The 288,358-nt window shown below is 43.9% G+C and overlaps 1 protein-coding gene across 2 annotated transcripts; it reads left to right on the forward strand.

Annotated features, from left to right (window-relative positions):
• The first annotated feature begins 10,577 nt into the window (after positions 1–10,577).
• On the forward strand, positions 10,578–225,505 carry BRINP1 (BMP/retinoic acid inducible neural specific 1). 2 transcript variants are annotated; one of them, XM_083161030.1, is made up of 8 exons: positions 10,583–10,912; positions 106,865–107,120; positions 123,112–123,302; positions 151,189–151,358; positions 155,892–155,997; positions 165,160–165,396; positions 210,013–210,235; positions 217,916–225,505. In XM_083161030.1, the coding sequence occupies exons 2-8, from the start codon at positions 106,915–106,917 to the stop codon at positions 219,054–219,056; spliced, it is 2,274 nt and encodes a 757-aa protein (XP_083017156.1). In that variant the 5' UTR covers positions 10,583–10,912; positions 106,865–106,914; the 3' UTR covers positions 219,057–225,505. The 2 variants fall into 2 exon arrangements, with proteins under 2 accessions (XP_083017157.1, XP_083017156.1); XM_083161031.1 differs by lacking the exon at positions 165,160–165,396 and having other exon boundaries at positions 10,578–10,912.
• Positions 225,506–288,358: the final 62,853 nt, after the last annotated feature.

A 288,358-nucleotide genomic window follows, 5' to 3' on the forward strand; every position in this document is an offset into this window, starting at 1 on the left:
GTGCAATATTGTCGCTGACCAATTTTGGCTTAATATCTCTCAGCAATATATTGCTCATTGTACCGTTTTCATCAGCGACCGGCTATTTTTAGCCATAATCACAGAAGCATGACCCGACGACCAGCGACCATTAAGGGCTGGCTGCGGGAGCGCACTCCTAGCGATTTATCTCCCACAACACAGAAAACACCACACTGGCGATATCGTCCCTCAGCGACCATTCAGCCAGCGATAATGGCTTAAATTGCCCCGTGTGTACACTGTACAGGGCTTAAGGATGGGAGTTCTATTTCACATGGGATGTTGGTTGCTATGGGCAACCAATCAGAATCTATATATTTATTTAGCACCTTCTAGAAGATAATTGATATTATCTGATTGGCTCCCCACATCCCATGTGAAACTCCCGTATCAGTTAATGCGCTCTCTACTTCTCCATAAGGACGTATTTTACAAAGCTTTGATAGTGATAGTTTTTTAGAACGGTGGCAGAGCCGTAATTAGGGGTATGAAAAAGTTCCATCCGCCACAGAGCCCGCAAGGGGATTTTTTTGCGATCGCCCCTTTGTCGGGGTACCGGCGGCCGGGATTCCGATGTCAGTATACTGACCGTCGAGATCACGACCGTCGGCCAGTCATACCACACCCAGATATAATGTATAGAATCTTTGTATCTATTAACACTTGTTTAAGGGACCTGGTATATACCGATTCACATCAGTCTCAACCCCATGTGTCTCTTCACCCCTCTCTGGAAAGCCCCCCTTGCAAATCCTGCGTTTGCCCCTGGAATACAATTTTTCCTCACTTTCCTCTCCATATATATGGGGGGAGATCAAACAATGGAAAGAGATAAAGTACCAACCACTCAGCTTCTGTCATTTTTCTAGTCCAGCTTATAAAATTACCAGTGGCATAACTAGGGCCCCGCCCTAGCGGTAGTGTGGTGGAGAGCCGGTGCCACCGCGGCATAGGAATGGCCTGATTTCTCACTAGGGGTGGCAACTATCATGGGCGGCCGGCTGTGACCAGAGAGCCTCCGCAAGCCAGGCAAGCAGAAGTGACAGCCAGGCAGAGAGCGGTGGGCTGCCCGGCTGTCCCCAGAGCATGTTCGTGGCTTTCTGAAATCTCCTTGCGAGCCAATCAGAGCTCCAAACGGTTTGGCGAGTCGGCAGGAAATTTCCAATACCCGCGAACCTGCTCTGGGGACAGCTGGGCAGCCCACCGCTCTCTGCCTGGTTGTCACTGGTATCAATTCCACCTATCTGCTGTGGCCCGGGCAACGCCTTGATAAATCTCCATCTTGGTTAGACAATCATGCAAGTGGGTTTCGATAGTGGAAATGTCCTACTCATATATGGGAAAGGTATCAGGGACTCATTTATAGTTGGAATTATTTTGTGTAAGATATGGTGTACCAACACGTGTATGCTTCTGAGTTTGCCGGCTTGTGTCCCTTTATACTGGTGTCTTGGCTATATTGTATAAAGGTACAGCCATTTGGACTTCTGCAAGGGAAGAATATTCCCACTTTATTATAAGGAGATGTGGAGGTGTTCATATTTTATTATATTTTATATTGCAAATGATAATTTTTCTTTCCATGTAAAATGTCAAACTAATATTCTTTGTTGGTTCTATGAGATTTCATTACATTAGTCCAGTGGTTCTCAAACTTGGTCCTCGGGACCCCACACAGTTCATGTTTTTCAGTTCAACCGACAGGTGCACTCATTACTGACTGACATATTTTAAAAGATCCACAGGTGGAGCTAAATATTTTACTTGATTCTGTGAGGAGACCTGCAAAACATGCACTGTGTGGGGTCCTGAGGACCAACTTTGAGATCCTGTGCACTAGTCTATTGTATGAAAATAAAGTAACGTGACTAGCACTATTGGGGCAGTACAGATGGTGTAGCATTAATGCCTCACTGCACTGGGGTCATGGTTTTTTGACACCTAATGCCTAACTGTGTGGAGTTTGTACATTCTTCACCTGCTTGCTTGGTTTCCTCCCACTATTCAAACATATACTAGTAGGTTAATTGGCTCCCAACAAAAAATGAACCCTAGTGTGTGTGTTCATATACATGCGTTTATGGCAGACTAGATGAGGCAAGTGGTTCTTATCTGCTGTCAAATTCTATTTATTTTGTTTATTGACAGTTTCTTATATAGCGCACACATATTCCGCAGCGCTTTACAGAGTATAGTTGAACATTCACATCAGACCCTGCCCCAGTGGAGCTTACAATCTATATTCCCTACCACATGTACATGCACACACAGACATTGTAGGTTTTTTTTTTTTTGGAAGCCAATTGACCTACCAGTATATTTTTGGAATGTGGGAGGAAACCGGAGTACCCGGAGGAAACCCAAGCAGGCACGGGGAGAATATACAAACTCCGCACAGTTAGGGCCATGCTGGGAATCTAACCCATGACCTCAGCGCTGTGAGGCAGTAATGCACCGGCCACATCCCTGCACAATCCTTAGGCATAACTGTACTCAACTGCATGTCTGCCAAATGTGTGCAAATTTAAATGGGCTCGCCCTTCCCATGTTTTCACAGTGAGGCAAAATCAGAATGGGGAAATTGGAAAAAAAATATTGGTTGAATTTGTCATTTTTTTTGTAGTATTTACCATGAGAGCTCCTTTATTGCATTAATTTTTGTGCTGTAGACTTTTGCGAATCACCAGTTGTGAAGTGCGTCAGTGTTCACATAATCTTTCAGTTATTTCTGCAAATCAAGACAATGCACTGCAACATATTTTGAGCGCAAATCTAGAAATGATAGACTAGGGCAGTGGTTTTCAATCTGTGGTACTGGTACCCCTGGGGGTACTTTGCAGACCAGTTGGGGTACTTGAAAATAATATTGGTAATGACGGAAGAAGAAGTCTCCAGATGGCGGAAGTAGTTTCCTATTGTCATGGAGACGAACCACGTTGCATCACTTCCAGTTCCGTCTGCAGTGTCATCAGCATCTCTTCGTGCTTTTGCCCGACCAGCAATCCACTGGGAGTTACCCACGGTGCCCTCACCCATCAGCGATCATCTGCATTCACTGACACGGGTGGTGGAAGCAGCTGCATTAATAATACAGGCATCAGCAGGAACCACGGAGACAGCACACAGCCAGCGGTCAGACACAGAGGGGCCCAATTTCTGACAGCACACTACTCCTCCGCTAATTCTTTACTTACATAAGTACTGTGGATATTTCAGACTGAGAAGAGGGGTACTTATAAACAGGAGACCTCAGCTCATACATACTGTACATACATACATACAGACATAGAAGAATAGAATTTGATGGCAGGTAAGAAGAACCACTTGGCCCATCTAGTCTGTCCTAAACACATGTGCATGCACGAAGTAGGGTTAGATTTTGCAGGAAGCCAATTACCCTACCAGTATACTTTTGGACTGGGGGAGGAAACCAAATACCCGGACTGAACCGATGGAAGCATTGGTTAGGACATGGGTCTTCAAACTGTGGTCCTCCAGATGTTGTGAAACAACAAATCCCAGCATGCCTTGCCACAGTTTAAACACTCCCTTATAGCAAAACTGTGGCACCATCCGTACTGCCCGTATATATAACACATGGTGGGGATAGAACCCATGACCTCAGCGCTGTGAGGCAGTAATGCTAACCATTACACCATCCGTACTGCCCTGTATATATAACACATGGTGGGGATAGAACCCATGACCTCAGTGCTGTGAGGCAGTAATGCTAACCATTACACCATCCGTACTGCCCCGTATATATAACACATGGTGGGGATAGAACCCATGACCTCAGCGCTGTGAGGCAGTAATGCTAACCATTACACCATCCGTACTGCCCGTATATATAACACATGGTGGGGATAGAAACCATGACCTCAGCGCTGTGAGGCAGTAATGCTAACCACTACACCATCCGTACTGCCCTGTATATATAACACATGGTGGGGATAGAACCCATGACCTCAGCACTGTGAGGCAGTAATGTAACCATTACACCATCCGTACTGCCCCGTATATATAACACATGGTGGGGATAGAACCCATTACCTCAGTGCTGTGAGGCAGTAATGCTAACCATTACACCATCCGTACTGCCCCCATATATATAACACATGGTGGGGATAGAACCCATGAGCTCAGTGCTGTGAGGCAGTAATGTAACCATTACACCATCCGTACTGCCCGTATATATAACACATGGTGGGAATAGAACCCATGACCTCAGCGCTGTGAGGCAGTAATGTAACCATTACACCATCCGTACTGCCCAGTATATATAACACATGGTGGGGATAGAACCCATGACCTCAGTGCTGTGAGGCAGTAATGCTAACCATTACACCATCCGTACTGCCCCGTATATATAACACATGGTGGGGATAGAACCCATGACCTCAGCGCTGTGAGGCAGTAATGCTAACCATTACACCATCCGTACTGCCCCGTATATATAACACATGGTGGGGATAGAACCCATGACCTCAGCGCTGTTAGGCAGTAATGCTAACCATTACACCGTCCGTACTGCCCCGTATATATAACACATGGTGGGGATAGAACCCATGACCTCAGCGCCTGTGAGGCAGTAATGCTAACCATTACACCGCCCGTCCATGCATCCTTGGGATAATTTATATTTGTAGATTAGCCAGAAAGAGATGTTCTGGGTGAATATTCTGCATTTTGTATTTGATAAATATGCCCCTAATGCTGACATACAATAGGCTGGGGCCTTCCCCTCGAATGTTAACCCTTAAATAATTTCCTTAATATGGCGAGGACATGATGTGTAGAGCGCTACATAGTTCCAACATTGCAGTGTACGAATACCGGGCTCCTGTGATAGTAATAAAGGATGACGGTGGCGGAAACACACCAATATGTAAAACCTGGGTACTCTCATACAACTTATAATACTTTAAAAATACAAACATTGAATACTTGTTCATCCGCTGGTTACATTTTCTCATAAAATTGGCTTTCATGCAGCTTTTACATTGTTTGCCACATATATTGAAAATAAAGACCTTGGGCCAGATGCACTAAGCTTCAAAAGTGATAAAATGGAGAGTGATAAACAACCAACCAATCAGCTCCTACCTGACATTTTTCAAACACAGTCTGTGACATGACAGGCAGGAGCTGATTGGCTGGCTGTTTATCACTCTCCATTTTATCACTTTTGAAGCTTAGTACATCTGGCCCCTTATCTGAAAATGCAGATATCCATAGGGATCATTCTGCCTTATAACCAATGCAGGTTGAAAAAATGCCTAGTGTGTGTGTGTGTCCCTGGGTTTGTATGTGTGTGTCCCTGGGTAAAATGAGCTGCCTGGGCCCTGGGAAGCTGTACCCACAGCACCCCCCTGTTGGCGGCGCTGGGTCCCGGTGATGACACATTTACTGATATCGTTCAGTGTGTACACTAAATCATTTTAACCATATCGGTGGTGCCCCTGGTCTTTTATTGTGTATGGGGCTTAGGGGGGTATTCAATCCCCGACGCTATTTCTGACGGGGGAAATAGCGGTGGGCGCCTATTCAATGCTGTCCGACAGCATTGAAGAGGCAGATGGACAGAACGGGCCTAACTTTAAAAGTTGTTGGGCCCGTTTTGTCGATAACGATAACCGTTTACGTGGACACGCCCCCTTTTCGCCGATCGATAGGTGGGACATTGAATCCCGCCTGGCGATATGTGGTCGAGCAAAACGAAAATGGGCCAGGGTCACGGCTGTCGGGACGGATCGACAGTCCTGACCCAGGATTGAATACCCCCCTTAAGGTGTAATCGGGGAGATTTCGGGACTGTTCTGTGAGTTACGGAGATTGCTGCTATTTCAGGGATTATCACTGACATTCTGTGAGTGTTGTGGAGAATGGGTGTGGTGCATTCTCCCCTGAAAACGCTGTTTATGGTGTCACAATTATTAGAACTCGTAACCAGAAATAAGATACTGGGAGGGATTCAGGTGTGGGCAGTAGTGGATCTGGCGGGATGTAGTTATAATCCCGACCGCTGAAATCCCGACACTTTCTCCCTATGTGGGTGTCCACGACACACCCATAGAGGGAGAATAAATTAATGTGCCGAGCGTAGCGAGTAGGGATGCCAATCCCGGGGCATTTTTTCAATCCCGGAATTCGGGATTGAAAAATGCCCAATCTCGGGATTCCCGGGATCCCGGGCTTGGCATCCCTAATACAAAAACCTCCCCGGGCACCCCGCATATTTGCTTACCGGGCAGGTGGGTGATGAGCCGGGCGGGCGGGTGATGAGCCGGGCGGGTGGGTGATGAGCCGGGCGGGCTGGTGGGCGATGAGCAGGGAGGGTGGGTGTGCGATGAGCCGGGTGGGTAGGCGGGCATTCGGGCTGACAATGGAGCCAGGCGGGCTGTTGAATCAGACAGCCAGGGCGGGAGGGCAGCACGCGTAGGACGAGGCCGCTGTGTGGGCTGCGCAGCGTGACCTGTGATGTTGTCACACTGCGCAAACCCACACTGCTGGGGACTGGAGAAGCCGGGCAGAGTCTGAGCCCCCTCTCAGACGCTGGCAGGCATTAGACTGCGCATGCGCAGTCTAATCTCGAAATCCCAGGATTGGAAACTCCAATCCCGGAATTGAAATCCCAGTGTTTTAGTGGCCAAATCCTGGGATCCCGCCGATCCCGATCCCGGGATTGGCCACCCTAGTAGCGAGACACCGGGCCCGCTGCGTGGCAAGTGCAGCGAGCCCACAAGGGGGGGCGATCCACGTGCCCCCCTTGTCAGATTTCGGCGGTCGGGATTCCGGCGTCAGGATTTTAAATCCAGGAATTCCGACTGCCGGGATTTCGTATCAAACCCGATCTGGCACTATTGCACCTTTATTCTAATGCTGACGGGTACCTTATTGTGATGCGCACTGTGGTGCGAATCTGCTGATGTGTGTACAAATACATACTATTGGTGCATCACCGGTCTTATGCCCACCCACACTGAGCGATTCAGTGCCACTTTCGATTCGATCTGGACTATAAAGTTACTGGCACCCTATCAGTCATCTATATCGATTCAATAGTGACGGCTGCCAGGGGCAAACGCAGGATTTTCAGAAGGGGGTTTCCAGAGGGGCGGAGCAAAGCACGGAGATGGACACTTAGGTGACCCAGTATATGACGAGTCAGTTAAAGTATTATAGATAGACCAAATGTATATAAATAATAATAATAATTTTATATATATATATATATATATATATATATATAAATAAAAATTTTGTGTGTCAACAGCAGTGTAGACCCCTGAGCGTAGCAATGTATTGGGGCCCCTACCGATCCTCCAGCGGTAGGGGTGGGGAAAGCTTTGATGTCCCGCGGGTGGTAGGAGGTATTATATCAACCGCTCTGCATGTAGGGCCTGGATCAGTAATTTCCACTAATTACCCCTTTACTGCACAGATGGTGAGAGATGAGGTGGGAGAAGGGGGCACTGGGCTGAATGAAGGGGCCCTGATACATAACTTCCAGGGTGGTAGAGGATGTTTAATATGCAGAGGAGGGGTGTATAGTGGAGTGGGCTTATTATTCATAATTTTCTGGTGGGAGGACAGCTTGCTTGACTGCTGATATCTCCAGTTCCCGGAAATAGATTTCTTAGATTTTAATGGAATTAAAAAACTAGATAATCCCACCTACAAAATGGTATTGGGGACTAGGGGATCAGAGTTCAGGAGGCAGAGCAATCCGCCAACGAGTATATAAAACTACATACCAGTTGTGTGGAGGAGCTGGAGCAGTAACCAGCTGCTGGAAGGCTGATATCTCTGGTTCTGGGAACAGTAATGACAAGCTACTAGTGTCCATCAAAGGGGGAGAGTCCCAGCTTTTGGAATATATCCTCAGAAAAACTCTCAGTCAGACAGAACCTGAAATATCTGACTGGGAAGAGCAATTAACAGGCTTGGATGGGGACCACTGCTATGAAGTCAGATATCTCCGGTTCCCAATGGCCGATTTTTAAAATTCTTGTACCCATGGAAAGAGGGGACCTTCAGCTTTCAGCCTATCATCATTAGACTCCTGGGGGGGTTATGGGTACTCAGAAACCCCCCTGTGTGCGCTACTGGCTGCCAGATCGGCCCATGTGCACGCCTCATAAGACATTGCGCAGAATGTCAGATCGACCATGGCCACCAATCACAGTGCATTTTTAGATGCAGTCACTAACACGACATTGATTTTGACTGATTGCACCCCCAGTTATCGCCTAGAACCTTGATGGCTAACCTTGACAATCCAGCTGTTGTTCAACTAGCATGCTCTGCATCAGATTTAGCCAAAATAGCAAATCTGAAGGAGAGCATGCTGGGATGTGTAGTTCAACAACAGTTGGAGTGTCAAGGTTAGCCATCAAGGGCCTAGAACAGGGGTTGGCAAACCTGTCCTCAAGATCTACCAACGGTGCATGTTTTCCAGGCATCCTGTGAATCTATAGTAGGAATGAATGCAGCAGGTTTTAAAATGTGACAGTTAGTAATGACTACAGCTGTGCACCAGCTAGGTGACCAGCGGCATAACTATAGCACCGCCATAGTTACACCCCCCCCCAATCTCCCGCAGACTTACCTATCTCGCTGGTCCCGGCGGCTCCGTTCTTCTGCTGAGGACCACCACAAAATGGGCGCCCCCATATAGCACACAGTTCTCTGAAACTGTCTGCTGTATGGTGGCGGCCATTTTGTGGTGGTCCTCAGCAGAAGAAGATTGGAGCCGCCGGGAACAGCGCGATAGGTAGGGCTGCAGGGGATTGGGGGGGGGGGGGTTTGCATTGGTCGGCGGGGCGGCGGGGGATTGGGGGTGCTTGGCGGGGCGGCGGCGGGGGGGGCCACCTAACGGCGGGGGGGCGCCCAAAACTTAGTTACGCCACTGTGGGTGACCTGGAAAACGTGGACCGTTGGTAGATCTCGAGGACCGGTTTGGCCACCCCTGGCCTAGAACATCCTTTGCGATTGCTTGCGCCAAGATAAAACAAGCAGCACCAAATTTGGTGCTTGAAATAAAGAGGGACAAAGGATTTTGTTCCAAGGTCACAAGAGACTGACATTGACATCAGCCTATAGCAAGTCGGTGCAGAGATAGTGGGTGAGATTTAATGGGATGATAGATTCAAAAAGTGAGAGATTTGGTGAGAAATCTCCAGTTTTTTTTAAAGCGGCAATCATTTACACTGCAAAATCAAACTGGTTTTGCAGTGTAAATGATTGCCGCTTTAAAAAAAACTGGAGATTTCTTCCCAAATCTCTCACTTTCTGAATCTCTCATCCCATTAAATCTCACCCAGTTTCTTCACCTGCTCAGTTCAAACAGGGGCTTTGCACAAGACACTGGCTTGCCATCCTAGGGAGCAAAAACAGCAACGTAAAGATAATTATAAATTGATAACAATATTGAATGAATAAATATGTTATCAAATATTTTTCATGATATTTAAAAAGTAGAGCTCAGGCTGCAAATGCCACCAAATACACTTGAATACAATTGCCATGATTGGTAGTTGGCGGTCATATGATACCATATTCTGTGCACTAATATGAGGCACTATGACTGGTGAATGACAGGACACCTGGCTATAATTATAATGCTATTTTATTTCCCCTCTCCTAATTGTTCATGGATATAGACACCAACACATCTTTGCATTCAGGACACAGCAGACCAGGTCGTGTGCTGTGCCTGTGCTGTGCCTGTGCTGTGCCTGTGCAGGTTTGCAGAATGAGGATGGAAGTATTTGCCAGGAATTTTTTTTTTGTTTTTAAAGATGTGTTTATCCCTGGAAATACAAAACTGTTATCAACTATGCAAATATACCTGCTGGTGTCATTACTGGTGTATGCGTGGAGCGCTGTTTCAAGTGAACACCCCTCCTATTTCAGAATGTCAGCCATCTGAGATAAGCCAGGTCTTACTGCAGCAGCAGTGTCTATAGCAGGAGAGGATCCGGAGGCTTTAGGACCCAGCGGCGCTCAGGGATTCCTTGTGTCCCAGTTCCCCAGAGAACAGGCAGCACATCACATCTCTAGACTCATTGTAAAAGGACACTTGTAGCACAGAGGCCAGTGCACATGAAATTAAATTAATTTCTATTGTGTTGGCATGCAAGGTGCTATGCTACTTATGATATAATAGTATACATATACAGTACAGTATACATGCACATATATACTGTAGTGCACCTCATTCTAAGAGCCCATGTGAGCATCATGTCTCATCTCTGCCTACCTCTTTTCCTCTGAAGCCATGTTTCCATCTCTGCTATAGCCTGTAATGATGCCCCCTGTCTTCTGGTCTCTCAGTACCCCCTCAGCCCCACTTTACTACAGTATGTGAATATTCTCTCTCTAGATCCTGACTCCTCTGTCTTCTCCTATCCATGACACATGTTCTGGCAATGAAGCCTGGGTTCAGTTTGCCTTTATCATGTCCCACCTCAATTCTGCCTCCTGCTCCCGAATCTCACAGGATATAAGGCTAAAAAAAAATCAGATCTGTGCAGCCAACTCCTCCCAGCTCTTTCCTCATTCATTACATCCCATCTCCCATCCCCCCTACACAGCCCCTCTCTTTTTTCCAGCTCCAGTCCTCATCTTGTCTGCATAAGTACAAGGAGGAAAATAGCCAGCACGTTCAATAACCACTGCCTTTTTTTAATGCTTGGGATCTCTAGAAAGGAAGGTTGTTTTCTGTCTGAGTATGACAAGGACTGCTGACAATCCAAGATTACACAGTCAGCATCCGCAGCAGCATCAGCATCAGCATCAGCATGTTAACAGCAGCCAGAGGTACCTACCTCGGATATTAACTGCACTTGGATACCTATTCTTTGCCAGAGAGGCACACTGACAGCAGGCAAGTACTGTACAGCTTTACCATTGGAGGCTGGGGGTAGATGGACATGCTTAGCACATGTATGTATATATATATATATATATATATATATATATATATATATATATATTCATGCATAAACAGGCAATGCAGGGAAGCTAATGCAGAGCCACCAAGCAGGCACACACGTCTACAGCACAGACACCTACAGGCAAATGCTTAATAACCTACCTGCTACTACCACCACCAGCATAGGAACACACACACACACACACACACACACACACACACACACACACACACACACACTTACTTTAATTAACAGTACCATCATTACCCTCTGATTAAACACTGGGCAACGTTAAGCGTTCGCACGACAGATGATGATAATAAATCCAGACCATACACGTGTGCACATTTATACCAACGCATTTGGAATGAGTGCAATCAAATTAACATGTGAGCCCCCACAGCTCATACGTGCCCACACTCCTACACCTCCCAGGCACGAATGCAGTGACATGCAGGGACACAAGAACACGTATGACACATGCTTGCAGATATTGTATGTTGCATTCCTTGCTGTGCAAGTCACATAACCTATGGCGATGCCTCTGCTCTGTCTGCTATGTGCTGTGCTGTGAGACGGAGCTGTCCCTGGTCCTGCAGCTCCGGTCCCTGCACTCAGATGGGGGAACGTGCTCGCAGCTGCTATGGAAATGCAGGGAGGATGAGCGGGTAGAATAGGTGCAATTGGGCTGCTGGATGGGCCTGGACCACTGGATGTGTATTAATTTGGGACGTGACCTCTGTGTTGGAAACCATAGAGGTTAATGACAGCATCCAGCACTGGCTGCTGCTGACCATGTTATGTATGATGTGTGATCAGTTCTATCTGCGAATAATATACTCCCCAAAGATCTAGGAGCTCTTTACATTGTTAGCAATACGAGATTTGTTCTTTGTGCTCATTAAAGTCCTCAGCTTGGTCTATAGAGTTTCCAATGCAATGATTGTAGCCAACTATTATAGGTTAGAGGAATTCTGAGATTGTGTAGCATATTGTGTTGCCTGACATTGAAAATACTGGTGCTGATAAGGATTGCAGTGTTGCAATACTACCCACACAGAACTGCAACGGTGTGCTTAAATAACTGAAAATACATTTACTTTTTCCAGGTTCCTTTATAATTTTATTTCCCAAAGCTGTCTTGGCATAGGTTGTCCATCACATCTCTGTTTGCATACAAATAGAGAAAATTATAAAAATATAAATACATAAGAAAAACAAGAATTTTTTTTTTAAACTGGCACAGTGCACAGTGAGGATGACGATGATTATGTTGGAAATGTTAAATGAAGGGCAATTGTGCTCGAAACTACAAAACTTTGTTTTGGGCATGGGAAGGCAATATACTGTATGTAACACATCAAATGTGTCTGTTATCCCCTGGTTTACAAGCTGGCTGGACACACATTGCCTCCAACAGACTCAGCAAGAGCTGGACACACATTGCCTCCAATAGACTCAGCAAGAGCTGGAGGCAATCAATAGACTCAGCAAGGGCTGGACACACATTGCCTCCAACAGACTCAGCAAGAGCTGGACACACATTGCCTCCAACAGACTCAGCAAGGGCTGGACACACATTGCCTCAAACAGACTCAGCAAGAGCTGGACACACATTGCCTCAAACAGACTCAGCAAGAGCTGGACACACATTGCCTCAAACAGACTCAGCAAGAGCTGGACACACATTGCCTCCAATAGACTCAGCAAGAGCTGGAGACACATTGCCTCCAACAGACTCAGCAAGAGCTGGAGACACATTGCCTCCAATAGATTTAGCAAGGGCTGGACACACATTGCCTCCAACAGACTCAGCAAGAGTTGGAGGCAATTAATAGACTCAGCAAGGGCTGGACATACATTGCCTCCAACAGACTCAGCAAGAGCTGGACACACATTGCCTCAAACAGACTCAGCAAGAGCTGGACACACATTGCCTCCAACAGACTCAGCAAGAGCTGGACACACATTGGGGCAGATGTATCATAGCAGCGCTTATCGCGCCGCTATGATACTTCCTGCTTCGCCTCAATAGCGAGGCGAAGCAGGAAGGGACATCGACAAGATGTATTAACATCTTGTCTGCCGAAGCGGGGGAGCGTTACCTCCCCCCTCCGGCGATGTCCCTTTCTGGAGATAGCGCATCAGTTAATACTGATGCGCTATCTCGTGTGTCCCGGCCGGCCGCACTGGGCATGCGCGGGATCTCGCTGTTCACGCGAGATCCCCAGCGCAGCCCAGACCTAACAGCAGGGACAGCGCTGTCCCTGCTGTTTAGATAGGGCTTCGCCAGCCTGATGCTGGCGAAGCCAAAGCAGGCTTCGTGCGGAACGGTCAGCGATGCTGACCGTTCATACATTCGGCCTGCTATAATTTTGATAGCAGCGCCGATATGGACAAGAGCTGGACACACATTGCCTCCAACAGACTCAGCAAGAGCTGGAGACACATTGCCCCCAACACACTCAGCAAGAGCTGGACACACATTGCCTCCAACAGACTCAGTAAGAGCTGGACACACATTGCCTCCAATAGACTCAGCAAGGGCTGGACACACATTGCCTCCAATAGACTCAGCAAGGGCTGGACACACATTGCCTCCAATAGACTCAGCAAGGGCTGGACACACATTGCCTCCAATAGACTCAGCAAGGGCTGGACACACATTGCCTCCAATAGACTCAGCAAGGGCTGGACACACATTGCCCATAGCAACATCACATGTGAAGTAGAATACACATCTTAGTAAATTTCCCCCATTGCCTCCAATAGACTATCGGTCAACAGTCACTAGGTCGACATTAGGTGGACATGGTCATAAGGTTGACACAAGCATGATGTATAAATGGAAATGGTCGACATTAGGTGGACATGGTCATAAGGTTGACACAAGCATGATGTATAAATGGAAATGGTCGACATAGATTTTTCATGCTTTATTAGTCGACATAGACACCGTATAAGTGTACCGCTTCCCCTCGAATGGCTCGCTGCACTCGCCAAGCTTCAGGCACGGTGCCTCGCTACGATCGGCACACTATTATATTCTCATTCTATTGGATAGAATGAAAAAAACACCTTTTTTTTTTAAATTGAAAAATCCCATGTCAACCTTTTTTCATGCTGATCTAATGTTTGCGTCGACCTAATGACCATGTCAACCAAATACATGTGAACCTATTTCATGGGTCGAGCGAGTAACTGTCAGTCTAATGCTTGTAGACCTAATGACCGCATCCCCCATGAGGTTTCTGTGGGTGTTAACAATTTTATTTTGGGGTGGACTCGTCCTTTGGTTGTGACAAGTTCACTTACGTAGATTGTAAGATTGCGAGCAGGGCCCTCCTACCATTTGGACTGTCTGTACTACCCAGTTCGTTTGTCGCTGTTTCCAGTTGTAAAGCGCTGCGGAATTTGCTGCGCTATATAAGAAACTGTTAATAAATAAATAATTTATGGTTTAGCGAATTTCCGAATGAAGTATTGTCTGAGGTTATATTATAATGTAAGCCAAACCAACGGGCAGTGCCAATGACAGGTATTTACCCATTTATGGCTTACCAGTGATCATATGTGAGATTCATTTAGTTATAAAACATTTCTTCCTTACCATCACTGAACATAGGTTACTAGCAAGTACAGATGTGTCCACGTACTGTATCTCTTATTCTTCATGCGATAAAAGTCATGTAATACGTAACACAAGAAGTCTGTGTGACTGTAGCGCTGGGCATATTTTTGAAAGGCATAAGCTAGGGATGGGGGCATTTTATGTGTACTATGTCGTAAGAGAATACTATGTGCTTTTTGTAGTGATAGTATATAATATAGTGCATATAACACATTGGCCACACCCCAAAAACTAATACTTGTTAATGGCTGGGTATCGTTCAATTTTATATAGCGGAGAACCATAAGGGTATTTCTATTGGCCTAGGCCTAGTCATACCAACTGCTTAATTCAACAAAAATCTCGGTAGTGTCCAGAATATTACTGGGCAATATCAACACAATAGTTTTTTTTCAGTTTTTTTCACTGTAATTTATTTAAAAATCATTGAAGGAACAGCGGTTCCGGTATGACGCTGTTACCGCAGAGTCCTAGAAGGGTTGTTTTTGGAAATCTTCTATTTCTGCTTCTGTGCATACACATACTTAACAATGCAAAGAGTATCCTATTCGCATTAAGTCTGCGGTGTGACAAGTGCCAAGTGTATGCCCAGCGCCAGTGCCTCCCAAAAATGTCTAAATTGATTAAAATGTGTACAAAGGCTTCATTTTAGTCCATATACATCTCTTTTAAGGGTCAGATGTATCAAGCTTCAAAAGTGATAAATTGGAGAGTGATAAACAATCAGCCAATCAGCTGATACCAGTCATTTTTCAAACCCAGCCTGTGACGTGGTAGGTAGGAGCTGATTGGCTATTTGTTTATCACTCTCCATTTTATAACTTTTTGAAGCTTGATACATCTGGCCCGTAGTGCATTTTAATTATGAAATATTATGTCTAAACCACATAACTAATAAATGTATCTAGATTAATATAAGCCTTCTGTATGCACATATTTTAATCAATTTAGACCCTTTTGGGAGGCCGGAACAGGACATACTGTACATTTGCCGCTTGTATCAAGACCCTGCAGGGACTGATAGAAAAAATTCCCTCCGTCCCTTAATTTTTCGTGAGATTTAAGGATTTTCTTTAATGGTAATCAGAAATGGCGTTATGGAAGCAAATTATTATCGGTGTTTTTTAACGTTTTTACGCATGCTGAATAAAGCACAATAGAGATCAATGCATTGATCCCTACTGTCCGATACTGTGCGAGACGGGTATTGGCGGAGAAGATAATTGCATTATAGTCTTCGTTAACCCTTTGCTGAAAAGCGGAGTTACGTTAAAAATGCGGAAAAAACTTGTGAATAAAATATAAACCTGATTTAAGCCCCAACGAAGCTGTTATACATATAATTATTCAACGTGATGACCGGCTAAGCATACAAAATGAAGTGAACCCCTTTTCCAATTCTCGCTATGTGTTAGAGGGTGTATTGAAGCAAGCATGAAAAATCGATATCAATAAAATGCAAGGTCAAAGTAAATAGGCAGTATAACTAATATACGTCTCCTGGTCAGCCAATCCTCATCAATCTTTACTTTGTGAAAACACTAGAATCAGGGACACAGTAGGGAGGAGGTGGTTATGAAATTAGCTCAGTGTATTACAAAAGGCTGCCAAATACAATTACCTCGTATCCTTGTGCTATTAAAGAATATTACTTTGCGTGTTGCACGACTGTTCACCTGGTAACTAAAGATTTTTTTTTTTCTAATTATTTGCAGAATACATTAGTCTTCTTGTGAGTAAGAACGCTGTGTGACTGCAGAGTAGATTTTCAATAAGTTGTGTTCTCTCAGTTCTGGGATGATCTGGTCATAGGAAATAGTGTGCGTTGGGTTCCTTGTGCACAATGCCTTGTGTATCTCTACCGCCATGTGCATATCCCTTTCTGCTTTCTGTACATTCTTTAATATACTGTATCATTATTTCAGGAAGATTTAGTGAAGGGGTTTAGTCACAAAAGGCAACGATTGCTCATTTTTGATACTGCTTTTAGAGGACATCGTCGCAATCTTTATCTAACAAAGGGATTCTTTTGTATATGCTTTCCCATTGATTCCCAATGACTTAAGTACAATTTATTTGTATGATTGAACACTGAAATACCTTTCAGCATAATATACAGTAGAAGATACTTATAGCAGTAATAATATTAATAGTCAGAGCCCCATTTTACATTATCTGTTTTTTTTTTTTTACTTTCACAGTATTTGTATCAGTGGCGTAACTATGTTGTGGCAGCCCCAGCTGTGGCTTGGGGGAGCCAGTGGTCTTGATGCGCACTAAAAAAATACCTGCTGTCCTGTACAAATACACAGTTTGCTGTCACTCAGTAGCTCAGTAGTAGTGGGTGGCGGTGGCTGTGTACTGTAGCTGCGTACCATAGGTGACAGCCCCTCCCCAGTCACCTTGCCTCCTCTGTGCCTGGGGGTTGCCGGTGCCATCACACACACTTCCGCTAGTATCCCCTGGTGATGGAAGGCTACAGTATGTCAGCGCTGTGAACGGGATGTTGTCCCTGTGATGCCGCATGGGTGCACATCACTCCTGGGGAGCTGTAGCACTATACATGTTGGCGCACAAACCAGGTAACCAGTCTACCATTGTCATGTTTTACTGAAGAAGGGGGGGAGGAGGGACTAGGGGAGGTACGGCACAAATTTTTTGGCAGGGGGAGCTAAATTTATAGTTACGCCACTATTAAACTTATCAATTTCTGATTGCAATCTGATATGTAGCCAATAACTGGAAGCTTTCATGTTAGATTTAAGGGGGATAGATGAAGTGCTGGAAAGAGTGGAGAGCTAAACCGGTGGGGAAAGCCAACAATTAGCTTGAGGTAAGATTTAATCAGGTTCATTCTATAAAATGATAGCCAGCTGATTGGTTGCTAGGGGCAACTTCTCCACTGGCCAACTTCTCCACTAATGCTTAATGCATCTCCGCCTTGGAGCAGTGGTTCATAAACATTTTTTTTATTCTGTTGGTTAAGAAAATTGGCACATAAACTTTTTTGAACTACTGTATGGTGCACTTGAGTATCAGATTTTTTTTCACGGCCCACCTAGGCCAACAGTTGAAAATAAATATTACATTTGATATGACTTCCAGCCATCAGCATTGGATTAGCCTATTACATTAACTATAAATAAGTTTAACTGGTCCTGGTCCAACAATCCAAGGCACATCTGCAAGTGTCTCAAAGCACCCCAGGGTGCCACAGTACACAGTTTGGGAGCCGCTGCATTCGAGCAATAATGGGAAATAAGTAGCTCTTGGAGCATATAGGGGGTTATTCTAGTTCACTCTTTCTGACAAATTCCTTCTTAGATGGACAAAACCATGTGCACTGCAGGGGGGCAGATGTAACATGTGCAGAGAGAATTAGATTTGGGTGAGTTGTTTTGTTTCTGTGCAGGGAAAATACTGATTGCTTATTTCTACACTGCAATATAGATCTCACTTTGAAGAAAAACCCCACACAAATTTAACTCTCTCTGCACAAATAACATCTACCCCACCTGCAGTGCACATGGTTTCGTAAGAAGGAATTTGTCAGAAAGACTGAACCAAAATAACCGCCTTAGTTACCTTTGAATATTCAATTTCAGACCTCAGCTCCTTCATGCTTAATTTCATGTTTGTTATAGCGTCTTTAAATACCTGCTAATATGTTGTTACAGATACTGTAGATGTAATTTGATTAAATGTATTGGTACGTTTTGTGTTGAGATTAAGGGTAATGTGTGGCCCTTTTGAAGGTTAGAAGTCCAACCAATGTGGCCCCTGTGGGTTTTCAGCTTACCTATGGCTACATTGTAGTGTCTGACATAAGGGGCGGGATGTATTGAAGTCCGAGTATGGCGGCTGTGCGTGAAGCCAGCAGAACTCAGCCTTTTTTTTAAAGAAGCAATCATTTACAAGGCATGGTTCGGCTGGCATCCCACACAGCCCCAGACTCAGACTTCAATACATCCCGCCCACAGTGTCTGATAGAAAACTCAATATCTTCTATCTACTAAAATTAATAAGTGGGAGCTACAGGGAAATATAATTTACTTACCTCTAGGATAGAAAATGGGGAATTGATTCAACGTTAGGTTCTTAAACCTTGATCATGTAAAAAACTTAGAAGAGACTAAAGCAGGCATGTCCAAACGATGGCCCTCCAGCTGTTGTGAAACTACAAGTCCCATCATGCCTTGCCACAGTTTTGCTATTAGGGAATGCTAAAACTATGGCAAGGCATGCTGGGATGTGTAGTTTCACAACAGCTGGAGGGCCATAGTTTGGACTTGCCTGGCCTAAAGGGTATCTTATATTTCTACCATGACTAACATGGCCATCGCTCAACTTGGATTGCCAACATTATTGTTAAAATGCAGAGTTTTTGAAATTGAACTAAGTTTGCAAAAATACAGCAAACATCACATATTTCCGAATGGAACAGGTGCAGTATAAATAGTATACGCTTTCCTCTTCACGGACAGTATTTTTGGCAAATTTATTTTGGAAGATCAGAAATCGTGGAGATCAGGAAAATAAACTCAGTCCCAGAGGGATAACAGTGTGCACGAGCTGTCTGCCACACCTCCAGGAGAGGGCTAACGCTTGCTGTGCTGTCTAGTCAGGCATGGAAATAGTTTTTGCAATGCAGAGAGCTGAAAATAAATAAGCAAATTGAGCAAAACTTTGAAAATCTCGATAATGGCTCTGCAGAATTCACGAAGAATCAGTTTTGGTGTTAATGAGGATAAACATGAGGAGTCCTTCTGCCCGTATTCTCCAGTAGTCCCGATGGTGTGCAATACCACAATAAAATTGAATGTACAGAAGTCTAGTGTGGTCAAGAAGGTTCACCAAGGGCAAATTGCCTTTTTAGCGTAGTTTTCAGTATTCTTTTCTTTCAATATACCCTCAACGTTTTTTCTTGAAGCAACAACTCAATAAGAAAACTTGCCAATGTCAATCTTCCCATGGACCTCTAACATACTAGGGGCTGTGTACTGAGCCTTGGAGAGAGACAAAGGGGAGAGAGATAATGAACTGACCAATAAGTTTGAAACTGCCAACTGTTTTTGAAAAATTTCAGTAGCCAGTTGGTACTTTATCTCTTGACTTTTCTCCAACTCCACAGATACTTAGGATTCCAGTGCAGTACAAGTCTTAGGGTTGTATTCAATTAGCCACGCTTAAGTGATCTGCTGCAGCTATTCAATTAGAGGCTGCGGCAACCCCAATCATCAAGCAGACGGTTAATTAATAAATGAATGCTAATTTCTGCATGAGCCCATAATGGGTACTGCAAACACGTTAACCCATACCTTTTGGTACCTATCCCGTATTCTATGGGTTAATGCTCTTTAGCTGGTAATTTACCATGCAAGGAAAAGGGTCTGTAATTGAATAGCCCCCGGAATAATAATTGTTAATTATGTAGAATGTCAAAAAGGATACACACTATCTGCTACTATGTCTAAATATGTCATTTAATTACCAAATGAACTTAAAGTTCAGCTTTCAGTGAACTTAAAGTTCAGCTTTCCAAAACAATTTTAAAGGTCATCCTGATATATATTTATATATATGCCCAATGCAGCTTGCCTGGCTCTCATACCATAGACGTCTTATGTAGAAACCGTGTATTTAGGATGGCACACTAGGACTGTGTACAGCAGGGGTGGCCAACCGGTCAGAGGTAAAGAGCCGAAAATATCGGTAGTCAAGCTAAAGAGCCGACATCATGCGTGCGCCGAAGGCGCATGCGCCAAAAAAAGGGGCGTAGCCTATTTTGACCCCTTGGGTGGGTGTGATACAAATATGCCTCCAATAGTGCAGATACACATATGCCCCCAACGGTGCCAGGTATGCACTACACAGTGCCGGGTATGCCCCCACAGTGCCAAAAAGCTGGTATGCCCCCACAGTGCCACAAACTGCTATGCCCCCACAGTGCCACAAACTGCTATGCCCCCACAGTGCCACAAACTGCTATGCCCCCAAAGTGCAAATTTCCCAGCAGCAACACTCACCGTTGTTGCTGCTGCCAGGTGGGGAGAGGACAGACTGGTGTCCCCCTGCAGTCCTCCTGTCATGTCACGATGGGAGGAGAGCACAGCACACCGCACGTCTCCTTCCCCCTCACTTCCCTGTGACTGGGCTGCCCACCAATCAAAGCTCACTGGCCGGCTCCTGATTGGCTGCTGGCCCACGAGCTCTGATTGGCGGACGGCCCAGTCACAAGGATGCACAGTAAGGGGTAGGAGAGATGCGCAATGCGCGCTCTCCTCCCCTCAGAAGGAGAAGGGATTCAGGCAGGCAGGCAGCAGTGGGAGCAGGAGCCGCACTTTACAAGGGGAAGAGCCGCATGAGGCTCTAGAGCCACAGGTTGGCCACCACTGGTGTACAGCATACATGGCCCTCCAGCTGTTGTGAAACTACAAGTCCCATCATGCCTTGCCACAGTTTTGCTATTAGGGAATGCTAAAAGTATGGCAAGGCATGCTGGGATGTGTAGTTTCATGACAGCTGGAGGGCCATAGTTTGGGCATGCCTGGGTACAGGAACAAACTCACAATGTCTCCTGAGGGTATACGGTCATTGGGTCTACAGCATGTTGGTCGACAAGCATTGTGTCGACACCGTTAGGTCGACATGGGGATAGGTCGACATAGGTCAAAGTCGACATGGGTCTAGGTAGACATGGATTTAGATATACAGGTCATTTGGTCGACACAAGCATTAGGTCAACAGTCAAAAGGTCGACATGGGTTTTTTTTACAGTTTTTTGAGCCGACATGTGCCGACAGGTGGTATTTCATGCCCTACCATCCACTAGGGTGTGGTTGGAGAAAGAAAGAGTGTGGCGAGCACAGCGAGGCACCGTGTCTGAAGAATTGCAAGCGAAGAGAGCGATGCGAGGGGATACGGTGCACTGGAAACTGTGTCCATGTCGACTGTGTCGACATCCGGGTAAAAAAAACAGTGAAAAACTCCATGTCGACCTTTTTGACTGTCAACCTAGTCACTGTTGATCTAATGCTTGTGTCAACCTATTGACCTGTGGACCTAAACCCATGTCGACCTAGACCCATGTCGACCTTGACCCATGTCGACCTAGAAACATGTCGACCTTTCCCCATGTCGATCTAACGGTGTTGACCTAATGCTTGTCGACCAAACGATCCCAACCCCTCCTGAGGTGTGGATCAACATTTTAGGGTGCAAACTCCTTTAGCAAGACATCTTGATAAAAGGGTTTGCATCATGAAATGTTAAACTACACCTCAGGTGTCACAAGAAAGAGAGACAAAAACAGATATGTGTTTTGCGTCTGTTGTGTGTGGGAAATACACCTAGCAGATGGTAGCTCGCAGTGACAGAATTCCTCTGTGCAGACCCCCATGATAAATTCTTAAGTGATATGAAATTGTTTGTCAATCTCATCAGTGAACTTTAACTACAAGAATAACATATATTTCATGCTTCATTAACCCTTCACTAGGGGGTTCTCCCGTTGTGGATTACATAAGGTAAAGTAGGCTCTGTATTACACAATTTGGTGTTCATAGTTTTACTGTATCTTCAAAGGCCATTATACTGTACCACTTGTTTTATTGACTGTAAAACTACCTACTGTCAATGCTGCATGATCACTTAACTATATAATGGTTGTAACCTGTAAGTTGCTAGTACTTAAAAATGTATCTTCATCTTCATCTTTTCATGATCGGATCCATGATTATTATTTTTGAAAACCAACAATTAAAATGATTGCTACTTATATGCTTTAACCGTTTGAGGGACAACTGCCCAGTGAGAGGTGTTCAAAATATCCGCAAAAAATGCCGGCTTCCCTCACGTTTGTTATATAAATTCAAATGAAAAATGTTGTGAAGAAAAAAATGGCATTTCCTATATAAGGTGATCATGACCGGTCATTGTGATGAATACAAATGTTTGCTTGGCAATTTTCACACCTATTTTTGACAAATTCACTTGGCACTGAAAGGGTTGATATTATTTTACAAATATCTAATCTTTAGCATGTATGTACAAAAAAAGAATATGTTTTTCATGTAGCAGTACGTTGTATTACAATTATATAAAGCGTGACATCAAAAATATGATCCTGTAGTTGAGTTACAGAATTCATCTAGATTACGAATGGATTTAGGTCAGCTCAAGAAGATTTATGATAATGATTTTTATGCTTATGATTCTGGGTTAATAAGTTAAAACTGTGTTCCAGTACTTTAGTGTAATTGATCACATTGTATAGTAATGATATTTACAGTGTTTTCCCACCACGGCTCTGTGTGGAGTTTATATGTTGTCCCAATATTTGCCTGGGTTTCCTTTGGTTTTTCCGGTTTCCTCCTACATTGCAAAAATATACTAGTACTGTAGGTTAATTGGTTCCCATTAGAGATTAAGTGTGCAGGGGTGGATTGGGACTACAATCCAACCCGGGACGAAAACTTGCAGCAGCCCCGGGTGGAGGGGTGGTGTTCTGGAGGTGGTGCAGCGTATATGTGATGCGGGGGGGGGGGGGGGGGGAGGGGTTTGCTGGTGGCGGCATATGTAATTGGGAGGGGGGTAGGCGGCGTGTGTAATGCGGGGGGAGGGCGGGGGGCGGGGCGGCGGCTGTAATGTGGGGGGGAGGCGGGGCGGCGGCTGTAATACGGGGGGTGAGGCGGGCCGGCGGTGTTTGTAATGCGGGGCGGGGGGCTCACCTGTTCCTTTCTGCTGAATCCAGATGTGGGAACGGGAGCTGACCCGGGATCACGATCCTGTGCCCGGCGCATTCACATTAAACCTGGGTCGCTCACTATACAGAAGGCGACCCGGGTTTAACCCTTCTTATAACCTGGGTTATTTTGGTGAAGTCAAAAGGATATTACTGTCCTTGTGTGACCCACATTTGCCTTAAAAAGTTTTGAATTTGTGAAGACAATGAAATGATTGTACAAACTGTTAATATTTCAATCGCACATAAAATGCATAGAGATAACACACAGCTGTTTGTACAAACTTCAAAGCATACCGTTGCCCTCCTACAGCAGATTAATGAGATGGGATGCATCATTCATTTTTGTCAAATTATCATGATTAGTTTTCATTGAAACTCACAGTAGCTAACATGAATAGCAGCGCACTGAAAGGTGCGACCAACTTTGGTTTTTTTTTGGGGGGGGGGGGGGTGAAAAATTGAATTGTAAGATTGTCATATATTATTCTATAGCAGTGGTGGCCAACCCGTGGCTCTTGAGCCTCATGCGGCTCTCCCTCTTGTAAAGTGTGGCTCCTGCTCCCACTGCTGCCCGCCGCCCACCGTCCGTCCCAGTACCCCCTGCTCCTGGTTCCCTGAATCCCTTCTCCTTCTGAGGGGAGGAGAGTGCGCATTGCGCATCTCTCCTACCCCTTACTGTGCATCCTTGTGACTGGGCCGTCCGCTAATTAGAGCTCGCAGGCCAGCAGCCAATCAGGAGCCGGCCAGCGAGCTTTGATTGGTGGACGGCCCAGTCACAGGGAAGTGAGGGGGAAGGAGATGCGCAGTGTCCTGTGCTGTGCTCTCCTCCCCTCAGTGACATGACAGGACTGCAGGGGGACGCCAGACTGTCCTCTCCCTGCCCGGCAGCAGCAGCAACAATGGTGAGTGTTGCTGCTGGGAAATTTGCACTGTGGGGGCATAGCAGTTTGTGGCACTGTGGGGGCATAGCAGTTTGTGGCACTGTGGGGGCATAGCAGTTTGTGGCACTGTGGGGGCATAGCAGTTTGTGGCACTGTGGGGGCATAGCAGTTTGTGGCACTGTGGGGGCATAGCAGTTTGTGGCACTGTGGGGGCATACCAGCTTTTTGGCCCTGTGGGGGCATACCACCTTTCTGGCACCGTAGGGGCATACCTGGCACCGTGTGGGGGGCATATGTGTATCTGGCACTATTTGGGGCATATGTATATATGGCACTGCACTATTGGAGACATATTTGTATCACACCCACCCAAGGGGTCAAAATAGACTACGCCCCTTTTTTGGTGCTTTCGCCTTCGGCGCGCGCATGATGTCGGCTCTTTAGCTTGACTACCGATATTTTTCGGCTCTTTACCTCTGACCGGTTGGCCACCCCTGTTCTATAGTGTCCCGTTTTGAGCCATTAAACTACTATAAGTTCCGTAAGCCGTGTGTCGCGGCCAAAAGATCTCCTCTGTTTTCCTGCGTAGAATGCAAGAAACACCAGTGAAAATGAAATCTGACGCTCTACAGCAGCCGTTAAACATAACTGATTTCTTGCTAGTAGAGCAGTATCATGTGAGGCAGATGCTTGAATCTTCTGCCTGGATGAACACTGCAGAATGTGATTGTACACTGCGTGTATAGTTCTCCCTCGCGCTGATGAGGCTGTACTAATAAACTGTGCTCAAATGTTAAACAGTTAGTAAGGTTGAATGAAAACACAGGTCCATCAAGTTCAGTCTTTCATAAAGCCTAATCAAAACCCCCATGATGACATTTTCTAATTAGCCCCAGGGGGGAAGAATTGGAAATCTTTTTTTTTTTTTCGTCTCCAAAATGTAAGTCAGGTTCTCTGTATGAATCAATAGATTAAGAAGGATATATTGTCAAAAAGGTTAACAAATCATATGCAGGGCAGCCGAGAAAGGGGGCGGGTACTAATTACCCGGGCCCGGGCTTGCTGGAGGGGCCCAGTTGGGCCCTGGTCTAACCCCCTCCCCCTCCCCCCCTCCCGGGCAGCAGCAGCACACATCTCTACACAGTGGCGTAACTAAGTTTTGGGTGCTCCCCGCCGTTAGGGGGGGTGCCCCCCCCGCCACCGCCCCGCCAAACACCCCCAATCCCCCGCCGCCCCGCCGCCCATGCAAACCCCCCCAATCCCCTGCAGCCTTACCTATCGCGCTGGTCCCGGCGGCTCCGTTCCTCTTCTGCTGAGGACCACCACAAAATGGCCGCCCCCATACAGCAGACAGTTTCAGAACTGTGTGCTATATGGGGGCGGCCATTTTGTGGTGGTCCTCAGCAGAAGGACGGAGCCGCCGGGACCAGCGAGATAGGTAAGTCTGCGGGGGATTGGGGGGGGGGGGGGTGTGTGTAACTATAGCACCGCAGCCCCCGGCGCCCCCACATGCACAGCGCCCCCCCGCGGTGGCGGGGGCTGCGGTGCTATAGTTACGCCATGTGCAGCATGTGGCACTGACAATGTGAGAGGTCATGCTGAGCCTGCTGTCTGCACAGCACATGCTGTTGGTGTGTGCTGCTGCTGTTGAGGGGGGACTTTAGAGTTTTTTCACCCCCTTAAAACATTTAGAGGCGTGGCCTAAGCGTGGAAGGTGGCCACACCTCCCCCGCTTAGGCCACACCTCCAGAATTTTACCGGGGCCCGGCACACCTCTCGGCTGCCCTGATCATATGAATACATTTACTAAAGCTTCTAAAAATGAAAAAATGTGATGTTGCGCATAATCAATCACATTCTGTCTATCATTTTCTACCGATGCAACAAAGAAATGATAGAATCTGATTGGTTACTGTCGGAAACATTTCCTCTTTTTATTTTAAGCTTTAATACATTTTACCGCATAATGTCAGCACCACAATGTGGTGTCAACACTGATAAAATGTCTGCAGTCAACATGTTGACATTTTCAGAATGCCAGCAGGTTAGGCTTCAGGCGAGAGCATGAAAGTTAGGCTGCAGGGTGAGATAAGGGTTAGGGTCATAGATACCAGCAGCAGTCCTCTGGCACAGAGGTTCCTTTAGCATTCTATGGGGCTGTAATGTGACTGTTAGCAACAAGCTTGTGCCCACTAGGCAATGCCATCAACAGATGACCTTGTTTATAGAAGCTTTGGGCATTTTTTTTTCTTTTTTTACAAAGATTACTGGAAAAAAATCCCAAGAATCCTCCGCTATTATCTGCCATTGTGCAGACAGAGGCCGATGGCCACATATTCGCATTTGGACCTCCGGCTCAAAAATCTAGAAGTCTAAACATCATCAGCGCAGGTATTAATTAGTAAAATTGTTCCGATGCTGGTATGCTATGATCAAAGTGAAAGATGATCATAAGTTATTTGCAATATTTCGGTGAATGTGAAAAGCTGCAGCGACTCACAGAAAGTCTGACTTGGCAAGATAGCGAGTTCTAGAAGAGAGGTGCGTACGGTGCAGGAGGAAGGGTGAACAGAAATGAGATATAGGAGGGGGCAGAGGGATCCCATTATGCTGTGCGGTCTTTGGCACAAAACATTCAGTAGACAAATCTTTGTCTTAACCTCAGATATATATTACATAATAATTAGGTCGCTCGCAAGGTATCTTTTCTTCTCCCAAAGTAATCAGACCTAGCTTACAAAATCTTTATTTAGAAATGAATTTTCTGTTCAGATGAGCCTTCCAGCCTGCGGACCTTCCGTAGTCGCCCTCTTTCCATCATCAGGTCCTGATTAAGGGTTCCAGCTCCCTAGATTAATACAGAAGTGCCCCCCCCCCCCCAATCCATTCATTATGATTTTTCTTACCTACATGCTCGTTGCCAGGAATTACGTGCTTGATGCCAGGGGTTTTGTGCTAGTTGCCAGTGGTTACTTGCTTGTTGCCTGGGGTTACTTGCTCATTGCCTGGGGTTACTTGCTCATTGCCAGGGGGTTTCATACTTGTTGCCAGGGGGGGGGTTCCTGTTCATTTTCATGGGGTTATAGTCTCATTTCCAGGGGGTTTACCCGCTCCTTGCCAGGAGGTTACTGCTCAAATCACACCAATGCTTCCAGAATCCACACTTCTGGGAAGCACTGGGCACGCTGCCTTCCCATGACAGATGCTGGAGGTCTAGACGGACCTCTATCATCTATCTCCTAGAACAGTGATTTTCAACCTGTTTACCTTGCGCCACACTAAATAAGATTTTAAAATTTCCAAGGCACACCATGAGATCCCCACAGGGCAAAACACATTGGCTCCCACAGGAAAAAAAAAAACAAACCTATTGGCTCCCATATAAAAAACAATCACACTGGTCCCCACAGGTAACAAAAATAAAATACATTGGTCCTTTACATGAAAAGAAGAGACCAGTAAGTAACAGTTGAACTGGTGGTTGCTGTAACTGGTGTGGGCATCTCTAGATCTGGTGGCGCACTTAACAACAGCTCAAGGCACACTAGTGTGCCACGGTACAGTGGTTGAAAAACACTGTCCTAGAAGGTGGCGGCCATTTTTGGGAGGCTGTTTCCATGCCATATGCATGGAATCTGCACCCCCGTCCAGTAGTACGTATAGTCGCAGCTTCTATTATGCACCCCACCCAGGATTCAGTGCTCCTGGCTGCAGCCTGATCATCCTATTGATTGATCTAGTCTTATACGTCATACAGTGAGATGCTGAAAATGCCCCATATCCAGAATGTGGTCCTTATACAGACTTGTCTCACTGTAACGCTATGATTGTATCCCATGTATGTGTTTGCCTTTACCCCATGATCACATATGTCCTTGCAGTTGCTGCATGGAACTAAATGCTGATATTAGGCTCTTTGTCATGTACATTCTGACGTAAATCGCCATTGTCCTTAAATGCATTCTATTAAATAGGTAAGTCACAAAGTTACTACTATAAGTTATTACGGTACTCTTTACCTAGAAGGGCGCCAACGATCAAAATCGTGGTCATCGCGGGTAAAAATCGCGGTGATCGCGGTCATCGCGGGCATCGCGGGTAAAATTGGATGGTCGCGATGCCCGCGATGACCGCGATCACCGCGATTTTCCCATAGGGAACAATGTTAAAAAAGCTGATTGACCGCGATTTCACTGTTAAATGGCTCAATTGACCCGATTTGGCCATATTAACCCTGAATTAGGCCCAATTAACCCTTAAATGTCCCCCCCAATTTTTGACGCCACCCCACGATCCACGCCAACCCGAAGCGTGGCGAGCGCAGCGAGCCCGCGAGGGGCGGCGGTACGCGTCCTCCGACCTTTTCATGCCCTACTATCCACGTCGGCGTGGTGTGAGAATAGAATAGTGTGGCGAGCGCAGCGAGCCACCGAGCCCGAAGCGTGGCGAGCGCAGCGAGCCCCGCGAGGGGACGCGGATACCTTCACAGGTAGACGCGTCCCCTCGCGGGCTTCACAGATGTCCGGGTCGCCACGGACACCTGTGAAGCCCGCGAGGGGACGCGTATAACTGTGAAGGTATCCGCGTCCCCTCGCGGGGCTCGCTGCGCTCGCCACGCTTCGGGCTCGGTGGCTCGCTGCGCTCGCCACACTATTCTATTCTCACACCACGCCGACGTGGATAGTAGGGCATGAAAAGGTCGGAGGACGCGTACCGCCGCCCCTCGCGGGCTCGCTGCGCTCGCCACGCTTCGGGTTGGCGTGGATCGTGGGGTGGCGTTAAAAATTTGGGGGGACATTTAAGGGTTAATGGGCTCTGTAGCCCATTTAACATTGATTCCTATGGCCAAATCGGGTGGATTGAGGCATTTAACACTAAAATCGGGTCCATCGCGGCTTTTACCATTGCTTCCTATGGGAAATCGGGAGCATCGCGTCGCGGGCATCGCGGGTACGTTTATGGCCGGCCGCGACGCGACCGACACGATTTTCATGTTTTACATTGATTTCAATGGGAAATCGCGGGCATCGCGTCGGTCGCGTCGCGGCCATACATAAATGTACCCGCGATGCCCGCGACGGGCGCCGTACTAAGTAAAGAGTACCGTTATTACTATAGCCTAGATGCATACATTCATCTGCATTCGGTATAAATTGCTATTTAATATTTGTGAAGAAAGTTTCACTCCTCTTCTGCAATAATAAACCTGCGCGGAATGATATAATTAGCAGATATGGGTACAGTACTTTCCAAGCTATCCAAAAGGCTATCTATAAAAAGATCCGCAGACAGACCTTTAAAGCTGAGGCCAGTTCACCACTAATGCATTTCGCAGAGTCTGAATATCATCAATTTCTAACTAGCATTTGTCTTCTGTCCTACATACCAGACTGTTAAGTGGAATATTAATGCAAACGCCAAACATATGAAATCAATGCACTATCTCGATCAAGTTTTTAGCTTTTCCTTTTTAGAAAAAAAACTAACATTTATGACTGGTCATATGATACCACACACCAGGTCCAACAGGATGGTGGGGCATGGCTGTGTTGGAGCATGCCGATTGGTCATCAATTAGCAATCTCCCATTGTCTTTCATCCACTCTAAGCTCTCATTAATTGCTGCATGCACTAGATGTGTGCGTCACCTAATCTCTGTTGCTCTTATGTACGATCAATATACGCTGATACTATTATGATTTTTTTTACCCAATGAAATCCCTAAGAATCTCTCCTAATAATTTTCCTGTGTTCCCTTTTCAAAGATTTCTACCATATCGGGATTCTGGCAGTAGCGCACTTTTAGGTTTCCTGCGAACAAGCACCAGGTGCTTTGTCTACCTTAATGTGGTTTTGATGTATCTACACCTTTGTTAGACAAAGAACATGTAATGCCAGCAAAAAAGACACAGGCTCCTGGAGACTCCGTGATACTCGGTTGACACGTTTTCTAGGTGCCCTATCCAGTTATTTGCACATTAACTCCTGGAGACCCTGTGATACTTGGTCTACACGCTTTTAGAAATTGCATTTATTTATGAACAGAGGGATACCCAATTTTCTTTTGTATTGGTGTCGAAGTCCTTCTGCCCATCCTAAAGGAAATTGCATCCTTTTGTGAACGGAGGGATATCCTAATTTTTTTGTATATGTGATCCCATTGCTGGTGTTGAAATTCATCCATCCACCCTAAAGGGTTATAGACACACCCGCTAGAAATCTGAAGAAACCCACACTGTCATTTATGTATTGATCTATGCAAACCCTGCTCTTTGGTCAAAGAAGACCACATCCATTCCGATTGACTCACTGCCCCTGATGAAGTCCTAAGGGACGAAACGCGTTGAGACGCGGATTCACAGTGTATGTGGCACACTTCTGAAAAATTCTGAACAAATGAAAGATTCTTTTACTGTTGGATGAACCTATAATAAATGCTGTTCTGCTTTTATGAAAAATACGTTTTTTTACTTATTGTATGTATAGCCACTAAGTGGTACATTAAGCGCACCCCTATTTCTTTTTCTATTTCCTTCCCCCCCGTACCTTCACTGACAGCAGGGTACTATAGAGGTGCTGCTCTCCTAAGCGCATTATAGGGGCCACTATTCTTTCTCAAAAATATTTTACCATTTAAAAAAATTGGCTTTCTTTGACACGCTGCTAGTAACGTTCCATATTATATTTGCTTCACGTGGATGTTTCCATGCAGGGTAAATCATACAACTACATAAGTGTCTGTTTTCCCATATATGCATTGGGTGCTTGTATGGCACAGCTGCCACCGTGCAACCTTGGTCATTTCCCCCAACATGGCTGCCTCATCTGGTACACTTGTGGAGGGGATGAAAATACATGGACCTGATGGTTTTGTTGGGATCCTACTCTGTGGTACAACCTCCCCATTTTGTGTCAACTCTTCTAGGGGATAATCCATTCCACTCAGGGTAGTCCTACGCAGTACGCCCAAGATGGCTGCCTCATCTGGTACCGCAAAATGCCTACACCAATCCTGCATTATAATAACTGTTAGCTGAAGGTTTTCTTTTTATGTCTGGGTGGATTGTCTATTGCTGTATCACTTACATGTTCTGTCTTATGTACATTGATTTTGATGACTGTAAAGTGCCTTGAGTCCTATTGGACAATGAGTGCCATACAAATACAATTATTATCATTATATGTTGATAGGTAAAGTCAACCAGGGCTTAAAGTGGTCCTGGAGCAGTGGTGGAACTCCTTTCCCTTTGCCACCTAATTCCCCCCACCCTCCATCAATTATGGAAAAGCCAGTACAATTGGTAGGGTTTTTGGCACCCCTCTGCAAGGTGGTGGAACTCAGTTCCACACTGCCCCCCTCACAACACACACGCACGCTTTAATCCCTAAAGGCCCTTATCAGGAGGGAATTTTTTTCTGCTGCCTTAATCAATAGTTTATGTTTTTAATGTTTTTATATTTGAAATCATTATAACATGTGTTATTACATACTAGTTTTATGCACCTCCTTCCTTATGTTCCCCCTCTAACCCCTTCTCCCACCTGTTATTTCCTCTGGTCACAATCAAGATTATTAGTATTAGCACTTGCACACACTCAATGCTGGGTGCAAAAGATCCATCTAATTTATTTATTAACAGTTTTTTATATAGCGCACACATATTCCGCAGCACTTTACAGAGAATATTTAAACATTCACATCAGTCCCTGCCCCAGTGGAGCTTACAATCTATATTCCCTACCACATGTACACACATACACAGACATTCTAGGGTTCATTTTGTTGGGCACCAGTTAACCTACCAGTATATTTTTGGAATGTGGGAGGAAACCGGAGTACCTGGAAAACCCGTGCAAGTACAGGGAGAATATACAAACTCCGCACAGTTAGGGCCATGGTGGGAATCGAACCCATGACCTCAGTGCTGTGAGGCAGTAATGCTAACCATTACACCATCCGTACTGCCCCGTATATATAACACATGGTGGGAATAGAACCCATGACCTCAGTGCTGTGAGGCAGTAATGCTATAACCATTACACCGTCCGTACTGCCCCGTATATATAACACATGGTGGGAATCGAACCCATAACCTCAGTGCTGTGAGGCAGTAATGCTAACCATTACACCATCCGTACTGCCCTGTATATATAACACATGGTGGGAATAGAACCCATGACCTCAGTGCTGTGAGGCAGTAATGCTAACCATTACACCGTCCGTACTGCCCCGTATATATAACACATGGTGGGAATAGAACCCATGACCTCAGTGCTGTGAGGCAGTAATGCTAACCATTACACCATCCGTACTGCCCCGTATATATAACACATGGTGGGGATAGAACCCATGACCTCAGTGCTGTGAGGCAGTAATGCTAACCATTACACCATCCGTACTGCCTCATATATATAACACATGGTGGGGATAGAACCCATGACCTCAGTGCTGTGAGGTAATGCTAACCATTACACCATCCGTACTGCCTCATATATATAACACATGGTGGTGATAGAACCCATGACCTCAGTGCTGTGAGGCAGTAATGCTAACCATTACACCATCCGTACTGCCCCGTATATATAACACATGGTGGGGATAGAACCCATGACCTCAGTGCTGTGAGGCAGTAATGTAACCATTACACCGTCCGTACTGCCCCGCATATATAACACATGGTGGGGATAGAACCCATAACCTCAGTGCTGTGAGGCAGTAATGCTAACCATTACACCATCCATACTGCCCGTATATATAACACATGGTGGGGATAGAACCCATGACCTCAGTGCTGTGAGGCAGTAATGCTAACCATTACACCATCCGTACTGCCCTGTATATATAACACATGGTGGGGATAGAACCCATGACCTCAGTGCTGTGAGGCAGTAATGTAACCATTACACCGTCCGTACTGCCCCGTATATATAACACATGGTGGGGATAGAACCCATGACCTCAGCACTGTGAGGCAGTAATGCTAACCATTACACCATCCGTACTGCCCTGTATATATAACACATGGTGGGGATAGAACCCATGACCTCAGTGCTGTGAGGCAGTAATGTAACCATTACACCATCCGTACTGCCCTGTATATATAACACATGGTGGGAATAGAACCCATGACCTCAGTGCTGTGAGGCAGTAATGTAACCATTACACCATCCGTACTGCCCCGTATATATAACACATGGTGGTGATAGAACCCATGACCTCAGTGCTGTGAGGCAGTAATGCTAACCACTACACCATCCATACTACTCCCATGTCCATCCTCATGCATGATGCAAGTATGGAAGCCATGCTACGTGCAGTGATGTCACAAGGTAAATGTGAGCCACATCCAGGTGTCGCATCCAGGTGACACCAAAATTCAGACTCTTTTGCAGTGACAGGAACCAGTTGCTGCAATGGGTTATTAGTTTGCAGCACCCAGCTCCAATGATTGAGAAAGAGCTGGAACCCCTTACACCCCCAGAGTGAGGTTATCGGGGGATTCCACCTCTAAACCATGCCCCCTTAGTGATGTCATTCAGAGTTCCCATGAAACCACACCCCTTTAAGGAAACCATGCCCCCTTAGTGATGTCATTCAGAGTTCCCATGAAACCACACCCCTTTAAGGAAACCATGCCCCCTTTTCAGGCTCATGGGCTACTGACTACATGCCCCCCAATTTACCATGACACTCTCATGAGATGCATCTGTACTGTGGGTACCCACAGTCACTACCCAGTTGCTGCTCAGAAATGCCCTTTTAATATTCTGGTGTGGAAAGGAGGCGGGGAGGAGGCGGGCAAGAGGTGGGATGGTGGCAGAAGAGCGGCAGAGGCAGTGGACAGTACTCACCACGGTTTTCCTGGTCCTCGGTGCAGGCCAGGGATCCACACAGGCGGCGGGCGCAGATGACAGGTCAGATGGCGGCGCAGATAACGCAGCTTTCTGGCTGCAGTGAGGGCGCCGGAGAGCTGCGTCATCTTCAACCGCCGCCTGTCCTGTCACCTGCGCCCGCGGCCTGTGTTGGATCCCCAGCCTGACCGCACGCACAGAGGACCAGCGACCCGGGTGAGTACCCCTTTCACACCGGCCAGGACTACGGGTTGAACCGGAGAACAACCCTGCTCCCTCGCAGGGTTGAAATCATGGCAAATTTTCCCAGGATTTTAGGCTGGTGTGAAAGGGGAATTATTAGAGTATTGTTATGGTAATTCTATTACTAGTAGATTTCTTGCAAGTACATATTCGTATTTTGGAGAGAATTCTGAAGCAATAGTCATAATGCTGTACCTTGCATTCCTATTACCTAGTGTTATACTACAGTGTATGTCCTTAATCTTTGCCCTTATCAGAACTAATGCAGATTTCAGTCCATTGCCATGGTAATGAAAAGACTACCACTGTTAAAAACCTTGCTTGATTTAGCATTTAGTATGCAGCCTCAGAAGCACCAAACAGACCCAGCTTTTATTATTTAAAAAGTGATCGCACACTTTATTTTATTGCTCTCACCCAATTCTAACCACCTCGCTGACTTCCAAAAAACCCTCCCAATTTTTTTTTTTAAATACTGTATGCTTAGTTCAAATATAAACTAGGTCCTTGTGTATAAATATGCATCATAACAATGTATGACCATTAAGATTCTTGCCCAACTCACCATGCCGGGCTTACCATCTTTACAAAATGAGCTTACCTATACTTGCCTAATATAGGGACCTACCCTTCGACATCCAAATGCCAAGGGCTGGGAGCTTTTTATCGCAATTCCCATATTTATGGCCCAGCGGCCTATCTCCAGGGAGTTCAGGAGGACTACACAAATGCCAGGAATCTCCGGGACATTTTTCAAGAGTTAGCAAGTATAAGGTCACCTGTGTTGATATTTCCTATTGGTGTTGAACAATAAGCGCTAACGGAATGTAAAGTGGAGCTGAGGCCAAATAGTTTATTGCAATTAGTTGCAATTAAGATGCATTTTCTTCAATAAGATGCAAGGGGGCTGTTTGGCATGACTGTATTAATGATGTATGAGGACACATCTGTATTACAATTGTATATTTGCACGTAAACAGTTGGGCCAATGGTATGGGGCGTGTACATACCCACATAGCACTGGCCACACCCATACAGCACTGGTCACTGGTCCTCCACTTTTCAGTATAAGCAGGGCTATTTTTGTGCAGGCTCCAGCAGGAACTGTGGCCCTTATTCTAGTTCACTCTTTCTGACAAAATATTTCTTAGATGGACAAAACCATGTGCACTGCAGGTGAGGCAGGTGTTACTTGTGCAGAGATAATTAGATTTGGGTGGGGTTTTACACCTGCCTCACCTGCAGTGCACATGGTTTTGTCCATCTAAGAAATATTTTGTCAGAAAGAGTGAACTAGAATAAGGGCCACAGTTCCTGCTGGAGCCTACTGAAAAATAGCCCTGAGTATAAGCCCCTGAACATATTCAGCCACAGGCTCCCGTGGCCTTAGAACGGCCCTGTAGTCAGATTTATCCAGCCAATAGAAACAGTTTGCTATTGTTTTAGATCAGTCATGTCCAAAACTATGGCCCTCCGGATGTTGTTAAACTACAAGTCCCATCATGCCTTGCCACACTTTTGCTATTAGGGAATGCTAAAACTAGGGCAAGGCATGTTGGGATGTGTAGTTTCACAACAGCTGGAGGGCCACAGTTTGAACATGCCTGCTTTAGATAGACTAATCCATATCAATTTATTGGACAGAATTTTAGATAAATCCAAATTTGGCCAAGGTGACCTTGAAGTACGACTGTTTGATTTAATCAAAGCTTAGTACATCTGACCCAATGTCAATATATACATATTCATATATACATATACTCAGTGGTGGCTCTTACCCTTGTGTAGGAGGGGCTGCCGTTTTGCAGGCCCCCACCTCCGCTGCCGCCGCTGTGCTCCCCTCTGCTGCCGGTCTTAGCAGCCCCCGGAGGCTTAATCAGGTACCCGAGTCTGGCGAATTCGGAGTGTTGTCCACATCACTGGGCATGCGCACAACCCATCTTTGGGGCTGCCCCGCATTTGCGCAAAGAGAGGCATCCCGGAGGGAGGGAAGACCTCCCAATGGGACTGCCTTGAGTGACTGGCAGGTCGGACTTCCTATAGGAAGTCACTGCCAGTCACATTGAAGCCAGAGTTGTCTCACAGAGTGCATCTGGCTTCATAGGCAGAGAACAGTGGTGGATTTTACCTGGGGGGGGGGGGGGGGGGGGGCGGCTGCAGCCCATAGGTAAAAACCGCCACTGCGTATACTATAGCTTTAGCAACTAAATTGGGGGAGAGTTTTGAAAGCTTCTATAGAGATAGATAAATTACCAAGCAATCAAGGTTGTTGCCTTACTTGGAAGTAATAGATCTTAAGGACTCTATTCATTGAGAGAATGTTTACAATTACTCTGGGGTTTTTCAAACCAAGTCAACAAAATAATTGTTATCTATTCGTAATAGTCATAAAGGGGTATAATAATTTACAATTATGAAGGAATGATTTCTTGACCTCTTTAAGCGCACGAACCACGGCACCCAGAGCAGTACAGACTGAGGCATTGTGTGGTGGTGAGATAGGCATTCAGGCTGGGAATGCTAGCAGTGTATCTGTATGAACTCGCTGCTTATACATTGTTTATTTATGGAAAATGCATGCCTTTGTACATTTTTTTAATAAAAGAAACAAAAACATGCTCATTATTAGGGAGTGATGTTCAGGAGAGTGAGCGACATGGAAATCGCTGCATCTCATTATTCCCGTACATTATAAAACCCTACCGTACAGTAGAGCAAGAGGCATAATAATATGGATATGAGGATGTTTCATTCATCTACATATTTCTTACTGTAATCATTAAAGTAGATTTCAAGTGTTGGGCTGGGTACAGATTAAGGAAATACAAAATACAGATGAAGCCATCCTTCTCTAGCCCTTTAATAGGATTAAGTGAGCCAGAGCTGTCGGACTTAATCCTCTGCTAATCCCCTACTCTATTGTTCTATGTATTGTATTGCAGCTGAAAACAATAGGCCTTGGTGAGCCATGGGTCACCATGGCAATCCGGAGATGGCTAGTTGAAGAAGGCTCCATCTGTATTGTAACTTAATATATGTCCCCTGGGGCTTGATTCAGACTTGCTCGCTTGTATATTCCCTGCCTAGCGAGCAGATAAATGCCGCCCCCCCGAACGCACGCCCCCCTGCAGAGCGAATCTCCACGCTAGCAAGCGAGTGGATTTGTACACTCGCTTTCTAGTAAGGGGGGTATGTGGTCATTGGGTTGAACCATATTAGGTTGCATGCATTGGGTTGACCACTGAAGATCAATGTGGCTTAGGTCGACACGTGAAATAGGTCGACGTGGCTAATGTCCACATGGTTGGATGGTCGACACAAGCATTAGTTCGAAAATGGATAGGGCGACAGTCAAAAGGTCGACATGAGTAGGGCTGGCATGCCCTACCATCCACTAGGGCATGGAGGAAGAATAGAAGTGTGCCGAGCATAGCGAGGTGCCGTTCCTGAAGCATGCGGGTGCAGGGCCGGTGCAAGGCACCGGAGCGCCCCAGGCGAGTCGGGCTGGGGGCGCCCCGGTGCCGGGGGGGGGGGGGGGGGGGTGGTACCTGTCGTTCGGCGATTGGCTGAGATCAGCGTGTGCCGTGCTGCCAGAGTTTTCACACTAGAAGCGCTTCCGCATAGCCCGGCGGATAGCGCTCGTGATTTTTAATGGACTGCAGGGACCCCCGCTGCCTCCGCCGCCAGATTTAAATAGACAGCGCCGTAGGACAGGTACCCGGGCGGCACAAAATGCCGCCCTTCAGTGGCCGGCGCCCTAGGCAAATGCCTAGATTTGCCTAGTGGTGGCGCCGGCCCTGTGCGGGTGCGGCGAGCCATGCGTGGGGACACGGTACACATTGACAATGTCCATGTCGACATTCGGAACTAAAAAAACCTGAAGAACTCATATGGACCTTTTGACTGTGGACCGAGCCATGGTAGTAAGGTTTGATACTAATTCCTACTAATAGGATCCAAAAGGTACCTTGTGGGCAGCCTGGGAACTGCTCTCATTGTTCCTTCACTAGAATTCTCCTTGCTTTTACAAAGTTTGTCTCTGGTAGTTCTATAGCCTGTCCTATAGTAAGTACACAGGGAGGGGATGACAGATATTAGAAATTCAGGGGTAGATGTATGAAGCAGTGATAAGGGAGGATAAGTGATAGTCCCTGATATTTTATCGCCGGCCAATCAGCTCCTGACTGTCACTTTTTAAACCCAGCCTGTAACTTAGCAGTCAGGAGCTGATTTGCCAGTGAAGAAGTATCAGGGACTTTATGGGACGCCCATACCTTAGTCCGACTTGATTGAAGTCCGGCCTAATTTCCCCGGGAGGGGACACGCGATTAGGCACTTGATGTGCCAAGTTTTGCATATGATAAATGGCATGCGATTTATCATATGCAACTCCGGGGGAGCTGCAGGTGGAGAGAGCAAGGGGGCGGCGGACATAGAGGTGGTGGGCGGGGGGCGCCGGTGAGCCGGCGAGGGTAACGGAGAACCGGGCAGGGGGAGCAGGGATCTGTCAGTGCTGCAAGAAAAAAAATATATATAAATGAACGGGCAGCCAGTGATTGGCTGAGAGATTGTATTGTTTTTTTTTTTCTCGCAGCTCCCTGCTCCTCCTGCCTGGCTCTCCATTCCACTAGCCAGAGTCTGCCACCCCTGTGTCTGCTGCCCCTGCCCGCCTCGCAGCATCCCCCATTCCTGCCTGCTGCCGCTGCGCCCCTCGCAGAGTCCCCCGTCCGGAGGCTGCACATAAGATCTAGCAAATCTTATGTGCAGCCAGTCCAACCTCCCAACTCAGCTCTGATGTGCACAGGACCGCACATCGGGTCGGACGGGGTGTCTACACATGAAATTTGGCCCGATTTCACGGCCCGATCCACCGGAGTCCCAAATCGCAGAGTGTATGGGGGCCTTATCAATTCTCCTCCCTTATCACTGCTTCATACATCTACCCCTTGGTAACCATAACCATTCACTTCCAGAACATTGTGGGGAGGAGCATCTGTACTGCAAATCTTATCATATGAGCAGTCAGGCTTTGCCCCAACACAACTAATGGTCCATACACACTGGGCGATTATGCCCAGCGTGTATGGACAGATATGATCGCTGGGGGGAAAGCCGCTCAGCGCTTACACACTTCAGCTCAAAGTCGCCCAGTGTGTATGGGTCTCTTACACATACTGTAGTTCTATAAGTATTGGGTAAAATGTTACTATTTCTGTACATAGTAGTAAAGACATATCCCCGTTTTAAACAAAGCAAGCAAATAAATAAATGAACAAATAAAAAAATAGATAAAACGTAATCTCAGTTGTTCACATCCTCCATAATATTCTGGCGTTACAGTGGAACCAATATATCAGAAATGTCAGCAACTCATGGGCCAATTTGTTATTTGGACCAAGCTTATTTTGCATCACGCACAGGTACATTAGCACCGGGAACTGCTAACCGGACTCAAGATGCCCATTAAAAGTCCTGTCCATCAAATGTATCTGTTCTCTCAACAATAAGTTTCTATCCCCCAATGTCATAATTGTAGTTGAATCATAAAAAACATCAAAAGCCGTTTGTATTCTCCCGAGTGCACAGTTTTAGAAAATATATGCGTTTGGAGAGAACAAAAATTGCTTTAGGGTTGTTATTTTAAAATTGTAGATTGTTTTTGCTAATATTTCACATGAAAGATCATTTGTATTCTGTGGTGGTCATAAATGTGAGAGGTACAGGTACTAAGGCTTTTCTGGTCTTTTAGTATGTATTCTACATTGATGATGATGATTTTTTTTTTATACTGTTTTTTTTTTTTTTTTTTTTTTCTCCACATGATCTAATTTTCTACATATATTTATTTTACAATTATTAAAAAATGTTTTCTAAATCTAAACTGATGAAATGAGTAATTCGGCTGAAGTGAGAGATTTATAAACAGCTGAACGTATAATGAACATTAAATATATCTATTCCTTCTGCGCGAGAAGTAATGTGGCCACAGGAATAATGCCCAAACGGGTGAACAGTGATTAGCTGAATGCCAATTATCAGAATGCTAATTATATACACGAATAAACCAATTGTTTTTAATGGTATTTTACCTATTTAAACTGGATTATATTGTAGAGTAGCGAACAAAAAGCAACATACATACAAAGTCTAAAACATGTCCAAATATCCCAAAAAATTTGGTTTTCCGAATTACCCATGTTTCCAATTAGTCGGTGTTCTGCGGAGCATCAAATTATCAAAAATGTGCCTGGCCTTGCTAGTGAGAATATCTTCCCAGACCTCTGGCTCAGAAAAAGTTATAAATTAGCATTTTTTTATTTGTTTCTCTAACCTCATCATATTCTCTGTAATCCTTCTTTATGACTACAAGGTCAATAAGAACATTAACCGTTTCTGATGCAACTTGCATTAGGGCTAATTCAGAGCAGATTGCACACGTCTACGGCCATAGTACACATGTGTGAGGCCGTCCTGCGATAAAATCCTGCAACTTTTTTTTTATTGTTGGCCATTTACAAGTTAATTGACAGGAAGGCGGCATTTGGGGGTGGTAACTGGCCATGTTCTGGGAGTGTCAGGGAAAACGCAGGTGTGCTCAGCATTTTAGGGGAAGTTGTGTGACGTCAGCTCCGGTCCTGATCAACCTGTTTCTATTGCAGCCGTCTAGTAAGTCCTAGGCTGCTCACACTTCAAAAATCATTAGATGTTGAGTGGCTTCAGAATGAATTTGCAGCTAATCGCCAATCCAGGTAATTTGCAGACTCGCACGGTGCAGGATTTTGCTCTGGCGGTGTTGTGTTCCTACTAGGAACTGGGCAGGGCAGGGCGGGCAGAAAGAAAGGGGCTAACCGGGCCGCAATGTCACCAAAGTGGGAGGGCCAGCCCACCAATGTCCCCAAAGGGGGCAGGGGCCGGCCCGCCACATCATCAAAGTGGGCAGGCTAAGCTCAACATGGGTTCTGGGCTTCCCCGTGCGCATCAGCAGCAGGCTGTTCTAGCAGAGCACTGCTAGAGGGACAGAGCACATTTTGCCCTTTAAAAACCGGGGATGGCACGGCGCCCCGCTAAAACAGCCTAGCGGGAACACTAGGTGTGGCGTATACATGTTCGCAGGGCTCTGAAAAATAGCAGCTCAACAATCCGGTTTGAATTAGGTCCATTGTCTATGTTACTGGAAGTGGATGACCAGGAAACAATTAATGAAGCTAAAGATGAAAGTCTTTCATAACTATGGCCGCATTGGAAAATGTAACAGGCGTTTTTCTCTCTTGTAACTTCTCCAACGAGAACTCCTGATTCCTCACATGTCTCAGAGCATGGCTTCAGCGAGTGCTAGGTTTTATCTTCTTGGCACCACCAGGTAAATTGAGTTTTCACACATTTTTGAAGCAGATGTAATTTGATGAATTATCCATGCTGTAAAATCATGGGCACGGCATAGCGGCTGCTGGCGAGAGAGACGATGGCCGCCGTCACCCACTGTTATAACCTAATCCTGAGGCACAGATATCCACTCTCTTATTCTATTAAAATCTCCCAAAGGCAATTAAAGAGTTGCATACAGTTATTCTTATCGTGTTTATTGCAGTAGCCTGGCCAGACGCAACGGCATTCATAAAAGCTGCCGAATGCTGAACAAACTTTTCATTTAGTGACAGGGTTAACAGACATTTCAAATTATTTGGAAAAGGTTATATAGAGCCGATAGAGGAGTTTACTGAATTGTGGATTTCACCGACGAGCAAAATTTCAAAAATGGTTTACAAAAAAAAAAAAAAAATTATTCACCAAGTCTCTCATTTGTGCAGAAACTTGTGCATGTTTTTGGTTGGGGTAAAACTGTCCCCTAACATGAGGTGAACCCTGGTGCTAGAGAGGTGGTGTGACCATTTACAGAGGTGTGGCCACGTCTTGCTATGCGCCACATCATGCGCCGTCATCACAAATATTACTATCTTTATGATACATGCTATCCATAGTTGCTCCCTATTTTTTCTGTATATTGCTGTGTTTTAATGTCCACATGGATCAATAACTCTACAAACATTTTATAATTGGTACGCTCATTTGTTTTTTAACCTCATAACTTGATAATCATTTTGGGGGGATTGCAATACCCCCATTGATTGTATTTGCAGGCTACTCTTATTCAGCTCTATCTCTACCAGGTATAGGGGGATATTCAATCCCTATCGCTATTTTCGACTTGGGAAACAGCAGCGGGTGGACATCCAATGCTGTCTTTCCCAACAGCATTGAAGAGGCAGATGGACAGAACGAGCCCGACTTTAAATGCTGTCGGGCCTTTATTGTTGATAACGGCCATGAATTGGCGCGATCACGTTTGAATCTTGACAATCCACGGCCGTTTATGCTGACATGACCCCTTTCCGCCTATCGGCAGGCGGGACATCAAATCCCACCTAGCAAAATGCTGTGGAGCAAAACGAAAACGGGCCAGGGTCACGGCTGTCGGGACGGATTGACAGTTGTGACCAGGGATTGATTTTCAAATCCCATCACTTCTTCCAGATAATGGGCCAGATGCAAGAAGCTTCAAAAGTGATAAAATGGTGAGTAATAAACAGCCAGCCAATCAGCTCCTACCTGCCATGTCACAGGCTGGGTTTGAAAAATACCAGGCAGGAGCTACAGTAATTGGTTGCTTTTTTATCACTCCACATTTTATCATTTTTTGAGTATTAGTGGTTCTGGACCAATGTCCTCATCACCTGCAAGCTCTACTCTACCACTTTATCAATCCGTCTCAAACCAGCAGAATATCAAGTTTTATTTTCAACAACTTTCAATCTATCTCCGAAACATTTTCTCCAGGATTCATACTATCCTGATTGGTCGACATCACATCTTAACTTTACCCTAGCAACAGCCCCTTTTAAATGGTACCTATTACTCTAACCTGAACATTAACCACAATCCTGAGGATTTCTCAGTCGCGATTACTATACAAAGTTTACTCAAACCCCTTTTACACTGATAAAATGTAAAAATGTCCTGATGAAATTTACACTGATAAAATGTCCCACGTGGGATTTTGCACCCAACTAGGGTGCGACGGGGGCTGAGACCCCTTTTACATTGGTGACACTACCTTGCGTATTGCTGGCTGTAGACTTAACTAGAGATGGGTCCCGAGGCAGCTCATGGAGATGAGATCAATAACAAGTGCCGGTTATTCCATTGCTGTGAACGGGTCCCGGGGTGCTTCGATCGGGTTACCCGTTTAAACTGCACTGTCAGCCCATTAGAATCTGTGTTCAATTCTGCTCACTATCTGGGTTGAAATGTTGAGTAATTTCAACTGGAAATGTTTCCACTGCATAATATCCCCGGTTGCTGTGCGTTCATGTACACTCGTAATAATAATAATAATTACCCATAATATCTAGTGTAAAACGGGTATTGGCTTATTAATATCCATTTTCTATTGGATTGAGTCCAATGTTGCATTTAAGGAGAGCTTGGTATTAATGTATTTATTTATTTATTTATTAACAGTTTCTTATATAGCGCATACATATTACGCAGCGCTTTACAGAGAATATTTGAACATTCACATCAGTCCCTGCCCCGTATATATAACACATGGTGGAGATAGAACCCATGACCTCAGCGCTGTGAGGCAGTAATGTAACCATTACACCGTCCGTACTGCCCCGTATATATAACACATGGTGGGGATAGAACCCATGACCTTAGCGCTGTGAGGCAGTAATGTAACCATTACACCATCCGTACTGCCCCTTATATATAACACATGGTGGGGATAAAACCCATGACCTCAGCGCTGTGAGGCAGTAATGTAACCCTTACACCATCCGTACTGCCTGTATATATAACACATGGTGGGAATAGAACCCATGACCTCAGCGCTGTGAGGCAGTAATGTAACCATTACACCATCCGTACTGCCCCGTATATATATAACACATGGTGGGGATAGAACCCATGACCTCAGCGCTGTGAGGCAGTAATGTAACCATTACACCGTCCGTACTGCCCCGTATATATAACACATGGTGGGGATAGAACCCATGACCTCAGTGCTGTGAGGCAGTAATGTAACCATTACACCGTCCGTACTGCCCCATATATATAACACATGGTGGGGATAGAACCCATGACCTCAGTGCTGTGAGGCAGTAATGCTAACCATTACACCATCCGTACTGCCCCTTATATATAACACATGGTGGGGATAGAACCCATGACCTCAGTGCTGTGAGGCAGTAATGTAACCATTACACCATCCATACTGCCCCGTATATATAACACATGGTGGGGATAGAACCCATGACCTCAGTGCTGTGAGGCAGTAATGCTAACCATTACACCATCCGTACTGCCCCTTATATATAACACATGGTGGGGATAGAACCCATGACCTCAGTGCTGTGAGGCAGTAATGTAACCATTACACCATCCATACTGCCCCTTATATATAACACATGGTGGGGATAGAACCCATGACCTCAGTGCTGTGAGGCAGTAATGCTAACCATTACACCATCCGTGCTGCCTACTATTACTCGTATACAAACATAATATATATATATATATAGATATATATATATATATATTGCACATTCCGAAAAGCCTCCAATCTTTTGTTGTGACTATTATAATCTTTTATCAAATTGCTGTTGTTTTACTATGTACATACAATTTATATTTACATTTTTAAATATGAAATGTATTTAGTTTATTTCAGAGTTTTGGCCTACGTACTATCACAATAGTCTTGATATATACAGTACTGTAGATATCTATTTGCGCTCTTCTCGCAGCTGCAGTACTTACAGTATGGAACAATAGGACCACCCAACATTAATCTGACTGTCTTAATGAAGATGGAAATTCTCCTTTCATGAAGCAAGACATACTCTGTGTATGCAGGATGCTCATTTCCCCTTGTACTGTATATAGATCCAAGCATGCCTTACACACAGGCAGTTATGCTTCTGAAATAAACATGGCACTTGCCGCTCCGTAGAAACTACAAAAGTTATTTATTCAAATTTTTCCAAATGATGATAAAATCCTGCGGCAGCTGTTGTGCGTGGCCAAACACTTTGTTAGTATATAATTACTGTGAGTGCTATTATTGCCATTATAATGAACAATGGCAGCTGAGAGCTAGTAAAAAACTTGCTGCTTAACTTGCCCACCTACAGTACTGTACTTTACTTGAAGCACACTGCAACACCCATCTAGCTCTCCTTTGCTGAAGCTGGAATTTAACTGAGCACAAGCCTACACCTTTAACCATACATAATACTATAGAACCAGTCTCACTCCCACAAAATCAGTACACTCAGCTACAGCACTTCAATAATCTGAGTTGTTGTATGAACTCTATTATTTATTTATTATTTATTTATTAACAGTTTCTTATATAGCGCACACAAATTACGCAGCGCTTTACAGAGCATAGTTATGAGCAAAACCCCATACCGAATGACAGTACAAGACAGTTGAGGACAAGTACATGGTAAATACGGATAGTTGCATCAGGGGACAGGACACTGAAGCAATCATCAGGGTGGCAGAGGTTTATATATTCTAAGAAATGCACATGAGGAGAGAGGGCCCTGCTCGTGAGAGCTTACATTCTAAAGGGGAGGGTTAGACAGACAGGAGTGACACAGAAGGGGGAGAAGTGAGCAGAAACAGGTTAGGATAAGAGATGGTCAGGTTTTATGCAGGAGGGTGGGAAGGGGTCAGCTTAGTCTTTGATATTTAAAGTCTAAAAAAGCGCTGGGCCATCCAAGAGTAGACAGCAGAGAGACAGTTGGAGATATGAGTGAGGATAGAGGGAGAGAGATCAGGAAAGGAGTGGTAGATTTCAGTATTATCAGCATAGAGATGAGTGAGGATAGAGGGAGAGAGATCAGGAAAGGATCGGTAGGTTTCAGTATTATCAGCATAGAGGTGATAGTGGAAGTCGAGTGAGCACATAAACTCACCCAGAGAGGACGTGTAGAGATAGAGAAGAAGAGGGCCAAGAATAAAATGTTGGGGCGGGACACCTACTATCAATGGAAGAGCAGGAGAGGTGAAGTCATTAGAGGTACAGCTGGTCATTTTCAAAACAGACAGTGCATATTCGTAAATACGAATATGCAATGAATACGAATAGGATTATTCATATTTTCGGCATAGTAACAGCCTTAAATATGAATATGACTAAAATAAGCGTATTTTTCTTATACAATTATGCCTATTTTAGGCATATTTATGTTAGTAAAATTCCCCATCTATTAGAAATCTTAGGATCCTTTGTATTAATAACTGTGGCAGGGCTGTGATTAGTAACAATCCTGGTTGCTGTGGGAGTAATAATTTTTAACATGATTATCCTAGCTATTTACAATATCATTTGTGCAGGGACAGCGCTTTTCAAAATATGCCGTCTCTGTGAATTTATTCCTGGAAAATGAGGAGTCTCTCACTATTTAAAAAAACCGTCCACCATATCTGACACTAGCATGCGCGCAGTGTCAGTTCCCAAACACCTTGGGAAGAGGAAGGAGGCTATAAAACAAAGATTCGAAAATGTCCCGATAACTTAAAGCTATGCTTTTTAGAGTTTAGTATTAGGGTGGCCAATCCCGGGATCGGGATCGGCGGGATCCCGGGATTTGGCCTCAAAAAGTGCGGGATTTCAATCCCGGGATTGGAATATCCAATCCCGGGATTTCGGGATTAGACTGCGCATGCGCAGTCTAATGCCGGGCAGCGTCTGAGCACACGCTCAGATGCTGCCCGGCTCCCGAATCCTGACCTCTGCGTGCGGCCAGCGTAGCGTGACAGTAGAGGTCACGCTGCGCAGCCTTCTCCTGTGCCCGCCCCCTCTCGTCTCCTCCGCACGCGCGCCCGCCCGCCTCCTTTCCAGCCTGCCCTGCCTCTTCGTTCCGGCCTGCCCTGCCTGCTAAGAAGGAGGTGCACGAGCCTGGTGTGGGAGTTGGTATCTACAAATATGCAGCACAGCACAGGTAGGGATTGGGACAAGTATATATGTGCAAATTTTGGTACAAGCCAGGATCTCTTTCAAGTAAACCATAATACAATAGTCTACTTTCGGAAGTGCTTTACAAGCTACGTGCACACTTGTCATCAGTGCCGGTGCTAGGGTGTCCGGCGCCCTCCTGCAAACCATCAATTTTGCGCCCTTTCATATTGCCATTGCAACAAGCTGCAGCTCGTTTGTGGGAGCATATGCACTGTCCACCGTCCCCGCTGCCTATGGCCTGTTGCGGGGGCATCACTTCAGCATTTCATGCAAGCCTCCATCACCACCCACCCTCATGCTGCCTATGGCCTGTTGCGGGGGCATCACTTCAGCATTTCATGCAAGCCTCCATCACCACCCACCCTTCTGCTGCCTATGGCCTGTTGCGGGGGCATCACTTCAGCATTTCATGCAAGCCTCCATCACCACCCACCCTCCTGCTGCCTATGGCCTGTTGCGGGGGCATCACTTCAGCATTTCATGCAAGCCTCCATCACCACCCACCCTTCTGCTGCCTATGGCCTGTTGCGGGGGCATCACTTCAGCATTTAATGCAAGCCTCCATCACCACCCACCCTCCTGCTGCCGATGGCCTGTTGTCGGGGCATCGTTTCAGCATTTCAAATCACAATTACAGCACTGCCTGCCACAGCACAAGAGTCCAACGACCTTCCGTTGAGGAAGAGGGGGCAAGGGGAGGACTTTGGAGGACAGACAGTGTGTGTGTGTGTGTGTGTGCACTTGGGGTGAGGGAGCAGCTTTTCATACTCCCGCCCGCAGTTAGACAGGCGCTGCGGGTGGCGTGCAGGCAGTGACAGTAAGGGTTGAGCAGGGAGAGCGCCTTTTCAGCATGGTGCCTTCCTGCTTTGCAGGAGCTGCTGAGTGGGTAACGCCGGCCCTGCGCGCCATACTAAAAATTAAAACTTTGGAAAGTATAATATGCAGAGTGATTAAGGCATCAATGACTTGCCGCGGCCTGGGCAAGCGCACGTTGTCACCAATCCGGACATGATTCCGGCTGTGGAAGATCTCATTCCCAAATGGTGTACCACGCAAGAAACTGATCACTACAGATGGAGCGGCTTCCGCGATTCCCAGCGCTGGCTGAGAGGCGTTCCATCTTTATACACCACTTTCACCCTGTGATAAATGCGCCCATCTGGAGGAACCCATCATGCACCCGACTGCGCAAGACAACTTTCCACCAATGAAGAAACTGAGGCAAAGTCGTTCACTACACAACGGGGAGAAGCGATTGGATACAGATACAACGCTGCAGCGAAAGTCTTCTTTTATTTGGGCACGCCTTACATCAGGGGTGTCAAACACAAGGCTCGCGGGCCAAATCCGGCCCGCCAGACCTCTTCATGTGGCCCGCGCAGCCGCCGCCAGCCTTCACCTTTTATTCTCGATTTTTTTTTTAAACAAGAAAGCCGCCTCTTCAGCGCATGCGCGGCCGTCTACAAGCCAGAGAACGTCTGCCCTCTAGCGCAGTGCCGCCGGTCGTCAACCCCTCCTCCGCTCCCACCTGCTGTATAGGAGCCAGAGAGAGGAAAGAGCAGGTCCGTCGTGGTGAATGGTGCTGCTGCTGCTGCTGTGCGCTCCAGGTCACTTACTGCTGAGAGTGCACTGCACAGTGACCGGGAGCACGCTGCCCCCCAGTCCTGGATAGATAGTGCGAGGAGCGCTACTCACAGGAGGGAGGGGGAAATGCGCCTGTGTGAGAGCGCAGCTGTGTCCTTGGTGGTGGAGCAGCTCAGACTGGAGTGGACGCATCAGAGCGGGTAAGTGTCAAACTCTCTGCCTATGTGTGTGTGTGTGCACTGGCACATTGCAGCCCATCATTAATTGCTGTGTCCCATGATAATAAGCAGGACATATGCCCTAAGACTGAGTGCTGCCCCCCTGTGCAGGCAGCGTGTGCCCTAATGCACTGCAGTTCACAGCAATAGCAGGAGGGAAATGCTACTGCTGAGTATACAATAATTGAATGCAGTGACAATAATTTATGATAATAAAGAGTGGACACATAGTCCTACAGATACAACCGGCCCTTTGAGGGTGACCAAACTGCTGATGCGGCCCCCGATGAATTTAAGTTTGACACCCCTGCATTATAAACTCAAAAATTCTACACCTACAAAAACTGGCCTAATAAAATGCATTATCTTTCTTGATCACAGAGAGAGCTGGATCATTTGATAGCGAATAGGCCGGGAGCCAGATGGCATTTACTCAAGAATCATAGGTATGACATATCCAGACACCCCGTTTTTTAATAAATATTTAGGACATTGAAACCGTAGTATATCAACTGTCAGACAGCATATCAAATGCCATTAAATGCAGCGTCAGTATTATATGTGCCAGCGGTTATATAAGAAAATCAATAGGCATGTAGTGAATGTCATGTAGCTCATATTAATATTTCTGATTAAATTAGGTTTAAATTACGCAATCTATGAAGATTATTTGGAAATTATAATTCATTCCTCTTTCAGGAGACCAAAAACCGTGCATAAAGATGAATCTCAGGGATAGCAGCGTCTCACTGAGAATGATTTATTACGGCATGGTTAATATTTATCATTAAGTTACCCTTGCTGCAAAGATAATACAAATACCTTGTGCAATTTTCAGGGACTTGGTGCAATTCCACCTTGTTTATTTGTAGCCAGTGACTGTGGCATTGTTGTTGGATTGCTTTATTTGTTTCCAGAGGTGTTCGTGCTTGTCTGCACTAGCCTTTACTCCCATTGCTTTCCAAACAGAATGCAAATGAGAAAGATAATGGGAAATTGTGCTGGGAAGTAATTAATCAGTCCCTATGTTGTGCCGTGTATGCTATCCCCAAGGACAGACATTATATATGTGGTACAGAGTTTACCACCAGGTAATGACACCTCTTTATTCATTTCTCAAGATAGTGTCCATGCTGTGTATATCAATAGTGTCTTCATAAACAGTATATATACAACTAGTAAGCCTAAGCTTTGAAAGCTAGTCTTCTACCTTCTGGGTTTTTGCATGTGTGATAAAGAGATGTAGTTTCAGTCTCTGCCAGCAGATGGCAGTGTTTAGGAGACTCACGGAAATTAGACACCAATATAGATGATATATATGACATCATAGGAGCATACGCGCTTACTTTTACAAAGCATCCAGGAGGCTCACGGAAATCAGGTGGTGCTCTCGGCATCCTAGAAGAGTTGGACAAGTTAGTTAACACAATCAGAGACCCTATTGCTTTGAACTATTTAGTACTGGATGTCTATTTTGAAACAGGACGTTTCTTCTGCTTTTTAGTTTTTTATTGTTATTTTATGTATTCCAACTGTTGGTGTGAGGCTGTTGGCTGAGTGTTAAATAATTTTTCAAGATTGAATTCAGGACATCTGACGAGGATTACTTTATGTCAAGGCCAGGATTCGTGACTTAGATTGCGATGAGAAACAAAATCATTCTTTATAAATTACCTTTTTTGGTAAAGTAGAATTCTTTTTAGATAAAACTTTCTTTTACATTGATTTGAAGACTGTACATGGGAGTATCTGCACCAATGTATTATATTCCACTTTATCTTAGTATATTAGAGGTTCTTGATGTTTACCCAAGTCCATCGTTCAAGAGGAATAAAGAAGACACAGAAGTGTGTTAGGTATGCGCCACTTCTCTGTCCTTTACGGCATTACCTTATCCACAGGGCGGCCAGTTTAATAATCACAGAATGTGGAAGTAAAGAAGAACATCAAAATCTCAGCCATGTATAGAGATAGGAGTAAGGCCAATTACCACTTTTGTAAGCAGGATATTGTAGATCCATATGGAAATGCATATGGTGGAAGAATTTGACAATATGCCTTGAAGACTTAATTACTAACAGTTTAGGAACACCATCTTAATTCATGTAAAATGTTAGTTGTTTGCATGGACATAACTAAAGTTGTGATAGCAGCAGAGACACAAGACCTAGGGGGTGGCACTATTGCTGGGCCATGGCCTCTCTATTTGGTCTGTAAGGCAACCCGGAGTCTGCAGATCTTCTGCCTAGCTGCAAGTGCCAGGTGTTGATCTTCTTCTAGATCCTGATGGACCTGAACCCTTATCTTGATGTTGTAACTTGATTGTTTGAGACTCATGCGTGTTATAAATAATATATTAGTTTAAGATGATTTAGAGGCTTTATTGTGTATTCCAGTGCTTTACATGGAGGGTACCATGACAAAAAACAGAAGGTGAATATATGGCCCTGCGCTTTCATAAGAGATGAGCAACATACTGTAAGATATATGTTTCCCCAGCTTGGAGTAGAGATGGTAACAATAATGACGTATTATTACATTTGGTAATATAGTCATATTCACACAATGATATATATTATGGAGACTGCATACAGATGAGAGCAAAGTCCAGAATAAACAAAAAACTATGAATACTGCAGCAAAAACATAGAAATAACTCCTAACTTGGAGCAAAAATCAGAATCTAAGTCAAATGGTATCTTCAAGCTGAAAGGGCAAACTCTTAGAGGACCTATCTCAGGGTTTGACAATGAAGAAGCTTTCTTGCATTTTCCTGGCAGAATTGGCAGCAACTGCCTGTCCTCATAAGGTACCAAGGCAAAATCTGATTGCTGGAGACATGGTTCTTGTAACAGAAATCTTATTAATAGGGAACCCTCAAGTATAGTGCAGTAGAGTGGAAAGTGGAAACTGGATCATGTTAAAGTCCTTGGATGACCACGTGGCTGGCAGACAACATGACACTGGCTCTGGTGATCAACAAGGCAACCAATTAAACTGGTGATGGTCACAGTACCAATCGGACTGGTGGACGGCATGGTGACACTCCCCTTATGTCCAAGGGTAAGGACAGACAAAAACATATGCCCAAAAGTAAGGGCAGACGTATCCTCACGCCCGAATGAAATGGCAGAAGGAACCTTATGATCTAAGGCAGGACAACAATTTGAAGAGACAGCACTCTCACGGGAACTGACAGATGAGAGTCCATGATTGAAACTGGCAGGCAGAAGTCCCCTTTAGCACAGCAACACATGAGTCTCCAAATTGGATGGTAATGCCACCAACTGGGACAGCGGTGACTTATGAGGCTGTGGCACCATTGACTCATAAAGCAGCTGTGGCAGTAAACCTCGAAACCCCACTTGGGGCGGCACTCTTGGAAACCCATCCTGGGGCAGAAAACACTGTGAGGTAACTCTGAACTTGGGCCTACAGAATGGGCCAAGTCTGGTACAATATAGATACAGCTGAATGAGACTTGCTTGCCTCTGCCTCAATAATGAAAGCACGAGGACTGCACGAACACAGCTGTGCAGAATAGAAGGCTGCAGTAACACATGGAAAAAGTCTCTAGGAGGTTCTTTTTTGTGTGCTGGGGTGTAGTCTCCTAATGGAAGTTCAGGAACTCTAACAAGTCTGGAGGAGGGCAGATATCATCAGAATGAGTTCTGGCAAAAAGGGCAGGGTTTGAGCTAACTGAGCATGCAGATACATACTGCCCATTTGCAGGTGAGTGATACAGATCCACAGGAAGTTCTGCAACACAGGGCTGACTGTGAGAGGCCAGAGTTACAAGTTCTTCAGCATTCTCCATAATGTTTGGCTGGATCATTCTGTCAGGAAGTTCTGGGTGCAGTTGGTAGATACAAGCAATGGTAATATATTCACACAGTGATATTTATTGTAGGAACTCCTGGGGGACCTACACTGCACACACTGCATCCATTTTTTTATTACTAACCTATCTAGGGTCTTGCGCTGGGTGACTGCTCCATAGAGAGAAGGGGGCTCACCTGGATCCTGCGCACCGGCCCACTTTTCTGTTAAAACGCCCCTGTGGGAACTGGCATACAGACATGAGGGAAATCCAGAATTAAAACAAAATGGAGAAAATGCTTTCAAATAAAGTCCCAGAGAAATAAATAATAAAAAGGCAGTAACTTAGAGTCCAGAGTGGAAATGGTGGATAGCTATATAAACAAACAATGGAACCCTGGTAGGTAGCAGAAGATCACGGCTTGTAGACACACATGGCTCACAAAGACAAATGATGATCCATCACTGAATGTTGGATCAGACAACCCTAAATAGCTTCAAGTCAGGTGTATCCACGCTGGCAATTAGGCAATACCTAACACCTAACCATTTAACAGTCAGATTGCACAAGAAAGCTGGTGACCGCTGGTGGCATCTAATGGATACTGATGGGAATTGCAACATTGGGAAGTGAAGATAACTTGCTCCAATGAAAAAGGTTTAACAAGGGTTGAATTATGCAGTTCGAAATTCCAACTAATAAATTCTAGAAGACAGATGGTTGAAATGGGAAAGTTCCAGCTATTTTCCGAATTTTAGTCTCAGGGTGTGGGTTATTTTACCAAAAGAAGAGGAAAACCAATATGGTGTAGACTGTGTGAGTCCTCAAAAATATACTAAATATGATAGATACCAACCTTGCTTATATATATTACATTTTATGGTACTTATGTATTATCTGGGCTCCCATGTTAAATGCACCCCATTTTTTCATACCCCTACTATCCAACTACGCATGAAGTTGATTTTATATAGCGTGGCGAGCGCAGTGAGCCCCGCGAGGGGACACGGTCTCATAAGAAAAACGGAAGCCCAGATATTACATATGTACCCATTTTATATACAGTAAATCTTCTTAAATTGGGAGAACAACCCTAATTAGACTTTTCCCCTAAGTATACCTTAGTTCTATTTAAGTCTTATACCTCTCTTTAATGAGATAACAGGATTTATATCATTACAATTAAACTAATGGACATCTGGATTACACTACACTACAATACATGATTGTCCTAGGTAAAAGGTGGGCATGAGTTTAGACTAGAGGAAAGAAGATTTTGTTCCCTTACAAGGTAACATTTTTTAACGGTCAGGGCAGCCAAATTGTGGAACTCCCCTACTGGAGAGGTGGTGTTGGCAGACAAAATAAATACGTTTAAAATAAGGTTAGAAAAACATCTATTGGAAAAAAAACATCCAGGGGTACAAACAACAATCATAAATTTAATCAGTCTTTAAATAAATCAGAATACACAATGCATAAGACGGGATGTAGCAAATGGATCATACACACTAACCAAGGTTGAGCTCGATAGACGTACCTCATTATTTGGCCTTAACTACTATTTATCTATGTAATTATATAAAAGGGTGCGTACAATCTTCAAAGATTTTTTTTGTCCAATTCACCATACGAGCAAGTAGACACACACCGCAATCTTTTTAGCTTGCTACATCCCACCCACCCACTAGGTTTTTTATTGGTGTAACCTTTAGGACCACCCTACCAGATGGTTTGAAAGCCACCAGTATAATCTGTAGGAAGAGGAAAGGGTAAAGGTGCAATATTACCCAAGGCACAATTACATTCACAAAAAATTAGTGAGCATCTATCATATTGAGTGCATGTTTTTGGACTCATAAGGTGTACACTATATTTTCCTCTTTCTTTAGTAAACTAACCAACACAGACTAAGGACTGGAGGAGCTCCATATAATCCCAGTATTTCTAGTTTACATCACTGCAGCAGCTGAACTGAGATGCTCCTCAGTAGACGTTCTAAACAACCCTGTCTTTGGTGTGATGACACTCCTCAGCGCTTCCTCATTTCCCACAGACTTCACACATTTCTAACTTTTTTATATTTGTAGGAAGATGATTATGTGGGAGGCAGGGCACAGAGCTGATCTATTCCTAACTGACTCCCGTCCGCTTGTAAAAGTTTTGTAGACATAAAAATGTACTTTCCCATATAAATTGCATCTTGTCGGTGCAGAAGTATAGAATGAAGCTGTCAACGATGACCTGAGAAATAAGTTTAATCTGCTGTTAGTTCATGACCATCATTAATGTGGAATCATCCTCCTACTGTAAATGCATAATTCCAACATTGCAAATTGAAATTCCATGTTCCATAACAAATAAAGCTCCCTATCAGATGTTTGGTTGAAAAGTGGTTAAAAAAAGAACTGTCAGAAACCCCAGTTCTCGCGCTGAAGACCGCCTGCTGGTGCGCTCTGCAGTTACTGGCATGATGTCTCTGTGTCACAAAACCTGTCCACTGTCTACAACCTATTCACACAGGTAAACTAGGTAAACCCCAGGCATACGTCCTGGTTCTGTGTGTGCAGCCACCTGTGGGGATATAATCCAGCCTCCCAGAGTCCTCTTTGCCTTGAACAACTTGTCAGTTCTCCTGCAAGTTCTCCAGTGTCAGTTTTTCTGCAAGTTCTCCAGCGTCAGCTCTCCAAGGCTCCAGGCTTGCTCCATAGATCTGGTTACCTGTGTCCTGCTGTTACCTGCTGCTTACCTGGTAAATCCACTGCTGCCAGAAGACTTCACTATTACATCTCTAGTGTGATCCAGCCCTCTGTGTACAGCCTAGGGTTATCAGCACAGTCTCCAGATACCTGTTGGTTCCCATATCGATTGCCCCTCCTGGCTTCAAGGCTGCACTATTGGTCTCGTACCTATTGTCCCTTGGCTCCCAGGCCATGCTATCGGATCCCACTCCAAGTACCATTGACCGACTCCCAGGCCGCACCATCGAATACCATCTACCGGATCCCAGGCCGCATCATTGGTACCCAGCCCTGCTCCATCATTGTCTCCCTGCTTCAGTTCCCCAGTAATCCCTAGTGTTGCTATACAGCATTCAGTGCCATCAATCCACAATCAATGGTTAAAGTATTCCATTATCATCATCAATCTGCATCCTCCTGAGTACGACTCTAGTCTGTCATGGAAGAACTCAGGCAGAGGGCCATGACCTGCTGGCCAGTCGCAGCGCAATCCAAATCCCCTTGCGGGGGGTCACTGGTAAAAAACACTGACGGGTTAGACTCCGCGCCTCTGCCTTGGGTCTCGCCAATTCTCTGTGCCTCTCACAGATATCTCCACTGCATCCTTGTGCATAAGTTAATAAATACCTGAAAACCACCTAGCTTCGGGTTCCCTGCGCCCTCCACTGGCTCTCCCAGGTCATTACCGGGAACACAACCAGACAATCCCTCGATTGCGAAGGTCAACATTTTTTTTTTTAAACTGATAAGATGATTGTCGTAGGCCCTTGATATTTCTTGTAGCACATCTGAATGTGTTTGTCTATGGTTTGCAGGGTCACAGTGGGTAATGATGCTTTAGTCCATACAGCTATAATTTTGTTAGCAACAGCCCTCTGCAGTTGAGAGGGTTACGACATATATCGAACATAATACCATGTTGAAAGTCGGAAAAACAATGTCCATCTGATGCAGCACCCTTGGACAGTGGATCAGAGAAGCTGGCAGGAGGTGTCTATTTAGACAAGATTTCTTCTGCTGTGTTAGGATATTATTGCACATCCATGTACAAAGACGTGATCTGTGTACATCTCTGAATCGGGCCCATCGTCTGGAGTATCTGCTCCAAAAACGGTGTCTTATTTCAATGACTTCATATGTATGGCGGATTTTAAGAAAATTGGTTCAAGAAAATGATAATACATTTTATAGGACAGACTATAATACAAGTGTTAGGCCGTAGCTTCAAGAAAAACCTTGATGTGTTATAAAAGCAGAATGTAGTACAATGTTAAAAAAAGCCTTAATGTTCGGAATCATTAGTACTTTGGTTCTTATATGTAGGAAGGAATGTCTAGAGTAAGGGCATTTTGCAAAGTGTTTTGTTGCAAGTATGTTTGAAATAGTGAAAACGTCCTGACAAGATTTCTACAATCTGTAATGCAGGTCTAGTCAGTATAGACAGCGTCGGCGCTTGAGTAGTTTCAATATTATTCAAAATCTGGTTGAAACTAGTGTATGTACTGTATTAGTGAGCAAGCATGCAGTACAACAATGTATACAGATGTGTCATCATAATATCTAGCCTCAATATGCCATAAAGATTTTGGTTTTGTACCACACTCTAGGAAGGAGCTGCTCCAGTAAATATGAACTGCTGGGGTTTTTTTGATGCTAGGAGGGCTTAATAATCGATCAGTCAAAAAGATAATAACTCATAAAAATAAAGAATAAAAAATCTTAAATTAAATGATAAAAGTGCCAGGATAAATAAAACAAAAAAGTTGGGTTTAAAATAAGCAAAATTATATACCATATATACTCGAGTATACGCCTACTTTTTCAGAACATTTTTTATGCTGAAAAAGGCCTCCCCGGCTTATACTCGAGTGAGGGTCCCACTTGAGTCAATAGGTTTTCCCAGTTTTTTGTTGTAAAATTAGGTGCCTCGGCTTATATTCGGGTAGACTTATACTCGAGTATTTACGGTAAGTGCCAAGATACAAAAGAATGTGACCTGTGAAAATTTAAAAGCAAGTTAATATTGCAATGTTTACACTCCCGTGGAGTGTCCGTCCCCTATCTATCCCTGCTATGCGGCTATTTTACCTTACGCCGCCAGTCCGCTCTCCAGTCCTCGAGATTGACAGCGGGGATTTTCAAGCGTGTGCTTGTGCCGCAGCTCCTGCTGCAGCGGGGTTCAGCGTGATGCTGGATACGGAGGTTCTGCCGGCGTCCCGGCTTACCTTTACTCTCGGTGGGTGCTTCTGATGTCGGGGGACTTCTCTCACTGCTCCAACGCATTTTGTACCTATAGGGTACTTTTTCAAGGATGCAGAGATTTTTAAAATTGGATTTTTTATTTGGTAAATAATTTATTTTGGAACAATAAAGTTTTACCAAATAAAAAAGCCAATTTTAAAAAACTCTGCATCCTTGAAAAAGTACCCTATAGGTACGAAACGCGTTGGAGCAGTGGGAGAAGTCCCCCGACATCAGAAGCACCCACCCAGAGTAAAGGTAAAGGTAAGCCGGGACGCCGGCAGAACCTCCGTATCCAGCATCACATTGATCCCCGCTGCAGCAGGAGCTGCGGTACAAGCACATCGCCGCGAGTACAATCTCCGGCAGAAGACACGCTTGAAAATCCCCGCTGTCAATCTCCAGGACTGGAGAACGGACACCCAGCGTAAGGTAAAATAGCCGCATAGCAGGGATAGATAGGGGACGGACACTCCACCACTCCAAGGGAGTGTAAACATTGCAATATTAACTTGCTTTTTAATTTTCACAGGTCACATTGTTTTGTATCCTGGCACTTATATAATGTTGCTTATTTTAAACCCAACTCAATATGCCATGCAATGCCAGATGCCTGTTGTGAGTAAGCCGCCAGGTCCAATGCAACTCTTCTACCGTTGGGATATTTTTTGGGCAAAATGCCTCTTAGTTGCAACAAAATGTGACTAGGACACACAAGGAGAATGTGCTGTTTATGAGACTTGTATATCGTGCCTGATTAAAAGGCGGTTTTCTGAATACTGAACTCACACAAATTGAGTTTCAAGTCAAACAGAGTCCTGGCTTAGATTGCTTTGGAGCTCTGAGTACAACTGAGCTCCACCCCCTCCTGCCAAATTTAGACATCGGGGGCCAGATGTAATGCGTTGTGAGTCTGGCAGTCCTGCAGGATGCTGGCCCAACTTTTTTTTATAGGGGAGGTCATTTACAAGGCCTAGTTTAGCTGCAGCTAAACTATGATTTATATACAGTGTGTGCAACTGTAAGATGGCGCCCAATGTTATAGACCTTATTTAGAACAGCCCCATAGGATCAACAACACTAAGCAATTCAGAAAGTCCTTGTTTTTATTTATTTTCATAAAAAATCTTTTAGTTCATAAAAGGTTATAAAATTCCACATGAAGAAGATTTTTTTACATGATATTATTCATCCGGTCTGGCGGTGGAATGCACCGACTTATAACTTGAAGTCCCCTCCACTGGATGCAGGGTGCATTCCATCGTGTCTGACTGTAGAACGCACCGCCATATTGCTGGAAGTTCCCTCCACTGTGTGGCATGTGTTCCATTTCTAGGTCTCTAGTGGTCTCTAGTGGTCTCTAGTGGAGTGCACGACCACATTGCCGGAAGTCCCTTAATTTTATAAATATGTTATTAAATGCTGTAAATATCCTCAATAATTAACTCTGTATGCATGGCGAGATGTTACTTGCCAAATACTGGCAGTAATATGGTGAACAAAGGTACAATTCTTATTCTCCAACAATGAAATTACAATGCTTACGGTATACACTTTAAGATACTTAACAAATGAATTAAAAAGTAATCAGTAATTAGGACCTATTTCCAATAGTAACCCATTTGTGCTTTTATCTAACCCCAATTAAATATATCAAGCTACTGTATCCTTATAAGCCTAGTTGAAGAATTCTGAGCCTTTCTAAAATGTCAGTGCACTTGGATGGTAATCTCTGATAAACTGCCAAGTGATTAAACCAGTATTTTTTTTGTTGAAAGGAAAACCGAAGGTGCAGTCATAGAAAATTACTCCATATCTGCTGTAGCAGAAGGACCTCTGGATTGCTGACTTTTTTTCTCTCCTAAAGCTGTTATAACCTGGTGACCCCCCTTGATAAAGATCCCGGACTTGGATCGAAACGTTGGGACAGTTTTTGGAAAAACTGACAACTGAACTTGGTATGTTTAAAACCTAAAAATTTTTTTCGTGTTTTTCAATAAATGCAAAGTTTTTTAAGTTAAAAACTTTGAGGTGAGTGCTCATTTCCTTTTGTGGATTTTTGGATTATATATATATATTTATATATATATATATATATATATATATATATATATATATATATATATATATATATATATATATTATATATACAGTATATATTTTTTTTTTTACAAAAACAAAATCAAACAGAGGAGGCCATTTACGGAGATGAATATAGAACAGCTGCACAATATCAGCTTGAAAGTCCTCCAAACAGTACGAGTAAGTGTGTATTTGAACACCCTCTAAAATAACCTCCTTCTTCCTTCTCCTTTTCCACCTCTGTAAGCATAAAGAGGTGCAAGTATCAGATTTACTGTATACTTATGCATAGGCTTTTTTCATGTATATGAATGAAAGAAGTTGGACTTGCATCCAACTCTACATCTACTCGTCACTGCACTCCTGCGGAGAAAACACACTGTGCTCTCCTCGTGTCTACATCTTACAGTGCTATAGAAAATCTGCTGCACTGGTATTTAAAATTGAAAGAACCATTTCTTGGCTATAATTATCCACACAAGACTCCCTGAATCCACTATTAGTTACTTTCACTGCATCCAAAATGTATTCACAGTGCTTCAATTTGTCCACATTTTGTTACATTACAGCCTTATTCTAAAATGGAATAAATTAATTTTTCCCTCAACATTCTACACACAATACCACATAATGACAATGTGAAAAAAAAAAATTCTGGAGATTTTTGGAAATAAAAAAAATCACATGTACATAAGTATTCGCAGCCTTCGCCATGAAGCTCAAAATTGCACTCAGGTTTCCACTGATCATCCTTGAGATGTTCCGATAGGTTAATTGGAGTCCACCTGTAGTAAATACAGGGCCCTAATCAGTATCAATGGAAATAAGATGCATTGTTGGTAAAGAAAAGCCGTCCAACAATAACAGAGTTGGGGAACTGCGGCTCACTCACGAGAGGCATCTTGGCGTATTCCTAGATGTAGGAGAACACATCTGTAATTAGCATTCAGATAATTGATCTTCAGCTTATCAGTGTGTATCAGTTTGGGCATTATTCCTGTGGCCACATTACTTCTCGCACAGAAGGAATAGATATATTTAATGTTTATTATACGTTCAGCTGTTTATTAGTCTCTCACATTAACTGAATTACTCATTTCATCCGTTTAAATTTAGAAAACATGTTTTAATAATTGTACTATAAATACATGCAGCAAATTAGATCATGTGGTGAAAACTAATGGACCAGTTTATAATAATAATAATAATAATAATAATAATAATAATAATAATAATGTTAATAATAATAAAATAAGAAGAAGAATGTAGAATACATATTAATATACGAGAAACACATTAGATTTAAAGAAACCAGAATTGTGTATGGAACTAACATTTTTAAAGTTCTATGTGGTCCTTGTACTTATGATATGACTACGATATGATATGTATTTACATATATGACTATGTGTTGCTGTATGACATTATGTGCTATATGTTTAAGGCGGTACGGATGGTGTAATGGTTAGTATTACTGCATCACTGCACTAAGGTCATGGGTTCGAATCCCACCATGGACCTAACTGCATAGTTTGTATATTCTCCCCGTACTTGCGTGGGTTTCCTGTGGGTACTCCGGTTTCCTCCCACAATCCCCCCCAAAAAATATACTGGTAGGCTAATTGGCTCCCAACAAATGAACCCTAGAATGTCTGTGTGTGTGTGTACATGTGGTAGGGAATATATATTGTAAGTTCCACGGGAGAAGGGACTGATGTGAATGTTCAAATTTTCTCTGTATAGCGCTGCGGAATATGTGTGTGCTATATAAGAAACTGTTAACAAATAAATAATACATGTTTCCATATGTATAATCCTCTGCCCTTAGACATTGATTATTGATTATATCAGAAGTACCTTTGAGGGGAACATGTAATAAGCATCTCACGATTTAATTCTCCCTCCACAGGGGACACTCAATCGTTGAGTAAATTACGATATCACTGTTCTCCTTTCTACTCCCTATTGTCTAAAGGGGCCCACACCCAGATAGATTTTAATAAGAATCCAACCTCTTATACAATTTACCTTGAGATCCCGAACACTGGCCAAACAATTATCATGCAAACACACGGAACGAATGAGTAAGCGATCAGAGGGTTAGATGGGTCGTTTAACGACTGCACATCATATAACACATCATTGCCACATAGTTCATGATGCCTACAAAAAGGACGATGTGGGCAAAATCATGCAGGAAAGGTTGGTCATCTCTCCACCTGCTGAAGGGAAAAAGCGGGCTAGATAAATGACCGGAGGTTACCCTTATTGAATTATTATCATGCCCGCCCTCTTAAAGTTTTATAATGATTGGTCGATCTGATCGGTCAAAAACGTCCATATTGTTCAAAAAATCTTACCGTGTGTGGGCAACTTGACATTGAGCTTTCCCCGACTGCCAAGAGTCGGACCCTGCAGGATGTCACCTGAGAGATGACACTTGGGAGAGGTAGTGGGGGGGCTGGATACTCCACCAATCTGATGCTTTTGTAATTCCCATAGGCTGGGGTGGGGGTGGGGGGATTAAGAGTGTGATAAAAGGTGGGAAATTGTGAGGACTGGAGAGATTATTCACGGACCCTAGGCTAAGAGGTGATACTCTGCCAGGGATTCATTGTGGGAACTATTGTGTGGATTTGTATGACTAAAGTATGCTGACTGTGCTGTTTGTTACTCATTCTGTTCAATAAACTACTATTGGTTTTTATCTTGCGCCATCCCTGAGTGATCTGCAACACCATAACTACAGATGAGATTTATTCAAATAGTGTATATTATTTTCCTGATACAGGTAGTGTTTACCAAACCCACACATTTAGTGGCAGCTTGTTTTTTTAACACTATTAAATCAGTTTACAAGTTGTCTCAAAATAAACATTTGTTCAGGTCTAAAGAAATATTTATTGAAGTTGGGGAAGGTACCCCATTGGCAATATAGACTAAGTTTTGTAGGTGCATTAAGGTCCTGAAGTCTCCCTATACAGTACTTTAGTGTGTGTATACACAAACACACACATGTACACACACACACACAAATACGCACACACACACACACACACACACGTACACAAACAGTATTAAGATCCTGAATTCTCCCTATACATTAGCGTGCACACACACACACACATATCAACCTGAAGTCTCTCTACGCATTAGTTTACACACACAAGACACACACAGAAACACAAACAAACACACAGCTTTAAGATACTGAAGTCTCCTTATGCATTAGTCTATGCCAGTGGTTCCCAAACTGTGTGCCGTGACTCCCTGGTGCCTCGGGACACATGCAGGGGTGCCCTGGGTAGGTGGTCCAGGACCAATTCAAATTAATTATAGTTACAGTAATTATTTACGGGCAAAACCAGTGCCGGTAGCTGCCAATCATAAAATGTGTAAAAACCGAAGCAAATCCTGCCCTTTACCACATAACCCTAAGAATCGCACATAAACCCAATCTACTTAGCGTTGTTTTTATTTTGCCTTTTTTGGGGGGGTGCCGTGAAAAAATTATGATACTCTAGGATGTCGTGAGTCAAAAAAGACTGGGAACCCCTGATCTATGCATTAGTATATACACATATACACACACACATCATTGGAATCCTGAAGTTTCCCTATGCATTATTATATAGACACACACACACACACAATGTTTACAAATGTAAAAATCTGACTTTCTCCTGAACTTCCTAAAAGTACTTTCCTGCTCCCAACTCACTTGCACCTTTTTTTAACAGCCATTTAAATGTTCTATAATTATATACTATACTGTCGTTTTTCTCCCCCCAATTAAGAACTGACAAAACATTATATACAGTACCACACATAGGAAGTAATATAATCAATAGCCTGCTTTGCTGTACCTATTGACCTGACCATTGAAGAAAACCTTTTAGAATAAAATCAATAATCACTTGTGAACATTTGTAATTTCCAGGATGTTTAAGTGTACAGCACCTATGCTGACTCACAAATTCTGGGCACGCTTTAAAGAAGATACATAGAGGTCAGTTATAATTTTTGCCGATACTTCAACCGCTGTAATTTATTCCATCGGTTTAAAATTATTGACCTAATAATTCAATACTTCAGTAGCTGAAATATATTCAAGTTGTTAAAAAATGATTGTCTTAACAAGATCTTTCAAGGGTAAATGCATATAAGGCACGAAAAACATACAATATCCTCGGAATGTTTTAACATGTTTAAATTATATTTCACTCTTTCTGTCTTGTGTAGAGTCTTTTTGACTTTGTGTATCTTATATTTGCAAAAGTTTAGTTTTCAGGTCAATGATGTAAAATGTTTCCAATGCTGGGCTGATCCTGAATTCTCTTTTTAACCAATACACATGAAAGATATCTCAAGTTCTAATTTGAATGTTTATTTGAATCTGTTGTTTATTGATGGTTTTATAAATTTTCTAATAAGTGTCAACAATACGTCAACACAAACTTTTTGAGCACTTCATTAAAAACACTTTTGTTATACCTCCAAACTTTTCGAATGCAAATGTCACACCTGGAATCAACTCCTTTTGCCTGCTTAATTGATGATGAAATAACGAGGGACTACTCCACACCTGTCCATGAAATAGCTTTTGAGTAGAATGACCCATTACTTTTGGTCCCTTAACAAGTGGGAGGCACATATAGAAACCGTTGTAATTCCTACACCGGTCACCTGATTTGGATGTAAATACCTTCAAATTAAAGCTGAAAGTCTGCAGTTAAAGCACATATTGGGCCTTATTTTGGTTCATTCTTTCTGACAAAATCCTTCTTAGATGGACAAAACCATGTGCACTGCAGGGGGGGGGGGCAGATGTTACACGTTCAGATAGAATAAGATGTGATGAGTTCTTTTGTTTCTGTGCAGGGAAAATACTGACTGCTTTATTTTTACACTGCAATATAGATCTCACTTTGAAGTAAAACCCCACCCAAATCTAATTCTCTCTGCACATGTTACATCTGCCCCCCCTGCAGTGCACATGGTTTTGTCCATCTAAGAAGGATTTTGTCAGAAAGAATGAACCAAAATAAGGCCCATTGTTTGGTTAATTTCAAATCCATTGTGGTGGTGTATGGAGCCCAAAATATGAGAATTGTGTCTATGTCCCAATATTTATGGACCTGACTGTAGTTGTTATACAGAGTGTACAGACTACAAGCAGCAGCACAGCTCCTAAGGCACTTGGTGCAAATGTATTAAGCCTGGAGAACAGATAAACTGGAGCTAAAGTGGAGATAAAGCACCAGCCAATGAACTGTGTTTGAAAATGACAGCTGGGAGTTGATTGGCTGGTGCTTTATCTCCTTTTACCTTATCTCCACTTTATCTCCAGTTTATCTCTTCTCCAGGCTTAATACATCTGCTCCTATGAGAGAACATATAACTCCTCTAGTAGCCATATGCCTAGGGTGACCAACTCATCCCTTTAATCCGGGACACATATTAATTACACAGGTTCTGTGGCTGGCTTTCACCAGGTTTTAAACTGCCACACCCAAGGCTCCATTTCACCTGGTTTTAAACTGCCACAGAATCTGTGTAATTAATATGTGTCCCGGATTAAAGGGATGAGTTGTTCACCCTACATATGCCAGAGAATGGGTCATCAGGCAGTCAGGCACAGGTATGGCTGGTGCTGCCCACAGGCAGTCCAGCACTGCACACCCCTCGGTATGGTTCTGGGTACCTGCTTCTTTACTTATCAGTCTTTTTATTATTGACCTTGTAGCTGGCCTAGAAAGTTTGGTGTTGAATTTTGCTGATGGAGTGAAGTCGTATAGGGGTTATTAACACAGAACAAGATTGTAACTTATCTAAAGAGTTAGTTCAAACGGAAAAACAGCGGGCATTGAAAGGGTACTGTAGGTAAGGCTGTGCTTTTTCTTTCACATTTTGTAAAAGTTTAACATAAATGGGGAAAACTGAAATCGAAAAAAGTACCTAGAAGTACAAACTGACATAAAGCTTAGTAGCTGTGCACAGAAACATCGATGGACTTTAAAGGCAAGAAATTCTTTAGCAAATAAAAATAAAGCAAATAAAATGGCAGGTCCTGAAAGTGTGCTATTACCCCTGTATAAGGATATAGTCAGACTGCATCTTGGACTTTAATTCATTTGGGGCACCTTGCTTGTGGACACAACAATATTCCCAAAAATTGTCATGACCAGCCATGACTATAAGCGTAGAAAAGGATCTATACTGAACGGGTACAGCACCTGTAGTAATCCTTAGAACTTTTGGTGGTAATGATATACTGTATTCAGTAACAGAATTTAAAAATGGATTGGATTAAAAGATTTTTAGAAGAATCTGTAGTATCTGTAACTCTAATCTTAATGAAAGTAATGGGGCTGGCCAGAGGATTTGGGAATAGACTATGTAAGTGCTCCAATCAGTTCCTGCACCAGTGCAGCTACAGATAGGCGCGTAACTATAGTGAATAAAGGGGATGTGACTGTTATGAGGCCTGGAGATCACTTGGAGGGGACCGGTGGACACCTTTTTTTTTTAATTCCAAAGTTTTCTTTATTTTTCCATTTCAGTACAATGTACATACAGTTTCATGTGTAAAGTATGAACAGAATAAAGGGGGTCTAGCAATAGTCACGTCTGGTACTTTTCTTTTGTGTAAATCAATTTCGCCGGCCTATAATCCTATCAACAAGGGTGACAAACAATTTTAACTGACTTTTTCGGAAAAGTACGAAATGTGCATTTTGAGAACTAGAATCTATAACTAGATTGTTAACAATTTTACATTGAACACAAAAGACACAGACGGGTAGGAGGGAGGGGTAGGAGAGGTTAAGAGGGGGGGGGGGGGATTATTCATCAAAGATAGGAGTACAATTAGCAAACTTTCCAGGGTAAACATTCAGAAATAATACTCGTGTTATGGCATCATATGTATTTTGGCGGTGAATATCTTTTTCATTATGGAACATGTTAAGAAGAATTCTTTAGTTGTCGTCAGAGTTGGTTCTCAGTAGCTTTGTACCTGGCATTGGAATTTGGTGATCTGGTATCTCTAACTTTGGAAGGATGAAGTAGTCAACTGGATAGAGCAGTAGCTGAATGGGGCGTTTGTAGAGGGGATAAAACTTGAGTTTTGAGGGAGTGTTGAACACTTTAATGTGGGCTTATATAAACTGGGGGCACTACAATATATACTGAGAGGCACTACAGTGTGGCACGGAGTGACCTAGGGTCAACTGGGGCACTACTGTGGGTCATAAAAAGGAGCTATGACTCTCCTATAGAACATAATATTAACTTGTACACTACTGTGTACCCCTTCAAAATGTTGCTATGGGTCACACAATGTTCTTGTTATGCCCCTGCTTAAAATATATAATCCCCTACCACATGAGCATACACTTTATGGTCGGCTTTGTGAGAATCCAGTTACCTAGCCGGTACGCCTTCGGTGTGTGGGAGGAAAGCAGAGCACCTGGAGGAAGTCAAAAAAAGATTAGTCCCATGGCGCATATAAATGTCTATCCAGCCACCTGTGTAAAAGGACAACCCAAATAGCAGATAAATAAAAAAAACGGGTACGGCGCTGAGCTCTGTCTCTTATGCAATGTGAGATCATAAATGTCCAAACATTTAAGATACGTGATTCTACAATGGAATTCAAAGTGACATGCCTGTGAAATCTGTGGCATTCAACGAGATGAGCTTATATGTAAAGAAATAAAATAAAGGAAATATATAGTGTATGATAGCGCTCAGTGTTCAGGTGCGATTTGAACGGTGATGCTTTCATAGATGTGAAAGGAGCTTGTTCTACCAATATAAGGTGACGTAACACTAATACCCCTTTCCGACAGAATAAAAACCCTAGGAATTACTCTGGTCCAGGAGGGTAGACATGGGTTTTTTTCTGTCTGAAAGGGTCAACCCGGGTCTAAAATACCAGGGCTTTGACCCTGGAATTTGCCAGGGTTTTTCCCGGATCTGAATTCCAAAAACCCTTGTCGCCGGCTGTCTGAAAGGGTGCGACCTAGGTTTTTGGGATTATTACACATTGTTAGGCACTGATTGGCTCTCCTGGCAGGATGGGCCTCTCTGATTGGCTAGGAGGGCATGGCACTGGCCTCTGAGGGCTGGCCAGTGAGCAGTCAACACCCACTTTTCATGACCTCCTCTCTGTGTGCCTTTAGAACTGTCCTTTTCTTATGACACACAGTATATTGCAAGAAAAATCAGGTTTCTGTGTGAAAGGGGTCGACACGGGAAATACCCAGGTTTTTCGTACTGTGTGAAAAGGGGTCAGAGCTTTTAACTGAGTCTTACCTGGGTTTTTGTATCTGGGAAATACCCGGGTTTTGGGGATTTTTCTGTTTGAAAGTGTTATTTGGCATACCCCAACTCATAATATGACTCGTGGAACCGTACACATAGAGGTATCTTTAAACCGGTATCAACCGCCATGTGAATTAGAATATAATATACAGTATGTCACCTTATACGACTGAAGTTTGACTGAAGATCATATCATACTGTACTTATATAACACGAGTCAGGATCAAACACATAACAATTTCTTTGTGATACTCCCAATGAAAATGGCCTTTTCTTTCTCTCCTACTTAGGGAGTATATAATACAGAAAAAAAAGAATAGCTGTCTCAGTAGAAGGTTAAAACATTTCTTAAGAACAAATACTGTAGCTAGACAAAAAGTTTTCTCCTACATGGAACATAATCCATAAAGGCATATTTCCTGAATATTGGTCTTGTGGCCACTTTTCCCCGCAGTCCAGGATGATAGTGTGCTCCAGTAAGATTAGAGTATACAGTATGAATAATGATCAGGTGATCTTCATGTAACATGTATTTTTCAAGGCTAGAGGGTAGGGATACAACCTCGTCCTTTAAATTCTGGACTCATATTAATTACACAGGTTCTGTAACGAACCAAATAGATGTGTGGTGCGCTCAGCGCTTAAAGTGGTCCCGGAGAGGTGGTGGAAAGCCGCTGGGGCAGGTTTTTCTGGTGGAATTACTGTTCAGGGCAGTGACGGAGGTGGAACTGAGTTCCCCCTACCATTGCAGGTGGTGGAACTCAGTTCCACCCAGTTCAACCCCACTTTAACCCCTGGGTGCGCTATTTTCAGCAGCTGGCAAAGAGGGGTAGTCACTCCCCTGAATACAAAGAATATTATGAAAAAGATTGCCAGCTCTGGCTGAATGGTTCAAGAATAAAATTATATTTATTAACTATACTAAAGACAAATGTATAAATCAATATAAAAATTTAGAATCATGTAAAACACAATCATAAAAAATCAGAATATAGGATTTGGGGGTGTCACATCAGTGACATCAGGTAATAAATAGTGGTATGATATTTAAAAATCGAATGACACTGAATGTTCCGAAATTGTATGGGTATTATATTACCAACTTTTTGTAGAGCAATCAGACGATGATTTTGAGGACATGGTTGTAAATCCTTCCAATTATGGGTGATCCAGTAGATGGTTGCTCTATGATCTCAAGAGCTCATGATATCCTGATGGCGACCATGATGTGCTTTTAGGGATCTGACTAGATATTCCAGGAGAAGAGGTATCGCTTTACCAGTCTCTGGTGGTGCTCTAGGTGTTCAGGAGAGTAGATGGATCGATGGCATGGAATATCCGATTATATGAAGGTGGTAGATGTAAAGTGTCCAAATAAGATAAGCTCTGATGCTAGTTGGTATCAAGTGTCCAGATAAGATAAGCTCAACATGTTTCCCCGGATGAATAAGCTTCCGCCTTCCTCAGGAGCAAGCGAGGAAGCCAGCGCCGGCAATCTTTTTCAAAATACACAGGTTCTGTGGCTGGCGGACTTTAAGACTCCATTTCACCTGGTTTGAATTAGCCGCAGAACCTGTGTAATTAATATGTGTCCAGAATTAAAGGGATGAGGTGGTCACCCTACTAGAGAGCAACTGTTTGTTAAACTGTGAACTGTTCCTGTTGTTATTTTATTTGTTCACACCGTTAAAGCTATGATCAGAATTGAACAGAAGACTCAAGTGTTTACCATGTTTGGTGCAGTCCAATTTTTATCCACGTGTGAGGTTAAATTCCCATGTGTTGTCCAAAGGTTTATGAATTGCTTTCCACTGGATCTATACAGCTGAATGTATTTGAACTTTATACGTGTACTTGAACTTTGAACTTAATGCATCTTTCGTTCTTGTAGCCTTCGCCTTTTGAAAAAGCCTTTCATAGAGATTGTGAGAGCAACACTTATGAGCGTGGGGTAAAGTTGATGTATACTCCTACGAATGAGAGGTGGGTCATAAAATTGACTTACATTCAGCTATTACATAAGCGACCTCATTTGGAAACGCATGTTGCCATATGGATCATCGTGCCTAATAATGGCACTGATGATCCCATTTAAATGTAAATATCTTTTTTTTTTTTTTTTATTTCAAGTGTGTAACACCTAATATGACTAAGGTGTAACAGGGGAGATCACTGAATTGTTCTGGGAGTCAGGGAGATTGTTACTATTTCAGGGAGTCTCCCATATATTCAGGGAGAATTGGCAAGTATGATCTTCATATGTTATCTGTTGCTTGCTTTAGTGACGGGTACATCAATCTACATCTTCTTCCCGTTTTTTGTTGTTGTTTATTTGTACAAAAATAGGTAATATCTCTGTATAGCGTGTTAAATAGTTATTTTATGTATAAACTGTGTCTAACCTGCTGTATCTGTAGTGGTAGAATATATAGACGATTTAGAGTCACCCTCGGTAAATTCCGTGTGGAGTCCTTTGTAAACAAAACATCTTTCTTTTATTTTTTTTTGCTGTCTTCTAAAAGAGCTACAGTTTAATTTTGCTTCTATAATGATGTACATATTATGCCAATAGCGCAATTTGCAAATTCAACAGCTAATATTTACACATCTACATATGCTTTCCTATTCTGATCTCCTTAGCCCTCTTAGAATCCCCAAAGCAAATCAAAATGATCATTGTGGGGAATTCATATTTACATATTAATTGCCTACTGGTAAGGAAAACCTTGTGCTCTAGCTTCGTCTTAACACATATAATACAAATATTGAACTGGAAGATAAATCAATTATTTTTCTATTAAATACGGTGTTCTTCGGTCAATCCTGACACAAGCTACTGTAGTTAATATAACTATACAACTGTTAAAGACAAGGTTACCTTTGTTTTTAAGTTGTTTTCTTTATGTTGTTACGAGTAAGTGCTCAAACAAATTCTTGAGACATGCTTTAAGTGCCATGCGTTTTGTTTGGAAAGAAAATAATGGTTTCTCTACCCATGTGAGACTGCAATAAGAAAGACGGCCTCCACATTCTAATTGGTGACTGGAAGAAACTAGCCACCAATGAGGAATGCCGGAGGTTGTCAGATAGCCTCTACAGAAGACACAAGACAGGGGTTGTTTGCAAGTATAGGCAGGGCCAGCGCCACCACTAGGCAGCTTTAGGCATTTGCCTGGAGTGCCGGCCACTAGAGGGCGGTAAAGAGCTGCAGGAGAGCAGGAAGAATAAAGCTCTGTGCTGCCAAGTACGGCACCTGATCCAGGAGTTCGTACCAGCAGGGAGCAGGTGAGCTGTGTGCCGGACATAGGCGCTGATTCTGTGGCTGCTCAAGGGCCTGAGCACCCCCAAAAATGATGAGCACCCACGGGCCTGTAACCTCCTAAGTCCCACTGCCAGGACACATTTACTTGCTGATTTGCGTCCGCAGCACCCGCACCACCAAACCTGCTGCCTGGGATAAGCGAGACAGTATGCCAGGAGGAGCGTATTGTAAGCCCCTTTCCTTAACCAGTGACCCAGCAACTGGTGCATGCACACTCACGCATACCTGCCACCATTAGCAGCGTCTACCTTGCACCATCATAACGTTGCTGCTCTGGTGAGTAATTACTGCTGGGAAGAGTGCAGTGTGTGTGTGTGCTGCCTAATGTGTGTTCTTTTTGTACACACACTGCTCTTTTTGTGTGTGCTTACAGTGGGCAGCATTAGTCACTATTATGTGTTGTGTATACAGGGCCTTATTCCAGTTCACCCTTTCTGACAAAATCCTTCTTAGATGGACAAAACCATGTGCACTGCAGGGGGGGCAGGTGTAAAATGTACAGAGAGTGTTAGATTTGGGTGAGTTATTTTGTTTCTGTGCAGGGTAAATACTGGCTGCTTTATTTTTACACTGCAATATAGATCTCACTTTGAAGTAAAACCATACCCAAATCTAATTCTCTCTGCACAAGTAACATCTGCCCCACCTGCAGCGCACATGGTTTTATCCATCTAAGAAGGAATTTGTCAGAAAGAGTGAACCAAAATAACCCCACAGTGTGCAGTATTAGCTATTGCTTATTGTGTGTACATTGTGATTCAGGACCGTTCAGGTCAGCATTTTGCAGGGCCACACCCCCTCCCCAAATGACATGCCCCTTTTAATGAGGCCACACCTCCTTGAGCACCCTCTAGCAAAAACATATATTGGCACCAGTGGCGGGCTGGGCCGGGGAGCAGGGTGCCATGTGCCCCCCGGGCCACTTGGTTACCTAGTGTCTTGGGCTGCCTCCATTGTACAAGAAGAAGGGCCCTGGTGGTCCAGTGTGCTGCTTTTCAAGGCTGTCCGTCCCCGGGCAGCAGCCTGCTTGTGAAGGCTACGGCCCCTTCAAAAAGGGCCGCCGCCATCGAGGAGACAGACACTAGAGGAACTTCCACACCTCAAAGAAAAACAGCAGGTTCAGCGCTACCCGGAAGTGCGGATGCGGGTAGCACTGGCGCGCTGTTTGAAAAGAAGCATGGGTGCGTGGGTGCGCGGGGCCGCGGGCAGGGGGACACAGAAGATGGGATGGCGCACGGTGTGGAAGTAACACCACTGCCACCGCAGGAGCACAGCCCTCTTCTTATCAATGCTTGTCCTGGCTGTCAGTCACGCCAGGGAAGTGAATTCTCGGGGGAGAGGCTACACAACCCTCACTGTCAAGCAGCCCAAGCCCCAGCTGCCCAGCAGCATGAAGAGAGAGGTGGGGAGGAGGACAGAGGATCTTTTACTGTACATGGCAGGAGGTACAGTATCTACTCTGCCTGCATGTGATTTGAGGATGGAAGGGAGGAGGAGGGGGCATTATATAATATGTGTGTCTGTATTCCTGTGACTATGTATGTTTGTGTAGTACAAGTATCTGACTATGTATGTGTGACTGTATGAGTGTGAATGTATTTGTGGCTTTATGTATAAGACATGTGTGTAACTACCGTGTTTTCCCGATAATAAGACACTGTCTTATTTTTTTTTTTCACTCAAAAAAGACCATAGGTCTTATTTTCGGGGGAGGGCTTATTTTAATAGACCTTGACAACATGCCCCAGTGCTCCTTTAAAAAAATGCCCCACTGCTCCTTTAAAAAAATGCCCCACTGCTCCTTTAAAACATGCCCCAGTCCACCATCTCAAAATTGAACCCAGTCATCCATCTTCCACATGCCCCCACATTCTTGATGGCCCCAAACCTGTTTGTTTACCGGAACTCCGTACGGTACGGTATTGATGGCCCCAAAACATCTGTCGGCGCTGTGTGCTGCACAGGCTGTACTGTTCAGCAGCCGCGTGATGTGCGCGGCGTGATGTCACGCCGCGCCTACCGCAATGCATCCCTGGGAACGGGAGCCGCGGTATTACCATACAGGCGAGGTGAGCGGGGCTGAGCAGGGCTACACTTTAACAACTGTAAAAAAATCTATGGGAAATTTCATAGGTCTTATTTTCGGGGGAGGGCTTATTTTGGACAAATGTTCCAAATCTGGGGTAGGGCTTATTATCGGGGTAGGTCTAATTATCGGGGAAACACGGTATGTATTTATATTGTATATACAGTATGTGTGACTGTATATCATATGTGTTTGTGCGTAGGACACTGTGTATGTAAAGGAGGTGGAAATACTGGCGGTGCGGCCGGCGCACTGCACCACAGCCGTGGACATTACTAAGCTTAGTACAAATAATTTATTAGCACTAATATTGACCACAGCTGTGGGCCCTTATATTGCCATGGGCCCTGGCTACGCCAGCCCACCTTCCCTGCAACCAGGACCACCAGTTTAGTAAAGCAGAGGGAGGCATTATGGTGTGTGGCGTTATGTGTAATGGACATTACGGTGTGTGGCGTTATATGTAATGGACATTAAGGTGTGTGGCATTATGTGTAATGGGCATTAAGGTGTGTGGCATAATGTTTATTGGGCATAACGGTGTGTGAATGAGGGAGGAATGGAAAGGTATATGATTGATAGAGGGAAGGAGATAGTGAGAGGTATATGGTCTGCTTTCATCGTCAGTCTGTGTCAAGGGTTAGTGTGTCAGCATCTGTCAGTTGTCAGTGTCCTTCTGTCCGTGTGTCAAAATTTGTCTGCATATCAGTATCTGTGTGTCAGTATCTGTCTGTGTGAGCATTTGTGTGTCAACTTCTATGTGTAAGTTTGTTAATATCTGCCTGCATCTGTGTGTAATGTGTCAGTAGTTGTCTGTATTACATTGTCAGCATCTGTCTATGTATCAGTGTCACCACCCCAGTCTCCCTCACAGCCCCAGTCAGCTTAACGACAAGCCCCCTTTTTAGTGACCACACCCCCTTTTCGGGCCGGTGCTCAATACTTGCCCCCTAGGCTAAAAGTTGCCAGTCAGCCCCTGATTGGCACCCCTGCAGCTGGGGCCCTATCAGTCCTCCTACGCTCCAAAAAGGTGGGTTCCTTGGATTCTGGCAAAAATGAACATATGGAATTTAGATTTTATGTTCCCATCAGACAGGCACTTTGTTGAATGACAAATATGTAGCACGGTATAGCATAAAAATGGTGATGCTATATACATAATAATAATAATAATAATAATAATAATCAGCAACGTAAAAAAACCTGATATGGGTGAAAGGCTCTATGCTTGCCCCATATACATGCTGATAAAAAGAGGGGATGGCTTTGTGGAAAGGGGTGTGGCTTCACAGGAGAGGGGCAAGGCCTTGTAGCCCGAAGTCCATTTTCATCCCGGGGAAATCAGGAGCTGCTGGACTGGCCCTGGAGTCTGTCTGTTTGCAATGGCCACTCCTACTCTGTGACAAGAGCAAAGTGCTGCACATACTTACACCCAAGAGCTCCCCCCCGTAATGACATCACTGATAATAATATTTCATGTATTTAATTTATATATGGGCTGTGGATCCATGAAATAAGAGGGATGATTTCGTTCAGAGGGAGCAATATACAGGTTATTTAAGAAGACATTAAAGAGGCTTAGCACTGGGTTTTCTTGACAGGAAATCGGTTCCAGTGGTCTCTACACAAGAGTAGACTGTGATCATCCCCAAACTGTCAACTTTTGGGTAACAACATAGGAGTTATTCACACCTGATTGCATGGCTTTGAATTCTCTGTCCGGGTGATAATTGAATGACTTCACATGCGTATAGCACATCGTTTTCCTGGCCATACGTTAATTGACATGAAGCTGCCACTTGGGGGCGGTAACTGGACATTTTCTGGGAGCTTTCTCGGAGTGCCAGGGAAGACACAGGTTGGCCAGATATTTTTTAAATGAAGTTGTGTGACATCGGCTGCGGTCTGCCTGATTCTAATGCACATGCTCAATAAGTTCTGAGGGGGGGGGGGGGGGGGGGGGGAGGAATCATTCCAATCATTGTGAATTTGCTGCTTATTGCAGGGCTGTGATATTAACGCAACCTTTTCGCAAGCCTTGCACAGCAATTCGCAGCCTTGAACAGGGCGGGATTTTACTCTAGCTGCGGGGTAATTACCCGATCGAAGGGCACTGCATATTAGCAGCCCAGCAATCAGGTCTGAATGACCCCCATACTGTGTACTGTTGAATTGCATGGCGCTTAGACATTTCCGCAGCAGATGTTCAACAAAGAGTGGGTTTAATTTACTGTACTCAGGGCCTTTTGCTCATAATTACATAAGTATTGGTTAGCAAACTCTAAAGATATCTAACATGTTCTAATTCACAATTCTGACCAGAGAGTGAATCTGATCTAGCTAGAGTTTACCAGTGGCAATAAAGTGACAATATAAATTGGTTCTGCATGAACTCTATGATCCACTTAATCCAGTACAACCTGTTACAGAGCGTGTTTCATGTAAGACCTATGCCGGTACTATGCAATTGCTGGTTCATTCTGACTTGGCTTTTATTGTATCCTTCTGTTCATCACTTGTGACAATCTTATCTCTTGTTCTCGTGGATTGTCTTCCTTGCGTTGTAGCCTTTGTACCTTCTGTTCCGTGTGATGTTCTAGCTTCTGCTTCCATGCTGACTGTATCTGATTCTGTCTGACCCTTTCCTTGTCCTGCTTTGGCAGCTGTCTCTGCAATCCAATAACAACAAAGGAAAGGTCTTCTTTGAAAAGTTTTTTTTTTTGCAAAAAAACATGTAATTATTTTATGACCGTATAGAAAGATTTGCATGTTTCTACCCTATGTCATACATGAACCTTCTGTCACAAAGACGTTTGGAAATTTGATAAACACGTATGTGATCATATGAAAATTATAGATTACAATCTTTTTGACCTCCAGTTACTTATCTCTACGTCACCTGTCATGAATCATTGAATGAAAGTAGAATTTATTAGATGTTCACAAGAAATAGGCAAGCAATATGAACATAATGTTCACTCTGAAATGTCATATGAAAATAGACAGGTTCTCAAACTTGTTCCTCGGGACCCCACACAGTGCATGTTTTCCAGGTCTCCTCACAGAATCACGTGTGAAATAATTAACTCCACCTGTGGATCTTTTAAAATGTCTCACATACCCTCCAACATGACCCATTCCATTAGGTACAAAATGCTCTGTTCCTGGACTTCCCTGCCAGTGGCAGTTACAGAGGTGGGACTCCAGCACAGTCCAAAATTCAAAGAGGGGGGTCACATCAACTGTCAGTGAGTCCAGGACAGTGATGTTTGGGGTGGCACTATATGTGGCTCCCTTTTTGAATATTGGACTGTGCTGCAGGCTCACATCTTTAACTGCTACTGGCAAGAAAGTCAAGAAACAGAGCATTTTGTACCTAATGGAATGGGTCATTTTGGAGGGTATGGTCTCAAAGAGTAATGGGTGCACCTGTGCACCTGCCGGTTGACCCGGAAAACGTGAACAGTGTGGGGTCCTGAGGACCGAGTTTGAGAACACCTGCTCTATGCTATTCTAAATGCTGTTTTTAGACATTAAGGTAATTTGCATCTTGTTGTTTTTATTTCTTTTTTTTAAAACATTATTTAGCGTTAAATTAAAAAAAAAGAAAAACCCAACCGATCTTTGGATAGATAAATATCTCCATTAGATAAATGCTCCGTGTTGAGTACTGGGCTCGCCTGAATAAGAAGATCAGGGATAAATGAAAGTATACAATGTTCTACTTTTTCTTGATGGGAAACATCACCTCTATTCATTTTTAGAAGCTTTAGTAATTTACCTCCACATCTGTAAAGCATTGCCATCTGGACCAGCGTGTACCGGTCACTCCTGCAAGTGTCCCCCTACATTTGGTTCCCTATCGGTAATAAAGAGTGGATGGAAAAAGAAGCAACATACAAGGCCAAAATCCCATCTCTTCATAACTGTTGTTAATCTGTATTCATGCCAAGCCGTATTGTAACCTTCATGAAAATTCACACACATCAATATCTCCACATACCATCTATCATCCTTTTCATTCTGAGCCACACGAAGCTGAGATTTAACTAGGGCAGAGATCATACTGTTTCTCAGGAAACCAACAGGCAAACATGGCTTATATGTACAATCTATTGTACCTCGTCTCTGTTTGTGCTAAAAGCAATGGTTACCGTTAAGCTAATACATAACCGTGCTAAATCTATGTTCTTTGATTTGATTTTGCTATGTGTGTGAGCCTACTTAACATGCATGATTTACTTAAATCTGTAAATATAAGTTTCTGACGTTATGCCTACATCTGGTAAAGTGCTACAGGTATATTAGGCATTTATCTCAAGCTCTTGTGTCAGCCTTGATCCTGCAAGGATTTCTTTAACCCCTATAATGCCCCCCCTCCCCCCTCTCTCTCTCTCGCTCTCTATGTTCATTGCATCAAAATACTGGTTTTGTCGGAATACATTATCTGGGCTATTAATGCACTACAAATGCAGGCATACCTCCCAAATGATTAATGTCCGGGATCGTGATACTTATGAAAAAGGGGTGAGGCCTATGTAAATGGGGAGTGGCTTTGCAATCCACACCCAATCCACCGAAAATGTTGAAAATGTCGTCCCTTTTATATGTCTACCTTTTTGCTGTGGGTATTTTGCTTGTGTTGACCTTTTTATCAAGGTCAACATTTCCAAGTCAACCTTGTGCCTGTCAACTTAGAGACCGTTGACCCTTTGATTTAAAACCCTTCTAAAGAGTGAGGCGTGTGGTGGGGTGAGGCAGCGCCTCTCCTGTCATAATAATGTATGCAGTGTGCTGAAGTTTTTAGATCCCGAATGTCTACATACTGTACAAAGAATACATTTAAAAAAATCGTATTTTTATTATTCTATTCATTTTTATAGTCAAAACTGTGGCGTAAAAAGTCTATGGCAGGTGAGGCAGTGCCTCCCCTGGCTACATTTTCTGCACATCTCTTATCAAAACTCAGCGAATCTCCAGCAATGTATACTGCTGCACATGTGTATAATGCCGGCATGTACCCCATGGCCCATATATTGTGTGCAAGTCTGGCTCGGGTACTTGCCAGGGACTCCTCAGCCATTTACCTCACCGCACGTCCGTATAATTAGTTGCTACAGTATGTCCAATCTCTGGAAGGCTCGACCTATGTAATCTGATCTTTAAGACCTTGAAGATGGTGAAAAAATTCAAGTGTTTTGCAAATTAAATGAAAATGTGCATAATCCACTCTAGCTCATATTAATAATCAGTTCCTACACAATAAAATCCTCTCTGCGCTTCATACAGAAGTAATAAGCTTGTACTCTTAAAGAATGCTTAGCAACGCGATCACTTCTTCTTGATTTGTTCAACTCCTCCCAACAATATATATATCTGCAGAAGCTTCCTCATTAACCCGCAAACGCATTCACTTCCCAGATCAATAATATGTGTTACCCTCATTAATTAAGCTGTATTTTCTAGATTTACTCCTGTTTTCAATTTAAGAATATGTTTCTTCTTAAGGACTTGCCAATATGCATATATAATACACTAGTAAGCTGGGATGCGTTCCAAATCTCAGCAATCGGAATCCCGACGGTCAGAATACCGACACCAGAATCCCGACCGCCGCAATGCCGGCACTTTGAACCTCTATGGATGTCCATGACACCCATAGAGGGAGAATAAAATAGTGTGCCGAGCGTAGCGAAGCACCGGGCCCGCTGCGTGGTGAGCGCAGCAAGCCCGCAAGGGGGGCGATCCACGCCCACCCCCCTTGTCGGCATTGCGGCGGTCGGGATTCCGGCGGCGGTATTTTGACTGTTGGGATTCCGACCGCCAGGATTTCATAGTGATCCTAGTAAGCCCAAAAGCTTTGAAATCTAGTCTGCTACCTTCAGCATTTGTGCATGTGTGAGAAAGAGATGTAGTTTCACTCTCTGCCAGCAGATGGCAGTGTTTCGGAGATTCACGGACAATAGACATGTCTATTGTCCGTGAATCTCCGAAACACTATAGTATAGATTATATGACTGCCTCCTCCCACATATGTTACACCCAGTAATGCCAAAAGACATGGTTTGACTATATTGCTGTATATATTTGTTATATATTAGTTATTTGATTGATCTCTGCTGCTACGTGTACTTTCAGGAACAAAATCTAAACATAATGAGTATGGCAAAATAATTGGTGTTCCGATGTCGTTTGCATGGCACTATACAATATATTAAAAATAGTGAATACAATAAAAAAAAAATAAGCTAACTGTAAAGATGTCACAGATATAGATGTAGCAATCAGATTCTACTTCTTATTTATTTACCACCTACTAGAACATAATAGATGGGCCAGATGTATCAAGCTTCAAAAGTGATAAAATGGGAGAGTGATAAACAACCAGCCAATCAGCTCCTACCTGTTATCTTTCAAACACAGCCTGTGACATGGCAGGTAGGAGCTAATTGGCTGGCTGTTTATCACTCTCCATTTTATCACTTTTGAAGCTTGATACATCTGGCCCTTAATCTGATTGGTTACTATGGGCACCATCCATCTTCAAGAGAACTCCAATCTTAGTAAGTGTACCCCTTTGTTTCAACCTTTCTACTATCTGGTGCCATCTTCTAAAAATATAATTTAGACGCTGGCACCATGCCCAGGAGATAAGGGGTGGCATGGTAGAGAGTAGGGGGGGGGGGGGGGTGCTGCACATGGGTCACCTTAGATGTTATAATTAGAGACATAATTAGAGACTCCCTGACATAGCAGCAATCTCCCTCTCTCCCTCATTAGTCTAGCAATCTCCCTCATGTCACCTATCCCACATTACACTGTTACATAATAGTTACCTCCTCTCCTGCATTCTGCAGGAGACTCCCTGACATAGCAGCAATCTCCCTCTCTCCCTCATTAGTCTAGCAATCTCCCTCATGTCACCTAGCCCACATTACACTGTTACATCATAGTTACCTCCCCGCCTGCATTCTGCAGGAGACTCCCTAATATAGCAGCAATCTCCCTCATGTCACCTATCCCACATTACACTGTTACATCATAGTTACCTCCCCTCCTGCATTCTGCAGGAGACTCCCTGAAATAGCAGCAATCTCCCTCTCTCCCTCATTCGTCTAGCAATCTCCCTCATGTCACCTAGCCCACATTACACTGTTACATCATAGTTACCTCCCCTCCGGCATTCTGCAGGAGACTCCCTGACATAGCAGCAATCTCCCTCTCTCCCTCACTAGTCTAGCAATCTCCCTCATGTCACCTAGCCCACAATACACTGTTACATCATAGTTACCTCCCCTCCTGCATTCTGCAGGATACTCCCTAACATAGCAGCAATCTCCCTCTCTCCCTCATTAGTCTAGCAATCTCCCTCATGTCACCTAGCCCACAATACACTGTTACATCATAGTTACCTCCCCTCCTGCATTCTGCAGGAGACTCCCTAACATAGCAGCAATCTCCCTCTCTCCCTAATTAGTCTAGCAATCTCCCTCATGTCACCTAGCCCACATTACACTTTTACATCATAGTTACCTCCCCTCCGGCATTCTGCAGGAGACTCCCTGACATAGCAGCAATCTCCCTCTCTCCCTCATTAGTCTAGCAATCTCCCTCATGTCACCTAGCCCACATTACACTGTTACACCATAGTTACCTCCTCTCATGCATTCTGCAGGAGGCTCCCTGACATAGCAGCAATCTCCCTCTCTCCCTCATTAGTCTAGCAATCTCCCTCATGTCACCTAGCCCACATTACACTGTTACACCATAGTTACCTCCCCTCTTGCATTCTGCAGGAGACTCCCTGAAATAGCAGCAATCTCCCTCTCTCCCTCATTCGTCTAGCGATCTCCCTCATGTCACCTAGCCCACATTACACTGTTACATCATAGTTACCTCCCCTCCGGCATTCTGCAGGAGACTCCCTGACATAGCAGCAATCTCCCTCTCTCCCTCACTAGTCTAGCAATCTCCCTCATGTCACCTAGCCCACATTACACTGTTACATCATAGTTACCTCCCCTCCTGCATTCTGCAGAAGACTCCCTGACATAGCAACAATCTCCCTCTCTCCCACATTAGTCTAGTAATCTCCCTCATGTCACCTAGCCCACATTACACTGTTAAATTTTTTGGGAAAAAGGAATGAGAGATAGATACAGTTACAGATGGAGTGCTTCTCTTCTTTGCAGGAGCTGGCGATTGCTGGGTCCCTCGGGTCCCCGCCGCCTCGCCGCCCCATTCCGACACCTGTACATTGAATCATCAGCACCATTTCCCAGCAATTACCAAGTATAGTAAAGTATCTATTACTATAGGATCATAATACTTACAAGATACATTTGGATAGAAGCAATTTGAAAAGATTCCACTCAGATGTAGCAGTACACACCCACGATTCTAGATGCCTCTTTGACAATCTTTTTTCACAATCTCTCCATATATAGGGAACTAGACACGCCCTTTGGGTGGAGCATGACACGCCCCCTCAATGGGGCGCTTTGCAAAATTCTATTACCAACTATAATCTCCCCGAAACTCATTTTCAAAACCTCAGTAAAATCAGTTCGGTATCCCTGTGATTGCTTGCAGAAAAAAAGTGTAGATTTTACAGGTTTAATTAATTGTGTGAAAAGAAGCTATCGGAAGAATCCTGAAAAAGTGTATTAAAAAAAATGTTTCCCTGTATAATGCCCATAAATTAAAAAAAGCAGCAGGCAGCACAACAGAGTGAGTTAGAGCCAGCGAGGGTGCTTCAAATATAAAATTCCTTCTTTTTAATGTCAGTGTATGAGAAGGGTACAGCGTTGTTTGAAAAATAATAGCTACTTGCCATCCATGTTCTGCATAAGCCATCAATTTCTAAACTGATGGAGCTTCAACATACTTGAATGGTATCATTTCTTAAACTATCATTTTTGCTTTAGATGTGTCCTCCTGTAGCTTCTTCCTCTGTCTAATGATTGCAGCAGTGATGGGTGACTGTGATTGTCATGTCTGGTTGGGAATTTTCCTATTATATTCCTACACGTATTAAGTAAAGATTACTCTGAACTTACAGCTTGTACTGTACATAAAAATTGTTAGCAAAATTACTGAATTTGTTTTTGGGTGGGGGAGGGGAATTACTGTAGGGTTTGTGCGGATTTTGTTTCTTGGCATCATCCGCAAACAATGGCCCTTTAAAACCTATTTCCCATTTTAAGTATTGGAAATGTGATCCGATTACTACAAAAATGTGAATTTCAAGAATTTTTGGGGACGAAAACTGTTCCAAAACCTTTAAATGCATTTAAGTGAAGCTAAAATAATGTGAAAAGGATTTAAAAAAAACTATTCTGAAATTATTAGTAATTAGTAAAAACAAGTTATTAAATCTTTCCCTTAGTGTAATTGTTTGACTCACAAATCTATTTTTATTTATTATAAATGGAAATGACTAAAGCATCCACTAGATGTCCTCTTACCGCTTTGTCTTCCACACTGAGCAAAGTCCAAGTATCATCAGGTGTGTAGACCCCTAATGCTGAGCAACACAAATTAAGTGATTAAGTGATACTTCTTGCAAATAATATCCTTAATAAATGTAAACCAGATACACAATATGTGATGCTTATTTTTGCTTTATATGCCTACATAAAAGTAGATCATTTATATATATATATATGTCTAGTTACAAGAAAAAAGAATTTATCGGAGAGCGCTGGACTTAGTACCACCTAGTCAATTATACACTGGTTACTGAATGAAACACCAATCACATTTCATTTGACAGTTCTTTGTCCCCTTCCAGAATGATACGTGAGATTCGTTCAAGATTTAAGTTATTTATTAAAAACCCAACGCGTTTCGTCAGAACGACTTCATCAGGGGTGTGACTAAAAGTGGTACAGAAAGGAAAAAACGGGGCGTACTATAAGTATTACAGTACATAATGTCGATAGTAATACAGAGATGTACAAACAGTTTACAAAATATACATACCAAAAAGATTTAATTATGAGGCCTGCACGGCAATTAATATTTCATTCACGACAACGTAAAATCTAAAATATAAAAAATTATAAAAATCAATAAATGTATGAGAAAGAGCAAGCAAGAGGATATCATAACTGGCAGGTGACTAAATTACATACCAGTAATGTGGTAGATTAGAGAGAAGCCAATCCTGCTTAAGATAATAAATAATTCCTGTGGGGATACGGTCCTTAAATGGTGTGCTCACAGGGCCTGAAAGTGTTAAATATATATGTCTAGTGTCTGTTTGTGTGTCTCCGAAACACTGCCATCTGTTGGCAGCAAGTGAAACTACATCTATTTCTCTCTCACACATGCATAAACACAGAGGCAATCACAAGACTAGCTTTCGAAGCATTTTCTTCGAGTGGGCTTACTAGTAAATAATATCTTTCTATTAGAACCGGTGGAGCTATGGTATGGTCATCCGCAGTTGCCCTCGGGATGCAGTAGCATTTAGCTCCTCCTTCCTGTATAAGCCCACCCCCAGACTCGCCAATGCAAGTCTGGGGGAGGCTTATACAGGAAGGAGAACTGAAGCCATACCTTCCAGCATACCTGATGGTGGAAGCCGGCCTGGTGCTCGAAAATGTGCATGGATTTGTCAGCGAACACATCCACTGGCATGCAGATAAACTGGAGAGAAATCGTTTAAAGGTGGCTGACCATCCAATGATTTCTGCAGACTTTGTCTGAAACAGCGGCGGCTTGTACCTTATTGGGGGAGGGGGGCTGCCTCTGGCCGCAGCTGGGGGTGCTGCGATTCAGGCACCCCCCTCCCCCTGTCGCCACCGCTGCTGCTGCCTCCTCTCCCGTCCCGGCGCCTGTGGCATGCTGTGATGATTGACAGGTGCCGGGACTGGCGCAACAGCCCATAGAAGCAATCTTGGTCCCAGCACCTGTACAATGTAAGTCACAGGCACCGGGACCAGCGCGTGCTGCCGTTTTTGCCCGGCAGCCCGCAACAAGGCGTCCTGGAGGGAGTGAACACCTCCCAATGGGACTGCCTTTGTGACTGGCAGGTCGGACTTCCAATTGGAAGTCACTGCCAGTCACAGTGAAGCCAGAGTATTCTCACAGACTGCATCTGGCTTCACTACAGTGGCGGATTTTACCTGTGGGGGCTGCAGCCCTGCAGCCCATAGGTAAAAACCGCCACTGGTCTGAAAAATAAGTCAATACCTTGCAGTACAAATGTTACTTATGCTGCTCCCTACTGATACCCATTTAGTAAATTATTTATGTTCTCCTTAACCACTGCTAATTATATACTTGACATTCTGTTTCCGGTTTAGGCGAATGCTAAAAAGGAATGCAGGGAATGTTAAGGACCTTTGCTATTAATGTCCTTCGTGTTCTCATGAGACGTACAGTAGGCTGAGTGCCTTCACCAGCCTGTCCCTAGTCTGCATGCGGGAACTGCGCTACCTCATGTTCCCCGGATATTTGTTTGTTTGAAATGTTAGAAGAGACAGGACACCTGCTGTGGGATCATAGTCATGTTGTGCTCAAAAGGATTATGTAATAAACATCTTGTGACATTATTACAATACTTTACTTTCAGATCATGTAGCTGCCGCAGACCAGAGCTGAATAGCAGTAATCAAACCATTCCCGGTGCACAGTACAACCAGGGCTACACTATACTCAGTGGTCAACATGCACAGATGTTAGTCACAGGGGTGTTTATTATATTCTCAGGGGGTAATACAAATAGTATATTATTACTCGTTTTGTATCATTATTATTATTATTATTATCCTTTACTTATAAAGATTTATAAGTAAAGCATTGTATATTGAAACAATCAGGAGCCATATAAATATCTTGCAACAACATGAGCGGACGGTAAAAATGGCACATTAAAATCATTTTACAGTATAAGAATTAAATCGAAATTAAAAATGGGCGTTTTGGTTCTCCAGGAAACTGAATCCGTCTGAATTTTGCGGATCTGGACTGAACCAAAACCCATTCAAGATCTCCAAAAGGGGATTCGATCCAAAGCAAGCCTTGATTTAGATCTTCCCGTAGTTAGAAATTCGAGATTTGAAATCAGAATTTTTGGTTTCGGCTTGTTATAACAATTTTTTACAATTTTTAACATGTTTTTATCATTTTTAAACTGAATTGAAAAGAGAATCCAAACCAAAACCAAACACAGGGCTCAGCGCGCATCACTTATTTAATTTTAACTGATAATTAAGATGCTGGTTAATGTGCCAGGACCTAAAATATACCTTAGCTTATGTATTGTGTGCATTATTTTGACTTCTACAATTATAGTATTTTATATGCAAAAGAAATCTAATTATTATGTAAATCTGCCCAGCTTAGCATAGGAGGTCATATACATATTAATTTAAGTGGTCAGTTCAATTAACTTTCACCAGCAAATCTGTGCCATTAAGAGCACCTGTGCACTTATGGTACCCCAGGACTCATTGGGAAAAATCAGTAAGATGGGAGTTCTATTTAACATGGGATGGTTCTATGCACTACCAATCAGAATCCATCTTTAATCTTCTAGTAGGTGCTTAATGGATAAGAAGTCAATTCTGATTGGTTCCCCATAGCAACGTGAAATAGAACTCCCGAATCTTAGTAAATTCCCCCAATTGATTTTTGTTTTCAGACCTAGGACTGGGTAAAAAAAGTAATTGTAATAACTACTCGCTCTCCTTGTGGCTAAGACTTGAAAGTGCTCTGTGGTATCAAGTGAAATAGGGCGAGATGTACTAAGCCCTGAAAAGTGAGACAATGGAGATTGATAAACCAACAACCAATCAGCTCCTACCTGTCACTTTTCAAACGCAGCCTGTGACATGGTAGTTAGCAGCTGATTGGCTGGTGGTTTATCATTCTCCATTTTATTACTTTTCAAGCTTAGTACATCTGGCCCTAAAGGAAATATTTTAAAATTGGATTCACGAGGGACTAACAAATGAAATAAAAATATTTGTAAATTCATATATTGTTTTTCCTTTTGTTACAATGTAATTTCCTACAGGACGCCGCCGTCCATCTTTATTTTCAGACTTTTTTTTCGTTGTCAGGGGAGACTGTTGAACAGCAATAATGCCGGCATTGATTTTCAATTTATGCTCCGTGTATATTTTTTCATCTTGTTTTTCTTACACTTTACAAAATATCTTTACTAACTAGATTTTTAGTCTGTCGGTAAAAGTATTTTTAATATGTAATATATAAAGAATGTTAACCATAGTTATGTGGATACAATTTGGTTTATTTGCTAAGATAGGAGATTTATTAATTTTGGATGTTGCCCATAGCAACCAAATCAGAATCTACTTTATATTTATTTATTACTTTCTGGAAAATAATAGAAATGATCTGGTTGGTTGCCCATAGCAACATCTCATCTTCGGTAGAACTCTCATTTTAGTAAATAAACCCCAATGTATTTATAGGATATAACACAATTAGAATCTAAAAATAGTAAAAGGGTGGAGCGCTCTCCATTCAGCGAGGGTCTGGCAGTCGGATCGACAACCGCCAACCGCCGGAAGGGGACGCGGGCGCACGAGACGTGCGCGCATCCCCTCACAACGGATCTTACTGCCGGTCCCCGCTGCCTCACTGCCGGTTCTCACCACTTGATCCCACCTCCCCGCTCCCCCCCTAACCCTGGCCGTCTCCCTGAAGAGGAGACGCATACCTCCCAACATGACCCATTCCAAGAGAAACAAGATGCTCTGTTCCAGGACTTCCATGCTAGTGGCAGTTGTAGAGTCGCAGGTCTGCAGCACAGTGAAAAAATGCAGATAGGGGAGCCCCACCAATTGGCACCCAAACACCACAGTCCAGGACTCACTGGCAGGTGTGCCTCCCTATTTAAATTTTGGACAGTGGTGCAGTCCCACCTCTGCAACTGCCACTGGCAAGGAAGTCCAGGAGCAGAGCATTGTGTCCCTCCTGGAATGGGTCATGTTGGGAGGTATGGAGAACCCCCCCGCCGCCCGGAAACTGGGACACCCGTGCGACGCTCGCACGTCCCAGTCAGATGGAGCACCATCTCGCCAGCGGGGGCATTTTGGTGAGCCCCGGCACTGGCTGAGAGCCGCTCCATCTGTACTGTCACAACAAGAATAAAGAAAATAAATTGAACCATTGCAGGTTTTGTATTTATTTAACATTTTAGGGATGTATTTAGTATAGGTCAAGTTTAGTGTTTTGGTAGTTTTTCCATCACTTTTGCAAGTCGACCATTTACTAAAGTCAAAACCTATGGCAAAATTACCAAAATATAGACTTTTCAGCAGACCAACTCTCTGTTCCTTTACATAGACGTATAGAAACCGGAGAGTTACTAAGAGCGTTGTTTTGAAAACCGAGATTACAGTCTGTCAATTTAATAAAATACTTACATAGTCAGAATCGGTGTTCTACAGTTCCGTATGTAAATATTCTTTTGATACAAGAATAAATCATATTTTAAGAAATTTGTAATTATCTTTCATGTGGTAATTACTTTTGCAATATCAGGTATTTATAGGATTAGAAAATATAATGTTGGTAATAGAAAATAAAGTATATTGAAGTAATTTATATCCCTATATAGTGGCATTTATTTAAGTGAAAAAGAGACTTTATAACAGAATCAATGTTTAGCTCTATAAAGATAAATTCTATTTTACTAATCGATAACACATATACTGCAGTAGTTATTTCAGTTAAAAAAAAGGGCATTTATAAGAATTTTTTTTGTTGCTATAACATCTATTCTAGTAATTTGTAACCACATCTACTGTAGTAATTAATTTAGTGGAGAAACTGGGTTTTATGAAATAAGACATTTATAGCACAATAAGGGGAGAATTCAATTGTTTGCTTTTGTATGTTGCCGAGTAATGGACATCTGACAATTTAATTGGTGCTAAGATCGGATACGATTGCTTTGGGCACTCGTCATTTCTGCTTGCACCCTTCTGAGTTGGCGAGCAGAAATGTGTGAAATATTAGACTTTTGGTGCCCAAACATCATTTTCTTCATCATTTTCCAAGACTCCAAAGCAATTGAATTGTACCCTAAGGATGAAGTATTGTTGAATGATATATGGGATACGATTTGGCAAAAAAATGCGAGTTTAGCGCTATACTTGTAGGTTTTGTCGATCTTACAAATGTAATAAGGTTAGCTCAGGGAAAAGGGGAGGGGGATAGAGGCCAAGGGCACAGGACTAATTTGCTAAGGGGTTAGAAGGTTTACTCCAATCAACGTATGAATTTATAGTATATAGTATTGTTGAGGAGGTGCTCCCAGGGAGTATGGTAAGTACAATTGAAAAGGGGTTGACACTCAAGAGAGAGTATCAAAAAAAGAAACTCCCGGGTGGGGCACAACCTTCTAAAGTCTGTGTAACAGTCTAAAATGTCAACTTTATTTATTACTAAAATTGATCCTTTAATTGGATCAAACCACAAACATGAGACAAGAACATACAATTAACATGGATAATGTATACTATTATCCATGTTAATTGTATGTTCTCGTCTCATGTTTGTGGTTTGATCCAATTAAAGGATCAATTTTAGTAATAAATAAAGTTGACATTTTAGACTGTTACACAGACTTTAGAAGGTTGTGCCCCACCCGGGAGTTTCTTTTTTTGATACTCTCTCTTGAGTGTCAACCCCTTTTCAAATGTAATAAGGTGCCAACGTGAACTTGCATTTTTCATTCTTTTGAAATTCGCATCTAGATGTTTTCCAACTGAAATGGTAGATCTTGGCAATGTATTGTAATGTGAATTTGTAACTTGCCCCCAAAACGTTACCAAAAAATAGCAATTTTCTGTATTGAAAAGTTTACCAATTTACCAAATAAGCCCATCCTGGTTGCATAAATAAATAGGGAAAATGAGTAGGGTTCCCCTGTATTTTTACTAATAGCATAAAGGCTCTTGATGACCGGTTTTGGTTCCAAAAATGTTTATGGAGGACACCGGTTTGTGCGTGTACTGTGTTTTTGTAATATTTCATTTTCCGGTGGAACTACAGTTACCAACCGGCCATTTAATTCCCCACATGCTGGTATTTGTGGTTCTCCAAATAACAGCATGTGGGGGAGGATTGCTGGCACCTGTATTTATGCAACCAGGACTGCCTCAAAGAGCCTGGGGCTGGTAGTACTTACAGACAAAAGCATACATGGATCTCAATGATCTGTACATGCTTCTGTCGAAACTGGCACCTTGTGATGCAACTCGCCTTACAAGGTGCGAGCTTACGCACAGACACTGGCCCTCATTCAGGTTCATGCGCTCGCATGCACATTCGCACGCACTCTTGCGGAAAAAACCACACGCACGCAACGGGCGAAGGCACGCCTACAGTGTTTGCGAAATCATTCGCACGCAACCATACAAAGAAGGGGGGTGGTCTATCACTGTGCGTACGTGTAACTGGTCGCACGCGCCCACACATTTGCGCACGCACACTCACCTCAAGCTGCTAACGAACATGCTCTACTCTGGGATTTGTTTGGTTTTAGCGCATTGGTTTGGTCAAAATCACTTTAGCAACAGAAGAAGTTTGTATCTGCTAACACTTGATTGCTGGTGGTATGCAATCAGAAGTTGTGCGGAGGTAATTGTCTCATGAAATCAACCATGTATTGGTGTCAATAGTGTGCAGGTGCCATAGATTTACCCATTGATTTAGCCATTTGCTCCGTACGAATGAGCACATTACAAGGAGCAAGGTGTGCGAAACTAAAAACCTGCTTTGAGCTGGCGAAAAGTTTTGCGTTGGAGGGGAACAATCCCTCTTGCACTCATGCGAAAGCACTCCCACCACTCATAGTGAACGCCCATGTGTACGCCCATGTGTACGCCCACTTTTGCTCATTATAATAGTCGCGCCCATGCTAACGCCCACTGCACGTCTACTACCGATGCACTCGTTCGCACGGAGAAATCTCCGCGAAAGTTTGCTTGCGAGCATGTTTTAATGACATTGCACATGCACAGTGCGCTTGCTGCACATGCGCAATGGGGGTTGCAGGGTGAAACGTGCGAATTCGCATGCGTACGCGCCAATGTGAATAAGGGCCACTATCCCTACATTGCACAGTGTTATAGCATTGAGTTTGCAACAACTCACACCTTCTCAAAGTGCAAGAAGGTGCAAATTTTTTTTTTTTTTTTAACTAAAAACTCGCACCACATTACAGGCCTGATTCAGAGTTGATTGCAAAATCAAAATCTTTCCTAACTGGGCAAAATCATGTGCACTGTAGGTGGGGCATCTGGGCCAGATTCTCTAAGCATCAAAAGTGATAAAATGGAGAGTGATCAACAGCCAGCCAATTAGCTCCTGCCTGAAATTTTTCAAACACAGTCTGTGGGCAGTATTCAATGAGAAAAATTCGCCCTGTTTTATGGCGAATTTGTGCTTTTTTCGCCTTGGACGGAGCATTTTGCTCTCCAAAAGCGAGCAACCCTATTCAATGTGAAATATTCGCCGTCTTTCTAAGTGATTTTCGCCGTCTCTCGCCGTGTAGCAATTCTCCATCTTTTCATGGAGAGCTGGAATGTGAACTTTTAAACTAAAAGTTTTATTTTTTTAATTTTGGTGTCAAAAAATCAGGATTTTTTTTCTGTGAAGGGGCATGGTATTTTTATTCATGTGCTTATAGCACATGAATATATATTTAATTTAAAAAAAAATATTTTTTTAATTTTTTTTTTTTTTACACAGAGCAGCCAGCAGGGGGCCGGAGCGCTCGAGCCGCTCATTAGATATTCATATATTCACTGCATCCGATCATTACATATGCACGATCGGGTGCAGTGAATACTGGGTCCCCCGCTGGCTATAGGGGGGGGGGGGCAGCTTGTGCTGCCTGGGTCCCGGGGAGCCCCCTCCCCTCCACATATGTTCTGGGGCATCCAGGGAGACTTTAATCTCTCTGGCTGCCACCGTCCCATGGCTTCCTGCCAGCTCCCTGCCGTGGACGCTCGTCCGCTGCAGGGGTTAAGACTCGCCGCGATTGAATAGAGCGAGCAGGAGTGGCAGCGAGCCCTCCGGAACACAGCGAGTGCATGGCGAGAGAAAAAATCTCTCGCCATGCACGGCGAAATTTTCACATTGAATACTGCCCTGTGACATGGCAGGTAGGAGCTGATTGGCTAGCTGTTTATCACTCTTCATTTTATCACTTTTAAAAGCCTAGAGAATCTGGTCCATAAAGTGCAGGAAGAGTAATGCCGGTGTACACACGGTGCAATTTACCCATCGATTTTGACTATATTGTCAATATCAAAGCGGTATCTCATAGACATCGAATGGAGATAGACCATGTTTTTAAGCGTTCTATCCCGATTCAATGTCGATGCGCTCTCCCATTCCGCTGAAATCGAAAAGCCAAATAGACTATAGTGCAGCAAAGATTATATAGTGCAGATTGTATGTAGATAGCACATGAGTTAGCAAAGATTGTATAGCAATCAAATCTTTTAGTCGAATATCAAAGGAATCTCTCCATGTGTACACATCATTAGATTTGGGTGAGTTATTTTTTTTCTGTGCAGGGTAAATACTGGCTGCTTTATTTTTACACTACAATTTCGATATCAGTTTGAACACACCCCACCCAAATCTAAATCTCTCTGCACGTTACATCAGCCCCACCTGCAGTGCAGCATTTTTTTTTCCCATTTGAGAAAGAATTTGCTTTTGCAATCCCGTGTGAATCAGACCATACATCTTGTCCATATTCGATAAAATGTTTATTGTGGAAAAGAAGGGCGAGCAGAAAGACAAATCTCTGTTGCTACAAGAAAAAAAAAAAAACATTTCCATTTGTGTAATGTAGATTACACCTACAAAATGATTCACTGCAAATGATCTATTAGGACAGCCATTGCAGGATTCAATTCAAGAGACCCAGAGAGACGGATTTCTTTTCATATGTTGGAGAAATCAATATGCAAAGGCATCTATAAAGGGAACCGAGTCACACAGAAATTAAGTGTGCACCTAGAGTATTCAAAGTAGTATTGGTTCACTGTTGAAGAACACGTTTTCTTCAGGGAGAGGATACACTCTTATTATAAAAGGGAAGAACAGTGACTATTATTACATAATCAGTATTCAATAAGATTTTGCTAAAAAAAACAGTTACCCTTTACAATATATCCATTTTATCTTGGCTATAGCACAAGTGTTATATGTTACCCTATTTTCCACCCTCCACCTACCCCTTTGACTCCATCCTTTCTATGGTCATCCTGTCTTTCTCTCCTGAGGCCCATCCAATTATGTTCATTTGGTCAACCTGTTCCTCTTCTCTTGCAACTTCCTTTCTTCTTTCGAACACGCACTAGTCCACCGTTCCTTCTGAAACACTTATATAAACCTTCTAATTACAGCTCTGTCTCTCTACTCCCATATTCTGTGAAGTTTCTCAAGCAGGTGGTGTACAACTTACCTCCTTCCTCTCTTCCCACACCATTATTGACCCATTCAATCCAGCCTTTGGAGGATATTCAATTACCTGCGAGTTTATGTGGAATCAATGGATTTCCGTGTGGTAACCCATGGTTTACCACGCAGGGATAATGGCCAATTAGTTATGAGGTAAACCTCACAGACAATTGTCTTCTCCATTGATCTTTTAATTCTTCCTAAACTGTCTTCACAAAGGTCACTGATGACATTCTTACATCCAAATGTAATATCAATTTTTCAATACTTATACACAGCAGTATTCAACACCACTGACCACCCCCACCTCCCAACTCCAGATTCCATAATTTAGTTCTACCTTGGGTTATCCCGTACTTCACCAACCACTCATTGTCTGTCTATATGTCCACATCTTAGCAAGTAGTAAAATGTCTAGCACCTTGGCACATTCATCCTGCAGGAACAATATCAGGAAGTATACAGGTTGAGTACCCCTTATCCAAAATGCTCGGGACTACAAACATTTTGGATAAGGGATTTTTTTGGATTTTGTTTCATACTTAACTGGTCCAGTGGTGGTGCCCTGATGGTTCCCTGATGTCCACGGTGTTCCCTGGTGTCCACGGCAGCCTTCAGGATCCTCTCCGGTCCTAGGGGTGCATTGTGTGAGTGCGTGGGCTTGCCAGTAACATCATTCGCATGCCCGGGCACTCAAGCAATGTACCCTTGGGACCGGAGATGCTGCTGAAGAGGATTCCGGAGGACACCGTGGACATCAGGGTACGAGGTATGTATGAAAAAAGGGGCGGGGAAAACAAAAAACGAAACAAAAAAAAATAGGTACTTCTTTACTTTCACGGCGCCAGCATGGCGCCGCGCGTCAGAGTCCCCTTGCGGGGCTCGCTTCGCTCGCCCACGCTGCGGGCTCGGTGGCTCGCTACGCTCGCCACGCTAATTAAAATCAACTCCATGCCAACATGGATAGTGGAGGTATGAACTATCCATGTTGGCATGGCGTTAACTTCGTTTATTTTACTTAGTTTGTGGCGAGCGTAACCCGGAAGTAGCGCGGCGCCATGCTGGCGCCGTGAAAGTAAAGAAGTACCAAAAAATATTCTGAAAAACCACGGTTTTCAGAATATTTAGGTTTTTGGAATACACAGATAAGGGAGACCCGACCTGTATCTTATTTTATTCTTGTAGCTCTATCCTCAGACCAGGTGTTCCTGTACCTGTTTTTTTCTTTAGAAAAATAGCACTGATTATTATTATTATTTGTAACAATAGCATTGGATATTGTGGCCTATTCCGTGTTGCATTTAAGAGCACATATTTAGTAAAGCACAATCCTTTAGCCAACCAATTATCTTACAGAAATGAAATATCAATGTTAGAATTACACACATTCTTTTGTCCATAGTCACAATATTCCTTTCCATCTATGCTTCCATATAGTCAGACAAATGTGTAATGTCTTCTGCAAGGTCACAGACCCATAGGCAGACATTTCCGCAGTGATACTGTACTGAAGAAGGCGATCACAGTTTCATTGATAACCTTTTCTAGAACTATCGAGAGTGATCAAATTTCCTTGATAGTCCTATAGACTCCATACACGGGAAATAAAAAGTAAAATGCCTTTCAGATTGGGAAATGTCTCTCATATCCCGAATGTTACTCTTAAGAATACAATCAACACAACAAATTGCTTGGAGTGTGTATCATAGCAGCAGTCATTGCTGTGTAACCACAGGTAACCGTTCGATCTACAAATAAAACAGTGTATGTAGTAAATGTGTATTCTGGCTCTAATCTATGATCTCATACATGCGGGGTTCAGAAATAGAAGACACTAATTGCTGCTACAATCTTTGGCTCTACTCCATAATTGTTTTTGCAGCCCATCTGTTGTTTCTCCCATCGTACTGCAAAGTGTTGGGTGCGTCACATGGTAAAGCAATCATAATGGTCCAAGTAAATGAAACAGGAAGCAGGTATACGTCCCTTAGAATGATAAAGAATAAGCATACATCGTATACAGGGTGGGTTTAAGAGAGGAGAGGGCCTGTGTGAAGGATATATTTGGGCACCTTCTCTCCGGCATGGGTCTGCATGCACCTCACACACTCATTATAGATTATGCAGGCCAATGATCCATACTTCCCAAATGCGGGGCTGCAACCGGGTGGAGACTCTAAGGGGGCATGTGGCCAGGCACTGGATTTGAGGGGGCGATAAGACCTCCACCAAGTCAGGTCGAATGATGTATATTTTATGGTGTGCTTCCAAACAATCTCACAATGGTTCCTTAGTTATAGATGTTCAGTTTTGTATGTAAGTCTTTTGTGAATGGGAATCAAAGAGGAGGGAACCCGTAATAGGAAAAATGGATGCAGAAGCTGGGGTTGGGACTGGAAGGAGGTCAAGTTTGACCAATTAGTAATTTACCCTGGGTTAGTAATTCGCAGAAATGTGGAGTGTGGGGTGTGGTGTGGGCAGACTGCAACCAGCTGGTGCACTGGAGATGTCTCCGGCTCTGCAGAATGTAATCCTCAAAGTGGACCAACAGATCATCATGAGTATAACTGAAGCAGCTTTATTGTAGAGGCAAGGCAGGAGCACATCAAGGGCTTGTCTGCACCCTGAGCTTACCAGGCCACTTCCCTTAAATTATCACTTTCGATTATATCATACTATGGGTACACTCCACCGCCCATCGCACCAGTGCTCATCATAAACATGTTCTAACATATGCGGTGAGCAACGCAAAGGACAGCTTTCCCGATAAGAGCTGCCCTTTGAGATCCCCATGGCTGCCTGTGCTTCCTAGTTTCTAACGGGGAATTCCAACCGGGCATGCTGGGAGGGATCTGTGTTGGATCCCTTACACAGCAGCACTGCGAATAGAAGCCCATAGGCTTCTATGGTGTTACGCCAGCTAGAACTGACATGACCCCTACAGTGAAGCCCCACCGGGAGGGAGCTAGAGCTGGCATATCCCACGCAGCGGAGCCCCACCGGGAGGGGCTTTAGTACATTTAAAAATGCGGTAAAAACACCAAAAGTGGAGGGAAGCCGTCGGACATGAATGCACAAGCGTCCATAGCAGATAATGGGGCTTGCGCACTTCTCGGACTTGTGTGCTCCCCGTCCGCCAGCTGGCAATATCGCAGACTGATGGACAATGGGATGGGGGATACTCAGATGAGATCGGCTCCATCTCTGTGTTGATTCGTGGCACTGCAAGGGGCGTGATGTATGCAGTGTTGCCGATCGGTTGGGGAATCATCCAGCACATATGTTACATACATGATCACATTTATGTCTATATGTGGTACCCTCCTGCACTACTGCTTCTGGTAGAGAGTTTAGCCTGAAACTTTTGTAAAAAGTAAAGGTAAGAGGGAAGCAGAGTCTGGCTATTAAACACCAAGCGAGAATAAAGTTTTTAGGACACAGTAAAATAATATATTGGGGTGATTCAGGTGCACAGTTGCAGTAGCGGCTGTGACTTTTGTTGTAGCCGATACTGTGCCTTTTTGCTAATGCTGCAGCTGATAGGCATCTCATTGAGACACTGGCTGACTGCAGAATGTATCTATTGATGTGTGGACCATTGGCTGGAGCATCAATCATTGCACCTAAGGCAGGTGCAGAATGTCTGAGTTACCATGGACGCCGGTATCATTGCCACCGACATGCCTGTCACATGCAAATAACTGTAAGCCACATTCCCATACTCCCTGTAAACGTCCATCAAAATTACTCAGGATTCATGCACAGCACGTCTCAGATATTTGCACAAAGTTTTAACATTTGGTCCCCGTGTTCCCCCCTGAACCATACCCTATATTTGTTTAGTTTAGGTTACTGCATATGGAACAGTAACAGGTAGGGGTGAATCCAGGTCAGTAGGTGCTAAAGATTCCGCAACGGTTTTGAAGCAGAGTGGGGGCTTCAAAAAGCAATCAGTTGAAGAATTTGACAATATCTACTTATTTTTGTGAAGGGTCTCTGTGGTGTTCATTTCACCCAAAGCCTAACTGTCAATGGCATAACTACCATAGGTGCAAGTGGTGCAGATGCTATGGGGCCCAGAGCTGAAGGGGCCCATATTTACTGTGTAAGTAATATGTTTCACCTACCTTTCATCACCATCAGTCGCTAAATAGGGGGCCCTTACAAACTTTTGCTATGGGGCCTACGAATATATAGTTACGCCCCTGCTAACTGTAATGATGCATTGTCCAAAGTCAAATGTCAAACATAGCTGGTCATATAGAAAATTGTGGAACCTTGAGAAATGCATCTACATTATAATGTACTTACTGTACATTAAATAATGCACTTAAAACACAGCTGCTGTGTTTGTCTACATCCCTTGTGTCCCTTTGAGCAAGACAAGAAAGGATATAGAAACAAGCTTCCAAATATGGCGCAGTTATCAATAAAACATCTGCATCCCGGATAAGGCAGAATATGCAGGGAAAAGTCCCCCAGGGCTTTCTCGGAGATGTGTTAGTAAAGAGACTCATGGGGAGGGACATTCCAGGAAAAGCAGATGAAGAAGCATCTTACAGTTTTAAGGTTTTCTAGTAAGTTGGTTCTCAAACTTTTTTTTAAAATCAGGGCATCCTAGAGTTTCAGAATAATTTTTTTACGTCACCTTAAATTTTTTTATAGAGAAATCTAGACAAAAATATAAAATTAAATAAATTGTGTTTATATGAAATCCTTCTGTTTCTGTCCACATATATTATCATTGGCAGCCACCAGCATTGGTTTTGTTTGTTAAATGGACCATACCGTATATAATATGAATTGGTCCTGGATTACCAATCCAAGGCAACACTGTGTCTATGGCACCCCAGGGTGCTATGATACACAGTTTTGGAAACACTGGTCTAGTACATTCCTATAGTAATTCATGAATGGTTTCTTTGCAGGAAGTAAGTGGCGTAACTAAGTTTTGGCCACCCCCCCGCCGCCGCCCCACCAAGCACCCCCAATCCCCCGCCGCCCCACCGCCCATGCAAACCCCCCCCCCCCCAATCCTCTGCAGCCTTACATATCGCGCTGGTCCCGGCGGCTCCGTTCTTCTTCTGCTGAGGACCACCACAAAATGGCCGCCCCCATACAGCAGATAGTTTCAGACCCTGGGGTAACTAATTATAATGTAGGAAAAGCAGAAAGATAGGTGACAAGTGTGCTGATATTTATATGTAGAAGTGATAGATGGTGTTATGACTTAGGAAGGTCCACACCCTCCCGATGTTACACAATCTATGTAGGGGAATGGAACAGAACTTCTTTTATGCTTGCATCTTCTCCTATATTATAGTACAGGTTGAGTATCCCTTATCCGAAATGCTCGGGACCATGAGCATTTTGGATAAGGGATTTTTCTGCATTTTGAAATATTTTTTTCCATACTTACCTGGTTCCCTGGTGGTGCCCCGATGGTCACCCAACATCTATGGTGTCCCCCGACATCACCGGCACGCCAGCGCAATCGCGCAATGCACTCCTGGGAAGAGAAACCTGAAGGCAGCCATGGACATGGCAGGTAAGTATGAAAAAAAGGGGTGGTGGGCCCCCCCCCCCCCCAAAAAAAAAAAATCTGAAAAACCACCGTTTTTGGAATATTTTGGTTTTTGGAATACACAGATAAGGGAGAACCAACCTGTATATAATATATGAATCCATATTATTGACTGATGGAACCATATGGAAAACCAGGGATCAAATATGGGATAGCATGTCCAAACCAAAAGATTTTTAATTTTGAACAACAAACCTTAAAAGACAATATCCATAAAACTGCATAAATGCAGGTGGAGGTTTAACAGATTTTGGCGAGTCAAGGGCCCATCAGGTGGTCTTTGGCGTTAATAAGGGTTTTCCGAATAACCCTTTATGTGGAAACCTGTCATCACACGAAAGCTGTCATCACATGAGCCATCGAATGCTGTACCAGGTTGGACCATGTGAAATATGTCTAATGGGTCCTTGACTCACCAAAATCTGGTAAACCTCCATTTGCATTTGTGCAACTTTGGGCGTTGTGCAGGAGATACATCAAACCTTCCAAAGAAGACAAGTCGAGAAGGTCCCAGAGCTACCAATCAGCTTTTAGATAGCATTTATTGAGGTTTGTAATCCTTAGTTTGACAGTTATAGGGTTGAAAGTCAATAGGTCAATCCCTATTGGTCGACATCCATAAGGTTGAAACTGTCAAAAGGTCGACATGAAAATGGTCAACAAATGGACACTGTGAGTTTTTCACAATTCTTTGCATATTTATAAAGTTTTCATTGTTTACCATCTGCATAGGCTATGATTGGGAATGATAACCTAGCACAGCAATAAGAGAACACCGCACCTTACTAAAAAGCATAGCAAGCCATGCAAGAGGTTACGGCACACTAAATAGGGGTCCATGTGTTAAAGGTTAAAAACTGACATCCCAAAAACCTAAAAAACTCATGCCGTACCCGTTCAGGTCGACATTTTGCTTGTGTTGACCTTTTTCTCATATCAACTTTTTGGGGTTGACCTACTGTAGACTGTTGATTTTTTTTACTGTTGACCTAAATTAACCATATAATTTAAGTACATTCTTCATGATGATAGCTACACGATGATTCAACATTTTAAGAAACTTCTTCACCCTTCATATTTAGAAGAGTTAGTACATCTCTCTCTGGTTGTATAAGAATTTGGTGTACTTCTTTTGACCACACACTATAGCAAGTGCTACAATTGCAAGAATCGGGTCTAGTATACCACAACTGAATTTAGTTAGTAGGGAAGTGATACCAAGAGGCATTGAGACAGCCGTGGGGCCTGATTACCGATACAGCTGTAGCCAAATCCGGGAAACATGGCCACGCCCCTCCAGTAAAATCGAAAACCGGTCAGCCATGCAACCAGTCAACCAGTCCATCAGAAGACATCGTTTACGATTCCATGCTGCTCCATTTCCCACCTGCATTGGCAAGTCTATTCCCAGCTTAAAGTTGGAAGGTCTCTGTTGTGGTTTAGACAAAATATTAGGCATAGAATACAGTTGTGAAGAGGGGTAATATTTTGCCTGGCACTCCTAAAATGTTTCTAATGGCATCTTACGTGTACTTTCTTCTCCCTCGTAAGGTTACTGTAGATTTCTTAGTTTGACAGTCCCTGTCTTTTAATAGCTTTATGTTGTCAATCAAAATAAGCTATATTTTAAGAAGCAAAGAACCTGTTCCTATTTCTAGCAATACCTCAGTGGGTGCTTAACCCCATGCTGAACCATGCTGCATAATAGTACTTGTCCCTAACTTAGAACTTATAATTTATTACCTTTACTCCTAAATACAAGCAAATGAAATGACTGCAATACCTGAAGGATAGAAAGGATGACTTCAGATGCCACTCATTCAGTTTGTCAATGTCAGGCATCAGAATCCTGTTGCGGTCATGCTCTTTGCCCTTGTAATCAGAGTTTGTTACTTGAGAAATATCTCTATTCAATTCAGGCAGTTTCCTGTTCTAGGAATAATGATACTTAATGTCCTTTCATTCAAGTGAATAAGGGTTTTCGAAAAGGATAAATGAACTTTTCACTGAGTCAAAGGGTTCTACTGAGTTTGCTCAATTTAAGTCTCAGAAAAGGTCAAGGAGAAATCTTGTTCCACTCTTAATTCCCACAATGATTATTTCCCCAAAGTATTCTTTCACTTTTAAACTACAATGAAAGCAATATGTATTGGTTCCTACTGGAAAACCAACATACAAGCCTATTTATCATGGGCTAAAAGCTTATGATAATATCATAGTCCCCCCTCACCCCAGGGTTAACTGTTATAACAGGCGGCAGCGCAAGAGGCTCAGGTGGCGCTTTCCCATTCATTGTATGAGAAAAGCTCTTTGTCGTAGATAGTGGCGCCTCTGCTTTTTACGTGATGCCATCTGAAGGTGGCGGGATTCACTGTTGCCTATAGGAAAAATGCTCTGATGAAGTTACCCGGTGTAACAAACAGCATAAGGACTCAAGCCGATTGACTCGCACAAATGAATTACCTAGATTTATATTGGATTTTCCAAGATCGTTCTTCTACAAAACCTTCCCGGAGCCTGAGGGCAATTATATCAAGGTTACAATGACACAGCCTTCACTGTCATCAGGCTATTGTGCGGATGGATGGTCGGGATAAATAAACCACGGATGAGGATTTTTCTTGCTGAAAGGTGTCTGGTCCTTAGTGTAAAATCCCAAAAAGGGATTTTGAAATGTCCCTTGTATATTTTAGTGCTCCCTGTATTTCTCCTTCCCTGGTAGAGCCACAGCTAAACAGCATGGGCGCATAACCAATAATACAGCAGTAATACAGAGCCACAGCTAAACAGCATGGGCGCATAACCAATAAGACAGCGATAATACAGAGCCACAGCTAAACAGCATGGGCGCATAACCAATAAGACAGCAGTAATAAAGAGCCACAGCTAAAGAGCAAGGGCGCATAACCAATAAGACAGCAGTAATACAGAGCCACAGCTAAACAGCATGGGCGCATAACCAATAAGACGGCAGTAATACAGAGCCTCAGCTAAACACCATGGGCGCATAGCCAATAAGACAGCAATAATACAGAACCACAGCTAAACAGCATGGGCGCATAACCAATAAGACAGCAGTAATAAAGAGCCACAGCTAAAGAGCAAGGGCGCATAACCAATAAGACAGCAGTAATACAGAGCCACAGCTAAACAGCATGGGCGCATAACCAATAAGACGGCAGTAATACAGAGCCTCAGCTAAACAGCATGGGCGCATAACCAATAAGACAGTAATAATACAGAGCAACAGCTAAACAGCATGGGCGCATAACCAATAAGACAGCGATAATACAGAGCCACAGCTAAACAGCATGGGCGCATAACCAATAAGACAGTAATAATACAGAGCAACAGCTAAACAGCATGGGTGCATAACCAAAAAGACAGCAGTAATACAGAGCCACAGCTAAACAGCATGGGCACAAAACCAATAAGACAGCAATAATACAGAGCCACAGCTAAACAGCATGGGCGCATAACCAATAAGACAGCAATAATACAGAGCCACAGCTAAACAGCATGGGTGCATAACCAATAAGACAGCGATAATACAGAGCCACAGCTAAACAGCATGGGCGCATAACCAATAAGGCAGCAATAATACAGAGCCACAGCTAAACAGCATGGGCGCATAACCAATAAGACGGCAATAATACAGAGCCACAGCTAAACAGCATGGGCGCATAACCAATAAGGCAGCAATAATACAGAGCCACAGCTAAACAGCATAGGTGCATAACCAATAAGGCAGCAATAATACAGAGCCACTGCTAAACAGCATGGGCGCATAACCAATAAGACAGTAATAATACAGAGCCACAGCAAAACAGCATGGGCGCATAACCAATAAGACAGCAATAATACAGAGCCACAGCTAAACAGCATGGGCGCATAACCAATAAGACGGCAGTAATACAGAGCCACAGCTAAACAGCATGGGCGCATAACCAATAAGACAGCAATAATACAGAGCCACAGCTAAACAGCATGGGCGCATAACCAATAAGACGGCAATAATACAGAGCCACAGCTAAACAGCATGGGCGCATAACCAATAAGGCAGCAATAATACAGAGCCACAGCTAAACAGCATAGGTGCATAACCAATAAGGCAGCAATAATACAGAGCCACTGCTAAACAGCATGGGCGCATAACCAATAAGACAGTAATAATACAGAGCCACAGCAAAACAGCATGGGCGCATAACCAATAAGACAGCAATAATACAGAGCCACTGCTAAACAGCATGGGCGCATAACCAATAAGACAGTAATAATACAGAGCCACAGCAAAACAGCATGGGCGCATAACCAATAAGACAGTAATAATACAGAGCCACAGCAAAACAGCATGGGCGCATAACCAATAAGACAGCAATAATACAGAGCCACAGCTAAACAGCATGGGAGCATAACCAATAAGACAGCAGTAATACAGAGCCACAGCTAAACAGCATGGGCGCATAACCAATAAGACAGCAATAATACAGAGCCACAGCTAAACAGCATGGGCGCATAACCGATAAGACAGCAGTAATACAGAGCCACCGCTAAACAGCATGGGCGCATAACCAATAAGACAGCGATAATACAGAGCCACAGCTAAACAGCATGGGTGCATAACCAATAAGACAGCGATAATAGAGCCACAGCTAAAAAGCATGGGTGCATAACCAATAAGACAGCGATAATACAGAGCCACAGCAAAACAGCATGGGTGCATAACCAATAAGACAGCGATAATACAGAGCCACAGCAAAACAACATGGGCACTTAACCAATAAGACAGCGATAATACAGAGCCACGGCAAAACAACATGGGTGCATAACCAATAAGACAGCGATAATACAGAGCCACGGCAAAACAACATAACCAATTTATGTACAATTTATCTATTGCTATCATTTATATGAATAGCTGCATATTACAAAAGCACTTTCCCAAGAATAGTTAACCATTCACTCAGTCCCTGTTCCATTGGATTTCCCACTGACGCTTAACGTCTACATGATGGCCCTCTTTGTAACTGAATGGCTTAAACGTACCAATTTAAGGAAATGCACAGATACGTATTGTAGCCGTGTAGCAGGAGTTTGGAGTGGATTAAACATACAGTACCAATTTAAGTATAATGCACATATACTTCGAAGTACTGTATGTACTGGAGCTGCAGGTTCGGTGTCTGTTAAACATGCCAATTTAAATATAATGCACAGATGCTTAGCTGATTGTATCTGGATTTTGGAGTGGATTAAACATACCCATTTAAATCTAATTCACAGATATGTAGATGTTTGGCGCTTGAGCTTGGATGTGGTTAAACGTGCCACTTTAAGTATAATACACAGCTAAGGTGCTGTTTGTAGCTGAGAAGTGTGAAGAGGATGAGATAATTTTACAGCCTCCTTAAAATAACTCGAACCATTTGCTTGTACTTGGGTAACAAATACAAGTAACAGATTCAATATGTTTCCTTAACACACTAATATACAATACTTGAAATCTGACTAAGGGGGCACCCTATTAGCCATTGTAAATTGCCGCTGCTAATAGATCCTCAGGGCACTATGGAATAATCCCAGAGGATTGGCCGTTATTGCACAAAAAAAAGAAAGAGAGGGAAAGAGGGGCGTGGCCTTGCTGCAAGGGGTGTGGTCATGCAGGGAAAGGCTACCTAACGCCCCAGTTTTGAAGTAAAATAGTCCAGGATATGTTTTTTCTTTTATGTTTTTTTATCGTGCCTCGTGCATTATTTTTCCAGGCCAAGGCACTGCTAGATGTATACAGGGTGAAGGTGGAGTGGTGGACTCTGCAGCCTGTATACAGGGGGAAGGTGCTGGGGGTAGTCTCTGCAGCCTGTATACAGGGGAATGTGCTGGAGGGAGGCACTGCTAGTTGTATACAGGGGAATGTGCTGGAGGGAGTACTGCTAGCTGGATACAGGGAGAAGGTGCTAGAAGGTGGCACTGCCAGCTGTATACATGGGGAAGGTGATGGAGGTTGGCACTTATATCTGTACACAGGATGAAGGTGCTGGAGGGGGGCACCGCTAGCTGTTTACCCACTGCACTTACCCACTGGCTGAGCTTACCTCAGTCACCCCAGCAAGCAGGGGCGCTGTCTCTGGCGGGGTGAGAAGCACAGCCTTAGCAAACTCTTCTATTACCCCCTCCCGCCCCATCACTTGACATTAATAGAATATAAATGTCCCAGCAATCATTAGGGTTCTGTTTGTAGTATATGACAATGGGTTAAACATCTAGATTAAAGGTCTGTTTGGAAAATTGAGAACATCTGCTTCCATGTGTACAAGCTGCACAATTACTACTGAGCAATGAATTTCCTTAGAGATTGTTGTGGTATTTTTACAGGCAGCTTGTCAGGTTTGCACATCGGGACCGATGCATATTGTTCGTCCATCTGCACAACACACTCTGCAGTGTGCTGGACAGAGACTGCTGCTGGGCCTCTGCCTGTTGCTGTGCAGGTAGGGAGGAGTGATCACACTGATTACGCTCCCCCCCTCAAATTGCCCCTGGCTGAGGGGCTCAGCTCAAGGCTTCCACCTGCTCGGTGGCTGCACAGATACTTTATAATTCAATTATTTTCTTAAGGGGGCGTGGCCAGGCCTTCCATGGTTAGGCCACTCCCACAACATTTTATCGGGCAGACCTTCTCAGCAGCACTGCTTGTACATATTGTACGTACTGTGCAGATAGCTACCAACCAATCAGCTACTGTCATTTTTCACACTACTTATATTGCGCCCGATATATCTGAATTTTTCAAACGCAGCCTATATCATGGCAGTTAATAACTGATTGGCTTGATCAATCTCCAAAGGCTTAACACATCTTCCCAAATTACATTGTACATGGAACAATGGTCAATAAAGTGGGTGGTCCTGCTCATGAGCAGTGTAGGAATGAGTTATATTAATTGCTGATGTCATAGACGGTGTTGTGCGTAATAAATTATTGTACCAAGGTTAAGAATATTCCATGTGATGTCTTCAGTGGATTTTAATAATGGTGGCATCAGAAAATCCAAAATGATGTGGGTACCAATGGTTTGTGTACAGCTAGAATTCCTACAGGGTTTATATGTACCGTATATACTCGAGTATAAGTCGACCCGAATATAAGCCGAGGCACCTAATTTTACCTAAAAAAACTGGGAAAACTTAGTGACCCGAGTATAAGCCGAGGGTGGAAAATGCAGCAGCTACTGGTAAATTCCCCTGTATAATAATACAAGGACACCACAGGCTGCTCCCCCTACATAATAACAGGACACCACAGGCTGCTCCACCTACATAATAACAGGACACCACAGGCTGCTCCCCCGACATAATAACAGGACACCACAATAACAATACTCCCCCGACATAATAACAGGACACCACAGGCTTCTCCCCCTGCATGGGACACCACAGGCTTCTCCCCCTGCATGGGACACCACAGGTTTCTCCCCCTGCATGGGACACCACAGGCTGCTCGGCTTTTACTGACCTCCATCCCCTGTACTGGGGGGGGTTGCAGCTGCCACGCTGTCTGGCTCCACAGGGAGGCGGTGGGAGGAGGGTGCACAGCTGCCGCTGTCCTCCTGGTGTGTCCGCCGCTGCCCTGCTCGCAGTGCTCCACGGAGGTAGAGGGTGCCGCTGACCGGCTCCACCTGGGGGTGCGCGGCGGCAGCCGCTGACTTCCTTTTGCGGCGCCGATGCCCTACTCCGTTCTGTAATGGCAGGAGGCCGGCGGCCATGTTTCTGTAGCCGCGGCCATCTTCCCTAAGCCGCGGCTACAATATTAAAGCCACTGACTCGAGTATAAGCCGAGTGTGGCTTTTTCAGCAAATAAAAAGGGCTGAAAAACTCGGCTTATACTCGAGTATATACGGTAGCTGAATTTTGATAGCGATACTTTCAGTTAAGTTTTTTTCTGTTTATACTACTACTACCACTGTGTATATGGCTAACCTTTAATTATACATTTAAATATATATGTTGTTCTTCTAACAGTTCTTGTGTTTTTCTCACTCCAACAGGACTCCCGGAAATGGAGCAAGAATGAGAGGGGAGAAGCAGAGGGAGAAGCATGAGCTGGCGTCTAGTCAAGTTGCTCTCCTTCCTGTTTATTTGGGAGCAGATCACCGTGCGGGAATCATTCCAATCCCAGGAACATGTCTCCAAAGAGTTTGACTGGCTCATCTCTGACCGAGGTCCATTTCACCATTCTCGGAGTTACCTGTCCTTTGTGGAGAGGCATCGGCAGGGCTACTCAACTCGATACAAGATTTACAGGTAAGACTTTGCTTTTTTTAAATTTGTCAATTATGTAATTAATTAGAGAATTTCACCCACTGAATATCCATTCTTGGTGTAACTAGAAATTTTGCATCCCACTTATCAAAAAAGTTATATATGAGTTATTTTTTTAACCTACAAGCTCATTGCCAGGGGTTACATGCTCATTGACAGGGGTTAAAGGCTTGTTGCCAGGAGTTTCATGCTCGTTGCCAGATTACATGCTTGTTGCAAGGGATTACATATGCTCATTGCCATGCTCATTGCCGGGGGTTTCTTGCTCATTGCCATGGGGTTGCATGCTCGTTGACAGGGATTAAAGGCTTGTTGCCAGGAGTTTCATGTTCATTTTCGGATTACATGCTTGTTGCAAGGGATTACATATGCTCATTGCCTGGGTTTAAATGCTCATTGCTTGGGGTTTCTTGCTCATTGCCATGGGGTTACATGCTCGTTGATACGGGGTTACTGCTCAGAGTGCACCAGCACTCTCGGAATCCACACTTCTGGGTAACGCTGCATGTGCTGCCCTCCCCTTACAGGTGATAGATGCCTAGCAGGCCCTCTGTCTCCTAGACGATGAAGGACATTTTTGGAGTGCCACCTGATTTTCGGGAGCCTCCTGGCCATTCCGGGAGGGTAGGCGACCCTGATGTAATATTTTGTAGCATTTGATTATATTGCAGTTTTACCATAAAAGAACATTCTGAGACTATTTCAAAATGATTACTTGGGAATCACAAGGATCAGTATTAGACCAATACAATGACAAAGCAGATGGTTGAGATTAGCCACATTTTCATACCGTGCTACTGATATTATCCTTATTCTCATTTGGATACAGAATTGTTACCATTTCTTTGCCTTAAAGTGTTCTATGTAGTAATCCCTCTGTAATTTTTATTCGGCTTGGAATTTACACGTCTTTTGTTCTGCCCAGACATGTTCCTTATTGATGCTGTTAGGAGTCAGGATGTATCCCGTTTTGCTTGACGAAATGTGAAATGCAGAACACGGTATAAAAGGCTCAGTCATACCAACTGCTGCTGCGGGAAAGCAGAGATTTAGAAAGAGAAAAGGAGATAATAAAAAGGAGAGTGAGAAAAAACACGAAAGAGTCAGAGAAAAAGAGAAATGAAAATTCTAGAAAGATGAAAAAGAATACCGGGGCGGAGGTCAGGAAAAGAGTGTCAGGCTCAAGGAAACATCTCACAAAATGCACTATCATGGTATCTCTGTTAATCCTGATGTGTGCTCACAAACCACTAGACCCAGTGGCGTAACAATAGTTCTGCAGACCCGGCAGTGGCTTGGAGGCACCAGGTAAGTCTGGGCGCCCCGGAGTCTGCTGAAGCTATTGTTAATGGGGCTGCCGCCAACCTGTTGCTACCGGCCGCCGGGACCAGCAGAGCTTTCTGATGTCTGCAGTCCCGGCATCTGTTAGAATGTCACTTGCAAAATGGCCGCCCCCCTCACAGCAGGCGGGTATTAAGGATGCTAGAGGAGGCAGCGACCTCCTCTTGCAACCTAAATAATGGTCTGCTGTAAGGTGGCGGCCATTTTGCTAGTGACATTCTGATAGGAGGAACACCGCGCTTGGACCGCAGACAGAAGTATCTGCTGGTCCCTGCGGGCTGTCAACGGACAACAGACCAGGCGGCAGATGCATCGGTAATGGGAAGTGCACATATTTTAGTGGCGGGGGCGCCCAAATTGTAGTTACGCCGCTGACTAAACCAGTGGTGATGGGTTGTGTACTGGTTCCAGTGCATATGACAGCATCACATGCTGTCATACGCCTTAACGTAAAGAATATTAGGGCCACTACCTGATCCACATTGATCCTATCCAAAGGCTCGGAGATTTGCATGATGTTAATTCTGGAGGAATGCCGGTCATATCAAAGGGCAGCTATGGTGCCCGTAGCAGTCATCAGATGATAATTGGTAGAAATAACATTTAAAGCAGGAGCCAAGGATTTCCAGCCAACCGCACAGCCTACGGAATCAATGCAATCCACAGATCAATCACCACATAGTTGCAGACTTGGGTATTGTAATGTGACTTGCCAAGATAGATGACACAATATATGATCAGTACAGGGCAGTCAATATTACACCACAGGATAATTCTGCTGCGATGCTAAAGATCTCATCTGTATTTTACTGCTGTTTTGATGCATGGTTGTCAGCTTGTTAAAATCACATTACAATAGCTGAACAGAGGCTTTCAGTAGTCCACAACGGTCATGCACAGTCCGAAGCACACTGTCTGAAATTGGGACTGCATCTGTCACCATTACCAGTAGGTCAGATTCAGTCCAATGGCCGGGGACAATAGCTGAAACAATGCTGTTAGTGGAGCACAACTCTCATACAGGGGCAGATGTAATAAGTCCTGAATATAGTTAAACTGTTGGTCAATAAGCTCCTAACTGTAAATTTTCAAAGACAGGGGGAATTTACTAAGATCCAGGGGAAGAATGCACCCATTCATACCCATCGATGTGATATATGTGGCCAGGTCTCGGTGCCTGGCAAATTTACAAACAGCCAAATTCGACTGATTGGCTGTTTTACGCATAACGACTTCAGTCAAATTCGGGTGTACGAATGAATACACCATCGATAGAACTCTTCCATATAAGGCCATAGAGTTCTATCTGACTTCAGCTTGCATGGATCAGACAGATTTGTGTAAGTGTAAGCCCCAGGAGAGGAAGGGGTTAATACACCCTGACACAGCGCGCCAAGTGACGTCAGGGAATGGTGGGACGGAAGAGCCAGAAGAAGATAGGAGGGACTCACGTGGGGAAGAGCGTGGAGCAGGAGGACGGAGAAGCCGCGAGAAGAAGAGACGCAGCGGTGACCCCCGCCGACCTCAAAACGGGTGACGCAGTGCAGCAGCGTCCACCCGCCGGGCAGCAGCAGCGGAGCGCCCGTGACCCCCGCTGACCCCGGCAAGTAAGAGGAGAAGACGCGGCAGGGAGAGACTGCCGCAGCAGCCGAGTGCGGAGAGGCTGTGACCCCCGCCGACCTCCCTGCTTGTGAGCCGCGCTCGCCACGCACAGAGGGGGACTGAAGAGGGAAGAATCCCTCAATGCTCAGCACCCACCAGCCGCATCCACAGCGCGGGAGGGTGGTGACCCCGCTGGCCCTCACCGCATTCCATAAGGTAACCCCTCTTCAGGTGTCTACAATTCTTTGGCGTCACGAACAGGATTCTAGTCGACGCAGAGTATAATCTGATCCCAGGATGGACGCACCACAGGCCGGGGGTGGGCAACCGGCCGGTGTGCCCCCAACGGCGACCAACAGGCTGCCCCGCCAGTGGCAGTGCCTGCCCCAGCAGCAGCTCCTCACGCCCCCATCACGCTACCCTATTACTTTGGGGCCCCATGGATGCTGACCTACAGTGGGGACCCCAACAAAGGCGCCACGTTCACGGCATTCAGTAATCAGATGAAGTCCATGGGTCAGCTCTATACCCCAAGTGAAGAGCAGAGAGTGCAGATATTAATTGGCCAACTCACGGGCTCTGCCCTTAGCGAGGTCGAATCGTGGGAGGACGACCAAAAGAAGAACGCCGACCAGATCTTGACTCGGCTAGCCACGATCTTCGAGACCGCCACCCTCCCGGAGTTGAAGATGCAACTCTACGGTCGGAAACAGCGACCAGGCGAAACCCTCCGGGACTTCGCTATAAGTCTACAAAAGACCCTGAGGCTCATCCAAGCGGCCGACAAGGATGAGGTGCGTAACAGTGATGAGGCGCTCACACTCCAATTCGTGGAAGGGGTGTCGAACTCCAACATTAAGACCCAACTGCGACTCCTAAGGATGCAGATGTCGGGGAAGTCCTTTGCTGATTTTAAGAACGCCGCCATCTTGACCGTCGGGAACCACGTGGACCCCGAGGTGGAATACCCGGAGATGGTGGGGGCCCGAGGAGCCGTAGCCTCGAGCTCGGAACAAGTCGGCCAACTGAAGGGCCCAGCCAGCCGGGGTGGCCAACCACCAGCGGATGATTCAGAGCAGACCCTCCAACGTCAGGTAGAAGACCTGGCCCTCGGGATGGCAGCTATGCAGCGGGACATACGCCAGCTGGTGCAACAAACCACGTCGGACAACGAGGAAGCCAGATGGAGGGCGGAAAGGCAGCCGTCAAACCGGAGGCGATGGGACCCGCCTCGGGAATATGGGAGGCGAGCCTCGGACCAGTTTGACCATCAAGGTCGACCCATCTGTCGCGACTGTCAGGAGGCCGGGCACGTCGAGAGAAGCTGCCCCTCGCCCGACCATTTAAACTCCAATGCCCCGAGGGAGAGGGCCGAACCTCGGGGAGAATGCCGGGAGTAGACTCAGACCCGGAGGAATGGTGGGCCCAATATGTAGGACAATGCCCAAGAATCCCAGTGGTGATCGATGGGATAGAGGCAGTGGCCACGATCGACACTGGGTCACAGGTATCCATGATACAGTTACCCACTCTCCAAAAGTATTGGGGAAAAGAAGTACCGCTCAGACAGCCCCCCACTCAGGTGAAGGTGGTCGCTGCCAATGGCCGCGAGGTCATCTGCAACGGGTACTGGGAAGCCGATTTACAGATTGGACGAACATGTTTACCCAGGCAGGGGTATTTAGTGATCACCTGTGGGGAAGGAAGAGTCGCCCCCATCATCCTGGGCATGAACATATTAAGGAATTGCCCTGAGGAGCTGATTGCAGCGTTAAGGCAAGAACCAGTTAACCAAGACCAGGCTGGAGAGTTCACCCAACAGCATATCATCTGTGTCCAGGGGAGCCAAGTGGGCGAGAGAGTGCTGGCCCCGCGTACCCAAGGGACGGTCAAGTGGTTTAACGTCCGAAGGGGGTATGGCTTCATCAACCGGAACGACACGAGGAATGACATTTTTGTCCACCGGACAGCCCTTAGGAAGAGCCACTCGCGGAGATCTTCTTACAGTCTCAGAGAAGGCGAGACGGTAGAGTTCGACGTGGTAGAGGAGGAAAAGGGTGCCAAAGCGGTGGACGTGACTGGTCCAGGTGGGCTGCCAGCGCGAAGAAACCGGCCGGACCTCGACAGGTGTCCTTTCCGCAGGCGTGCCCATCGGTGCCAAAGTGGGCAGATGGCTGCGTCGATTTCCCTCAGGCCAGTCTCGCGGCATTCATTCTCAGAAGTGAACCTCGTCCCCGCCAATAGAGGACAGAAGCCGGTCGCTGAAGAGGAGTGGAATTACCGCACCCCTATGGTTAACAGACGTCCACAGCGTAGAGTCCGCCATACCTGGGAGGCCGAGCCCTACATGGTCACCAAGAAACCGAGGGCAGTGGTCGAAGTCCACGGAAGCGGAATACCAGACGAGGCCCAACTGTGTTGTGGGTACACTACCAGCATGGTCTCAATATTTAAGTCCCACGCCCTAGGGCACTATCAGCATTGTATCTAAATGTGTCCTACCGTTATGTATAATGCCGTTCTAATGTTATGCAAAATATGTATGTGTAGGTTGTTCGCTTATAATTATGCTGTGATAACGGTTAATAGGTTGCCCTTCCTAATGGAAGAAGTGACACTGTGAAAGAGACTCTCTAATTATTCAGAACTTTGTGGATGGTTCGGACTTGCCTTTTCGGTAACGTGGTGTGAGGACACGACCACGAAAAAGTACGGGCGGATGTAAGCCCCAGGAGAGGAAGGGGTTAATACACCCTGACACAGCGCGCCAAGTGACGTCAGGGAATGGTGGGACGGAAGAGCCAGAAGAAGATAGGAGGGACTCACGTGGGGAAGAGCGTGGAGCAGGAGGACGGAGAAGCCGCGAGAAGAAGAGACGCAGCGGTGACCCCCGCCGACCTCAAAACGGGTGACGCAGTGCAGCAGCGTCCACCCGCCGGGCAGCAGCAGCGGAGCGCCCGTGACCCCCGCTGACCCCGGCAAGTAAGAGGAGAAGACGCGGCAGGGAGAGACTGCCGCAGCAGCCGAGTGCGGAGAGGCTGTGACCCCCGCCGACCTCCCTGCTTGTGAGCCGCGCTCGCCACGCACAGAGGGGGACTGAAGAGGGAAGAATCCCTCAATGCTCAGCACCCACCAGCCGCATCCACAGCGCGGGAGGGTGGTGACCCCGCTGGCCCTCACCGCATTCCATAAGGTAACCCCTCTTCAGGTGTCTACATAAGCTTATCTGAATAAAAAAAACAATTGAAACATAAATAATTAAAACAAAAACGTTGTGGGTTCCCCCCTGCCCAAGTATAACCAGCCCCAGGGTCATTGAGCCGGTCTTAGTTGAAGAAATACAGGGGGGAAATGAAATGGGGTCCCCCTGTATTTCTATTCCCACACTAGGCTCTTGACCCCATCTTGGTTCCTAAAATATGGGGGACAAAAGGAATAGGGGTCCCCCATATTTCGGAGACCAGCACTAGGCTCAGCCAGCGGTGTCATTCAACACCCAGGGGAAACTATATTAGTTTCCCTGGCCAAAACACGAACGACACCGTGGCTTGTCAGCCTGGACTGGGTCCATGGGGGAGTGGGGACCCCCCAATAAATGGTATTGGTTTTGTAGTAGAACTACATTAATGCGCCACATGCTGGGACTTCTGGTTCTCCAAGTTCCTGCATGCGGGGGATGCTTGCTGGGCCCTGTTGTTTTACTACAGAACTTAATATCTATTTTTAACGTTTACACTTTTAACACCATCAGCTCGTCACCCACAGCTCAGGTGCGGCAGGGACAGCCCCGGGCTTCAGCATTGGCCAGGGCTGACCAGCTATGGTGCTCATGCTTTGGCCAGAGGACCTTGGGTAAAAAGTGCCCCCCGGCTGTGGCAGGACACCGCAGGCCTGTACTGGTTACCGAAATACAGGGGACCCCTACTCCCTTTGTCCCCCGTATTTTGGGAACCAGGGCTGGGCCAAGTGCCTGGTATTGGTTATAGAAAAATAGGGGGACCCCATTTTGTTCTCCTCCTCTGTATTCTGCAAACAGTATTGGCTCAGTCGGGGGTGGGGGGGGAAGATGATTGATGTTTTATTTATTTATTTATTTTTATTTTTTATTTACTTAGAGAAGAATTTCACGGATCTGACTGATCCTGCTGATGCTTCATTGGAAAATACGAATCCGGAGAATACGGTAGCTTTGTAAATTAGCTGTGTTCTCCATTTGTATTTTCAGGCCGATTCCGGCCAATCCCAGTCATACCTGTTCGCACACGGCATCGGCAGTAATTGGCCTTCTTAGCAAACTTCCTCCGCAGGCTGTAACATGGCAGTTACTGTAGGTGCTGATTGGCTGGTATTTTATCTCTCTCCACTTTAACATTCTTCAAGGCTAAGTACATCTCCTGAGAGTTAAAAACACATTTTAAATGATGTGACTGTGGACATGACAGATACCGGAAATGTCAATCAAGCTCAGTTCTTTTGCTGGGATGGCAATAATTACCAGGAGGGAGCAGCTTACCCTGAGAACAGCACTTCACATAGACAGGTGGCCTTCATTTGCTACCCACAAGGACATCAAGGTTGAATAATTATTCAGACATAACTGATATCAAAGTCCTTGCCCATTCATACAGTATGCATGGATGTACACCGGGGAAGGGCTTGTAGCAGCGGTAATATTAACTCACAGACATGTGACCAGCAATAGACTCACACATGGACACTACTACATCTGACCGGGCCGCTGAGATGTATGCTGGGCCCCGGTAAAATTTGGTGGGGTGGCCTAATCACAGGAGGCGTGGCCACCTCCAGCATTTAGGCCACGCCCCCAAAATGTCTCATGGGGGTGACAAAAAACTCAAGTCGAGGGGGGGGGGGGGAGTGTTATTGTCGCCCCCCCCCCCCCCCCTCAGCAGCAGCACACATCTACAGCATGTGCTGTGCTGACAGGCTCAGCATGACCTCTCACGTGGTCAGTGTAGGTGTGTGCTGCTGCTGCCCGGGAGGGACGCAGGGGGAAGGGGGGGTCAGACCAGGGCCGCCGCCGGGCTCCTCCAGCAAGCCCGGGATGGGTAATTAATTCCCGCCCCCCCTCTCGTTGGGTCCTGCATCCGAACCAGGTGGTAGGAGGCCGCCCAGTGGACAACAAGGCCACTCCACACGCCGGCTTCTGCACATTACCAGTTGCTCAGCCAGGATAGCCATGTTTGGGGTCGCAGTGGACCGCTCCCACAAAACGGTTAGTCGCCGCCCTTGTTGCATCGTCGCTGCCCGGTCTCCGCCCCTTGTGATCTCCTGTGACTGCAGTTTCAGGGCTCATGCTTGCGCTCCAGGGCATGTGCATGCCTGCAGGAATCTCTGAATCAGGCCCCTTATCCTGTTTGCCACTGAAGAGGATCCTGAAAGCCACCATGGCTGCCGGGGGACACTGTGGACGTCGGGGATCATCGGGGCACCACCAGGGGACCAGGTAAGTATGGAAAAAAAAAATTCCAAAATCCGCAAAAATGCCTTATCCAAAACGCTTGTGGTCTCGAGCATTTCGGTTAAGTGATACTCAACTGGTATTAATATCTCAATTTGGGGCACACCACTGTACAGTAGGATTTTGTTTTATTTGGGATCTTGGTGCAATGTTCATCATTATATTATATAATTTCATGTTATACGGTATATTACAGTCAGTGCTTTCCTTAAAAGCATTTCTCACTGTGTCAGCTTCTGCTGTCTCACCAGAATACTCTGTTCTAACTCGTCCTAAAATCCTGTCATACTGTACTGTACTCGCCTTTCTCTTCTGCCGCTGTTACACCATCTGGCATTAAGTTAAAGTGCTTTCTCAATGTAAACCCCATAGTTTGCCATGGTCATGAAAATTTTGTGAACATATTCCAATTTATTTTAAACTTTGCATGAAATAGAAATAGTTGCATGAAATTTTTACCTCAACTCTCAAAATGTATATAGATGGCATTTTTAGAGGCAACTAAACATAATGTTATTATGATTTTCAATAAGTACCAACAATATCCAAATGGTGAAAAAAATTCAGTTCTAGCTGAAGAAAAAGGTATATAAAATAGAACAGAATTATAATACTCAGATACAGCAAAATTAGCATATAGACAGGTCAAGTCAGACAGAATAAACTCCCTTAGCCATGAAAGAGAAAAGAGGGGGGTTTTGGTGGGGGCTAAACCTACCGCCCAACCATCTGGACTTTCAGACATTGGGGGTTATTCCGATTCACATGGAAAGGCACAATCACTCTCTAGTGGACAAAACCATGTGCACTGCAGGTGGGGCAGATGTAACATGTGCAGAGAGAGTTAGATTTGGGTGTTTTATTGTTTCTGTGCAGGGTAAATACTGGCTGTTTTATTTTTACACTGCAATATAGATATAGAAACATAGAAACATAGAAACATAGAATTTGACGGCAGATAAGAACCACTTGGCCCATCTAGTCTGCCCCTTTTTTTAAACATGTTACCTCAAACCATATTTGATCCTTATTTTTTTGTAAGGATATCAATATGCTTATCCCAAGCATGTTTAAATTGTACTACTGTATTTGCGTCTACCACCTCTGTTGGGAGGCTATTCCACTTATCTACTACTCTTTCTATGAAAAAATTCTTCCTCACATTTCCCCTGAATCTTCCTCCCTCTAGTTTCAGTGCATGTCCTCGTGTTCTGTTGCTCCTCTTCCTGTGAAGAATGTTTCCCACCTGTACCTTGTTAAAGCCCTTGATATATTTGAAAGTTTCTATCATGTCCCCCCTTTCCCTTCTCTGCTCTAAAGTATACATATTAAGATCTTTTAGTCTTTCCTGGTACGTTTTGTGATGTAGGCCATGCACCATTTTAGTTGCTCTTCTTTGTACAGTCTATTTATATCCTTCTGGAGATATGGCCTCCAGAACTGAACACAATACTCTAGGTGAGGTCGTACCAATGACCTATACAGTGGCATTATTACTTCTTTCTTTCTACTGCTGATACCTCTCCCTATGCAACCAAGCATCTGACTTGCCTTCTTCATATAAGTTTGTAGGGGATTGGTACGAAATCCCGGCAGTCGGAATCCCGGCGGTCAAAATCCCGATGCCGGAGTCCCGACCGCCGAAATCCCGACAAGGGGGGACGTGGATCGCCCCCCACTTGCAGGCTCGCTGCGCTCGCCACCAAGCTTCACGCAGCCTACGCTCGGCACACTAATTTATTCTCCCTCTATCCAGGCTTAAGCACAGGTGACTTAATTAGTATCTGAGGGATTCTGATTAAACCATCTGTGCTGAAGCCTGGATATCACTAAAACCTGCACTGTTGGTGTGCCTTGAGGACCGTGGTTGGGAATGCCTGCAATACAGGGTACTTATATGTTAGTTGGGCGCCCACTATAGGTAGTACGCTCATACCCCCACTATCCATGTCGGCATGGAGTTTATTTTATATAGTGTGGCGAGCGCAGCGAGTATAGGCAGTGGTGTTACAATAGCTCCTCAGACCCCGCGGTGGCTTGGAGGCGCTAGTTACGATTGGGCACCGTGGGGTCTGCGGAAGCTATTGGTAATGGGGCTGCCGCCGATTACCTGTTGCTGTGATCGGGATCAGCAAATCTCCCTGCTGTCTGCAGTATCGACGCTTCTTTGGCTCCTGTTAGAATGTCTTTTGCAAAATGGCCGCCCCCCTCACAGCAGATGGTTATTAAGGATGCTAGAGGAGGCGGCGACCTCCTCTTGCTTCCTAAATAACGGTCTGCTGTAACCCGGCGGCCATTTTGCATGTGCCATTCTAATAGGAGGAGCGCCGCGACCGCAGACAGGAGAACGGACCACGGACCAGGGGGCAGATGCAATGGTAAGGGGAGGGGGGGGGCACACATGTTTTAGTGGTGGGGGAGCCCAAATTGTAGTTACACCACTGAGTATAGGCATGCCACATATTGTAATCAGCAAGAGCTGCTTGTGTGTAAGCTGCATTGCAAAATAAAAATGTATACTCAGCGGTGCTCAGAGCTACTGAGTCCCCCCATGGCATGGCAAAACGAGAAGGTCTGTTTTATGCGCAGGGATGCTAGATGTATTTGGATACATCTATAGTTCCTTGGTACCATGCCACAGTTCAAATGTGTTGTAGATCAAAAATGGCTGACTATGCTTTGGACAGCTACTACTGTGCTTGAGCAATAGATCCTGTTTATTTTTGAGGGGCTATTCATTTTTCTATTGTTTTTGATATACTGTATATGCTCTAGGTGAGTATCTTCAGTGTATTGTATTTAAAGAAGTATTCTATTTATTCCTCATTAAAAACCCAAGTGCAAAGATAAACTAATGAATAATGTAGTTCTTACAAAAACGAGAAAATCTGCTATAAATAGTAAATCTGTCTTCACAGATCGGTCTGATCCTGTCCTTCCATCAATGAGCTCCGTGCTCCTATTTGTTGAGATAAATCAGAGGATACAGTAGGGTCCTCTTAAATGTCAAATGTTTACATGGATTATTGGCTGTAATGGATGAATTGGTCACAACGCTTGACCACGATAATTAAAATAGATGGAAAAAAATAAAAACCAGTAAATTTAAGACAGAAATTATACAAGATGGGTAATATTGTTCTTCGGAGAAGTTAGACTGAGGGATAGAATCCATGGAAGCAATATCTTTTTCGGCACACTTACCGTTCAGCAAGTTTGCTGGGGTCTTTACCTGCAGTTTTGTCTGTCCCTCGGTTTGAGGGCTCGTACTAAATTAGGGCAGGATAGATTAAAACAAGTGGGGAAAGAAAGTGAGAAGTTTGAGATACTGTATAGGTAACAGTTTATACCTTATTAAACAAAATCCACTGAAAAACATAATCACTATCAAATCTTTAATAAAAAACATAAACATTGCAGTTGTGTCCATTTCTTTAGCCCTCCTTGATTATTATTAGGGATGTGCACCAGCCACTTTTTGCGTTTTGGGTTCTGATGGGTTTTGCCAAAACACCCCCTCAACCTTTTGAGTTTTGGGTTCTGATTTTTTTTTTTTAACAAAGGCATAAAAACTGCTAAAATGTCAGAATTTTGATTTTTTTTAGCTCCTACTCTATTATTAACCTCAATAACATTCATTTACACTCATTTCCAGTCTATTCTGAACACCTTACAATATTGTTTTTAGGCCAAAAGGTTGCACCGAGGTAGCTGGATAACTACGCTAAGCCATACAAAGTGTGCGGCACAAACACGTTTGTCATCTAGGAGTGGCACTGCAGCGGCAGACAGGATGGCAGTTTGACGAACTAGGCACCAAAAAGCATCAGTTGAACATCCAATACGCCCCCTATCTGGCTTGATCATCCAATATATGTAGCCAAGGAGCAATGGGTGATTCGTGCAGCACTGAGATCTGCTACAAGGTTCCAACAGAACGTGAGTGACTGTTCTTATCAGTTTAACACCCAATAAGCCCCCTATCTGGCTTGATCGTGTTTACCACCAGCCGAGGAGCAGTGGGCGATTCGGCAGCCTTCGGCAGGCAGTGGCAGAATGGCAAAAGTGTCCAGCAATTTTGCGGGCCATCACAAGTATCACCGGCACGCTCCTGTCACTTTTTAGGTCGTCTTCCGACGGCATCTGGTTGTGTGATGCAGGGTGAGAGCGGCAGCGGCGTGGTCCCGGAATATACGGAAAATCATCATCTGCATTACAGTGTCTGTGAATGTGACACAGTCATGTACGTGTTATCTGTGCTTAAGGTACAGTGCTTCCATTAACACTGCAGAATGGCTTCCAGGAAACACCTGTAACACCCTATCTAAGTGTGATCCAGTAGCAGGAGAGGTGTGAGAAGCATTTTTAATCCCTGTCTGGAATTTGTGATTTAACCGGAGATATCTGACTTTAAAACAGTGATCCCCATCCAAGCCTGTTAATTGCTCTTCCCAGTCAGATATTTCAGGTTCTGTCTGACTTAGTTTTTCTGAGGGTATCTTCCAAAAGCTGGGACTCTCCCCCTTTGAGGTACACTAGTAGCTTGTCTCTTCTGTGCCAAGAACCAGAGATTTCAGCCTTCCAGCAGCTGGTTACTGCTCCAGCTCCACACACCTGGTATGTAGTTTTATATCCTCATTGGCAGATTGCTCTGCCTCCTGAACTCTGATCCCCTAGTCCCCCCCTAGTGACATTTGGTAGGTGGGATTCTCTAGTTTTTAATTCCATTAAAATCTAAGAAATCTATTTCCGGGAACTGGAGATATCTGCAGTCAAGCAAGCTGTCCTCCCACCAGAAAATTATGAATAATAAGCCCACTCCACTATACACCCCTCCTCTGCATATTAAACATCCTCTACCACCCTGGAAGTTATGAATCAGGGCCCCTTCATTCAGCCCAATGCCCCCTTCTCCCACCCCATCTCCCACCATCTGTGCAGTAAAGGGGTCATTAGTGGAAATTACTGATCCAGGCCCAGGGCCGGACTGGGAGCAGAAATCGGTCCTGGCATTTTGAGCACACAGGCCCACCAGAGTAGGTGGGACCTTTGCACGGGGACGTGGCCTCATGTAAAGGAGGCATGGCATCACAAAAAGGAGGCATTACACTGCTCATTACACAATATAGAACACACCATTATGCCCATTACACATTATGCCACACATAGTAACACTTTACAGTGACGGACAGGGAGGGACAGGGAGGCTAGTTCCATATATGGAGAGATTGTGAATAGAGATTGTGAATGTGGCACCTACAGTAGAAGCGTGGGTGTGTACTGCTACATCTGAGAGGAATCTTGTTAAATTACTTGTAGATGAACCCCAAAGCAGTTAGTAAGAGCTACTATACTTGGTAAAGTGCTGGGAAATGGTGCTGATGATTCAATGTAAATATATCGATCTCTCATTCCTTTTTTCTCCAAAAATGTAACAATGTAATGTGGGCTAGGTGAAATGAGGGAGATTATTAGACTAATGAGGGAGAGAGGGAGATTACTGATATTTCAGGGAGTCTCCTGCAGAATGCAGGAGGGGAGGTAACTATGATGTAACAGTGTAATGTGGGCTAGGTGACATGAGAGAGATTGCTAGACTAATGAGGGAGTGGGGGAGATTGCTGCTATGTCAGGGAGTCTCCTGCAGAATGCAGGAGGGGAGGCAACTATGCAGCCTAATAACATAACAAAAATAAAGCAAGAGCCGGTACTCTTTACCTAGAAGGGCGCCCATCGCGGCCATCGCGGGCATTGAATGCACTAAAAAATCGGGTACGATGCGACCGACGCGATGCCAGCGATTTCCCATAGGGAACAATGTTAAATGTCTCAATTGACCCGATTTTCCTGTTCAATGCCTCAATTGACCCAATTTTTCCATAGGAAACAATGTTAAATGGCCCACAGAGGCCAAATAGGCACCCTGAAGTGTGAAATGGCCCCCACAATTGTTAACGCCACCCCACGATCAACGTGAACCCGACGCGTGGCGAGCGCAGCGGTACGAGTCCTACGACCTTTTCATATCCCCACTATCCACGTCGGCGTGGAGTTGAGAATAGAATAGTGTGGCGTGCGCAGCGTGCCACCGAGCCCGAAGCGTGGCGAGCGCAGCGAGCCCCGCGAGGGGACGCGGATACCTGTGAAGCCCGCGAAGGGACGCGTTTACCTGTGAAGGTATCCGCGTCCCCTCGCGGGGGCTCGCTGCGCTCGCCACGCTTCGGGCTCACTATTCTATTCTCAACTCCACGCCGATGTGGATAGTGGGGGTATGAAAAGGTCGTAGGACGCGTACCGCCACCCCTCGCGGGCTCGCTGCGCTCGCCACGCTTCAGGTTCACGTTGATCGTGGGGTGGCGTTAACAATTGTGGGGGCCATTTCACACTTCAGGGTGGCTATTTGGCCTCTGTGGGCCATTTAACATTGTTTCCTATGGAAAAATCGGGTCAATTGAGGCATTGAACAGGAAAATCAGGTCAATTGAGACATTTAACATTGTTCCCTATGGGAAATCGCAGGCATCGCGTCGGTCGCATCGCACCCGATTTTTTAGTGCATTCAATGCCCGCGATGGCCGCGATTTTTTTACCTGCGATGACCACGATCAAAATCGTGGGCGCCGTGCTAGGTAAAGAGTACCCAAGAGCCTCTAGAAACAGTCCAGGAAATAGAAAAGCCATCATTGAAAAGAGCATAATCAGGGCAGGCAGTACCCAGGTGTAGTCAGACAGCCAAGGTCAAAGCAAAGAATCAAACAAATATTTTCTTGCACAGAAATAAAACTAGTTGCTTAGGCACTGATGACACGGAAGCATGTGAAAGGACTGGCTGATGTCACTGAGATGCCTTCTAACACATCTACTAATCTGCTATCGGAACATTGCGATAAAGGTTAAGGTAACCTCCGTCTGCTCATAAAGGTTAACTTTCTGGTGCTGGCAACTTGGTTACATAGTTCTCTTCTACAAAAAACAAAACCAGTGACCCCAACATGACAGAAGAGCTGCTGGCTTTAGAGGGACATTCCTATTTAAAATAAATTGATTAAATTATAGAACTGCTTTAAATGATGCACGGCCTGATCTAACTCTTGTTCTATCTAAAGCAATTGTAAAAAATATATATCTCACCGTATTTCAGCTCCTTTGTTAACCATACCTCCCAATCGACCTGTTTTTCGCAGGACCGTCCCGTTTTTTGGGGGGACGGTCCCGCCTCCCGTCTGGGGGTCGGCAGTGTCCCACGGTGGGTGGGGGTTGTCAGGAGTCCCCCCAGCCTGACAGAATAGACGCTTTGCTGCTAAAATGTTATGTAATTGTCTTTATGTTTAACCATCATAAAAATGAAGGAAAGTAGACTTTAATATTGGTAATATCATATGTGATCAGTGACACTCGTATAATTTTTCAGACACAACACACACACACACACAGACACACACACACATTGCTTTTAATACTGCATGTCATATACAAACAAAATGCTTTCATGTACGGTGTCTATAAAAGTTGTATTGCATTAAAATTGCTTTAACTTATGTCTTAAAGGGAGTTTGCCAGGTGGAAGGTGAGGAACGTGGCAGTGGATCGTAAGGAACCTCTCAAAAGTATTTTGCCCTTGATGCCCGATTTTCAGCGCAGTTTGAGGCTTCTTGGACGGAGGCCAAACTCTCAGCAAATTATAGAGACCATCATCAAGAAATACGGCACCCATCTTGTGGTCTCTGCCACTTTAGGGGGTAAGAGACTTATGACCTAATTATTGTATGTGTAATCAAGTGTGGGTATTGTGTATGTAGGTACATATGTGTGTATGTATATATATATATATATATTTTACCAGGAATAAAAAATATACGCATGATTATGGTTAAGTTAAGAAAAAAATCACATGACCAAAAAAGTAATTGCATTTCATCAATTTTTGACTTCACCAGGGACATAATACTCTGAGATGACTAATTACAATGTTGCAATGATGCTAGGTGTAATCCAACTTAAATTTATGTTGTTGCCATGGCGTCAGTTGTGACAAAGCACTTCTGCACTATGCACCTCTGTCCTCTCTGTCTTTGGCCTCTATATATAGCTTCGCTATAGGATCAAAACTGTTATTGCATTTCGTTCTGTGCTCAAGTAATTGGGCGTTTCGTGTCTAATACTGTATATAATGAATTGCACTTAAAAAAAAACAGTAATTCCCCCTGTGATTCCTTACATAGCATTGACACCATTTCCATTTAAGTAGTGTTTTTTACAGCGGTGTTCCTTGCTTTGAGTTGAATAAGTGCTCATGACTATTTGGTGGCCTTTGGATATGAGCAGAGGCTTGCATGGGTTGATCCCCGGAGAAAGTTGGGCTGAGTGAGCATAAGTATTGCAAAGTACTGATATCTGTATGATACATTGGTGCACTTAGTTTTGGAGAGATGTGCAGAAATTAAATTACATTTTGCAACATGCGGTTATTGAAATAAAATAGAGGTTTGGAGATGGGGATTTCCTTGCTGCGAGAGTTCCATGAACCCATTTGCTGTCTGCAAATGGATTTGGATAATCCATTACTTTGGAGCTGGTGGTATTTGAGTTTCATCCTATATGATTTTGTGCTTTCATGGATTTTGGATAGAAAAAAAAAAATTCTCCGGCACACTGAGAACTGTAATGAAGAGGTTCTCACAGATAATACAATGATTTGCATTATTTTAGGGCAAAAACAATACTCTCATTTAATGAAAGGGGTCAAATCTTAGTTGTCGGTCGACCTTTGTATGTTGCTGTCTACAATACTTTTTTGTCCTATCTTCAGCAATTGGCAGGTGCTCCTACTGCCATGTGTTTAGTCCTGGGGGCAACTGATTACCGGTGTGCATATCTCGCTCCATCGGAGCTACAGTAGATGAGAATGTACGATTAGCTGGTTCTAGGAGTCAGCCTCGTTTTTTTGCCATCTGGACTCCTGACAGCCCAAACTAAAGCATTCCACAAACGGAAAGAGTCTCAGCAGACGTCGCACTGCTGCCTAAGCCCGAGAATAAGACTTCTGTCATCAACTGAAGTAAATACTTGTTCTGTACTTGTTTACTTTTGCTTCTGTTGCTGTGTTAGTGGATGTGTGCCCTGTACCTGCTGTTTTGCCATTCCCAACTACATCCCATGTCTGACAGTTATAATCATATGCTTAGAACTTCTGTCTATTCACTACTGACTCAACGGTGACTCAACAGTGCCCACTACATGGAGAAACACATAATTGTGATAGCTGGAAATAGTCAGCGAGAGACATGCTCCCCAGACTAACTGTCTGATAATGGAATCAGCAGACTGTCACAGATGAACCAGTGAAGCGGCAGACCAAGGCACACAAAAGTACAGCAAACAGGCTGTAGTTTGTGGTTATGGAATGTGGCAGATTTCAAGCTGCCAACAGATGGTGTGCACTTATAGTTCTGTCCTACTGACAAAAACAGCCAACACACCTAGATGGCAGGTAATGGAACAGTAGTGACAAGCCAGGCATAAGCAGGGTTGTGTTTAAAGAAGCATATGCACCTTATACTCATTGTAGGTGTCCATTGTGCAGAGGCGGAACTACCATTGGTGCAGCAGGCGCATTGCACTGGGGTCCTGAGGACTAAATGGACCACTGTCGCCACCACAGTTGTGTGGCATATTGCAAACTTGGGTTGAAGCAGAGGAGGGGGGCCCAAATTGTATTTTGGCACCTGGGCCAACCACTCACAAGTTCCGCCACTGCCATTGTATTTGCCACTCAATGGGGCATATTTGTGAAATCCCACCAAAACATGGCAAAATGAAAACATTCCCATGTTTTAGCTCCAATAGATTTAGGGATGGCCATCGACCATCGATGATTAGAAATCATCGATGGTTTATGGCCGATGTCAAATAGTTTTGACATCGATGGGGAGAACCACATGGTTTCCCACCATCGATGTCAAGCTTAAACAAATAGTTTCATTTTTGTTGTTTCCCGAAGGTGCCGGGACACGGAGCATAGCTCCTCCCCCCGACACCCACGAAGTTCCACCCCCGTACTTTGATTGGCCCACAGACCAATCAATCGAAGAAATGGATGACCGTCGATATGTAAAAAACATTGATGGTCATCCATTGAATGGTATTATACAATTGATGGCCAGTTGTACTTTTGCCATCGATGGCAACCATCGATGGCAAAGGCAACAATGGCCATCCCTAAATAGAATGTATTCTGGACATGTGAATTGTAATTAGAAATTTCAAGCTGTAGCTTTATCGCAGCCTCTGCAGCCCCAGGAGCAATACATATTATATTGACATCATGCCATTGTGCAGCACCATAGAGAGCAAAGGACCTTCATGAAAGAAGGTAAATGTGGTGGCTGGAGAGACGCTTGTGGGAGGACTGGAAAAACACCTATATTGGCTGGAGAGACACAAGGGAGGATGATGCTGTGTGGGATGGAAAGCACAACAAAATTGGGGATGGGGAGCACAGCACAATGGGGGTAGGGGAGCACAGAAACTCAAGGCCAGGCCCTTCCATGAGACCACAACCCTTCAGCTAAGCTTTCTGCATGCCCCAAAACTAACTGCATTTGCATAACTGGGCGTGTCTTTGGTGCATTCAACAAATCAAATGCAAGTTGTAGCTGTCATCATCATCAAGTTGCAACTGAAACTAAAGTTTAATTATCCACTTGTCATAACCTTCCAAACAGGCGATTTGCTACTTTTCACCACCCATCTTATTAATGTGTGTAAACATGCCCTCGCTGTGCTATGGCCTAATTACATCCCCTACAACTGCTATCCCAGACTTTTTGGTTCAAAAGGGCTGTAAGTACAAGTTGTCTTGTAAAAAAGGCTTGCTTCTGAAAAAGACAAAAACATAAGCGAGTTGCAGACAAAACTGCGGTAACTTAACTTTACTTCCAATTCTGAAGGAGGTTCTTTTTTCCCTAGAGGTTTTAGCATAATACCATTTTAGGCAACGCTAAGGCAGATGCTGTGCTGTATTCAGTAAGTAAGTATAGATGTGATGTATATTTAAAATATGAGTTTTTCTAGGTCAGTAGAAGTCTGTATAGAGATACTAATTTACAAGGTAGTTTGCTTAAAAGATAAAGTACAAAATTATAGCTAAAACATTCTTTTTTTCCAGGAAGATCAAGTTATTTAAGTATTTTCATAAATATAGATAGAGGATTTGCAAGTGACAGCGTACCTAACTCATCCTGAACTCTTGGCATTCCACCTTTGACTGTCATTGTCATCCTTAATATTGATGAAACCTTGATTGCTCCAGGTTTCTGTACTCTCTGATCTTATCTTAGGACCCAGCAGTACGGTTTGACAGGCGTAGGTATACTTTACAGTCTTCCCAGTCATTTTAATGGCATTTTTGGACCATCGCAAAGCATTTTCTTTACTACCCGCACTCTCTCCCTTTAATGCAAACATCATAATTGATGCAAATGTTATCCCTAACTCTATATGCACAATGAACAATCTCTCAGGAAAAACAACAACAGCATCTGCTCTTCACGAATAAAAGCATAAAACAATATATCTGGAGTTTCACTTGATTTTGCTAAATCCTTGGTAATTGATGGCATTTTTTTAATCAGGGTGACGTGTAAAGGCAGAATGTCATTTTAATCATAAGCTATTATCAGATTGAACTTCTGTCCGATCTGAATGCAGTGCTTATTTATACTGCTTTTTTGTAGTATAAGGAAATCATTGTCAAATTATGACATTAACATCAAGGAGGTTTGGTATATTTCTTGATATTTGCTTGACCACATCAACATTGAACAAGTCAACATATGTGGGCATGATTACACTCACCTTATTCGGCGAGACCAGTGGTTCCGGCAGTGTCGTCAAGGAATAGCAGTGATCTTCCTACTTGATTGTAAGCTCCTCCGAGCAGGGGCCTCTTCCCTCCTCTTCTCTTCACATTTCACTCACAGCTCTCCTATACTCAAACACTCTGTGACCATCTTTGTCCGAATACTCATCTCCATCATTGGCCTCAAGCCTCTAGTTGTATGTTGATTGAGTCCTCACTACTTATATTTAAGCTGTAATGTGTATTGAACTGTGGCACTTTTTATTTGTACTCTATTTTTGTTATTTATTCAATGTTATGCCAAGTTTTGTCTCCCTGTACTGCTCCTTTGTACGGTGCTGCGAAACACTTGTGGCGCCTTATAAATAAAATTATAATAATAATCTTAATAGTGAGTTCTCTCATATAGTGGTTAGTACAGATGTATCGGGTCTCATCTTTGCAGGGGATGGTGATGGCGTCGCCATCGCCATCCCTTGCCCCCGCCGCCATCTGTATGCCAGAAGGGGACGCGCACGAGGTGCGCGTGCGTCTCCTTTCGACGGTGCTGCCCTCGGTCGCCCGGTGCCCACACCGGGCGACCGCACCCCCCGCAGCCTCCTCGGGTCCCCCCCTGCCCCCTCGAGTGGGAGGCGGACAGCAATGCGTCCGCCTCGCCGCCCCGCCGTCCGGATACTGAGACGCGCGTGCGTGGGGGACGCACGCGCGTCTCAGTCAGATAGCGGCGCCGTGTTGCTGGCGATCGCCAGCAAGGATGAGACCCGTTACATCTGTAACATGACTAACCCTAGTCCTATCCCTAAGCCCTAGCCTCCCCCCCCTAGTGCCCAAACCTATCCCCCCTTCCACTACCTAATCCTAACCTCTCCTCCCACAGTTTAACAGTAACTGTCAGGATTTCACATCATTCTGCACATGTAGACATGTCCCATGTTGGGACGTCAACAAAATCGACATCGTAACTGTGGACATTACGTTGTTGACATTAATGATGATGATCGCATCTCAATTTCACACATACATTTAATTGTTTACTGCAGCATAAATCAACCACATCTGTTCCACATCTTAGTCCTTATCTTGATTATACAACCCGCCTGGTGGCCACCACGGAATTTCTGGACAAGAACAGTGAATTGTCGCGGTAACTATGACTGTTGTAGTTGTTCAGGAATCCCAGCTGAAAGCTCTAATTTGCCAACTGATTGTTATCTGGCAGAAGAATCAGCTTCAGACAATGAAAAAATTGGGGCTCTTAATCAGCCTGGACCGTGTACTGTGAGCAAACAACGCAAGTTCAAGCAAGACATGTGAGCATGGTCACGGGTTATGGGGGTGCGCCTTTGTGGCATGTCCCTGTATCTTTGTATTCAGGTGGCCGAGCGTAGTACTATAAGACTGAGCAGCTTGGCCAAACATTGATTCTCTGTGTGGCTGGATTAGCTCATCAAACCATTGGCCTTTCTGGCATTTGTCAGAAGTGCAAGACGGTCAGTCCAACCCTGACTGCAGAGCACAGGGCACATTGTTGCACAGGGTCTTCTAATAATATCCTGGAGTTGTATAGTATCACTTACAAAAATAGCATCATAAATAGCAAAAATATCTAATCGCAATCCCCTCGCAGTTTATTATTAATATTTAGTTAAATAAAAATGTTTAATTACAATATCTGGAGTCTGTAATGATTTGGATAAAGGTACGGAAAACAGCACAGCCAATAACTATAGCTAGGGCCTACAAGTTGTAGGCAGTTGCGTGATCATGATGAAAAAAACATGTTGACTTGGCAAGACAATATATATTTTTACCACCCAAAGAAAACATATGCTCAGGGATGAATGTATACAAGGTCAAATGGCATTTGGAATTTATTGCATAGGAGTCACCTTTTTCATATATATTGTGCTGCGTGAAAAGAAATATGACAGTGAATAATGGGAAACAATAAATCCAGTATTGCGACAGCAATGTTAGTATCACAATTTCACAAAATATGTTAATTTTTTATAGATTTATATAAAATTATATAAAAATTATCTTGCAACGCGCATTTAAGCCTAGATACTGAACACTGTTATTTGTAGCTCAACAAGCCCTTTGGGCAGAGCATGACAGTGGTGATATTCAGATTCTAATGCCAACTACAATCTCCCTGAAATCAGTTTCCATAAGTAGGCAATTAGGCTGCCTAACCCCACGTTTACTGCTTTGGCTATTCATACCTCCTATTTTCAAACCTGTGCCATAGTTTCTGTGAGGTTTATACACCACCTTAGAGGATAACCTGTTATTGAACCTAAATGCGTACAGAATGGTTTCTGAAGTTCCTCTTACAGTACCGTGTTTGTGGCAGGCTGTGCACCTGCTTCCTAATAACCAACGTCTTGACATAACTATAGCAGTACCAACCATTAGGGTGCTTTGTCTTGCTTTGCCAGGCTAGAAATAAACTCTTGACAGTTTGGACAGTTTTGGTATTAAGCCTGTCACTTTCCATAACCGCACACAACAGGCAGTAGCTTGCTAAATGCCGAGGACTTCATCTCCGGTGGTTAATCTGAGTCTCTGACCGTCTGCTGCAGCCATTATGAGCCAGTTAACCCAGGATCAGGTTTCTGATTATTTTTCAGTTATTATATTCATCAATTTTATGTTGCCTAGCGTTCACCTTATGATTTTATGGATATTTGCTTACGGTTATCGATCAATTGGTTTTAACACTAGGTAAGGCCGTTCAAGGTAACAGCAATTATTTATTTATTATTTAATAACAGTTTCTTATATAGCGCACACAAATTCCGCAGCGCTTTACAGAGAATAGTTGAACATTCACATCAGTCCCTGCCCCAGTGGAGCTTACAATCTATATTCCCTACCACATGTACACGCACACACACACACACACAGACACAGACATTCTAGGGTTAATTTTGATAGTAACCAATTAACCTACCAGCATATTTTTAGATTGTGGGAGGAAACCGGAGTACCCGGAGATAACCCACGCAAGCACGGGGAGAATATACAAACTCCGCACAGTAAGAGCCATGGTGGGAATGGAACCCATGACCTCAGTGCTGTGAGGCAGTAATGTAACCATTACACCATCCGTACTGCCCCATATATATAACACATGGTGTGGATAGAACCCATGACCACAGCGCTGTGAGGCAGTAATGCTAACCATTACACCGTCCGTACTGCCCCGTATATATACCACATGGTGGGGATAGAACCCATGACCTCAGTGCTGTGAGGCAGTAATGTAACCATTACACCGTCCGTACTGCCCCGTATATATAACACATGGTGGAGATAGAACCCATGACCTCAGCGCTGTGAGGCAGTAATGCTAACCATTACACCGTCCGTACTGCCCCGTATATATAACACATGGTGGGAATAGATCCCATGACCTCAGTGCTGTGAGGCAGTAATGCTAACCATTACACTGTCCGTACTGCCCCGTATATATATAACACATGGTGGGAATAGATCCCATGACCTCAGTGCTGTGAGGCAGTAATGCTAACCATTATACCGTCCGTACTGCCCCGTATATATAACACATGGTGGGAATCGATCCCATGACCTCAGTGCTGTGAGGCAGTAATGCTAACCATTACACCATCCGTACTGCCCCGTATATATAGATAGAACCCATCACCTCAGCGCTGTGAGGCAGTAATGCTAACCATTACACCATCCTTACTGCCCCGTATATATAACACATGGTGGGGATAGAACCCATAACCTCAGCGCTGTGAGGGAGTAATGCTAACCATTACACCATCCGTGCTGCCCCGTATATATAACACATGGTGGGGATAGAACCCATGACCTCAGTGCTGTGAGGCAGTAATGCTAACCATTACACCATCTGTACTGCCCCGTATATATAACACATGGTGGGGATAGAACCCATGACCTCAGCGCTGTGAGGCAGTAATGCTAACCATTACACCATCCGTACTGCCCCGTATATATAACACATGGTGGGGATAGAACCCATGACCTCAGCGCTGTGAGGCAGTAATGCTAACCATTACACCATCCGTACTGCCCCGTATATATAACACATGGTGGGGATAGAACCCATGACCTCAGCGCTGTGAGGCAGTAATGCTAACCATTACACCATCCTTACTGCCCCGTATATATAACACATGGTGGGGATAGAACCCATGACCTCAGTGCTGTGAGGCAGTAATGCTAACCATTACACCATCCGTACTGCCCCGTATATATAACACATGGTGGGGATAGAACCCATAACCTCAGCGCTGTGAGGCAGTAATGCTAACGATTACACCGTCCGTACTGTCCCTGAGCAATAACAGTTGACAGCCTTTGTTAGTGTGTAGGAATAATTCTCGACTACTTCTGATTGGTTGCCCATTGCAACATCCAATTTTTAATAGAACTCTCATTTTAGTAAATGTACCCCTATGATCGGATTCAGTATTGAATCCCGGCGGTCGGGATCCCGGCGTTCAGAATCCCGACGCCGGAATCCCGACAGCCGAAATGCCGACAAGGGGGAAACGTGGATTGCCCCCCCTTGCGGGCTCGCTGCGCTCGCCACGCAGCGGGCCCAGTGCCTCGCTACGCTCGGCACACACAACATCTTTAAGAATACGAATTGCTGTATTTTTGGGATAGTAAATCCCAAAAATACAAATGTGTAAAAAATAGGTGTATTTCTGCCTACGAATACACCTATTTTTTACGAATTCATATTAGTAAATTTCCTCCTTTACGTATAAACGTGTTACTGTATATTGCAAGAAATGCTGAGCGTGCGTCTTTTAACTACCAAAGTTATGCTAGTTGCGTCATTGCTACACTGAGGTGTACTACAGGGTCAATAGCGGTTTTGAGTACAATGCAGCTCAGTAGCGTACAAATTGTGTTTGGGAGGAGGTGCTAAGCCGAAAGACTGTGTACACTCTGTTTACACATAAACCTGAATGTAATTGGCCGGTTTATCAGGGATTACTGTACACTGACACAATATTGTTTACAGTACTGTATTATTTTTTTTTGGGAGGAGGGGGCGCATTTGCCAATTAGCATTAAACTGGCATGGGTTTTCTTGAGGCGTACTGTGTGCCATTAAATGCTGCAAATGGGATGCCGCGCCATGGCATACTGCGACTGAGAGTCTTGAATGCCGCGCTGTAAACAGAGCTGTAAGTGGACACATCTGTATATGAATATTAACATATTTTACTATGCAATTTACTTGATCTAGGATCATCATTAGTCTAATTTGTGCGATGAGATCTCTTTCAGTTCATATCATCGAGGATTGTTCTGTTAAATCCAAAATCAAGAGAATTTCCTTTTATAATTAATCCAGCACTTTATTGTTGCCATTCCCATTCCCCATAGTACCCTGGATTTTCTGTTCTCTAGGATCATATACGGTTACATTGCAGCTCACTTGCACACTGGACTCCTATCGAAATCTTTACAACCACTGTAAAACAAATGAGCTTTTATTTCTGCTGAGCCACAGTAAATACATTCATATAAATACAGTAATAATGCCTATGTACAGTACTAGTAACTTCTATGAAGAGGAGATTACCCAGAATACTGTGACATGGAATACTCTATTCCAGACTGTGGCCCTTATTCTGTTTGACTCGCTCAGGCGCAAATTCACACACCTGTGAGTCTACCAAAACCCACCACTAGAAATGTTGGGGCCCAGGACCGATCTACAGTCTGGGCCCCCAGCGGCACAGCACCATATCTCCAGCCGCCCCCCCCCCCGCGCGTGCACGACCCTGCCTGCTAGCAACCCGCCTCTTCCAACCCAGTCCCCATTACTTACCATCACCCGCGCCGCGTCATCGTCCTCCGGCAGCCCAGTGCAGCCTGCAGAGCGCCGAGCCCCTCTGTCCTAGGCTTGGCGCTCTGCAGGCTGCACTGTGTATTGTGCGCGCCTGGCCGCCGGCGCCAGGTGGGGGAGGCTGTGTACAGGTGCGGGGGGGGGGGGTGGCTGTGGCCAGCTGCCTGGGCCCCTCCAGAGGCCGGGGCCCAGGACAGCTATACCCAGGGCACCCCCCTGTCGGTGGCCCTACCTGTGAATGGTGGTACACCCGCCCCCCCTTTGCACGCCCGGTTCGTTCGCCCGGCATCGAATGGTGCTGAAAGCGCATGCATATGTAAGGGTGGTACAGACCACTTGTACATATGCGTGTAGAATTCCGGGGAATTGGGCGGGCAGCTGACATCCGGTTATGTCAGCTGTCCGCCCCACCGCACGTGCGCCACGAACGCATTAGCATATGTATGCCCAGCGTTTTCATGGGAACGCTGGGCGTTCACATATGCTAATGGCCTGCCAGGGACCCCACGCCCCTCTCCACCCCCTGCTCGGGATGGCAGGGAGCGTGCACTCAGCAAATAGATTTTTCGCCGAGTTCACACGTACCCAGCGTATACACATGCTCAGAAATGCTGCTGCACATGCGCAAAACATCGCCCCCCGTGCGAATTCACGCTCAAACGAGTCAACCAGAATAAGGGCCTATTTGTATTGTGTATCTTCATCTACCATAAATAAATTCTGCACATGTATAAACATGACATTATTTGTATTGCTTGTGCCTTTATATTTACAGTAACAGTATGTATAAAATAAAGATATAATTAGACATAAGGACTGTGAATTATGACAGGGTTAGAGGACAATGGCGATTTATTCTTATATATTTATCATTTAATGTGCCAGGTTGGGATTTTCTGCCTGGATTGGATGATATGTGACAACATTAGCACAGTGCTGCCACTGCATCCCTCATTCTAGTCATGCTCTCGCGGTGTGTAAGTGTATGTCAAGCCCCCTGCAGACAGAACTCTTACATTGTACATTGTCACAGACACCGCTGTGCAGGGCTGCAGGACGAAAATACTGGGCACAACATCACCATTAACCCCTGACTGGCAGTGCTGACCTCACCCAGCAGAGAACTAAAAGCTTGGAAGATGCCTGCAGTACCCTCGGAGCACTTCCACCCACACTTGTCACATGAAATCACTCAACTGTGCTGACTAATTCTATTCTTCTTTCTTCAACATAATATTTCATTACCTCAGTATTATTATTATAGCCATAAATCAGTGTTGCTTAATTTTAAAGTCTCCTCTATGGGAGAAGCTTGTCAGCAGCACCTCGGGGGAGGGGGGGGGGGGCTAATGTAGACATCATCGAGTCCCGCCCCCAGTACTGCAAATCCTGCAATTCGTGGGTCTTCAAGGAGAAGACGGGGCTAAATGACACGATTTGCATCTTTAGCCCCGTCCCCTCCCCATAAAGCTGTGAATTGCGTAAAATTAACCCGGCTGCGGGGTGACGGGGGAGACACGGGGGGGGGGGGGGATTTTGGGATTGTGCCGGTATCCGGGAGGGTTGCCCACGTTTCCAGGGAGCCGGGAGGGCGAACCAGGGTGGAGAGGGGCGTGGTTCGGCCCCATTAGCATATGTGATCGCTCAATGTTTCATGGGAGTTTCCATGCTAATGAGCACGTGGCGTGGGTGCCGGGGGCAGGCAGCTGACATCACCGGTGTCAGCAGTCCCCGCCCACTTCCTACTGATCATGTACGCAGATGTAAGGGTGACTCAGATCACGTGCTCATTACCATGGGAACTCCCAGAGTTAATAGGTCAACCACTATTTGTCTACACGCTGAAGGTCAACACATAAAAAAGGTCGATAAATGAAGTCGGTCGACGTGGCTAAGGTCGGAAGGTCGACACAAGTAATAGGTCGACAATGGGTAGGTCAAAAGTCAAAAAGTTGACATGAGTTTTTCACATTTTTTTGTCCCGAATCTTGCAGTAAGTCGACATGGACAACCTATCAGTGTACTGCGTCCCCTCACCATGCTTTGTGCGCGGTGCCTCGCTGTGCCCACACACTATTATATTCTCCCTCCACGCCCTAGGCACAAGTCGGCTCAAAAAATTAAAACTCATGTTCAACTTTTGACTATCGATCTTCCCATTGACGACCTAATGCTTGTGTTGACCTTTTGACCTTGCCGACCGTAGAAATGGGTGGTCGACTTGACGTATCCAGGCCTTCACAGCGTCAACCTAGCGACTGTACCCCATCTAACTCTGCACATGTTACATCTGCCCCCTCTGCAGTGCAGCATGTCTTTGCCCAGTTTCTTGCTTTACTTACAGTACAAGCATGAGTCAGGCCCGTTGTATAGATTGTGTTTGACACGCTCCGAGATGTAGTATGCTGTAAGCCAAGAAGTAGGCTGAAAGTGTAATTTAATGATTCATCTGTTAAATTTTATGCACTTTCATTATCTGCGGTCTCATCTGCAATTGCCGTGGAAGCCTCACAGACTTCTCTTATGGGAAATCATGACTTTGGCAGGGCTATCAATAGGTAGGGATATATTCACAGATACTTTTGCCAGGGGAAGATCCACACTATGGCAGAACTCCCAGAGCTTAGCGTCAGTTAAGTCAAAAGGCTATCATTTCCTCACTGCCGTAAGCTAGAAGAATCCCGTTCAGGGTTTACCATTCTTACTGAATTAAAGCCATGAAGGATTTGTGCGTTGCGCGTTCTTTCTTCTTGCTGTCTTCTAGGACACCAACTTTTTGTTCCTAGCTGGATTTCTCTTCTCATATCTCTTTAATATTCATGGCATCGCTCTTATCGATTCCTCTATAAGCTCCTCAGAAAACAGAAACTTCTATTTGTATTCGTTTGAAGCATAAGTGTCCCCTCCTTTGCACATTCCTCCAACATTCTAATGATCTACTTCATCCTCTTCCCCCCTAATCCACTTGAGTGACAGAGGATGACGACTCTGACCTAGATGTAGATGTAAAGTATGGAGAGATGTTAGGGTTATGCTTGGATTACTATTATCATATATATATATTTTATTACAACTTTTTTTTAAATATGTGTTTTGTTGATTCTGAAGCATTTTAACAAAAAAATCTGTGTATTGTCGTATGATATAATTGTGGAAAGACAAGAGGGCAATTCGGACCTGCTAGCTGTGGTCCGAAGTTGGGTGTTATTAAAATAGTGTTAAATTTTAAACATAACCCGCTAATATGCTATGGACGCAAACTGCGTTCATTCGCTTGGCGATCAGCTGCTGCGAGTATATACCATTAACAAACCAATAAATCAACTACGATAATATATATGTTTATGTATTGTGATCCAAAACACATTATTAATAGATAGTTTAACTATTATATGATTAAAAACAGTTACAGTTATTATACATTAATACAGACATTTTAGAAATAACAATGAGAACATCACATTTACAGACAGTATGTGTGTGTGTGTGTGTGTGTGTATGTATAGTGTGTGAACAATGGAGGGAGTGTGGCTCCAGGCTGGCCGCATGGCAGTGGCCATTTTGGATGATCTAATAATGCACTATCACATGGTGGTGGCCATTTAGGATTACATAATGCAAGAGCGCATGGCTGGCGGCCATTTTAGGATAATAATAACTCTTGGCCTATATGGCCTTCATATATTTCATTATGGGTTCTAACATAAGCAAGCCAAACACCAGTCTACACCAAACAAGGTTATCTGCGCATTCTAACTTAATAGTATACCATGATGTAATATCCCATTACATTCTAACTACTATATATAAGTACACATGTCCTAGTTCTGATATGTATATATACTCTACGCAATGCACCACAACAAATTGCACACAGTGTGCTGCCTGTACGCTTAACTATCCGATCCAATATGTATATGTTACCGGCAATGTGTGAAAGACGGCAATGTACTGTATACAATACCTAGGCATTGTATACAATGCCAAAAAAGCGGTCAGTAAAGTATGAAATGATGATTATTAAACACGTGTCCTAGGCATTCTGTACTTGTCATTCTATACAATGCCTGGGGATTCTATGTAATGCCTAGGAATAGTGTTTAAGGAATGGGTCAAAAACCCAAGTTTCACACTTTGCCTAAAAACCTTGGGCATTCAAGACAATGCCTAGGTATTCTATACATTGCCGAAGTTTCACACATTGCCGGTAACATATATATCACAAACTTAATCTATCAAAGTATGCATGCCCCATTCACAATATTAATAGAAACAATTTAGTTCACTTTAATTACCATCATCTAATGCAGACATTTACACCTACCAAGTTAACCAAAGCAAAACTCTAGGGTTGGCGGCTTGTGCCCTTAGGATTGTGGGGCCCTTGGCTAACTGCTCATTAAGCCCATGTGAAAAAATGGCCCTGCGGGGAAGCAGAGACACCTCTCTCGGCCCACCTACTGAATGTACATCAGGAATCCACTTTTTTTCCCCTCTGGGGCAAGGAAAGCTCGGGCCTGTGTATTATTTGTAGAAATGCAATGCAGTCTTGTACAACGTGTGACCTGGTGTCTTCTAAGGAAACATTCTAGCACATTTTAAAAACATAGACCTTTGCACAGTAACATAGGGGGTTATTTTGGTTCACTCTTTCTGACAAAAACCTTCTTAGATGGACAAAACCATGTGCACTGTGGGTGGGGCAGATATAACATGTGCAGAGAGAATTAGATTTGGGGGAGTTATTTTGTTTCTGTGCAGGGAAAATGCCGGCTGCATTATTTTACACTGCAATATAGATCTCACTTCAAAGTAAAACCCCACCCAAATCTAATTCTCTCTGCACAAGTGACATCTGCCCCACCTGCAGTGCACATGGTTTTGTCCATCTAAGAAGGAATTTGTCAGAAAGAGTGAACCAAAATAACCCCCATAGTAACATAGTCATTAAGGCTGAAAAAAGACATTAGTCCATCGAGTTCAACCTATCTGACTTGTAACTACTGACTTGAGTAAGTCATATCTATAGGATTCCCTTAGTTGCCAAAAATGTATCCAGTTTTGATTTAAATTCATTAACAGTAGTTGCTGTAACCACCCCACCGGCAATGAGTTCCAGAATGTTACTGCTCTAATGGTGAAGAATCCTCTTCTTAATTCAGTACGGAATTTATTTTCCTCGAGCCTAAGTACATGCCGCGTGTCCTAAGTATAGGCCTGTTACTGACCAATCATCTCCCAGTTCCATATGGATTCATAGTAACATGTATTTATCCTTTATACTCAGATAAAAGACAATATAACCATTTATGGTATAAAATGGTTGGATGCATTTCTAGTTAAAAAAAATATAGTATTAGCTGTATTAGTAAATTGAATCTGCTGATCCAGGGAGAAGTCAAGAACACTTGAGAGGCATTCCTTCCTCCATCTCTTGTTATTAGGAATCTGAAAGCTTGAACTTGATGCGCTTGTCTTTCAATAGAAATTACTATGTAATTTGCTTCTGTGAAATAGTTTCTCTGTGTTTGCCAATAGTCTAGGCTGATGATCGCCTTATTATTAAACACTCATTTAAACAGGGAACCTATTTTAAAGGGGTTAATGGAGCAGAGCCTGACCTTTTTGCGGTAACAATTCTAAATAAATTTGATTAGTTTTTCCCAGCAAACATTTTTTTTGAAATGTCACGGAAAGGAGGTGTCCACTTGCTCCTGCATCAAACCTCTGCACCAGCGTTCTTTGCTCTAATATAAGAGTAATGATTGCTGAAACATACCAACTTTTGCCCTTGCCTTCTGATTAAAATAACACAGTGCTGGAATGCATTGGCGCAGAATGTTAATTGGCTGTTGTGTGCCACTTCGTAAATCCTCGAACAAGGTAGGATTGTCTTGAGTTGATGGGGGAACGCGCAGAAGAAATGTAAAACAAATATGATTTAAGTTAAATACAATTTAGATGCTTGTAGCTATTTGCCAACATATGTCGTTGAATGCTAATACCAGCCTACCTTGGAAATGAAAATGAAAAAATAAAAATAAACTAGACATGAGATATGTTTCCTGATAGTAAATCTGATCATTTATCTATTTGGACATCTTTATTAATCTCAGGCATATCAACAATATAGAAGATTTATGTAAACCTTCAAAAATGCATTTTATTTTTCGTAGTTACATATATTTGCGAGACAGAACAAAATGCACAAATTCATTTGATTAACGTAATGCCTGCAATAGGCGTGGAGTGGGTTAAACATCCATGGCTGTGTGACCTTGGGAAACATGTGACTCGGTTGCCCAATAAAGATCCAGGGAATGGCAGTGTTAGCTGGGATATCAGTGCAGGAAAGGGAGGAGTCTTCCTCTCTTTCCTGAAGGTTTTCCCACACTCCCTCCTGTGTGGGCTTGTAGTTGGGTGGGTGTTCATTGTGTTGGCTGATAGGCGGGAAAGAACGGCAGGTTAATGGAATTAGTTTTTCTTTAAGTGATGATGCAACGTATATGGTTTGTTTTCGGTGCACTCGCTTCTCATTGACTTAGGCCTTTGCTTGAACACCCGCTTGGGGGCAGCGACCCCACTCAGACAGGGTAGTCAACGCAGTAGGTAGAGTGGATACCGCTTGTTAGGGTAGGTATGATTGTGGGGTGGAGATTAGTTAATTAGCCGTTTTTTTTCTGGGTCACCATTAATTAATTAATTATTAATAAATTAATCTAGCTTAAAGTGCTTTAAATAAATCAACTAACAATTTCTGCAAAACATAAGTCTCCGAGTCTTTATTTCAGGTTTAGTTTGTAAGTTTACGAAATGTGAATGTATATACATAACATGCTAGAGGTCACACATCAGATGCTTGGATGTTTAATTAATCTTTTACATACAGTATTTTTGTTCCAGACGAAAGTTTGCTGCTTCAGTGTTTTTAGATCTTTTTGTCAGATGTTACAATGGTAAACTGAAGTAAAATGACAAGCATTGCATAAGTGCCAAGGGCTTTTATTGATACTTACATTTGCAGTGTTGACCCTTCTTTTTCCAGACCTCTGCAGTTCACCCTGGCATGCTGTCAATCATTTTATGGGCCACATACTGACCCCCCATTCTTTTCCTAATCAATGCTTGGCATTTGTTAGAATCTGTGGGTTTTTATTTGCACACCTGTCACTTAAAGATTGACCGCAAGTTCAAAAAGTTTGGGAGTTTTCTAGTCATGGACCCAAAATGTGGATGTTTTGTTCCGTAAGTCACTCAGTTATCACTTTGCCTTATGGAAAGGTGCTCCATCATATCGGAAAAGACATTGTTCCTCACCAAACTGTTCTTGGATGGTTAGGAGAAGTTGCTCTTGGAGGATGTTCTGGTACCAGTATTTACTCATGGTTGTGCTTCTTGGATGAGAAGTAACACCACACATAAATGGATTCAGGATACTTTACTCTTGGCATGAAACGAGACTGATGGTAGTGCTCCCCTTTCCTTCTCTGAACCGGTTTTTCCAGATGCACCAAACAATCTGAAAGGGGATTCATCTGACTTTACCCCAGTCCTCAGTAACCCAATCCCTGTACCTTTTGCAGAATATCAGTCCGTCCTTAAATTTGTCCTGGAGAGAGGTGGCTCTGCTGCCCTTCTTGACACCAGGCCATTGTCCAAAAGTCTTCACCTCACTGTGCGTGCAAATGCACTCAAGCTTGCCTGCTGCAATTCTTGAACAAACTCTGCACTGGTGGTGCTCCAAACCGGCAGCTGAATCAACTTTAGGAGATGGTCCTGGCACTTGCTGGATGTTCTTGGGCAGCCTGAAGCCTTCTCCACAACTATTGAACCTCTCTCCTTGAAATTCTTGATGATCTGATAAATGGTTGATTGAGGTGCAATCTTACTAGTAACAGTATCTCTCCTGTGAATACTATTTGCAAAGCAATGATGACTGTATGCGTTTCCTTTCTGGTAACCATGCTTAACAGAGGAAGAACAATGATTTGAAGCACCACCCTCCTTTTATAGCATCTAGTATGTTATTCTTACTCAGTCAAGCACGGCAGAGGGATCTCCAGCCTTTTCATCGTTAACATTCTCACCTGTGATAACGAGAGAATTACTGACATGATGTCAGCTGGTCCTTTTGTGGCAGGGCTAAAATGCAGTGGAAATGTTGTTTTTGGGATTAAGGGACTAATTCAGCACGGAGGGTTAATCTGAAAATTTGCATATCCAGTGATTACCAAATGTGTATCAGCATGCGTATCATATGCAAGGTAAATGAAAGATTGAAAATGCATATAGATCGTAAAATGCAATATGAACAGAGCTTGACTGACAGGAAGTTTGTGTTTGTTATTTTCTGGGTGTGGTGGAAAAAATAATGGCGCGCCCAGGCGTTTTTTGAGGAGGATCTCTGACGTTAGCACTGACCACTTCCAGCTTGTCTCAGTCACAGATTAGTGGAAGCCTCAAACGCATAATTTCACAGATGGCAAAAGCTTTTCGATGGTTCGGGTATTGCGTATGGCAGTGGTTCCCAAAATGTGCGCCGCGGCTCCCTGCGGTGCCGCAGCACTGTGACAGGGGTGCCGTGGCGCCAGTGTCACTAGAGGCAGCCACATGTGTAATTACTCCGGGTGTGAGAGCCGAGCAGGTGAAGGAGTGAGTACCGGGCGGGTGCCCTGTGTGAGCGCAGGGTAGGTGCAGGAGTGAGCGCTGGGAGGGGGCGGGGGTGTGACTGTGCGGTAGATGAGTCAGATTCAGTCGGTGGCAGGAAGGTACAGTATGAGCAGGTGGCTACGGCACAGCACCTGTGCCTGTGGGAGTAAGGCACAGCAGGCAAGTGTGGAACAGCTGTCATTTTTTTTAAGTTTAAAAACGCTGCTGTGCCCATTTATTGTGATTCCCGCAGCGGTCTGCCCACCCGGGTGCTTAATAGCAGTGGGACGGAATGGGACATCAATCGAGTACAGACTGCGCGGACATGGGCAGACTGTACTTCCGGCTGTGCTGCTGCATGCTGAAGGCTGGTGAGTAATTTCCAAGGGATGGCAACCAACCACAAAGCCACTCTGGGTTAGGGGGACAGTCGAGGGCTATAGTAGGTAAAGCGGAGTGTAGGGGGGTTACACTGGGTTAGGTTGAGCATAAGGGGTCACCTGCAGTCTGTTGACTCATATTGAGCGCTGGTGTGCTCCTCGAGGATCAGTGGGGACACTGAACCCAGCCTCCTCCTCTGCAAGGTGTTATACATGTGGGGCATAACATGTAATGGGCATTACGGTGTGGTGTCATGTGTAATAGGTATTATGGTGTGTGGCATCATGTGTAATGGACATTACAGTGTGTGGCATAACATGACCACTCCCCTATTGTCATGTAGATACTCCTCTAGCTTTGTGGGGCCACACCCTCTCTTGGCGTGATCAGTACCACCAAGAAAAAAGTTCTGTTAATGAGTGTTGACAATTGTTCTTTGAAAGAAAGCAAATTAAAGAAATTTATTTTTTTCTTCGATTTATGTTTATTATTTTTACAAACAAGTTAATAATAATTTTAGCATTGTTTTAACTCAACTACTTTAAAAAAGGGACAATTTGTTAATTATTTTGGCTTAAGGGTGCCTTGAAAAAGTCATGGAGACCCAAAGGGTGCCTTGGACTGTAAAGTTTGGGAACCACTGGTGTATGGATTTACGAATGGATTGTGATTACCGATCCATTCACAATTTGCATTATAGCAAGGAGCATTTTCTCTTTCTGTCTGCGCGGCGGCTTTCTCTTTGCAGTCCATTGTGAGTTCTAACATTAGCAATCCATGTTGATTTAGCCCATAAAATTCATTGTCATTTCAAAGAGGGACTTTGCAATTCATTTCAATTCATCTGATTACTCTTCATGACATTCTGAAGAATCTGTAAATTGCCATCATAAAAACCGGAGGCAGCAGACTTTGTGAAAATCAATATTTGTGTCATTCTTAAAACTTTTGGCAATGGCTTTAATTCTTTTTAATAAATCAGCCCAGCTGCTTCATTTTCTTAGTGAAATTTTTACACCATTACTAAAGATGGTCTTAAGATTGTCTGACCATCCAACTGGTTGACTGGTTGGAATGAAAACCTGGTTGATGGGTGGGGGTCAGGGGTTAAAGTGAGGGGGGAACAGGGTGGAACTGAGTTCCACCACCTCTAATGGTGTGGTGGAACATCTTAACCTCCACATTGACCCTGCCAGTGCCCCCCTCCTCTGCATGATCACGTTAAGCCCGGGGGGGGGGGGGGGGGATAGCAATTAACAATCTGCTCCATTTGTTTTAACCACTTTGTCAGAATGACTGTTTCTATCTGTGTTTTAGTGCTTGGCACAGTGGTGGAACTGGTGAGTGGTGGGCCAGGTGCAAAATTATTATTTGAGGCCCCCTCCTCCACTCCAACTCAAGTTCACTATATGCCACACAGCAGTCCTCAAGGGCCCAGGTGCAATGCATTTGCTGCACCAATGGTAGTTCCGCCTCTGGTTTGGGAGCAAATGATCAGTTATTATTTGTTCCCATACATTACTACTATTAGATAGACAGTGTCTAGACAGTCAATAGGCTCACCACAAAAGTTCAACAGGGTCAAACGGCCGACAGGATCAAAATATTGACATGAAAAACATAGATACAGGAAAAGGTCGATATGCGTTTTTCTAATTATTTTGTGCACGCCTATGTTTTTACTGCCAGGTCCTATTATCTGCCCCAAAAAATAAGCCAATCACTTTAAAAAAACATATGAGTAAATCCCCACTGCGACCGTGATCAAAATAAAATCACTGCACATGCATACTGTGGCAGTGCCAAATGCGCAGACCGCCGGTAATCACTCAACTGCATTAACACGGGTATAAGTGTGACGCCCCCGAGCCGCATTACCCATATTCCAGTAGTAGACATAAGAACTAAAAAATAAAATTGTAATGTTGTTAAATACTGAGGTCCAAATTAAAGGATCAGTGGAGTAATGTGAAAAGAGTATACAGGGTTGGGGGATCCTGGGGTGCACTCTGGTAATGAGAGGTGCGACCCTGCGGAGACCTTTCAGTAGTACTGCAGACAAAGACAAGGTCGCAGGTGCACAATTCAGACAATGTGAAAAGAGGACTGTGTTCATATCATATAGCAGGGCACACTAATGATACTGTGTATATATATATATATATATATATATATATAAAGTCCAATATGGAGAAGCACTCCTCATCCACGCAATAATGTCTGGTGCACGCCACAGCCCACTCAGCGGTGGGTAGTAATAAACACAGCGTAGAGGTGGCACTCAGCTAAGTAGTATAAAGACACGGACCCCCTTGTTAGGCCTAACAAGGGGGTCCGTGTCTTTATACTACTTAGCTGAGTGCCACCTCTACGCTGTGTTTATATATATATATTGGAAGATGCCCAGACCATTAGAGCCGGCTATTCTCCTTTTATACCCACTGAAGTATGAATAAGTCAGTTATTGTGAAAAAAAAAAAATCACAAAAAACTGTATTATTTGTATCAATATTTTTGCTGTCTGCATTGTGGTCCATTAGTGTTTTGTACCTGTCGATGTTTTGGATGTCGGTATTTAAATGTTATCGGTATTTAGATTTTTGCCATTCTGTACCTTTTGGTATTTTATATGTCAGCATTTGGTTGTGGGGATTCTGTCAATTGGTATTTTCTCCACAGGAAAATTAACTACATACCCTTTAGGACAGTGTTTTTCAACCACTGTGCCATGGCACACTAGTGTGCCTTGAGCTGTTCTCAAGTGTGCCCCCAGATCTAGAGATGCCCAAACCAGTTTACAGCCACCACCAGTTCAACTGTTATACATTGTCTCCATACATGAAAAGAAGAGACCAGTAAATATTATTTTTGTTACCTGTGGGGACCAGTGTGATTTTTTTTTATATGGGGGGCCAATAGGTTTGATTTCTTTCCTATGGGGGCCAATATTTTTGCCCTGTGGGGATCTCATGGTGTGCCTTGGCAATTTTAAAATCTTTTTTTAGTGTGCCGCAAGGTAAAAAGGTTGAAAATCACTGCTTTAGGATATGCTTGCAGGACTCTACTACCCCCCCACAATTCCCCACTGGCCAGCCTGTGTAACCATAATTCCTCCTTCACATCGCACCTTATTACCGGGTTCATGCCGGTTTCTTGCTAGGTCAACCCAGTAATTGGTGCGATGTGAATGGGGTTACCGGTTACAGCTAGCTGGTAGCAACACAGAATTACAAACCAGGTAAAGAGAAGGGTTCTTACTGGTTTGTTGCTGTGCAATGTGAACAAGTAATCGGGTCTAGAGACCCATTTCCCGTTCACACTATGGAGTAGGCAGTGCTTGGAGCAGCGCCAGCTCTAAGCTCTGCCTCCACACCCACCCCTGATGACTCTCTGACGCTCTGACACGCCCCCACATGACGTCAGCAAACCGATAATATTGCCGGTTTGCTAATGTGATCTGAACAGACCGCAAATGCAAGGTCGCACCGGGACTGAACCTTTTCAAAGTCCCGGTGCGACCCTGCATATGTGGTCTGAAAGCAGTATTAGGAACAGTAACTGGAAAAAACAAACAAACCTGTATATGTACAATTTGTTTGCATACTTGTGCTGTACAGAAATCCCTATCTTCCTAAGAACAAATACTAATATGACCAACACTGTATGATCCCCTTGGCGCCTCAATTCAATTTGTTTTCTGCTATTATCCTTAAGTGTGTATCCATCTGAAAATCCCCAGATTGTTTCCTACTGTATTTAATTATTGTCACTTCATAATTGCATTTCTTTACTTTTTCTACACGAGACCTCATTTACTATTTGTCTGCTGAGTTGTAATTTGGTCCAAGCGCTTTTGTGCATGTTACAGTCGGCATTGTACTGCTGATCCAAGGCTTTTTCAAACTCTGCCAAAATCAAATCACAATTACTAAACAGTCCATTTTCTGCTCCCTGGGACCCAGATATACAAAGTGACTTAAGCAAAGTCACAAGGAGCTGACACTTCGATTCACTCTGCGGTCTTACTGTTTTAGTCCACAGTCAGCAGTGCTGCACTATAAAATTACATTACCTTAATAAAAACCACATGAGCTCAATATTAGTCCTATGTCCTATATATCTATCAGAAAGTTTACGGATGTAACAATCCTGATGTTTGTTGCCAGATGTATTTGACTTTTAGTGAAGTATTATTGACATATGGGGTGTAAAGAATTTGTGAATCTTCTGATCTTTGTAATCAAATATATACAGTATACACTACATTGTATTTATGGCTACACAGTACACATGTTCTAAGAGGCATCTATAAAGACATTTAAACTTTTTGATCGCCGATAAGAACCCTTTGGCCCCTCTAGTCTGCCCCTTTTTTTATCCTTTAGTTACAACCTCAACCCATTTTGATCCTTGATCTTTGTGTGCAAACCTCTTAAAAGTTCCCTTTGAACCAGGGCCGGTGCAAGGCACCATAGCGCCCCAGGCGAGTCGGGGTAGGGGCACCCCGGTGCCGGGGGGAGGGGTGGTACCTGTGGAAAAAACTTGCGGCCCCGGCGTCCCTGCAGTGCTGGGGCGGTCAGGGGTGTCCGTGCCGTAGGGGTACCTGCGGCGCCGTCACTAGCACTTCCCGCGCCGCCGCGCGCATAGCGCTAGTTATTTTCTATTCACTACAGAGACCCGGCCGCAGCCAGCTTTATACACATGACGGCGCCGCAGGTACCCCTACGGCACGGACACCCTGACCGCCCCAGCACTGCAGGGACGCCGGGGCCGCAAGTTTTTTACACAGTTCGCTGGGGGGGGGGGGGGAAACTGCCGCCCTCCAGGTGCCGGCGCCCTAGGCAAATACCTAGAGCAGCCTAGTGGTGGCGCCGGCCCTGCTTTGAACCACAACAAACCACAACAGATACGGAGCATACACTGTTACATACAATACACCCAATTTAGACATTCATAATAGCTACAAAAGTGACTTTCTGTTTTTAAATCTACTTGACAAATTCATCAGTGCTGGGTACACCCAATGATTTGGTGGTTGGCTGTACACACTAAACCAGTGGTTCCCAAACTGTGTGCTGTGGCACCCTGGGGTGCCTTGGGTTAGTTCAAGCTGGCAGTGAAGCATGTTGACACTGCTAATGAAAGACAGAGCTTCATTCGTCAGAACTGTAAGTGAGGTCAATGTGTTTAGTCTCCATGGCAATGGGAGACTTTTCCCACCACTAATAATATTATTTTCACGTACCCCCAACCGGTCCGCCATGTATGCCCTAGGGGTATGTGTACCGCAAGTTAGGAACCGCTGTTCTAGATCCCTGTACTGTCTTCATTTCCAAAGACAATTCTATAATTTTTTTGACACTTATTATTTTTGGGTGATTGATACAGCCATGGGCATCTGGTTGGCTGCAAAATACCTTTATGTGTGGGACGGTGACGGTGTGTTATGTTGATTGCAGTGGAAGCGGTGGCGATGTAGGCACAGCACGAGCTGCCATTATTTAGGATATTTTTTATCAATATTATGCAGGTAAGGCTGCGAAGGGGATTCAAAAGGACAGGATTTCCCTGCATGCTATAATTGTTAAATTTGTACAATGTCATCAATTATCACATTGCAAATTGTGCCAATATATCACAGAACATCAACAGCCTTAGATGGTGATAAATCAGCCCCAGAATTTGGTAAATGGCTTACGGTGATCATTGGACTTGCATATGCCTAAAATATAGTACTGTAGTAATAATAATCAATGCATTTGGAAACACCCTTCCAGAAACATTTGCCCATGACATAATAGGTAACTTTGATACCATTGCCTCAGTATACATCATTTGTATTGTGAACCAAAGCTGCATTTGGGATTTATCTGGCTTCTTGTGCACATTTCATCTATACTCTATTGTCTAGAGTCAACTGATTATTGTAAATGACATAACAATTAACAAACGCACTTGGGTTTGTGCTTGTTAAGTCTATTCAGTTTCCAATATCTATAATTCAGATTTATGACTTATATATATATATATGTGATTGCATCTGTTTGTGCTACATATTTTGTATATGTATTACTATGTCACGATCAATAAACTGTGATTTATGGACATTTTTAATGTTCTCAGACTGTAGCAGGGACCAGTAAAGCACCCAGTGCTCACATTGATTTGTCTATATAATGCGTACTACTAATTTCACTTAAGTTTGAATCCAGATCCGTCCGGAATGATTTATCACTTATTTATTACTGTTTATTGTTATCGCTGATACTTTATATTGATTATTTTACACATAGGTCTGTTTGTCTTATTTATTCTGTTAATTTAACGTAGCACAATTGATGTATCTATTCTAAAACAAGTATTTATTATTTAATCTTCTTATTAATATTATTATGTATCTACAGATGTAGCGCCTCTCTTCTTTGCAGGTGCTGGCGATTTCATCGACAGCTCCCGCCAGCGGCCGGCTACGCCGCCGCCTCCCCCGCGTCACCGCCGGTCCCCCTCACCCCCCCAAACTTGGCAGCGTCTCCCTGAAGTGGAGACCGGCAGGGAGATGCTGCCCAGCCGCCGTGATACTGGGATGCGCGTGCGCGTGAGTCCCAATCCCTATCGCCGGCACTCACCAGTAAAAGGGATCTGGGGGACGCCCGGCAAAGAAGACGGGCGCTAAATCCGTATGTTAATTTATTGATGTACACTAAGGGGGTTATTCTGGTTGATTCCACCAAACCCCATCTTGCAAATGGTTGGCTGGCAACACCCATTCACAAGGGCGACTCGCTCGCAGGGGTTTGCGGATAAATGTTACGCAGTAACATCCATTCACAGTGCAGGGGGAACCTCCCACATCTTCCGATGGTCGCCGACCATCGAAAGATGTGGAAGGTGCCTGCATATAAAAGAGACTTTCAGGATGCATGCACGGGCAGCTGATATCCGGTGATGTCAGCTGCCCGCCCCCGCACCCGCGTCATGGCCTCATTAGCGATAGTACGCCCAGCGTTCACATGGGAACGCCCATGAAATGCTGGGCATTCCCATATGCTAATAGGCGCCGCCCATATCCGCCCCCACCCTCTGCCCTGGGTGCGCATGCCCAGAAATGCACATTAATAAACATCAGTTCCCCTTGCGAATGAAGCGCTGGTGCAAACGGACTTAAATAAGGTCCAGAGTCGCTACACCACGAAGTTTAGAGTCTCCCAAGTGAATTAAGAGCTGGCTAAATAGCAATAAGAGTAGATTAGACCTAAGAAATGGAGTTTATAAAAAAAAAACCAAAGGAAATAAATACAATTATTTATTTATACAATGCGAAACTTAAGTAAATAGCTACCCAAGAGCAAAATATAATTTTACTTGCTATTTTTAAATATAGACTTAAATAAAAACAGGGTGTAGCCCAATACAATAAAAAATACCCTTTACATTTTGTTAAAAGAGACACACAGGTCACTCTGGCCTTCACCAATTTCCCAGGGCATTAAGTGGATAAAACCTAACCAGAAGGAAAATTGCACCTCCGTAGCTTGCAGGTTGAACGGCAGCTCTTGACGTTGTCTTCTTTCAAAGCTTACAAGAGTCACACACTGACAGTCGTCTCCTGAGGTTCCAAAAACTGAAAGAAATTAACTCAGCTGACCGGCTGGAAATGGCAGTAATAAGACTTGTAAGACATGCGGTAAACATTCATTTCCCCACAGAGATTAGTGTCCATGGCTACAATATATTCCTTGCTGAATATGAGCCACAGTCCTGCTGTCTTTATCTATACTGGAACACGGGGACGATTTTCAGGGTTATACTGCAGCAACTACTACACTAATTTGCTAAAATGGTCAAAAGATTATTTCCAATCATTTTTGGGATAGTGGAGGGAGGGGTGAGGCTGGTGGTGGGTGCAGTGCTGGTTCTAGGTGCTGGCAGAAGTTGCTGCAGCAAGGCCATACCGGATGTCTGTCTAGCAGTTGCGTAACTAGTTAATATGTGCCCCCCGCACCGATTTAGGCAGCGCCGCCCCTTCCCTCCTCCACCCCGTCTGCCCACCCACCCAACTAAAGTTGAACAACCCCCCCTTACCCCCTTTACCCCTCCACATGGTGGTTGCCGCCGCCGCATTCATGGTCCCGCAGATCTGGTGTGCACCACGGTCTGGCGCTTCTCAATCTCCTCCTAATGAAAACTGACCCTGACAAAATGGCTGCCCCTAATAGCAGACCATTTTTAAGGATGTTAGAGGATGCCACCGCCTCCTCTTGCATCCCTGAAAAACTGTCTGCTGTATGGGGGCAGCCATTTTCTGAGGGTTAGTTTTCATTAGCAATGCAGGATGAGACAGAGAGCCGGGACTGCACAGGAAAGTAATCATCGAGTCCCGGGCCACAGACGTGGCAGTGGCGTAACAATAGCCCTGCAGACCAGCGCCCACACTTACTCAGTGCCTCCCCGCCACAGCAGGGTCTGTGGGGCTATTGTTACGCCACTGCTGCCTACTAGCCACTGAGAATACCGAGAGGGGAAGGGGGTTAGCCTTCAACAAAATGAAGCCTACTCATATTATAGTTTCCACTAAATACAGAAGTAATTTTGATTTCAGCTGAACCGAGAAAATAACCAGGGAATTACGATTTGGTAGCAAATTTACAAAGGCATACTGTATTTTCTTTCTATTATTGATTTAATTTAGTGTATTATCTGTACATGAAATATCTAGCGATAAATACAGTAATATTTTTTCCCCTTGTACCCACTATCGGATCGACAATATTATGTTGGCTTACATAGGGGAACAAAGTGTTGCCTTTATAAATGCTGCCTTATGCAATACTATTGTCCTTAAATTACAAACGCTGTCTCTGATTCTGTGCAGGGGAGGAAGCGTTGACGATGTACATGGACAAGAGTCGTTTGGACCGCCATGCTGGGAATGGAAACCAGAGTGTTGAGTCTTTGCATCATTTGGCATCATCTTACTTCATTGACAGAGATGGAACTATGAGGAAACTTCATGAGATCCAAATATCAACAGGAGCCATAAAGGTATGTTTTGGCATGGAGCACCACTGTATCACTGGGGGAAACCTATCTGGATTTCTTACTAAAATTCTCCATCAGATCAATAAATGGTGACATATAATTATAATTTTATTGAGAGTTGGATTACACCCAACAGCAGTAGGCCTGAACGCTAGGTAGACAGTGCTGACATCTTAAAAAAACATATAAATATATAAGAGATCGCCCAAAAACTGATCGGATATTTGATATAATGTCATTATTAAAAACATAAACAATTAAATATAATCAATAATGCACTTCTCCTATATAATAAAGAGTTGATGTGCTCAATTAAATAGAGTCAAATTGATTTATTAGCGGTAGAATCCGGCTGCAGAACTATTGTTCCTCATGAATTGGTGACAACACGTTAAGGGGGGACCTTTATATATGTAGTAGCTGGAATACGATGAAGATTAACCAGCTGATTTGAAGTAGGCCTAGTCTCCGCTCCAGCGGATCACCATAAGTGGCAGCCACTGCCTGAAGACAGGCCACCTGTGGAGGATACCCTTGTCCATGAGTCAGCAACCCCAGTTCTTATATCTTAGCTTAGTAAGAGACTACGTTCTACAAAGTTTCCCTACCAAGTGTTTATATTGTGCTCTTCCTCCTGAATTGAGCCAACGTTAAATTTCAATCCTGCTCTTTGCCACTCATTACAGAGCGGTACTCTGTTTAGTAAGATAAGACTTTCATAAGCGGTGATGAGTAATGATCATCGATAAAGATAATGGCATTGATTAAGGGGATGACCCTTAAGTTGACTACATATGCACGTTTATCCTTTGTATTACCATCATTCTTGCCTGTAACATCTTACATTTATAGACATCTTGATGGTTGATGGGAAATCAATGTCTTATACCCCTTTCACACAGAAAATGAAATACCCGGGTGAAGCAGTTCCACCCGGGAATTTCATTAAATACACGGGTCCTTTTTCTGTGTGAAAGGGCACACCCGTGTCGTAAATCCTGTGTCTCCGACCCGGGAATTGACCAGGGTCGAGGACACGGGATTTATGACCCGTGTTGACCCTTTCACACAGAAGAATTACCTGTGTTATTCAGCAAATTACCAGGTAGAAATTTTCAACCCGGTAATTTTGTTCTTCTGTGTGAAGGGGGGTCAGGCTGCTCCCGGCAAATTGACACGGCATTTGAAATGCCGTGTATTTGCCGGGATTTTCAGACTTTTCTGTCTGAAAGGGGTATTAGACAAGGCATATATAAGTAAAATAGCATAAACTAGTTGTGGGTTCCACTGCCCGCTTCTTCAGGCTTGTTAATGCCAATATCTTAATTGAATAATAAATATAATGTATTAGTGATCTATTTGTATAAACAGAAAGTGATAAATAAAAATATGTAAATATATAGAAGATGGGTTTCGCACAGCCCCAAAATATAATGTGAAGCTATTTCTAGCACATGGTAGACCTTGCTTCACAAAAGGACCTTCTCTATTCCAAAGTCATTACAAGAGGTTCGGAAACCCTATCTCTCCTTTGTAGGGCAGAAAGCAGTACCAGTAGATTTACCAAGCTCTTCGGTGAGAGATCACAGATACTTTTCTGCATCACCTTACATTTGTGCCTTCAATTTTGTCCTTAGAGACCTGGGCCTCTCTCGGTGTATTTTCAAAGTAGTATTTTCTGTCTATATAGTAGTTTGCTATGAAATTCACCTCCTGTCTTCTGAAGAAATGTCAACTCTATTAAGTTAATACTGTAATGTGTTTGTCCTTAGGCAAGAAAGTACCATGACCCTTGTATTTCTCTGCTTTAGAATGTGGTGATATAATAAATTCTGTGTGCAACCCATAAAACACAAATAGGCTTATAAACAGATTGTATCAAAGCAGAAAAGGAGCAACCTTCTTGCAGTGTGAGGGGTACATATGCATAAATGTCATTAATTATTTTTGCATACAGGGAAATTACAGATGGCTTAGACACTGCCATTCAAACTTCAAGGAGCTAGATGTATCAAGCAAGCGTCAAAAAGTGATAACATGGACAGCAATAAACCACCGGCCAATAAGCTTCTACCTGCCATGTTACCGGATGGGTTTGAAAAATTGCAGGTGGGAGCTAGGGTGGCCAATCCCGGGATCGGCGGGTTCCCGGGATTTGTCCTAAAAAACGCTGGGATTTGAATCCCGGGATTGGGCCTTCCAATCCTGGGATTAGATGCGCATATCTGATGCTGGGCAGTGTCTGAGCGAGTGCTCAGACGCTGCTCAGGAGTTCCCGATCCCCGGCCTGCAGTTTGGAGCAGGTATAGGCAGTCCGACCAGCGCAGCTTGACCTCTGACCATCATGCTGCGCAGGCCGCACCTCCCATATCCGCTCCAGAGTGATCCCTCAGCCCTCACCAATTTGAGGCCTGCCCTCCGGGCGGCTCTGCTGCTGCTGTTGCCGCCACCACCCGCCTGCTCCTGTCTGCCCTGCTCCCGGCCGTTCGCCCACCCTCCCATGTAAGTAAATGAATGTACGGGCGGCCGGAGTGGGGGACATGCTACCTGCCTAAACTGCTTAGAGATGACAATCCCGGGATCCCGGGAATCCCGGGATTGAGCATTTTTCAATCCCGATTCCCGGGATTGGAAAAATGCCCCGGGATTGGCATCCCTAGTGGGAGCTGATTGGCTGGTTGTTTGTCACTCTCCACTTTATCACTTTTTGAAGCTTGCCCTACTTTTTTTTTTCAATTATGTTTGCCAGCCTACAACAAGGTTTTTTCCAAGGTGCCATATTGCTCCTTTTTTTTCTGCTTCGCTCGTAATTGCATAAGCTCAACATGTTCTATTTCCATAACATAACAAATAGTTAAACTAATGTTTAATTAAACTAATGTTTAATTATTACATGTTTAATATATTATTATTTTTGGACAGTATAGTATTACAGCATAGTAGTGGTACCCACACTTTTTAAGGTCACTTCCCCTTGGTTCCATTAACAACCCCCATGTATCTGACTCATTGAGAGAAAATTATAATTCCAAATCCAATGTGACCGTTAGGGAAACCCACCTACCAAAGTGGCTGGTATTGCCCACATTTGCAACCATTGACCTGTAGCTTGTAAAGAAACATAGGGTAGAATCCATTTATTTGTGATGACGGTACTGTAGATTTTTGTCCGATTTTTTGAGGCTGATAGCAAAAAGGTGCAACTCTGGCGCTAAAAGTAACAATGAGGGATGTGGGTTCAGGTGCCGTTGCCAACATTTACACACCGCTTCAACATAAACTTTCACCATAGGATTGCCCTTATAATATAACAACGCTTATTTCCTTTGAGCTATGGTGGAAAGTAAATGTGTTTGGGGATAAGCTAACAGCATAAATAGTCAGTAGCCCCATGTCTTTTGAAGCTCATAAAACCAACCCACATATATTGTTCAGTGTGCTTGGAATTTATTAAGGGCGAGATGTACTATAGGGAAAATTCAATAAAAAAAAGTTTGAGGTTTTACTGCAATTCCCAATTGTACTATGACCTGGACTCTGGGTTTCCAATGTAGAGATAACCTATGGAAGCCTATGGGCTTCTTTAGACATTGGAGATGTCAGAGAGATTCTATCGGGTCCTTCCCAGCATCCTTCGTGGCCGCCATATCACTCTGCACATGCCCACTCCCGGTTCAACAATAGAATCCTTTAAATGCTGGCTGTCCATTATCTGTGCGAGCTCCCATTCCCCAAAGAGGAGGCATGGGTCAGAGCACGGACCAAGCCGGGAACGGTGGTACACCACTGACTGAGACCTATGTTTTTTATCGCCAGCATTTAAAGGCTTTTATTGTTGAATCCAACCATATTTTCCAATTGGATACGTAAACCTACATTTGAAGAACACATTAAAATTTGCTTCACTTATTTCCATCTCAGAATCGCAAACAGATGGGTATGTTTGGGTGACCGATATTGGATTTACACCTGCTCAATCAGTGTTTTTATTCTCAATATTTATACTACACCGTATAGTATTACGTATTATTGTGGTACCCTCGGGAGGTTTATGCATGTTACCAATTTCTGCTGCTTTAATAAATGTATTTATTTTTGTTCCAGTTGTTGGTTTTTTCTTTAAGCGCCACTTGACCTTTTTGCATTTTTTGTCTATATATATATATTGGAGGCTAGCATTCCTCCATTCAAGTGGCTGATTTACAAATGATTGTGACCCTCTCCCCACTTAAGCTCTGTAGACCCAACTCCCTTTTTTTCTTCAATTTTTCGATTATTGTTTTTTTTTATTTTTTTATTTTTTTATTTTTTTTCAATTTGTTACCATACATTTCAGCTTTAGTCATGCTGAAAAATAGTTTGCTCTTTCGAACAAAATGAAAAAACCCATCAGAAAACAATTTTTATTTGCATAATATTATCTATGGCATTTATTTGTTTCTAGATTTTGCCTTTAAATGAGAAATCAAAAGGAAGTATAAGGAAAATCCTACAGGGTTCACCAATCTCAGATACATGTCCCACTTGTCTCTGCAGGTCACTGAAACTCGTACAGGACCATTGGGATGTAGCAGCTATGATAATCTGGATTCAGTCAGTTCAGTGCTGTTGCAGAGCACAGAAAGCAAACTGCATCTTCAGGGTGAGTATAGAGAAACCTATAGGAAAAGGCATAATACCGTATATGTGATCACTGTGAAGGTGATGTATCAAGCCTGAAGTGTGGAGAATTAGGCAAGTGTTGGTCATAGGAGCCAATCAGCTTCTACGTATCATTTTATAGCATGTACTGTACTTGATAAATGTTACCTCAAAGCTGATTGGTTGCTAGAGGTAACTTCTTCACTTGTCCGCTCCTCCAGTCTTCAGAACACTTGATAGATTTCCCCCATAGTATATCAATAAGCAGGGCCAATAATATACAATTTTCAGAAACTATTCACTTATTCTTTGCATTGTACTAATATAATATAATGTGCATAGACAGCATAGTTTTATTGTGAGCGTATACTGTAAAACTAAACATGTAAGAACGGAGATACAGGTCGGGTCTCCCTTATACGTTTATTCCAAAAAGAAAATTTTCCGAAAACCATGGTTCTTCAGAATATATATATTTTTTGTTTGATTTTCCCCCCCATCACCACCACCCCTTTTTTTCATACTTACCTTGTCCCCAGATGTCCACTGCGGCCTCCGGGATCCTCTTCAGTGGCATCTCCTGTCCACTGTGCGAGTGCCGGTAATGTCACCGGCATGCCCGCACACTCGCGCAATGCACCCCTGGGACCAGAGATGCCACTGAAGAGGAGCCTGAAGGCCGCAGAGGACGCCGGGGGCGAACATGGACGTCGGGGGAACATCGGGGCACCACCAGAGGACCAGGTAAGTATGGGGAAAAAAATCTGAAATCCGAAAAAATCCTGTATCCAAAATGCTTGTGGTCCCGAGCATTTCGGATAAGGGATACTCAACCTGTATCTATTTCCCCATCTCTCTGCTATGGTGTCTGATATGGCTTAGCCCAGTGGCATTGTGGCAAATGAGGAGGACAGCACACAGTCTCATACCTGGTTTTGGTGCGACATGTTATCCTAAAGATGGTGCATGTGTACAAGACGGCAAACACACCAGCAAAGTGCCAAACGTTTGCTATCTCCCACGCTGGAGATAACGTTCCCATTACATTACTTAAAAGATAGCGTGATAACATGAATAGATCCTATTCTGTGTGCATGTTGTGCAGCACAAGTCTTCCCCCTTGACTCTAGCCAAATGGCATGTTAAGGTGCAGCTTTCATACTCTGTACTTTTGGGAGACCATAATCTGGAAGCGAACAAAATAAAAACCATCAAAGTGGTGCAGTATGCAGGAGGAGTGCACCCAGGAATACACTTGCTCACTAACACAATGGGAAGGAGTATAATGCATACTTAAACCTATAACATACCACTTAATATCTGCTCAGTCGCTGCTGACTTTGTATGAAAGACTTCAAACTGCGCACCATAACAATAAAAGGGATACAAAGAGGGGATGATTCACTTCATGTAGAAAAAAAAAAGAAAGAAAAAGGACTACTTTAAATGATAAGACCTGATGTTTTTGGAAACAATCAAAGCTTCTCTTCTGGGAATTGGCCAAATGTTGACCTTGATTAGCACAGCCTGAGTTTGATTGGATATGTTAGACCTGTGTAGTAAGAGAAATGTCCTCTGTATGCTATTTGTTTATATCTCAGTAGGACCACATCCCCCCGACTTGGCCACATTGCTCGGGACCACTTGACAGTCTTGGGGTTTGCCCTCTGATTGACCTTTGGTTTGTAGGTGATATGCTAATTAGGAATATATATCTCACACCCCAGTGATTAGTACCTCAGTAAAAATGTAAACTGCTCAAAATGCAGGTGAAAAAAATACCTATAAAGCACATTAAATCCAGTGGCAAATGAAAGTAGTGTAGGGCCGGTGCAAGGTTTCTAGAAACCCTAGACAAAGCTACACAATACCGCCACTGCATCCTCAAATACCCGCCGCCCAGCCACTCACATGCATAATTCGGTACTTGTTTCCTAGCACGGCGCCACCGATTTTGATCGGGTCGGAAAAATCGGGTCGACCAAATCGCATGCGATGCGACCGACGCGACCGACCCAATTTTTACATTGGATCCAATGTGAAATGGTCCCTGGGACCCTATTTTACATTGGATTCAATGTAAAATTGTCCCCAGACCCCAATTTGAACCCCCCTGATGGGTCAAATGCCCCCATTGTGAACGGCACCCCACGATTGACGCCAACCCGAAGCGTGGCGAGCGTAGCGAGCCCGTGAGGGGTGGCGGTACGCGTCCTCTGACCTTTTCATACCCCCACTATCCACGTCGGCGTGGAGTTGAGAATAGATTAGTGTGGCGAGTGCAGCGAGCCACCGAGCCCGAAGCGTGGAGAGCGCAGCGAGCCCCGCGATGGGACGCGCATAACTTCACAGGTATACACGGCCGCTCGCCACGCTTCGGGCTCGGTGGCTCGCTGCGCTCGCCACGCTAATCTATTCTCAACTCCACGCCGACGTGGATAGTTGGGGTATGAAAAGTTCGGAGGACGCGTACCGCCGCCCCTCGCGGGCTCGCTACGCACGCCACGCTTCGGGTTGGCGTCAATAGTGGGGTGGCGTTCACAAGGGGGGGGGGGGCATTAATTAATACCCATGATGGGGGCATATACAAAGAGAAATGGGCCATGTTGGCCCATTTACCATTGTTTCCTATGGCACATCGCATCATGTGCCATTATAATGGCACACGACCGACACGATCAACGCGACTACAACGTTAAAAATTATTTAACATTGAACCCTATGGCAAAATTGCGTTAATCGCGTCGGTCGCATCGTGTGCCATGTTAATGCACGCGACCGACGCGATTAACGCGATTTTGCCTTTGCCGGCAAAATGGACCTGATTTCAAAGGAAATCGGGTCCATCGCGTTGGTCGTGTACCTTAACTTAAGGTACACGACCTGTAACGACGGGCGCCGTGCTAGGAAACAAGTACCCATAATTCTCTTCTTTAAATATTACTATAATTTTTATATTTTTAAAGAAAAAAATAAAAATAATAACAATAACAGTAACACTGCCTACAGGACCACCATGAAAGACTAATAGCCCCATACACACTAGAAGCACGGCCGTCACTCCCCCTGCTTGATCTTACCCAAAAGGGCGAGTAGCTACCCACAGTCATATTACACCACATGCAGTGACCCACTGTGATATTACACCACATGCAGTGACCCACAGTCATATTACACCACATGCAGTGACCCACAGTCATATTACACCACATGCAGTGACCCACTGTCATATTACACCACATGCAGTGACCCACTGTCATATTACACCACATGCAGTGACCCACTGTGATATTACACCACACGCCGACCTTTAGGGGATCAGTGATACAATTAGGAGTCTAACAACAGGCAAATGTGCTCTTTTATTTTTTGTATTAAGACATTTGGATATTTCATATTCATGTGCTTATAAAAATAGTGTTGTCTAAAAAGGAGATTAAACATTAGGGGTGTTTTAAGAGTTGGCCAAGCACAAATAATATGCATCCTGGGAAACAATGTCTGAGTCTTGATAGTTTTTATTTCATCACTGACGTAAATTTAGGATATTTAATTAAAATGTAAATAAGCTGTTGTATATTGTTCAATATTAACTGGCATTAGTCCACTAAAGCTTCCTTAGTAAAATGGGTGAAATAAATAGTTACAATGCGTTCCAATTTATCAATATATGTATTGCAATGAGATAATAGGCAAGCTATAAACCATAATAAATTAATATTGCATAATTATGATGATATTTTGAAAAGGATTTAAGAGAAATTTAATTTTGTGCATTGATAACGTGAAAGATACAAATTCCTAGTTGGCCATTAGCTGCTCTTTCCCGCAGTGGCATTGTGCTTCAACATCATACCTCCCAGCAGTCCCGAAAACCGCGGGAATGTCCCGGTTTTCAGGGACATTCCCGCGTCCCTCCTGCGGCCGGCAATGTCCCGTGACGAGGGGTGGAGCTGTTGGGAGTCCCTCCTGTCGGCTGCTGAGCAGCGGTGAATAAACGCTGTGCGCACGCACACAGCATCTATTCCCGCAGCCAGGGGGCTGCGTGCATGGCTAGAGGCTCTCAGAGCCTCTGGGTCATGCCCCCATAGCGTCAAAATAGGGGCGTGGCCTCGCGGGAGAGCCGAGGGTATAGGCCACACCTCATTAATTAGGCCACACCCCTACATTTTTCGGCGCGCATCCCTCTGTCTCGCCTCCGTCTCCCTGAAATTTGGGAGGTATGCAACATGTGAGTAATCTGCGTTTTCATGGAGCGTTTGGTTTTGCCTTTTTTGAACAGCACTTAGTACCTTCTGGAAAGTCGTGCAATTACTAAAGTGTATTATTTGTAGTTTTTTTTTTCCATTAGCATCATCAACATTCCTGCATGTATAGACACTGATGGTAAATATAGATACCACGTCTATTCGTGCTCTTCATTACGCAAGTGTAAAAATAGGACCCGTCATAAATTAATATTATAACAGCTTAAATTTAAAAAGCAACAACCTATAGATTAAAGTCTATTTATTACAGTACAGTACATACTGTATTTCATAATGTGTTTATTATACTTTATAAAACAGTAGCATTTAGATATGTGTTGAATATCTTTAATATTTTTATACACGGTGTTGCATTTTTTGAAACTAATAAACAAGCATCGCTTTTAATTATTTTAAATCTTTTTTTGAGCACTCAGATAATGTGGTATTAAAATAAAGCAACACGGCTTTATTCAAGTTTCCAAATGGATTATAACTGCAGAGAGTGAGAAATAAACTAGTTTGTTGCTTCTTATATTTTATAGTGTGTGTAGAAGTCTCATTGCTAAGTTGTAGACCAGTATAGGGCCAGATTAACAATGATGGTTCTGCAGCTCCAGGCCTCTACATACAAATAGGCCCATTACCATGACAGCATGGTGATCACCAGACATACACACAAGTATTCAAATTGCATTTCAATTTTCCTATTTTACACATTTATGACATTTTTGTACTTTTATATATTTAGGGAGACATTGTGATGTATAGAATATGGGATCTACATGGCGTTGGCCTCACCTTCTCCACTTCTATTAATAGGCCCTTGTAAATCCCCAGCTTCCAACTGTACATAGTAGTGTCATATACTGTAGTATTTTTTTTTTTTTTATGTGTTTACAGTTTCTTATATAGCACAGCAGATTCCGTTGCGCTTTACAATAGTATGTAGAATATAGTAGTTCTGTTTTGGTTGATATACAGATGCAGCTGCTCTCGTTTAGCGGGGGTCTGGCAGTCGGATTGCCAACCGCGAGCACCCGCCAGCTGCCGGAAGGGAATGCGCACGCATGAGGCGCTCACTCGTCCCCTTCGCTTATCGCCACCTCACCATTGCTGTCTGACGGTCCCCGCTGTCTCCCCGCACCCCCCACCCCCACCCTGCCCATCTCCCTGAAGCGGAGACGGGCAGGGTTCCCGTCCCCTGCAGCCTGAAAACTAAGACGTGCGTGCATGTGAGATGCTCGCACGTCCCAGTCAGATGGAGTGCCTCTCCACCGGCGCTCGCCAGCGGGTGCATTCTGGTGAGCCCCGGCGCTGTCTGAAAGGATCTCCGTCTGCACAATTACTGGACGATTATTTAGATACATATATACTCAGGTGTGTGTATATATATATAGCTGGCCAAAAGTTTGGATACATTTGAATCTTAACATTTTTTAGGAGGTTTCAGCTAGAAATTACTATTTTACGCCCCTTTGAATAACATTGAGTAAAGACTGTAAAGGTATTTTGTGAGACAATTGGCTGGCTACAATTGATATAAACCTTAAAATATACAATAGTCAGTTTATTTTCATAACTGACGATATTCGACTTTAGACGTGTTAAGCCGTTTTGTTGTGTTGCTCGAGATCTGTTTACGTTTTGGCTTTGGATTTTTGTTAACATTGCATTCTGAAGTAGGCAAACGTTTTCAGTCATTTCAGTCAATACTGAGAGTGGTATCAACATCGTTGTAGAAGTTTTTAGTATAACATTTAATTTTTTCATGTAAAACATGAAAGTGGCATTTTGTAAAAATGTGTTCAAACGACGATACAAAGGTTTAGAAACACTGGCAGTTATAGTGATCGTCCTCGGACCGGATGTCCGAAAGTAACTTCTCATCAAGAAGATCAGCATATAGCAGTAAAACGAATAGACTATTTACAGCTTCAGAAATCCACACTGACGACAACAAAACCCATGAAAAGCCTGTATCACTAACGACTGTGAAATGAAGATTGAGAGCTGCTGGACTTAAAGGGTGTATTGCAGTACAAACAACTTTGCTACGTCCAATTAATAAAAGCAAACAATTTCAATAGACCATTAAGCATCAACATTGGACGATGGAACAATGGAAAAATGTACTCCAGAATGATGAATCTAAGTTCGAAATATTTGGCTATCAACAAAGAAAGAGCTCTGAAAAAATGGTACCTCAGTATGTCTTACCTACTTTTAAACATGAAGATCGTTCAGTTATGGGGTGGGGTTCTTTTTGTGGCCATGGGACTGGAGATTTGGTGAAAATTGATGGTAACATGAAGAAAGAACATTATAAAAACATTTATGTTCATCATGCACTTCCCTCTGGACTTACCTCCTTTTTTTGCCAAAACTATTTGGACAATAAAAAAGCTGATGGTGTCATTAAAAATATGACATGGCCACCGCAATCACCTGACCTAAACCCGATCGAGGTTTTGTGGGAAGAGCTGGATAGGAAAATAAGGATCACTTTGGATGGGGAACAATGGACAAAGCTACAAGAGACATGGGCTTCTCTGGAACAGGATACACTCCATAAACTTGTTAGAAGAATGCCGCAGTTGGTCGAAGCCATCATCAAAAATCATGGTGGATTTTTCGACAAAAAAAAGTTTGAGTTTATTTCAGTTTAATATTGTGAATTTTTTGTTATTTAAGAAGTTTTCGAACACTCAACACTGTAATAGAATTTGTCCAATAAAAACAATTTTGTAAACATTTCCTTTCAATTCAGTAATACAGTACATGTTTTCTGAAGAGTGTATCCAAACTTTTGGCCGGCAGTGTACATGCCAGTTAAATGGTGGCACTCACATATAAGTAACTGACAAAAGTGCAGGTAAGCCATAAAGTTATGGTTTAATTAACTGTCATTTATATGTGAGTGCCACCATACTACTGCTATATATGTATATAGTTTTTATTTCAATGCCAATTTGTTAACTATTTATTATTTATTTACAACAACGTATATAAAACTATTTTAGTAAGAAAAACCTTCAACACATCTTTTGTGTAATACAGTAGAGACACATTTTGTTCAGATGGGCAAGAACTTGCCCTTAATTAGAGCATGGATGGTGAAATATTTATATTGTGGTTTAGTATGTTTTGCATGCATATGTCACTTTGGTCTTCTACACTTTATACACTTGTACACCGTATTGATTTAAACAGATACAGTCTGAGATGTCTTAGGCAGAAAATACTGAACCCAATATTGTTAGAGATCCTGAACCTTGTGAATTTTGATAATGAAACAGTTCAGCTTATATAACGGCAGATGTACTAAGCCTCGGAGAGTGGTATAATGGTGCAAGACAAAGAACCAGCCAATCAGCTCCCAATTGCCTTGGTACAAGTTGTTTTAAAAATTACAGGAGCTGATTGGTCGGTAATTTATCTCTCTATCCACATTATCTCTCTCCAAGTACAGTTTCCCCATACTGTTATATGTCAAGGCTCATATATTCCACAATATTTAGCCATTTCGGCGCCCCCCCGCCAATAATAAAACACGCCCCCCCCTCACCCCACCACCACCACCACTCCGGACGCCCATGCCCCCCCCCCATCCCCCGCATACTTACCTGTATTCGCTGCGCTGGTCCCGGCTCCCATCCTGGCTTCTTTCTGATATGAAACACGGACCATCACAAAATGGCCGCCCCCATACAGCAGACAGTTTCAGAGAACTGGCTGCTATATGGGGGTGGACATTTTATGATAGTCCGTCGCAATAGCAGAATGAAGCCAGGAGAGCCGGGACCACCGCAGCAAATATAGGTAACGCTGCGGGGGATGGGGCATTACAATAGCACCGCAGCCCCCCGGCGCCCGCACTTACCCAGCGCCTCCCTGCAACCGCGGGGGCTGCGGTGCTGTAGTTACGCCACTGATGCCATGTATATGAAATATTGCTTTGGTGGCAGTGTATATTTGACAATATAATAATGTAAAATATTTATTAGTGAATCAATGGCATTCATTCCCTCGTGTAGCTATCAGAAGCACACGTAGTAAAAGTTTACAGGTTTCCAAAACTGCCAATTTTTTTTTAATATGTTAATAAAAGAAAGCAGATTTAATGTCATTTCTATCACAGCACAAACATATACTAGGGCTGTATATTGCAAGATTTTGTGAATTGGATAAGTACTGTATGCATGCAGTGTTTGGTTTAGTCTTTGGGTAGTATTGCAGGATATGCACATACAGAGTCTACGGCCGGTATTCAATTAGGCACATTAATTTACCATGGCTAATTGACCCACCCGGGGCTATTAAAGTATCTCCGATGCCGGCAGTTATTAGGGATTTTATTTCACCTGCCTCAAGAAGGCAAAGCAAAACCCTCAATAACCAATATCTGTCCCTTTTTTTTAAATCACATAGGCCCAGGAAATTATTCCGGATCCGTGTGTTTTCACATGAAAATGGGGTATTTTTCGTATGGCCTATAACTAAATAGCCTGAAGCAATATTGGGCAAAAAATCACGATAATACCGCTTTTTTTCATAAGCAAATCTATAAGGGACAATTGAATACCCGCCTAAAAATCATTCTAGGGCAACTCATTGGAATCCCTTCTAAAAATCGCACACTTGCCCATGGTTATCACAAAGCCTGTCTTTCTGTATCTTTAACTGCTACAACTCCATTTTTATAGTGTGATCATAGGACGCTTCTTTTTAAACTTGTTATTAAAAAAGTTTAAAAAATAGGCGGGGCAAGCGAGCGCAGACATTGCTCATCCCCTAACAATGCAAAGTGCAGGCTGGTATATGAATCTGTAAGCAATGTTTATTATCTGTGTATATGCCATCAATTCCCTACACCCTTCTTTGTTTAATTTCCTCTATCATGTCATTGTCTTCAGGTCTACAGATCATTATGCCCCAGTACTTGCAAGAGAAGTTTGTTCAGGCTGCATTGAGTTATATCATGTGTAATGGGGAAGGCGAATATGTGTGCAGGAACAGTCAATGCTCCTGCTTCTGCTCTGAATCCTTCCCCCAATGTAACTGTCCCTTCACTGACATCCAGATCATGGAGAACACGCTGAGTAACCAGGGCAAAGTCTGGGCACAGGCATACAGAGACTTTGAAAGCTCAGGTGAGGATTCCCATTCGTTCATTCCACAACGTCCTATTGTGCCGATCATATATGTTCAGTCGTTCCACATTTATGATTGTATGTCACTATTTTTCCATCCCAGTGTTTTATCTCTAGTAGACCATTACTGGCATTGTATGTTTATTTATTTATTTATTGTATTTATTACCCCCTACCTAATTGTTATTTGATACCCCCTACTTTATTGTATTTATTACCCCCTACATTCCGAATCCATTTGAATTCCTCCATTGATCACTTCTTAAGAATGTTTAAATGTTCTCCGTTTAATTTTGCACGCGGTTGTCTGTTACATGTATTGTGTCAAATGGATCAATGAAATGAAAATAATTTTCAAATATATTTCAATGTTCTTAAAAACTGTAGATTTTCAATGGTCCTTGTCCGTCATGGTGCTTATTTTCCTTTCAGGGAACACCTGTCCAGATTTATGTTAAATTCATTTCATTGGCAGGATCAGTAAATCGGTGAACCGTTACTTGGACGTAGTTCCCTTACATGAAATGCTTGTTGGAGTCAAGCTGTAACATCAGCTATTGTTTAATTCAGTGTCAGATTTATATCTGATCTCCTTTGGTTACGCACAACTACTTACTTGATGAAATCTCAACCATTGAATCGGCCATTGTTATTAATTAACAGCTGTTTGATGAATTTTCTAATGCTGCAACCAGTGATTTAGGGTGAAATGTAATAGGATGAGAGATTCAGAAAGTGAGAGTTGGTAAGAAATCTCCAGGTTTTTTAAAAGCGGCAATCATTTTAAATGATTGCCATTTAAAAAAAAAATTAGATTTCTTACCCAATCTCTCACTTTCTGAATCTCTCATCCTTTTAAATTTCTCTCATAGTTTCTTCTACATGAGGAATGGTGGACTAAACCAAATTCATATGAATTGGCAGTCATTGTTCCAGGTAAAAATAAAACATCTGTGATAGAGTTTGACTTGGGTAAATGAGTCCATGATAGGATTTCAATTGTTTTTATCATGGCATTACCTAATGGGCGATAGAGAAGCAATTGAATTGTTTTGGGGGGCACATGTTATCCTGCAAGTTGCACCAGATTTAGTTATATGAAAAGCAGTTAACCCCATCTAAAATTCTAGTTAAAGCAACCAAACTGCACTTTGGGGGCTCAAAATACAAGCTTTTCACAGGCTTAGGCTTTTTCACTGGCGAGTAGAAATCACGACTCTCTCGTCCTATTATAGAAACAATTGAATTGCTCTGTTATGTACCCATTAGTTAAAGATGCAATAAAAACAATGAATGCAAAGCTGATGGTCTAGACTAGAGATGGATATTTTGCTATACAGTGCCACAGTTTATGGTGGAAAGGTGGCTTAGCTGGGTATTTTCCAAGGCCATAAAGATAAAGCCAACCGCTCTTTTGAGGCCATTTTGAAATAACGACTTGTTCTACTTACCAAAATGCCAGGCTTGGAGATAACACAAGTAAACCAAACTGTTTTCTGATATAAAAAAAGTTACATTTTACTTAGATTATTTCAACAAGGGGGTGATAATGTGTCATGTGGTATTGGAAGTATCCTGAGCCATTATTTATTTTTTCACCAAGAAAATTACAAAATCTGTTTAAAAAACAAAATTATAAATAATATATGTGTTATTTATACAGTATGATATACCATATAATTTGTCTTTTAAAATAGCAGTTGATATGATGATGCTGAATAATTTGAATAATCATCACAATAAATGTCCCCAAATCTGAAAAAATTCAAAATGCTAATGAATTATTTAGCTAATTTTTCTTTACCCCCATTTATGTTGATGTCTTAAGAGTTACTGCCAGTGGTAATGAAATGTACGCACTGGAGACCTTTGCTGTGCCTTTATTTTGACATTATTCATGCACACATCTTCCCAGAGCTAATGTGTGGATGACAGGGTCAGATTGCTTCAATTACATAATTATATTAATGTATAAGTTCAAGATGTACAGTGGAAAATAGCGGTGGTATTGTCATTATTAGATGCTGAACATTGTGGTTGCATAACTATTGCAAGAATGAAGTAAAGAAGCAGAGCACCAAGCTGTTCTATTTTCTGAAGAAATTCATACAGTGGCTCCCCAACAGAATCATCTTGGATTTAGGGGGAGCTGTGGATAAAGTGGAGAGGGTACTTGTGTATTATCAGTAGACAGGATCTGATTGGTTGCCCATACCAACATGAGCTGAGAAGTGTATTTCACATCTTAGTAAATTTCCCCCATAATGTCATTTATTTAGGCCCCCCCACTATCCACGTCATCCCGAAGCATGGGGAGCACAGCGAGGCCCGCGAGGGGCGTCGGAACGCGTCCGGCCGACCTTTTCATACCCCCACTATCGACGTGGGCGTGGAGTTGACTTTATATAGTGTGGCGAGCGCAGCGAGCCACCGAGCCCGAAGCATGGCGAGCGCAGCGAGCCCCGGGAGGGGATGCGTAATATATGTAACATAATACGCGTCCCCTCGCGGGGCTCGTCACGCTTCGGGCTCGGTGGCTCGATACGCTCGCCACACTATATTAAATCAACTCCACGCCGACGTGGATAGTGGGGATATGAAAAGGTCGGGTGGACGCGCTCCACCGCCGCTCGCCACGCCACATAGTAAAATCGGGCACTGTGATAATACACAAGTACCGTGGAGAGAGATAAATTGCTATCCATTCAGCTTCTATTATTTTGCAGGCTGTGCTTGGAGCTGATTGGTTGGACTTTATCTCTCCAAGATTTCATACATCTCCCCCTTTGAATCTCTCTTCAAGCTTTACTAAACTGACCTTCTTCTAGGCTCTCTGACCAGGGACAACTACGCATTTGCTTTAAAGCATCCTAGAGGTATCCATACTATGCACATTTTTTACAAATTGGCACTTGTGCACACAAGACCATGTGAACCCCCCCCCCCCCCCCATCTAAACTACACTAATAAAGGTGGCCATACACTTCTGCGAATTCTTGGAGGGAAGAAGTCGCAGCCGATCCCCCCTTGAGCCACCCCGGTACAGATGTATGATATGCCATCCCGCTGGCGATGCGACACATTTTACCTGCAGCCTGTGCGATCTTAAGACTTGAAACGCATGGGACTGCACATTGCAATTTGGATACTTTTCATGGGATTTTTTGCATGAAAAATGACCAAATTGCATGGGAATCACCCTAATGTATGGGCACCTTTAACAATTGCATTGTTTCCAGCTATAGGAGGAGGAAAAAAGAGAAAAAAAATAACAGTAGGTCCTTATTTCTATGTCCTGTGCTGAATTTGATTGGATACAGTATGTTGATCATTCCAGCATTAAGCTGGCATTGGAAGTTTGTAATGGGAAATGGACTCGGACAGAAAGATGCTTAGTCCATTACGTTCCTCCATCGGCTGTTCAGGTCTGCAGTTGTGTGGTTTGGGTGTTGCCTTGCTGCCTGATCAGTAATGACCAGATGCATAGCAGGCACCGGGCAAAGGCAACCAGGAAGCAGATAGACTCTGAGGTCCAACTGATAATGGAATATCTTCTAGCAGCTACACAATGGGTTTTCTGACTCGTCACATCAGATGTGACAATGTCAGGGAAAGCCCAGTCAGGTTTGGTTGCATCTGATGTGATCATGCCAGGCCAGTGGTTAAAGGAAAGCCATACCTCCCAATTGATCCATTGTTGGTGGGACAGTTTCACTTTTAGGGCACTGTCCCACCATCCAACCTGCAGGCCTCTTGGTGGTGATTTTGGAAAGCAGAAACAGATTTGAATAGAAGGTGTGCACATGCCCACAGTGTTTATTCACTGGAAAGAGGGACTTGGGGCTCGCCCAGCATGTCCTAGACTGGTAGTTTCACCCCTCTGGTGGTTATACATTGCTCTTTTACTCACCAGGCCAATCAGAGATGACGGAAAAGCTTTGATGCTCCTGTTGGGGTAGCGCTATGCTCCTTGTTCCAGCATTACAGAAATTAAATAAATAAAACAATTGGATCTCCGCCATCAAGGCTAACCCACCATCTATCATTGGTTGTAAGTCACAGGGAAGGCAGATGGTAATGTCAAAATAAGTCAGTGGTCACATATAAGAAATCTAGGTCATAAGGAAAATCAGCACAATGGAAATACAGACATAACAGAGTCAGACAGGCAAACAAACTATCACTAACCATTGTATAATACATAGCAAAAAGGGGGTACAGCGCTAGGTTTAACTGAAAGAAGTATACACTACCACATGTACATAAGTATATAACATTTATTGTACATAGAAATAGATGAGAGCTCTCATAAAAACATATATAAAAATAAAACAGTAGATAAAAGCAATCAAACAGAGGCTCTCTGATATGAGTATAGCTCCACAGTGTGTGCACCAGCACATATATAGTTACCAGAGGGAGACAGAGAATGTGTACGATCTCCTTGGTGATTTGGCTGCAAAAAGTGAGTCCCAATCCGGATATAATGCCCAGTAGGTCCAGGAATCTAGTGAAGATGGATTAGGCAGTCCTTAAGGTATATGAATACCAGGCATGATGTTGCAATGGCTGCTTGAGAATGTCGGTCCTGGAGGGGGATGAACTGGTCCGGAGGTAAAGTGCAGGATTGTAGTGCAGTCTTGGTTGGTGCAAACAGGCAATAAAGTGCAGTGGAGTATAATGGAAACTGCTCAACGCGTTTCGACGCTAGCTTGCGTCTTCATCAGGAGCTGGGGTACCCCTCCTGATGAAGACGCAAGCTAGCGTCGAAACGCGTTGAGCAGTTTCCATAATACTCCACTGCACTTTATTGCCTGTTTGCACCAACCAAGACTGCACTACAATCCTGCACTTTACCTCCGGACCAGTTCATCCCCCTCCAGGACCGACATTCTCAAGCAGCCATTGCAACATCATGCCTGGTATTCATATACCTTAAGGACTGCCTAATCCATCTTCACTAGATTCCTGGACCTACTGGGCATTATATCCGGATTGGGACTCACTTTTTGCAGCCAAATCACCAAGGAGATCGTACACATTCTCTGTCTCCCTCTGGTAACTATATATGTGCTGGTGCACACACTGTGGAGCTATACTCATATCAGAGAGCCTCTGTTTGATTGCTTTTATCTACTGTTTTATTATTATATATGTTTTTATGAGAGCTCTCATCTATTTCTATATACAATAAATGTTATATACTTATGTACATGTGGTAGTGTATACTTCTTTCAGTTAAACCTAGCGCTGTACCCCCTTTTTGCTTTGTACACTAAATAATCGGGAGACGTACACACTCCCTGTACAGCAGCTTTGGTTGTGCCTGTGGTTCTATCCCCCCCCTTTCTTTATACATTGTATAATACATAGCTGGTAATAGTAGCAGGTCCTTGGGCAATAGTATATTGACTGAATAGCATATTTGCTGAATTATTGTTAGAATTGCTATTACAATACTGTATGTCGCTGCCAGCATGTACTTAAGGCCTAACATTTTGGTTGGTTGAATGGTAAACTGTACTGTTTTATTGTGCTTTATTTTTGAAATTTGGAATATCGTTAAATAAACAATATCTCAGTTGTGATAGTCATTGGGCATATCATTTGATTTATTATCTTGCTTTTGAGATTGGTATTATAACTGCCAGACGGCATGTCTGAGTTTTTCCGCAGCCAATCAAATTTGAGTTCTTAATTATTTATTGTCTACTAGACTGAATGTCTCCTTTTATACTAGCCAACATATTAAATCCCTGCTTTATTTAGTGCCCATCAGATTGGCTGCCAGCTTTATTTATTAGCCTTCATAGGGCACCTCTAGTTACCGTTGGACATGTTTGTTTATTAACGGTTAGTTTTATTCAGTGCGTATTTTGGAAAAAATTGTAAACCAGATAATATTTATAAGCCTGTCTAGCATTTGTTAGGTAGTTATTCATTACTCTTGTGTATTAGCTGTACGTTTTATAACAGATAGCAATGATCTCTGCAGTCTGTGCTACCCCCTTAAATTCATTTCCACCTAGCAGTCAAAAAAACAGATCCCTAGAATCACGTTGTGTAATGTACCAATTTTAATAAAACCTTTTATCTACTGAACTGCACAGCATTTACATTTACATTAATACACTTTCACAGGCAGAGTGCATTGCTGACTGATTCATAGTACACATTAAATATGTTTTTTTTTTAATGCAGCCGCTCTTTTCTCTTTTGTCCTGATCAATATTGTAAGCCCAATGTAGGACAGAAGCACTACCCAAAAACAATTGTTTTCCACTTTACATGGGTTTGGAATGCTTACTCTATTGCCTACTACAGTGGTCCCCAAACTTTTATAGATTAGGGCACCCTAGGGCATCAAAATGGTTTCAAGGCACCCCTAGGCCAAATGTTTCTTATTCAGAAATTCAGAAACAAATATTAAATTGAGTCAATTCTGTTGGTGTCATCCTTAGGGTCCGTTACATGGTGAAGGACAGGCTTTGCTTCTGTTTGTCCACATATGTTATGGTTGACAGCCACAAGCACTGGTTTTTGCCAGTTACATTGACTATAAATAATAACTGGTCCTGGAATACTAACCCAAGGCACCCCTGCAAGTGTCCTGAGGCACCCCAGGGCACCACAGGACACAGTTTTGAAACCAATGGCCTACCAGCTAATTTCTCACCCCATTTTTTCCATGCTACTCCCAAACTTCATTATACGGGTGCACAGGGTTTATACTAAACTTATTGTATATATATATATATATATATATATATATATTATATATTTTGGTAGGGTTAAGGCTCCAATTTCTATCGTTGATGCCTCATATGATAATTTGAGCTCTGTAGTGCTACTACCAAGTTGAAAAGGAAAAGATTGAGGTCGTAGTGAACAGAAAAAAGGGACTACTACCCACAAATGTGTGTTGGAAGGCCATATGGGCTAGTGGGAGAGCAACTGAGTGTAGTGCCCAATCAGTACTACAGTAGGGAGCCTGTAGACTACTTATGAGCCAGGAACTAGTACTATTGGTGACCAATGGGGATAAAACAAAACATAGTGTAAGTGCCCCACTGGAGTGTTAACTGGCCTGGCCATCATATGCAGACACAAACAGGGCACAGACAAGTACCTCTTTAAAATGGGTTCCATTGGGCCTTGTCACCTTGACTCTTTGCCATTTTGCAAGTGTCAGTCATGTTAGCCAAGAGCCTGTTTGAAGCCAGGACTTAGGTGGCAGCGTCTTCTTTGCATGGCTCAGTATTTTCTTTACTCTTAAGAGTGCAACTTCTCATCTTCATCATTCCGCAATTTTATTTTTGAAAACGTTTTACTGCTCACACTAGTCAATAAATCTAGACCCATCCTGCTTGCGCCAGCTAATATACGCTATAATAATTGAGTGGAGTAAATGATGTGGCATTCACATGCCTGTTAGAAGGCTCATTAAACAGCAAAGTTTCGCTCCTTAATGAGCAGACCAAAATCACCACCAAAGTACCAGCCAATCAGCTCAACATGTAACATGGCATTTAGGAGCTGATTGGCTGTGACTGTTTATTTTCATCCAAAGAATAGTACATAGACCCCCGAACTGCAGAGAACTCCAGACAATGAGAAAGAAATAATTTAATCTCAATTTTAGTGTTATCTAAACACAAACAGTGCGCAGTCGAATCAGCAGTAAAACATCACGGGCTATTTATGATGTACTTCTCAATTCTTACAACTAGTTCCGGAAAAAGCAATAACTCGATGAAATAATGACATAAATTAGCAAACTAAACATCTCCACACTTATCTGGATTGTGAAAGCTGCAGTAAACCTTATCCCAATTTGAAACCACTGTAGATAAAGTACCGATACCTTGTTGTGTCATTTATTCTTTTCTACCTTTCTATAGTATAAATACACAATCCGAGAGTGTAGTCGGACCATTCATTTTCCAGCAGTTGTCACCCCTTTTAACCTTCAGAAATTAGGACACTGAAGGTGTAGGCCGCATGGCGCTGATACCGCTGTTTTGAAAGAAATTTGTGATGTGTCTTGATACATATAATGGAATGAATACACTTTCATGCACATTTTCTATAGATGGAGTATTATAAAAAGAGATCATTATATATGTTTTGTAACGTGAAAATATTATTTTTTAGCAGCGCAACAAAAACTTTTTGATTTTATTGAAACGATCAAAGGTAAATGGTGTCGTGCTGACCCAATGCTTTTCTCTGATGAAGTGCGCACTGGAGTCCATTTAACATTCTTATTATAAAGAACGGGGACTGAAGTGAATAATAAAACAATTAAAGGAAAACTTGATACTTGTCACTTAGCTTTAATAAAGCTAGACGCCATTCTAAGCATCAATAAACTGCGCCATAGCCTCTTGTCTTATATCTAATTGCATATGAATAGATTTGACTGGTCTAAGTGGGTTTTGTTTCTCTGTTACCTGCGACAGTTCCTTGTTATCTTACTCCATAGGTTGGCCTGATTCTGATCATCAGATGGATCGCAATTCAGGAATGGAAATGGAGAGTTTTACATGCAATGCTAGCTGCGCAGATATGAATCTCCACATTTTACTGTATCGCCAGTGGCGTAACTACAAAATTAGCACCCACCCCAAATTTCGGCAGCGCCCCACCCCCTCCAACCCCTCAGTAAAGTTTAATCTAACTCACCCCTCCACTTGAAGCCACCGGGGCTTCAAGACCTGCAGATCTACTTGCTGGCGGTCCCGGCACTCTTCCTGCTGCTGCTGAATAATGCCTCCAACAAAATGTCCGCCCCCTTACAGTATGCTGTTTTTAACAGAGCTAGAGGAGGCCGCCTCCTCTAGCATCCTCAAAACCTGCCTGCTGTTAGGGGGCGGACATTTTGTTAGAGCCATTTTTCATTAGCAGTAGGAGGAGAGCTGGGAGTCGGGACTGCAGGCAAGTAGAACTGCAGGTCCCTCCAGAGCCTGGGGCCCGGGACAGCTGTACCCAGGGCACCCCCCTGTCGGCGGCCCTGCTGATGCAGTTTGGAGGGAAAGGACCAGGATCTCAGCCTAAGAACAGATATTTCCTGGTCTCTTTGCTGTTGCTGCAGCCGTCTGCTTGCGCGAACCCATGGTCACTCAGTTGGCCAATGGTGACGTAGTTGATACGTTATACCATATTAAGACGCAGCTGAAATCACTAATGAATGCTGGAGATGTGACGCCTCCTGCTGTATTACCATATTAGATCTATAGCTGCTGTTTCCATGTAAGTAGCTGTGATCCATTGTGTCCAAATTATCAATAAATCAAATGTGTTTAACATTGTGTGAATCTTTTGCTACACATTATGTCCGACATCATACACTATTGCTTCCGTGATACCAAACAGCTCTTCTTGGTGCGCCACGTCCTGTGTGACTTGGCTTGCGTGGACCTTCTTTTTTTGCTGGAATGTTCATCTGAATTGCTAAGCGATGCACCAAAACTGCTTCGTTAGAGTGCACTGATTAATTGAATATTGAAGCGCTACAATGCAGAGGGGCCGAGCACCGTAGTGCTTAGTGCTATGAATACAGATTTAAGCTCAGTCATACACAGATATACGAGGCAGTGGCGTAGCTACGTTTTGGGTGCCCCCCCCGCCATTAGGGGGGGCGCCAATACCCACCCCCGGCCGCCGCCCCGTCAAGCACCCCCGCCGCCCCGCCGCCCATGCTAGCCCCCTCCCAATTCCCTGCAGTCTTACCTATCGCGCTGGTCCCGGCGGCTCCGTTCTTCTGCTGAAGACCACCACAAAATGGCTGCCCCCATACAGCAGACAGTTTCAGAGAACTGTGTGCTATATGGGGCGGCCATTTTGTGGTGGTCCTCATCAGAAGAACGGAGCCGCCGGGACCAGCTAGATACGTAAGTCTGCGGGGGATTGGGAGGGGGCTAGCATAGGCGGTGGGGGGTGTAACTATAGCACCACAGCCCCCGGCGCCCCCACATGCACAGCGCCCCCCCCCCGCGGTGGCGGGGGCTGCGGTGCTATAGTTACGCCGCTGATACGAGGTTTAACATATCGTAAACCATGCAGCTTCTTGAAGCGGATTGTTGTATCACGTTGTGATTAGTACACACATTCAGCGATTAAAAGGGCTAGGCGTTTTGTACCGCATGGCGCATTGAGGCTGGGTATATGAGGAGGACACATCTGTATAGAGGTTTTTTTGTCTGAAATGCTGATTTACGGCATGTTGACCATTAGAAATATATTTACTGGTACATCTGCTGCACCTGTGTTAGGTGTAAGATTTCTCCTGGATGTCATCCATCAATCAGGAGAAAAGATTATCCCTGACTTGAACAAGAATTGGATTACAGTGCTTGGCGTGCTTCCATGCTGGATGTGCAATACTAATCTGTGAATACTGTATTACTTTTCTGGCGGGAACTATACTAATATATGACCTATTGCGCACTCGGTTAGTCTACCCTACACTACCTTAGCTGAAACAAAAGTAATAGTATTTGTCAGTAGTTCTTTTCTTTAATGATCACTTCGCAATACATATTTTACCCAAAATAATTTGTTTAGCTCCAGGCAGTAAAGGCATCCTCTTGGCTTTTCCGCCATCAAATCATTATACTTTTTGGTACTTGTTTCCTAGCACGGCCACAACGATCATGATCGCGGTCATCGGGGGTAAAATCGGGGCCATCGCGGGCATCGCGGCCGCTAAAAAATCGGGTGCGATGGGCCAGACGCGATGCCCGCGATTTCCCCATAGAGAACAATGTTAAATGGCTCAATTTACCCGCGATGACCCCGATTTCCCATAGGAAACAATGTGAAATGGATCAATTTACCCAAATTATCATAGGGAACAATGGTAAATGGGCCAAAAACACCCCTGAACATAAAAATGTCCCCCCAAAAGTACTATACGCCACCCCGCGATCAACGTGAACCCGAAGCGTGGCGAGCGCAGCGAGCCCGCGAGGGGCGGCGGCACGCGTCCTCCGACCTTTTCATGCCCTACTATCCACGTCGGCGTGGAGTTGAGAATAGAATAGTGTGTCGAGCGCAGCGAGCCACCGAGCCCGAAGCGTGGCGAGCGCAGCGAGCCCCGCGAGGGGACGCGGATACCTTCACAGTTATACGCGTCCCCTCGCGGGCTTCCCAGGTGTCCATGGCGACGCGGACACCTGGGAAGCCCGCGAAGGGACGCGTTTACCTGTGAAGGTATCCGCGTCCCCTCGCGGGGCTCGCTGCGCTCGCCACGCTTCGGGCTCGGTGGCTCGCTGCGCTCGCCACACTATTCTATTCTCAACTCCACGCCGACGTGGATAGTAGGGCATGAAAAGGTCGGAGGACGCGTACCGCCGCCCCTCGCGGGCTCGCTGCGCTCGCCACGCTTCGGGTTCACGTTGATGGCGGGGTGGCGTCAACTACTTTTGGGGGGACATTCGACTGCTCTGTGGGTTTTTTGGGGGTTTCTGGCCCATTTACCATTCTTACCTATGCTGATTTGGGTAAATTGATCCATTTAACATTGTTTCCTATGGGAAATCGTGGTCATCGCGGGTAAATTGAGGCATTTAACATTGTTCCCTATGGGGAAATCGGGGGCATCGCGTCTGGACCATTTAAGCATTTTTAGGTGCACACGACGCGACCGACCCGATTTTTCACTGTTTTCAATGCATTTCAATGGAAAAATCGGGGGCATCGCGTCGGTCGCGTCGCAGGCCACTAAAAATTACCCCCGATGGCCGCGATTGTGGCCGTGCTAGGAAACAAGTACCTACTTTTTATTCTTTATAGAAGACTTACAACAATTTTACCTATATTCCATTTCCTGTCAGTTGTTATTTGTCTTTATTTATTTACAGTTTCTTATATAGCGCACACATATTCCACAGCGCTTTACAGAGTATAGTTGAACATTCACATCAGTCCCTACCCCAGTGGAGCTTACAATCTATATTCCCTACCACATGTACACGCACATACAGACATTCTAGGGTTAACTTTGTTGGGAACCAATTGACCTACCAGTATATTTTTGGATTGTGGGAGGAAACCGGAGTACCCGGAGGAAACCCACGCAAGCACGGGTAGAATATACAAACTGCACAGTTAGGGCCATGGTGGAACCCATGATCTCAGCGCTGTGAGGCAGAAATGCTAACCATTACACCATCCGTAATGCCAATTACACCATCTGTGATGCCCACAGAATGACCAAATTATTATTTTATTTGTATGTGATTGTGATATTCTTTAAAGACTCCAGAGTGCCACTGATTATCCTAGATAAATTTATTTGACAACAACTGGAGGCACCGGATAGCTGCCCCACAGAGAGGAGTGACAGACCATGACTCATATATATATATATATATATATATATATATATCAAAAATGGAGAGAACAGTCACTCAGGTCTTATATGAGCTGTAGGTGATGGTATGCTGCCCCGGTGCCAACCACTGGAGGTGTTTGTAGAAAAAGACCTTCTATATATCTTGTAGAAAGGACGGGCACTCCGGGACTACCAGTATTGGTGAATAAATGGACCATGTTTATATATATATATATATATATATATATATATATATATATATATATATATATACACGTTCAGCCTGGCACTCCCAAAACCTTTAACAGCTGCTGTGGGTGCCTCCTGGCACAGTAGGATATGAAGCAATATGAATCATTCAGCGGCACTCCACAGACGGATATCAAAAAAGGTGCTTTATAGGTGTCCCAACGTTTCGGGGGATGGATACCTTGTACACCTTGATAAAGGGGTATCCATCCCCCGAAACGTTGGGACACCTATAAAGCACCTTTTTTGATATCCGTCTGTGGAGTGCCGCTGAATGATTCATATTGCTTCATATATATATATATATATATATATATATATATATATATATATATAAAATATATTTGAAACATTGGAACAAACATCAGTTGTCAGGACATGGTACCATTGATGGATGGAATATTTAGTCCAGTGCAACTTTTTTCGGCACCATGTTATGGGAGGCTACCCTCGTTTCCCATTGATAAGAATATTACACAAACCATTTTATATAACGCTACACTAGTTTTCCCAATTAAATGACTATTACACAAACCATGCTATATAATGCTACTCTAGTTTTTCCAATGGAAATTATATTACACCAACCATGTTATACTGTATAATGCTAATCTATTTTTCCCATTGGTAAGAATATTACACAAGCCGTTTTATATAATGCTACCACAGTTTTCAGTTGGAAAGATTGTTATGCAAACCATGTTAATGCTAACCTAGTTTTGCCATTGGGAAAAGTATTATAAAAGCAACGTAATCTAATGCTACCCTAGTAAATAACTATAATGCAAATACTCTGATTCAAAAAAGCAGTATTGCATAAATATGTAAATAACAAGTTGCATTTGACAAAAAAAAAATCCTGTTCTTATGCCGCTCGCTGTATCTTTGTTATTTCCTGACAATATTCATCTCTTTCCTTCCTCACATCATAAAACTTAAAGTCATTTATGGCGCATGGTAATTTTTTTTCTGTCGAAGAAATTGATGCTTCCATGAGCTTAGAATTAGTGGCCTTCCGCTTTCATCATATATTTTTAGTGAAACCTGTTTTTCTCCTCTTTATACACCATAGTTACCAGCTACTTAAATCCCCCCCCCCCCTCCAGGAGAGGGAGCAGCATGGGTGGAGGACCATGTTCGAGTCAGCTTGGTCCATCTCCTGCCCTGCAAAGCTGCAGTTAGTGGCATATATATAGCGAAGGTGGTTTATGTGACATCAAGACTCCATTCCCCACTTTTGAAAACCACGATTAATGCTATTTTACAGAGGTGGGCAGGTCTAAGATTCAAAGTGAATCATATCATCCAACCACAGGCCATTCACTTAATTTGGGGAGTACTTGGGAGGCTGGTAGAGCCCCCTAACTTCATGACTCTACTGGATATTCTGGTGAGTATTTGTTCTATTTAAACACAGGGGTAGGTTCCTAAGCGTATTCCAATCAATGTATTAAAAAGCTTTAGACACTCAAATAACATCTCATTGTTACAAACGGAGAAGCAACTCTATAGTAGTCCCACATTGGGATGTTACAAGCATGGAATGTGCAATTAACACCCCTTTCACATCGCACCTAATTACCGGGTACAAGCAGGTCTCTTGCCGGTTCGACCCGGTAATTAGTGTGATGTGAAAGGAGTTACTGGTTACAGCTAACCGGTAGCAACACTGCAATCCGTACCGGGTAGAAAGCAGAGTTCTTACCAGTTCATTACCGTGTTGCTGTGCAGTGTAAATGGGTTAAATGGGCCGAGCGACCCGTTTCCCGTTCACACTATGGAGGAGGCAGTGCTTGGAGCAGCACCAGCTTTATGCACTGCCTCCTTCTCTGCACCTGATGATGTGCCGATGCTCCGCCGTGCCAGTTCGTTGCTGCGATCTGAACAGACCGCACATGCAGGGTCGCACCGGGACTGAACCGTTTAAAAGTCCCGGTGCGACCCTGCATTTGCAGTCTCTGAACGCGGTATAAGTCTCTTGTATGAAGCTGAATCCTTCCATAAGTCATGGTAATCCATTGCACCTACTGTATACCCTACTGTAATAGCCATTCGTGTGTCTTACTTCTTATTGTGCATGCTGAGTATACTGTCTCCCCTCTTGGATTAGCCTTATTTTTTTATCATCCCCATGACAGCGCCCTATGGTTCTCTGCTGTGCTTCTTCCTTTACGCTTCTTCTTTCCGCGCCCTCCATATCCCTCTTCCAATAAAATTAGAATTTCAATCAGTTTAATAGTAAATAATACTGGAACAGATGTACAGAATGCATGATCTATTTTGTTCCTTTACATTTTTCGGTCTGGTTTGGGAAGTCTATCATGTAGACTTCTAGTATTACAAGATTGCATTGTCTACTTTACTTTCTGTTGAAATGTAAAAAAAAAAAAAAGAGAATTAAATAAACAACAGCAAAAATGAAAAATAAATAAATAAAAAAATATATATATAATGCAGACATATTTGGAAAATATACAAAACGATTATTCACTGCACTATGACAAAACACAATCATTCTAAGAGCCTTATTTACGGCATTGGACTTCTAAACGCAATAAATTATAAAGCTCAGTGAGTCCTAAATAATTGTTTATAGTATTCCACATCCAAATGTAATTGATTTGTTCGAACATTCCCTAAACAGAAATTGTATATTGCATTCAAATTCCTATTATAATTAATTGTCGTCCACTGTGAATTGCTAATGAGTACTAAAAATTGTCCACATCTCAGTGTAATAGATTTACTCAGACGTGTCCCCAGACAAAAATTACACCTTTGCATGTACAAGAGCTGACGAAATTAGTATACAAGCTTTATTCATCTTCATCTTCATCATCCTCACAACCAGCGCCTCATAGTCCTCAATGCTGTTTTTTTTTTTGTTGTAAAAACCAAATCTATTATATATTTTCTGGAGTGAAAGCCATCAAGTCATTGTGCACAGTGTTCTTCTGCTGCTATAATTTCCCTCAGCTTCAAAAACATATATATCCCTGGTAACGCAATGATCACTGAGAGATTCTGCGGCTGTGAGAAGAGGGGAGAGCAGCCGCCGAAGGACTAGTTTCCAGGTATCTGCTATGGAAGTGGCAGTCAGGATGCCGGTGGGATGTGGCAGCTTTACTTACAGATAGCAGCTCCCAAGGGAGCCCAAGGAGTTTCCCCAAAGAATAGCCACAAAATAAAGTGTTCTTATGATGACAGAGCTAAAACTGTGAGATAAAAGGTCAGAGTTAAAGTAGAATGAGTAAACGGAGGATGGTAGGGACACCAGAGAGAAGTTATATTGCATAAATGGAAAGGAAGAGAGAGAGGACAAGATCAAGATGATGATGATTGATCATTAATGGTTCACTGCCATCAATGGTTTCCTGACGATAATTTTACCATTGAAAGGTTAATTCTGCTGGCAAAATCCCTCATATTGCCATGTACTACACTGGCACAGATCCTTACCATTGATAATGTAACCGTCAATGGTTTAAACACCCCCCATGCTTAACTGCCTTGATAGTTAACCCATTAATGGCTCTCCCCAGGACAAGAGGAACCAGATGATAATCAGAGTGAGTAGAGCGGTGATGGTGTCCAGGTGTTTACTGATGATGGTGATGGGGGGAGAGGGGTTGTGTATGAGTGGAGCGAGGGGCATGTTTATTGGGAGTGTTGATTAAATTCTTGTATCTTCGCTTAAATGGATGATTCATATATATATATATATATATATATATATATATATATATATATATATATATATATGTCAGGTAAATATGCCAATCTACCACAGGACTTATCTGAATTCCATGCCAAATGTAAGAGCACAGCTAGTGCCCTGTAGTGAAGAAAGGCGATTGCACGGTTTTGTGCTTTTTATTCTATAATTTTCACTTTTAATTAATATTTGCAGAGAACACCCATTAAAGGTATTTGGAGTACAGTTGATCTATACCTTTCTGTCATTAGCGATTCATCATGTGTTTGCTGATCTTTAAACAAATCCCTTGTCGCTCTTGCAGTGAAAGAAGACTAATCAAAGTCAGTTTTCTATTAAGAATGTTCAGCCGTAGTAAGAAAACACATAATAAGGCAATTAAAACATCATGTCAAAAAGTTTTCATAAGGTAGATCATTGGTGTTATATATTCAAATGCATTAGTAATGCCGGAATTATAGTGCCATTTAATAGCAGGGGAATAATACAAGGCAAGCTTTCAACCTGATACGAGGAAGACTGCCTCTGATTATGTCTGTCAGTCAGTTTAGTAAAAGCATTAGATTCCCTTATTTAGTGGCACCTTAATAGCTTTAAGAATACACGAACTGAAAGAAATATTTGTACATTTCACTGGAAAAATATATTTGGTAGCTCATGTTGCTGTCATATATATAATCTCAATACACCTGAATCAGATCTCCACAGATTCTACAAAGCTTTATTGAATAAGAACAAGTTATCTTGTAATATGTGTTTCTGTTCCGATAAAATTAAAGTGTAGAATGTACGTCTTTAAAGAAATTGTATAAAAAGGTACAGATGGAGCGCCCTTCATTCAGGCAGGGGCTGGCGTTAGATTTGCCAGCTGCCAGCCAACGCTAGTTCCGGAAGTGGATGTGCGTGCGTCCCCTTACAACGGAACTCCCCCCGGGTCCCCGCCACTTCACCGCCAGTCCCCAACACGTTTACCCCACCTCCCCGCTCCCCTCCCTAACCCTGCCCGTCTCCCTGAAACGGAGACAGGCAGGGTTAACGTCCCCTGTCTGGCCGTGCTGCCTGGTCTCCTTACAACATCCGCACTGCCGTGTTTCCTCCGTTGTGTCCCTGCTGATGGTATTAGTGCCTGTATAATGCAGTATCGGTGACAGTACTGGGTTTGCGCAAAAGCCTGGCTTATATGGGCTGCATTGGCTGCAGCCCATAGAAGCTGGCTAGGGCTTCACGGTAAGTCAAGGAGTGTCTTTCTACAGGAAGCCAGCTCTCTGCTTATTGCAGCCTCTACTGGCAGTCCCAGGGTAGGAAACTGCTCCCAATTGGACTGCCTTAGTACCAATAGGAAGCCAATGCCACTCACAGTAAAGCCAGTGCAGTCTTATGGATTGTGTTAAGCTTCATTTAGGCTGAGTGAGGTGGTGAATTTTATTGGGCATATTTCCACTATTTAATCTAATATATTCTAATATTTGATATTTAGAGACCTATGTATTCGAGTTGATGGAGGTGCGGGATGCCAGCCATTCTTGATTGTTTATTTTTTTAAAGCTGCAGTTAATTACAAGGTAAAACCAAACTGGAAAATGCTTTAAAAAACATCCAAGAAGAGAGAGAGAGAGAGAGATGGTGCTCCCATGGTTATTTGTATTAGCTGCCTGAGGGGGTCTCTGCATATATGCTTAGATGGATGCAGAAAACTGGAGTCAGTCTGCTAAACCCACCACTCTCACTGTATGTGGAAGGAGGCTGGAACTACTTTTGTTTGTAACCTGGAGATGTATCAAGCATTGCAAATATATTGCAATCATCTCCCCCTGTCTCTGCAAGCATACTGGCATTATTACTATCTGAATCATTTGGGTTTCAGACCCAGCACGCGACCTGTAATAGCTGTGGCTCCCATAGGAACATGCACACCGTTCTGTCTTTCATTTAAAGTGTCAGATTCGCCAAATGCGACATCACATTGGCACCAGATTCAAACTGCCCACCCTATCTATCCAGAACCAGATTGGAGTGTAGGCTTCATACCTAGCTCCAGCGTTTGTGCCGCCGGTGCAAGCTTGTTCGTGATTTCCTGACCTTGGCTGTTCCATTCTGCTAAACTTCTGGTGCTTTTCCTAGGGATTCCTGCTATTGTCCTTGTCTATTCCTTGAACAGATTCTGCAGTGCCCATGTATTGGTACCCAACTGGGGTCTTCAACCTGTGCGGGGAACCCTGTTAAAAGCCACCGATACGTTAGACTCAGTGCTTTAGTTTTGTGTATATGGCAACTCCTAGAGTATGGTCAGCATCTGTTTATGTCACCCAAGAGTTTTGACACTAAAGCTGTCCATAAACCTAAAGATTTATTGACTGGTTGGATCAAAAATCTGGTAATTTATGGGAGCAAATGACAGTTGACCATTTGCTTTGAAATGATGGAAAACTGTCAAAAACGCTCATTCAGATATTGCAAGATTTTTCTTCCAACCCGACAGATTGGACAATAAATCTTTAGGTGTATGGCCATCTTAACTGACATATACGTAGCACAATCTTTGAAAAGACAGCTAGTAGCTGAGTAGTTGCTATTTCACTCCCTCCACTTTCTTCATTCTCTCCAAGGCTTGACACTAATGAAGTTGGTTTCACCTTAAATCAAATTTCTGCTTTAAATCTAGTGGCTACTGTATATTGCCTACATCTCGCCACTGCCCTCATCTCGCAGCCTAGATTTGTGCTATAGAGTAATTATCCAATTACACTTTGAAATTGGAGCACATGACTTTGCTCTTGGACAAGAAGTACATGGTCTTTGTAAAAGCCATTGGGGGCTCTATAAGGTTTTCATACAGGACACAAGCAAAGTGGTAATCAGGCTGGCACAGCTCCCCAGCTTCAGGGTAGATTTTGGATCTTTTCTCCACCTTGTTTGCTTACGCAAAATAGAACACTGGCCATACACTGCATAGGGATCAGTATGAAATCCCGGCGGTCGGAATCCCGACGGTCGAAATACCGACCTCGGAATACTGACCGCCGCTATGCAAGGGTTTGCCGTATATCGCCCCTTCTTGCAGGCTTGCTGTGCTCGCCACGCATCGGGCCCGGTGCCTCGCTGCGCTCGGCACACTATTTTTATCTCCCTCTATGGGTGTCGTGGACACCCATAGAGGGACAAAGTGCCGGCATTGCGGCGGTCAGGATTCCGGCGTCTGTATTTCGACTGTTGGGATTTTGACCGCATCCCATTGCATGATAGTTCTGCCAACCAGTAGACGTTGGAGGAGTGACCATATGTGGATTAGAACACTTCCACGCACTGCAGGATTTATGGAGGTGATCACCATTAATAATTTGAAGTCCACTTTTGAGAGTCCGGTGGAATGGTTGATAACCAAACCTAAAGATCCAAATATCTTTTCTATTGTTTCAGATGGTGAACAATTATTGAGCAAAGTTCCTTCATTTTAGTCATTTGGGTGACGAGTTTGTACCATTATCAGGCAGTATTTGGCCAGGTCTTGTAAGTCTTCTCTGTCATTGGAGTCAAAGTACTCATTAATACAATAAATAACCGGTCTACTCAGACAGCTGTGGTGCCCTGTATCTGGTTGACTGCTCAAGACTACAGTAAGCTGCTCCTTCCTCCCTACTACCAGTACAAAGGGCTATCTGTTCTTATTCAGTTGGCAGTTCATGCTGCAGGATTTATAATGGCATTATGCATTTATTTTATTATTGGCATTTAAAACCATGCAGCCAGAACCTCTGACAAGTGGCAGCTTTTCAACGCTGCTGTTTAGTATATATATTCCTAAAGGTCATTAGCAAAATGTAAGTGTATTGCACATGCTGTTTGTGTCAACATACACCTGAATTATTACAAAAATGCATCTAGTCTTAGGGTTCAATGTAAGGACTTCAAGGCCAAAATGTTGTGACATCTGCAGGGATGGAAAAGCTGAAGCATCATAGTCATTAGTAATGTGTCTGTCATTGATTGCACTGTTAACAACCTAGATACAACGCTCTGCAATAGCTGTATATAATCTCGGTGCCCATCACCGAAACCTTGGGCTTTGACATCTATGCACCAGTACAATCTGATACACTGTACGATGCAAATTTGAATGTAAGCAAAGAAAAAGCTGCATATTTATACAAGATCAAAAGGTCTCAACACAAACAAAAGTGTTTATAAAGATTTAAAGGCAATGATTGATGTAAAACACGGGAAGGTCACGAATAATGTGGTTCTCGACTGGTCTCCACAGCGGGGTTTGCGTTAAAAATAAGCTTGTTTATTTTTGTTTCTTTTAGCATAACAAAATCTATTTTAATACACGGCTTCCCTTAATTTTAATGAGGCTTAAATTGTTCTCAAACAAAAGGCAAGTAAGGATCCAGAAATAATTTCTTTGTATTGCTCATTATCCTTATTGAATGTGGATTTTTTTTTTTTTTAACGTTAGTTGCTAACAGATTGCAGTTTTCCTTCCAGATATTCTTACGCAGCATTAATTAGGTCTTCATAAGTCTGCGGAGTGCATTAGAAGTCCCCTTAATGCAATTACTCATTCTTATAAAAACCCTGACTTGAAACATAACGCTTGGTGAGTTTAGAGGCCGATAAATCCTGCACTCACATTTCGTGAAAACACTTGATTAAAATGCTTACATTACATTTCAATACTTTTTAAAGGAATGTTTTACTTCTTCAAATCATTTGGTGTAAAACACAAGGGCACAACTAAAGCTGCAGAGAAAGGCTTATTTTGCAGCGTATCTAGCAATGATTGGCGGAAGAAGAAGCCTGGGCTGCCATTTGCTTTATAGCCTGCTATAAAATGAAGATGATTCATTTATTATTGTTATTATTAGAATTATTACGCAATTAGATGTTCATTGCAGTTATTCTCATCATGCAACAGACTGTAGAGAGCAGGGGCGTATTAATGGAGGAGAAGGCCCGTTTTCAGCCTCCTACGTCCGAGTTCCCTTCTCTCTAGCCAGCAGCATTGTAAAGTCTGAGCCCTAGGGGCTCATACTCTATTACGCATGTGTAGAACTCTGGGGGAATGGTGCTGTGGCCATTTTCTCAGAGATATTCTCTAACGCACATGTGCAAAGCACTGTAAAAATGGCCAACAATGCCATTTTTTCCGGAGATTTGTGGAAAGGTTCTGCTGCCGAAAAGGGAGGGGAGTATTAAAAAAAAATGGCTGCAGGGTGTGAGCCCCCCCCCCCTCCCCAGAATTCACCACTGGTAGATAGTAGTTGTTTATGTTGAAGTGTGAACATCCATTTTGGTCAAGGGTGTGGTACAAAATGGAGTTGACAAAGCGTTGGCTTTTTTATAACAGGTGAGAGTGGTTGTCAGCCGTGAGGGAGACAAAAAAGATAATGAATTGCTTCTTATTAAATACAGATGGAGCAGCTCTCATTAGAGCTGCTCCTGGCGATTCTATCGCCAATCGCCGTTGCTCACCATCCACCAGAAGGGTGCGTGTGCGCATGAGATGCTCACACGCCCCATTCTGACGGAGCCGGCCGCCGCCCTCCGCCACCTCCCCGCTGCTCCCCCTAGCTGCGCGCTCCCTGCACTAACCCTGCCCATCTCCCTGAAGTGGAGACGGACAGGGAATTCGCTTCCCGCCGCCGTGTGAAGGGGACCTGTGTGCGCGTGAGATGCTTGCGCGTCCCCATCAGATTCAGCGCCTCTCCACCAGCCTGCGCCAGCACAGGGAATCTGGTGATTCCCTGAGCTGGCTTAGAGACACTACAGAGGGAGCCGGGCTCCCTCTTGCTGGCGAATCGCCAGACTGTCTCCGCTGGCGATCCGCCAGCAGCCCGGCGCTCCATCTGACTGAGATGCGAGTGCAGTCCTGTCCGTCTCTGCTTCAGGAAGATGGAAAGGGTTGGGGGGGGGAGTGCGGGGAGGCGGTGGGGACCCCGGGTGACCACCGACAAGCCGGCGGGGACCCGGGGGAAGCGCCGTCCCCTTTCGCAGATACAGATGGCGGCTGGCGGGGGATGGCGGCTGGCGATTCTGCCGCCATCCCCTGCAAAGACAAGCCCGGCTCCATCCGTACATCTGTAGGGATTACATTCCTTTCAGGGTATGGGTGAAAATCGGACCAGGACAAAACCCCCGGACATCAAACCCTGCATTTTGGAGCTTGTAGCCTCCGGTCCGGGGGGTGTCCTGTCTGGGGGGCTGCCTGTCACACCTGTCACCAGGTAGTGGAGGAGGGGGAGAATAAAGCCTCCCTGTATGATCCGGGCATGCAGCAAAAGCCGGACGGTCCGGACCACACGGGGAGGCTGTAATCTCCCCTCCCCCATGTCCCTGGTGATAGCTATCACAGGGACCCCCCCCCGGACAAGACACCCCCCGGACAGGACACCCCCCGGACTGGACCCTACAAGCTCCGGACTGCAGATTTTGATGTCCTGTCCGGCGGCCCGGGGTTTAGTCCGGTCCGGTTTTTACATAGTCCCTTCCTTTCACCTCTGCAGGAGGTGAAGTAGATGAGTATAACACATGTTTTGAGCGTATGGACACGGAGCTAAGATTTCCCCCTCACTAATACGTGAGTATAAATATGGTAAGTGGTAACATGTGTCGTGCTCTCCTCAGGGCTCATAGCCTGGTCTGGTTATAGTGAATGAAAAATTTGAGGTTCCCACAGAAAAACGTCAGCAGGCTATGGACCAGATGCACTAAGCTTCAAAAAGGGATAAAATGGAGAGTGATAAACAACCAACCAATCAGCTCCTGCCTGCCATGTCACAGACTGTGTTTGCAAATTGTCAGGTAGGAGCTGATTGGTTGGTTGTTTATCACTCTCCATTTTATCACTTTTGAAGCTTAGTGCATCTCGCCCTATAACAGACTTGGCTGATCACACTATGGCAGTGATTCAACCTTTTTACCTCGCGGCACACTAAATAAGATTTTAAAAATTGCCAAGGCACACCATGAGATCCCCACGGGGCAAAACACATTGGTCCCCACAGGAAAAAAAACAAACCTAAGGCTCCATATAAAAAACAATCACACTGGTCCCCACAGGTAACAAAAATAAAATACATTGGCCCTTTACATGAAAAGAAGAGACCAGTAAATAACAATTTGAACTGGTGGTGGCTGTAAACTGGTGTGGGCATCTCTAGATCTGGGGGGCACACTTGGGAACCCCTCAAGGCACACTAGTGCGCCATGGCACAGTGGTTGAAAAACGCTGCACTGTGGCCTAATCTTGTCTCTATGTAATGCCAATATTTTAGCAACAGAGCGATTATCAGTAAACTGCACACAAGCCAAAGCACGAGTAATTGATAGGAAGTTTCTATGGCATCTGGGCACGCGTAATCCAAGAATGCCTACTCACAGGTACAGTATAAGCATCCTTGTGCTGATACAGATGTATCCTCCTGCATCCGAGACTCAGTACACCATGCAGAATGAGACGCCTTGCATAAAATATTTGCCAGCTCCCACGGAAGCATCTTAGTCATGGCATGATGTGGCTAGGGTGTACCGGGAGACTGTGCTGATTAATTTGACATGCGACACTTGTATATCTGTGTATACGGAGCACAATGAAAATGGTCTTAAAGAAAAAAACGCAACCGCTGCATCATAGAACTTCATATACAGATTCAGAGACTCGATTCACGCAGGGGCGGATTGGTATTGAAATCCGGCCCGGGAAGGGGGGACGCTGCAGCCCGGGGGGGGGGGGGTTTGGGTGGTGGGTGCTTGCTGTCGCCACAGCCGGGAGGGGGGGTTTGTGGCAGGGGTTGCTGCGCGGGGGGGGGTCGCCACAGCCAGTAGTGCGGACACTACTCACCACCGCCTCCGTCGACATCCAGCGGCCGCAGCTGCTCACACAGTGCAGCATTGCCCAATACAAATATGCCTGTCCCGGGCAGCAGCAGCACACACTCACATCACGTGGTGTGCTGACAGCAGGCTCAGCATGAGCATCTCACTGACAGCATGACAGACTCATGCTGAGCCTACTGCCAACACAGCATATGCTGTTGGGGTGTGCTGCTGCTGCTACTGGGGGGGGGGGGTCAATAACACTCCCGCTTGACTTTAGAGGCCCCCCCACCTTAAACAGTTAGGGGGCATGGCCTAATCACAGGAGGTGGCCACACCTCCCAATATTAGGCCACACCTCCAACATTTTACCGGGGCCCGGCATACCTCTTGACAGCCCTGAGTGTTGGAGTAGCATCCAGTACTACTGATACATACATTTTAGTATGCAGCACTTATGCAGCTCGCACAACTGGCAGCCATAACTGTTTTAGCTGTGTTGGTGTTTGTAGATCTTAAAGGACCAGCATGATCTGGCATCCACTGCTATTGTGTAGAGCTTTTGTTCTCTTTGTTACTGATCTAAATCCTTAGGGGTATTCTTTTCATCTTGACTTGTTCTTTCATCCTTCTTTTCTCCTCCATTAAATCACTGGCTAACAAAAATAAATAAATAAACAGAAAAACAACAATTCCATCGTAGAAACAGAGAGACTTTGTCAGCTGGGAGTCTCATATTGAATGATGGTCTGGTGACCTTTTTGCAAGTAACCCATTGACACATCTTTGTTCTGCTTTGGCTGGGGTCACTTGCGGGTACTCCTTCTATCAGTGAAACATTGTCATGCCCTGTGTTCGTGGTCTACACATCAGCTGCTCCTTGCTCTAAAACAGGCCTGGCCAGCCGGTGGCTTTCCAGCTGTTCAGAAACAGCCCCAGTATGCCATTCCACCAGTGGTGTAAGTTCATCCCAAATCCCCGGACACACACACTCAGTCACACACAGGCCTGCTGCTGCTGTGATATCCAGGGCCGGTGCAAGGCACCGGAGCGCCCCAGGCGAGTCGGGGTGGGGGCGCCCCGGGTGCCGGGGGAGGGGGGGCGGTACCTGTCCTGCGGCGCTGTCCGGTGCCGGGGGAGGGGGGTATTTAAAGCTGGCGGCGGAGACAGCGGGGGTCCCTGCAGTCCATTAGAAATAACAAGCACTATCCGCCGGGCTATGCGGAAGTGCTTCTTTTGTAAAAACACTGGCAGCACGCTGATTGGCTGAGATCAGCGTGCGCCGTGCTGCCAGTGTTTTCACAACAGAAGCGCTTCCGCATAGCCCGGCGGATAGCGCTTGTTATTTCTAATGGACTGCAGGGACCCCCGCTGCCTCCGCCGCCAGCTTTAAATACACAGCGCCGCAGGACAGGTACCCGGGCGGCACGGAGGGGGCAAAATGCCGCCCTCCAGTGGCCGGCGCCCTAGGCAAATGCCTAGATTTGCCTAGTGATGGCGCCGGCCCTGGTGATATCCTCACTGTGTGGTCTTGACAAACGGCTGACAACGGCCCGAAATGTCGACATGCTAATTTGAAAACATGGTGATGTAATAAACTTTTTTTATGTTGGCAATAATATGAAGACTGGTGAGTGCTCTTATCTGGATAAAATTCTATATTTTGGCTATACCCCTGGGACTTTAGCCTGAGAACTGCACCCCAGCTGCTGGACTAGTGGATTGCGAGTGCTAGCATCCCTATACACCATGTGTATATATACATGGTGGTCGAAGTGGAAATTGTGAAGTGGGGGTATGGAAAAGTTAAGCCTGTTATTCTGCACACGCTCCAGAAACTGGGGTGTGACCACACAAAAGGGGGCATGTCCTTAAGTGTAATGTACCAAACCATATACACCCCAATAGTAGGATCCCTTATACTATGTAGAACTAGTGCCCCTTACACATTATGCCACATTAAATGAGACAAAATCCAACATTATACCACATGGAATGAGTAGAAATTCACATTATGCCACATGGAATGAGTAGAAATTCCCCTAATGCCCTATGAAATGATGAATAATTCCCACGGAATGAGCCAAAATTCACATACCACACAGTATGAGCCAGAACTCAGAGATAGAGAGTGACAGCAGGGACATAAGGACATAGAGCAGGACAGCAGGGGACATAGGGCAAGACAGATGAACAGCAGGGACATAGGGACAGAAAGAGGGACAGCAGGGACATATGGATAGAGAGAGGGACAGGGACAGCAGAAGGTGACAGAGAGGAACAGCAGAGACAGAGAGAGTGAGTAAGTGACAGAAAGAGGCAGGGGCAGGGAGAATGAGGGATGCCAGGGACAGGGAGAGTGAGAAATGGCAGGTACAGAGAGTGTGAGTGCTAGCAGGGACAGAGTGAGTGAGTGACAGCAGGAAAAGAGACAGAGTGACAGCGGAGAAAGAGAGATGGGGAGAGTGACAGAGATACAGGGAAAGTGACAGAGAGATGGGAAGAGTGACAAAGAGACAGAGGTAGGAAGATAGCAAAGATAGAGGGAGGGATGGCAAAGACAGAGGGAGGGATGGCAGGCAGAGTGACAGCAGGGACAGAGAGATTGACGATGTAGAGATTGATGACAGAGAGCGTGATGACAGAGACATACAAGTGGGAAAGAGAAAGAAAGCAGGTTGTGATCAGCAGAGGAGGAGATTGTGTAGGAAGAGAGCAGGGCAAAGAGGGACAGCAGGAGCATAAAGGGGGACAGCAGGGGCAGAGTGACAACAGCAGAAGGGAGGAGAGCCGGGCAACCCCACCCCACATGGGTGCCTGGCAGGGACCACAGCAGAGGCTAGAGGAGGGCTGACTCACCTGGTAGGGATCTACCTGTGGGCAGAAGATCGAGGAGAGCCAGGCCTTCCCACATTCACCTGGCGGGGACCACAGCGGCTGTGGGAGGAGGGCCAACCACCCAGCAGGGACCCAGCTGCAGGTGGGAGGAGAGCCGAGCCACCCTACATGGGTACCCGGCAGGGGTAGCAGCAAGAGGGGAGAGTAATGGCACCAATAGACAGTCATTGCTCTGTTGTCTCCCATCTGGCTCCATGCTCAATGCCATGCCGCTGAGAAGGGGAGAAGCGGGTACTAAATACCCAGGCCAAGGCTTGATGGAGGGGCCAGGCAAGGGCCCTGGTCCAACCCCCCTCTCCCTCCCTCTCGGCCCGCAGCATGAGCTCTCATGCTGTCAGCGTGTGAGAGGCTCATGCTGTCAGCACAGCACATGGTGCAGTGTGCTGTGCTGAAGAGAGGCTACTGAGCTGAGGGGGTGGGAGGATCACACCGTTCCCTAATAGGCGGCTGTTTAAAAAAACAGGGGGAGCGTGGCCATGCCTCCCGTGATTAGATCACGTCCCCAAAATGATACCGGGGTGCAGGCATCTTGGCAGCACTGCTGCTCTCCGCTCCTGTATATCTAATGAGCATTCAATATGCACTGCGCCGGGTCCCCGCTCATTCAATATGCACTGCGCCGGGTCTCCGTACACTAGAAGCAATATATATTCCTTACATTCAGGTGTGTCCACGATTTTCTTAAATATGTTTTGTCAACATAGCACAATTCTATTTTTCCCCCCAGTATTTTTTTTTCCTGCCAGGGACAGGGAGAGTGAGGGATGGCAGGTACAGAGAGTGTGAGTGCTAGCAGGGACAGAGTGAGTGAGTGACAGCAGGAAAAGAGACAGAGTGACAGCGGAGAAAGAGAGATGGGGAGAGTGACAGAGATACAGGGAAAGTGACAGAGAGATGGTAAGATTGACAAAGAGACAGAGGTAGGGAGATAGCAAAGATAGAGGAAGGGATGGCAAAGACAGAGGGAGGGATGGCAGGCAGAGTGACAGCAGGGACAGAGAGATTGACGATATAGAGATTGATGACAGAGAGCGTGATGACAGAGACATACAAGTGGAAAAGAGAAATAATGCAGGGTAAGATTACCTTAGGTTGTGATCAGCGGAGGAGGAGATTGTGTAGGAAGAGAGCAGGGCAGAGAGGGACAGCAGGAGCATGAAGGGGGACAGCAGGGGCAGAGTGACAACAGCAGAAGGGAGGAGAGTCGGGCCACCCCACCCCACATGGGTGCCTGGCAGGGACCACAGCAGTGGCTAGAGGAGGGCTGACTCACCTGGTAGGGATCTACCTGTGGGCAGAAGATGGAGGAGAGCCAGGCCTTCCCACATTCACCTGGCGGGACCACAGCGGCTGTGGGAGGAGGGCCAACCACCCAGCAGGGACCCAGCTGCAGGTGGGAGGAGAGCCGAGCCATCCTACATGGGTACCCGGCAGGGGTAGCAGCAAGAGGAGGGGAGAGTAACGGCACCAATGCCAGGAGGGAAGGGGACCAGCAACACCTACTTACCCCGATGGTCACTCATAGACAGTCATTGCTCTGTTGTCTCCCATCTGGCTCCATGCTCAATGCCATGCCGCTGAGAAGGGGAGGAGTGGGTACTAAATACCCAGGCCCAGGATTGATGGAGGGGCCAGGCAAGGGCCCTGGTCCAACCCCCCTCTCCCTCCCTCTCAGCCCGCAGCATGAGCTCTCATGCTGTCAGCGTGTGAGAAGCTTATGCTGTCAGCACAGCACATGGTGCAGTGTACTGAGCTGAGGGGGTGGGAGGATCACACTGTTCCCTAATAGGCGGCTGTTTAAAAAAAACAGGGGGAGCGTGGCCATGCCTCCCGTGATTAGATCACGTCCCCAAAATGATACCGGGGTGCAGGCATCTTGGCAGCACTGCTGCTCTCCGCTCCTGTATATCTAATGAGTATTCAATATGCACTGCGCCGGGTCCCCGCTCATTCAATATGCACTGCGCCGGGTCTCCGTACACTAGAAGCAATATATATTCCTTACATTCAGGTGTGTCCACGATTTTCTTAAATATGTTTTGTCAACATAGCACAATTCTATTTTTTTCCCCCAGTATTAAGTACAAATCCAAAATCAAAGACAAACGCTAGGCCATCTACTGTATCATGTACTATTTCAATGAATTTTCTTGAGCTAGTTTACTTTCAATGTTATCTTTATTCTACTATTTTGTGATCTTAATTAGCTACAGTATTCACATTATATCCTTCCAACAATGCTATTAACATACTCATAAAAAACGCTGTCAGGAAATTGCTTCTTCTGGATGTAAGGAAAACAATTAGCCCTCTTACACTTCGCAGTCTTTATACCTAAGAGCAGAAGTACAAGAAAACTCATAACATTATCGTAAAGAGAAGAATCCTTAGTAGCGGAATCCGTAAACTGGTATCACAGAAACAGAAGGAAGGGATTACAGTACCGTACAGAGACTTCTCAGATCAGTGACAAAATAATCATCAGTGTATAAAGTAACCAACAAATATGGCTGCTTATGAAATAAACATTAGCAAAAAAGGTATTTGGCTTGATATAGTTTTATTAATCACAAAAAAAGAGAAAGTCAATCCAGGACAGATGGAATTTAAATGAGCCCAGGAAAATAAACGTAAAAGAGAAGGTCAAATTGTCATTGTGCACAGATGCCGTCTTTTGAGGGCTTCAATTGCCCCGATGCGACAGCTATTCACGCTTTGAAGGTGCTCATTACGGAAAGGGAGCGTGGCTTAGTGGGTGCCGGATGACGCTCCAACAGAGGGGATCCCGACAGTCAGCATCCCGACCTCGGGATCCCGACTGCCGATGCTCCGACAAGGGGGATCCCGACTTGAATAGAATAGAGGCTATTCTCCCTTGTGGGGGTCCACGACCGCCATAGACAGTGGCGTAACAATAGCACCGCAGCCCCCGCGGTCGCGGGGAGGCGCAGTGTAAGTGTGGGCGCCGGGTGGCTGCGGTGCTATTGTAATGCCTGCCTGCCTGCTCCCCCGCCTCCCCCATATGCACCGCAGCTTTACCTGTCAGCGATGCGGTGGTCCCGGCTCCCGTCCTGGCTTCATTCTAAGCCTATGGAGACGGACCATTATAAAATGTCCGCCCCCATATAGCGACAGTTCTCTGAAACTGTCTGCTGTATGGGGGCAGACATTTTGTGATGGTCCGTCTCCATAGGCTCAGAATGAAGCCAGGACGGGAGCCGGGACCACCGCAGCGCTGACAGGCATCCCAGCTCCCACCAGCACCGATGACAGCCCGGCTCCCACCCGCTGCCCGCATCGCTGACAGCCGGACTCCTATGTATGTAAGTATGGCTGGTGGGCGAGCGGGCTGGTGATGGCCGGGGGGGGGGGGCGCAAAGAAACTTTTGGCTGGGGGGCTCAAGATTTGAAGTTACGCCACTGGCCATAGAGGGAGAATAGAACCTGTGACGAACGTAGTGAGCCACCTGGCCCACAGCGTGGCGAGCACAGCTAGTGCAGCGAGCCTGCAAGGGGCTTCTTTGCACTCGCCCCCCTGTCGGAGCACTGGCAATCGGGATCCCAACATCAGGATACTGAATGTTGGGATCCCCACTGTCGGAGCCTTATACCACACCTGGTTTAGTGGAGGGTCATGGCAACATGGGACAGATGTAGCCTCATGGCCCGGACCCCACATTTAATGACACTACAGTGGCAAGATTTGGTACTTTGGTGACACCCAGGTACGGTCTGCACCCCTCTTTTGACGCCACTGAATACAGTATTTTACATGGTACATAGGCATGAGCACTACAGGTGTGCCAATACACCTATAGTTGCTGTTGGCACGCCACAGGCAACTAAGCTGCACCATGCATCCTGCCATGCACTTTTTTCTGTCTGGGCAGTGGTTTACTCCTCCCAGTCCACTGCAAATTCTCACATTAGCGACCCATGCTGAAATAGCCCCCTTGTTTGTATCACTAATGTAACAAAAGTGAAATGCACAATTACCTCTGGAATTGCATCCAGCATCCTAAGGATCCAGAAAAAATTTTAACATCTAGCTCAGTGGTCGCCAACCTTAAATCGAATGTGAGCTTTTTGAGAAAAATGGAACCCCCTGAACAGCTACTAAAATTTTTGAAAAAATGCAATAAAATACTGATAGTTTCTCAAGTGGTCTTTTTATATGTTTGCCTAACTTACAGCCCCTGGCTCTCCACATCGATCTGACCATGTCTCTCTCCGTCTTGCAGTGACCTCCATGTACTTCCCACTTACCTCTGCTGTGGGATTGTCAGCTGTGCCGCTTGGTGGTGTGCATCTTTGTGACTTCCTGCCGTAGCCTCTTGTCTGCTCTGAGAGACTGATGCTGGATCACTGTGAAGCTACTTGTAGCTTCATGCTTCTAGCTTCCTGTCTTGTGGTGGGTCTATTAGAGGCACATTGTCAGAGGGCAATTCAGAGCTTGGTACCATCAGCAATAAGGCAGTCACCATAGACACCTCTGGGGACTGCTCCAGTGACTGTATCTAGATATTGGAGATAGCTACTGCTGGGTATATGGTTTTTAGGCTGACCGGGTCTATATCGGCAGCCAAAAAGGCAACCACTCTTGGTTGACAGTCAAAATGGCACATGAAACGGTCGTCATGCAAAAAGGTTGCAATGAGTTCTCGTGATTTTTTTTTTAAAAAACAGACTTGTTCACACTTTAACATCCCAGTGGGAATTTAGGAAGAATTTAATAGTGTGCCGAACTTTTGATTATAGAGCTAGATACTACCGATCTAATGACCCATACCCCTACTGCTGTACCAAATTAATACATGTGGGGGGGTACAAAAAAATGAGAAAACCTCTGCAATTTGCAGTTTTGAGGTTTTTTTTCTGCAAAATGACTTTTGAGATATCACAGGTGAGATATTCAGCTCAATTGAGCAGCGAGACAATAACTTTATATACAGTACTGTTATATTCCCTGCACATGGTACTGTAGATACGAATCTGTGCAGCTATTGTTAATTGTTTCTTGACCCTCTCAGTGTTCTGTCTAATGCCGGTACACACCAGAGCGACCCGCTCACAATCACACGGAGCGCATGACCCGCTGACAATATGCACCATGAGCGGGTTCCGATCCGAACGCGACCCGCACCCGTGTGTATGGTCTTTATTCAGATCCTACTGTACCTGCTGTAGGTAGAATCTGAATAACGACCGGCCAACCCGCGGGCCACGCACCGGATCGGGATCGGACCAAAACAGGCAAAAAGGGCCCAATCTACCTACAATCTACATCCAATCGGTCGGGATTGGATCTAGATTGATGGGATTGGGCCCCTGTCGTTCTGGTGTGTACCCTGCATTAGTCAAGATGAATACTGTCTATATACATAGCCATGGACAGTTTTATCTTACTATACTGTATTTAATGTAAATGTCAACCCAAGATCTCACCATGTTATTTTACCATTGCTTCTTCACCACAAGAGAGTCCTAAGTAGATTTATTGGGCATCTGACATAGGTCTCCTGTGAAAGACCCTACTAATAATAAAGATCAACCCTGAACTAAATTCTATTAGATGCAGTTTACATATCACCTATCAATGCTGAAAACAGAGGAGGTCATTTGAAGCCCTCCTGTGACACTTTAATTATTTACGAGGCTGTGATCAAGGGGGTGCCTAGGCCAAGTCAATAATGTGAAAGCTCACGTGACACTTCCTTTGTACAAGACGTAGGGCCAGGAATTGATTGCGAATATTGATTTTAGTCCAAAGTGTACAAAGTGTATTCCTTCAACAGTTTTTCAATGTTCTCTAATACCTTTCACAGGATTTACAGTATACTGTATGTTCTCTTCCAAAGTTTGTGATAGGGCAGTAGGACTGAAGCCCGGGGAAGGGGGGAGGGGGGGATCCGGGATGAGTCAATATTCTAAATAGGACAAGTGAAGAAGTTGCCTACAGAAACCAATCACATTCAACTTATAGTTTATCAAGTCAATTCTTTAAATTGTAGCTATTTGGTTGCCTATTTTTCCAGCTAACTATGATATTAGAGAAATAGAGACAAGAACACTGCACTAAAATAGTAAAGGACAGTTTAATAATTAAAATCATACGCAATACAATAAAAAACACAATTACACATAAAAACATTGACTAGACAAATCCTCCAGAGGAGATATTTTTGTGAATACTAAAGGGAAGACCACTAAAAGGCAGCTCCAGTCTCAGATATAGAAATTATTAGCAGCTAAGCGGGTAATTAATAGGTTGCAGTTCGTGCAAAAAAGGAACAGTTGTTAATTTGTAGGTTTTAGCTTATAGTTGTAACTTGTAACATCATTTGTTATTGAGGTGAGAAGTCCCAGATTATGGAAACAATGCAGCAATTACTTGTATGATAAATGTAAGACGGTTCATGAAGCAAACTTGAAGGTTTGTTAGTAAGCACAGGCTAAGGGCCAGATGCACTAAGCTTCAAAAGAGATACAATGGAGAGTGATAAACAGCCAGCCAATCAGCTCCTGCCTGATATTTTTCAAACACAGTCTGTGACATGGCAGGTAGGAGCTGATTGGCTGGCTGTTTATCACTCTCCATTTTATCACTTTTGAAGCTTAGGGCCTTATTCTAGTTCACTCTTTCTGACAAAATCCTTCTTAAATGGACAAAACCATGTGCACTGCAGGGGGGCAGATGTATAATGTGCAGAGAGAATTAGATTTGGGTGAGTTATTTTGTTTCTGTGCAGGGTAAATACTGGCTGCTTTATTTTTACACTGGAATATAGATCTCACTTTGAAGTAAAACCCCACCCAAATCTAATTCTCTCTGCACAAGTTACATCTGCCCCACCTGCAGTGCACATGGTTTTGTCCATCTAAGAAGGATTTTGTCAGAAAGAGTGAACTAGAATAAGGCCCTTAGAGAATCTGGCCCTGTAGCTGTTGAAGTTCAGCCCAATTAGGCTGTAATAGTTGCAGCTTTATGTTAATTATATCAAATGAAAATCAGAATTATAGTTACCACTTCTTTATATGAGGAGTGTAGTAAAAACAGTATTTAGGCACTTTTGTATAATGGATACAGGTGGCCACTTGTTGTTTGGAGATTTTCCTGGGCTTCTGGCTCCTGGCTTTTCCTGGTCAGCAGCACTCCAGACCGGCCATATCAGGGTCCGCCCACCGGAAAAATTATCTCCTGTACATCCAAAAAGAACTGGTACCAGAAAAGGCAATGATCCAACGCGTTTCTCCGCCTTTCTAAGCTCAGTGGTTTCCTCGGGGATAGAATAGCTTTATATTTATATATGATATTATACATCTACCTTATAATATGAATGCAAACTCATTCAGTTACAGTATTTGATGCATGGGTATGAAATATGATGTCTTATACACTGTCAGAGCGGCTGGGCTGGGACAGCAACCCCCTGGTGACACCCCAGGCAGGAAAGAAGATCTTCAGATGAAACATGAAGGAATGAACTTTAATTTAACAGTTATTAATAATGAAGCAGAATCACTTGATCACACTGGGAAAGTGACTGCCTGACAGCACAGATGTGAGAGGGAGGTAGAGGGGGAAGGAACTTCTATGTGTGAGAGGAGGGTCGCTGTGGGATATGTGTGTAAGATGGGGGTGGATAGGGAGGGCTGAGGTATATCTGTGAAAATGGGCAGGAGCATGTATAACTGTATACCCCAACTGGGATCGGCGGCAGCCTAAGACTGTGGCATACCTTTTGGTTACTGGGGGTAGATTTATCATTCATCAATCAGGGAAATATGCGCTATCCCCGTACGTTATGGAAGGGGATATCGCTTCCCTTGATCTATGACACCCGCGATGCGGGACCTGCGGCATACGGTGATACGGGGCATGTGTCACATTGGCGCAGGTATTATTTAAATAGTACCTCTAATGTATGAACCGCCGATGTGCACGCCCGCATTGCCATCATCTTCGCCATCTTGATGTGGCGCTGCGGGTCTCCAGCCTACTAATACTCGGTGGGGCTTGCTGGTCTTCGATGTCCTGAAGTAAAAACAGTGCATGCGCCGGGTATGCCGGATGCGGTCAATATGCCGGTGGTCGGAATCCCGACGGACGAAATACTGATGCCGGAATCCCGACCGCCGCAATGCCGGCACTTTGTCCCTCTATGGGTGTCCACGACACCCATAGAGGGAAAATAAAATAGTGTGTCGAGCGTAGCGAGGCACCGGGCCCACTGCATGGTGAGCAGGGCCGGATTATAATGGGGGCACAAGGGGTCAGTACCCCTGGGCCCCCCTCTATCTAGGGGCCCCCTGTGGTTGGCATGTATTTTAAAATTTAATTTTGTTTTTTTGCTAATGGTTTTGTGCATGGGAGTGGGGTAGTGCTGCAGCTTCACCTATCTGCCATTGTGACAATGATTTATGGTGCTGAGCATCAGGAGTCAAGGCACACTGTCTGCACAAGTGTGCAATGCATTAGTGGGAGTTCACTAAGTCCCATAAGAATTTGCACAAGAGGTCAGAGGCTGAGAGGCTTGTGCTGAGCTCTGCTTGGTGGAGCTCATCATATATTTCTCAGGCCTATAAAGCAGCAGCTGCCTTATCATGGGAGGGTTTTTAATCAGAGGCAGCGCTGAGTCTGTCAGGGCTCCTACAGAGTAAGGTACAGAGGAACACAGGCTTTTAATGTGGTATTTTATATATATGTTTATATTAATCCCCCCCTGCAGTTGACCATTGACCAAGCTTATACTGCCATTACATTGTGTTTTGACAGTGTAATATTCTCCTGTGCAGTTTGTGGCCAGTAATGGCATGTAGGAGGGGCTCCCCTTTCTAAAGTGCCCCGGGCCCTCCGAAGGCTTGATCCGTCTCTGATGGTGAGCGCAGCGAGCCCGCAAGGGTGGGTCAATCCACGGCCCCCCATTGTAGGCATTTCGGCGGTCGGAATTCCGGCGTTGGTCTCAATCGTCAGGATTTCGATTACTTCTTCTTTAATTTGAAGATGCTGAAGCCCAGCAGAGTGTTAGAAGGCTGGAGACACAGCGCACAGCCGTTATGGGAGGACGCGTATTCCCATCGGGTGGGGATAACGCACTCCCATAATGTATAGTTAATACATGCAGGTGATGTGCGGGGCCGCTTCACCGCGATAAAGTGGTGAAGCGGAATGGGGCTGATAAGGAATGAAAAACCGGCAATAATAAATCTACCTCTCAAAGACATTTACGTACATAGAGTAATTACTACTAAGCTTACATGGTCCATTACTGTACGAGGTGTATCTGACCTACCGTGTGATTAAATCCTATACAAAGACCCAAGTTGTTTGGGAGCTGTATTACAGGAGCTATGAGGGTCATTTTTAACCATTCGGTTCTTTGACCTTTGTGAGAAAGGTACTGCAACATTATTCAGCAATTTATGCTGCAGATTGCACATTGCATTGTCATGATTTATGATTGCAAAGTACTGACACTTGACACAAGGCTGTATATAGTTTTAAATATACCAATAAAATTTAGTTTCACCAAGTATTGTGGACCTTAACCCTATCTCTGGGGATAAGAGTGTACCCCACCTGAGTTTCTTTCCTCGGTTTGTGCTGTTGTGTTAAATTATTGCTAAACTCAGGGGTGCAGGTGACAGAGGGGGTTGATAATGACCCGAGGAAGTTTGGAGGCATACACACTGGGTGTTTAATGATCGATATCACTCAGAGGGGTTAAAATAAGCAATAATGCTCATTATATCGCCCAATGTGTACGGGGCTTAAGACTTTACCCAATCTAATATAATAGCAAAAATGTATAATATATTCTCTTACAAGCATGGCCCTCTTCCCGAAGTGTGGTGAAGCTCAAAGACAAAGTCTAGGCTAATAGGTTGACCCCAAAAGCTGTAAACACATAAGGATGACACAAGCATAAAGTTGACAAATGAAAAGGTCGTCATTAGCTTTGTATGTTTTTCATGTCATTCATAAAATAACACAGTTTTTTAAAAGCCGACAGCATACTCTCCAACTGTACCGAATTTGCCGGTACAGTACCATTTTTTAACAGTCTGTACCGGCAAATAAAGATTGTACCGAATGTACCGATTTATTTGGTTTTCTTCCCCATTGCTCATGTCAGTCACTGGTGCTCTCATAATTTGTTCTCCTCCGCTCGGTGTCAGCCTGGTGCGCCGGCTCTCCCCTCTCCACCTCACCCGTTCCCAAAAGTGCATTGCGGGCCGGTCCCGTGCGTCATAACGTCATGACATCAGCACCGCGGATCTGGCGCACCCAGGGGAAAGGTCTTAGCCCTCTCCGCATGCGCAGTGAGAAAATTCTGGGTGTGAATCTGCCTGAGGCTGAGTGGGGTGCGGTGGCCAGCGCGTGACCGAGGGGGGGGGATCGGATCTCATCGGAGCCTGAAGCACATTGAAGCACTCACTACACTGCAGCAAGTAGGTGGCTGCACTTATTCAAAAATATTATTTTAAATCTCCTCACTTATGGGTGCACTATGCAAGATGGCGCAACGAGTCGACTCTCACCAGAATGATATAGATTTCTATACCAGTTCTTCTGGGATACACCCCCTTTTCCCATGGCCACACCCCTTTTCACATCTGTTCCAATTTTTTATCCCAAAATGTTGGCGGGTAAGCGACAGTACTTAGAAAAGCTGTTTTGTTTGCAGGACTATGGCAATGTTTACTAAGGGAAGCAATGAAGGACGTATATTATATCTACTATAGGTGTGATGTGGCAAATGGCATTTTACACAGTTTGATATGTGACAAGGGCCCTTATTCTGGTTGGTGCGGTAATACCCGCGTGCGTTCATGCCGCCGATGTTTTGTGTGTGCGCATGTGCAGAGGCGTCTCTGCGCATGTGCGAGCGGGACGCACGGCCACATTCCGCATGAAATGTGTACACTACGAACAGGGGGTGGAGAGGGGTGTGAAGGGCTGTTTGGGCTCATTACCATATGTTTACACCCCGCGTTTCATGGGCGTTCCCATGCAAACGCAGGGCGTACGTATGGTAATGCGGCCGTGACGCACGTGTAGGGGGCGGACATATGACATTGCCGGATGTCAGCTGCCCGCCCAGATCCCTGCTTTTGCACGGAGAAATGCCCGTGTGGTCTGAGGTTGCGGGAGCTGCCTGGCCACTCGGTCCTGTATTCGATGGTCTGCAACTATCGAATGATGGGGGAGGTTCCCTGAGATGGAGGAGGTGTATTCATGAGAAATACACGTGCGGTCCGTTCGGACAGCTTCTTACCGCGTACGGATGGAGTTGGCGATCCGTATGAAAGGCGGGGTTTAGGACGCACGGTGCTGGCCGCATATTCGGATCCGGCCGCACCGATCAGAATAAGGGCCCAGGCCTTTTCTATGTACATTATGGTGAGAAATGATTACCAGTGGAGACACCATACTACGGCTTCATTTTGCATTAGCGTTTCGTCGCTGAAGCATGTTTGCTGGAAATCAGATGTCTTATTGATGAACAGGTTCATGCTTGGACTGATATATCACCAATAATGTTATTAAGGAAAGAATCCATACAGCAATGATTCTTCTGGTTTGGATAAACCATTGTACGCATGATTATTTTTTCTGCAGTTAACAAGTGAAAAAATTTGTTTTCATTAGACAAGATCAGGGAACAGTCATCCGGTGTCGGACATACAGTATGTGACACCGAGTCCGCTGCACTATTTATGTGCATCCTGAGTCTGTCAGTGCATAGTCACAGTGTGATTTATTTAGGACACCTTGCTGTAGTCGCATAGCCCAGCTCCTTTGTGGTTGTCTAGTCATATGAATTACTTTATTCTTCTTCACAGAAGACATTTGCTGTATACACGACTAAGATCATTTGCTAATATGCTGTTGTGTAGGTTAAACAGAACTTGTCCATTTTGAAGAGACAGTTTTTTTCCTTTGGTTCTCTGGTGCGATAGGTGCAAACAATGTGATCGGAATTCTCAAGCGAGCAAATACAAGCAGCAAGTCCTGGTTGTAAATACAGTGACTGCAGTCAGAACCACTGGATATATAGTGCTGTCTTCTCACAGTCAGCATTATCTGTACCTCTCAGTGGCGTAACTACTGTAAGGCAGCCCCAGCTGCTGCTTGGGGGAGCAAGCAGCAGTGGGGTCTGTGTGGGTGCCGGCAACTCGACGCACTGACATGCTGCTGCCTGCCGCTGCCCACTGACTGAGCACTGGAGGCTAGTCAGCTGCAGCGCAGGTGCGGCCTTGGCAGAGACGACAAATCCCCCTACTGATTCAATTGACTGTACACAGATCCGGCTATTGGCTACTGTGTACAGGATGGGCATGCTAGGGTGGCCTGGGATGCGTCGGAGCCAAGGGGAGCAGCAGTGTCTGCTGGTCACTCTTCCTCTCTCCTGCTTCAGCTTCTCCGGTATGCGTGTGATGTCATCACGTCACAAGCTGGGGAAACATGCTGGAGAAGAGCCGGGGGGGGGGGGGGGGGGAGGGGGGGCTTGGGCCCCACAACTCTTTTTGGCAGAGGGGAGCAAAATTTATAGTTACGCCACTGGTACCTCTTTTACCCCTTGGCATATTTCTGCCTGGTCGAGGTGCGGTGTGAAAGTATCAAGCCTACTAACCTGGGTTGAGCAACCAGCAATTCGACCCAGGTTATAAGAGGTTAAACCCAGGTCGCCCTGTGTATATTGGGCAGACCTAGTTTCATATAGGTGTATTAAAGATCATTTTCAAATGTGCAAATTTAGGCCCATGATTCGGAGGGCATGACCGCAAATTGCAAGTTTTTTTATACAGATATGGAAGTAAGCTTTTTGGGGTATCTACGTCCTATTCTTTATATTTACAAAAAAAAGTTTTTAGAAAAATAACTTAAAAAAATCAGGTGTCATTCTATATCCTTTGCAGGGTGCTGTTTTCTTTACGAATAAGTAGGTATGGTTATTTAAATTGGCATAACGGTACTTGTTTCCTAGAACGGCCACAATCGTGAGTGATCGTGGCTCTTAATTAAGGGACACGATCCTCACGATGTGGCCGATTTTTTACAATTTTTTCCCTTTGAATGACAGAAATCGGGTCAATCGGTCGGTCGCGACCAATTAAAATCGGCCGCGATGCGACCGACCGATTGACCCGATTTTTCCATAGACTTCAATGTTAAAAAATCTTTTAACATTGAAATCGGGAGGATCGCGTCGGTCTTGTGCCATTATAATGGCACAAGATGAGATGGACTTGATTAAGTCCATCTCACATAGGGAAAAATGATAAAAAAGGTGAAATGGGCCAATATGACCCATTTCACATTTTTTATGTGCCCGCCATGACCCCACGATAGACGTCAACCCGAAGCGTGGCGAGCGCAGCGAGCCCGCGAGGGGCGGCGGTGCGCGTCCTCCGACCTTTTCATTCCCCTACTATCCACTAGGGCGTGGAGTGAGAATAGAATAGTGTGGCGAGCGCAGCGAGCCACCGAGCCCGAAGCGTGGCGAGCGCAGCGAGCCCCGCGAGGGGACGCGTATACCTGTGAAGTTATACGCGTCCCCTCGCGGGGCTCGCTGCGCTCGCCACGCTTTGGGCTCGGTGGCTCGCTGCGCTCGCCACACTATTCTATTCTCACTCCACGCCCTAGTGGATAGTAGGGGAATGAAAAGGTCGGAGGACGCGCACCGCCGCCCCTCGCGGGCTCGCTGCGCTCGCCACGCTTCGGGTTGACGTCTATCGTGGGGTCTAGCCCACTTAGTAACATTTGGGGGGGCAATTGAAAATAATCAGGTGAAAAAAAAAAAAAAATCGGGTGAAAAATCGGTCGGTCGGATCGGTCGCATCGTATGCGACCAAATCGCATGCGATGCGATCGATCCGATTTTTTATCTTACGACCACAACGATCTAAATCGTTGTGGCCGTGCTAGGAAACAAGTACCGGCATAACACCCCTGTAATAAGAACAAAAGTGATTTACCTTGTGACTGATAGAAGACATAAATGAGGATTTAACAAGCAGTATTATAGGAGACCAAAAAAAAAAATCAAGTTAATGAAAAGTGTGAAATGCTGAAATGCTAAAATGGCAATAAAGTTACATGCATTGTTATTTTCACCCATGCACATTTTCAGCAGGACTCACCAACATTAGCTCAGACTTCCAGAAAAGGAATGCTGTATATATATATATATATATATATATATATATATATATATATATATATATATATATATATATATATATATATATATATATATATATATATATGGTCTGGCACTCTGCCTTAAGATGCAAAGACCCCGGTGCCCTTCAAAATTATTGAATAACACTGATAGGCCAACGTTTCAGGGCTGGCACGCCCACCCAATCCATTGATTCACTTTGTTGCCTTGACAAAGGGCCAACAAACGTGCCAGCCCAGAAACGTTGGCCTATTCATTGTTTTAAATACACGTTTTTCAAAATGCCCAGAGTGCCATCATTTTTTTCATCAGTATATATATGTATTCACGGACCCTGTTTTAACCACAATCTGAGGACATTTGCGCTGGGTATCGCATATACCTATATATATCTATATCTGTTACTCTGCTGTTTCCAGTTTTGGATTGTACCTTGAAGAAGGGGCGCTGACCCCGAAAATACATGTATTCGGTGACATCCATTTACTAAAAGTTTTTTATCTGCAATTGGAGTGCCTTTTCATTGGAGGACTGTTTGTATTACTTAAAGTGCACCCAAGCCAGCTGACCCTGAGACCCCCGAGTGCCGGCATATAGTGGGATATATATATATGGGGTCAGTCTGTGAGAAAGGCTGCTTAGCCGAAACGGTACCGTCGACTGCCAACTGCCTAAAAACTGCAAGGATGGGTGATTATATGTGTGACCCTCACTATCTTTATTAAGAATTATTTTTTGCATATAAGTCTGACGCTCAAAAACTTTATTGACCAGCAATAAATTGTGCTTGATTGGACTTTAAAACCCAAGGAGTGCTGTCCTCTGTATATCCCAGGATATCAAGTTTTCTTATATTTCTATGTGGACCTGGCACCCAACATAAGCTCTGCAAGGTGTGCGGACTTCCCAAAGTTTTCCTATATATATATATATATATATATATACAGGAACAGAGGTGCGGCACTCAGGTCTATTAATTTAAAAAACGACAGTACAGTGTCATATTTTCAACGTTTCTGTGCTCCTTTATTGGCACTATCGTCAGGATGCAAACAGGTAAGTGAATAAAGTTTAAACAACATTACAGGTGATCAGGAGGAGGGAGCAGCAGACGAGGCCCTCCAATCAAAGAGTTCTGACGTCAGCTGCCAGCCCCCACCACATTGTGCATACATCACACAAATCAAGTTACAAAAAAAAAAAGTTTAAAATATCTAGACAGAACAATAGATGCATATATATTACCATGGAAACAATTTGATACAGTTATTAAACATGATTTTTTGGACATAGTAGTTAAAGATAATTTATAAGAGTTCAGAAGGCAGCAAAAGATAAATATTCGTTATCTTTTGCTGCCTTCTGATCTCTTATAAATTATCTTTAACTACTATGTCCAAAAAATCATGTTTAATAACTGTATCAAATTGTTTCCATGGTAATATATATATGCATCTATTGTTCTGTCTAGATAATTTTAACTTTGTTTTTTATTTTTGTTTTTTTGTAACTTTATTTGTGTGATGCATGCACAATGTGGAGGAGGCTGGGAGCTGACGTCAGGACTCTTTGATTGGTGGGCGACGTCTGCTGCCCCCCCCCCCCCTTCTGATCACCTGTAATGTTATTTAAACTGTTTTCACTTACCTGTTTGCATCCTGACGATAGTGCCAATAAAGGAGCACAGAAACAATGAAAATATGACACTATACTGTCATTTTTTAAATGAATACAGCAGGAACTGAGGCCCTTATTCTAGTTCACTCTTTCTGACAAAATATTTCCTAGATGGACAAAACCATGTGCACTGCAGGTAAGGCAGGTGTAAAACCCCACCCAAATCTAATTATCTCTGCACAAGTAACACCTGCCTCCCCTGCAGTGCACATGGTTTTGTCCATCTTAGAAATATTTTGTCAGAAAGAGTGAACTAGAATAAGGGCCTCAGTTCCTGCTGGAGCCTACTGAAAAATAGCCCTCTATATATATATATATATATATATATATATATATATATATATATATATATATATATATATATATATGAAATGGCGAAGGGGGGGCCTCACAGTGCGCTCAATGGGAGTAACGGAAAGAGCTGCAACCCTGAAAGGGTCCCCTGTTAGATGGGACCCGGTTAGAGAAATGGAGAAATACAGGGTTTTCAGGGTGCGCTAAAGACCTTATATAATTAAACTGTACAATTCAAATGACAGTAAAAAACAATTTATTAAAAGGTTGCTCACAGGAGCGTAGCAGTATATAGACAAGGTCCGATTACAGATACTGTAAACCGATGGGATAACAACAATCTGTACAGTTAAATAGTGGATGGATGTCCATAAACGTCAGTTAAGCCCAACGCGTTTCGTCGTTCACACGACTTCCTCAGGGGCATGGTACAATACGATAGTCAAACAAATCAATGGTTGAACTCTAGGATACTCCTAGGAAGCGCAATATTTTGGCTGTAGAGACTTGAAGGATATACAGATATAGGCGTGGTGTCCAGTCTTCCAGTCGATGTAGAGTGTACTGCTAGGTTTCACTATTGTGGAGCCTAGCAGTACTCTCTACATCGACTGGAAGACTGAATACCTTTTTGCACATCGAGAATCTTTATTCCCATACCCATATACACTACGGCTAGTGGACACCACGCCTATATCTGTATATCCTTCAAGTCTCTACAGCCAAAATATTGCGCTTCCTAGGAGTATCCTAGAGTTCAACCATTGATTTGTTTGACTATCGTATTGTACCATGCCCCTGAGGAAGTCGTGTGAACGACGAAACGCGTTGGGCTTAACTGACGTTTATGGACATCCATCCACTATTTAAGTGTACAGATTGTTGTTATACCATCGGTTCACAGTATCTGTAATCGGACCTTGTCTATATACTGCTACGCTCCTGTGAGCAACCTTTTAATAAATTGTTTTTTACTGTCATTTGAATTGTACAGTTTAATTATATAAGGTCTTTAGCGCACCCTGAAAACCCCGTATTTCTCCATATATATATATATATATATATATACATATATATATATATATATATATATACATACTGTGTGTACTAAGCTGCTACACAGCCTTATGCATTTTTCTTCTTCAATTTCTCCTCTCCTGCATTTCTTCTTCCCCCTTCTCCTTCCCCATCTCTCCTCCTTCTCACCCCCTTCTTCCTCTTCCTGCTGTGTCATCTCTGTGATTCTATTGGTCATTTCCGGATCACTTGTGTAGAAAAATAATCGCTCGCAATGTTTTCTGATACGTTTCAAATCACACGGATAGTATGTGTCATCTTTTGTCTGTTACATAATTCCATGCGTAAGTCTTTTCCTTTATCCAACTATTTTCATTGTTATCTAGCTTTAGCCACAAAAACGTATTTTCTCTTTACATCTGCAGATGAGTTTAAATCCTACATGAGACGCTTACCCAGCAGCCACTTCTTGAGTATTGGAGCCATTCACCAGCACTGGGGAAATGATTGGGAATTGCAAAGCCGTTACAAACTGCTGCAGAACTCACTCGACGTACAACGACAAAAGATGCAGCACACAGCACGAAAGCTATTTGGACTCAGCCTGCGCTGTCGACACAATCCCACGCACCAGCTACCCAGAGAAAGGTATATACTGTAGGTTTTCCTGCTTGACCTGGTAACAGACTGTAATTCAAATACTGAACTCAAATACTGCTGTCACCGATTAAACAAATGTGATCAATGGTAAAATATCTAGAGATTTATATTTATCATAATCACTATATTACTTAATCATACTTGCCTACTTTTCAAAATTAGTTTCAGAGAGATTATAGTTGGTAGTGGAATTTTGCACAGCGCCCCATTGAGGGGCGTGTCATGCTGCTCCCAAAGGGCGTGACTAGTTCCATATATGGAGAGATTGTGAAAAGAGATTGTGAACGTGGCACCTAGAAGCGTGTGTACTGCAACATCTGAGGGGAATCTTTTAAAATGACTTATATCCAAATGTAGATGAGCCCCCAAAGCAGTTAGTAAGAGCTACTATACTTGGTAAAGTGCTGGGAAATGGCGCTGATGATTCAATGTAAATGTATCTGTCTCTCATTCCTTTTTTCCCAAAAAATTTAACAGTGTAATGTGGGCTAGGTGACATGAGGGAGATTGCTTGACTAATGAGGGAGAGAGGGAGATTGCTGTTATTTCAGGGAGTCTCCTGCAGAATGCAGGAGGGGAGGTAACTATGATGTAACAGTGTAATGAGGGCTAGGTGACATGAGGGAGATTTCTAGACTAATGAGGGAGAGAGGGAGATTGCTGCTCTGTCAGGGAGTCTCCTGCAGAATGCTGGAGGGGAGGTAACTATGATGTAACCGTGTAATGTGGGCTAGCTGACATGAGGGAGATTGCTAGACTAATGAGGGAGAGAGGGAGATTGCTGCTATGTCAGGGAGTTTTCTGCAGAATGCAGGACGGGAGGTAACTATGATGTAACAGTGTAATGTGGGCTAGTTGACATGAGGGAGATTTCTAGACTAATGAGGGAGAGAGGGAGATTGCTGCTATATCAGGGAGTCTCCTGCAGAATGCAGGAGGAGAGGTAACTATGATGTAACCATCTGATGTTGGCTAGGTGACATGAGGGAGATTGCTAGACTAATGAGGGAGAGAGGGAGATTGTTGTTATTTCAGGGAGTCTCCTGCAGAATGCAGGAGGGGAGGTAACTATGATGTAACCGTCTAATGTGGGCTAGGTGACATGAGGGAGATTGCTAGATTAATGAGGGAGAGAGGGAGATTGTTGTTATTTCAGGGAGTCTCCTGCAGAATGCAGGAGGGGAGGTAACTATGATGTAACCGTCTAATGTGGGCTAGGTGACATGAGGGAGATTGCTAGATTAATGAGGGAGAGAGGGAGATTGTTGTTATTTCAGGGAGTCTCCTGCAGAAAGCAGGAGGGGAGGTAACTATGCCCTTAATTCAACAAGGATTGTTAATCAGAGATTTGCATTCACAGACAGGCTAATCACGATGCATTCGCAAATCCATATCCCATTCCCGAAACATCGAAGAAACTTTGCCATCTGTGCAAATGTAGTAATGAGTAGGTCGAGGCTTCTGCCTGGGCATGCCTGTGTTTTACAGACACTTCCCAAAAATGGCAGGTTTCCACCCCCAAACGCCGGCTTCCTGTCCGTCAGGCTCCAGCCACATTGCGTTTAGGATCCATATGTGTTTCCAGCCACTGATTCTTTGCACATTTGCGATGAATACGGTATGCATGCGCAATCGGCCAATTATCACTCCCTTTGCAAATTCTCTCATTTGCGATCCAAGCTAATATAGGCTCGTTACCTTCTTATTCCCCCCAGTATGTTGGCTAAGCCTATAACAAAGGGGTCAGGGAACTTCTTTTACCCCAAAATATATTTAGATACGCCGCCGAAATCATATCATTGTAATATACACTGTACCCCCAGAAATTGATGATGTATCCTGCTAGTACCGTACACAGTCACAAAGAGAAGAAAAAAAGGTAGTTGTAGTGGATGCGGAGTTGAGGTGTTTATTATATTTATGGAGGTATTCTCCAAATTAAAAGGTGGGGAATCCTGTTAATCTTTATTGGTTCATGGATTCAGGAGACACCCACTAGAGTTGTGAAATTGAAGAGGTTAAAATTCTATAACATACAACATACATGTACACAATAAAGTGAAAAGAGAGTGACAAATAAGCGTTTGAATAGACTTTTTAAAATGTAGGTAGATTTTTTGATTTCTAGATTTTATCTAGTTGGTAGGATTGCACCCCCGCTAGCTAATCTAAATATAGCGGTGTAAATACCCCTAAAATATAGGGTTACAATTTTCCTTTGTGTGCAGATTTCAACCAAACCCCTCTTTCTACCCTAGTACCGTACACAGCCTGGTAGCAATTGATGATGATGATCACCATGTATGTGGTACAAAATTTGTATGTGCATGCATATAGAGTCATATGCATGCCCGGCTGTGTCTCGGCAGCGAGACCATCCATTACCCCCAGGAATTAAATTTTGAACCCATTTTGGGTAACTTACCACTGTTCCCTGACCACTGCTGTAAAAGTCTATATAGAAATGTTTGAGGCTGGCAGGACTGAGCATAAGACAATTTGGGGCAGATGTATTAACAAGAGATAAATCCAAGGGTGATAAGGAGAGATAAATGTCCAGCCAATCACCAGCTAACTGCCATGTTACAGCCTGTGTTTGAAAAAAGTCAGTAAGGAGCTGATTGGCTGGACGTTTATCTCTCCTTATCACACTTGCATTTATATCTTGTTAAGGCTTAATACATCTGTCCCTTTGGGAGAAAGGGAGCATGATTCATTGTGCTACAGCACATTTATAACATGTGAGTGGGTGGCATTAACTCAGACATTACGCGTTAAGGCCCCCATACATTAGTCCAACTTGTCCTAGGGACATCGGGCTTGATTTCTCCTGCAGCTCCCCGGGAGGGGGATACACGATTAGGCACTTGATGTGCCAAATTTTGCATATGATAAATCTCATGGATTTATCATATGCAGTCCCCGGGGAGCTGCAGGGGGAGAGCCGGGTGGGGGACGCTGGGGAGAAGCAGGGAACAGCTGGGCAGGGTGAGCTGACAAATAGTCAGCTGGCCGGGGACACTGTTTATCCGGGCATGGGGAGAGGCTGGCAGGGGCAGTGTACACATAGGCAGCGGGCGGGGGGACGCCAGTGTACCGGCGAGAGGAACAGCTCACGTGCTGGGCAGGACCAGGCAGACGCAGCTTCAAGGAATAAAAAAAAACAATACAAAGAATGGGGAGCCAGTGATTGGCTGAGAGCTCTCTCAGCCAATTGCTGATTGGCTGAGAGAGCTCTCAGCCAATCACTGCCTCACCATTCGTTTGTATTGAAGCTGCGTCTGCCTGGTCCTCCTGCCCAGCAGTGAGCTGTTCCCCTCGCCGGTTCAGCGGCGTCCCCCCGCCCGCTGTCTATATAGTGTCAGCTGCCCCTGCCAGCCTCTCCCCATGCCCGGCATCCCCCGCCTGCTGACTATTTGTCAGCTCACCTTCCCCGGCGTCCCCCACCCGCTGACCCTGCCCGGAGACTGCACATAAGATTTAGGAAATCTTATGTGCAGCCGGTGCGACTGCCCGACTCCGATCCGATGCGCACAGGACCGCGCATCGGGTCGGATAGGGTGTCAAAACATGCGATTTGGGACAATTTCTCAGCCCGATTCATCCGAATCGGGTGAAATCGGGCCCAAATCGCATAATGTATGGGGGCCTTTACGATTCAACTTAGACAGTACATGTGGTTAATGTAAGTTATTGCTGAGCCTAATGACTCCAACGGAGGAACATGGCGTTGACATTAAGGGAATAGGGACATGAAGATGATAATGCGGAAGGGATATGAGAATGTTGATTGTAGAGGATACAATGCTTATATATCAAGCAACATCAGTGTATACGTTGTAATACACACAAATAGATCTATGCTTTTAACTACAATATTGCCGCTGAGCTAGAATACTGATTATCATATTAAACCACAATACATCATTAAATATGAAAAAATAAAAGTATATATAAAATGATTTTATAGGAATTATTTTAGTTTCTCGCTGTTTGGAGTCAGATTGCAAACACTTCCGCTTCTGACATATTAGGATGCCAGAGAGGCGTTGCCGTAGCAAAGCACAGGCTTTGTAACCACTCATGCAGCAACGCTTTGTACATACATATTAAATATGAGATCCATTTCCCTGCTCACAGATGGGGCAGGGTGCAGTCTATTGAGCTGATCCATTTAAAGGATTAATTGGAGAAGCCATGCTGTTTTCTGACAGATACAGCATCTCATTAATTTAGCCTGGGATTTATTCAGTCCAACAAATGGGTATCGACTAAATTCTATTTGATAAATTGTAATGTATCTTTTAAAGAGACGTATCATTAGAATTCTAAATACTCTATCATATAAAATATACACATTTTAGGGTGATTTCGGGTCATAAGGCCCCCATACACTAGCCGATTTTGGTCAGATTTCGGCCAGATCAGTCGGATCTGGCCGAAATCGGACCAAAATTGGCTAGTTTTGATGGCCCCTCAGATCCGATGCGCGGTCCCGTGCGCATCGGATCTGCGTCGGGTGGTCGGACCTGCTGCACGTCCGACCACCCGACTTGGGACCTAGTGGGGCGGCGCGGCGGTGGAGGGAGCAGGGGGAGCTGGGGACGCTGCGGGGGACACAGGCGGCATAGAGCCGGGCAGGGGGAGCCGGGAGCTGTCAGTACTGAATAAAAAAAAAAGCCCATACAATGAATGGGCGGCCTGTGATTGGCTGAGCACTCTCTCAGCCAGTCAGCAATTGGCTGAGAGAGCGCTCAACCAATCACAAGCTGCCCATTCATTGTATAGGCTCTCTCTTTTCTAGCACTGACAGATCCCGGCTCCCTCTGCCCGGCTCTATGCCGCCTGTGTCCCCCGCAGCGTCCCCAGCCCCCCCTGCTCCCACCAGCAGCCCTGCTCTGTAGCCCCCCCCCCCCTGCTCCCCGGGTTTTTTACATGTGATAAATCGAGACGATTTATCACATGTAAAAAATGGCACATCAAGTGCCAATCTAATCAAGCTCCCAGGGGAGCAGCCGGGGAAGCTCAGGGGGAAGTCTGGGGCGACTTGTCCTAAGGACAAGTCGCCCTAGTGTATGGGGGCCATTAGGGGCAGATGTATTAAGCCTGGAGAAGAGATAAAACTGGAGATAAAGTGGAGATGAAAGGAGATAAAGCACCAGCCAATCAGCTGTGTTTGAAAATGACAGTTGGTAGTTGATTGGCTGGTGCGTTATCTCCTTTCACTTTATCTCCAGTTTATGTCTTCCCCAGGCTGAATACATCTGCCCCAAAGAACCTACAAGGAATAATGTAAAGTGCCACCCATTTGTTTTATGTTACAGCAGTTTTGATCTACTACATGTTTTCATGGTATCAACAGTCATTAGGTTGACCACTATTGGTGGACAGGCCAAAGGTTGACACATTAATAAGGTCGAAATGGCTTAGGTCAACTGGGTCGAAAGGTTGACACAAGCAATAGATGACAAGTTTTTCGCTGATTTGGTGTCTATGTGGACATACTTCGACATGGGCACCATATAAATGTAGTGCTTCGCTCGCCATGCTTTCCATTGTCCACCTATTGTATGTGTCGACCTTGTGACCGTTTTGACCTAAGGTATGTCAACATTTTGCATGTGTTGACCTAGGACCTATTTATTGTCGACTTGCCGACCGTGTGACATTTGAACAGTGTACTTTCTGTGTGTAATAACGAGACACTGTAGGTAGAAATCTAACAGCCTGTGAAATGAAGTATCGGAATGAATCGGGCGGGTACTGTAGGCCTGATTTTGAAGCGGCGATACATGAAAAGACAAAATCAGGCCAAGTTTTCCTTTCAAATCATTGCCACTTTAAAAAAGTATTGGGTAGACTCACTGAAATCATGGAAGCCGTATTAGCTTTTCACCTATTTCATTTGTACTTCAGTATAAGTGACACTTAGGGGTCAATTTACTAAGATGGGAGTTCTATTGAAGATGTTGCTATGGGCAACCACATCAGAATCTACTTCTTATTTATTTAAAACCTTCTAGAGTTTAGGGGTGGCCAAATCTGTCCTCAAGATCTACCAACGGTGCATGTTCTCCAGGCAACCTGTGGATCTATAGTAGGAATGAATGCATCAGGTTTTAAAATGTGACAGTTAGTAATGACTGCAGCTGTGCACCAGCTAGGTGACCTGGGAAATGTGACAGTTAGTAATGACTACAGCTGTGCACCAGCTAGGTAACCTGAAAAACGTGGACTGCTGGTAGATCTGGAGGACCGGTTCGACCACCCCTGTTCTAGAATATACAGACGGAGCAGCTCTCATTAGAGCTGTCCCTAGTGATTCTTTCGCCAATTGCCGCTGCTTGCCATCTGCTAGAATGCGGGAGATGCTGGCTCGCCTTGTTCTGATGGAGCCCGCCGCCGCCCTCTGCCACCTCCCCACCGCTCCCCGCAGCTCCCCACACCCCCCCCCCTCCTAACCCTGCCCATCTCTCCCTGAAGCGGAGACGGGCAGGGATTCTGCTCCCCACTGCCGTTTAAAGGGGACACGCCTGCGTGTGAGATGCTCATACGTCCCTGTCAGATGCAGCGCCTCTCCGCCAGCGTGCGCCAGCGTGGGGAATCTGGCGATTCCCTGAGCTGGCTGAGAGGTGCGACATCTATCATAGATAGCCTCTGATTGGCCCATAGTAACATCCTATCTTCAATAGAACTCTCATCTTAATAACTTAGACTATGTATTGGCACAATACTTTATACGGTATTTTGTAACATACTGTCAAAATAACTAGAGATACTGTAGTAATTGCAGTTTGACCAGGTCAATTGTTTTAACACAGGGGAAAGCGACGTGGTGTGTCAGCTGCTGTGGAACTACAGAGCCCAGCATGTCCTACCACAGTTTTGATGTTAGAATATGCTAAAACTGTGTCAGGGCATGCTGGGATGTGGGGTTCAACAGTAGCTGGAGTGCATCATCCCTGCTTCAACGCCTGGTATACATCTACAAACTAACATACCAAACTAACATACCATTTACTGCAAATTTAGTCATATGAAGGATGCGTGTTTTTGTAGCATGTAATAGCACCAGGGCAGGTGACGGGGGGTCAAAGGGGACACTTGTACCGGGCCCCGACCAGTTGAGGGGCCCCAAGACTTTGAGGGACTCGGGGTCTGAAAGCATGGCTGCCTAATCACTTGTCTGGCTACCTGTACTACTGAGTTTAGTGACATCACGCAACACACTAAACCACGCAAAACACAACGCACACTGCTGTTCCCTCCCATCTCTGCCCTCCCGTATTATATTGCATTGTAAATTTTAATTATCTATTTACTTCTAATAATAAAAAAAAATACATTCAATATGCAATGTAATAAGAATCCGCGTTCGGTGTTGGGGGGCCCCCCGAGATATCAGTGTTCCGGACCCCAAGATTTCTGTTGCCAGCCCTGAATAACACCATCCCTGCTTTAAAAAGGTTGTTACTAGGGTAACAAATGGACTTTTCTTTTTGCTAATATATAAGATTCCATGTCTACATAATACTCTTGATTAAAAGCTTTAGACAAATTTGTTTAACTGCGAGAATGCAATATTTGCACACACGAAAGCTTTCTCCGGTTGTGTTGACATTACAATTGATTAATTAATATATTATATATTTATTTCTCTCATTTCAGAACAATTCAGCAGTGGCTGGCTCGAGTGCAGTCCCTACTTTACTGCAATGAAAATGGCTTCTGGGGCACGTTCTTGGAGAGTCAGCGTAGTTGCGTGTGCCACGGAGGTAGCCTGCTGTGCCAGCGACCAATTCCATGCATTATCGGTGGGAACCAAAGCTGTGCCATGTGCAGTATGGCCAACATCTCACTTTGTGGCTCATGCAACAAGGGTTATAAGCTCTACCGAGGCCGCTGCGAGGCACAGAATGTAGATTCAGAGCGTAGCGAGCAATTCATGAGTCTGGAGACAGAATTGGACTTCCAAGACCAGGAGCTTCGTTACCTTTTGCAGAAGATGGACTCCCGACTTCATGTGCACACTACTTTCATTAGTAATGAGATTCGGTTAGACACCTATTTTGATCCACGCTGGAGAAAAAGAATGTCACTCACCCTTAAAAGCAACAAAAACCGAGTTGAGTTCCTCCACATGGTTATTGGAATGTCGATGCGTATTTGTCAGGCCCGGAACACCACTCTGGATCCTAGCTTCTTTGTGTATGTCAACCCATTTAGTGGGAGCCATTCAGAAGGGTGGAGTATGCCCTTTGGGGAACATGGTTACCCAAGATGGGAGAAGACACGTCTTCAAAACAGTCAGTGTTTTAATTGGACTCTCCTACTAGGCAACCGCTGGAAGACCTTTTTTGAGACTGTCCACATTTACCTACGCAGTCGTACACGTCTACCTTCACTTCTGAAGAATGAGACAGGCCAAGGTCCTGTGGACCTGTCGGATCCTACAAAGCGGCAGTTCTATGTGAAGATATCCGAGGTCCAGTTGTATGGGTACAGCTTAAGATTTAACCCAGATCTTTTGCGCAGTGCAGTTCAACAAGTGAATCAGTCTTACTCTCAAGGTGGGCAATTTTATTCTTCATCCTCTGTTATGTTGCTTATGTTGGACGTCCGGGAGCGAATCAACCGCTTAGCTCCTCCATCTGGACCAGGAAAACCACAACTGGACCTCTTCTCCTGTATGTTGAAGCATCGCTTGAAGTTGACCAATAGTGAAATCATACGGGTCAACCATGCGTTGGACTTGTACAACACTGAGATTCTGAAGCAAGCTGATCACATGACAGTCAAATTATGTTAACCCTCCCATGCCTTCCTCTGAGTCAGAACATTAATTTTGGAAATCCAGAGGTCAAAACGAATTAAATGGACTTTAAATATCTTAGAATCTACCTTATGACCTGACTATGATTATGCTGCAAAGTATAAAAATGGAGTATATTTACATACTTCCTTTTAATATCTTTTTGTTTGGGGGGCAGGCATTAATCTTCAAAGACAAGAGCCAGCCAGGGTCTTCACAATATTAGTAGTTTAAACCTTTACCAAGCGTTAACACACAATTAAATTCAGTTACAATTATTTAACTTTGAATACTGATTAGGTTATTCTGCCACACCCGTTTTTTTTTTAAATATGTGTACAGGTAGAACATTCTAATATGCTTGTTGCTGATGTCATTTAAGATATGCAATCTGTCCATTCAAACAACACCTTGTAGGTTTTACGACTTCCTAATGAGTATAAGTTCAACTGAGAACTATACTGAACAAATATGTTGATCTTTTTCATTTTCAAATTATAGTCTTTGTTGCTCGTTCCATTTGGTGTGTATAGGTGCAATTACCCAATTGCACTTGATTACTTACCTCAATTTAAATAATTTTATTCCAGGTACTTCTTTTCCTGCGTCAAAGGTCCCTTTAATGGGTCATTCTAGACAGCAACACTTGATTTCCATAAGTCCTAATACTGTACTTGTTGCAATGTTTGATTATTGTAACTAACCCAGGATCTATACATACTGTAGCTAGCCAGGATAGTGTTGTAACTTTAAAACATTGCAAAACGCAGAAGACGTGACTGGAAACACATTAAGGAAGATACATAGTTGCATAACATCATTTACTGAACTCAGCTGTGTCACGGCTGATGTTTTACAGGTTGAGTATCCCTTATCCAAAATGCTCGGGACCAGGAGAATTTTGGATAACGGATTATTCCGTATTTCGGAATATTTTAATATTTCAATGATGTATTTTGAAGTATCTTGCATTTATGCTGTATAAACACATAATATACACACAAATATATTTTATTACCACATAAAATACACACAAATATATTTTAATTGTTCAAAAAACAAGGTTTCAAAACGTGAAACAAAATGTGTGTACTATCTCAGCACTGAATTTGAATGCCAAGCAATCATTGTCTTGCACATATATAGTGCCAGTTACATATCATGTCCCCAGTGATGCTGTTACAAATGTCCCCAGTGAGTTTTTAGCAAAAAAAAAAAAATTTTCACTTTCTGGAATGTCCGTATTTCGGAATAATTCGGATAACGGATATTCGGATACGGGATACTCGACCTGTAATAGTAATTTGTCAAGCCCAAATTCATAGAGCTATCTAATCACGTAGCAGAATATATCATTTTATTGAAGCCTAATTATTTTACACCGACTTCAGAATTTTAACCTCAATTTGATAATTGAGTGTACTTTATACAGATCGTATCTTCAAGTTAATCCCAATAATGACTTTTTTGTAGTTGCCCACGTAAGACTCTTCGTGGAGCATTCAAACATTGTATCAGTCTTCCATCCTTCGAGTTCACCGCATATGCCCTTGTGTAGCATTAACTCTGTGTAAAAAAAAATGCTTTACTTCTGTACTGTTCAGTCATATCAAGTAAATCTTCAGTCTTAGTGATATCACGATCCATTGCTACATTATGCCTATAAAGAGAATGATAATCCCTGACCTTACAAGCCATAAGGCCCATTAGTTGCATTGGCTTGTTGGTAACTGATGAACAGGGGAAGCGTTATTTTATGTTTTGGGACCAACTTGATGATTCTGGGATGTTTTCACCAATCGTGATAACCATTATTCAGTCCTTCTTGCAGTAACTGTCAACAATTTAAAGTCAATGTGAGTAAAGCAGATACACCAGCATCTGTATTGTTGAAATAAAGTGAACAAAAACTGGTTCATGCCGACAGACCATCCAGTGTTTGGAAGTATGTAGTCATACTCTATGTTAGCATGCTCATTTTCAGGCGGTGCCAAATACTGCTGTTCTAAAAGAGAGGCACAGTACTTATAATATTATAGACGTTTACAAAAAATGCACAATCCTTTTCGCAACATAAGTGTGTGACGCATTGTGTCCCTTTCGTTGACCCTTTTTGTTATCTAGGCCAATTCAGCTTAAGGACATTTGACATCTGACATCTGACAAGCACTCCTGCAATCAACCCTCATGGCAGTTAACCATCAGTCCAGTCCACTAACCAAGCCTCGAACCAATCTTCCAACCATGTATTCTTCTATTCATGAAGTGGGTTCTCCCACAAGTCAGACAATCACTGCCCTAGGAGGGGGACGATGCGAGAGAAGCACACAGCTGCGTTCAGAACGCAGCGAGTAGGACTGGGGAGAGATGCTTCGGAAATTAAGTGACCTCCTGCGTGACCTTGAAAATACCAGCAGTAAAGGGAGTCAACTGCCATATAAACAAACATTTGCCCCCCTACAAGGGAGAGAATCTTTTTTTTTTCCTGTATATTAAAAACTTGTAATATGTAATATAAAATGATAATAATGATGTTAATTATAAACCAAAAAGGAGGATGACGAGCGACTCATTCTGCAAATGCCAGCATGTTCCTCCTTGACGATATAAAATATTGACACACCGAGCTGAGGTTTGATTGTGCGTGGGATGCAGTGGGTGGAAGTGTTGCATTTGGGCATTAGGGTCCCGATGCCAGGTGGCAACTTGTGTGAGCTCGTTGTGCACATGTACAGAACAGAGGGAACCCCATACTATATGTTCCCATGTAGATTTGCCGGAATCTGCCGTGTACACTTGATTGGACCTGCATACGCGGGATGGGAACATTTCAACAAGGGCTCAAAATAATAAGGATGTTTTGCATAGCTGCAGGGAAATGCAGACCAGGAATAAGAAGCATTTACTTAGGGCTGGTTATGGGGAGTGGCAAAATAGCAGATAATGATGATGCCGGTGACCACAACTACCAAACTGCTTGTGGCAGGCTGGCTCCGAATGCTGGGCACAATGCCAGTGGTTTCTCCATTGCTTGGACACGTATTATGCTTTTGTTTGTAAGTTTAAGCAAAAAAAAAAATTGAACAAAGTGAACACTATGTATGCAGAGAGCTGTTTCTGCTGTCTTCGAGTTTTTTAAGTTTAACTGATGCATAATAGTCAACAGATTTTTTTGCACATGAAATCAATAGTATAAAACATGACTGCAAATGGGACATGCCTATGAGGTTCTATATGACAGCGCAGTGGCACATCTAGCAAGGAGAGGGAAGAGACTGCAGCAGCAGCAGTCCCTGTGAACCCTCAGCAACCCAACATACAGCAGCATCTGCTACTATCTACCTGCCTGATGTGCCACTGTGCTGCTAGTGGAAGCGTTGGGAGGGTGGGATCGCCCTGATCGCGCAACCTGTCTGGCGCAGAAAGTGGAAAACTCTAGAGTATAGAAAAGTGAAGATGGTCACCATATGCATTCAAAGATACTTCAAGGTAGACTGCAATAGAGCAGTGACGTAACTGGGGTGGTGCAGGATGTGCCACCACAAATCCAACTGCACGATGGGGGGGGGGGGGGGGGGGGGACGACTGCTGGCGGCTCTTGTCAATTATTTGTATAAATTACTTTCGTTTTAAGACTTGCTCTTTTTTGAGGCCCAGCATCTGACTAGCTTATTGAGTATGGTGTTTGACTGGAATGCAACAGGTTATGGATTTGAATACTGGGTGTGGCAGTAAATCCATTATAGATAGTCCGTTGTTCTATTTATATGTGTATTTTTTTTTGGGGGGGGGGATCGGTTTTGTCAGGCCAATTCTTTTTCTGGTACATGGTATACCAAAAAGTCTAGATATGGCTCTGCAATAGAGAAATGATCGCTCAACCAGATTGGTTACTATGCACAACACCTCCACTTTTCATACTACACCTACATAATCTACCCCACTACGTGACAGGGAAACCTTGTTTCCTATTGACTGTTGTAAATCTTTCCATTTTATATCAGCCGAAAGTTTGATGATTTCAGGAAGAAGAAATATTCAAAACAATTTTTGTTGGGTTTTTTTTCTCTCAAACTAATGATTTTTTTCCTTTGTTCTTTATTAAGTCCAACAAGCGATTTCATGAAAAATTTCTACTTGATATGAAAGCTGTGGGAGGCTGCGGGTATTTTAGAGATTGTGTAGGCAGTGCTATTATAATCACAATGAAAGTGTACTGGGAATATGAGAGCCACATCCATCCATTCGGAGGAACATACAGCCAATTAGTTGTCTGCTGGACTTTTTTCGCTGCAGCATACAGGATAAATAACTGTGAAAGAGGAGTTTTCACACCACTGTTAGCTTCAAGGGAGTACATATTATTGGGGGGAAAAACGCTAAAGAAATATCTAAGAAATGGGAAGTAAAGTGACATTGCTGTATATTACTGTTAACGATTGCTTCATCTTTTTCTTTTAGAAATAGACACACGGATGCTTGCTGATTGTGACTTATGAATGTGTCTGCTTTTATCCCGCATGGATTTGATTATTTAAATTGAGATTTGAGGATGGAGATGAACAATTGAAGTGTGTCCTGTTTAGTGAGGTGGCCTATCATTTTACCGAGACACCTATTGCATTTTATTGGTTTATTTTACATGAGAAAACACATTATATAAAAAAAAAAGTAACCTGTGTAATAAAGAACGTCCAAAAAAATTAAGACAGTGTTTAACCCTTTGAGTACCAACGTAAATGGCAGCGTCTCCCACAGCGACTGTTTTTTTTTATTGTTGCAATTATTATTAAAGATCTTCAATGAATTGACTTCAGATCAATAACTAAAAGTGATTCATATTCCTCAACTTCGAACTTTGGCAATTTTTTGCGGGTACTTCGCACATTTCTCACAGCAGCGCTGGTACTCAATGGGTTAAGCCACAGCAAATATTATTTCCGAAAAAACGTTACCGCTAAACTGTTAACGTTGTTTATATAGCGGGATCACATTATGCAATGCTGTATAGAGGATATTTGTTAATTGGGTCACATCTGTAATACAGAGCTACAGGCCAGCAGCAGTAATACTGGCCTCCAGCGGCGTGTTGGAAGCAGGATGTTCGGCAGCAAGATTTAGGGCCGGGGCTCTGGAGCTGGGAAGACCTCACCTGTGGGCCCTGGCTCAGACTCGTCCCAGGCTGCCCACCCTACAGGCAACCGTCCCAGCCATTGGACAGAATGCCCGCCCATCCACCCAACTGCCTGCCCATCCTTTAACACAGTAGCTGATATCCGGCTCTGACTGTGTAAAGGCTGCAGGCACGTGAGGCGGGATTTGTTTGTCAGGGAGTGTGACATGCCGCTGTCATGGCCGCCTACCATGCTTAGCCAACGCGCAGGCAGCAGTGGCACAGTCAATCACAGTCAGATTGTGATTGATTGTCAGTGCGCCGAGCGGGTGCCGGTGCCCACACAGACCCCGCTGCTGCTCGCTCCCTCAGGCAGCAGCGGGGGCTGCCTTACACAAGTTAGGCCACTGAGAACGTGGAAACTCCATACAGGTCAGATGTTGTAAAGTAGCATTAGGTGGTGACAATTCATGACACTGTATAGTAACTAAACATTTATTACTGTTGAGTAATATGCAACAAAGTTCAGCAGTTATTACAACTTATTGGACGACTGCAGTGAAATGTAGCAGAAGTAATCCTCTTGCTTTGTATACACTAAACGGTAAGTCAAAAAGATCCCAGGGCACTTATATTAGTGGAGTACACAGAAGATTTTTTGGTTAAATTAGGATCGCTGCAGAGCCATTTATGCCATTTTATAAATACTGTACCAATTAAACCGCATTCATATTAAACAGCAAATAAAAAAGTTTCATTAGTACAAAAAGAATTCTAATACCGGTTTTATTTAAAGAAATGTAATTTAACAATTACAGAGCCAATTGGGAAGACTGAGTAACTTAAAGCATATTTCGCACAGCATCTCTCTAGCAGAAGAAAGCATCTCTGGAGGAAAAGCTAATTTCCCTTTAAACTCCCAGTTCTGTAATGGTTTTGCAGGCGGTTGAGTAAGAGTTTAAAAGATTTTAGTTTCATTTTTTCCACTGCAAAATTATTTGGAATAAACAAGGCAATACCAGCTATGGCTGCTGAATGACTACCCGACAATAGGGATCCCGACTGTCAGTATACCGACATCGGAATCCCGACTGCCGGTGCTCTGACAGGGGGGATCCCTACTGACAGGGCTATTCTCCCTTGTGGGGGTCCAGGGCACCCATAGAGGGAGAATAGAACCTTTGGCGAATGATGCCAGCCACCGAGCCCGCAGAGTGGTGAGTGCAGCGAGCCCAAAGAATGGCCGGGAGGCGCCTTAAAATCGGGCCATCCTCATGGCCCCCCGAAAGGGTGGGCAAGCCTACTGCGTTTCCCTGGATCCTCCACATCCCCCCCCCCCCCACCCGCAGGGCTAAAATTATTAAAATGATGTATTTTTAGCCCCACACCCTCCACGTACACCTCCGGATAACGGTATTTCCTGCAATGGGGTGCGGCTTTATGTGCATTGAACCCCTATTTAATGCTAACTTACAATGATATGCACCCAACAGCTTAAAAATACAAAAAGATGCATTTTGTGCAGCTCGCAGAGATATATTCTCTATGTGCTAGTTCATTGCCACAAGAGACCAGTGGACTATATGTCAGATTAACACCAGGAGAAAACTGTAGTTCTTACACCCAATCCTGGACATATCTATAATGGGTGCAGGGTGTGTAGGTGAATACGGATCTTTGGGCCCATGGGGGGCCACACCACACACCCTACACACATAGGGGTTTATTCACATTTGATCGGTATTGTGAAAATGCACAATCCTATTGATTTTCGAATGACTGTGCATATGAATGGATTGGATTTTGCATGCGCGATGCCAAATAGCGACAAAAATATCAAAAATATATCATTGCAATCCCTTTGCAATTTGATGGACAGGAGTTTTGAGTGTGGTAACTGGCAGTTTTCAGGGATTGTCTGAAAAAATGCAGGCATGGCCAGGCATTTTAAGGGAGAGTCTGTGACATCAGCACCCGTCTCAATCAGCCTGTCGCAGAGTTGTAGAAGGGTCAGACTTAATCAAAATAGCACGGACTGGGAAAATCATGTGATGGTTCATGAATTGCACCTGGATGTACAACAGGATACCTGATTGCTAAATGTTCGCAATTCACTCGCAAATTTACACAGGGCGGGTTTTCATTCTGTCTGGGCGGTGGCTTCAGTGGCGTAACTATTGCACCGCAGTCCCCGCCACCGCGGGGGGGGCGCTGTGCATATGGGGGCGCCGGGGGCTGCGGTGCTATAGTTACACCTCCCCCCAATCCCCCGCAGGCTTACCTATTTCGCTGGTCCCGGCGGCTCCGTTCTTCTGCTGAGGACCACCACAAAATGGCCGCTGCCATTTTGTGGTGGTCCTCAGCAGAAGAATGGAGCCGCCGGGACCAGCGCGAAAGGTAAGGCTGCAGGGGATTGGGGGGGTTTGAATGGGCGGCGGGGGGCGCCCCCCCCTAACGGCGGGGGGGGCGCCCAAAACGTAGCTACGCCGCTGGGTGGCTTACTACTTACAGTCGTCTGCAAACGTACAGATAAGTGATCGACGCTGAGTGGGGCCCAAGGTCTTTACTTACAGCTCCTCTGACATTGGTGTAGAGCAGGGAACCTCAAACTATTTTGCTCTGGGACCCCATCAGACAATAAAAATAATATCAGGACCCCAGGAAGTTACTGCAGAAGGTCATCACATAACATGTGTAGTCAGCAGACAGGACATGCATGGTGCAGCAGCATTGTGGAGGCTCAAAATGATTGGAGGAGTCTAAAATAACAATTCAACAGATTTAACAGAAAAGTCATCCACCTGATGGTCAGCAACATGGAGTCGCGACCCCATGCTGAGCAGGTCGGGACCCACTTTGGGGTCAGGACCCACAGTTTGAGAACCCCTGGTGTAGAGTAAACACTGGAAAAATGGCAAATGTGTACACAAGCCTCTCCTCTCTTACGCTGCGTGTTCTAGACAGTCTCATTGATAAATAAAGAAGCTGCATTTACTATTGCACCGTACAAGACAAATATAGATACAAATATAAAATGAATGTAGAACTTGATGTCAATTAAATACAAACAATGTCTTCTTTTAAATATTAAAGAGGGATCTGTTTTTGTGCCATGGAGCTATTGCAAATATAAAATAATGGTGCACATACACGGTGCGATGATCGCGCCCATTATGGGCTGGATTGCATCGCAACGCATACCTCCCAACTGTCACGATTCCGTCGGGACAGTCCCGATTTTCGGGTCCTGTCCCGACGTCCCACCCGCGGCAGGCATTGTCCCGCTGCGGGGGGTGGCAGTTGGGAGACCCCCCAATCTAGTAGAATAGACGCTGTGCGCATGCGCACAGCGTCTATTCTCGTATGAAAATGAGGTCGCGGCTAATTAGCATAAGCCGCGCCCTCATTTGCATACGCCCCGCCCCCTTTTCGGGCGCTCGCATGGCTTCGCCGCGCGAGTGTCCCTATTTCATCCGGACACAAGTTGGGAGGTATGCAACGCGATGTGAGCCCAGTACAAAAAGTATGTGAAGCACATATTTTGTACTGTGCGATGAGATGCCTGGAAGAGCGCGCTGTGTATAGACACCGTAAGTAATGTGAATACTGTATATTGATTGCAATAATAATAGTAATAGTAATAGGGAGTGAACAACAATCAACAAATCAGAATTGGCTGCCGATTATCAGTGCATATTTTGCAGCTGCAAGTTATGTGCTTCCTGTCAGGTGCATATGGGTGTGCATTGTGATCTGAAGGGAAAGCATTTGGGTGAATTTACCCTTCTGTATTTGACTTTATCAGTGGCACTGCAAGGGGTGGATTCATATTGTATGCAGAAAATATTCTTTCACAGAAAATGAATACATCGGGTGAGATTTAATAGGCTGAGAGATTCAGAAAGTGACATATTTGATAAGAAATGTCCAGTTTTTTTTAAAGCGGCAATCATTTACACTGCAAAACCAGTTTGATTTTGCAGTGTAACTGGTTGCCGCTTTAAAAAAAACTGGACATTTCTTATCAAATATGTCACTTTCTGAATCTCTCATCCTATTAAATCTCACCCATCATCTTTATAAGTAAAATATATCAAACAGATTTTTTTTTTTAAATAAAAAAATAATATAAAATAAAAAATACAACAAAAACAATTACAAAATCAATGCCTTACTAATGATACAAGTACACACATGAACAACAATAATTCACGTGAAAATGTATGGGTTCCTGTATATTGGCCCTTATTCTGATGAGTCGGACGGCTCTGTGTGCGGTCGGACGGACGATGTTTGGTATCTGCGCATGTGCGAACGCCTCGCACGTCCGAATACGGAGTGAGGTCCGTGCAGAAACCGATCATATGGAACCATCCGAGTAGGGGATAGAGAGGGGCGTGAAGGGATGTTTGGGCATATTACCATATGCGTACGCCCTGCGGTTCATGGGTGCAGGGCCGGCGCCACCACTAGGCAAATCTAGGCATTTGCCTAGGGTGCCAGCCACTGGAGGGCGGCACTTCGCCCCTCGCCTCTCGCATGGAGGCTGCAGGGGTGTCCGTGCCGGGTACCTGCGGCACTGTGTGATCTGGCGGCGGGGTCCCTGCAGTTATGCACGCTATCCGGCAGCCAGGCGGCGCGGGAAGCGCTGCTGGGTTTGAAAACATTCCGCATGCTGATTGGCTGAGATTCAGCCAATCAGCGTGCGGCGAGTTTTCAAACCCATCAGCGCTTCCCAAACCGCCGCCTGGCTGCCGGATAGCGCGCATCACTGCAGGGACCCCGCCACCAGATCACACAGCGCCGCAGGTACCCCCCCCCCCGTAGGCACCGGGGCGCCCCACCCCCCTCGCCTGGGGCGCTCCGGTGCCTTGCACCGGCCCTGCATGGGTGTTCCCATGAAAATGCTGGGCGTACGTATGGTAATGCGGCCATGACGCCCGTGTGTGGGGGCGGACAGCTGACATAGCCGGATGCCAGCTGGTCGCCCATATCCCTGCTTTCATAGTGAAAAATGTCCGAGTGGTCTGGAGCACTCGGAGCTGAAACATCCACTCACGGTCCGTACGCACGGCGTCTTACCGCATTCGGACGGTGTGAGCGATTCGTACGGTAGGCGGGGCTAAGAACACTCGGTTCCTGTCCGAAATATGCATCCGTCCGAATCAACTAGAATAAGGCCCATTAAGCAGATGATCATAATGCGATGATTGCTATTCTGTAATATATGTCAATTTACCTCCACTCTGGACAGGTGTCAATTTTTCAAACGATATGCATGATAACGGCATATTGTAATGACATTATTGTGCATATTGGCTAAAGGGGGCTATTCTGGTTGATTCACATTTGCAAATTCGCAGCCTTGCGATTCCACCAAACCTCGTCTGGTGAATGCTGCCCCCCCCCCCCCCTTGTGGTGCGTGTTCGCCCGCACTGGCTGCAAGTGGATGTTTAACATAGAGGGAGCTCATATCTACCTGACTCTCAGGTCACTTAGATATGCGTGCACCCTCGGGAGGAAGTGGGCGGACAGCTGCCATCCAGGGACGTCAGCTAATTGGCCCAACCCACCCGCGTCACTGGCCAATTTGCATGGAAAGCCTTCTCATGCGAATGTCCATGAAATGATGGGCGTTCCCATGGGGTAATCTCCCAACTCGCCGCCGCCCACAATCCTGGGTGCGTGCACCTGGCGGACACCCTGTTCATCGAGGCTGCACACACCTTGCATCTGCACATGTGCAGAAATGTGAATGCACAGGGGAGCAAAGGGACCTGAATAAAGTGCAGATTGTATGCACTGTTTTGTTAACGATGCGCCCTCCCACGGGTCTTTATTTATGTCTCCCGAATCTGCGCAGGCAGGACGGAATGCAGCATGGTTCCTGCTCCACTCCACCACCGTAACTTGTTATGGCCGGCTTTGGCAAGTGTGTACTTGCTGATGCTTGCACCCCATCTGGTCCCCATTGGTAAATATGTTGTGCTGGTAAAATATAGTCAGATGTGTATCCAGCTTAAGAAACCTACTGCAGTTTGTAAACTAGTTGTATACACTGACTGAACAAGCCAACTGGTTTTCTACAGGGGTGTGGATCGTATTGTTGACCTGACTTAGGTCGACAGTCATTAGGTCGACACCGTCGGGTCGACAGGTGTCTAGGTCAACATGGGTGAAGGTCGACAGGTGATAAGGTCGACATGGGTTTAGGTCGACACAGTGTTAGGTCGACATGGGTTAGGTCGGCAGGTCGGAAGGTCGACATGGGTTTTTATTACAGTTTTTTTACCAGAATGTCGACACAGTCGACATGGACACAGTTGGAAGTCAACCGCAGTCCCTCGCTATGGTTCAGGCACTATTTTATTCTCCCACCACGCCCTAGTGAATGGTAGGGAATGAAATACCACCTGTCGGCACATGTCGGCTCAAAAAACAGTAAAAAAACATGTTGACCTTCCGACCTGTCGACCTAACCCATGACGACCTAACGCTGTGTCGACCTAAACCCATGTCGACATTGCCCCATTGTCGGCCTTGACACCGGTCGACCTTCACCCATGTCGACCTAGACACCTGTCGACCTTGCCATCTGTCAACCCAACCCACACAGTTCACGTTTTCCAGGTCACCCGGCAGGTGCACAGGTGCACTCATCACTGATTGACATCTTTGAAAAGATCCACAGGTGGAGCTAATTATTTCACATGTGGTTCTGTGAGGAGACCTGCAAAACATGCACTGTGTGGGGTCCTGAGGACCGAGTTTGGGAACCTGTGTACTAAATGGAAAATGTGTCCAAAAGTATCAAGCGTTAGCGGCATTTCCTTATGTACACACTCAGCACCTCCCCGCGACCGCGGGATCTGCGGGTCCTTGTTACACCACCGAATCCCCGGATGTTAGAGCTTCAGTGTGGAGAGTAACACCAGCAAATGCTATAAAAAATGTTAAGCATCTGACCTCCTGATCCAACCACTTTCAGGAGCATAAGTGGTTTATCTGCTAATACTCCTATATACACACCTAAACATTTATTGGGCTAATCAGCCAATATCGGATAACTGTATACTGACACCTACTGTAGTATAAGAAAGTGACGAAGCAGCATCTCAACTCATCTCTTCTCACTTACTGTATGTCAAGGCAGAAAGAAGGCCGAACTCAGAGCTGTGATTTCAGTGTGCTGTTTCTAGCATAGAATGTTAAGGACGGTAGGGTGTCTGCTAGTTAGAGTAACATTAAATATTAATACGTTTTTCTTCAATAGAACTAAGTCTGAGCATAAAATATGAAAGTTTTAGCTTCTTATAAAGTCTAACATCATTCTGAGTTTGATGCCACCTACACACAAGGTAAAGCTGTGGACTGGACAGGTGTTTAACTAGCTTACCAATTGTAGGAAGCCATTAAGTTCCATCACGTGCCAGGATTGTGTCTGAGGGCATTTATAAGTGGTTCATTTTGTAGATAGATAGAGCACCAACCAATCAGCTTATTTCATTTTTTTCATTTCTTGAAACACAGCTTGTAACACGGCATTTAAGAGGTGATTGGCTGGTAGATAGATAGATAGATAGATAGACATTATATATATACATATCTATATATCTATATGTATATCTATATATAGATAGATATATCTATCTATCTATCTATCTATCTAGTTTATGGCACCGGGGGCAAGCTGATGAATTATTTGTGAGTGCCAGCAGAATTGGATTGTCGATAGATAGATAGATAGGTAGATAGATAGATAAATAGATAGATAAATAGATAGATGGATAGATGGATAGATAGATAGATAGATAGATAGATAGATAGATAGATAGATAGATAGATAGATAGATAGATAGATAGATAGATAGATGTAAACTTTGTGACTGCTGGCAGCATAGAAACAAAGAAAAAGGAAAGTATTTATTTTGAGGGTTGGATTAGCGTCTAATAATATCCTAATTGATGTAATTGTTATGTTATTAGTGTGAACCAGGAAAAGAGTTTATTTAAAACATAACCTTTATTGATTAATTTATTAAGAACAGCGAAATATAACATCATATTACAAAAACTGGCATTAATTCTGATGGTACTCTTTACTTAGAAGGGCGCCCATCTCGGGCATTGAATGCACTAAAAAATCAGGAGGCGATGCGACCGACGAGATGCCCGAGATTTCCCATAGGGAACAATGTTAAATGTCTCAATTGACCCGATTTTCCTGTTCAATGCCTCAATTGACCCAATTTTTCCATAGGAAACAATGTTAAATGGGCCACAGAGGCCAAATAGGCACCCTGAAGTGAATAATGGCCACCCGAATTGTTAACGCCACCCCACGATCAACGTCAACCCGAAGCGTGGCGAGCGCAGCGAGCCCGCGAGGGGCGGCGGTACGCGTCCTACGACCTTTTCATACCCCCACTATCCACGTCGGCGTGGAGTTGAGAATAGAAAGTGTGGCGAGCGCAGCGAGCCACCGAGCCCGAAGCGTGGCGAGCGCAGCGAGCCCCGCGAGGGGACGCGGATACCTTCACAGGTATCCGCGTCCCCTCGCGGGCTTCACAGCTGTCCGCGTACCCTCGCGGGGCTCGCTGCGCTCGCCACGCTTCGGGCGCGGTGGCTCGCTGCGCTCGCCACACTTTCTATTCTCAACTCCACGCCGACGTGGATAGTGGGGGTATGAAAAGGTCGTAGGACGCGTACCGCCGCCCATCGCGGGCTCGCTGCGCTCGCCACGCATCGGGTTGACGTTGATCGTGGGATGGCGTTAACAATTCGGGTGGCCATTATACACTTCAGGGTGCCTATTTGGCCTCTGTGGCCCATTTAACATTGTTTCCTATGGAAAAATCGGGTCAATTGAGGCATTGAACAGGAAAATTGGGTCAATTGAGACATTTAACATTGTTCCCTATGGGAAATCTCGGGCATCTCGTCGGTTGATCGCACCCGATTTTTTAGTGCATTCAATGCCCGAGATGCCCGAGATTTTTTACTAACGATGCCCACGATCAAAATCGTGGGCGCCCTTCTAAGTAAAGAGTACCATTCTGATTATTCTGATGAATTGTACTTCCCATCATTTACTTCTATCGGTGTGCATATTTAAATTTTCGGTACTTGTGTAGTTTCGCGGCGGCAGGAAAATCATATCGCATGCAATCTGATCGCATGCAATCGGATTGCATGTGCGTTCGGATTGCATGCGATGCAATGCAATTAAGCACATTTAGCACACCTCTACTATGCACGCCACCCCAAAGCGTGGCGAGCGCAACTAGCCCGGCGCGGGGATGCAGTACGCATCCTCCCAACTTGTTGATACCCCTACTATCCACGTCGGCGCGGAGCTGATTTCATAAAATGTGGTGAGTGCAGTGAGCCCCACGAGGGGACGCAGATTACTTGACGTGTATTCCACATCCCCTCACATTCCCTCACGGGGCTCGCTGTGCTCGACACACTTCGGGCTTTATAAAAACAACTCTGTGGATAGTGGGGGTTTGAACAAGTTGGAAGGACGCGTACTGCAGACGCCAGTCTGACCTCATTAATAATCATACTGTCCCTTTAAAAGAACTTTGAGTGCGGTACGCGCGTGTGATCTGGAAGACGCTGATCACTGCGTTCCCGTCTCTGCAGGGAGCCGTTGGCTCGGCCTTCACTGCTGCCCGGGGTCTCAGGCATGGAAACACTGGACACTCGCCCAGGTACCCGCCGCCACAGCCCGCAGTTCCAGTGCCTTTGGACCCGATCAGGGCCGGCGCCACCACTAGGCAGCCCCCCCCCCAGATCAGGTGAGCGGATCCTTCTCTCTCCCCAGCCCCACACCCCACGTGGAGCGACTATGCGCCCATTGCCGCATCTCAAACACCCCCCTCCCCCCCGGGGGCGAGACGCTGCTCCCTCTCTTCCTTCCCCCCATGGAGTGAGATGCTGCTCAAGCTCATCTCCTGCCGCCGCCCGAACCCCCAACGGAGTGAGCTCTATCTCTCCCCCCAACCGCATCTCCAGCAAACCCGCCCTCCCCCACTGCCGTGGAGCTAATAGACGCTGGTCGCTGTAGTCTGCACATGTGATCAGGTCAGAGGTAGCACCTCTTTAAAGAATCTGGTCCTAGTGCCAGAATGTATGCACAGAGAGGAGACAGTGCCAGAGTGCACTGCGAACACAAGGCATGTGTGAAGCTCAGACTCAGTATAGAGCTTCCCCCAAATACTGTTCCTTTAATGGCTCCCTAATAAAGCCGGCCCATTCAGAACCTGAAGCTACCGCCACCCCTCCTCACCACTACCACTATTGCCCACAACCCATATATGAGTCCCTCACAATTCCCCTCACCCCAACAGATGACAGGACCATGGAATGATGGCGAAGGTGCAGGCATAATTAACTCTGAAATCACTAACATTTGCGTGGAGGCTCAGGAGGAAGTGGGCGGGAAGCTGACATCTGGTGATGTCAGCGGGCCACCCCACGCACCCACATCATTGGGGCATTTGCCTGAGAACGCCCAGTGTTCTAATTGGAATGCTCATCAAATGATGGGCTTTCCCATATGCAAATGGCCCGGCCTGCCACCCCACGCCCCCTGCTCGCACACTTGGGTGCGTGCCCCCAGCAAACACCCTGTTTTTGCCGTGGCCGCACAAACCCGGCGTATGCACATGTGCAGAAATGACCTTGTGCATGCGCATATGCCCATCATCGGGGCCACTGCGAATATTCTGGTGCATGCGAATGACCAGAATAAGGCCCTAAGTGCAAGATTAAAAGAAATGTTTTTGTTAGCCTGTAGGACTTATAAATGGGTATGGGTCCTAGGGTCAACAGAACTTAGGTCGACAGTCATTAGGTGGACCACTATGTCAAAAGTCACTAGGTCAACACATGAAATAGGTCCGCATGCTTTAGGTCAACATGGTCATTAGGTTGAAGCAAGCACTACTTCGATATGGAAAAGGCCGACATGAAATAGGTCAATGCGATTTTTTAAATTTTTTAATGTCTATGTCGATTTAAGTCGACTTCCTTCTAGTGCTGAAGCTGCTGCCACTAGTCATGTTATAGATGATGAAATGCCATCAACGTCGTCTGCCAAGGCCGATGCCCAATGTCATCGTAAAGGGAATGTAAAATCCAAAAAATTCGGTAACACGAAGCAGAAAGAAGAAAAAAATAAATGTAAATCGTTTGAGGAGAAACGTAAGCTTGCCAATATGCCACTTCCGACACGGAGTGACACGGAGCGGCTTAAGACCTGGCCTATGTTCATGACTAGTTGTTCAGCTTCACATGACGATCTAAGCTATATACCAACACCTTGGCTCCAGCTATATACCAACACCTTGGCTCCAGCTAATTGTTCTGGTGGACACCGCTCTGTGGACCCCTCCAGTGGCTCTAACATATAATCGGCCATCTGTGAGAGAGGATACTGGTCCCAACAAGCGGAAGCCACAAAGAACTACCTCCATCGATAGCCCTCAGCTCCGTAACACTAGTGAGGACACTCATCGGAATCATACAGCGGAGCCTACTACAAATATATCCAAAAAACGGTAAAGTGCACTTACCTTGGTACTTCACATCCCACTTGGGCCCATATCCACATCCACCTATCAACCTGTGGCGTGTTATATTGCTTTTATCTCATGTGATTTTATTGTGTTTTTTTACGTGTTTTTTCATGTGGTCATATTAAGTAAAAGTGAATTTTTTCCAACCTACACTGCAGCTGCTTATTTATATTCTCAGCCCCTGTCACAGCGCCTGATTATTCCTTGTGAATTACCCCTTGTCTTTTAGGTCTTGTGGATGAAGCCCTTCACACGCTTTCTCTGGATACGAGGGTGGTCAGTCTATTAAAGTCAGAGGAATACAGTCTGGCCACCATGCTCGATTCTCGGTTTAAAGCGTACAGTATGTTGTATCTCGGTATTTTGACCTTGTCGGGATTTTAAATGTCAGGACTTTGACCTTGTCGGGATTTTGACCTTGTCGGGATTTTAAATGTCGGTATTTTGACCATGTCGGGATTTTGACCTTGTCAGGATTTTGACCGTCGGTCAATAGATGTCGGTATTTTGACCGTCGGGAATTTTTGACCGTCTGTATTTCATACCGAATCCCTTCTAGCAAGGGATGAACATTGTACACAGATACCTTGCATTTTAGCTAGGAAATATACTACAGTACTGTATATTATAATTAACAGCTTATTTTTTTTTTTTACAGCATTAAGATTTCAGCCTGCTTATTATGCTAATGTGTATATATTATTATGATAATGTTTGCGATATATATCATTGGGTACTGTCAACAATGTTTAGCAATAATAATAACAAGCAATTTAAGTGCTACAGTTAAGTAAATGGTTACATTACAGTATGTTTTTATCTTTCTTTTATTTGCATTTATCCAAGGCCAGATTTGCAAAGCGATGTATCCCCAAATACACTCACAAGATATTCAAATGCTTTAAAAAGGGAACAGCAGAATATTAAAACTCAATTAGCGCTTCGGCATTGTATTTATACAATACATAGGTTACAGGCAATGTATTAAATACATTATGTGCAATGCCTACAGTACAAAGTAATAGAGATATTCAATTAAAAACAAACATGCAAATTGCTATCCACTAACTTGAGGCATCTCTATTTTACACAGCATTTGTGAGGTTGGCTAGATTTTCCCTTACAATCATGAAATGAAAACTGAATTGCAACTATATAAATAAAATTCTTCAATTTGAATATCACAGACGGGCTATTAAGGTGATTGCCTGTGTCCTATGTATGCACAAACAGTGGCGTCACAAGGGGGGTGCGCAGGGTGGACTGGTCCACAGTGAAAATACCCGACAGTGTTAGGGCACCATCCCTTTCCTGTAATGTCAGCTTCTACCTTGATTGTGCCTTTATATAATAAGATTTAATAATGTAATTATGTGATGTCACATGTAATTGTGATCTATCATAGTGGTAATTCAGACCTGCTTACATTTGCTGCTTAGTGAGCAGGTAAATGCCACTCCACCGCTCTAATCCCCACGCTACCATGGGACGGATGTGTACAGTACACTTACTGGTGGTCGCTCAGCATTGATTGGTTTTTCCTCCCTTCGCAGATAACAGTAAGTCTACAGATGGCGCGCCTCTCATCTAATGCCAGCCCTCGCCAGATCCCCTCTGCTGGTGAGAACTATCGGAGAGGCGCTCCATCTGCACTCGCGTGCCCGTCTCTTGGCAGCGGGGAGTGGAATCCTTGCCCGTCTCAGACAGTTTTAGATGGGGGGCTGTAGGGGGCTGCGGGCACAGACGGAGGAGTGACGGGGAGGCGGCGGAGGGCGGCGGTGGGCTCCGACCGGACGAGACATCTCATGTGCACTCACCCCCTTCCATCTGAATCGCCAGGACCCAGCCAATTGAGAGGCGCTCCATCTATATACTTACTTTTATCCTGCACGGTGATGTCTGAAATGGGGCGGGTACCATGGTGCATAGATGGAAGGATAGATGGGATAGATCAGACAGAAAGATGGGAGGGGCTTACACAAACAGAGCACAATAAACTGACAGACTGACATGGGGCATAGATGGACGGGTGTGGTATATGGTCGCAACAGTCGGAATCCTGACAGTCATAAGCCCAACGTTGGGATCCCGACTGGCCGGACTCAGACAGCATGGCGAGCGCAACAAAGTCCCTTGCAGGCTCGCTGCGCTCGCCACGCAGCGGACACGGTGGCTCGCTATGCTCACCACCTATCCTATTCTCCCTCTATGGGGGTCGTGGACCCCCACGAGGGAGAATAGCAGGTGGCCGTCAGGACCCCGAGTGTCTGGGTTTTGACTGACGGGATGCCAACATGGGAGTAATGACTGTCAGGATCCCGACTGTCGAGAAACTGTGATGGACAGATGGTTATAAAGAGCACCATATAGGGGCATAGACAGGGGGCAGTCAGATAGACAGAGCACTAAAGAGAGGTAGAGACTGACAGGGCAGAATAGACAGACAAATGGGCAAACAGAACACCATACGGGGGTGAAGCCTGACAGTTAGGGATGAGAATTGATGAATGGACAGAGACCCATATGGGGCATAGACTGACAGATGGGAAGGTAGCATAGATGTAGAGAGCAGCATATTTGGGGCATAAAGGTATAGATGGAAGAGTTAAAGTGGAGCGGGTGGAACTTAATTACCCCACCTCTAATGGTGAAGTGGAACTAGATCCACCTCCACCTTGGCCCTGCACAGTAATTCTAACAGAAAAGCATTATAGTTTGCTGGTGGATGCCAAAAACTCTACCACTGGCCCTGGATCTGTCAAATAGGGGGAGGGGAAGGGGAGGAAATAGGTGGTCAAGGGCAATGAGTTCCACCACCTCTTCAGGACCACTTTAAGCTCTGGATAGATGGCATTAACAGACTGACAGACAGAGCAGGTGTCCGAGCACAATCAGTCAGTCACTTCTGGGACTGTAGTCTCCCCCAAGTGGGTCTGAGCAGGAACTTTGCCTTCCTCTTTTCCAATGAGTGGCTCCAGGCAGGAGCTCCATCTTTCTCACCTCCCTGAAGCAACACCATGCAGTAGCAGCAACTCGGGGTTCCTCCCCTCCATCTTGTGGCTCAAAGCAGCCACCTCTCCTAGGTACAGTAGTAAACACCTGAGCCCTGAACCTGTGCAGCTCTACTGTTTAAAGAAATTCAAAAAGATTCAGCGGGATTGCCTGCTGGGCTTTGGGGCCTCACCAAGTAAAAAGACCGCAAAGCCATTGGATCTGCTGTAGCCTCTATAGTTACACCACTGCTGAGCTCTCGACTCACCAAAGTACATTTAGAAAAATATATTCACAAAAAGACAAATGGATTGTTAAGCGCTGGCACTAGCTGCTGTCCACAAGGGGTATGTAAGGTCCCTCAATGAGTGCAATAATAATAAAAAGAGATAACGGTTGTGGACAGCGCTCGGATTCACTTAGTAATGCAACACTGTTTGAAAATGTAAAATATATTTATCTGTAGGTTGGGGAAATAGTCATGAGGCCACTCTCTTAGATGGTAAAAGGAGAGGCTTGGAATAATACAGTATGGCTTAAACTTTGCATCAGATGTTGATTTTGATGTACATTTTAATGGCAGTACTTTGATCACCCTGCTTATACTACACGTACAATGAAAGGTCCCCAAGTCCTGATGCAGTAATGGCAGAACTGAATATACTACTACCCACAATGAATATTCTATAACTATGAACCGTAATACCACACATTCCTCTACTTCCACCACCCATGTTAATCACAAAGTGCCACAGGTGCACAAACATTCTATCACAACTGCACAGGCTTAGAGACACAGACTACCATGCAGTTAGCTGGTTTCCCTCTGTCTCTAGAATTAAATAATAGTTGTAGCCATTGGTGGCTGGTACCTTTTGGGGGAGGGGGGCTGCCGCTGGCTGCAGCTGATGCATGCACAATCCCCTTGCCACCGCTGGAGCCACCGCTTCTCCTGGTCCCCACAGCATTCTCGGCACCTGTGCTATGATGACAGGCACCGGAACTGGGGCATGCGCACTACAAACCTCTGTACTGCGCATGCGGCCAGCTTCTATTGGCTGCTTCGGCAATAGCCCATAGAAGGGGTATCATGGTCCCAGTGCTGTATAATATAGATGACCGGGACCAGGACTGGCGAGTGTACAGTACTGACGTAGGTACTGCGCATGTGCAATCTTCGGATTTGCTACCATAGAGAGGCGTCCCTTAGGGAGGGAGCACCTTCCAATGGGACTGCCTTGGTGACTGGCAGGTCGGTCTTCCAATAGGAAGTCATTGTCAGTCACAGTGAAGCCAGTGCAGACTCACATGAAAAAGATTAATAAAGGGTTTTTTTTATTTAAAAAATATATACAGTACATTGGTTGGTTACAGAAATTAGATAAAAAGGGGTGAGAGATAACAAAGCAAAACATGTTGTAATTTTAAAGTAAAATACACTTACAGAATATAACAAACAGCCTATTCTAGATCCCAGATCTTGTCTCCTGAGTGGAATAAATATTTTATATATCCGTGTGTACCAGGATAATAAGCCAATAAAAGTATGTGGAGATTTTCTGTCCTTACTGGCTTTATATTAACAACAATACAGTGACTATTTGAGAAATATTTGCCTTATTATTAATGGAAAATATGTTCTGTACAACGCCCATTCCAATGATATCTGTTTTTCTTCTTCTTTTACTACAATCATAATTACAGCTGTAAACAAAAAGTAACATTAACAGTACCAAGGCACTGTACACACAGCAGCAAGGGTGAAGCTACTATGGGTGCAGGGATTTCTCCCCTGCACACACTTAAGTATCACACTGTGTGTGTGTGTGTGTGTGTGTGTGGGGGGGGGGGGGGTCTGCATGGAGGGATGTGTTGGTGGCTTGCTGTGAGACCTGGCAACTTTTAATTACTTACCGCCCATGTACAGAAAACAAGACTGAACAACATAAAAAATTGCTGAATTTTTACACTTGGTTTGGAAATGGATAAGTGCTTGTTTAATGTATGGTTAGTATATTTCTACACTAATACTGTATCTCATACGCAAATTCATATATAGTAACATAGTAACTAAGGCTGAAAAAGATGTTAGTCCATCGTGTTCAACCTATCTAACGTGTAACTACTGACTTGAGTAAGTCGTATCTATAGGATTCCCTTAGTGGCCAAAAATGTACCCAGTTTTGATTTAAATTCATTAACAGTAGTTGCTGTAACCACCACCACCGGCAATGAGTTCCAGAATGTTTCTGCTCTAAAGGTGAAGAATCCTCTTCTTATTTCAGTACGGAATTTATTTTCCTTGAGCCTCAGTACACGCCCGCGTGTCCTAAGTATAGGCCTGTTAGTGACCAATCATCTCCCAGTTCCATATGATTCCCAATCCTGTAATTGAACATACTAATCACATTACCTCTCAGCCTCCGTTTCTCCAAAAATATTCAGCCTGGTTAACCTATCTTTGTATTCTAGTGATTTGAGACCTTTTACTGGCTTAGTCGCCCTTCTCTGTACCTGTTCCAATTCATTTATGTCCTTTTTAAGGTGCGGTGCCCAGAACTGAACACAGCATTCCAAGTGTGGTCTCACCAATGCCTTGTAAAGAGGCACCATCACATTGGCATCCCTTGAATCCATTGCCAGTGTCTGGTTTGCTTTTGCTGCTGCACTTGAGCAGTGTGCCCACTATTACCCACTATTTCCTTTGTCTTCCACCTTTGTTATTTAACTTTCATACTATTTCTCTGCCTTATTCTATTCTCTGTGTTATTTGCAGTAACATTTACTGTTACAAAAAAAAGGCGAACATGTACATTTGGGAATAGATGGCAGGTGACCTTTCCCATGCTCTCTAACTTGTTTAATTAGCTACTTTTAGATGTCAAAACCAATCCAGATATCTAATTACATAGTTGGGACATGCTGATCTGTCAGACGGTAAGGTCAAATATTTAACCGGAGTATTTCCAATTAGATATAAAGATAGTAAAAAAAAAAAAAAATCAAAAACATGGATTGGGTTAAAAACAAAGGACTATTTTGACCATGTTTAGCACAAAACGCAGTGTTTGTTACACCGATGTAAAATAGTTAAAATTCAACAGTTAGAGAACATTAGGACAGATATCACACATATTACATCTATGAACCATTGATTTAAATGGAAAGTTGTGATAATGATCGCTCTAATTGGGACTAATTGACGACTGGTGCGATAAATGTTTCAAATAATACTGATGCGGCTAAAGTAGATAATAACTAGCACATCAAACACAACTGCCTATAATTAAGGTGGTGCATTCATAGACAAATGCCAGACGTAACCAGTTCAGCTGAAACTCCACCAATTAATGTATGAATGTAATCCTTTATCAAAGATCCGCTTTTCTTGTGGAAGTCACTTTGGGCATGATGCAGCCGGAAACGGATGCGTTGCAGTCATGTCTCTGTCTTTGTGCTATTGCCACTACAAAGCCCGCCCCTGGTGTACATCCGTGCATCCAAATGTGAAAGGACTGAGACACTCTCCCTCATTACCGTTTAGTGCACATTTAGAAGCACCATCGGGTGCACCACCAGTCCTATAGCATGTGCAGTCCCTCTATGTGGGTGTGACCTCCAATGTGAGCGATACAGTGTTGTACACAGCCACGTTCAATGACATGCCAGCTACATGCCTGCATCAGTCCCACAAGAAACATAATCGAATATATGCAGAAGTGAACTCTTCTGCACATAACCCAGGGAGCGCCACACAACTGGAAAATCTATTGTAGAAATAAAAAATACTTTATTGAATTTGTAAATTCATATAATCAATGTTACACATTTAAAAAAAACTGTTAAAATAAGCATAAAAATAAACAAATGCATACATACTGTACATCCCTTAAAAAAAATTGTTTTAAATTGTCCACTTGATAAAAAAAAAAATATCAAACGATAAATCGATAGTTCCTTGATGGGAAACTCCACTTGATAGTTCTCAGCTGTGAAATGTCAATAGATATAAATTCTCCCACCACTCTCCGTAAGAGGATGATGTTGTTATTGAAAGTGCTCCTGGCGATAAAGATTGAAATAGCTGATGACTTCCTCCTGATGAAACCGCTGGATATACATAGCGGAGAAACGCGTTGAGATCCAAGGTCTGCATTCATCCGTTTACCAAGCAGCTTGATGACACTTGCTTAATCATCTGAGCCCAGCTGCAATTTAACTTGCCGGTTACACCGCTATTCATCGCTGCCTTACACCAGAGCCATTGGAGCGGCTGATACATCTACTCTTGCCATCGGTTCCAATATAAACCACAGAGAGCCTGGGTGAGTCTGTTTGTGCTGCTCAATAGCCTGGCCTCCCCCGCCAGCACAAAGCGATGTATCCGCTGTAGCCCCGTTGTAAGGGGATGCACAAACATCTCGTGCACGTCCCCTTCCGGCAGCTGGCGGGGGCTGGCGCATAGCGAATCCACTGCCAGCCCCTGCAAAGACTACAGGCGCTCCATCTGTATCTGCTGCTCATATGATGAAAGATTCCTTTTGGAAGGATTGTGGAAAAACCTTGTGCTGCGTGTCCATTGGAGGATCCTGTCGTAACCATCTCAAGGAAGGTCCATGGATTCCTGTTCAAGGAGATTCTCAGAACACTGGTTGGAAAGATTTATCACAGTTCCAGTCTGTGTTTTGTCCAGATCACTTTAGTCTGTGTCATCCGTGCTTGTCGTGGGATACCTGTCGCCAGTCAAGCTACGTCCTGGATTATTCATCATCTTTCTGGCAGTTACTCTATTTACCATCTTGGGGGTAATCCTAGCGCCTAGTTTACAGTTGCACCTTCAGGACTATATTGTAGTATTTTGCTGCCATCTAACACCACCTAGTGGTTCTCCGTCTGTTGTATAAGTATCTACTGCCCGGAGGCAATAAGACCTGGCGGTGACCTAAGTACCGGTGTGCCTGCTTGCACTAAGGGAACAACGGGTCATTGTTATTGGCAGAAGAAACTCCACTGAGGGGCTCTAGTTACTTATTCGGCAGTACAGTATGAATAGAATTAGGATGTATATGCAGTGCAGTTTAGATGTGTACAATGAAGAAAAATGTCAATTTGCATGAACATCTGTATCATTTTCGACTCTGAGGTGGAGATTTACTAAGCCTTTGAGAGTGATAATATAAAGTACGACCCAATTAGCCCCTAGCTGCCATTTTTCATGATATATTTGAAAAATGACATTTATGACCAGATTGGATGCTACTTTATCTATTTCTATTTTATCACTTTCCAAGCTTAGTTTATTGGACCCCAATTGTTCCATAATAATAGTAGTAAGTAATAATATTTAACATGAAAGGTGCTCAATTTAATTTGTGTCCCATCACGTTATTCCCAGTCATGATGTAATCTGTCAAACCAATGCTTTCAAATAAAGGTAGCAGTAGTTGCAAAATACATCATTAGCTTAAAAAGATCCCATATCCAGAAAAAAAGTAATATATCCATGGTATATACATAGCAGGATTTAGCAATACTAATGGTATACCGTAAAGAGCAAAAACTTACATTTCTGTAAACACAGATGATTTCCTATGATCAGAGGCCGATTGGCCGCCGGGAAACCGGGCCATTTCCCGGTGGGCCGGTCCAGATTTGTCCAATTATCCCCCGTTGCCAGGCCGCCACTTTGCCCCCTGGGCCGCCGCTGTGCAGCCCACAGTAAATATGGCCGTGGCTTTGACCAGTTGCAAGATGGGCGTGGCCGGCTGTTGGCCGCTCTTGTTTGACGTCATCACGTCACCAGCGACAGCTTCCAGCATGGGAGCATGGCACTGGAGTGGCGGAACCCGGAAAGCGGTCCCTTCCCCGCACCACTACCACCCCCGTGTCAATGCAGGCTGCCAGAGGGGATGCACGTTGCAGACTGCGTCCCACCCTTTTGAAAGCTGCGGGGTAAGCTAACCGGTGATGCTAAAGATAACGCTGTCGATCACCCCCCCCGGTCACTAGCACACCACCAGCACCCCCCCCCCCCCCCGGCCACCACACCCCGTCACTAGCACACACACACTCACACACACACCCCCCCGGCTGCTGCAATAATTTTCCCGGGCTGGATTTAGCCACCAATCTGCCCCTGCCTCTGATAATTTTCTAAACAATATCTTTTTTGTCAATTAAAAGGATAACATATCTTATCCCAAGATTTGTGCACTTGTCTTAGTGATTTCTATGTTGATAAATTCCAGATTCAGGAATTTTTAACAAGTAGCAAGAAAAATAAACTACTTGAAAAACAGTTTTGAAATTTTTTAAATTATTTCTACAATCTCCTTTTAATGGAAAGTAAATAGGTCTTACTGTATTCAGCCCCCTGTGTCTGAAAAGACTAATGTTTATTCAAATATTTCTTTACATCCGATGACATGTTTTTGAATAAATGATGACATACGCACGTTGATGACTGGTCATACAAGTAGATTGTCATCTTATAAATGTATTTTGTAATTCATATCCAGCATAACATCACATTACAACGTCTATGATATCAATCATTGCTGGATTCCTGGAATCCAACAGATAGACTTTATGGAGAAAGAGTAGATCAATGTATTTGATATCACTCAGAATGGTCGGAAAGAAAGTGTATTGTTAATTAAACCAAAAACTACTGAATTACAGTATCTCTATCGAATAATATGCCTATGATGAAACCAAAGGAATAATACAGGTTGAGTATCCGATATCCAGATATCCGTTATCCGAATTATTCCAAAAACCGTGTTTTTTTTGGAATAGTTCAAATTTTTTGTTTTCTCCCCCCTTGACCCTTTTTTATACTGACCTAGTCCCCCGGCATCCACGGCAGGCCTTCAGCTTCATCTCCGGCGTCTCCAGTGGTCCCAGGAGTGCTTAGCGTGAGATCCCAGGCATGCCGGTGACGTCACCGGCGTGCCGGGGAACTCGCACAATGCACTCATGGGACTGCTGGAGACGCCGGAGATTAAGCTGAAGGCCTGCCGTGGACGCTGGAGGACTCCATGGACACTGAGGGACCATCGGGGACCCACCAGGGGACAGGTAAGTATGTAAAAAAATAAAATATTCCAAAAAACTGAAAAATCCCTTATTCGGAATGCTCCTGGTCCCAAGCATTTCGGATAAGGGATACTCAACCTGTATTATAGTTTGAAAAAGCAACACTGTATCACCTGGATAGGGTTTATTGGGATATATAAACTAAACATATTTGCATAATTTTAGATAATTACCACTAGACATTCAGTAGACACAAGGTACTGTATACTGAGGTGAAATACTCTTAGAACCATTAAATGATCCCCATAGAAATAATTAATGTTTATATTGTGAGCTTAGAACCATTGACAAAAGCATCTTTTAGGTTCTATCTGGAAAATCTGCCCCATTATTGCTTCAAAGCCTTCTCCTCCAGAGGTATCTGAAAAATCAGCTGCAGTGTTTATACACAGGACATCCTGAAAACCTGTATTAGTGTTCCTATGCTGGACATCCTGAAAACCAGTACCTGTAACTCATCAACTGTTACCGAACATCTCAGTGGCAGGGAGTTACCTTGAGATATATATATATATATATATATATATATATATATATATATATATATGTGTGTGTTTTGCCGTTATTTATTGCATGGTAGAATTTAACTCATTGCCTTAGTTCATTCATAGACATTCAATCAATGTAAAGGGAAGGTAACGCTCTCACAAAGAAATTAACTCTGGCGTGAATGTGTGTGCATGTACATGTGATAGAGACAGTGGCGTAACTTGAAATTTCGCTCTCCCAAGCAAAAAAAGTCTCTGGTGCCCCCACCCCCCGAAACATTAACATATACAATTTCTTCCCTACATGGTCGTTGCCAGGGGGTACATGCTTGTTACCGGAGGTTACATGCTGTGCACCAAGCACCCTTTCTCAACACCCATACAACCTTCCCTGCACCCTGCTTCATACACCCATACCCCAGCCTTGCATCCTGCACCATCACACACTGATACCCCAGCCCTACATCCTCCCTCATACACCCATACCCCAGCCCTGCACCCTGCCTCATACACCCATACCCCAGCCCTGCACCCTGCCTCCCACACCCGTACCCCAGCCCTGCACCCTACCTCACACACCCATACCCCAGCCCTGCACCCTGCCTCATACACCCATACCCCAGCCCTGCATCCTCCCTCACACACCCATACCCCAGCCCTGCACCCTGCCTCACACACCCATACCCCAGCCCTGAACCCTGCCTCACACACCCATACCCCAGCCCTACATCCTCCCTCATACACCCATACCCCAGCCCTGCACCCTGCCTCACACACTGATATCCCAGCCCTACATCCTCCCTCATACACCCATACCCCAGCCCTGCACCCTGCCTCATACACCCATACCCCAGCCCTGCACCCTGCCTCCCACACCCGTACCCCAGCCCTGCACCCTACCTCACACACCCATACCCCAGCCCTGCACCCTGCCTCATACACTATTACCCCAGCCCTACATCCTCCCTCACACACCCATACCCCAGCCCTGCACCCTGCCTCACACACCCATACCCCAGCCCTGAACCCTGCCTCACACACCCATACCCCAGCCCTACATCCTCCCTCATACACCCATACCCCAGCCCTGCACCCTGCCTCACACACCCATACTCCAGCCCTGCACCCTGCCTCACACACCCATACCCCAGCCCTGCACCCTGCCTCACACACCCATACCCCAGCCCTGCACCCTGCCTCATACACCCATACCCCAGCCCTTCATCCTCCCTCATACACCCATACCCCAGCCCTACATCCTCCCTCATACACCCATACCCCGGCCCTGCCTCACACACCCATAGCCCAGAATTATGAATTCTCTGTAAACTTTTTTGTCTCCAGCAATTAATCTCTCTTCTGTAGGATTTCTTCAGTCTTTCATTGTTTATCAGTAAGTCCAGGATACTTAGGTTCTAACCAGGCTACAGAAGAAGACAAAGCAGGTGGTGGAGCGCTAACACAAAAAGTATATGTTATATAATGTCCAGTTTTTCAAAGTTGTTTGTGGATGACGAAACGCGTCAGGCCGAGCGTGTACAGTCTGACTACCTTGGGATTACAAAAAGGAATTCTCACTTGGACCAACTCTCCCCCTCCCCACACTTCCAAATTGTTGGACGTTTATACTGGACATTATAAGGGACACCACCACCTGCTATTTCATCTGGAGCTACCCTATTAAGGACTGAAACACCAGGATCCCTACAAAATCTGGATCAGGTTTTAACAACTCCAGCAGGTATATGAACACCCGCCATCCCAGTCTCCATCAAAATTCATGTGGGAGTTTGTGACTATCCAACCCGGGAGAGTAATCCTAGGAACAAGTGAGATACCCCAAACTGCATTTATCTGTGTCCAAATAATCTGTGTATCCCATTTCAGGCTGTATACTTTTATTGTATTTCAAAACATGCAATTGCTTTTAAGACAATGAATTTTTAATAGTAATAAAATATTTGTAATACCCAATTGGTCAAACATATACTTTTTGTGTTAGCGCTCCACCACCTGCTTTGTCTTCTTCCATTCCTATTTTCTTGGGGTTGACCTCCCCACGGTGTGAGCAGCTTGCTAAACGACTCACCCAGAAGCGCCTGTATATATTGTTCCACCCAGATGGTCCAATATATAACTTTTGTCTAACCAGGCTACAGTTGGAGTGCTGCAGCACAGTTCAAAATTCAAAAAGGTGAGGCACAGCAACTGCCACCAACTGCTATTCCAAACTGACTCACCGGCTGTTCCCCTCTTTCAATTTTGGACTGTGCTGCAGCTGCACCTCTGGAGCTGCCATTGGTTCTAACTTCTTATCTTTTTCCATTACAATCAATGGGCTGCATGGATAACTGTGTTGTTCCCAACACCTCCCTGCTCTCCAGCACCGCATTTGCTGTAGCTCTGGATCCCCAGCCAGCACCTCTCTCCTTATGTCACCCAAGCACATGCACCGTCTCCCCCTCTCTCCCCATTTCTTAGATTTTCCCCTGGTTGTCCAGTTTTCATTTTCAAAAAACTTTCTTCTCTGCATTCATTACATTGGCTTCCTATACCTTATAGAACTTAGTTCAATCTCATCACCTTCAGCTAGAAATCAGCCCCTCCTCCCCACATCTCAATCATTATTTCTGTTTACACTTTCTTCCCCCTGCCATGGATTGGCACCTCACTACCCCCTTTGAATGTCTATTCTTATATACTGTACAGTATCAAAACCTTCCCTCAAACTGCTCCTTTTCTTGGGAACTCACACCACAACCACTCAAACCTACCATCAATGTAAAAAAGTTTCAAACACTTTCTAGAAACACATTTTCATAAAAACGTATCAGAACTCCTCATAGTCTACTTTCACAATCAGTATCATCTTTGTTGCACACAGGGCCGTATTAAGCCCTCGGGGGGCCAGGGTCACTTTAGACAGGGGGGGCCCTCTCCCTCTTTTCATTACTGGCCACAAACTGCACTGGAGAATATTGCACTGTCACAACACAGAGTAACGGCCGTATATAAACTTACAGAGTCGCTAAAACAGCAGATAAAAGCAAGTGACAATATTAGCAGCAAAGTCTTGTATGTAGATCATACATATGTATAATGTCACTGACTAGTTCACATAAACTAGGAGGCTAGTTCTAATGTAAGGACATGTTATAAACCAAAGGTAGGAACATTGCGCTAAGAGAGTACATGTAAACCCCTTTGGTAAGTGTGCTAGTCAGGGCATCTGGATTATCAGAGAGTTGTCCCCCTAATATATGTGAGAAAACAAGTATATATTCTACTGGAGAATGTATAAAGGGCACCTTTTGTATGAGTTGTCTCCCTTATGCAGCTGCTTGGTAACAGGGGTAGTCACTCCCTGTTGGGACTGTCACTAGGACAGGTAGCACAAAAAGGAAAAAAGAAGCAGCGCTGGTACTACAATGAAGAAATACACAAGCTCAATTAATGTTATATTGATTCCTTTATATAAGAAAATGTTAAAACATTGATATATACATTTAAAATAAAGAATAAAAAAGGGGGGGATTCTCGCTCTCAGGATGGAGGTTGGGTACTCGGTCCAATTTTGGGTAAGTGCACTTAGCCCAATGGCTGGTACTGGAAAGATCACTGCACCAAATGAATGGGTGGGGAGGAATGGTCACAGGTCCTCACTAGGACATGGAAACTGGATCTTTTGCCGCTGGAGGATTCTGTGAATGAAGACTTGTGAATGCCCGAAGATCCTCTCTATTTGGAACGGGCCCCCAAAAGCTGCTGGAGGATGTAGGTGGGCTGTGATGGGTCCAGTTGGAATGATCCCCTGATAGTACTGAGGGATTATTTCACTTGTTGGGGGGGGAGGGGGGGCCTCAGTGGGTCCTCTAGGATTTGTCCCTCAATGGTATTGGGGTGACAATGTCCATGTACAGGTGACTTAATGTGAGTGCACCCGGAGCTATCCCACTAGGCAGTTGGTCACAGAGGATCTTATTGTAGAGTCTCAATGGGACCTCCGGAGTGTACCCCTTGATGGTGTTGGGGTAACAATGTCCATAGGCAGGTGGCCTTTGAGCGCAATTTAGCCTGGAGATGTCCCACTTAGTAGGTGATAACAGTGGATCCTCTAAAACAGGTGGCTAGTGATGGAAGGCTTACCTGGAGGTCTCCAACAAAGTCCAACAACAAAATGGAATAAACTTATCCAGCGCTTGGAAAGATGAGTGACAGGATTCCTCGGATGTCATATACCATATAAATGAATAGAAAAAGTGTATAATGGTGAAGTACGTTTTAAAACATCACACATTTATTAACACTTCAATAAAACTTCAATAAAATATACATAAAAGCACAGAATATAGTGCATGAAAAGCAATCCTTGAATTATGGGAGGTTGGTAAATTACCGGATATTTGAGGAACTGACAGTCAAGCAGTTCCAAAAGTGACTTGAAAAAGTCCTCTGCGGAGGAAGAAACGCATTGGTGAACTGCACATAAGTACCTTGGAAGGAGGACAAGCCGGAGGAGGATCATCATACAGAGTGCCCAGCAGCATCCCTATTGGTGATTGAGACCTATGCCCTTTTGGAACTGCTTGACTGTCAGTTCCTTAAATATCCGGTAATTTACCAACCTCCCATAATTCAAGGATTGCTTTTCATGCACTATATTCTGTGCTTTTATGTATATTTTATTGAAGTTTTATTGAAGTGTAAATAAATGTGTGATGTTTTAAAACATACTTCACCATTATACACTTTTCCTATTCATTTATATGGTATATGACATCGGAGGAATCCTGTCACTCATCTTTACAAGCGCTGGATAAGTTTATTTCATTTTGTTGTTGGTGTATGGTGAAGGTTTTATTGAGGAACCTATAGGAATATTAACTGTCTAGCAGCTGGATGCGCAGTCTACTTGTCCATTCATCTGTGTTTGTGTCTCCAACAAAGTGTCCAGATGAAATTGGTGAGGGGGGGAGGGTTTCCCAAACTGGATGCAGTGGTAGCAGGGGTCAGTCAATAGATGGTGGCTTGGAGTCCAATCCTGGAGGTCACACCTGACGCATTTCTCCACTGGCTGTGGATTTTTCAATGGTCAATGGTTTTTGTTGGGAGCCAATTAGCCTAGCAGTATATTTTTGGATTGTAGGAGGAAACTTGAGTACCTGGAGGACACCCACGCAAGTACGGGGAGAATATACAAACTCTGCAGAGTTAGAGCCATGGTGGGAATAGAACCCATGACCTCAGCGCTGTGAGGCAGTAATGCTAACCATTGCACCGTCCGTACTGCCCTGTATATATAACACATAGTGGGGATAGAACCCATGACATCAGTGCTGTGAGGCAGTAATGCTAACCATTACACCATCCGTACTGCCCTGTATATATATAAAACACATGGTTAGGATAGAACCCATGACATCAGTGCTGTGAGGCAGAAATGCACCATCCGTACTGCCCCGTAATAACACATGGTGAGAATAGAACCCATGACATCAGTGCTGTGAGACAGTAATGCTAACCATTACACCATTCGTACTGCCCCGTATATATAACACATGGTGGGAATAGAACCCATGACATCAGTGCTGTGAGGCAGTAATGCTAACCATTAACCCATCCATACTGCCCCGTATATATAGCACATGGTGGGAATAGAGGCAGTAATGCTAACCATTACACCATCCATACTGCCCTGTATATATATATAAAACACATGGTTGGGATAGAACCCATGACATCAGTGCTGTGAGGCAGAAATGCACCATCCATACTGCCCCGTATATGTAACACATGGTGGGGATAGAACCCATGACCTCAGCGCTGTGAAGCAGTAATGCCAACCATTACACCATCCGTACTGCCCCGTATATATTACACATGGTGGGGATAGAACCCATGACCTCAGCGCTGTGAAGCAGTAATGACAACCATTACATTATCCGTACTGCCCCGTATATATAACACATGGTGGGAATAGAACCCATGAGCTCAGTGCTGCGAGGCAGTAATGCTAACCATTACACCATCCGTACTGCCCCAGTACGGATGGTGTAGTGGTTAGCATTATCCCTGTATCCATGTTTAATCCCTGTATAGGAATATGGAAACCCTGTTAGATCATAACAATGCCTGAAGCACAGCGAGCACAGTGAGCCATGCAGAGGAGGCGGTACACTCACACTGTGTCCATATCGGCAGATTTATCCTGTGTTCACCATTAAAATGTTGACCTTTGTTAATGCTGACCTAGACAATCTTTTGATGTGTTGACCTATTCCCTGTCGACCAATAGGGGTTGACCTATTTTCTATCGAACTAATTTCTGTCGACTTAATGATCCACAACCACACCTGAGTCCCTTAGGGAGAGCAAAAAGCATAATCCTTAATCCGATTGGTTTAAACAAAGTGTCCATATTAGGTGGCTATAGTTTATTGTGCCAAGTAATCACATTGATATTTATATTTTCTAAATCCCCAGTTGATACAAATTCCAAAGTTTCTGCTTTTTTAAATAATATTCTAAAATAATAATAATAATAATTATTATTATTATTAATAATAATAATAATTATTATTATTATTATTATGTTGATGTTGTTGTTGTTATGTTATTTATAAGTTTATGTTTTAACCTATATATGAATTTGTTATCTTTAGCGTACAGCATTGGAGGAGTGTGCTGTCCAGCTGGCATGAACCTTTCCTGATAAAATTCTGAACTGTTTTTTGAACTTTAATAGAACTCATTCCTTTGACGCAATGTGTTTTTCTCTGCTCTATAGTAACTTGGTGATGCAGAACCTGCCCACTATCTATATTTGGGCTGGCAAGCAGAATGCCAGTCATGTCAAAGCAGGCATTATTGCACTAAGCATCAGCTTTCTCATAAAAGTTTTAGATTAAACAAATTAACTCTTCAGTAACGTTTTTCTTATACTCATCTCACATTTAAATAGCTTTCATTCTTACTTTACGTTTCTAGCCAAGAACTTTCCGGGCTGTGCCTCAGTGCCCAGTCTGGCAAGCCCGGAAAATTCTCGGGATTGCCACTGTTTAGAGCCGGGCAGCGCTGCTGAGTTCAATCACTGAACTCAGGCAGCTTCAGCACTGCCCGGCTCCCTCCCCTCTGCAGCGCCTCCTCCTCCCTCCTCCTCCTACCTCCCCTCTGGGTTTTGTATTGAAGTCCCCGGTGCCGGCTTATGACAAGCTGGCTGCCGGGGACAGGGACAAGGTGCGGGGGTGCAGGTCCGGGCAGCGGCTGATGGACAGTTCAGCGGCGCTGCCCAGACCCAGGGAGGCAGTGGTGGTTTTTTTTAAGGGAGCGCTCCCCATAAAAAAACTCGCCCAGTGGGGAGCGCTACCCCCCAAAAAAAAACACCACTGAAGGGGTTAATGAATCGAATAAAAAAAATTGTGATATGTATCGATCGGCGCAAATGGGAACCTCAATCAAATGGACAACGGCGCCTCAAACTCTATAGAAGAATTTTTTTATTTTAAATAAACAAATACTCCCCTGTTTGTACAGTATGTTCGGTCAAAAATTCCACTCCATTCCAATAATTGTCAATGAGGAATATAAAATGTCCAAAACAGAGAAGACACACATCTCCTTGTGTAATACTGTTTTTTTTCAGTGTTCTTAGATGTACAATTAGTATAAAGATCTTTTAGATCATATATTAAGAGAATAATTTGTGTATTAACCTCCTTCAATACACTCACAAGGATGTTAAAGTGCTCACGCCTATCACACCTCCAATAAGTTAGGGGCAACCCCTTAAGCCATTTACTCACAAAGAACTGTTGAATAGAGGCATACTGTATCTGCAGGGTCTTTCTCCTCACGTGTTCTCTTTTAGTGTTCACTGTTTAAAAAGCAACACAAAGAGGACCGGATACTGTAGTATAATAAAAACAGGTATCCTTTAATCAAACAATTTTGAACAATAGAACGTAGTAAGGGGCACTTCGCTTCAAAAGGATGGTCAGGATCTTAAGGTGTTAAAGCCAGGGATAATTCGGGGCCCTGTTAAATCCTGAGCAAGTAAAGAAGTCCCTTCCTTCCTATTCCAAGATGGTCCTCACCAGTACAGATGTAGAGCAAGTCCCCACCAACGTGTTTCGATCTGTTGTGTCTTTTTCAAGGTCACCCCGACTTATGAGTTTCATTGTGGATATTGGGACACCTTGGAGGTGTGATAGGCACGAGTACTTTAACATCCTTGTGAATGTATTGGAAGGGGTTAATACCCCAAATTATTCTATTTGTATTGTATATGATACTATATTATTATTATTATACTCATTTTACATCTATGAAATACACATTGAAAAAATAGTATTGCATGAGGAAACGTTTCTTCTCTGTTTTTGTAATTTCATATTCCCCATTGAGAATTATTGGAACGGAGTGGAATTTTTGACCGAACATATAAATGATAGAATTTGAGACGCCATTGACCATTTGATTGAGGTGCTTTAATGAATCATTCGCTAATGTTTTGTCTACAGGTATCAGTAGAATGACACAGGACAAAAGAGGATGGGCCTGATTCAGACACGCTCACTAATCAGCGTTCTTTTAACCCCCCAAATGCCCGCCCCCCCACCACCAGTGCCGCCCGCATCACCTCGGTAACATGTCTGAGAACACATCCCTTCGCATTCGGCCGAAGAGAAGAAAAAACATTCAATGGTCTCCGACCATTGAAAGATTTCTCTCCCCTTTGGAAATAAAAGTCACTGAAAACGGAATTTTATTCCTGGCGCTATTCGCCAAAAGGGGGCGGATGCTGCCGTCATGTGACGGCAGCCACCCACCCCAAGCAGGCATCGCCCTGCCTTTATTCCCAGGGGAACGCTCAGTGTTTTTATGGGAACGACCATATAACACCAGCTCCGACCCAGTGTCCAACCCCTCCATGCCGTTGGAGTATTTTGCAATTTATTTTTCTTTTGTCCACTTTTTTTGTTTCTGGCTATCCAATAACACATAGAATCCGAAAAAAGTTGAAGACGTATTTTCTCTGCCACGATCATTGAAGAAAAGGCTCCTTATTGCGGATTTGGTTTCCAATAGCCTCAGTCCACTGAAACAAGATTTTGGTTTAACCAATGGCCTTTTAGGGAGTATTCAGTTGGTAGGAGCAGTAAGTTAAAGGACAGTTCCCTGGGAACTTATGCTTACGTCATCATTTCCAGACATGTTTTTGTAATGCGTAGCACTGTGCGAATATGCCTATGTAACCTTGTCCAGGACTGACTTGCTCTCTAACAAACTGATAGCGTGGGACATGCATCAGTATTATAAGGCAGGTTGCTGCTATTAGGCAAGTTACAGTAACTTTTATATATTAATAAGTTGGTTTATACAAAAATGTTGGGAAATGCATAAGCTAAGTGGGAGAAAAATAGCTGAGGGAAGAGAAAAAAGAATAAAGGGACTAAACTGCAAGTGTGATTCCAATACTTCAATAATTCAAGAGCAATTAAAATGTCTCCTGAGCATTAAAAATAAGTGCTTAAATTCAATCTAATCAGTATTTAAAAAAGCATGCTGCGACTTGTGACTGATTGCTATAGATAGCCGTCTTTATTTTTACAGTTGAGCGAGTATCTCTGTATTCTTTCATTTGGTGTAACGCTAATTCTTAGTAGAAGATCAATGTTACAGGAGAACTATCTTCTTCTGCCTTGAATACTTTTCCGTAGTATAAGCTTTGTCATTTCATTTAGCAGATCTGTGTGATGATTAGGGGAGACCATGACCATAGGCGTCAATTCTGTGGGTGCTCACGGGCCCGAGCACCCACAGGAATTAATGAGCACCCACGTTCCCTTAACTCCAGAGTCCCAATGCCGGGCCACTGTATTTGCTTGTTGAGCCTTTCAACAGTTTCAAGCACCCACCAGCAAAAACATAAATCGCCACCTCTGACCATGACCCCATAACTACCAAAGGCCACTACACTGGCAAAAAGAATGGCTTCGCCTCCTTCCTTTCTTATAGATAAATCATCTCTTGATGTACTGAATCCCATCACCACCAACATGACCATCTCCGGGAGGGACAGAATGCTCAATTCCTGGACTTGCCTCTTGATTAAAGCTGTGGTGAAGCACCTTTGTTATCAATGAACCTGTTTAAAACAGGTGATGACAATCATACATTAAGAAGGAAGTCATGGAGCAGAGCATTGTGTCCCTCCTGGAATGGGTCATGTTTTGAGGTATGCAGCACCTTGGAGCTAGAGCGATACAGTAGGGAATAAGACCGTGGAGAGATATGGGAGACATGAAGCTGGAGAGGTTGCCAAGAAACAGGTTAACTTGAGGTTACTAGCCTCACCAGTGATCAGGTAAATGATGGACCAAAAATATGATGGGTTTAGGTTCTGGTGTGGACCTACAACAAGAGAAGGCAGTCAACAATGGTTTGATAATTCTTATGTTTTGACCATTTGGTAGGTAGTTAGGATTATTATTTTTGTCTCAAAGGAAATGGTATAAAGTTGCAGGTTAAGGATAATGACGTGGGGCGAAAGCATGGCACAGGTCACTCACACTATCAGATTTCATTATATCCAGAGGGCACTCTTTCCTAAATTTGAATTAATCTATAGGTACTTTGTATTAGCATTTCCCTCTGCTTCACCATACATGGCCTTCCAGGGGTGACTCTTTCTATGGAAGGGCCCTGGTGGAAGATGGACATCTCATGATGCACTACTCTACTGTCTGCTGCTTGCCACCCATTCCTCCTTCCTCCTGCTGCCTTCAGATTGTACCCACTTCTAGACTTCCACCTGCACACAGTTTTCACCTTGGTATATTTGTGGGTAGGCTAGATAATGGCTGTTACATATTATCCAATATGGCTTCAACACCCCAGCAATATGTTCATCAGTTTCTTGATTTTTTTATCCTGTGAATGTGGACATATGTTATGTTATTGATTTTTTGTCAAGCACCTTGAGTCCGATCGGAAAAAAGCACTGTATATAAATAGAGTCTGTGTGCTACCTCAAAAAGGAGAAAGAACATACCCTGTGGGTCATGCAGCCAGCCGATGGAGTCGCAAGAGATCCAATGCTGTGTCATTGGATGATGCACTGGTTTACAAATGCATGCAGAGGTGCCTACATATATTAGATGCCTCCTATTGCATTACCATTTCTGTGCATTTTTCAGTGGTGAATTCCTGTTAGACCCTTGGGGCACCACGTGTCGGGGGGGAGGGGGGTGGGACTTGGGTGTTTGTTTCAGTACTGTCAGTCTAAAATTTACCTGTAACTACAAAATATTTCCATTGTACTATTACTTTTCCAGCTAGGGGTAACCCCGTTGCCTAAATCTGTTTCTGGAATTGCTGTTACTTACAAGGAAGCACATATCAACCACATCTGAATGAGGCCCTGAGTTCACACTGCCGAAAACACCCCAGACTCCCATCGAATTGAATTGATAAAATAGGTTTCTGTATGCATCTGCATTGACCCTGCGCATCTGAAGAAAGCCCTGATGAGATACTGTAGCATCACCCCCACAGAAAGGTAGGAAGTGGTATCTGCAAAGACCTTTTCCATCCTGGATGCCAAATGTGGTTTCTGGAAGACCACATTGGACAAAACATCATCCAGGCACACAACATTTATGATACTGTGGACAGGTACATCTTACTCAGCAAATTATTCCAACACTGCATGGAGCATGAGTTTGAGGAATTGTGATATCATTGAGGAGAACATTATAGTTTGTGGCTGTAGCATGGAAGAAGGTGACTTGGTTCTACGAAGTATGCAGTTATACCATGAGACGTGTTTCAACGTACTGACATCCCCTATGCTGGCAATCTTTATCTTCAGAGGGTGTCAAGCCAGATCCTGCAAAGACAAACAACACATGCCTACCCCTACAGAGCCTGCAGTGCTTTCTGGGTATGACAAACTATTTTTCAAAATGTCTGACACTTTATAAAGAGATCCCAGCCCGGCTTTGACAGCTTCTTGCACAGCGGCCTTGATTGATGCTGGGTGAAACGCTATATTTCACACTACATGCCATGCTCACACCCTGCCTGGTAATTTTTTAAAGTGCATGTTCCCATTGTGATCTCTGCTAAAGCCTTCCAGCATGGTTATGGTGCTGCCTGCAGTGTAATGAGAACCAATTTTTGCGGATCCGAAAAGTTGCTCCAAATCGGACACTAGACTGTCTGAGCACAGCCAATGTAATGGTGTGCGAAGTTTATGCTCAATATGCAAAACCGAAGAGACCTCTCAATTTCTAGAACGGGAAGCATCCAATTTATTCGGACCAACTGGAATGTGATGTATATAATATAACAATTGCAGGCAAGGAAGTGATGGGAGCATAATTAGCAAATTTCACACAAAACAGCTCTATAAAGTTGTATATAATTAGAGCTGGTTTGTTTGGATGAGTTATAAACCCACCTGGGAGCTGACATGGGCAGGGTTCGGTCGGCGGGGGTCCTGGCAGCAGGGTCGAAGCAGAGGCTGGAAGCGGATGGTGAATTTTAAAAAATATTGACTGTCTGGCCGGTTATTGGCTGAAAGAATTCAAATGCTGCTACTAGCTCCTAGCCCCCGCTCTGACCCCGCTGCCCAGACTCCCGCTGCCTGTCCCACAGACCCCTGCCCACCTAACCCGGCTGCCCACCCAACAGACCCCGCCCCCCGCTGCACAGACTCTGCCACTGCACATAGGTGTGTGCCAGTAGTGCTTCACCACTGGCACACACCTAGGTTCCGACCCAACACATTGCGGGTGCTAAAAAGCACAATGTGCTAATGTGCAGCCCAACCGACCTCCCCACTCGGGTCCGATCTGATCAATTTAATGTTCAGCCCGTCCAACCTCCCCACACGGGTCCACGCATCGGGAGGGAGGGAATGTCAAACACATCCGATTTGAGCAGATTTCTCTGCAAGATCCATAGGAATCAGGTGAGATCGTTCTAAATTGGATAAGTGTATCATTTACACTGTTTGGACAGAACTTCCATCTCATTGCACTCTTCACCTGGACTGATCCGGACCAGCAAGATGTCTCCAGCACCAGCATTTGTACCCCAGCTGTGGGAGTTCACCACCAGCTGCCACCTACACCACCAAGCTATCCTCCATGGTGGTCTGGATTCCAATTGGACCAGCTTAATACACCCTATAGGAGGCAAACCGGAGTGCGGGACTACCAACCCATTAATGGTGGAAGGTAATAACAACCTACCCATTTAACCAGTATTCAATACTGGGGGCTCAATAGGAACAGACAGTACCTTTACCATCCTTTACTAGGAACTGTGTGCGATTTCAATCTAATGCATGCATTGCAGTGTTATATATAAACATTATTAGTCAAAGCTATATATATATATATATATATATATATATATATATATATATGTTTAAATAAAATTTATTTTAAATGTAAAATCAGTCCAAGTGTTTTTGGGGGCATCCCTTGTAATTATTACAAGTGCTGCTATTTGTTTCTCTTGTCTTGAAAAATAAGTTCAGTATAAACATGTGATAAAACTGGATTGGAAGTACCCAATTGTCTTACCATCTTCTCTAATGGATATAATAAATTCTTCAACAGGCAAAGTAATTTTTTTGGGAGGCTAATGAGTTTGTACTTGGTTATACCTAGAGGCATTACACTGGGAGACAATGGAGTCATCTGCCGCCAGGCTCCTGCTCCCAAGGGGGCACCTCTCCTCCCCTGCTGGTTTGAATCAGTTAATTGAAAGCCGTCGATACCTTCTGTGGCTGACTCCTCCTCCTAACATCATTTTTGCAAGTGTCACACCCTCTATTACAGGGGTGGCCAACCCGCGGCTCACAAGCCGCATGCGGCTCTCCCCCTTGTGCGGTGCGGCTCCTGCTGCCCGCCGCCCGTCCCCGTTCCCGTCCCCCCGCTGCCGGTTCCCCGAATCATATTTCTTCTGAGGGGCGGAGAGCGCGCATTGTGCATCTCTCCTACCCCTTACTGTGAATCCTTGTGACTGGGGCGTGGCTTGGCCGGGCATGTAGGAAGACGCAGGGTGAGTGAGCTCCACCTAAATATCCTGTATATGGGACCCTGCGCACCCTGAGACTTGCTCAGTGCTCTTCCTGACGCTCCCCTGTACCTTGTGCGCTGCCCGGTGCCTCTGTGTGGTGCCTTGCGGGGCCGACGGGTACTCTCCTGCCTCGGTGCGCGCTGCTCCTGTCTCCGCAAGTGCGGGCGCCATCTTGGACATCCCGTCCAGCAGAGTATCTGCACTCCCCACAGACTTGCTGTGCCTTCTGTCCGACGGCTTTCTGCGGCTCCTCGAAGTCTGCAGCCCTGCCTCACCTGCTGTAAGCCTGCTCCTGGACTCTGAGTGAGTGCGCTAGGCAGACAGTGTACTCCTGAGTAGCATTCTTTGGGCCGCTGCACTGGCTGTGTGGACGCTATCCTAGGGGCTCTGATGTAAAGGTGCTGGATGTTATATAGCCTGCTTCACCCTGCATATCCCCCCCCCTGCTATACTACTGAACTGGTTTCCTGCTGAACTGCAGATTTCTGGCTGCTCTAACTACACTGCAGGATAGTTGCACTGTGGGGGCATAGCAGTTGGTGGCACTGTGGGGGCATAGCAGTTGGTGGCACTGTGGGGGCATAGCAGATTGTGGCACTGGTTATACCTGAGTATTATCATAGGCTAGCTGTGACTTTAAACTCCATGTATTGACAAAAGAGGAGGATCTTTGCACAAGATAGATTCAGTTCTGTCATTATATTGAATTCTTGCTTTGAATTTAGCCTGGATCTGTTCCAAGTATTCTAGAATTCTGTGTACTGCATGCCATGAATTTTGATTTGAATTCTCTGTACTTTGTAAACGGCTACCTGTCCAGGTTCATACGCTGCGCTCTGATTATTCCCTGGGGGCTGCCTACACTGAATCAATCTACTTTGTATTAATAAACAGTGCATTTGGCAGTTGTCTACACTGACCTATTGTTTGAACAGCGCCTATTCTATCCCATCGTTATGGCCTGTGTGAATACTTTTATTTTTTAGATTTTTCCAGTAACATTTATTGTTTTCTCTAATATTTCATGTCAGAGTAGATCCCAAGTATCTTCTTGTAACGAAATACCAACGGGCACTATAACTGTAAGTAGGTATTACGGATCGGAGTACAAATTTGTTCTCAAAATGGGCAAAACCATGTGCAGGTGGGGTTATGTGCAGAGAGAGAGTTAGATTTGGGTGGGGTGTGTTCAAACTGAAATCTAAATTGCTGTGCAAGAATAAAGCAGCCAGAATTTATCCTGCACAAGCACAAAATAAATGACCCAAATTTAACTTTGTCTGCACATGTTACATCAGCCCCACCTGCAGTGCAGCATGATTATGTCCTGCAATCATATTCGAATTAGGCCCTTAGTCATCTGATGTCACATTATCAAGTGGCAGATCCTATCTGTCAGATCTATGGGCTCTGCATTAGATTCATTAGATTCCACTATATGTGGCATTGTGTGGAAGCAGTGTTGGCTGGGTAAAAATGTGCACCTTGTGCGCATACGAGGGGTCATAAAAAAATCTATTGCTGCTCATGTAGACTTGCAATATATATATCTCAAACCCCAATATTCCTCCATGTGCTATTAATAAATTGTATAAATATGGGAAGCGATTACAATAGTTGGCTGTCCAACCACAATGCTCCCTGAGGGCTTAGGGAACTGACACCACAATATCTTTTCCAATAGTGGTAAGGCGTCTACCAATAAAGACACAATCCAATACCAATAAAATGACAAATGTTTCATCCAATGGTTGTTTATTATGTTATTCAAATGAGTAGTCACAAACACATGAAGATAAAACGTCCAAACGCGTTTTGTCTTAACAAGACTTCATCAGGGGGAACAATGACACACTCTTGTGTCTGATGTAGGATTTCCTAATGTCATAAATTAGGTCCTGTATGGTCCATTTCTTTAGTCCTAAAAACTTTTAATAGAAAAGTCCTTTGATAAACGTGGTCCAATAGGGTTAAAAGTAAGCCATAAAGGTTTCAGATTTGCCTGTCTGACCCGAAAACCTTTAGAATTAATAAGGTCGCCAATAAAAAGTTGAGAATCTATTAATCTGGAGATGATTGCAGAATTCTGCTGGCCAACCTTGTGGGAGATAGAAGTCCTCTGGAGTGATGTATAATTACTACAATCATCTCCAGATGAAAAGCACGTATGGCATGCAGTACTCAGAATTCTAGAATACTTGGAACAGATCCAGGCTAAATTCAAAGCAAGAATTCAATATAATGACAGAACTGAATCTATCTTGTGCAAAGATCCTCCTCTTTTGTCAATACATGGAGTTTAAAGTCACAGCTAGCCTATGATAATACTCAGGTATAACCAGTGCCACAATCTGCTATGCCCCCACAGTGCCACCAACTGCTATGCCCCCACAGTGCCACCAACTGCTATGCCCCCACAGTGCAACTATCTTGCAGTGTAGTTAGAGCAGCCAGAAATCTGCAGTTCAGCAGGAAACCAGTTCAGTAGTATAGCAGGGGGGGATATGCAGGGTGAAGCAGGCTATATAACATCCAGCACCTTTACATCAGAGCCCCTAGGATAGCGCCCACACAGCCAGTGCAGCGGCCTAAAGAATGCTACTCAGGAGTACACTGTCTGCCTAGCGCAATTACTCAGAGTCCAGGAGCAGGCTTACAGCAGGTGAGGCAGGGCTGCAGACTTCGAGGAGCCGCAGAGAGGTCCCAGAAAGCCGTTGGACAGAAGGCACAGCAAGTCTGTGGGGAGTGCAGATACTCTGCTGGACGGGATGTCCAAGATGGCGCCCGCACTTGCGGAGACAGGAGCAGCACGCACCGAGGCAGGAGAGTACCCGTGGGCCCCGCAAGGCACCACACAGAGGCACCGGGCAGCGCACAAGGTACAGGGGAGCGTCAGGGAGAGCACTGAGCAAGTCTCAGGGTGCGCAGGGTCCCATATACAGGATATTTAGGCGGAGCTCACTCACCCTGTGTCTTCCTACATGACCGGCCAAGCCACGCCCCAGTCACAAGGATTCACAGTAAGGGGTAGGAGAGATGCACCATGCGCGCTCTCCTCCCCTCAGAAGAAATATGATTCGGGGAACCGGCAGCGGGGGGACGGGCGGCGGGCAGCAGGAGCTGCACCGTACAAGGGGGAGAGCCGCATGCGGCTCGTGAGCCGCGGGTTGGCCTCCCCTGTAATAGAGGGTGTGACACTTGCAAAAATGAGGAGTCAGCCACAGAAGGTATCGACGGCTTATATATATATATATATATATAAATGTATAGTATGCTAAAAAATAAAATATTAGGGGACTGTAAATTTTGAAAGACTAGACTAAATAAACAAACAAATGCAAGCTAGATTATAAAAGAATAATAAGTAAGTGGGGAAAATGATGAGAATAAGTAAATATAAAATTTCAATGGCCAGGACTAGTATGATAAAGACCCATTAAATGGACCACTTTAGTTCAAAGTCAAGATTGAGTCCTCTTGGCACTAGACTTTCCAGTTTATATATCCACCTCATCTTAGGTTACTCTTCATCTGTTTTTCCAGGTATTTCTGATATTTCCTATTGCCATGAAGTAAATTAAATTAAATGATTGGAGAAAGAATTGACTTAAATATGTTTCCTTATATATACTGTTAATAACATTCAATAAAATAGACCACATTTATGGTGTGGCATGTAATGAGGTAGTTTAATATCCATTTACTGTCTTAATATTTTGATAAAGTAGTTTTTTCTTTCAAAATTAGTTTACTATTGATTAAGCACAAAATACAATGATGCACAACACAAGATATAAAAGGAAAACTGGGATAGCAGGAAGAAAGGGAAACCCATAACCTGTCAAAATCAATACCTGGTGCCAAAGAGAATGGATTTCAGAGCAGGCCTAGAGATTTTAAATAAATTACTTAGTTGGCCACAGTTACACCAACATTTATTGTATACAGAAGGCCACATTTTATGTAGCCTATAAGGAGATAAATACAACCTGTGAATAAGTATTCTAGACAAATCCATATCCCATTTTGAAGAACTGACATTGTTTCAGTGTTGGAAGTAACAACTAGTAAGCTGTACCACAAGGAATAACAACACTTGTCTCATAGCAAGGAGAGCCTCCCTATAATATATTTCAAATTAGCATTCAAAGTTTGTTGACCTAAATAAAAGCTTTGGATCCAGTGAAAGAGGTTCAAATATTGATACAATTCTTTAGAGGAGATTTGAAACTGCTCTAGAATAGTATAAAATGAAAGCAAACCTCCATAATATTATAATACCACCCAAATCTTTGCTCAGAAGGACAACCAAGTGTCAAACCTAACAGCAGGTATTAGTGATGCTATAGCTTACAAGGTAAAGTTGGAGGTAGGAAGGTTAAATGTATCCAACCAAGAAACAGCTCTATGCCACGCCACCAAATATGCCATTATAACCATGAGGAGAGGGTTCAGTAGAGTTATAATACTGGACATCAGTAATCACAATAATTCAGAGTGTGGTAAAGGATGAACCTTGCTCTGCTCTAAATGGACCCAAGCTTTAGAATGGACTTTGGAAAACTAATTTTCAATTGAATTAGAAAGAATGCTACTTGGTACTCTTCTTAGTGTGGGGAAAGCAATCATCCATCTGATTTGGGAAAGGATACAAATGTCTAGACAATCTGGGTCTTTTTAGATTTTCAAACGTATGTTGTAAAAACTCTATAAAACTTATTGAGCACTGATAGAGGGACTAATTTTGATATAGTATGGAATCAATACATTCATTAGGGTAATAAAACCATCTTCATGGCAGCAATGTGACCTATCCATGAGATCTTTTACAACATACTGTACAATCAGAGGTCCAAGAGAGAAATTGTAGGCCACAATGTCAGTCAACCACTGTCAAATATGAACCCCCAAATAAGAGGGATTACTAGAATGCCTTGTATAATTATATGTTCCTTTAAGTTCTTCTTGTGTTGACCTGTACATTAAGTAATAAATGCTCATTGAAAAGAGTAATTTCCATCAATTGGAATGTCTTTACTTTGAGAAGTTCCTCGCTATCATTCTCAAGAACATCTTTGTACATTTTTTATCTGTACCTATCATAACCCTTTTGCAACAATCTCTTCTTCATGACTTCAGTTTGGTCTTCACATACAGTACTTCTATTTTACTCCAATTGCGATTAAAGCTTCATATATATATTAAGCATTTCCAGCCGACAAAAATATTGAATATAGCACTTGTCTCATATACACAACGTCAATTAAAAAATGTATTTCTTCTTGACTGATACTAAAACTTAAAGTGTTGTTAGATTCATTGTTGTTAATACCTGCGCAAAAAAACACATCCAATCCTTCTCTAGGGCCTTTCCAAAAGAAGAGGATGTTGTAAATAAAATGTTTACACGCCACACTATATAGAGTCTTTTTTGGCCACTAATGTCACACTGCCCTAAAGAAGAGAGTTGGTTCTTGTATCTGTGTTGGAGTCGATTCAGGTTCCAGTAGATAAATGTCCCACAGACTGGTTTTGGACCTTGTATCGCTATTACATGTTTTTAAAATGGGAATCTGGAAAACCTCCAACTTGCCCTATCTTTGAATTTGCATTTTGTTTAAGAAAATAAATGTTGTTCAAAATTACACTGCATTATATATATTTATTATATGCATGTATATGCATATGTTATAAACCTATACTTTATACTTTATACATATATATTAATAAATCTATGAAATGCAACAGATATAGAAACTTCTAAGTTTTATTGTGGTAATGTATTTATTGTTTAGCAATAGCGCACCTATCTAATCTACTTTTTTTGTGTGCCAACCATCAAGAATCTGTACAAATAATTGTAATTCAAACACATAATGATCTGTTGTATCTATTGCTTCCATATTCTCAAATTTTGATTTCCAGTTGTATTAAACAATTAATGTAAATCCAGTTAACTGATGTTTCCATTGCTATTCCAGAAGCTGATCACCACAAATTCTTGAATTTAATTTGAATACAAAATTGATTTACAAAAATTAATTAAATCATCAGATCTCTGGTTAATAATATTTTATTGCTTATTTATGCTTAATTTTGTTATCTAAGTCATACATTTTGCTTAAGACTATAATTCTTATGTGTGACTGCATGATATATTTTATTATTCTTACTTTATGGTCAACAAAATAGGTAAAAAAAGACGTTCAGACGTTTTGACAAGGCATCCACTGTAAAACCAAAAATCATTGTTATGGGTTGTTCCAGGGTATTTTTTGAAGCATTCATAAAGTTCTTGATTTTCTGACTCACAGTCATTACCTCCTGGTAATACTTAGTAATAGTCATCACTACAATGTTTCTCAGGTTACATGCTACAGTAGTTTGTAATTCAAGTCACATTTGACCTTTATCAAAATTAAGTCATTGTCCTAGAAATTTGTTTGTCATGTTGAAGGTCATTTAAAGATTTTATTCCTTAGATAATTCACGTTGGAAAATCAAAAAATTAATACTGTAACCAATTTGATTTTTTAAATATTATTTTAAACCCTTCTTACAGTATGTCACCTTTAAAAATCCATTATATAATTCCCAATCTTTAAGTCCTAAAATATATACATATATATATATATAAACACACACACATTGTATATACAGTATACAATATATATATATAGAGAGAGAGAGAGACAGAGAGAGAGAGAGAGAGAGAGAGAGAGAGCACAACATCAGTCTCAAGCTGTCCACACACACTTTGATTTTTCCCTGTTTTCGATTTGATTTTGCTTATAGAGGCAAAATTGAATCGAAACCTAATTGAAATCGAATGTTTTTTAGGACATGACTGGCATTTGATTTGATGCGTGCTCCCATTTTCTCTATATCGAAAAGAAAAATAGACTGTGCAGGAAGGAAATATCGAATTTGATCGAGTAAATCAAATGTGTACACTGCACCTTGAATGTAAATCAAATTCGATATCGAAATAGAATCGAATGCAAAAGTGCAGATCGAATGTGAAAACTAATGGAAAATCGAAGGCAAAATGGAGAGCGGAAATCGAATCGAAAGCTAAAGCAAATTGATGCGTTTGTAAGCACCTTCAGGCTGAAGAACAAAACACCTAAAGAACATTATTTTCTTCATTATACACAAATCCATAAACATTTTTTTCTCTGCTTTTTTCTGTATATAAAATTGAACTATATTAAACACATTTGTAATACAGAAAATGACTCCCTTGCTTTAATATAGACAAGCAATCTTATGATACAGAGACTTGCATTCAAATTGTCTTAATATATTCAAAACTTGAAGCATTATTAATCTACATTGGTTAAAAAATAATAAATGAATGCTGCTTGCAAATACAACAATGAAGGAATCTTCAATAAATATATTAATAATTTAAAACATAACGAAATGTAAAGGCATTACCTATTCTTGACTCCATAAAGTCCACACTATACACAGCTACCTTCAAGCCCTATAAACATGACAGAGTGTATTTATATAATACAACGAAGGTATAAAAAAAAAACATTGCACTAAAGTTACAATAAATACAATTAGAAAGTCATACTACTGCCTATAATTCCTATTTGTGAGTCATTTATTCTGTATTAATATATTATAAGGTATGTTTCAAAATTGGCAATAGCAAATATATCTAATGTAAATATTCTTTAATCATAAAAAATATACAAATCTCTACCTATTAATGTCAACTACTCAGGCTAAGAGTCTATAAATGTTAATTGTGATGATTTAGAGTAAAACGAGAAAACAAAAGCCAACATAAAAAGCAGCCTTCTCATCCTGACCTTCTGTTTATGCTCACATATACCCCTTCTGTGTCACTCCTGTCTGTCTAACCCTCCCCTTTACAATGTAAGCTCTCACAAGCAGGACCCTCTGTCCTCGTGTGCTTTTCTTAGAATTCATATGTATATATATATCTCCGCCACCTCGATAATTGCTTCAGTGTCCTATCCCCTGATGCAACTGTCTTTACTTACCATGAACTTGTGCTAAATTGTCTTGTACTGTAATGTGTTATTTCTTTTTTGCTCATTTATGTATTGTTAAGAGATAACCAGTTTTTATTGAGATTCACATATTAAAATTATGTTTTCTTTCTTTGAGAACTATATATATGTGTGTAATTGTCTGTGTGTAATTTTAACCCTTTCATTTCACCAGCAAGTCCAATGTCCTCTCTCTCAACTTTGCCAGTAGCAACATAAATATTTGAGACATATTATATTTAATTCATTTATTAAAGTTTTGTCAAATTTGGTGGAGTGCACCTGTCCCATGCAACCCCTTGCATCTCATTTTATATTCCCCAGATCTCAAGATACATATTTCTTTAACATAAAAGTATATATATATATATATATATATATTTGTCGTAGCTGGCCTGCACTCGTAGCGCTGTAGCGTTATGCTTGCCCGGTGCCTCCCGTAAAAAGACCTGCTTTGCAGCAGAATCAGTATATTCGGTTACACTTTGGTGGCACTCTCGGACTTGGAAATGAAGACAACGGATACCGTAAATGGGTGGTCAACATTTCAGTGCCCTGTGCACTTTTATCAAGAACTGTTCTTGATAAAAGTGCACAGGGCACTGAAACGTTGACCACCCATTTACGGTATCCGTTGTCTTCATTTTCAAGTCCGAGAGTGCCACCAAAGTGTAACCGTATATATATATATATATATATATATATATATATATATATATATATATATATATGAATTTATTGTACTATTTCTTAAATATATATTTAATATATGTCTGTGAAAATCAGCCAGTTTTATTTCAACGCAGTGACAAAAGCTTGAGTTTATACATAGTTTTGGGTTCTCTTTTTAGATTCTCAAATGATCACACACTGTACCTTAGGGATCTCTCTTCCATTGCTGCACATATGACAGTCTCAACTAAAAAGGAAGCTAACCTGAAGGTCAGCACGTCAGAAGCAATTGAAGCTTTTAAAACAGTCCTTTAGAGATGTTGCAATACTCTTGCATCCTAATTCACTTGGATTCTGTTGCAGGGAAAGCTTCTGATAGAGGAGCTGTACCAAAAGAAATGCACCCTAAAGTCTCATTTTTCTACCACTGCAGTAAATTATTAGCTATTAGTAAAAGAGAAGGATTGCAGTTAAATGGGAATTCAGGCAATGGAGATGTTGGTGAGAAACAGCTAATACACCTGAATGTACACATGACATAAAACCTCCGGCTGCTGTAGATGGAACAACGGTGTTACTGATCCAATATACAGATGGAGCGCCTCTCGCTCAGTGCTGAGGCTCACCAGACCGCCCCTCTGGCGAGTCAGCGATCCATCTGACTGGGACGTGCGAGCACCCCACATGCACGCGTGTCCCAGTCAGCGTGTGGGCTGGGACACGAACCCTGTCCTTCTCCACTTCAAGGAGACAGGCAGGGTTAGTGAGGGAGCAGGGAGGTGGGGAACGTTGATGGGGGCTGGTGGCGGGGACCCGGGGGGAGCTCCTGTTGAGGGGGATGCTCATGCATTTGTGCGTGCACATCCTCCTCCGGCGGCTGGCTGCTTGTGAATCCACCGACAGCCCCTGCCTGAATGACAGAGGCTCCAACTGTAGATCTTTTAACCACTCACATCGTCAGAAAATGTACAACATACATTATGTCATAACACGTACCTCTATCTTTGTGGTGTACGTGGTATTATGCCCTAGTGACTTGTATTACATTGGGCAGAGAAGTCACAAATTTAAGGAAAGGATGGCCGCTCACCGATCGTCCATCCATTTAACATTAAAGGGTAGGGATATCGACCAACCAGTGTCCCAATATTTTAAGGAGGCAGGACAAAAAAAGATAAAATATTATTGACCATAACATGGAAAACCTACGAGGTGGCGATAGAGTTAAAACTTTTGAACAAGGAATCGCAGTGGATCATTCGTTTAGGTACTATTAGACCCAAGGGATTGAACGACAAAATTAATTGGAACACCATGATTTAGAGCCCACTCTCTGTATTTATTAACTATTTGTGTATTTATGTGTAGAGTAGGGGTTTGCTGAGTTTGTGTTGGAACTACCCTATTTTTCCTATCCTTGCATAATATTATATAAGAACCAGTCATAGAACCTTGCGTTCTGGTGGAATCGATGCAATAAAGAATACAGTATCTATCCTTATGTATCAATGCCTATTTCCCTATAGATTGTAAGCTTGCGAGCAGGGCCCTCCTACATTTTGACTGCTATTGTAAAGCGCAACGGAATATGCTGCACTATATAAGAAACTGTTAATAAATAAAATAAATAAATATAATGTGCAGTATGGCTTTTTGTGTATGTTTTGTTGCTGTTAATGTTGGTAGATGGAGAAACCCTGATATGCTGATTATGGTGCCTTTGTTTTACTGAAGGGTGTCGGTTTGTAACTGTCATGGATAGGACTGTGGACCGGAGACACCATGGAACGTAAGTCAGGTGGAAAGAAAATTGGAGGTTCCCCTGTTGGTGCAAGCTGTGTGACCGGAAAACTGGCTTCGCGACTTCCAGTAAGTGGGATTCTGGCGCTCAGCAGTGATTACAGGTCACCAGCATCATGGGGTATTTAGGAGGGTAAGTTATGCACCTGCCTTGTTGCTTGTCTTTTTCTTGCATGTGGTGGGGTTACATCCCCGAAAGCACCAGGTGCATGCTGCCTAGCCCCAAATACAGACAAATCTAGGTCAATGGTTGAACTTAATGGACATAAATCTTTTTTCAACCTCAACTACTATGTTACTATATTAAACCAAAAAGAAGAATGTGTGGTGCGCAATTAGCAGCAGCTGGCATGTGGTAGTCAATCCCCTATGTGTGTGTGTATATATATATATATATATATATATATATATATATATATATATATAAAAAACATAATCTCTAAAGTTTGCGCTAATAAGAGGTTGGACGCTGATAACACTTGATCTCCTACTAGTGGGACCCCCAAAGGTTTAGATACCCACAATAGTGTTAAAAAAGTGCCCTGGTATTAATATAACCATATTAACTATATAGACTGTCAATGCCTAATTTTTCCCAGCATATAATTTCCATAATTATAATTATAACCATGCCCATAATGTCACGTTTAGTCTCTGAATGTGTAGAATTACACTAGCTGTCAGATGATAGTTATTAGAATTTCATATCATGTCACACTCACATGTTATAACAAATTATAAGTTAGTCACAGAAAAACCAGCATTAGAGATGAAGTCATTAGCATTCCCAAACACCAGTGAGCCATACAAGATACAGCAAACAAAGGGGCGTGTCTATAGGCTAGTGAAACCAGGTGAATGAATGGATTCTCCCCTCCCCCGAGAGTTCTCTTGAAAGCAAGAGAAAATCAAATAGTTCAGTGTGTGATTTTAGCAGCAGACGGAAGGAGGCATGGGACTGGACTCGCCAGGACATGAGTGAGGGATAAGTATCAAATGTTTAATTTTCTGTGTATCAGGCATGGCTCGGAATATTGATAAGGGATAGAGCTTATTCATGAGAGTATGGTTCAGGTATGGAGTGTGGAAGGTCTGAGAAGGTCAAATGATTGGAAGGTATGTGAAACGTGACTGTTAGAGATAAAGTGAGGATTGGAATCTGATATATATGGGTATGTGTAGCTGTTATGATTTGTGAGCAAGGATATGCTTAAATTAGTAGAGATAGCTGTGTACGTTTACATGTGGACGGCCTATCGGCTGTGTGCCATGTGCTCAGCCACGTGCTATCATCATGGATTGTATTGTGGTTCACAATAGCTACATATAGCAGCAGTCGGTAGATTATATAGATTGGTATTTGTAAGGATAAGCTGTAGTGATTATACTGATTTGAGCATGGTGGATGCTATTACTATGTAAGCAGAATGAGGCCTAGAATCAATTGTAGACATGCGCTCAGGCCCGGCCTGCAGTGTGTCCTTGGTGCCGGTAAATGGTTAACATTGGAGTTTTGGACTGGCCCATGTGTGTCTTAGTGTGGTTGTAATGGAGTTCTGTAATATATTGTCTGGATTCTTTGTATTGAAGTGTGTGTGTCTGCGTCCCAGAATGGATTAGCCCTGAGTTGTTTCTATTGGAGAGTGTTAATACTTTGTGTGATATCCAGTGAGAATATCTAGATAAACTATCGGATAGAACCAACTTATATGTAACAAATGTTGATAGCATGATGCTCGGATGGTGTGTGTGTAATAGCTTGTGATGTGATTATGATATGATTAGTCCTTAGAAGTGTATAGTGCCATTTAAGTGTGTTTGATGAATGTGCAAGTTATATAATAGGATTGTGAGTATTGCATGATGCAGGTTAGAGGTTAATTTGGAGTAAATGTTGTGGAAAGACAAAGGAAAGTACAGGCAGTATATGTGTGATTGCCAGGCAGCTGTTTGAGCAAAAAGATTGTTAAGGTTCCTTTGTCTGCTATGTAGTGGAATCTAAGATGGCGGAATGCCATGCTGCAGATTTACATGTGTTCTGGCCAAAATGGCCGACAATCAAAGCTCTTTCATGCTACTGTATAGCCACCCCCCCCCCCAGCTCTGTATTCACATTTATATATTTATACATCACTGAGGTTAGCTTTATTAAAGGATGCTGGAGCAATAATCATTATTATGTATAATACCTGTATTGTTATATTTATTATCCATGATACAGTTTCATCTGGTTACACTTATAAATAATATTCATTGATTATAAATCTGGAAATTCAATTATTGGTTGCGTGCGAAATGAATAAATTAGATAGACTTTGCATATATATATATAAATGGACTTCCTTAGATGGGGGCTCATCCGGGATTAAGCATTTGACGATGTGCGGATATGCGCAGGTTTGCGAATATCGGCATGTTTGGGATCATCTACCAGAAAAGAAGAAAAAGTTTTTTTTTTTTTTTTCTGGTGCGTTTTGTGTGTTTCCATATTACTGCCGGTTACGGGCCTGTGTTGGATCTGTAGTATTACAAAGCTCTAATTTGAACTTTGGGACAAAAGGAAAAACTGTAAGAGGTATTGTACTGTGTGGAGTTTTGTTTGTACCTGTTAAGAGTAAAATTGCATTTGTTTTCCCCTGTGAATGTGAGATATCTACAGTATTGTAAGAGGTGTTAAATTCATAGTGCCATATTCTTGCTAACCACAAATGTTATAGAAAGAGTGTGCTATTGGGATTTCTTGAATAGTTAAGTTAAATAGAAGTGCAAAAATGTTTGCAAAATATGTTCAAAAGAAGGCGGGACTCGGACACATAGGTGTCAACGTCTGCCGCTCAGTGAGACACTGTTTGCGTGAGGGACACATGTGCTGGCACGTGTGATTGCCTAGGTACGCTGTACAGGTAAATGCCCAAGGATGGGTAGTGATAATTAATTACAATTGAGTGATAAATTGAGTAAGACTCCTGTTGAGTTACAAACAGGATTCTTTTATTGATCAAAATTCAAGAAATTCAAATAGTATTGATTAAATTCCCATTGATAGTCAAGGGAACACTCGTGTGACATCCAGTAGAAGAGCTGCCAACCATGGAATCTTTCTGTACAGAAATATAGATAGTAATGTTAAAGTGAATGGTACCCAGATGTGGAAATTCCTGGGAGGTGAAAGGATTGCCCTTAGCGCTAAGGATTGTGTGTTGAAATAGGACACACGGGGGATACGCGACGACGTACGAGTCGACGTACCCATTTTACTGCCCCTTCCGTCGACCTACCTATTTTGGTCTACCGGAAGGGTATAGGAGCGAAAATCGGAACTTCGAATTCCGCTGAGCTCCTCCGGTTTCTGGGGGTACAAGAAAACAAGTTTGTTGTGCCCTGGAGAGATTGGCCGCGCCTTGCAAGTTGACTAGTAGTTCGCCATCTAGTTGAAAGACTTGGTGATTGAGTATCATTGCCTCGCATATTGGGCTTCACGCTTGATTGCGGAATAGTGCCAGTGTGTGGAGAAGTGAGTGGTTGGGGAGCTCTCAGACAAGTAATAACCCACCGGTATCTACTAGCTGTGAACGTTTATTCCTGTAATTATGGGTAATAACGGGTCACGCAGTGATAACGTGATACGTAGGGATGGAGATGTCAGATAGACATACAGGTGAGTAATGCAGTAACTCACCAAAAGACGAAGATATAGATAGTAGAATTTCCAGGTACTGGCAGCTTCGAACCGGTTGAATTACACAATAAGAATTGAAAATATGTCTGCTCTCATCAAACGCGAGGTAAGAAGAGGCATAGTGTTTGTTTAAAACTGTGGTATAGGAAAATGGCAATAGGAAAAGTGATGACAAAGATGCAATTAGACTGTTAATGCAGAATAGCAATACCCCCCCATTCATATATAATGGGACCAGTTATTCTAAGGTGTCTGATGTAATTGTGAAACTGACTAACCTATACCCTGTGTCAACTCCTTGTTAAGGATTAGTAAGTGTTGACGTAATATTCAAGACAGCTGTCGTTTCCGAGACAAGATAAGTTGAATGTAAGGCGGAGTCAAACAGCCAGAGAAGATGCTGTTTTTCCCCAAGTGGTAAGAGACGGTACAGTCGATGCCAAATTAACACAGCTGGAGAAGTAGGTATACTGGTTTCACACTGACTCAGGTAATAAGTATTAAGGTAACAAGATAAATTGAGAATGCCAAATTGTATTTGAAGTTAATTACATCCCCAGGTTAATAACTGCTGCAGGTATAGAGAAGCAGAGATGTCGCACACATGAAGAACTGTAACTAACAAGACTCCTAAACTTTCTTTCTCCCCTTCAGCAAGTAGATTAAAGATTTAAGAGTAGAACACAATATTACAGCGAACACATGAAGGTTTAGACTATGGTAAGACATACAGGTATAGAACACGAGGAAAGGTAGAGAACAAGATAACATGTTCTATTCAAAGGAGTACTGCATACGATCCGCCCTCGGTACCAGGGTAACGACGTATTGGGAAATTTGTTTTTGAAACATGCTTGTTCATTACATGATATATAGTTCCCATGACACATATGTATGTAAACACATAGATATAGGGAAGTGGTTAAAAGTTAATAGCCACCTAGTGGTGACTTGTATGTGATGTAATTGTCAGTCCAGGTTCTTAGGAATCAAGTAAGGAGAAATGGAAGTTAGTTTATACGTACTCTCTTTTGTTTGTTTGATTGTCATTGTTTGTTTTGAATGGTTCGGAGAATCAGACATATGTCGTGTAAGGTGTCTAAAGATTTGTCTTTCTGTTTGTTGTTTAGTTAAGCCAGAAAGAGCTGTGATTGGACCCGGTCAAATGTGACACATTGAATTTGGAAACCCCTATTGCTCCTAATTGCATGGAGAGCGTATGGACCTAACATTGAAAAAGTTTCATCCTCTAGACAACGAGATATATATAACAGTGTTTTTAAATGAGATTTAAAAATCTCAAGATATTGATAGTGTTAGGTCCAGATGTCAAGTAATTGATAGTCCCTAGTGATTAGACAGAGAAGAGGAAAATGAGAGATTGAATATTCTGAATATCTCAGATTTCCTCTAGTCACATTTTTCCGAAGAAGAACACAGATTATCTGGCTCAGAAAACTGTATTTGTAATATATGGAGTGATATAGAGGTTAAATTGAAAGAAGTTTGGTAGTACAGGGTAGAAATACCCTTAAATAAATTAGAGCGCCACCTAGTGTCAAAAGACAGTAAGGCGAGGGTTAAACTGTAGCACTCTAGAGTGTAGAAGCTTCGCAGATGTGGGAGGCGGGATACTTTTAACGCTTGGGAAGTTCTTTCTGTTTATGTCTCTGCAGGGAAACAAGTCGACGACAGAACTATCGGAAGTCTACAAGTGGATCGGATGGAATACAAGAAGCCAAGAATGGTAGGGAAAATAGGTTAAAATGCAAAGATATTGATACTTCTTTTTCCTACAGATGCAATGGAGAAGGAGAGATGAGCCCAGCCGTAGACAGATGATGGTCCTCGAGATGACGACTTGGATACCGACAGATGACTAGACAGGAACCCAGCTAGAAAGCCCCAAGAGCCGACGAAATACACAAGCCGACCAAGAGAATGATGACCCCTAGACGACCCCACGTCGTGATGAGCAGAAGACCCACTAGAGACTTTTTAGCCCTTAGTTTTAATGTCAAGAGACACTAGGAATGACCCAAAAGGCGTAGAAGGTTTTTGTCCTGGGACCCTATTCAGGTTTTTAATCCCCTACTGCCCAAGGAGAAATGACTGTTCTCCACTCTTTCAGGAAATCTTTATAATACTCTGTCAAATTGTTCGTTATGATTGTTCATCCATGTTTTCCCAGCATCCTTTGTAGGACATATGAAGGTTGTTCACCCCTGTACATCCTGCGGTAGGTAACACAACACCTATGCAGGAACACTACACCCACATAGACTACACATACACTCCCCAAATGTATCATTCAGTCGTGTGTGTCTGGGCTGTGGCCCTACAACTATTGTGAGGTCATGGTCTGGACATGCCGGCGTTAAGTAAATGCACTCCCCCATTTATTATTAATCTCGGATTAAGCCATTGCGCAAAAATGATACATCCCCTTCTTTATACATATACACATAAGTTCCACCCTTTAAAAATCTTTTTTTTTATCAATGAAAAATATTTTTATGAAAAATATTGAAATTTTATGAATTATGAAAATTAATGCGGAAATTATGCATTATTAATGTGACAGTTTTATATACTGTCAAATGGACGACTGTCAATGCCTAATTTTTCCCAGCATATAATTTCCATAATTATAATTATAACCATGCCCATAATGTCATGTTTAGTCTCTGAATGTGTAGAATTACACTAGCTGTCAGATGATAGTTATTAGAATTTCATATCATGTCACACTCACATGTTATAACAAATTATAAGTTAGTCACAGAAAAACCAGCATTAGAGATGAAGTCATTAGCATTCCCAAACACCAGTGAGCCATACAAGATACAGCAAACAAAGGGGCGTGTCTATAGGCTAGTGAAACCAGGTGAATGAATGGATTCTCCCCTCCCCCGAGAGTTCTCTTAAAAGCAAGAGAAAATCAAATAGTTCAGTGTGTGATTTTAGCAGCAGACGGAAGGAGGCATGGGACTGGACTCGCCAGGACATGAGTGAGGGATAAGTATCAAATGTTTAATTTTCTGTGTATCAGGCATGGCTCGGAATATTGATAAGGGATAGAGCTTATTCATGAGAGTATGGTTCAGGTATGGAGTGTGGAAGGTCTTAAAAGGTCAAATGATTGGAAAGTATGTGAAACGTGACTGTTAGAGATAAAGTGAGGATTGGAATCTGATATATATGGGTATGTGTAGCTGTTATGATTTGTGAGCAAGGATATGCTTAAATTAGTAGAGATAGCTGTGTACGTTTACATGTGGACGGCCTATCGGCTGTGTGCCATGTGCTCAGCCACGTGCTATCATCATGGATTGTATTGTGGTTCACAATAGCTACATATAGCAGCAGTCGGTAGATTATATAGATTGGTATTTGTAAGGATAAGCTGTAGTGACTATACTGATTTGAGCATGGTGGATGCTATTACTATGTAAGCAGAATGAGGCCTAGAATCAATTGTAGACATGCGCTCAGGCCCGGCCTGCAGTGTGTCCTTGGTGCCGGTAAATGGTTAACATTGGAGTTTTGGACTGGCCCATGTGTGTCTTAGTGTGGTTGTAATGGAGTTCTGTAATATATTGTCTGGATTCTTTGTATTGAAGTGTGTGTGTCTGCGTCCCAGAATGGATTAGCCCTGAGTTGTTTCTATTGGAGAGTGTTAATACTTTGTGTGATATCCAGTGAGAATATCTAGATAAACTATCGGATAGAACCAACTTATATGTAACAAATGTTGATAGCATGATGCTCGGATGGTGTGTGTGTAATAGCTTGTGATGTGATTATGATATGATTAGTCCTTAGAAGTGTATAGTGCCATTTAAGTGTGTTTGATGAATGTGCAAGTTATATAATAGGATTGTGAGTATTGCATGATGCAGGTTAGAGGTTAATTTGGAGTAAATGTTGTGGAAAGACAAAGGAAAGTACAGGCAGTATATGTGTGATTGCCAGGCAGCTGTTTGAGCAAAAAGATTGTTAAGGTTCCTTTGTCTGCTATGTAGTGGAATCTAAGATGGCGGAATGCCATGCTGCAGATTTACATGTGTTCTGGCCAAAATGGCCGACAATCAAAGCTCTTTCATGCTACTGTATAGCCACCCCCCCCCCAGCTCTGTATTCACATTTATATATTTATACATCAATGAGGTTAGCTTTATTAAAGGATGCTGGAGCAATAATCATTATTATGTATAATACCTGTATTGTTATATTTATTATCCATGATACAGTTTCATCTGGTTACACTTATAAATAATATTCATTGATTATAAATCTGGAAATTCAATTATTGGTTGCGTGCGAAATGAATAAATTAGATAGACTTTGCATATATAAATAAATGGACTTCCTTAAGACAAAAGTACTTACCGGTATTTATAAGTGATAAAACACTTATTAAAATACAAAACAACAAATGCAGATACTTTTTACAACAGTTCTTTGTAGCCAGAATATATTGTTACAGAACATGTTTCATCTGTGACAATTTATTCTGGTTTGTGGGTGGTAACCAGACACTTTTTTGGAGTGTCTTGGAAAACAAAGCCGTGTCCAAGCATCAACGGGAAAGTTGTGTGACTTCCGCGCCAACCCCCAATTGCAATTTTTACTGGCTCGTACACCCTTGGTCTCTCTTCCGCTTATTTTACCGCCAGCTCTGCGAGTATGGTGGAGCGGTGGAGACTGTGTTAGGGGACTCAAGCTCATGAGGAAAAAGATGAATTTTCCAGAAGTTATAGGGTAGCTCGGAATGGGTGTCCTTTGGGATCTCTGTAATAGGCCAGCTTTACCAAGATGGGATACTCCACTCCTTTGAACATCTAGTGTCTACATATAAAGTTCTTTGCCATTATTTTTACAAATACCTGTAACTTTGACACGCGGTGACTGCACAGTAGGAGGGTACTGCTCCATAGCTCTCTGAAAACCCTGTTCATGCACTGGTTCGCAATATGTCGAGACAGAAAAAGATCTTGGAACTGTACTCCTCTCTCCTCTCCTCTTCTTTTCCGGAGCGGACATGTTAAGGCGCTTTGCGTGCTAAATGGGTGATTGATCTAGTGGCTATTGAGGATGAGGATTGGTTTCATATGGTTGGGGGGCGCCACAGCGTATGCCATATTTCCGCAAATCCATCTATATATTCTTCATCGGTTTTACTGGACCCCGAGCAGACTACTGCGGATTAGTGGCCTAATTGACAGGTGCTTGTCCTAAATGCTCGGAGCCTGGAGATGGTTTCCTGCATCAGCTGTGGCAATACCCATAGTGGTTTTCTTTTTGGCAAGTATCCAAGACACAGGTATTCAGGTTCCTCTCTTGACCCCATGTATCTGTGTCTTTGGTTTAGAATTAGAGGAGCTCCTTCCTGCCCATATTATCTTAGACTATATGTTAATAACCTCCTCACTCTGGCCCGTGTTAGTATTATCCCTCCTTCTCATACTGCATGGGTTGCACTTGTAAATGTCACAATGTCACATGGGGTACCGGAGGACTCACCGGCAGTTGGGATTCTGACAGTCATTACCCCAACGTCGGAATCCCAGCCGCTAAAAGACCAACACATGGGAAGTGGGTATTCTACGACCCCCATAGAGGGAGGATAAAATAGGTGTTGAGCGCAGCGAGCCACTGTGCTCGCAAGGGTCTTTGTTGCGCTCCCCCATCTGTCTGAGTCTGGGAAGTCAGGATTCCAACTTCGGGCTAATGACTGTCGGAATCCCAACTGTTGGTGTGTTATACCACACCCATCCCATGAACGCTTTATGTATGCTAAGTGTGTCTGTGAAAGTAAATATGTTTAAGTTTGGGACTCTGGCAGGATTCTCGATTTTATATTCAAGATGACCGATCCTAGATTATATACTGTATATTGGTGCCCCGACTGCCCTCAGGCCCTGTCCTACCACAGGAAATACTGTATGTGCGGAATGCTACTTGTAATGCTGAACACAAATGTTACATTTATAATAATGACCGGACAAATGCATCGCTTTAATTTTGTTTTTATTGTAATATCTTGTAATTGAAACTGACAAAAGCTAATAAAAATTACTTGATTTACAAAAAAAAAAATCACAATAGGTAACAAATAAAATAATAAATAAAATCATCAATAAATTATTATCGGAGAATTGTTGAAAGAGAAAAAGAAAAGAAAAAAAGGAAAAAAAAAATCAAAGAAGAAAAAAAATTCAAATGAGATAAGTTTAGGAAACCATATTGCAGATTGTTAATTCCTAAAATGAAACACGTAGAGTAAGCATCCTGAATATAACCTGCCCTGGCGTGAAAAATGAGAAAGATTAAAAGTACTTCATCGCTAAGCATTTTATTCTGCTTAGTTTTACTTTTATTGTGGTCCTTTACAAAGAAGGATTTTAGTTCAAACGTACTGTAATTGTGGCTGGGTTTGATTTGTTTCCTGGCGTTATTGAGTGTTTACTTGCTTTTTATGCGCTATTAAGACAAAATAAAGTAAAAAAAAAATCTCTTTCCAACTCTGTACTTTTTACTTGTTTAAACATAATTCTCATTTCAACTGAACGTTTCCATTTGCAGTAATGCAATAAATTGCTTTAAGAAGAATATGGTTGTTAGTGCAAGTTTTTGCTTCCTTTGCACAATCACTTATGACAGTTGCAGTCACTAAAGCAGCGGATAAGTATTATTTCTATATATAGCCGGCTATTTATACTTAGGCAGAAGACTTAGCTGAATTTGCAATCTGAATAGGAAGCCGCAGGAAATAACCATACATATCCAGATGCTCACTATTTGCACAATATGAATGCTGATTCACATACAGTATTACTGCATAATATTCTACAAAAAAATTGGGACAATGCCTTGTGTATTATACAGTACGAAAAGACATTAAAGTATTTATACTGTTTTTACAGTACCGTATAGGCTTACAGCAAATAAGCTTCACACGACAATGAAAGTATACATAAAAAAAATGCACCAGATTTTTTTTCTTTTTAGTTTTATTTGTATTTTTTGGTACGTTTTTTTTTCCTTATGCCAATCGTTACACTAGGGTTATGAGACGTTAACATTACATCCATAGTTATGGGTGTACTTGAAAACTAATTTTAAAATAGAAGCATACTCTTCCACTGGGTAGCAGAAACCTTATTGACCTGTATTATGAATAGTAAGGTACTTGGCGCCATGAATTGATAAGAAAGCGTGTCAGATGTTGTTTGTTGCAGCATAGGGAAGCAGCTGTCATGCTCACTCAGAGACACTCATCCAATTTTCAACAGCAAGAATTAACTCTGCCTGCCCAGGAGAGAGGGCAATGCAAGTTCTGCACTACGAGCAGGGCATATTAACGCTAAATGAGATGTTAACAAAGGTCAATACCTACAATATCCAATATTTACCATTTCATAATATTTATGATGATCCGCGCTTAATTGGTTGTAAGGAAAATATCTGCGAGCACATTATATCCATGGCGGCATATCAGAGATTTCATTTGCAATACAGTATGCAAAGATCAAATGACAAATACAGGTTGAGTACCCCATATCCAAAATGCTCAGGACCACAAGCATTTGGATAAGGTATTTTTCCAGATTTTGGAATATTTTTTTTTTGCATACTTATCTGGTCCTCTAGTGGTGCCCTGATAGTCCCCCGACATCCTTGGTGTCCCTCGGTATTCACGGTGGCCTTCAGGATCCTCTTCAGTGGCATCTCCGGTCCCGGGGGTGCATTGAGCGAGTATGCGGGCACGCCCCGCACTAGCGCAATGCACCCCTGGGACCGGATATGTTTCTGAAGAGGAACCTGAAGGCCTCCATGGACATCGGGGGACAAGGTAATTATGAAAAAAAGGGCGGGATGAGGGAAACCCCCCCTCCCCAATAAAACCCTTCAAAATATTTTGAAATACCACGGTTTTCTGAATATTTTTGTTTGAATGTTTTTGGAATACACAGATAACGGAGACCCGAACTGTAATAACAATGAATTATGCCATCTTTCTTAATATCTTGAAACTATACAAACGTTAAAATTAGTGACAAAAAAATACTTCTCTCCATTGGTGCAAGTTGATACATGGAACATTTCAACCACTGCCAGTGCCTGATCCCACTCTTACTGCAAGGTATACGCTGCTGCAATGGGTGACGGATGACTTACTGACAGTCGGGTTTCCGACAGTGATTTCTCCGAACATCCAACATACATGTGCTATTTTCCTCATAGAGGCTGAACAGAATAGAAGAGGTGGCAAGTGCAGCGAGCCTCCAAGGGACTTCAATACACTTGCCCCCCTGTCGAGCTCCTGACAGCCAGAAAACAATTGTCGGAATCCCGACTGTCGGTAAGTCATACCCTATGCAATGGATGGGTAAGCTTTTTGTTGGAGGAACTGAGACAGATGAAATGGATAATACATAAGACAAGGAACTTTAATTTTACTAATGGTTAAAGTATGAGAATATTAATACAGGTCGGGTATCCCGTATCCGGGCATCCCGTATCCGAATTATTCCAAAAACCGTGGTTTTTTGGAATAATTAAAAAAAAATTGTTTCCCCCCCCCCCCTAACCCTCTTTTAATACTTACCAAGTCCTCCGGCGTCCATAGCAGGCCACCAGCACCGTCTCCGGCGTCTCCAGCGGTCCCAGGAGTGCTTTGCGCGAGAGCGCGCGCGCGCCGGTGACGTCACCGGCGTGCCTGGGAACTTGCGCAAAGCACTCCTGGGACCACTGGAGACGCCGGAGACGGTGCTGGTGGCCTGCCGTGGACGCCGGAGGACTCCATGCACGCTGAGGGACCATCGGGGACCCACCAGGGGCAGGGAAGTATGGCTTAAAAAAAATTATTCCAAAAACCGGAATATTCCCTTATCCGGAATGCTCGTGGTCCCGAGCATTTCGGATAAGGGATACTCAACCTGTATAGTATATAAACACCATCAAATGGTTTTCCAGTGTGTGCAGCAGCAGCGGCTCTCACCTCTGCGGAGAAGGGGGTCTGCCACGATGCGCTCCCCCCCTTGGCCGCTGCTTTTACTCTGCTCCCCGCTGCTACCGCCACCACAAATGAATCCCCTGCATAGGGCCAGCTCATGCGCAGTAGTTTCTTACATACTGCGCATGCTCTGGCCACAGCTTCCATGGGCTGCTTTTGTCAGCAGCCCCCGGGGGCATATTCAGGGACCCGGGACCGGTGCATGAACAGTATCTTCCGCGATACTGCGCATGCCAGAACCTGTTATTGGGAATGCCCCGCAGCTGCGCACAGAGAGGCATCCCGGAGGGAGGGAACACCTACCAATGGGACTGCCTTTAATGACTGGCAGGTCGGACTTCCCTCTTCTGCATGGATCACTAGCTCCCACTCACTATTACAGGACTTTCATCAGGCTGCTCCCACCCTATGGAATGCCCTTCCATGCACAATAAGACTCTCCGCTAGCCTCCAAACTTTCAAACGTTCCCTGAAAACTCATCTCTTCAGGCAAGCCTATCATAGTTAAGTTCCATATGCATAACCCTCTGAGGCACTTATGTATCATATAGCTTCCCTTCTGGACCTACAAGCTATGCTATTACTTGTGCCTGTCCTTGTGTTTCCCCCCTATATCCCTATAGATTGTAAGCTTGCAGCAGGGCCCTCCTACCCCCAAGTCTGTCTGTTATTACCTAGTTTGTTTTATCACTATCTACTATTTTAAAGCGCAACGGAATCTGCTGCGCTATATAAGACGCTGTAACGGAATCTGCTGCGCTATATAAGACGCTGTAATGGAATCTGCTGCGCTATATAAGACACTGTAATGGAATCTGCTGCGCTATATAAGACACTGTAACGGAATCTGCTGTGCTATATAAGACACTGTAACAGAATCTGCTGCGCTATATAAGTCACTGTAACGGAATCTGCTGCGCTATATAAGTAACTGTAACGGAATCTGCTGCGCTATATTAGACACACTAACGGAATCTGCTGCGCTATATAAGAAACTGTAACGGAATCTGCTGCGCTATATAAGTAGCTGTAAATAAATTAATTAAATAAACAGGAAGTCACTGCCAGTCACAGTGAAGCCAGAGCAGTCTCAGAGACTGAATATGGCTTTACTTAGGCAGAAAACAGGGGCAGATTTTACCTGGGGGGGGGGCTGCAGCCCATAGGTAAAAACTGCCCCTGGTGTGCAGCTGCTATAATGCGGTCAGATTGGGGCTGTAGCTGACATCACATAACTTCCCCTCAAATATATGGGCACCCCAGCATTTTCCCTGACACTCCCAGACAACAGCCGGTTACCAATCACCAATGCCAGCTTCCTGCCAATCAACTTGCATACGGCCAACGATAAATAAAGTGTTATTTTTTTAATCGTATCATGGCATTGGCTTTCACTCTATATACAGTTTAAAGTCTATCGATAATTACTTGCTGTGCAAATTTGCAGCCTTGCGATCAGGTCTGAATAACCCCCTATATATTACATGTAACCATTTATACTACAAAACCAAAAAAGTACAGAGGATTACACACTGAACACTTTATACTGCAGAAACACAACAAAAGGTTTGAGCGCATTATTATCAGATTTCTAAAGAACCAAATTGCACATAGACTCTAGTGCAGGGCTGGGCAACACCGGCCCTCCAGATGTTGATGAACTACATATCCCAGCATGCCTTGCATCAGTTTCAGCATGGCCACGTAGCAAAACGAATGCAAAGCATCCTGGGATGTGTAGTTCATCAACATCTGGAGGGCCGGTGTTGCCCAGCCCTGCTCTAGTGGCTACTAGGATTCTATTCTTCATCCTCATCAGCAACACTGTTGCCTTCTGGCTGTAGTGTGGCACAGGGGCGGATTGTCCCGCCGGGAAACTGGGCCATTTCCCGGTGGGCCGGCCCAAAACGCATTAAAAATGGGCCAGAGCACTTTGCCCAAATCCAAAATGGCCGTGGGAGTGCTGCTGCGCATGCCCCACAGCACCTCCCAGGGCCTTCAAGCGGGCTCCCAGCTCCTGCTCCCCCTCCGCCCGGCCAGCAGAAACCAGAATGAAGCAGCAGCAGGTGAGCCGCCCCCCTCCAAAACCCCGCCCCCCACCGGCACATTACATACCACCGCCACCACACCCCACGCATTACATACCGCCGCCAACCCCCCCACCGCGTGCATTACATACCGCCGCCACCCCACCCCCCGGTCCCGGGCTGGTTTCAAGTCCCAATCCGCCCCTGGTGTGGCAAACAGATAAGTACTAGCTTCAAACACCCTCCTCAATCTCCACCTCATGAATATTTTTGGCATCTCCCAGACCGACATGTACTTCCTTTCTATGCTACCATACAACATTACAGCATATCAGCTTTGAGCCTTGGAATGGTACAAAATTCAGTAATTTCAGCAACGTTGCAACGTTGAGCTAGGCCTGCATTTAAAAATGAATTTGTTAACCTAGTTTCTATTGTATGTAAATATATATAGTATATATAGTAGTCCTTTGGGAATTGTATGTAAATGTTGTGACCTTTATCTATTCTTACGTTGTCATAACTGCCTGAAACATCTGACGAAAATATCAACTTGCTCATAAATCAATTTCAAATCCTCAGTCTGTGTTATTCTAAGCTGGCAGTTCTGGAACTGCTGCTTGTACACTAGTACGTGGGAAGGATTATGGGACCAGTGTATTAAAACTTCTAAAGAGGACAAGTGTAGAAATTGCCAACTTTTAGCAACCAAATTGTACAGCAGCTATCATTTGTCAGAAAGCACTAGATAAATGATATAATCTACTATAGGCAACACCTGCTTTTGTCCTCTGTAGAAGGTTTGATACATTAGCTCCCAATACTTTCTTAATCCCAAACTACTGAGGGATTAAAGATTCATTAAAGATTGAGGGACAGATATATCAAGCTTCAAAAAGTGCTAAAGTGGATAGCGATAAACAACCAGCCAATTAGCTTCTATCTGCCTTATTTCAAACTCAGCCTGTAACATAGGTGCTGATTGGCTGGTTGTTTATCACCCTCCAGTTTTTTTTGTAGCTTGATAAATCTGTCCCTGTGACAGTGACAATCTCTGGAGTACAGTAAACTGAATGCTAAAAACCTCTGATATAGTTAACTGCTTTATCAGCAATGATCATACCTGTCACAGTGAAATCATTCAGATGATATTTATTTTAGATTCTTTAGTAATTGACAGACTTGTAGCTGAAAATAAACTTGCCATGTACATCAAGCCTTATGAGATTGATGTTGAGTGCCTAAATTGGTTGTATCATCCTACACTTGGTGCAAATGATATTATTATTGTGTATTTATTGTTAGACATGTCATTTTACTATTGCAACCAGTGCTCTCAACTGTATTTATTATACGTGCAAGTGACGTCAGTGTTCAGCTGCTAATAAAGTTGTTTGAAAAAAAGAAGGAAAGGAGGTCCCTTTAGGATCCCTTCAGTATATACCTGTAGGAATGGCCATCAGTGTGCTCTCCATTGATGGTAACAAATGATGCTATAGAAGTCCATTGAAGGTTTCAACCACCGATGGACAGCTTTGTTCTTTTACTGATTGACCCTCGGACCAATCACAGAATGTGGGCAGGGCATTGCAGTTGTCAGGAGTGGAGCTATGCTGTGTTCCTGCGCTGCTGGGAAAAAAAAAACCCCATCCCATTGGATGGTTCTATCCCATCAGTGGTGGCAGACCATTTGGTTCTCCCTCATCGATGGCAAAATTATTTTATATTGGGCCTAGGCCATCGATGTCTTTGAGTCATCTGATGGACATGGCTAATGGACATCACTATCTCAATTCTCTCTGTGTTTTATTAAAAGTTTTTCTGTACTACATTGATTCACTATTGTATAGTATTGTGTTCAATCTGTTAAGAGACGAGTTTTAATGGAGAAATTGTGGTATATAATTACATTTATTTATTGTTATTATTATTAAGTTGTGTGTTGCTAAATACAATTATTATAATTAATATTATTATTACTTAGCGTATTGATCCAGACAGAAGATGTTCCTTCTCTTCTTTCCAACATATTAACAAAGCATGTGTTTGATCCTGTAAAATAAAGAGTTACTTTCTTAGTATACTTTCTGCTGCTCCTACAGTATATAAATATATAGCATATCTGCTAACAGCTGAAACTAATTACCAGAAATCAAAGCGCTTATAGGCTGCCACTATGGAGATATTCAGAAATGCATTGCCAAACACATGAAAAACATACACATAAACAAAAATGGAAAACAACTATAAAATTGCGTCTTAACAAATGGTACAAATGGATAAATAATACATACGTCTGGATCAAGTTTGGACCACAAACATAGAAAAAGTCTCGAGATTTTCTCCAAAGGGGATTAATATGTGGAGAAAAGGGATGTAAGAAGAAGAGAAGAAACATATAGTTTAGTGAGGTTCGTATGACCGGTCTACGGATAATACCAGATGTGGATTCCCTTATACGTATGGGGTGGTGGTGTGAAACGGTTATGCTATATTAGATCTACTAGTGTCTAGGTCTACAATCATATGGTCGACCAGTAATAGTCGACAGTCACAAGGTCGACAGGGTTAATGGTCGACAGGGGCATGACCATTGGGAGGGGGCGTGGTCACATCCCTGTACAAAAAAAAAAAAACTTGTCAGGGGCTGGCAGAAGGTGGGTGCATTGTACACCCTCTCAGGGAGAGAGAGAGGACAG

This window comes from Crinia signifera, chromosome 9, assembly GCF_055691185.1.
Source record: "Crinia signifera chromosome 9, ASM5569118v1, whole genome shotgun sequence".
Lineage (NCBI taxonomy): Eukaryota > Metazoa > Chordata > Amphibia > Anura > Myobatrachidae > Crinia > Crinia signifera.

Coding starts and splice junctions, on each gene's coding strand:
- BRINP1 (XM_083161030.1), top strand. CDS start 106,915: ATGAGCTGGCGTCTAGTCAAGTTGCTCTCCTTCCTGTTTATTTGGGAG. Junction 165,397..210,012: donor CAGAGACTTTGAAAGCTCAG/GTGAGGATTCCC, acceptor TTACATCTGCAG/ATGAGTTTAAATCCTACATG. Junction 210,236..217,915: donor CACCAGCTACCCAGAGAAAG/GTATATACTGTA, acceptor CTCTCATTTCAG/AACAATTCAGCAGTGGCTGG.